This window comes from Pseudorca crassidens, chromosome 13, assembly GCF_039906515.1.
Source record: "Pseudorca crassidens isolate mPseCra1 chromosome 13, mPseCra1.hap1, whole genome shotgun sequence".
In the NCBI taxonomy this organism is placed as follows: Eukaryota; Metazoa; Chordata; class Mammalia; order Artiodactyla; family Delphinidae; genus Pseudorca; species Pseudorca crassidens.
The window spans coordinates 51,852,237-52,140,594 of record NC_090308.1 but is presented as its reverse complement, the minus strand read 5'-3'; the positions used below and the strand labels follow the sequence as shown (position 1 = coordinate 52,140,594).

Here is a 288,358-nt window from a genome sequence, read left to right as displayed (position 1 = left end):
ACAACAAACTATCTTATGTTTACGTACTGGTTTACATTGTTATTTATGTGCAAATTGTCAAAATGTAAATTAAATATAAATGTTCATGCTTTACCAATGCTTGTCTAGTGTCTTGAGTGAAGGGTGAGTGAACGACACCTTAACCATACTGCAAGGGTAGCCCCAAAACAAATTCTGAACATGACACAATTTGCCTCTATCCTGCCCACATCCCCACCCCGACCCTTCATCCCCCCCAGAGATGATTCCCTAATTTCACCTCCTCTATCGGCGACTGCTCTAACGGGGTTGGTCTCTTACCTCTCTCACAACTCAAAGATTTTTCTCTTTAATTATGAGCTATAAAAGTGCCCTCTAAGGAGATCATTTCAAGCATTAGCCAGTAAGTAGGGGAAGATTTGTTTGCTTTTGTTGGACTTTTTTGTTTGTTTTACTTTGTTGATGGACGGGGGGTGGTGGCGAGGTGAGGAAGAATTGAGATCAAGTCCAGAAATGCCGTCCTAGCCTCGATCCAGCGTGAGTGTGTGTGGACCCAGCCAGCTGCTGGGTGAGGGGCTCTGGAGAGCCCTGGGAACCTGAGAAGCATTTTGCCCACTGGTGGTTTCGTGTTTGCTTCAGTAGCCAGCGTTGAGCCCCCCACAGGGAATCAGGGCTTTTGTGCTTCTGCATAGTCTTCCTGCCCTCCATCCCATCGTATCTTTTTCCTTCACATCTTAACTCGGGAAGTAGATTTGCCACTGGTGCATTTAAAGCCAATTTCAAGAAAGCTGTTGTCTGGCCAGCCTCTGGGCGTTGTTAGTATGAAGCCCAGGGATCATGGTGGCTTGGCCATGTGGTCCCAAGGGTCAGATGTTGGGAGCGAGTCTACTTTCTCATCCATTGATGCTCCAGTAACTCATCTTTCTCCAGTCACAAACAAAAAGGCACAAATTATTTTGAGTCTCACTTGGTAGATGTGAATAAGAGAGATGCCTGTATAAAAGTGCTACTGCCCTCAATGAAACAACCAAAAAAAAAATCTAAAAGCCCTTTGCAAATGGTTTTCATGCTTGCCATTTCATCCATCACCAAGTTCATGGTACCATGCCCATGCTAACTGCATGCTAAGAAGCAGTGCTCCCTACATTTAGACGCTCAGAACTGCCCACTTTCTTTTTAATGCTTCTTCTTTATATTCACTCAAACATCTGTGCCAAGAATTTGAAATGCTGCCAACATTTAACTGTGGAGTTAAGAAAACCAGAACCCTATTGTCATAAACGGGCCAAATGGTGCTGGTTGCACTACTAAATTCTACAGAACCATTGTGGTAAGAATTTTTCAAAACAAAGCCCAAAAGGAGTCAGAGCGTAACAGTTACTACCATAAATCATAGTTCTTTACGTGGCAAAGCATGCCTTTTTTTTCTTGAGAGTTATCTATCTCGGGAACACTTGTGGACTTAGCTGTTAACGAAACATTACATGAGAACATAATATTCACTAGGAGCTCAAGTCTCCCCGGCCGACATCCACCCTGTTGAACTGAGACTTTGGGCAGCTGTTTGTAGAGCAAGGCAAAAATGAAGAAGCCACCTTTTTGAATCTTTCCTTAAACTAAAAGCCCTGTTCAGGAATGATGCATTCAATTCTTCACCAGAAGAAAACATACAGGATATACAGTTCCATGGGAGTATATGGGCACACATCTCAAATTTTTTCTCTTGAGGGACAGGAAACCAATTTAGGACCCATAAGTTTGTATAAGTGAACTTATTTCTGTGTGTGTGTGTGTGTGTGTGTGTGTGTGTGTGTGTGAAGCCTTCTTTAAAAGAAGATAATGGGGAAAGGCCAGAGCAGAGAAATGAAAGTAATTAGAGGCACATGGTGGAGGAGTTCTAATGTAAAACCAGGCCTCTGGGATAATCTGGTCTACAAAGGAAGTCTGCACCACCGAGGTTGGCAGCTAAAAACATTAATGCATAGAAGCGAAGTTACACAGAATGGGATCATTGAACCAACTGAAAAGACATTTCTATTTCCTTTATTAGACCATAGGGTTCTTTCTCCATAACATGTCTGTTTCATTATCAGTGTCTGGTCAGAAGAAACTGGATCATCCTGAGCACTGGCTACCTCTTTGGAGACCACTTCTGGGCATACAGCAGCTGCGAGAAATGTTTCAGGACCCAGGAATAAGCCTCCCATCACATCCTTTTTTAAGCTTCAAGTCCTCAGGACCCCCGAGTCCATTTGCTCAAAGTGCTACTGACAGCTGCTGCTTCAATAAGTGAGAAGTGATTTAATCTCAATATAGCTTTAATCATGTAATTTAGGCCCAAAACAGAGCAAGATTCCAAAAAGTTATTTTTAACCTGATTTATGCAAATACTGCCCATGCCCAGTTTCACAGAATACTATAAACTAACAAACCCTCTCCTGGTTTGCTCTTCCTTCCAGGTTTGATAAATAACGAACCAGAGCTGGTCATGGACCCATTCCTTCTCTCTGAATCTAAGATAGAAGCTTTTATTTAGCATAAATGTGAACACAGTCACCTTGTAGTTTTCTCCTACTCCCATCAAGAAAGAAAGAGAAAGTGACAGGTAAATGCCAGTGGGTAGTTTTGGTAAGAAATTCTTCAGTGTGTTAACAAAAGGGGGTTGTTCTCATGGAATCCTGGTACAACTTCCCATCTTTAGGTATCTGAAGAATTCATCTGTGGGCTATGGCAACCAGGGTGAGGAATAGAGCAAAAGAAATGAAGTTAAATCATTAGCAGAAGGGACTTTGGTTTAAATGACAAAAAATAACACCCACCTTTAGGGTTGGTAACACAATGGGTTCCTTTCCATGGGAAGGAGGAAGTAGTCTCCTTGCTCGGAGGGCTTAGCGAGGAGCCAGCTTGTTTGAAAGCACAGGATAAGCAAGATGCCTGGCAAGTCCTTCCCACGTCTGTAATTCAAAGGTTTCTCTCAACCTTACAAATGATGGTGCACCTGGAGACGAGACAGAGCTAAGGCTCTGGTAGAGAACTTAAGTTTCCTTAATGTTCCTGAGGCCTCCTAGGAAACTATTTCTATAAATCTATATGGAAGACAAATCTGAAGAGCTTGTCTAATTCTGAGGAAGAGTCCATGACACTGCGAAATGAACTGTGCTGTATATTTTCTAAAATATTTGGAAACGTGTTCCCCATTTGAGTTCTTCCCAGGGATTCTGAAAGGGGGTGGAAAATGAGACATGGTACCACTCTTACCTGGCACCCAGCACTCTGCAGAGCAATGTCCAGGCTAGCAGCCCGTCCGTGTAGTTACGCCTTGGGAAGAGAAGGGACCGTCTCCACCCTCCCTCCTTCCACAGCAAGGCTGCCCTATTGGGCAGTACAGTGCAAGGCTGTACTATTTCCCATCCACACAGGCAAAGGAAGTGGGATGCACCCTCATCCCTTTCTGTGGGACCCTTTCTTGCCTCCCCAGTTTTAGAACAACTGACGTGAGGGTGATTTGCTGTGAGACTAACCATCTAAAGATCATGAATGGGGTGACTTAAGTCCTTCTTCTGTGCTCCCCAGGCCAGAGTCTAAATATACGCCCAAGGTGGGAACTGAGATTATGTGCTCCTACTCTGCAGGAAAGAGTGAACTGGGGGTTTAGTTCTAGTCCTGGTTCAACGCCTAGTTACCTGTGTGCTCTCAAGAAAGTCCTGGATCTTCTTGGGCCTCAGTTTCCTGATCCATAAAATGAAGGAGTCATTCCTAGGTTTTCTTTGCCTCTTTCGGAAGTATTACATCTCTTAATATGCTAAAAGTCCATCGTTTTCTCTTATTTCCTTTTGGTTTGTTTTCCTTGGAAGTCTGATTGTTGCTATAGGCAGATATTTGCAATTTAGAGAGCAGATGTCAGAGGAAAATGGAAATGAGGGGCAGGCTTATATGGAAAAAACTATTGTGGCTTCTTTTGGCAAGAGATTGGGCTCGCAAAGGTCCTGCTAATTTGTGAGAACCATGAAATTTCCCTAAGAATTAATATGCTCATCTGAAAGGAATCAAGATCCTTTTAATGGAAATAATGAGTTGTGTGTAAATCAAACCTCTGCTCAAGTACCATGAATTCTAGGCTGTTTAGTTTAGCGGCTTTTTGTTTTTTCTTATACATCGTTTTTCTTTCTTTCTTTTTATGCAAAGGCTTACTTGTATGAAGACTAAGAAAGATTTCATTTTGCTGCCACAAAAAGGAAAGGGGGTCAAAAATATGAGAGCTAAAGAAGAGAAGGTGAGGCCAGTCGAGAGAACCCAAGAAGACGTTGAAAGACACATTCTGGTTAGCAAAGCAATGGAGGCCTTGGTACTGCTCTAACGGTTCAAGGTTTAAAAAGGGGAATAAAGAAAAATGAAGCAGCAAGAGGGAGGAGGAGAGGGAAAGGTTAAGCCAAGACAGAAACTGTGAGCAGACAGATGTGAAAGGGGCTGAAAATAAGTGAAAAGTGAAAAATTGCTTTATGAATAAACCGTTAAAAAATAGTGAGTGAAAAAGCAATCGTGCTTCCAGTTATTACTGAATCACCAGCTCGTGGCAGCCGGAGGCTGACCTGAGCTGCGACTCCAGGCTTAACCTATATGCAGCAGTTGGTGCAGGGCTGCTCCTGTGGGCGGACTCCGTTTTCTACTTGAGTGTCAGTTTCATTGTGATTACTCGCCATCACAGACGCATGTGGCCCATTTTACCGCCTTGAACCCAGAAGACATGACTTGATCCTCTCTCCAACCTGCTGACACTACAAGGCAGGCGATAGCTTCTCCGTACATACAGGACACAGGCAAGGCAAGGAGCGAGGGCCGAGGGCCGGGGAGGGTGAGCAGATCTTCTAAGAGAAGTTGATGCGGCCCGAACGCTCAGCCTGCCTCTGCCTTTTTCTGAAAATGAGGCTGTGAGTTCATACTCAGTGATCCTTTTCATTCCTGGTGGTGTGTCAGGGCAGGGACACAGTGGCCGTCCCACAATGTCTTCTGTGCCAAGAGCTGACAGAACACCCTCTCCGGATCACATCAGGGCCCGCAAAGAAAATGCCAATCATAGCAGAACTGCCTCTGCCCCCGCCTACTTGAGGAAGCATTGGGAGCCCTAGGAAGTGAACCGGTTCCACCAGTTGACCCCGCCCTCCGAGCCTCCCAGAAGCGTGAGGACCGGAAGTGTTCGCACCCGCCGGAAGACGGGTCAAGCATCACGAGGAAGGGCTGGTGCAAATAGTACAAGGCGTCTCCAAAGCTGCAGGGTCGCCCCCCTGCTCCTTCCAGATGTAGAACATACTTCTCTATCGGAGCTGCCTGCGTGCAGCTAACTTTTGGTTCTGTTTCCACAGAAAGGAGGTGGAAGATGGGCGGTCACAAATCCCGAGATAATTTGTTTGCGAGGGCTTCACTGGTTGTCTCTGGTGGACTCCAGGGAGGCGGGTGGCCCGCCAGGGTTCTAGGGGCTGGCAGAAGCCAGCCCCAGGGAACATTTGACTCAAGTGACCCATGGAGCAGTGAGCCCATGCACACAGCTGGCTGTAAAATCAAAGAATGAGGCCCAATTTTAATGAATCCGTTTCATTTTTAAGAACCAAGGTAAGATTGTAGTTCTGTACATCTGGCCAATGGGGCTGAGGTTTCCCTCAGAGCCTCACACAGATCTTAGTATATGCTCTTGCTGTTGCTGCAAGAAGTACCTGGCCTTGTGCTGGTGGAAGGTTTAAGGCTTTCGTCCTTGAATGTTTTCACGAAGGAGGAAGGTAGGGATGGGCTTTGAGCATCTCCATCTTAGAAACGGGACTGTCAAAGCATTGAGGGTCAGGAGAGAGGCCCAAGCCACCTGACAAGTTTCTGCTGGACCTGGAAACCGAATCCCAGCTTCCTGATTCTGCTTCCCAAGTTAGCAGGTTACACAGCACTGCTATTGCCTAGCGGGGCAGGGCCACAGGAGTCACTGATGCTGTTTGTACTTAGGGCAGACTTGCCAAAACAGCAGGGTTTTACAGCATTAAGTTACTGTCTTTTGCCTTGTCTGGAGCTCGACTCTTAACGAGTTCTGCAGACATTTCAGGAAAGCAAGGTGGAGACAGCAAGCCTTGGGGAACCGTGGCCTACTACGGCCCAACGTTATTCTGAATCCATCCCAGCTCAACACAATTATTAACGTCTCTGAAACCAAGCTCCCTCCAGATGCCCCTTTTCTGAAAGGCTTTCATCACTCTGGGGTTAGCCAGTTCCCCTTCAAAGAGCCAGATTGAGTTGGCGGTTCCACGTGCGTTAACAGAGGGTGGGTGTCAGGCTTCAGTGGTTCCGGGTCAGCCTCGGGTCAGCAGTGCTCCAAAGAGGAAACTGAGGCAGAGAGCGCCTCATTCCCTGTCAGGACATGCCTCAGGGACCTGACAACTACAGCTGAGGGGCACAGTGATGCTCAGATAGAAGGCACTGCGCACTTGCAAAAATTCAGCTGCTATTTCGGATAAAGTGGATAAGCTCGTTGCATTTAAAAAGCATGGAGGGTCTGTGTTTTCTACAAAGGAAAGGAAACACATAAATGGACATCTTGTCTGCTTCGAGTACACATAAAAATTCTTTTGTTGCTTCTGAGTTTAAGGAGGTATGTTCTCTGTTTTAAGTATTGCCCATATATAGTTAACCAACATACCTGGAGACAGAGATGAAAGTTGAGAAAGAGCAGTCTGTTCTACCTTTTTGTTCCCAGGCAGTGTAATCCCAAAAGGCACGATTTCACTAAGAATTATCTGAAGACTTGCAATATACCCACCTGTTATACAGCTTTTGCAACCAACAGAAACCCTGTAGATTTATAGTCATGTTGCTTCAAATTGGTAGTTTTTGTCTCCTCTAGTTTTGACCTGCACATGGATTCCAGACTGAAAATTACATTTATCTGTAGCAAACCATTCAGCCCATCTTAGATAGGTTACAGCTGTTTCAATCATCCCTCCAACTTTAGTGTAATAACATCATATATTATGGTTCATCTACAGCCTGAAGTATTAGGTGCTCTTAAGAGGACTGGCAGGAAAGAAAGAAAGAAAGAAAGAGAGAAGGAAGGAAGGAAGAAGGAAAGAAGGAAGGGAAAGAAAGAAAGGAAGGAAGGAAGGAAGGGAAGAAAGAAAAGAAAGAAAGAAAGAGAAAAAGGAAGGAAGGAAGGAAAGAAAGGGAAGAAAGAAAGAAAAGAAAGAAAGAGAAAGAAAGGAAGGAAGGAAGGGAAGAAAGAAAAAAGAAAGAAAGAAAGAGAAAAAGAAAAGGAAGGAAGGAAAGAAAGGGAAGAAAGAAAGAAAAGAAAGAAAGAAAGAAAGGAAGGGAAGAAAGAAAGAAAAAGAAAGGAAGGAAGGAAAGAAGGAAGGGAAAGAAAGAAAGAAAGAAAGAAAGAAAGAAAGGAAAGAAGGGAAGAAAGAAAAGAAAGAAAGAAAAAGAAAAAAGAAAGGAAGGAAGGAAGGAAGGAAAGAAGGGAGGAAAGAAAGAAAAGAAAGAAAGAAAGAAAGAAAGGAAGGAAGGAAGAAAAGGAAGGAAGAAAGGAATCTTTTAAGACTAGCTATATAACTTAGACATGAGAGAAGCATCTCTTGAATTCAGGTCCAAATCTTGTTCACATCAGAGGAATGAGTTAGAACGTGATCAGGTGGAGATGAGCATTGGCTGGCAGGGATGCTGAACCCCAGCTCACCATGAGTTCTGCTGAGGGCCACTGGCCTTCTTGAAAACAGAAGCATATATTTCTTACAGACAAAAACCAGAAAAAGGCAGAGCAAAGTCTGTGCTGAAGGTGCACAGACTTCCTTCCTTCCGTATTTGGGTTTTTCTCCCTTCTAAGGGGTGTTTGAAAGTTTTTCCTGTGCTTCTAACTGAGCAGAAACCACATCACGTCTTTTGTCACCGTCACTGCTCACCACTGGAGACCCTGGTGGTTAGAGAGGGAAAGTCCCTTTCGATGGGGGTAGAGGGTGTTGGGGGCCAGGCAGGGGGGTGGTGGGGAAAGGGGAGAGGGGAGAGGAGGGATCACTAAGGTTTCCTCCTGGCCTCTACATTGCACCCACCCCGGCCAGTCTCTCCAATCCTCTGAGCTGCAAAGCATGTCTTTTAATGCCCCTGATCACCTTGGGGTGATGGAGGAAGAGATCATTCAACGAAGGAAAGAACATCCACTTCCAGAGCTCTGTGGTTCTGGGAAGCCAGAAGAGTGGCCACGGGGACCTCTGTGTAGCCTGAGGATAGCTTATACCTGACTCCTTAGCACCCGTCCCGATGGACAGGTGACATATTGGGAGGACAAGGGGAGAGAGGCTGGGGCACAGCTATATATTTGGTTTGAGCTGTTTTAGGGCAGTCTCTGTAGTGACATTTCTTCTCTCTCTTTTTTTAAATCATGGTAAAAAAAAGTACACACAAAATGTACCACCTTCACTGTTTTTAAGTGTACAGTTCAGTAGTGTTCACTCTAATCATTGTTGTGCAAAGATCTCTAGGACATTTTCATCTTGCAAAGCTGAAACTCTAAGCCCGTGAAACAACAGCGCCCCTTTGGACTCCCCCTGAGGCCCTGTGCACTGACATGTCTTGATCATGAGTGCTCTTTTTTCAGTTAAATCTATAAACTTGATTTCCGTGCCAAGACCTGTTGCAAGTTCATGCACCAGCCTCCCTGTCCAGGGAGCAGTTCAGATTCACTCGGCCATGAATATTCATCACTCACTGGGGATCACGTTCCCAAACGCTTGTCCTCATCACTCCGGCTGGGCTTCAGCAGTTTATGGACTTGTTATTGGCACCACCAAACTGGTCAGGAATGAAAATAACAATCAACTCTTTAAATGTTTACAAGCTTCCTGGGCTATTGCACATGTAATTTCAAGCTGCCATCTTGTCTCCTCTCGCTCAGTAGAATGGAATGTCCTCTCCAGCAGCTTGGTGGCTGCCGGACCCTGGGGAGGACAAGGACCCTTGCTCCGATTTTCTAATGGAGCCTGGGCTGCAGTCCTCTCTGGTGGCGGGTTGTTTGGGCTCTTGTGGCTCTGCACCACTTCCTCATACAAGTTACGTCTAAACAAATCCTCCCAGTAGGTTGTCCTTGGAGCCAGAGCAGGAGGCAGGTAAGGTACTCTCACTCAATCAGCATGATCAGTTTGTCATTCCCTGAAAATAGAGTCGTCCCTCCAGTCTGTCCAGTCTCCCACCCCCAGCACTTGGTGGCGGGGATGGCGAGGAGGGCACGCCTTGGAGCAAAGCCACATTCCAGGGGGAGGGTTCCTCCCACTCACCGCACTGGACAGGCGTGTTGTGCCTCGTGCCTGTAGCCACCCTTGAAGTGTTGCTGTTACACAACAGTCATGAACTCTGGAATGTCTCTGGTCATTTACAGCGTGACTGGGTCACTCCATAAATGACATGGTCAAGCTTCAAGGCTCAGAATGAGGTTGGCTTGTTTTTCAGTAGACCATTTTCTCCCGCCCAGAACAAAGCTTCCAGGCTTTTACGATGTACTTCTTACTCTGAGACTCCTGAGAATGGGAATTCAGGGGAAGGAAAATACGGGAATAGATTACAAATCACACTCCAGTAGTCCTACGGATGCTTTCAGAACACTCTGAACAATGTGACCATACTATTTGCAGATAAGAAGCTTTCTAGAAATTAGCTGGGCACTTCTTAGAGTAACTTTTCATCTTCTCTCACTCCTGCCTTGATTTTTTCCTTCTTTGGCTCATTTCCTTCATGAGATAAATGAAGAGAGCAACAGATTAAGGTTCCAAAGAACATAGGATTTATGAGTCATGCCTATTTTTTTCTCTACTGTATTCATTTTAAATGGCATTGTTCCAGTAGAAGAAACAGAAAGTAAAATATGTACCTTAAATACTGATTTTGGTGCTTCTGTAGTACAATAATCATTATGAAAATAATGCCTCATTTGATTTATACTGTATAAGTTACTAGGGTCTGCCACGGCCATTTTCTCATTTTCTCCTCATGAATACCTTTTTTTTTTTTTTTTTTTACGGTACGCAGGCCTCTCACTGTTGTGGCCTCTCCCATTGCGGAGCACAGGCTCCAGACGCGCAGGCTCAGCGGCCATGTCTCACGGGCCCAGCCGCTCCGCGGCATGTGGGATCCTCCCGGACCGGGGCACGAACCCGTGTCCCCTGCGTCGGCAGGCAGACTCTCAACCACTGCGCCACCAGGGAAGCCACCTCATGAATACCCTTTGAGATGGGTTCTATCATACATACAAGGAAACAGAGGCCCAGAGAGATCAAATAAATTAGGTGATGCAGGGAAAAAAACCCTTAACCCAGTTCACATCGAAAGTACTCCAAAACAGTAACTGTTCTTAAGTAACTTGCTTAATATCACCCAACTAGTAACTATGACCAGAACCTCCCTAAACCATGGCCACTAACTTCTCTCTCTACTTCAGCATAGCAATCTTAGTCCATGAAATACAAGAGATTTAGTTTTAAACATTTTCTGGAACCTCCACTTTATTATGTATTAGCTATAGAATTAGTTTGTTGAGGAGTCACTAAATGTAATTCATACAACCTTGTGGGTTTTTAACCCATTTCTCCCAAGGGGGGGAAAAAATGCTGGGAAAATCCTCCCTACTGCTCCTCTTATTTTTAAATCATTTTATCAGAATGACTGAGTTTGGGGTGCGGGGGGCATGTTTTAAATTGTGAGGCTTTCAACCTAATAATGAAAGGTAAATCTAACATTTTGACTAATGCATTCAATCATTTGTTCATTCAACAATATTTATTGCCTGTCTATTATACTTTAAATATTGGGCCAGGCTAAAGTATCCCAGCTGGCCAAACCAGGAATAAACCCAGGAGCAGGTACAAATAAGACCAAGACCTTGATGTCAAAGAGTTTCCTGCCTCTGGAGAGAGAGAGAGCTATGTACAATTTGATTGATGTTATTGGCCTCTTTCAAATAAATTAGTTCTATTAATAACTGCTAAGAGGGATCAAATTGAATTAGAAACACAAATTCCTAGCTTTCATTTGAAGCATTTAGTTTTATACGTATTTTGGGTATCTTCTGCATATAACTCACCTTTGGCTCAAAAACGATAATTTAAGTAAGAACAGTGTACATCCTGACTATATTTGGGTTTGGATGTCTAACAGAGAATTCCATGTCCACTTTTTACATTTGTACCAGCCTCCATGGGGCAGTGCTAGAACTGAATATCAGCAAAACACATTGTTAAATCTGGCTGTGCCTGCAAGGAATTTTTTTTAATTAAAAAAATTTTGTTATACATCAGTGATAATTTAGGAGTTGGTGGTCATAGGACTACAGTATCATTTCTGCCTTCAGAAATGTGAGTTTCTGGATGAGATCATCAACAAAGAGAGCTCTAAGTTGTTTGTTCTTAATATTATATAAAACACACTACGCTGAGATGTGCTAGGTTTAACTTTAACTACCCAAGCATCTCATAAGGATTCATAAAATCATGTCAGGTCATTTTTTTCTTTCAAAAAGATGTATTCCCAGAAAAATAGCAATAATGGTCGGGGGGTCTTGAAATGGAAGGGGCGCTATACTGGGGGGAGTTGTGGGGTATGGGGACAGGTAATCAGGACACCTGGGTTTATTCCTGGTATGGCCAGCTGGGCTACTTCAGCAAGAGGTGTAGCTTCTCCAGGTCTATTTCCACATCTGTAAAATGCAGTAGTTAAACGTCTAAGTCCATTTCTACAAATCAATGGATGTAAAAGCTTGTTGCTCATTTTAGTAAAGCTGTATTAACATGAAAAGATCTCAGGGAAACCTCACTCAGCTGGTGGCCTCCCTTCTAGCCATTCTGTGTTTCAGCCAAACACGGTGTTTTGGTCAGGGTGGCAAAGGAAAACAGGGTGGCGTTGCCCTGCAGCTCTTGGCTCAGAGCTTTGGGAGGTATTGATGACTCAACACGTGGCTCTCTGTCCCGTGGTCAGGGCTGCAGGTGCCCAGGAGGGCCTTGTTAGGAGGGAGCTGCCAGCACTTTGGGGTGAGGCAGGAACTTGAAACGCAGACCATTCATAAGCACTTAGATTCCAGGATACCTTACTCAAGCTTAGGAGTGTCAACCTCCATCCCTTCATCAAACTGCCACCTTGGATAATTATGCTTCTCACATTAGTCTTGCATTTCAGTGCCATGTGGCATATCCACACTTTTCCCTGGTGTTGTGCAGTTTGCTTGTTGTCATCTAACCCATAAACCTGATGACAAGGCTTTTATTGCTTGGGGGTGGGAATAAGGGTGAATTGGGATATTTTTCTTAGATCCAATGAATCTGCTCTTTCAGGTCATTAAAGAGAAAAGAGAAAAAGAGAGAGAGAGAGAGAGAAAAAAAAAAAAAGCAATCCAACACTCTTCCCAATTTGAGGACAAAGGAAACTTACCACCTCAAAAACATTGGTGTCAATACTAGAGTCACCCTCGGTAGACAGGGGTCTTGGAAATCCTGGAAACATTTTGTAAAGATTAATACAACAATTATTTGTATGGAAAACTATTTTTAAGTGGGTAATAAGTTGTGAAACTACAAGGCTGTATAATCTTTAAGCTATGAGATGTCGACATAATTGTTTTGAGATCAACCAATCAGACAACACATTTCGTGCTACCAGGTTATAATGAGTGTTCATTAAACATCGTGATAACAACACCCTCCTTCTTTGCTAACAAAGGCGCATTCTCTTTATGTATCACTGATGACAGGTGGTGTGGCACAATTAAAGTCATCTACTCATTCCCTTTTTTCCTGATTTCTTTCAGAGCTGTCAAATGGTCAGAGAACATTTTTTTCCTCCTCCTGATATTTCCTCTTTCCTTCCTTCTCCTTTTTTACCTTCCTCTGGGTTGAACTAGGGTTCCTCATGTGAGGAAATGTCTCCCTCCTGACCAGTCAGGCACTTTGGGCAATGCTTGACTTTTCCAGGTCACGTTGGGTGAACTGCAGTCAACATTTATGGAGTGAACTTCCAATAGCTGGAGACAGCTACCCACCTCCCAATACGACCAGTTTTTCCAGAGGAGTTATTTACTCACCTTGAAGAGCTAGACAATGGAGTGAACTCTTCCATGTGTGCATGTAAATCTGGAAAAATAGCCTACTTTTGGAATATTCTAAATATCTGCTTTTATTTGCATCTATTTTAATTTATTGGTGTTTCCTATGTCTGACTGGTTCTCTGTGATTTTAGGCAAGTCATTGAACCTTTGATTTACCATTTACTTATCTCTGAAGTATCATTGGTACAAATGAGGAGCTTTAATTCTTTCATCCAATATTTATGAAACCCAAACTTTTGTGCATGATGCTGCATTTTGTGTTTTCGGAGTCACAGGACAGAACAGTGTCTGCTGCTGTTCCCTAGAGTTTACAATCTAATTGGAAAGATGGACATTTACACATAAAAATAACACCAACAGAGCAAGGCCATAAGTGATTATGCCCAGTAAGACAAATGTTGTATGTACAAGGATATTCACTGCAGCATTGTTTGTTATAACAACATTTGGGGAAACGTCTAAATGTCCATTAATACAGAAGACTGGTTAAACAAAACACAATCATCTACACAGTGGAATACTATGCAGCTAGTAAAAAAGAATGGGCTGGCTCTCCATCTACTAAAACAGAAGCGCTCCAAAATACAGCTTTAAGAGAAAAAAGCAAGTGTGTAATAGTGTGTTCTATGCTACCATTTGTGAAAAAGACAAAAATAGGCATAGATGCAAAGTCTTATGTATGCATTGGATATCTTTGAACAGATATACAGGAATCTGGAAAAAGCAAATGGTTCTTGGGAAAGAGATGGGAGGCTAAGGAATGGGGAAGGAGGAAGAGTCACCTTCCCTTTAGCATGCTCTTGTCACTTGTGAATTTTCCAACCTGGTACATACATTATCAAATTTTTAAATAAAAATAATAATATTTTAGATGTGCCCTAATCCCTAACTGGAAGATCTACTGCTCTGATCCCTTCAAGTCAGTTCCCATCTGATGTTTCTAACATGTAGAGCAGGACAGAAGGGGTTTCTATAACCTAACATTCCATTAAACCTGGAGTTTTAGGGAACTGATTCAACATGGTAATTCAAAAGGATGTGGGACATCGTTGAGGGAAGGAATTTGGGGAACACAGGAGAGCCAGCCACACGTGCCCTGAGTAGAAGGTTCTTTCTTCCCTGAGAACCTCTTCTGACTCTGTCACACTTGTGGGTGTCCTTTGTCACCTGGACACCTGTGGCCAAGAAGGGGACTGACAGCCCTGGCTCCTGTCATAAGGAGGGTCACGTCTTCTTGGTTCTAAGTTCTTCCTGGCGCATTCCCAGAGGGTACGGCAGCTTATCAGAACTTTGTTACCATTGGTAGTAACATCTCCTAGACCAGTAGAATCTCAGAGGCAGGAAGGGCTCTGGAAACTCTCCTCAGTGCCCTCATCTTACAGTCAGGCCCTGGGGAAGACTGACCGCCCATGGACACATCAGGCATCAGGCGCAGAGCTGGGATGGTGCCCTCGCTCTTCTAATCCTGAGTCCAGGGCTCTTTTTATGACACTACATAAAGCTACAGTCCCCTTGGATTTTCAGTTGGGGTGATTCTAAGGCCACGATAGCCGTTCCTCCAAAATGGATTGAACACTGTGAGGGCAAACTCAACAAGTCAGAGTCAGGGCTTCCCTAAGGCCAGGCTGCTGAGACGGGTTTCAGGGTGGGAATAAGGGGACCAGGAGATTCCCTCTTCCTGCTGGAGAGAAGGTGGGTATCACACAGACTCCCAGCCAACAGCCAGACAGGTAGTCTTCAGGATATATACCCACCACTCCCCCCATGGATCAAGTCCAACCTAGAAGCTTCAGCATGAAAAAATCTTCACCCCAAGATGTAACATACCAATTTTGATCAGTGATGGGTTATATAAAACTTCCTACAGTCTCAGGTCTGGAAACCATACTATAGGAGCAAAGCAATAAGGAAAATAGACAAACTTGTCCTTTTTTTTTTCTGTTGGAAAAAGAAAACCTCAGTCCTTGGACTAACTTTAAAAAACATAATAAGGGCTAAATGTGCTCCTCCATTCGATACCACGTCTCTTTCTGCTATTTGTATGAGTCCCCTGTGTCTATGGGATCAAGCTAAGTCTCTGGGCATCAGAGTCCACTGGGGTGGGTCTGCAAATGGCTCATCACTCCTGGGCGCTGACCTCTAACCCTACTGAGAGTCTCACATTTGCAGCTCTGACGGCTTTTACTTTCTATTTACTAAAATAAATTTCCTCCTTTATGATGACTTCAGAAAATGGACTCTGGACTTGGAGTTTATAAAGACAAGAACCAGCTTATCTCCGTCCTGGCCATGAATCACTGCCTCTTCCCACCCAGTTCCACAGACACCTGAGTTAATTTAGTCTCATCTAATTCCTCCTGCTGTTCTCAGCGGGACTTCCGCCAACTCGGCAGCATGAGTCAAAACGGATCATCCAACTGCTTAACGAATGAAGGTATTTGTTTGGAGCTGAATGTTTACAATGAAAACCACCAACTATCTTGTTTTTTCGTGTTGGGACAGCCCGGAAGCTGAGCTCCAGGGAGAGCGCCTCTCCATTCCTGCCTAGAAGATGGGGGGCTTCTGATTTCTTGGCTTGTTTGGCTTTCGTTGAAAGGTTCGAAAGTTCTACCCTATGTCCAGTGTCTCAGGTCTCGATGAATAAGAAAAGTGTCAGCACCTAAGTTAATCTTTATTCTTCGTTTCCAGCCACAGCTCAAGGGTTTTGGTGTCTGTCTTTGGAAATGACTCAACTAACAAAAGGGGGGGGGGGCGGGAACTGCACCACTGATTAATTATGCTGCAACTTCAGGCTTTGTCCTGATTCATTTACTGAATCGTGTTTAATTAACAACTCAAGACGGCACTTCCTTGCAGTTGAGTTTGTGTTTCATGAGATCATAAAATTAAAGAAAAAGTCTGCCACACTCATTGCTCACCAGCCCTTGGCCCTTGCCTGACCCCAGCTGCTTTCATTCCTGAGTTCTCTCTGGCACTCCCCCGTCTAACTAGGAAAGTCTCCCAGTAGGGGCAGTGAGTGCTTGCCACTTCAGAAGTCACCTTCGGAGCACTGTCCTTGTCGCCTCTGTTCCCATGACTTTTTCCACTCTCTCTCTCTTCCTTTGTCTTCTCTGAATTTTTATTTGCCAGATACTGGTGGATCGTTAAGCTGCCATCACTGTTTACATACAGTTCTGTTTTAGCTAATGGTCATTTTACGAATAGACACAAATAGTCACAAAGTACCTCCATGGCCTCGCTCCTTCACCGCCATTTTTACCATGCCTTTTTCTCTTTTTTTCCTTTGCCTGAAGCAGGAAGAAGGTAGGGGAGAGGGAATTTACTCTTGTTCTAACCTAGAACCAGTCTTCAGCCCTGGCTCATTTTTCTCCCTGACTAAAAATAAAAGTTCAAAAATAAAATAAAATAAAATAATAATAAATAAAAGTTCAAGTTTACCAAATGCTTTACCAATACCAACTCATGTAACTCCCAGCAACTGTGTGCTTGTCCTCATTTTACCATGGAGGTGGTCTGGCTCTTAATACTGTGCTTACCCTGCCTCTCACCACCTATGTGCTGCCCAATCACCTCTTGGCCAATTAAAACACACCCACACACACACTTAAATTTAAAAATAATTCCTCTGATGTGATTTGGATCCACGGATATTAACTCCCTTCAATAAGCTGACATCCTTGAGCCTAGGCATTGTCGACAGTGGTGGAGTCTGGAGTGGAAAACACTAAAATGTTGATAAAGGGGGGGAAAGAAACAACATAAATCTCAAAACATAAGACAGAAATGTTATATTTACCAACACCATGTAAGTTATTTTGATGATAAGACCTTATCCACTGAGAATACTGGCCTCTGAGCCACCAGAAAGGGTCTCATAAAAGTTCAGTGCTAAAATCCAGCCCTCGGCGTATTAGCTGAGCCCCTCGTCTAGAGTCATTTACATCCTACTCACTCTTACTTTCTACACAATTCTAAAGGGGCCAGGGATCTTCTTACCAGTCCATAGTCAAAGACTAGAAACCGCAAATCAAAAGGCAAAGCCAGAGGGAAAGACGCTGGAAACCTGCTTCCTAGAGTGGGTAGAAGAGGTGGCCGACACCTGAGTAGGAGGAAGAGGTGCTTTACAAAGGAGCACACGTAGACCATTTAGTGTAGAAGGTGAGAGCTCCACCCGCAGCTACCCGACATCAAGAAACAGAGTAACTGTTCATCGTCACATCCCTCAGTCACCAAGACAAGGACCGACCACGACCAATTATAACACGATGAAGACGTTCACAACTTTGTCAAGGAATCCCTATACATAATGGTTAGAGTTTTACTGCCTGAAGGATATCAGTAACAACAAGATAGCAAAAATGACTCACTCCCCAAGATTTCTGGTTGGCCAAGTTTTACTTTGTGTGTTTACAGGCAAGTTATCCCAGAGATAAGCCACAGTGTCACTCTTAAACTAGTTTCTGATGACCATATTTTTATATCATCCAGTGACAAGTCCTCAGGTTATGTAACAATAATTACCCTTAACGCCATGAGTGTCTAAAGCATGTCTGACTATTTCAAGAGACTCTGCATTTTGCTAGTACAGGTTTCATGAATGATTCTGGCAAGAGCTGGAGTCAGCCCGGACTGTGGTTATTTTGCATACATGAAAAGTCGGGTCATCTCTTTGAAGGGCCTGGACTGCGTCCAAAGATCCCTTCCTTTTTGCATAATGGGGCTTTACTTCCTGGATTACAAAAATATTATTTTACTAAAGAGAAAAGAACTGGACTTGTGGCATACTTTTGTACAATAATTTAACTTAATTCCCCGTGTTCAAAATGCACCTGTCGGTTATGAGCTGACTAAATGAAATAATATATTTCAAAATCAACAGAATATTTTTATTCGCTCTTCCAACCTACATAGAGTCAAAAGCCCAACATCATCACTGCCCCAGTCTCTGGTTAAAGAGCATTCTAAGCCTTTCTATTATGGAGATTTCCAAGCATCTATAAAAGTAGAGACAATGGTCTAATGAACTTCCATGTACCCATCATCCAGCTTCAACTTTTCTCAGTTTTTTGTCAGTCTTAAAGAGTACACATTAGGACTTCCCTGGTGGCACAGTGGTTAAGAATCCGCCTGCCAATGCAGGGGACACGGGTTCAAGCCCTGGTCCAGGAAGATCCCACATGCCATGGAGCAACTAAGCCCGTGCGCCACAACTACTGAGCCTGCGCTCTAGAGCCCACAAGCCACAACTACTGACCCACATGACACAACTACTGAAGCCCGCACGCCTAGAGCCTGTGCTCCGTCCACAATAGGAGAAGCCACCACAATAAGAAGCCCACACACCGCAACAACGAGTGGTCCCTGCTAGCTGCAACTAGAGAAAGCCCGCGAGCAGCAACGAAGACGCAACGCGGCCAAAAATAAAAATAAATAAATTAAAGAAAAAAAAAAAGAGTACACCTTAGTTTCACCTACGTGAAACTCCTTCTATTTTCATTTTCCAGTAGGCTGGAAATATTTGGGGTTGGCCTCCAGCAGCGCAGAGCAGCCATGCATCCAACTACAAGGGTGATTGGGAGCATGTCAAAGGCTCTTTACCCCCCAGATGATGACTGCCATCATTGGTGCTGACATTCCTGGTGATAACCATTGCACCTTCTCTCTCTCTCTCTCTCTCTCAAGTTCTGTTTCAAAATGCCCTCCTGCTGGGAAATTCCTAAAAATCTTGTTAATAATTGGTTTTATCAAAGTAAGTTGGTTTTTATCAAGTGATTTTTTTCTAGAAGAGAAGACTTGGAGAGACAGTCTAACATCCCTGTAGTCTGGAGATACACAGGGCCCCTGAAATGGTGAAAGAAAATAGAATAATGTGAGGTAAAAAAGACAAATTCACAGGGCCGCACAGGATTAGCCCTGGTAGCATTTCCTTTAAGAGAATGCCTTGGAAAAAATTCATAATTGAAACATTTTTATGACCAATAATCAGGGTTTGGGAGTAGTAAAAAGGATAGTCCTTTTGTCACTTTAAAAAAATAGCTTAAAGCCACATCATTTAAAAATACTTTTTAGTTAAGGTGAAATGACATTCAAAAGCCACCTCCATTTTGAGCAGCTGTGACAACTGGCTGGTCACCTTAGGAAGAATCATTTTGGTGGTCCTTTTCACTTATGTACTGTGAGAAACGGTTAATAGGACTGTGTGTGTGTGTGTGTGTGTGTGTGTGTGTGTGTGTGTGTGTGTGTGTGTGTGTGTGGCTTGACAAAAGTGGTCCCTCTTTGGGAATTCCCTGGCAGTCCAGTGGTTAGGACTCAGCGCTTTCAGTGTTGAGGGCCCGGGTTCAATCCCTGGTCAGGGAACTAAGATCCTGAAAGCCACACGGGGCGGCCAAAGGAAAAAATAAAGTGGTCCCTCTTTATATATATATTTAGGACATCCCTACAGCAGGGAGTGGACACGTTGTCAGGACTGCCAGAGGAAAGAGACTGAGTTCTTAGTTGTTGTTCTTTGAGGTTCAGTATCATAAGAACATTTCTGATGGATTGATGTAGCCTGGATTGAGGTCAGCTGATGAAAAAGGATCCTAGCGTTCCACCCTGTGCCTGCCCTACCCCTGGCCTTGCGAACTCAGCGGGTGTGATGAAGAGTTTGAACTGGTGACCCAGGCTTGGGTCTGTCTTGTTCAGGAGAAAGTGGGTCTGGGAGCAACCATACATCCTGACAGCTCTGCAACCAGCAGCAAGACCAGTAAGCCTCCTGGTTCTTAAAATTATCACAGGAAGAAACAGACTTATAGGCGGGAAGGAAAGACAGACTCATAGGCAGGATGGGGGCTCAAATCTTATCAATTTTAATGTTAAAAGAACTGTGATTATTTTGTAGCTCAAACTGGTTAAGCAGAGCATAAGTTTCTAGGAAAAAGATTCTAGGGAATTTTATTCATGGGTTAATTATTTTATCTATAGTGTGAGTTTGTAGTACATTTTTGTTTTCTTTCTTATTCTTTTTTTGGTTCTTTTAAAGTCCACCTTTTCCTCAATAAAAATGCATTGTTTTCTATTTAGGAAATATAAGGACAGTAGGAGTTTTCGTTTTTTCACCCAATTATCTTGCTAGGGTGGAATCCGCCTCTCCCACCGGGTCACCTGTCTCCCCCTCCTCCTTCCCTCTGCTTTCCTTCCCTCTGGAACACAAGAGAGTCTCTCCTAGAGGTGGGCACTGACTACCAACAAACTCTAGAAAGTTCCAGAGGACAGCAGGATGGGCAGTTTGGCTAGCAGACAATAAGCTTTGAGGAACAGGGATAGCAGAACACCATCTCCGGGAAGATGAGGGGGCGGACTGACAGCCGGGGGAAGCGAGAGACGGGGGTTGAGGGAAGGGTCAGGGCGGTCACTCTCCACAGCGGTTCGCAAATGTCCCCGGGGGCACTCACACAGAGTGCAGATTTCTGGGTCTCACCCCAGCCCCAGACCTGGTTTGGAAGATTCGGGGTGAGGCCCAGGAATCCCCAGGTGATTCTGGCCTGCAAGTAGCCTGAGGGACTCTCTTTAAAATCTGCGGCAAGAGAGGAAGGAGATATGGGGATGTATGTGTACGTATAGCTGATTCACTTTGTTGTAAAGCAGAAACTAACACACCACTGTAAAACAACTATACTCCAATAAAGATGTTAAAAATAAATAAATCAATAAATATAAAATAAAATCTGCGGCAAGGCCGGTAAGTCCACCTGAAGAGGAAACCAAGCTGGGGTTTCGTAAGATGGTGCTCACTGTAACTCAGGAACCACCTCCCAGCAGCGAGCAAGAAACTCACTGGCTCTGGTTCCACAGAAACTCCCCGTGGACTTGGATGACGTAACGGGGTGATGACGACAGTGTCACGCTGGTTCCTGCTCCACACGCTCCTGGCTGACAACCTGAGGGCAGGACACCGTGACTTTGATGGGCATCACCCGCCAAACTCCCCTGGTGATATGCTCACTTTCCTGATGCCTTCTGGGTGGAGTCTGAGCCACACAAAGGGGAGGAACCATCACTTCACCTTCAGTGATTGTCACCCTCCCTTTTGGGGGCAGGGTCTTGCTAGAAGGTCTAAAATATATATATATTTTAAATTTATTTTAATAAATTTATTTATTTTTGGCTGCGTTGGGTCTTCGTTGCTGCACGTGGGCTTTTCTCTAGTTGTGGCGAGCGGGGCCTACTCTTTGTTGTGGTGCGTGGGCTGCTCATTGCGGCTTCTCTTGTGGAGCACGGGCTCTAGGCGCTCGGGCTTCAGTAGTCGTGGCATGTGGGCTCAGTAGTTGTGGCTCGCGGGCTCTAGAGCACAGGCTCAGTAGTTGTGATGCACGGGCATAGTTGCTCCGTGGCATGTGGGATCTTCCCAGATCAGGGCTCGAACCCGTGTCCCCTGCATTGGCAGATGGAATCTTAACCACTGTGCAACCAGGGAAGTCCTATACATACTTTTTAGTGTGTTGCTCCTCAAAGTGCTCTACTGAGTACAATCATACCTACAGTATTGACAAGAATTCACAGGAAGTGTCCTACCGTTGACGCTTTGCACAAAGCCTGGCAGGGGCCCCTGGACCCTCTCTTGCTGCTCTGCCAGGCATTTCTGAATCCTGAACCACTGAGCACTGACACAGAAAAGCACCGAGTCCACGGCTGGAAAGAGCCTGCCTGCCCCTGATATTTTGTCACCAATAAGCTCTGCCTGGAATACCCTGAGCACCGACTCCTGCTCAGCCACGTGGCGGGGAGGGGGGGACTTCCTGGGGAGGTAACCACATGACTGTCCTCCGGGAGCCTCCACTGGAGGTGGAGATCAAAGGCTTAAGGAGAGCTGAGATAGGCTTCTCCAGCCTCTGTACTTGACCTTCATAGTTTCCAGGAAAACCATGATTTGTGTAATTATTTCCTCACTAGACAGTAGACTCCAGGGGGTAGGAATGGAGTCTGTCTGCATCTTCAAAGCCTAGGAGAACTCAAGGCACATCCTCAGCCTTCAGTCCCTGGCTGAGGAATGAACAAATGACCCACCAGCTGGCTGAACCGTTTGCGGAGTGCTGGGAAGGGAAGTGAGAGGCGGAACCAGAGACCAGAGTGGGGGACTTAGACGACAGAAGCTCAGGGAAAGTTTCTGAGCACAGGATCACATGCAGCCTTCCATGTTTCAGGAAGATGAGCATGGGGCGAGGCTGATGGACAGGAGAAGGGAGGGTGTGCAGGAGGCCACCCCAGGAGGAAAGCATCGCTCTGGACCTCCTGCCTCCCCTTCCCCAGGAACTGTCACAGAATCGGGAGTCCCATAGGTGGATTTTCAACCACTACTGCATTAGAAGGGATAACACCACTGGAGCTGTTTGTTTTTGCGGTACGCGGGCCTCTCACTGTTGTGGTCTCTCCCGTTGCAGAGCGCAGGCTCCAGACGTGCAGGCTCAGCGGCCACGGCTCACGGGCCCAGCCGCTCTGCGGCATGTGGGATCCTCCCGGACCGGGGCACGAACCCGTGTCCCCTGCATCGGCAGGCGAACTCTCAACCACTGCGCCACCAGGGAAGCCCTGGAGCTGTTTTTAATACACCAAAGAAATGGGGTTGCATGGACGCATCTATGGTGATTTTGAGAGCCGTACCTGTCCACCCGGAGTTAAGGAAGCATGGCTTGGCGGTACATGCCTTTGCCATGAACTCTGTCAGGACTTCAAGTATCCTTTAGTTCCTAGAAGAGCTCATTTTCCAAACACACACTCCAGTGCCCTGAGTTAATGGGTGTACATCTCACCCTCGTGGAATATTTTACTCACTCCGGCTGAACAGATGATTATTATGGCTATTATTAATATTGGGCCTAATACTAGTCACAGTAATAAACATGTTTCTCGGGGGCCACTGCATGGATAGCAATTAAAGCCTAAAAGAACATAGTCTCCAGGGACCTACAATACAAGCTAATCAGGCAGTTAGGGAGGATTTTTTTTTTTATAACTTTCCCCCTTAATCCCATCCTCACTGTGTGGGTGGAAATCACCCCTTGAGGGGTCAGCCTTAAGGCCACATTCTCGAGCTATTTCAAAAGGGCTAAGGGTGGCGTTGTGGGCCCAGGAGCCCTGTGAAGTAATGGCTGGTGCCTGAGATCAGTTTCTTTTCGAGAGGATTTGGGTGGAGGTGGCTATTCTACCAAAACACTGCTTTGTGGCTGCCGTTGCTGTTTCTTATTCCATAATTCGTGGCAATCCTGCCATTGGGGGAGGCTGGAAAAAGACAAAAGAAAAGGGGAAATGTGTGTGGGAATGTGGTAGTGAGTGAATGGAGGAACAAGAGATTAAAATAGGAAGGCAAAGAGCAAGGGGAAATGGAAAGGATAAGGAAAATATAAAAATAACCAGAAAAGTTGGTAAACAAATAGTATCAGCGTAAATAGAATCATGGCATATGGTAGCCAGCCCAGCCCAGCGCTACCCAACAGAAATGCAGTGCGAGTCACAGGTGTAATTTAAAATTTTCTAGTAGCCACTTTAAAAAAGGTAAAAAGAAACAGGCTAAAGAATTTTAGTATTTTCTTTAACCTAATGTATCCAAAATATCATTTCAACATATAATCAATCTAAAAATTATTAATGAGATATTTGAGGGGTTTTTTTGCTGTTGTTGCTCTAAGTCTTAGAAGTCTGCTGCTTTACCCTTACAGCATGTTTTTCTGCGAACGAGCCACGTTGCCAAGGTAGCTATTGGCTGCCATAGTAGGCATCACAAATGGAGCCCCTCTGGGAAGATGCTGGGGTGTCACCAGGCTGCGGACACTGTGGGCACCAAATGAGGAGGCCCCTCTCGGGCACTAACCACAGGAATTTAGTACTGGGCACCAAAGTAAGGGACAATGTCCAATGCTTGCCCCTCCCGGTGCCAGCTGAGTGGAATAAATGCTCTACCGGTTGAGAAGAAATGTTGGGGCAGAGGGAGGTGAAAGCCTCTATCGGTTCAGAGATTCTGAGATTTTGTAAATCTAAGTCATGTTGTTAGGAGTCTGGATGGTCAGGGAAGAGAATGACAGGCCCAGGCAGAACCAAGAGAGGAAGAGGAAATGAGGCCGGTGAGAAGGGATTTGCTACACCAGAGTCTAGCAGGGAGGGATTGCTGACTTTGGGGCTTCCTGTCTACCTTGGGCTGGAGAGCTTGCCAAGGAAGGAAGGAGCCACCAACTGCACCAGAGAGACTTATCCTTAGGGATGAAAGTAATGTCACTCAACAACCCAAGGGGAAGTGCAGACTAGTGGGCCTCCTTTGGCACAAAGACCCAGCTGGGCCACATGGCCAGTGCCCTGTCTCTAGCCACGAGGCCTTGGGGGCTGGGGGTGTCCACTCCCCCCTTCAGCTTACGTAAATAGAATTTGAAATAACACATTATAAAACGATCCAAATTATGTCAGATGACTCTAAGCGATTAAATTCGAAGCGACAGAGAGGTGGGTAATGGGCAGTGGCTGCCTGCCTCCCCCACTGTCTGTATCACTGAAATGAATCAACCTCAAGACTGAGTAATGCAGGGCAGGGCCACCCCACTTGGGCTGCTGCTTCCTAAAGAGAACTGGGATCTTTCCACATTTCACAGGTTCAGCCAGGGGATCTCGCCACAGGTAAAAGTGCTGCTTCACGCCCTGAAACCACAAGATCTGCCTTCTGCTGCTTGGCAGGAATTTTCCGTTCAAGGCCACAGTGTGAAGTGATGCTTTAGAATTAGGCCTTTTAAAATGAACGTAGAGTTCCAGGGTCACAGGACATTGACCACTGTGACCGAGACTTTGGGTCAAGTGTCAGCCTACAAGCTGTGAAGACGGCACATGGTGTGGGCCTGGCAGGGCATGACCCACTGGGTTCCTCCAGGGCCAGGGTCCATTAGCACATTCAGACAGCTGGTACGTTTAGGCAGCTGTTGGGTTTCAGGCCAATTTCTAAAGAAATTACACATATTTAGGCTTTGGGGGTCGGAAAATGACCATTTGACTGACTTCTTGAGAGCCCAAGGGAGACTTCGCAGTCTTGCGGTGTGGGGCAGTGCCACCCAGAGGCCCACCCCAGCCATGTTAGCAATGTACCCATTCCAGGCCAGCTTGCTTGAAAGCCACACATCTGGCAAACAAACGGGAGGGAAACACGTTCATCCTGGGTTGGCTCCAGTCGTTTCTCTCCCACCGAGGAAACGGCCCACTCCCAGAGTTCAAAGCTTCCCCGCTGCTCGGGAGCTGGGACGATGTGTATCGGCCTACTGGGCTCTCTCTGCTCCGATTCTGAAAGCCCGGACACCGAGGACAGGTATCTGCTAAGTGACGGTAAAGAATGAAGTCCGAGGCTGGCAACGAAGGAGTAAGGTAGGGGAAGTCTTGCTCCAGGGAGGCTGGCTGACCCGACGATTATTTTTTATGACACGGCGTATATTATGTTGATGGTTTCATTTCTGGTTATTACTTTCTATTAAAAAGCATCTTGAGTAAGATGATTATGGGGGCATCTGATTCCCACCTCAGGAATCTACTCTCAAATTTTCAGTGAACTGTTGTTTTTCCTGGACATATTATTATGATTGTTCTTGTTATGGTTGTGGTTATGGAAACTGCTAGTTGTCAAAGGGCTCTTTTTATTAGCCATTGCTCACAACCCCATTGCTTTGAGGTAAACAGGGCACGGAGAGATTAAGTACCCCAGGAAGTTGTCTTCTGGCCAGGGCCCGCTCCTAGACTAGAGGGCCAGCATTTTGCTGGGGCCAGGGATGCCAGAGGGGGTCCCTCTCCTGCCCTCCCCAACCGCCCTGCCAGGAGCAGTCTTGGGAACTGTGAACAAATGAAGAATATGCCCAGAGCGGTGTCACTTCTCCTCGTTCTGGGTCCAGCTCCGGTGCCACACTGGCGCTGGAGGTTTGCCATGGATCTCCTGAGCTTTTGATTTGAGTGGCTAGCCTAGTGGCAGACAGGATGGCCTAGGCTGGCCGTATTCCAAAATGAAGAGTCAGAGCTTGGAACCACAAATGTCCCTGAATCCTGAATTGGAACTAAAACACTACGGGCCGTTGCCATCTGGCTGTCCCACCAGTGCCTCAATCAATGGGTCTAAATCAGATGTATTATCTTAACCCCAAGCCAAAACTTAGCGTCTCCTGAATTCTGTCAGTGGCATCTCTCAGTTACCCAGGAGAAAAAGACTTAGATTTCTAAATAATCTAACTTTTTAAATTATACACTTATTGCAAAAAAATGCAGAAGCTTATAAAACAACTAAAAATATGCCCTGCAGCCCCAACTTCCCATCCCGCTCCTCCCAAGTACCGGTGTGTGTGTCACTCAACACTTTGTTCTCCGCAACCCAAACCAAGTTTCTTGTGTTGTGGCCACCATCTCTGACCCTACCCTTGCCTGCATCAACGCCCCCTAGTTTTTCCTTTATGTTTCTCATATCTTTCCATCCAAATTCCTACTGACCTGCGTTCAGAATATCAGTGTTCCACAGGGAAATGAGAGAGGGCTTTGGAACGGAAAGACTTAGGTCTCCATTTCTCCACTTGAACAACTGACTTTCCTTCTTTGAGTTTCAGTTTCTTTATCTGCTCAAAGGGAACAATAATATCTGCCTTCTGAGGTTGATAACAACGGATAAAGTTGTAAAGTGCTAGGACATAGTAGGTGCTTAATAAATGTCCACAATTAATATTCTCTTCTGAGTGGCCTTGCTGAACACTCATTTCAGTTCCCTCCAAGTTAGCCTGCATATCATGGTTGGATTCATCTTTCTTAAAACACTCCTTTTATTTTGAAAGTCTCTTGCTCATACCCTTTAAAAGGCTTCCCACTGTTTATAGTGCTGGTGACAAATAGTCTTTAACTCACACCTCAGTTCTAGTTGATTAGTAGTGTCCGCTTGAGAGGTTGCCCCTGGGCCTGGTGGGAGAGAGTGCCGGGTTAGATTAGCAATATCTGCTCCGAGAGCAAAGGCAGGGAGTAGCAGGCAGCCCTGACCTGCAGAATAGAGTCCGACCTTACTTCATGTCCTCCACCCCCTGGAGGATTCCCTCCTTACAGGCGTCATTCCTCCCTCTGGACTGGTCTCCTGATGTGCCACACATACTGTAGATCCTCTGCCAGTGAAATCTCCCCCCGCCCCAGATCGTGCTGCAGCTGGCTGACTTCCCATCACCTGAGCTCACGTGCTATGTGCCCGAAGAGGCCGAGCACTTTTTATAACACTGCCACTGGTTTTCTTCGTAGCACTTCATCTCTGTCGGAAGCAGTCCTCTTGATTTGTTTTCATGTTTATTGTCTGTCTCCCCCACAAAAATCTGAGCAACTGAAGGCAGGGACTTTCTCTTATTCACTGTGTGTCCCAAAAGCCTAGACCTGGTCTGGCACCAGTGGGAGCTCAGCGCTGGGCGCTCATCGAGCCCAGGGCTCCTTCCGTGACCGAATCCTGTCTTCGCAAGCAGATTGTGGCTGGAGGCCAAGGCCTGGGTCTGATTTCTCTTGGTGCCCGCCACATGTTGTCCAGCCTGCCATATTAAATGTGCTCAGTAAATCCTGGATTGGCTGGTGGCTATGGCCTTCAGGGGGAAATTTACTAAGGCATGTGCTCCCATGAACTGCATCAGATTCTGTGCTCAAAGGCTGTAGGTCGCACCTGTGGCCAATCTGCCTTATACAGGCCACTTGGCACGCCTGCTGGCAATTTCTCTCTGGACTTTCTCCTTGGTAGTTCTCACAAAATCACTTGTTGCTGAGTTTCCTGTTTCCCAGAGATACCTGATAATGTGCTGGTTACCTGCGCCATTTACATCTTGACTTCTGGTCTTCTACTTTCTGTCTAACATCATGTGTCTGCAGGAATGAAAGCATCCAAAGGGCTTAGAATATTAAAATCCACCCTGCAGAGGAATAGCACGGACCTTAGAGAATGCTGTAGAACAGAAATGGTGGGTAACATGGAATGAACAATCTTTTTTTGCCAATGTGAGTTAACTTCCAAAGGACAAATGATGAAAGATTATTAAGTCCCCTGTGTTTAAATATATTTTCATTGGTCATTTTTCTACTCCTGGTCATATTGTTTTAATTGAAGTTTTTTTCTCCAGTTTATGTCTGAGATCACATAACATCAACACTGAAGAGCACATTCTGAAGGAGAAATGTTTTCATATTCTGCCACCCTAACAACTGCTTTCATTTTTCTCTTGTTTCCTCCCAATCTTTCTGCATATGCGTATTTTTTCACATAGTTATAATCAGACATTTTTGAGAAAGATAAACGTTTCACTGCTAAAGCCAATAATAATAAACGTAAGAAAGCACCAAATAGGGCTTCCCTGGTGGCGCAGTGGTTGAGAGTCCGCCTGCCGATGCAGGGCACACGGGTTCGTGCCCCGGTCCGGGAAGATCCCACATGCCACGGAGCGGCTGGGCCCGTGAGCCATGGCCGCTGAGCCTGCGCGTCCGGAGCCTGTGCTCTGCAATGGGAGAGGCCACAACAGTGAGAGGCCCATGTACCGCGCCCCCCCCCCAAAAAAAGAAAGCACCAAATAGTTTTACTTTCTATAATAATATGCTCATTTCCCCCCCAAAAGTCTAGGTTTTTCATTGTTGGCCTTGAACATAGTCCAGAGGTATAAAATATCAAGGAAGAAAATAATGGAAACGTCTGGTAAAGGATGCCCATACCTATACCGAAAGACATTTTACTTGTTCCTGGCTTAGACACATTCCTACGGGTTGCGAAAGGTAAAACACTTCACCCTGCCCCAGGTACCACAGAATTGGCTTCCATGGGTTGAATGCCTGGAGACGATATAAGTCAATCCTTATTATTTGCAGATTCTGTATTTGCAAATTCATCTACTCGTTAAGATTTATTTGTAATCCCAGGATCAATACTCTTGGTGCTTTTGTAGTCATCTGCAGACACACACTTGTGCAGTGCAGCAAAAATTTTGAGTCACCCAATACGCACACTTCAGCTAAAGTTGACCAAGGCAACATTGTCTCCTTGTTTTGGCCCTGACACTGTAAACAAGTGACTTTTTGCAGTCTATTTAATTCCATGTTATGCGCCTCTTGTACTTTTTGTTAGTGATTTCACTGTTTAAAAAGGCCCCAGGCACAGTGCTGAAGAGCTGCCTCATGTTCCTAAGTGCAAGAAGGCTGTGATGTTCCTTACAGAGAAAATATGTTAGAGCAGCTTCATTCAGGCATGAGTTACAGCGCTGGAGTGCTGGCTGTGAGTTCAATGTTAATGAATCAATTTCTATTAAATCAGGTGTCTTTAAACAGAACCACACATAACACAGAGTTATGCACTGATCAGTTGATGAAAATGTTGTGACCAGAGGCTGGCAGGACCCTAACTCTGTATCTTCCCTAGGGGCAGTGGTTCCACACTCGTGAATTCAGTATTCCTAGCAGTCATAGAACATAACCACCACAAGGAACGAGAATTGACTCTGTAAACTTTTGTGTGCATTGGCATTTTTTTGAGAGGGAGAGGACGATGGCTTTTATCAAATTCCCAAGGGGGCATTAAGACAGGTTTAGTCATTGCATCACATCTTCTATTAGAAGAGAAATAATGCTGGTCCTCTTGAAAAACCATGGGAGTGTTTTCAGATGACTGGATGGATCAGCCCCCAGATGGTCCCGGCCGTCATCTCGGTCCATGCTCGTCCCAAGGGAATGAAAAGCCAGGGTGTTCTAGGCCAAGCAAAATCAGTCATGTTTCATAGACTTGGAATGTAGAGGTACTCTGAACCAGCTTGGAGGAATGGTGTGTTTTAGAACCCTAAAGAAACAGTGCTCTCATTCGCTCCTGTCATCCACAGGAGGTGTCCTTTCAGTAAAGACAAACCAATATGTAAACTGTAAGAACATAATAACAGCTGCTGTTCATTGAATGCTTATTAGGAACTAGTATTATTGCAGATAACTTTTTTTTTTTTTAAACTTCAATCATTCTTTGGCAAAGACTAGTCCTTTGTTTTATTAACTTATATATTTATTTTTGCTGTGTTGGGCCTTTGTTTCTGTGCGAGGGCTTTCTCTAGTTGTGGCAAGCAGGGGCCACTCTTCATCGTGGTGCGCGGGCCTCTCACTATCGCGGCCTCTCTTGTTGCGGAGCACAGGCTCCAGACATGCAGGCTCAGTACTTGTGGCTCACGGGCCCAGCCGCTCCGCGGCATGTGGGATCTTCCCAGACCAGGGCTCGAACCCGTGTCCCCTGCATTAGCAGGCAGATTCTCAACCACTGCGCCACCAGGGAAGCCCTGCAGGTAACTCTTCCAACCATCCCAGGAGGGAGGGCATGACTAGCCCCAATTAACAGATGAAGAAAATGAGGCTCAAAGGGATCAAGCCGCTTACCGAGGTGACCCAGCTATGGCGGGAGGCGGGGCTGGGATTGGAGCTCAGCTCAGCAGAACTAAAAAGCCCACATTTCCAACCGCTGCCTCAGGGGGGTCATGACTTGTTTGCCCTGATCCTCCCCGCCAAGTCCTGTAACCACGAGGAGCCCCAGTGTGCTCGAGGTGTGATGCACTTTACTAACATCTGTTCTGATCACTTCTCAGAAGCCTATCGGCCACAGTGGAGAGAAGGGTGACGCTGCACTGCAGGGTGATGAACTGTAACTCTGGCTCTTCTCATACCATGTTGTGGTGGCAAATTCTAGGAGTTTCCAAAAATAGCATTGGGACTTCTGCTTTGCTAGAGAAGGGATTGTTCTGACCTTTCGCCCAACAAGGCCCACCTCCTGAGGGTGACAATTGCACTGCTTCACATGACATTTGGTTTCCCTCACATGTGGCCAGTCGGATTATACTTACAGGAAGTCAGAGAGAACCTCTAACCTCCTCCTGCTCTATTTTTTGCTTTTCATTCTCTTTCTCTTCTACTCCTCACCCCGCCTTTGGTTTCTTGAATCTCTGAGAATCTTCTTAACCTCCTCTCCCCCGCTCGCAGCCACAGTAAGTGTGCACTGGGGAACGTGTGTCCTGGGGAGGGAAAGGTGGCCAGGTGACACGGGCCTGGCTTCCACCCACTGAGCCGCCCTCTCTGCCTCTCCCCCACTTCAGAGGTAGGATTGCCCCACCATCCAGTCTCAGCTTCTCGAGGGAGGTGCTGCCTGAAGTCCTCCCAATCTATAAACACCAGGTGATCACTCAGCTTCCGGGCACAGGTGTTGTGAGGATTAATTACTGTCCGCCAGTGCTTTGTGATGCTCGGATGAAAGCCTTTCTGTAGTTAAGTCCTGTGGTCCTGTGTTTCTGAGCTTCCCTGCCCTGCACACTCCACCAACGTGACTCTTCAGCTGGGAGGAATGTTATCAGGTTGATGAGGTACATGTGAAATAGGACCAATATTCAGGGCAGAGGCCCGAATTCCTAGCACAGGTTATGCAGAGCTGCGTCTTCTGGAAGGTGCTTGTTAAATGTTGTTGGGGGGCGGGAGTCGGCCAGGTCCAGCCAAAGCCAAACACGACACAACGGCCTGCACACAACCTTTCAAACATGGGGTAGCATTTCAGAAATCCCTTTTTTCCAGCATCTATGCCTTGATGCTTGTAAAGTCCAACTGACTAAAGCAGTGTCTGTAAGTGGATTTTGATGGAAGTGGAAATGGCGTTGAGGGGCTCAAAGCACGGGCAACTAACGTCATTCTGCGCGAGTCTCTCGCCGAGCCGAGCCAGCCTGGCTTTCTGTGTCCCGAGCATGGCGGCTCCACACAGACGCCCACCCAGATCCTGTTCTTCAGCAGCAAAGCTCCTCTGTGTGCTTCCTTCTTTCACCAAGAGCACCATCCCTGGGAAGAAATCCCCCATCAGGTGACTCAACTGGCCTCTCGGCCTTCCTAACACTTCTTGGGCAATTCTTTCACCATAAGAGATCCTGAAATATTTTCTACTTCCACTGAAACCTCTAATTACAGAGATTGTGGATGGGACTGTGGTCTCTAAATACCAAAGAGATGGAAGCCTGGGCTTTGGAGACTGGATGACACAGTTCAAATGCCTGTTCTACCACATACTAGCTGTGTGTCCTTGGGCAGGCCACTTAACCTCTCTGTGCCTTAGCTTCCTCATATGTAGAAGTGAGCTCCTCAGCTGGTGTGAGGGTTAAATGAGAGACTGTATGTAATCGTGCCCGACATGCCGTAAGTGCTCCATTCATGTTAGCTCTGCCGAAAAAGGAAGAGAGGGATGGCTGTGCTGAGTGATGATTCTAGATTTGAGAAGCTACTTTTCTTTTGTATCACTTGGCCATGTGAATTATGCTATAGCTCATGCCAGAAAACTCCAGGGTGGGGTGGGGGTGATTTTTCTGGGATGTGCTTGCCTTACTTTCCCCATGACCAGTGGGTCGGATGCCTCTTCCGGAGTCAGCCTCACCGCTGGCGTCTCTCCTCTGGATGCTGTCTCTCCTCTGCTCTCTCCAGATGCTCCTGAATTCTTCAGGATAAAGCATCTGCTCAAAAGTACATGAGGAGAATCGAATCTGCTGTCAGTGCCCACCTCACTCGCCGCTGTGAGCAGGGCTGTGGCCTCACTCACGGAGCTGCTCTGAACTGAGAGGGGGCAGGAGAGGGTGGAACCCGAGGCTTTGCCGGGTTTTGCTCTGCTTTCTAGCTCCATTCCAGGCCAGGCCTGCATTCTCGATGCACATTTGGCCTTCAATGTATTCTGAAGCTGCAATTTTTAAAAACGGAGCTATGGAATAAACTCACTATTTAATAAAAGAAATCCCACAGCACCTCAGGCCACAGCACTAGGCCACAGAGCTTGGTCAGGGGCGCACACAGTGTGTGGTGTTAGTTGGATCTCAGAGTCACCGAAGGGCCCTTCAAATGGTTTCTGAGGCTGTCCTCAACAGCAGCAGTGGTCCCGTCAGGAGAGGCTGCACCCCCGGCTGTAGGATCAGATCAACCGTCCCTCCCAACCCCAAGGCCACATAGCCCCACCTTTGAGGGTTTAGACCTAGAACCAAGTAGTAGGTCTGTTGAGATGCCTCCTTTGGGGAACTAAGCTGGGAGAAGACAGCCAGCGCAATGGTTTGAAGGTTTGCGTGCTCCCAAATTCATATGTTGAAATACTAATGCCCAGGGCAATGTGTTAGGATTGGGAGGTGCTTCGCTCATGAGGGTGGAGTCCTCACGAATGGGATTAGTTCTCTTTAAAAAGGGGCCTCCCGCAGTGGTTGGGAGTCCGCCTGCCAGTGCAGGGGACACAAGTTCGAGCCCTGAGCCAGGAAGATCCCACATGCCGCGGAGCAACTGAGTCCGTGCGCCACAACTACTGAGCCTGCGCTCTGGAGCTCATGAGCCACAACTACTGAGCCCACACGCCACAACTACTGAAGCCCTCATGCCTACAGCCCGTGCTACACAAGGGAGGCCAGCGTAATGAGAAGCCCACGCACCGCAACAAAGAGTAGCCCCTGCTCGCAGCAACTAGAGAAAGCACGCGTGCAGCAATGAAGACCCAACACAGCCCAAAATAAATAAAATTAATTAAAAAAAATAATAAAAATAAAAAGGGGCCTCCACACAGCCCCCACCCCTTCCGCCATGTGAGGACCCAAAGAGAAGCCTTCAAACTGGAGGACAGCCCTTCCCCGACCATGTGGGCGCCCTGATCTCAGACTTTCAGCCTCCACCATTGGCAGCCATATATTTCTGGTGTTTATAAGCCACCCAGACTGGTATTTTGTTACAGCAGCTCAAAGGGCTAAGATAAGCAGCAATGTCTGCACCCTCTGAGCCTCCGCTGAAAGAACATCTACCGATCCAAGAAGAGCTCTGTGCTTGGGGAGGAGAAATGCAGCACTCCACATTTGCATTTATTCACATAGAGCAATCATTTGTTTTCAGATTAGTTCTATCATCTCAGAAGGAAATTTTGGAAAATACAGAAAAGAACATGACACCACCTGAAACCTCACCACCCTGAATTACAACTGGCTATTGAGGAAGAAGCCAGGCTGCAGAGTGGGAAGGCCAGCCTCAAGCCTCATTCCCCAGCCAGCTCTGTCATCTTGGACCAGTAGTTGGACTGGATCTCAGATTCGTCATCTGTGAAGGGAGGGCATGACACAGACGGATTCTGAGACCTCTCTGGACCTGCCATTCTATGGGATGTCAGATTCTGGGTCCACAAGCCTCAGGCAGGACAGTGCTGGGGCTTCGGTCAGCACCCAGAGACCAGGTGCTCCTGAGAGGGTTCGCCTCGGGCAAATGTATCAGGGAGCCTCTTCAGTGTCTTCTGGCATATCCTGCCAGGTGCCTGGAGTCTGCTGCAATCACTGCCCGTGTCGGAGGGCACTGCTCAGTCTGGGGCTCAGGAGAGCTGGGTGCACCCTGGCCCTGTCACTAGGTTCTAGACGCCCTGGGGCCTTAATGTCTGTAAAATGGGGAAAACACCACCTGCCTTCCCCAGCACACAGAGCTACTCTGTCAACGAGCACGTGTACATAGGAGTATCTAGAAAAGAGTTCAGGCCTAAAAATACGTAAAAGAGAGAATGATCAGATCACGTGAACAAGTGAGTCCATCCGCTAAATGGAAAGTAGGGCTTCACTCTGGGCTCCATCCTGCCCTCACACAGAGACGTTCTAATCACCGTAATCAAGAAATCAAATAAACATCAGCGAACTTACCAAACAGGTGAATGGGAAACAGAGCGGCAGTTTCAGAGCCTGGCTTTCGGTAAACGTTAGCATGACAGCCGCAAAGCAGGCAGTGCTTCGAGAGCAGGTGGGAGACGAGGAGAGGTTTCCTGGCCCCTGCCCTTCACCTTGGTCACTGACTCAGTGTGAAACAGCGCCTGCAGAGAGGAGGAGGGCTCTCATCCTAGTTCACAGATCAGCCTGCGGCCACAGTGGGGGCAGTGAGCTGAGTTCAAGGCAAAGGATGACTAAACAGCCTTCTCATCATTAATAATAATAATACTTGGCATTTATCTAGTTCTTTATGTTTTCAAAGTGCTTTATAATCATTAATTAGTTAACTAGCACTCACCACTAGCCCTGCTGTCTGCCTGTTGTGCTGAGCAGACGGAAGAGCCAGGCGGGACCTGCCTGTCCGCCAGGGGATTGCAGATCTGGGGAAAGTGAGGGCCGGGGCGTGTGGGGTGAAGAGTCGGGGGATGGTATCAACATCAAGAACTAAATTTGGGGGCTTCCCTGGTGGCGCAGTGGTTGAGAGTCCGCCTGCCGATGCAGGGGACACGGGTTCGTGCCCTGGTCCGGGAAGATCCCACATGCCGTGGAGCGGCTGGGCCCATGAGCCATGGCTGCTGAGCCTGCGCATCCGGAGCCTGTGCTCCGCAGCGGGAGAGGCCACAACAGTGAGAGGCCCGCGTACCGCAAAAAAAAAAAAGAACTAAATTTGGAAGGAGACGGTTATGAATCAGCGCAAATAGATGTGGGCATGTCCCTTGACGAGGATGTCAAGCGCACAGGCAGGGACGTGATCTGCACTTGGACAATGGGATTCAGTCCTCGGTGGGTAAGCATGGTGCTTCACCAGGGGGCTTAGGGTTTTCCTAAAATCAGACTGTTTCAGCCCCTGCCAAGTGAGATGATACAGGATAGAGGTGGCATCTGTGCCCTGGACGGTCAGCTTCACCCCTTCTCCTCTTCAGAATGCCCATGGATTTGGGCATCATTTTCTAAACTCCAGGGTTCTACACGTGGCCAAGACCCAAACTTGCTGGTACTGTTTATCCAACTTGCAGTGGATATGAGGAGATTAACCTCCCTGCGAAAGATTAAAAGTGCAGTGTCTCCCAGACACTCAGCAGTGATCCTGAGTGGGGAAGCAGATGGCAGCAGGTGGGGTGAGGTGAGCTTTCTCTCCTTCCCCCGTGCCCTGAAGTTTAAATGACTCTGGGAAAAGCACAACGAGGCATCTGCGACTAGGTCAACCCACAAGCGTAGTCCATGAAGCTGGATGTGCCAATTGTCAGCTACCTACTTACATGGAAATCTGATAACTGTTGTACTTAGAGAGTAGAAACCGAAGTCATCAGCCAAATAAGTGACCAGAAGAAAGCGATTAGTCATCTTTCTTCATGAGTGATCACAACACTTCTGAAGCTTCTCCACCTGTAACTTGCAATTTAGGACCCTGTCTAATGACAGGGTGAGCGTCTCTTATTGATCTCCAGACTCCTTAGTAAATTAAATGGCAGGTACACAAAGAGGCGAGGGACAGGAGCGTGGAAGCAGCCTCACAACTCTTGCTCTGTTCGAACGAGGTTCTAGTAAAGCCTGTGGGTCTCTGGGCTGCCCTGGAACTCCAGAACCAAAGCCTGTGGCTGACAGAGCCTCCTGGGGCCAGTCCCTTGTGGTGAGACATGCATAAATCTGCTAATTAATAACAGCCTTGATTTATGGCCCTTCTCACCACCTGGGGCTATACCTTGTCAGGTCTCAGGAACTAAAAACAAGGCAAGGGCTCGGCTTCAACGTGGCTGAAAAACCCAGAAATGATAATAATAATTAACACAGCTCAACTTCCACTTGCCCGATAAATAGTAATTAATGCACACGGCAGCCCAGGGAGGCATCTAGATTTTGATTATGAGCCTTGTTTTGCAGACAGGGAAACTGAGGCCAGGAAGTTAAGTGGCTTTTTCAAGGCCACACAAGGACTCCATATCATACCTGATGTAGGCTTCCCTGTCTCTCAGTCTGAGGTCTGGGTCATACCTGTCAGTCAACGAAGACTTAAGAAAATCACACTTATACACACACATCAGAAAAGGCATTTCCCCAGAAGTCCAGGAAAAAACGATAGACTGAGTGTGGCACTGGCCTACCAGTCACCTGCTGTGAGTGGACAGCATCTAAAACAGATAAGAAATAGTGGTGCTGTGTCCATTCTGTGAGGAAAGGCAGTGTTCCCCAAAACTGCCTTTAATGCATTTAATTGCATTTAATGTCATGCACTCCGTCTGTTACACTTCCTTTCTTTGCCTCCTCCATTTTTGTAGTTTGAACTAAGGAGTTGATGGGGATAGTTGTCTTAACTTGTCATAAACTAAAGAATTGAAGATGTTTTTCCAATAACTTGGACACTGCATGGGAATCACCTTTCCTCGTGTTTACCTTGCCCAATTGTTGCTTGAGTATTATAAAACTCTCATGAACTTAAGAAACTCCAAATATTGCTTGTACAATAATTGAAAACAGCCTCATTTGGTCTCTTCCACTCATACATTCATATATCTAATAATTGATATATTCAATATAGAAAACACAAAATACAACTACCAATTCAGTTATTTTCTCCAAGTAGATACATTTTAGTTGTCAAAAGGATAACCTTATTCTGGCCTCTTAGCTGTCAGTGACAGAAACTCCATTCAAATTGGTTTAGATGGAGAATTTCAGGGATGGCTTCAGATACAGCTGGACCCCTATGAGCAAACGATGTCATTGGCACCTGAGTTTCTCCATCTCTCAGCCTGGCTCACGGCTCATCTGTGGGGCAAAGGTGGCCACTTGAATTCAGGCTGACTTCCCCCAAGTGGAGCAGCTCTGCAGGTGGAGAGCCTTTCTTTAATGATAACACAGGCAAAAAGTCCTGGGACTGACCATGGCTGGCCCACTGGACCGCTTGACCCTCTCTGAGGTCACTGTGATAGGAGGACACATCACTCTTGTTCAGGCCTAGGTCACACACTCATCCAAAGAGCCAGGGTATAGGGGTGGCCCCTCACAGACCACTGGGGTCAAGTATGGGAAAGGAGTGGTTCCCCAAAATTGGGGTGCTGTTTGCAAAAGAAGAGGGAAAGGATGTAAGGCAGTTAAAAGCAAAAGATCTCTACTACCTTTGTATAAAACTTAAAAGTTTACATTTTACCATATAAAGTAACAGAATATTCTTCTAGATGCTATTTCCATTGCCACTCATAAAACCCTAGCTAGGCCCTCAAATACTATTGCTAAGGGACAACACCACCTTGAGGAACCTAAAAGCAAATGTGATTCTCCTACTAGTTCAAGTGTCTGCCCACATCCTTGTTCATTCAGGATGCTTATGGTCATGGACCTCAGGACCACATTCTAGAGCTGGGAGAGGGAGCCAGGGCCAACAAGAAGGCAGACAGCGTACCAAGCCAACAAGCACCTCCCTGCCAAAGGGATCTGGCAAATGCCACAGGCCTGGTGCATCTTGATTTTAACATAACACTTGACAAAATGTTCTCCAATGGGCTTCTGCATCATTTGGATTTTCATGAGGAGTACAGATAACTTTTATAATTAAAAAGAAACCCCAACAATCTACAGAAAATAAAGATGAAGACAAGTGGGTAGGATGATAACAACACAGCTAGAGGGCTGTTGGGCTCATTGAATCCCCCAGGTATGAGTCCACACCCAGAGCATATTACTTACATGCTAATATTAAATGTTAAATTGACAGTGTCTGAAAGACTTCCTCCTGCGGCTGAGTGCGTGTAGCCTGGACATCCCACGTTCTCCAGCCCTTGCAGGCTACCCTCTCCTGAGTAACCCATAACAGAAAATCCAGCTATGTCCCCATTCCTCCTCTCATCGGTTGGGGACTCCCTAGGAGGATGTCCTTGTCCCCAGAGTCATCCTGTTGTTTTTTTTTTTTGCGGTACGCGGGCCTCTCACTGTTGTGGCCTCTCCCGTTGCGGAGCACAGGCTCCGGAGGCGCAGGCTCAGCGTCCATGGCTCACGGGCCCAGCCGCTCCGCGGCATGTGGGATCTTTCCGGACCGGGGCACGAACCCCTGTCCCCTGCATCGGCAGGCGAACTCTCAACCACTGTGCCACCAGGGAAGCCCCTGGTTATTTCTTATTGTCTCTCACTGCTGCCCCTCCTGGTCAGCACCAGCTGCCTCTCTTTCCCCCAAGGACCCTCACAGTTCTCCAAAGCACAGTGAAAACAACAACAGTTTAACAGCATCTACTGAGGACTCTAGCCTAACACCAGGGAATTACAGAGCAGAAGAAGAAACGTCAAGTAGATATCAGCAGCCCCACATGCCACTGGCCTTCCTCATCACCACTACCTTTTCCTTTTTCTCACTAAAGCACTGCTCCATCACATGTGACCAGGATAGGTCATCTCTCCTGGAAGGTTGTCCCATAACATCTAGCCTTATACCTGATGACTTACAAAGAAAAGAAAAGCCTCATCAAAGCGTTCCTTCCAGAACAAAAGGACAAATTAACTCCAAGAGCTAATGTCCTTCTTCCCTAGAATGCAAAAATCACTCACAAAATCAAAATGGAAATTTCTTGGTTTCAACTCTGTCAGGGTTCGGACCCAAACTTCAGTAATAGTAAAAAACTGGCAAATTTGGGCTTCCCTGGTGGCGCAGTGGTTGGGGGTCTGCCTGCCGATGCGGGGGATACGGGTTCATGCCCTGGTCCGGGAAGATCCCACATGCCGCAGAGCGGCTGGGCCCGTGAGCCATGGCCGCTGGGCCTGTGCGTCCGGAGCCTGTGCTCTGCAACGGGAGAGGCCACAGCAGTGAGAGGCCCGCGTACAGCAAAAAAAAAAAAAAAAAAAAATTCATAATGTTTAACCACTATGCTATCTACACCCAAACTTTTTCATCATCCCCAACAAAAACTCTGTACCCGTTGAATAATAACTCCTCCTTTCCCCTCCTCCCAGCCCTTGGTAACCACCATTCTACTTTCTGCCTCTATGAGTTTGTCTATGCCAAGTATCTTGTATAAGTGGCATCATACAATATTTATCCTTCTGTGTCTGGCTTATTTCACTAAGCAAATGTTTCCAGGCTTCAACCATGTGTAGCATGTGTGAGAACTTCATTCCTTTTCATGGCTGAATAATATTCCACTGTATGGATGTACCATATCTCTTTATCCATTCATCTGTTCATGGACACTTGCGTTGTTTCCACCTTTTGGCTATTGTGAATAATGGTGCTATGAATATGGGTGTGCAAGTATCTATCCAATTCTGTTGGATATACACCAGGAAGAGAATTGCTGGGCCATATGGTAGTTCTATGTCTAACCTTTTAAGAAACTGCCAGTTTGTAATCGTGTTTTGATGGAAATGCTCGCCGCAGGTAGGTAACTTTCTTGGGTAGAGATGGCTGGGACATTTGAGCTGGGAGTAGAGATGAGTAATTGCTTTGACAGCAGGACAAAGGACCCAAGAAAAGCCTGGCTGTACCTCAGGCACTTTCCAGGTCACAGTGCTGATGGGCCACCCCAGACACTTTCCTTGTCAGGGTGGTTGTCACATGGATAGAAACCAGAAAACCACTTGACAAACTGAATTATTCACCATCGTCCCCTGATCAGGTGAGCACAATACTGTTGGCCATCACCCAGGACAGGGAAATGGCTTCCTTAGAATTCTTGCATAATGGCGTTCATTTATATATATATATATATATATATTTTTTTTTTTTTTTGCGGTACGCGGGCCTCTCACTGCTGCGGCCTCTCCCGCCGCGGAGCACAGGCTCCGGACGCGCAGGCTCAGCGGCCATAGCTCACGGGCCCAGCCACTCGCGGCACGTGGGATCCTCCCGGACCGGGGCACAAACCTGCGTCCTCTGCATCGGCAGGCGGACTCCCAACAACTGCGCCACCAGGGAAGCCCTATATATATTTTTAATTACAAAGTATATCATATGAACAAAAAGAGTACGTAAGTATAGATTAAATCATAATAAAGTTAATGCTGTCACATCTACCACTCAGCTTAAGAAATAGAACATTACCAACCTGTTTGAAGCTCTGCGTTTATCTGTTCCTGAGCACATTTTCATTCTCCACCACATAAGTGACCATTATACTGAATTTAGTCTATCATTCTCTCTTTTTTCTTTATAGTTTACCATACACATAAGTAAGACTACATTGTAATATATTGTCCAATTTTGCATGTTTCTGAACCTCATAAGTAAAAACATCTGGATGTATTTTTCTGTGCCTTGCTTTTTTCATGCATCGTTATACTTTCAAGATTCATCCATACTAAACTGTGTAGCTGTAGCTCATTAATTTTCACCGCTGTGTTGTGGGTTCCATTTTATGCCCATCCTTAATGTATTTATCTATTCAACTGAAGATGGGCCGTTTTGGTTATTTCCTAAGAGCTCATTCTAATCAGGGTTTTTATCCTCACAGTAATTAGCACTAAATGATTTTAACTGTCTGTTTTCCTACATGTGCAGGTTTTTCTCCAGATTGTATGAGGGGAACAGGTACTATGGCCCTTTTCTTTTGTTGGATTACTAAATATTGAGTGATCCTATCCCATCACCCACACACTTTTTCTGAGCACTGGCTCTCTCTGACTCAGAAGCCATATTTATACCCACGACCCCACCCTCCCATCAGAGCTGATTGGGCAAGAGGCAGATACAGCTCTCAAGCTGGACCAATCAGATGCTCTTTCTTGAGAATTTTAAACTAGTGCCAAAAGAGAGTGGTCTTCAGGGACTTCCCTGGAGGTCCAGTGGTTAAATCTCTGTGCTTCCAACGCAAGGGGTGCAAGTTCAATCCCTGGTCAGGGAACTAAGATCCCACATGCCGTGCTGCCAAAAAAAAAAAAAAAAGAGAGAGAGAGAGAGAGTGGTCTTTGTTTCTTTGCTGGTTGGCCCTGTGAAAGTGGAAATTTGGGATCCTGGGTCAGCTCTGCTTTCTTTACCCTGTGTATGGGGGGCAAAGGGAAGGACAAGGGGGGGTTAAGGTATAAATGAGAGAACTGAAGAGGATGGATAGTTTTTTTTTTAAAGGGGAGGTGGGTGCTGAGAGATGGACCAAGAATCCTAAAGCCTTCCAGGCCTCAGCCCCAGCCCTTTGCAGAGGCCTGGTCCTTGGGTCCCATGAGATCCTCTGCTGAGTCTTTATAATAAATTGACCTTTTTGGCTTAAATTAGTTTCAGTTGTTTTCTATTACTTGTAATCAAAGACCCTCACTTATCTATTCAATTTACTTCTTCCCAGCCATTCAAAAGAACTGCAGGGCTGCCAGGGACCCCTATTAACCTGAGAATTAGTTAAATTCTTTCCCCGACCAACAAGAGATAGGAAATTCTCCACTTCCAAAGTCAGCCGGCTCCAGAGAGCTAAACAATGGAGTGGATACAAGGTATAAAGTAGGTATGCTAGTTTTATCTCCAGTTATTTTGACCAGCTCTTAGAAATGACTGAAGAATTTTGCCCTTAACTTCCTAAAAACAGGTGCTTGATAAAGACACCCCCCCCATTATCCTCAGGTGATCGGGAGGGTAACCACAAATAAGTGAATTTTACAGATAATTCCCAAACCTTATCTAAACTCTTATCTTGGGCAATAGCTTCCTCTTCTGCCTTTTAGCAGAGCTGTCGACAAGAAGCAAATGGACTGTGACAACGTGGAGTTTTTATCCCCTTTTATTCCCCTTGCACACCTCCAGTGGAGATGCTAAGGAACAATGGCAAGGACAAAAAGACAGGTGGCAGGAGAGCAAAGAGGAGACACAAAGCCTGGATGGTTTGAGCACTGGCAAGACAGCTTCCAGGAGTTGTCTTAAAGGAGTCGGGGGCTTTGGGAACATGGGTCACCGAGGATGAGGAAGAGAAGCAGCCGGAAGGGGAGCACAGTCACAAGTGGAGAGGGGGAGCCCTTGCTCCGCATTTCACAAAACACCTTTCCCAAGCTGGCACCTCTGCATTTACAAGACAACACACTCCTTGCAGGTATCTGAGATTCTGAAGATGTGGCCCTCACTAAGTGGAAGGGAAGCCCACTTGCCTCCTAAGTTTGGTTTTGCTTAAAATCTTCTATCCGTCGGTACAGCTCCTAAAAAGGCATCGGAGTTTTTACTCTAGCCTCTGCCAAGTGATGAAGCCAGAGCGCACCCCGTCTCACTCTAGAGGTGGCCATTCAGCTTTGATGTGTAATTTGAGGCAAGCTATCTTCTGCCGCCCCTTTCTTTTTTCACTGAAAACCACTGTGTAGCCACAAAGCTCAAGTTCAGAGGGGAGGATGGCTCCCCAGCAGCGCCATCTTAGAACAGGGGGAAAAGACTCCGTTGCTTAAACCTCAGCCCACTGAATCAGATCAGCCTTTGCTGTGATGTTACAACTGTAACGTTTCAAACTTGCTCTCAGAAGCCGTTAGGTATTCCTTGCCGAGACCTTGAATTTGGTGGGCACTGCCACTACATAAGATTGCCAGCAGAGGAGGACAGTGGTGTTTCATTATTCATGGAAACATGCTGCTCGTGTGCTTCGGTTTGAGCTTCTGATGAACAGAAAATGTGCTCTTTACATTTTCCTTTTTGTGAAATCCTGACACAGCATTTCTGGTTTCAAAGGAAGCTGTATAAAGACCAGCAGAAAATCCCACAAAATGAGACCACCTTAAAAATCAAGTTTACTGGCTAAATGGGATTAAGCTAGAGTTGTGTTTTAAAAAGAATAAACCAGAAGAAAACAAATCTTTGCTGCATGGTGCCCACTTCTATCTAAACAGCTCTGAAGTCCAGATGCAGGCTGTCACTGGAGCATCTCTGGAGAGAGCGTGGGAAGTTAAAAGTCAGTGTTTTTGATTAATTAATAATCATCCTCAGCTGTGTTGGCAAATGATAAAAACAAATTGTCTGCCTTTAAAGTCAGGGTGGAAGACGTGTGCTTACCCAGAACCGAGGGGGAAGGAGGAAGAGCCTAGTCGGCCCTCGGCTGGTCTGGTGGTGGCTGAACAAAAACGACGCTGTATGTCTCTTACCCTGTATGGTCATGATAACCACCACAGCTTGGGCAGTCAGTCAGGGAGGGGGGTGGAGGAAGCCAGTGTCTAAGGAATGGCCCAAAGGGCTACCCAGTTGTCTTCTAGAACAACCCAACTGAGCATGTGCAGGAATAACTGTTTCACCATGTTTGTCACCGTGAGGCGCGCTTCAGCAGGCTCCAGATAAGTGAGTGTCCGCGTGTGTGCGTGCGTGTGTGTGTGTGTACCAGGATGAGGTGAAGTTTCATTCGTAGTTTAGAGAAGAGATGCAAAGACCCCTCTCCTTTTAAATTTGCCACCTACAAGTTAAACAGTGACTCCACGTCATTCTTCCTTGAAGACTCTGACTGCAGCTGGACGCCATCTTCCTCCCTCCCGAACCTGTAGTTCTTGAGCCACACTTCTCTTACAGGACTTAGACCATTTGTTTCTTGGTAGGCACCATTTGTCTCTTGGTAGGCACCATGTCTGTGGTGTCTCACAGTCATTCCTACTTCCTCAAATATAGTGATGTTTGCCTTTGGGGCAGCACCTGGGACAGATTATTGGGTAGAGGAGACATACAATACATCTTAAATATTGGAATGAGTGGAGGAAGGTGGGACTTCCACCTTCCTCTCATTGGAATGAGTGGAGGAAGGTGGGATGGACCTGTGCTGGATGCTATGTTCATTTCGTGGCTCTGTTGGTGGAATTTCTATCTTCCCCAGTGACTGTGACATTCTCTCCTTCCTTCTGTCCCTACTGCCAGAGCCATGATGCAGGCTCTGATTCATTTTTACCTCTTCTCCCCTCATGGTTGCAAATAATCCCCATCTCCTACCTGCCTCTACTTTAATCCATCTTACATACTCAGTCCACCTTGATTCTATCCCTCCCCAGCCTCCAAATTTTCCTTGGTCCCTAATTCCTCACCAAATCACCCAAACACACTACACCTGACGATTCAAGAGCCTTCACACACTGGGGACCCAGAATACTGTTTCTGTCCTAACTCACACTACCCCTGATGTGTCAAGTGTCCAACACGCTATTTCTCTAAAAATTCACTCAGTTTCCTATTTCCATCCCTAAAGTAAAACACCACTCAGCCTTCAGGGCTCAGGTCCAATGTCACTTCCTCTAATAAGTTTTTGATTTCACATACTGGATGTGATTTCCCTTGCCTTGATCTTCTTTGTATTAGACTCTTTCAGTGATTGTCCAATTGCTATATTAGAAGCCCCTGAGGGCAGGAAGGCCAAGTTCATCTTTGCCTCGGAGTTGGCAGCAGAGTGCTGAGAACCAAGAATCCCCCTTATTGCTGAATTATATTCAGAGGGAACCAGGTGGCCAGGCTCTCCTGCTGGGAGTCTACAACCTAAGACTGACATCAACACAAGTGTGGCTGTAGCTACTGACCTGAGACTCTGGTGCCAGGATAAATGTGGAAAATCCACAACTCCAACACAATTAAATATTTACCTGTATTAGTTTTCTATGGCTCCATAACAAATTACCACCAATTTACCAGCTGAAAACAATACCCATTTATTAGTTCACAGTTAAATTCTATAAATCAGAAGGCTGGCACAACATGCCTGGGCTTCTGCTCAGAGTAACACAATGTTGAAATCAAGGTGTTGGCGCAGCTGAACTCTTGTCTGGAGGCTCTGGAGAAACAGGGCACTTTTAGCACTTTCTTGTTGGTAGTAGAATTTAGTTCCTTGTGGTTATAGGACTGAGGTCCCTGTTATGATTAGGTCAGGGCCACTGGGATAATCTCCCTTAAGGTCAAATGTGCTATAAAACGTATCTAATCACACAGGTAAAATCCATCATATTCACAGGGTGTGCACGCAAGTCGGGAAACAGGAAATCTTGGGTCATTTTAGAATTCTGCCTATCACATCACCTTAAATATAAATTTGAGATACTGGTGAGAGAGTTGAGGCCAAATCAGATTTGGGGGCAAATGGCAGCTGGAGAGACCACGATGTTTCTTCAGGCAGTACAGGAAGACATTGCAGAGAAGGAAAAACAGGAGTTCTTGAAGAGTTGGGAGGGGCCTTGAATTCCTGAAAGAGCCTAGATGGTACAGGAAGAGGAGGGCTTCCCAGGCAGAGAAAGAAATGAGGAAGAGGATGCAGGGAGTGGCTGAAGGAACCAGAGAGACCAGTGTGGGTGACAGAAGCAGTAAGGGAAGGAAACAAGCCTGGGAGCCCCAGGTCAGGGCTGTGTTTCTGAGCCACACTGTGAGTAGAGGTTGCCACCATGGCCAAGGCCGAGGGCACGGGGACCACTTGGTGGATATGCTGGAGTGAGTGGGGAGGCCAACTGGGACGAGTCTGTAAGAGGCCAGTTGGAGTTGGACAACCCGCGAGACGGCCAAAGGGCTGTGTGAAGGGAGACTGAGGAAGGCAGGGCCTCAGGCTGTTGAGCAAACCTGAGGAGAACAGAGAGTGTTAGGGCAGGATTCACGGAATGAGTGTCACAAAGAACTCTTGCTATGGATAAGTCAGGAGACATCTTCTCTGAGACCACAGAGGCCAAGGCAGAGCCGAAGGCTGGCCTAGAGGCAAAAAATGTGTGTGCTGGGCCCAGTTTACTGCTGACTCACCCTGCAGCAGTGGGTGCCTTACTTGCTCTTTCAATGCCTTTGCTTCCTGATGTACAAAGTGGAGACTAATGACAGCCCTGTCCTGCTCGGTCTAATTAGTGCATAGAGATCACTTTCCAGTCACTGGCTGCCGGGAACATGCCTTTCCCATTCCAGGGCTCTGCGCTGGGCCTCTGCTAGTGAGTCGAGTGGACAATTCCGTGCTGAGGGAGCACAGCACAGGTGAAGCTTGGCTGGTTATGTCCACCCCTGGGTCAGGCTGGTTCAGACCATCTCCTAGCTGGGCCCTGAGCCTAAGGAGATTCACCTCCAAATCCGGTGTACATCAGATGGCAAGTATTGTTCAGGAGACTCGCTTTAAGCTGTATAATCATCTCCTGTTAGATTCCTTTCTGGAGGAACTCTCCTTCTAGAGATCCCAGGGCAGAGACGTGTGTATAAGCCTCATTTAAATCACTATTCACTTTCAAACCGTGTCATTCATGTTGTCAGGTGAAGCCCAAATGTCACTGCTGAAGATGCTGCTGAACTCTGAGACTACCAGAAAATCTTTGGAACAAGAGCCAAGCATTAGCCTCCACCCCCTATACCCCGTAGATATACTCTGGGTGGTAGGAGAGGCAGTAGGAAGCCTCTGTGGGCAGAAGTCCATTCCTACGATGGGCCCAGATCAAGTCTTAAACACTCAAGACAACAGCAGGCAGTCACTGACATGTCTTAGAACTTTCCGGCCCTAAAAAAAAGTGCTTTGAAAGAGCTGGGTTGCCTTTTCAAGGGCTTTGAGCAGGCAGAAATGTGAACTGAGGAGAAACCCAAAGTGAAAGGGTTCGTCCACAGCTGCCACTTCCCAAGGAAACCTAGGACAAAGTGCCTGGCAGGGGGGTGCAGGGTGCTTTGCTCCTGCCTGCTGGGTACAATGTCAGCGGCTCCTATAGTCCAGAGCAGGAAGATCCTCCCGTGATGCACGTGTCCTGTGGCCTGAAGGTCTCCACTGCTGACAGTGTGCCCCTCAGGACTGGGTCTTCTCCATGTGGGGTCTCAGTCAGGCCAAGCAGTTGGGCAGTGGGGTCCCAACGTGAGACTGCTTGCTGTGGGCCCACCTGCCCCCCAACTCCCAGGACGGACCCAGGGCCTGCGGGCTATACTGGATCAGGTCCAGAATCTTCTGGAGTTTCTAGGTAGATAGGCCTGTTGTGATCCAGAACCCAAAGTCTCCTGTGGAGTCTTGAGGTGCAACCAGAGCTCATGTTAGCAACGATCTTCCTCGGGCCTCTCTACCCAACCTGGAAGTTTCTTTCAGTCTTTTTCTAGAATTGAGCGATGTCTGGCCATATCTTCAATTCCAAGTGGCTTTGTGTGCAACAATTCTTGGTGCCTATTTTTGTTTCTGAACATACTACCTTTAACACCTCAAACTCCACCCTGTCCTTGTTCTGTGAGTAGCAGGAATTAGCCCTTTAAGAAAGGTCCTTCTGGGGCTTCCCTGGTGGCACAGTGGTTAAGAATCCACCTACCAATGCAGGGGACATGGGTTCGAGCCCTGGTCCGGGAGGATCCCACATGCCGCGGAGCAACTAGACCCATGCGCCACAACTACTGAGGCTACGCTCTAGAGCCCGTGAGCCACAACTACTGAAGCCCGTGCGCCTAGAGCCCGTGCTCCGCAGCAAGAGAAGCCACGGCAATGAGAAGCCCACGCACCGCAATGAAGAGTAGCCCCTGCTCGCCACAACTAGAGAAAGCCCGTGCGCAGCAACAAAGACCCAATGCAGCCAAAAATAAATAAATTTATTTTTAAAAAGAAGAAAAAAAGAAAGGTCCTTCTGCAGCTTGGGGCTGTGGTTTATTGACTTGTTGACTCTAGGGTTGGTTTATAGGAAAGAATATAACTCCACCACTAGGGGCTGAGGGACTTTGGAGAAGTCACTGTGTGGCTCTGGACCTCAATTTCCTCATCTAGATAATGAAGAAACTGGAATAGATCAGTGCTAAGGTGCACTGGGCCCTAATGCCCCATCATCTGTGATCTAACCATCTTGGGCTTCCCTGGGGAGCTTCAGTTATTCACTCAACTCATGTTCATTCAGCAACTATCATGTGACAACTCCTATGCTAGATCCTGTTTTTTGTGGGGGCTGTTTCAGACTGGAGGGTAAAGTTGGTCTCTATTAGTCCACATGGTCAGAAGCAACAGTCCCAGCAAACTTCTTTGATCATACAATCCAGTCCCCACCCTCTGCAAAATTAGAACCTGTACCCCCATCATATTTATGTTTATTTGTAAATGTTATACACATATACTTGCAAATATGTATAGCAAATATTAGTCATATTATTATTACTAGTAGTACTAGTAAAGCTTAATTCCTTTCTTCATTTTTACATTAAAACATAGATGTGGGTACTTCCCTGGTGGCACAGTGGTTAAGAATCCGTCTGCCAATGCAGGGGACACGGGTTCGGGCCCTGGTCTGGGAGGATCCTACGTGCCACGGAGCAACTGAGCCTGTGCGCCACAACTACTGAGCCTGCGCTCTAGAGTCCGCGAGCCACAACTACTGAGCCCACGTGCCGCAGCTACTGAGACCCGCGTGCCTGGAGCCCGTGCTCCGCAACAAGAGAGGCCACTGCGATCAGAAGCCCGCGTGCCGCAGGGAAGAGTTACCCTCGCTCGCCGCAACTAGAGAAAGCCCGCGCGCAGCAGCGAAGACCCAACGCAGCCAAAAATAAGTAAATAAATAAATAAATATGTTAAAAAAAGAAAAACATAGATGTAAACAGAAGTTAAAATATTTTCTTTTTGCACTTCAGTGGATCATCCGTGTACTCCACAGGTCTAGAGTAGAAGGCCTCAGAAGTCCAGCTCTGTGAACTTTCAAGATCAATTGAAAAAGATATCCAAGATACTTGGTATGGGTACATTATACATTTAGCTCTAAAATAAGATGGTCAGAAAGGAGATTGGCACACTTTGGCTGACGGCAACTAAAGCTAAGGTTCTATAAAAATAGTTCTTTAAAAATAGAGTTATATGATCCAGCAATTCCACTCCTGGGCATATATCTGGAGAAAACTATAATTTGAGAAGATACATGCACCCCAGTGTTCATAGCAGAACTACTTACAATAGCCAAGACATGGAAGCAACCTAAATGTCCACTGACAGATGAACGGATAAAGAAGATGTGGTATAAGTACAATGGAATACTACTCAGCTATAAAAAAGAATGAAATGTTGCCATTTGCAGCAACATGGATGTAACTAGAGATTATCATACTAAGGGAAGTACATCAGAAAGAGTAAGACAAATACCATATGATATCACTTATATGTGGAATCTAAAGTATGACACAAATGAACTTATTTATGAAGCAGAAACAGACTCACAGACATAGAAAACAAACTTGTGGTTATCAAAGGGGAGGGGGGGTGGAGGAGGGATAAATTTGGAGTTTGGGATTAGCAGATACAAACTATTGTATATAAAATAGGTAAACAACAAGGTCGTATTATATAGCACAGGGAACTATATTCAATATTCTATAATAAACCATAATAGAAGAGAAAAAAATAATAAAATAGAGTTTAAGAAATTGCATTCTTTGGTCCTGTTTGGCAAAATTCCTATTATCTTTTCCTTTTATCTTGGCCAGGCCTTACTTAATGCCAAAAGGGTCCATAAATATTAAATGCATTCTCAGCACCATACCAGGTAATATGGGTGAATATAAAAGATCTCTGAATACAGATGTCCATCTTGAGTTTAGCTGTATTTGCTTTCTTGCCTGTGTCATAGGTGAGATGCACCCATGGGTGGGCTTTAACCACTAGCACCAGGATTTGGGCTGCATTGCCTTTCTGGGACTTAAGACCTGTCTCACTCCTTTCTTCAACCAGCCTGTTCAGCCTGGCTTTCGAGCTTGGCTCACACAGCAGCAGCAGAAAGGCATCAAGGGGAGGTTAGGCTGGGGAAAGGTGCTGCAGACGCCGAGGTAGCTGTGGAACTCAGGGTGTTAATCACTTTCACTCAGGCGCCGCTGCTCCGGCTGCTGCAGGCTCCCCCCTTGCTGCCGGCAGAGGGTCCATGCAGCAAACCAGCAGGAAAAAGAATGGTCAGGAGAGAGCATAAGAAAGAAACATATCCTTTCTCAGACAGGAGCTTTTATTTCCACCCTGGTCCACAGCTTCAAAGGGCAGCTGCCTCACAAGGACAGTGTTTGACCAAATTCAGTTTGCATGTTTGAAATAAGAAGACCGCTTTCTTGATCTCTGAAACTGAGTCCTAGAAGGCCCCGTTCCCAGCATCCTTGCCGTCCCCTTCCCCTCCTACCCCGTCAGCTTGCTCCAGCTGTGCTGGTTGACCCTCCGGGAAGGGAGGTGTGGCCAAGAAACTACAGACCTGTCCTTCACTGGGACAATTTTGCAAACCTTTGTATAGGGACAGATTGCACAAGGCTGCATGGGTGAGGTGGAGGGAAGAAAAAGGGAAGAGCATTTTCTGCTTATGGCCGGGACCCTGTTATTCATTGGCTTGGGTGTTTCAGCTGAGTTTTGTGGATTAGGAGGCGTCAGCACAAGAAACCTCCTGGGTCTCTGTCACATGTGCTACCCCACCTCTTCCCCGCAGCCCAGACCATTCCTTTCAGAGAACCCTCCCTGTTTCGCGCTTTCACAGATCAAAGCTGTTCTGAGTCTTGGGGTCACACCCAACTCACACATCTCAGCAGAAGCTGAGGAGAGGTCTGGGGTCCTTCTCTGTGGCCTCCATCTTCAGCCCTGCCCCTGCTTCCGCAGACGGGCATGAAGCAGGGCTCACAGTAAGAGTTGGTGCTGGCGTCTGGCCGTGGCAGAGCTTCCGTCCTGCCGAATTGGCTCAGGGGAGGGATGCTGGGCAAACGAAAGCTGGGGCGGCTGTGTAATGTGGGAGATGGCGAGGGCCATGTTCCCAAACTGTAAGTCATGATGACACTGTTAAAAAGGGCTGGTGGGTGGGGGAAAGTGAAAGAAAAAGAACAGGGGGAACAGAAACCAAAGTGAGGCACACAGAAGGGTCGAACAAGAGTAATGGCCAATGCACGAACAGAGGCCAGGAAATGGGACAGGCCTGCAAGAGAATCAGGGAAAAGCAGGATGAGACTGTGGGTAGGAGGAGAGAGATTAAACCAAGGAAAACACAATGAGACATGAACGGGAGATGTGATCGTTTGCTGGAGGAAATGGCAGGTAATTTGCCAACACATACACCAACAGAGGGTGTTGGAGGCCTAGTCCAAGGACGCCCCTGGGTGTATCACCTTCAAAGCCCCAAATACAGGACAGATCAGCCCTGACAATGAAATCTACATCTCTGCTTGCTTAAGGCCTAGTGAGACACTTAGGAGAAAAGAAAGAGGCTGTAAGCAGAGGGAAAGGATCAGGGAGATCCATAGATGCAGTCACAGCCCTTCCACAAGTTAATCCCCAGGCAGACCTGCCCACGGTCTTGCAGGTGATGCAAAGAAATAGAAGCAATGGCTTTTGGCCTCAAGAAATTCACAATCTGAGAGAAGGGACAAGATGTACATATGCGAAGCAATAAATACCAGCAATATTAGTGGGACTGCTCAGGTGGACACAGTAAAGAATATTGGTTGAAAGAAACAAAGAATGAATTAAGATAAAGAAATGAACTACAGGGCTTCCCTGGTGGCGCAGTGGTTGAGAGTCCACCTGCCGATGTAGGGGACACGGGTTCGTGCCCCGGTCTGGAAAGATCCCACATGCCACGGAGCGCCTGGGCCTGTGAGCCATGGCTGCTGAGCCTGCGCATCTGGAGCCTGTGCTCCGCAACGGGAGAGGCCACAGCAGTGAGAGGCCCACGTACCGCAAAAAAAAAAAAAAGAAATGAACTACAGAAAGGCTTTCTTGACAATGTTCCCATGTGGAAATTTTTTTAAATGCAGGAATTAAGTGAAATGATGTTGGTTGAACTGGATGAAACATTTAAAACTGGGCCAAGAAGGTGACCTGGGCTTGACTACAGCATAGCACAGGCTCCGAATCAAAGCAAAGAACAGGAGGCATAACTGCCCAATCTGGTCTCCCAGGTGAGTTGGATCCACATAACATGAAATTCAGTTCAATATTCAACATTTTGAATTCAGTTCAATATTCAACATTCAACAAACTGAGATCAAGATCAAATGAATAACTGAGGTTGGGGGGAGACCCAGTAGGTAGGTTGTATACGTGTGAGTCAAAGAGGCAAGGTCATTTAACTTGCGATTGAGAAAAAAGGATAGTGAAGGTAATGATAATTACAGCAACAAACATTTATCGAGTGAAAACTATGTGCCAGGTGCTGGTGTAAACACTTTACATGCATTCGTTTACATGATCCTCACTACCACCCATGAGGGATTTTATTATTATTATTATTTGCATTTTATATGTGAGGAAACACAGAGAGATCAAGCAATTACACAGCAGAGGTTAGCCCAAGACTCTAATTAAATTCCACAACACTCTCTCTCTGAAGCCATCAATGTCTCCGTTTCCTCATCTGTAAACATTTGTTATCTAACCTGCCTATAGAGACACTGTAGATGATAAAGCCTCTGTGAGGAGACTGGCTGTGGTGTCATTATGAGAGTATTAGCATTAATAGGAAGGCCATGCTTTTTCCAGGAATGCTAAATATATGCTCACTTTTTCATGTTAATACCACAAGGCCTTGAAGAAGTTTACAGAGGCTCATGAGGTGGATGGACATAGAGTCTGTCATACAGAGTGAAGTAAGTCAGAAAGAGAAAGACAAATACCGTATGCTAACACATATATATGGAATCTACAAAAAAAAAAAAAATGTCATGAAGAACCCAGGGGTAAGACGGGAATAAAGACACAGACCTACTAGAGAATGGACTTGAGGATATGGGGAGGGGAAGGGTAAGCTGGGACGAAGTGAGAGAGTGGCATGGACATATATACACTACCAAACGTAAAATAGATAGCTAGTGGGAAGCAGCCATATAGCACAGGGAGATCAGCTCGGTGCTTTGTGACCACCTGGAGGGGTGGGACAGGGAGGGTGGGAGGGAGGGAGACGCAAGAGGGAAGAGATATGGGAACATATGTATATGTATAACTGATTCACTTTGTTATAAAGCAGAAACTAACACACCATTGTAAAGCAATTATACTTCAATAAAGATGTAAAGAAAAATAAAATAAAATAAAACCCCCTCCTCTGGGTTCACAGTAGACATTAATGCCAAGCGAATCTTCTCTCAAAAGGTGAAAGGTCTCTTTCTGACACCCCTTTACAATTCTTATAATGTTTGGGGGCTGGGACTCTTGTTTCTTATGAAAAGGTTTCCCACTGAGAAGAGCAGCTTGCCGGAGCCTCTCCCACAAGGCCCAACCAGAGGACCACGCCATCTTAGAAATAGGGTTTTGAGCCTGAGAGGCAGCAGATAGAGAAACAGATAGCAAATACATCTGTTTTTACAAGAGCCTGTTGTTCTCTGTACTAACTGCTATAAAAACGACATGAAACTAGCCACACATTAGTTTTGGTTCTCGTGACTAAATCAAGGAATGGCATGATGGTGCTGTGTCATTAGAAATGAAACCAGTTCTTAAACAAGAGAATAGGGCCGACATTTTAGTAACCTGAACGATTTCATAGAAAAATCAAAGATGAAACTTCAACACCCCATCCCTGAACACCTGCTGCTTAAGTTTGGTTCTGAACCAGTGAAACTTCTTTCTCGCCATGAAGACACGAGATGGGCCCTGACTTGCCCAACACTCGGTGGCCAGGAAAGCCTTCCTTCCACCTGCCGTCCTACTAGGCGGCAACGTGGGCTCAGTCTTGGCTTCTACAGGACTGACTGTAATTGCCACTTTGAGAAAATACAAAAAGTATCTCATTTTATTTTTAGTTTTTCAAATATATAACCTGATATATTTTGAGATATATATATATATATGACATAATTAGATATATGAATTTTACCCTCCCTGAGGTATTTTCATCCACATCTTTTCAGATAAAGAAACTGAGACCTGAAGAGGTTAAGTCACTCACCTAGAAGCAGGCAGAACTGGGGTTCTGAACAAAGGTTTCCTTATCTATATCTGCACTGCCTCCAGTTTGGCCTTTATCACGATAATAATGATGTTGATGTAGTAAACATACATAGGCTGCCTCCCTAGCATCCCTCTCCTCCCTTTTCCTGCCACAGCACCCACATTTTGCCCTGAGGGAAGCACCCACCCCCTCACGGTCTCCCCCTTCTCTAACAGCTGGATACATCCAGCTCCCAGGGGTAGCCCTGATGTGCTTAAGCAGAGAGTACCCATCACCTGGCCATGGTGATTGGCTCAGGCGTGGGCATACAGCCCGATTCAGGCCAGTGGGATTTGAGGAAATGTTTCCTAGGGCTTCTGGAAAAAAAGCTTCCTCAGCCCTCTGTGGGTTTACCAGAGGGGACAATCCCCCTTCTCCTGGATGGTGTATTGGAGAATACAAGGTTCAAAATTCCCTCAGCCATTTGTGCCGCCAAGAGAATTGCCAGCCGGAGGATGAAGCCGACACCCAGAAGAGGCAGTGCTCTAAACAAAACGGGCATGGAGCTGGCATCGCGAGGAAGATTTAAATTCTAGACTGCGTGCTGGAGTTCTCAGGCCGTAAGCTAACACAATCCCTTTGTTTGCTTAAGCCAGTTTGAGTTTGTTATTCTGTCATCTGAAAATTCTTAACCAGTGCAAACACCACTGGCATCACTCCCAGTAACATCTGATGGTTGCTTTGGTTTCTCAGTCAAGAGCATGAAACCCATCTGACCAAAAGGACCAACCCTTCAAAATTAATCAGCATTTCTGGAGCACGCCCATCTCTGGTGCCCGACTTTCCAGAGAGGACTCACATTTTTCTGTACCTGGGGTCTGGCTCCTCCTGTTTTCTGCTCCATGTTGGCTCTGTCTAGGCCTGTCCTTGTCCCAGTCCCTCCACAGTGACAGGAGGTGGCTACCCTCCGCTGAGGAAGCCAGCGGCCAGGTGGGCAGCCAGCTGCAGACCTCAGGCATCAGCACTGTCAAGAAAAGGAGTATCAAGAAAGGATTTGGCCACAATATATTTTACTGAGACATAAAATCGGGTGGGAGAAGGGTCTTTGGCACATAGCTATGCACGATTACCCTCGGCCCTCAGCCAGCTCCCTGTCAGAATGGTAAAACGCCAGGAAGTTTGGTGCCCCTCTGAGGATCTTTATTTGCTAGTGATTGGCGCTCACAGAATTTCAGAGATTTGGCATCAAAGATTATAAAATCTGCGGGTCTGAAAATCTGTGCTAAGAACTGTTTTTTGTGATTCTGCTCAATCTCAGTTTCTCTTGAAAAATTCTGTTATTTCCACTTCTGGCCACTATGACTAAGCACAGAGGTAGAAACACAGTCTAAACAGTTAAAGGATCCTGTAACTGCCCAAAGCAGAGAAAGAAAGCAAATGTCAGCGCTGGCGGGGTGCAGTGTGTGAGGGAGGGCTCTCACTCTGCCCGTCCACTTCCCCCAGACCCAATCTGTCAGCAAGACTTGCCAGTTTCCAAACATGTCTTGACTCAACCACTTCTCTCCGTCTTTACTACAGTCACGTAACTTATTCGTTCAACACGTATACACTGAAGGCCTTCTGTGTTCCAGGCATTGTTCTAGTGGCTGCGAGTACAAGACTGACAATGGAATGTGAACGCATGTCCTAGTGACTCTTCTTGCTTGGGCCTCCCTCTGTACGACCCTTCTCGCTGACTGGCTCCGGCTTCCTCATTTGCCCTCTCCTTCCATTCTCCACATAGGAGCCTAAAAGATCTTCTTAAATATCAACACTTCCCCATTTGAAACCCTCCAATGACTTCCCATGGCTCCTTAATGAAAATACCGAGGCTTCCTGGGCCCTGGCCCTGTTCGAGGGCTGCGCACCTCCCTACATTTACAGCCTCTTCTCACACCCTAGGCTCACTCCCCAGTCACACTGGCCTCCTTTCAGATCCTCAAGTATGTTACGGCTTTTTCTCTTTTCAGAGCTTTCAATCTGCCTTTATTTCCTCCTAAAACAGTTGCTTTCAACTTGTTTTTTTGACAATATTCCCCTGTAAGAAATATTTTATGCCATGAACCAGTAAATACATCAACCTATAAATAAAGGCAACTTTAGTTTTACATGGTAATACTTCTGGTATGTTCTGTCCTTTTTTTAGAAAGCTAGCCATGACCCACTAACCTGCAGTTTGAAAACACTCCTCCCTCTGCTCTTTGAATGGCTGAATCGTTCTCATCAACTTTCTATCTAAATGTTAGCTACCCATGGGGGGCTTCTCTGGCCACCTGATGCAACCCAGGTCCCTGACTTAGGTTATTTTTCATCTGAGGGCCATGTCTCCTCCCTTTGAAGCACGTATCAAAGTTATAATTACGTATTTCTTTGTTGAGACTTGCTCATTGTCTGTCTCGTAGGCCACATCACTAGCTTTTAAAGGCAGGGACTTGTATGCTCTGTTCCCCACTGTACATCCCACATCTGGTTCAATGATCAGCATGAGAGAAGAATATACCTAGGTATTCCTTGACAGGCTGACTGAGTGGGTGGGTAAGTGATGCTGAGGTCTGGACTGAAAAACAGGCCTCCCCAATAAAAGGGACCGGGGTTCCTTGGAGAAATGGCTGATTCTAAGGCTGGGGCAGGAAATATACAGTAGTGCCAGAAAGTAAAGAAACACTCAAAAAACAAAAGGATGGGGCATGTCAAAGAGACACAGGAGCCAACCTAAAAAGAACTCCCAATGACCAAAATCGGAACAATTTGAGCAGCAAAATAAATAGCCTAGTATCAGATTCTAACCCAAATCTTTACATAAATATGCATGAGAGTCCACACTGATATAAGTGGTTGACTAAATAAATAAATGAAGAGGGGGAGAGTTACATCTTTCTTACAGAAGAATTTAAATGATGTACATAAATACTACCTCCAGGAGGTGGAGCTTAATTCTCCCCACCCCCTACCCCCTTGAGGGGAGGGGGAAGGCACTTAGTGACTTGATTCCAAGCAACAGAGTAGGTAAAAGGGGAACAGGGTCACCTTCAGTGAGGAAAGCTGGCAAACTGTACCTTGGCCAGGTGTTCAAGATTGATTATACTGTCCCGTCATGTGGATGGCATGTACCCCCGACAAGATGTGAGAAGGGCACTACTCCTCTAGCCCACAACCCCAGTGCAACCATAAAAAAAGCATCAGGGAAACCCAACTAGAGGGGCATTCTACAAAATACCTAACTAGAGCTCTTCAAATCTGTCAAAACTCCATGAGAAACAAGACTAGAAACTATCACAGACCAGAGGGATTAAGGAGACACAACAACCACTTGTGGTGTGGCATCCTAGATGAGACCCTAGAACCGAAAAAGGATATCAGTGGAAAAGCTAAGGAAATCTGAGTAAGATATAGACTTTAGTTAATAACAACGTATCAGTATTGGTTCATTAATTGTGACAAATATACCATTGTAATGTCAGGTGCTAATGACAGGAGGAGCTGGCTGAGGGGTGTACGGGAACTCTGTACATTATCTTTGCAACTATTCTGTGAATAAAAAAACGTTTTAAAATTAAAAGCTTACTTTAAAAAAAGTTCAGCCTTAATGCCAAGAGCCGGGCCTTCATTCAGTCACTTTTATGGAGTGCCCACAAAGAGCTTCCAACCCTGCTGGGCACAAAGAAGACACTTAGACACATGGGAGATGAATAGATGCACATACACAGGCAAGGCATCCAGGGTGACGAAACGAAGAGCAGAGAATGCAGGTTTGCAGGTTGACTAGAGAGGGTAGGCGTGTGTGGGGGGGGGGGCGGGGTGGGGGTGGAGGCGTGGGGCGGAGCTGGTAATGAGAGAAAGCAATGACCAGAATGAGGAAGAAAGACAAAGACTGGCTGGCTTTGGTGAGGTAGAGCCAGCTATTGCCCACTGGAATGTAAAGTCCCCGAAAGCAGGAACCTTGTCTCTCTTCTCATACCCCTAGGAGCAGAACTGTGCCTGGAACACAGTAAATGTTCATAAATGTGTATTGAATAGATGAGAGACTAGATAAACAGACAAGTCCTGCTGGAACTCCACTTGAACTCCAGAACCACTACTGTCATGTGAGGTCTCCCAGGTGCCCACTGGATTTGCATTTTGTACATGGTGATGATTGTTCTGCATCATCAGAGGTCTTCTGGAAAGCATGCAGATGTTAGCATTGGTTTGGAATGGTTCTAATGTTCACCCACAGGCATGGAAGTGCCTTGGAGCATTCCTTGATGGTATTAACCGGTAGGTCTGCTGATACGAAGGAGTGAATGGCATCTCCTCTTTGCTCTGTTCTAGCGTCCTGTTAAACCCAGCAGGGGCTCCTAGAATTGTAAGAATGGAGAGTTAGCAGGGGTTTCAAGCTTTTGATACGGTCTCTACAAATATAAGGAAACAGTTTAGAGGGATGTTGAATTTCCCTGTAGGCATCTACTGACATTCCTCCTTAATGGTCCTAAATGCTCAATATATTCAGTTGCATGTAACTTTCTTTATGAAGAAAAATTCAAATTTGGGGAAAATTATGGAAAAATCATATCCAATTATGTAGCTATTAAGAATAGTGCAGACTATATGTATTAATATGAAATATTAAACATACAAAGTAAAGCTGTTTTCTGAAATAGACACAAGATACTGGTTGACAAAGGGGAGTTCTGTGAAGACAGCATGGGAGGGAGGAGACTTTCACCGTACACGCTTGGAACCTTTTGTATTTTGCACGTGTACAAAGTATTACGAATGAAGAAAACTTAAAAAAATTATTTATTTATTTGGCTGAGTCAGGTCTTAGTTGCAGCACGTGGGATCTTCGTTGCAGCATGTGGGATCTTTCGCTGCAGCTCGCAGGCTTCTCTCTAGTTGTGGTTCGCGGGCTCCAGAGCACGCGGGCTCAGTAGTTGTGGCGTGTGGGCTCTCTAGTTGTGGTGTGCGGGCTCTAGAGCATGCAGGCTCAGTAGTTGTGGCGCGCGGGCTCACTTGCCCGCAGCATGTGGGATCGTAGTTCCCTGACCAAGGATCAAACCCATGTCCCCTGCATTGGAAGGCAGATTCTTAACTACTGGACCACCAGAGAAGTCCCGAAACTTTAAAAATGATTCCAGAGGAAGAAAATTTTGAATTTTGTCTTCAGGTTATAATAATCTCCTTTTCTGATCTATGCTTGATTACCTTTGAGCCTCTGCTTTCTGCAGGATCTGACCCATGTCGGGTGACAGGCAGGCTATTCCACCTGTCTAGTCCTGGCTTTTAACATCATCTCAAATAAACTTTTACATGAAGTGACAGAAGTATGCTGATGGGATTGAAAGAGGAAGACATTCATCATAGTTTATGCGTTCAAAACTAGGAATTAATAATAAAAAAATAAGTCCTATAGTTATTTTGTAAACAGCATGCTTACATTATATTGCAGTTTTCTGTTAAAAAGCATTACGCTGGCTTTTTGGTTCTCTGAGCAGCACCACCGTGGTTGGCAAGAACAAGCACCTTACGAAAGTGGCAAAAAGGGAGCCAAGAAGAAAGTGGTTGACTCATTTTCTAAGAAAGATTGGTATGATGTGAAAGCACTAGCTATGTGTCAATATAAGAAATATTGGGAAAACACTAGTCACAAAAACTCAAGAAATCAAAATCACATCTGATAACCTTACGAATTCTGTTTTTTTTTTTTTTTTTTTGCATTACGCGGGCCTCTCACTGTTGTGGCCTCTCCCGTTGTGGAGCACAGGCTCCGGACGCGCAGGCTCAGCGGCCATGGCTCACGGGCCCAGCCGCTCCGCGGCATGTGGGATCTTCCCGGACCAGGGCACGAACCCGTGTCCCCTGCATCGGCAGGCGGACTCTCAACCACTGCGCCACCAGGGAAGCCCCCGGATTCTGTTTTTGAAGTGAGCCTTGCTGATCTGCAGAATGATGAAGCTGCATTTAGAAAATTCAAGCTAATTACTGAAGATGTTCAGGGCAAAAAATTGCCTAACTGATTTCCATGGCATGGATCTTACCTGTGAGAAAATGTGCTCCATGGTCAAAAAATGGCAGACCATGGTTGAAGCTCACATTGGTGTCAAGACTACCCATGGTTATTTGCTTCGTCTATTCTGTGTGGGTTTTACTAAAAAATGTAACAGTCAGATTCGGAAGACCTCTTATGCCCAGCACCAACAGGTCTGCCAAATCCGGAAGAAGATGATGGAAACCATGACCCAAGAGGTGAAGACAAATGACTTGAAAGAAGTGGTCAATAAATTGATTCCAGACAGCATTGGAAAAGACATAGAAAAGGCTTGCCAGTCTACTTATCTGCTCTATGATGTCTTTGTTAGGAAAGTAAAAATGCTGAAGAAGCCCAAGTTTGAATTGGGAAAACTCATGGAGTGTCACATGGTGAAGGTAGTAGTTCTGGAAAAGCTTCTGTGGATGAGACAGGTGCTAAAGTCGAACGAGCTGGTGGATATGAGCCAGTAGTACAAGAATCTGTTTAAAATTTACACTTTTAATGATGACAAATAAAAGATCTTATTCGTGAAAAAAAGCATTACTTTGCTAAATGTTAACATTTAAAAAGTATATCTAGACCATTAATAATGAATCATACTAATACCCTAAAAACACTTGTAGAAAAGATTGAGAAGTCCCTTTGAATCAACAAACAGTATATCCCTCAAAAAAATAACTGATCAATAATTCACTATAGGGCTTCCCTGGTGGTGCAGTGGTTAAGAATCCTCCTGCCGGGCTTCCCTGGTGGCGCAGTGGTTGAGAGTTCGCCTGCCGAGGCAGGGGACGCGGGTTCGTGTCCCGGTCCGGGAAGATCCCACATGCCGCGGAGCGGCTGGGCCCGTGAGCCATGGCCGCTGAGCCTGCGCGTCCGGAGCCTGTGCTCCGCAACGGGAGAGGCCACAACAGTGAGAGGCCCGCGTACCGCACAAAAAAAAAAAAAAAAAAGAATCCACCTGCCAATGCAGGAGACATGGGTTCGATCCCTGGTCCAGGAAGATCCCACATGCCGCGGGGCAACTAAGCCCATGCGCCACAACTACTGAGCCTGCGCTCTAGAGCCCGTGAGCCACAACTCCTGAAGCCCGTGCACCTAGAGCCTGTGCTCCACAACAAGAGAAGCCGCCACAATGAGAAGCCCACGCACCGCAATGAACAGTAGCCCCTGCTCGCTGCAACCAGAGAAAAGCCCGCGTGCAGCAACGAAGACCCAACGCAGCCAAAAATAAAATAAATAAAATAAAATTTAAATAATAATAATTCACTACAGATAAATATTTCATCAAGATCACATTCTGCTTTTAAGCAATTTCGTTTTCTAATATTCCAAAACAATATGGTTTCAAATTCTGAAGACAACTCCTTTCTTAGTACTGAGAAAATTAATGTTTGAGATACACATGAGCATTTTGAGTTCTTTAAAACTAGAACACATTTGTGATAAGATGTATTTCAACCTTATTTCAGCTAACTTCAGAAGAAAGGGTGTTCAGTATTTCTCGCATAAATTCCATTACAAGGTTAGGCCAATGTAAAACATTTACATTCAGCTGCCATTGCAAAAAAAAAAAAAAAAAAAGCGTCCTGGAAGCAAAGATGGAAGGTCTAAGACAGCAGCAACCGCATCCCTGGGGTGTTTGTTGGAAATGCAGAACATCAGGCCCTGTCCCACCTCCTCGTCACAATCTGCATTTAAACAGGCAGTGATTCCCTTGCTTGTCACAGTTGGAAAAGCTGCTGGGCTAAGAAACCTTAATCATGTTCAAATTCAGGTTATACTCTTTAGTGAACACTGGATATAATCTTTAGTAATAAGGACAATGTGACTTTTTTATTTTTTGAGACCAGAGAGTCACACTTATCAGAAATGACTGTAATTAATAATCACTGGTCCCACCCTCCTCCTCTTACTTGTGAAACATCCTTCCTCTTTTCTGAGTCCACCCCCTCCACTTGCTCCAAGACCATCTATCACTCCTTCCTCCAGGATGACCACTGTCATTTTCCACTGATTCCTCCCCTTTCACCTATGAACACACTGAGGTCTCCCTTATGCATAAAACACACACACACAGGCACATGCGCACGCACACACACAGACATTTTCTCTCCACCATGTTAACAGCTCAGCTACACCCTTTTTTTTCCCCATCACTAAATTTCTCAAGATTAGTCTGCACGCAACCTGACAGCTATCAGACCCGAATTAGCTCTCTTGAAGGTCCCAAGTATTTAACTGCCAAATCCAAAGGCCCGGTCCCTGTGACTTCCCTAGATCCCTCTGCAGGTTATGAATTCTTTCTCTGGCTCTGTTGTCTCTGGCCCTTCTTCCTCTTTTTGCCACCCAAGCAGGGGCATTCCCCTCAGCTTAGCCCAGGGTCTTCTCTTTCCACTCCATACCTTTGCTGTGTTCTTCCCTTCCTCCACTTGCTCCTGCTTCAAAGGTCACCTCCACGCAGAAAACTTCCCAGACAGTATCTTCAGTCCTGGCCTCCCTCTAGAACTCTAATAGCCTCTTATTGTTTTCACTCATTTAATATTTATTGAGGGCCTATGACATGCTATTGCACTGTGCTAGGCAGTGGTGAACAAAGAAGACTCACACCTGCCCTCATGGTACTTACAGCCTATCAGGTACCACAGATGTGGATCAATGAATACAAGGGAGATAAATACTGAGGAAAAGTAAAGAGTGAGCTAGGGGAGAGAATAACCAAATCTAGCTGGAAAGCAGGGTTTCCAGTTAAAATACAAGATGTCCGGTTAAAGGTAAATTTCAGATAAACAACTAAATTTTTTTAGTAGAAGTATGCCCCAAATATTGCAAGGGATATACTTATACTAAAAAATTAGTTCTTGTTTATCTGAAATTCAACTTTAACTGGGCATCTTGTATTTTAATCTGCTACATCAGCAACCCTACCAAGAAGGCATTGTGCAGTTACAGAGGAAAGTCCTGAGGAACCGAGAGAAAGGATAAGTAGGAATTAGCAAGCAAAAGCGGGTGGTGGGAGAGGACATTCCAGAGAGAAAGAATAGTCGAGGCAAGAGTTTGTATTAATAGAGCGCTTCATGCTTTGAGAATCTGAAAGACGTACAGTATGGTTGGATCAGGAAGAGGAAGAGTAATGGGGAATAAATCTATTGGGGAGAAGCCAGATCTTGCAAAGCCTGTGTATAGTACGGATTTTGGAGTTCCTTAAAGACAACAGGAAGCCATTTCAAGATTTCAAGCAGAGGAGAAAATGGACCTAAAATGGTTCTGTACCAAAGTCAAAGTCCAGGGAGGGGGATGTTCCCCACACCACCAATAAGCGATTTTCTAGATACCAGCAGAGAATCCTACAATTCAACTCAATTCTGACACATCTGCCCAGAAATAGCATCACCTTCCAGAACTAAGGGTTTAGTCCCACAGGACTGCCTCCTCCCTCCGGCCACACCTCAGACCCCAATCGCCAACCCGCGCTGCTGCCTGGCCTTCGACCAAGAGCTGTAGACCAGGGGTTCCACAACTCCCGCTTCTTTTCACTTAATTCGCTAGAACACCTCACAAAACTCAGAGTAACATTTTGTTTTCTAGTTTATTATTAAAGGATATAAACCAGGAACCACCAGATAAAAGAAGTACATAGGGCAAGGTATGTGGGAAGAGGCGCCATTCTCTCCAAATGTCCATGAATTCACCCACGAGGAAGCTTGAGGAAGCTTTTGGGTTTTTACAGAGGCTTCGTTAACTAGGCATAACTGATTAAGTCATTGACCAATGGTGACTGATTCAAGCTCCGGCCTCTCTTCTCCTCCCTAGAGGTCAAGGCGGGGTAGGACTGAAAGTTCCAAACCTCTAATCACATGACTGGTTCTCCCAGCAACCAGCCCCCATCTTTAGGTGTGGTTCAAAAGTCATCAATAACATAACGAAAGATATCGTGATTGCTCTCATCACTAGGAAATTCCCAGTTTTAGGAGCTCTGGGCCGGAAAGGACAAAAAGACCAAATATGTATTTCTTATTATAAATCACAATATCATAAGACCTGAGGTGAAGCTTTAAATGATCTTTCTGGCTGCCAGATGGAGAAAGGAATTGCAGGGCCAGGAGTGGATGCAGGAACTCCATTTTTGAGATTACTGTGATAGTCAAGAGATGTTAGTGACTCGATCATGGCAGCCTTTCTCTCATTGGTCTCCCAGACTCAGCCTATACTAAACCTCTCTACAAGATGTTACCAGAGTCATCATCTCAAAAAGTTACTCTAAACATATGATCTAACTACTAAAAATATTCAGTGGCTCTCACTGCACACCAAATAAAATCTCATCTCCTTAGCCTGGTACTCAAGGCTTTCTATAATCTTCTCAGAACAGACCTTTCCTGTCATATCTTTCCTTCTCTCCTGCAAGTGACTTAGCCCAATTAGACAATCTTTGAGGTTTTATTCATATACCTCTCTCTGTATGAATATCTATATCCGTATCTCACTTTCCTTCCCTCTTTTCCAAATTTCTTGAAAAAAGAATTTCCCTTCAAGTTCCAGCTCAAAAGCCTTCTTCAATGAGGCTTTTCCTAACCTACTCAAATAGAAGCTTTAGAAACTTACGCATTCAACAAATATTCAATAAGGCCCTGCAATATGTCAGGCATCGTTAGAGGTAAGAGGATGAAGAGAAGAATATCCCTGCCCTCATGGAGCTTACACTCTGTTGTGAGACCAAAGGTAAGCTAAGGCCATTGCAGAAAGTGGGTGAGAGTGTGGACCTGGCCCGTTCCACCTGGGTTTAAATCCTAGATCTATTACCCACCTCATGATGCTAGTATAGTAACTTAATTTTCCTGTGCCCCAGTTTCCCCATGGGGATAATATCAGTAACTATCTCATACAGCTCTGAAACTAAATGAGTTAATACCTGAAAAGCACTTAGAACAGTGCCTGGAACACTCAATAACTGTTAGCTACATAGCCATGCAGAATCCCCAGAGGGAGAACCATCTTGGTGTATTTAAAGGACAAGGTGGGGAAGGAGGCCAGTACAGACATAATAAAGTAGTGGAGGCAGAGAGTGATGAGGTCAGAAGCAGGGATCAGATCAAGCAGAACTTGGTAACTTTAGATCTATTTTGGTGGGCTGGAAAGACACTGGAATGTTTTCATCAAAGAACTGCCATGACGTCACATGTTTTAAGGAGAGGCCAGATAAGAGGCTACTGTTAAGTAGTCCAGGAGAGACAATGATTGCTGAGACTTTGGTGGAAACAGTGGAGGTGGTAAAAAAAATATATTCAGGGTATATTTTAAGGTAGACTCATTAGGACTCGTTGATGGACTAGACACGGATGTGGAGAAAGAAATTAAAGATGACTAGGTTAGGGGACTTCCCTGGTGGTGCAATGGTTAAGAATCCAGCTGCCGGGCTTCCCTGGTGGCGCAGTGGTTGAGAGTCCTCCTGCCGATGCAGGGCACACGGGTTCGTGCCCCGGTCCGGGAAGATCCCACATGCCACGGAGCGGCTGGGCCGGTGAGGCATGGCCACTGAGCCTGCGCGTCCGGAGCCTGTGCTCCGCAACGGGAGAGGCCACAACAGTGAGAGGCCCACGTACCGCAAGAAAAAAAAAAAAAAAAAGAATCCACCTGCCAATGCAGGGGAGACATGTTCGAGCCCTACTCCATGACGATCCCACATGCCGCAGAGCAACTAAGCCCATGAGCCACAACTACCGAGCCTGCGCTCTAGAGCCCACGAGCCACAACTATTGAAGCCTGTGCGCCTAGAACCATGCTCCGCAACAAGAGAAGCCACCACAGCGAGTAGCCCCCACTAGCTGCAACTAGAGAAAGACTGCACACAGCAACGAAGACCCAACACAGCCAAAAATAAATAAATTAAAAAAAAAAAAAGATACTAGGCTTTGGGGCTGGGTTGCATTTATTAGGATGGGAAAGAGAGAGCTACAGGTACGGGCAGAAAATCAAGAGTTCTGCTTTGACTCAATAAAATTTGAACTATTAGACATCTAAGATGGTTGTCAAGTAAGTGGTTGGGTAGAAGTCTGGAACTCATGAGAAGTTAATATTGCAGAAAACATATGCTGTTAAAAGCCACAGGATGAGCTCACACGCTGAGTGTAGCTAGAGAAGAGGACCAAAGCCTGAGCCCTAGAGTACTGCAACATTTAGGAGTGAAGAAAAGAATCATCAAAGAAAACTGAGAAAGGGGCTGAGGTAGGCGGAAAACCAGGAGGGTGTGGTGTCCAGTGAAGAAAGTGTTTCAAGAATGAAGGTGTGATGAACTGTCAAATGCTTCTGAGAGGTCAAGCAAGATAACATCTAGTTCGCTCAAAGTAAATCATTCTCTCAGCTCCATTTTTCTCATAGTGGTTTATTTGTATGTTCTCATTGCAATATCCAACTATTATGTTGTAGTTACTTTTGTCTTCTCTCCTCTTACAGAGGTCCCTTAAGGTCAGAGACCATGTCTTTTCTCTCAAAATATCCACTACCCTACTTGCTCAACAAATGTTTGAATAGACGAATCATGTAGAATTCTTTAAGATTTGGGAGAATATGCGGAACACAGAATTAGCAATCAGAGTTGGTTTTTACTAAGATATCCTAAATGCTCTAAGACTAAGGCATGGTCTTCATTCTGCCTAGAATGAAAAGTGTCCACCATGCATCTGAATTAGAGTTGAACTACAGCTAATCACAACCTATCTGGCATTTCTATTTTTTTATTCGAATGTTTCATGCATGGTACAACCCCAAAGTAACTTAACTTTTACCTGATTTGCTTATATATATATACTCCTCCCCAACCCCTGCCCCCACCTGGCTAGCCCTCATCTAAAGTTGGCTCCAGTTGATACCTTCACACGTCAGCAGTATCATCAATAACTTTCTGTGTCACACTTGAATGTTAGCATCACTATGGAACATCAGAGACATCAGGTAAGTTGACATTTCATATTACATGATAATTAATTTCAAAACCATGACAAAAGGAACTATTGAAATACAGGCACTTAGGAATGACCAAATTCTTAAGGGGGGCATGGTTGAGATGGCCTACGCAGAAAAAGGCTAGTAGTCAGGGCACGAAATTTTTCTCTAGGCCTGCACACAACAGATCAGATACAGGTAACAGGTCACTGAGTTACTGTCTCTGTAAAAGAAAGCTAAAACCCAACAGTTTTGAGTAACAAGAATATCAACGTCCAAATTATGGATTTAAGCTTTCAGCAACATAGCTTATTTGGAAAATGTGCATTAGACAGCACAAAGATATAGTCACCACATCCCAAACAAGTACAGTGTCTCCCTAGAGATAAGAAACGCCTGCCACATGTACCAGTGCCACAGAAAATCACCCATCTGTGGAGCCAGGCTCTCTGCTTGGCCTTTCCATTTGGAGCTCTGGTAATTAGTTCCCTGGAATGCCGCATTTCAGCTCCATGGCTCTTTTGCCTACCTTAATGGAGGTTCCCTGAGAGCAATTATTCACCCCTGATTCCTGCTTACTTTCACACCTAAGGACTGACCATTTGCCTAGTTTTTATACTGGGATGGAAGTCTTGTAAAGAGACCCTGTGGTTTCCAGCCCTTTGACCACATCTTACTCTGTATGTGCCGTCAAATTATGGCACTGCTGTGCACCCAGACCGTCCACCCAGCGTTACCACGACAAGTTCTAACCTATTGTATTTCTTGCACATAGCTTGGCATATATTACTCATTATACACTTGGTGAATGAATTTCAGGAATGATACTGACAAAAATGGAACATAGCTAGAGGATGGCATGAATAGACTCGAGATATTTTTTGGAGGGGTCCTAAGCTTAAGAGATACTTTCAAATGGAGTTGTCAGAAAAAGTGGGATAAGGCTTACGCTCTAAACCCTAGGTCATTAGGATGTAACGATTTAATGTAGTATTCCCCAAACTAGAGTTCAATATGATGTGGTACTGGAGGAAAAATCCTATAATCAAGAAAATTTGGGAAATGCTAGATCAAATAGGGCTCTTAACCTTAGAATTTCTCAAAGTCTTTAATGTATCAATATGCTTTGGAGTCTAAAAGGGAGATATACTACACAGACTTTTCCAACCTTTTATTCAACAAGTATGTAGTATATAGTCCGCTGTGTTGCAGCACAGTGCTAGGTCCTGAGAATACAATCCTGGGCCAAACAGACCTGGTCTCTGCTCTTATGGAGTTTGTGCTCAGTGTGAGAAACAAATAGCATACAAATATTTATTATAAACCACAGTAAACATTACGAAGGAAAAGTTCATCAGTATTTTCTAAATGATACATGAAGCAGATACCTCTTCCACTGAATATAAAAGACTGAAAGACAAATATTTCTCTTAAAGCTTTTCATAAACTTGGTCCTAAGAGTCTACCTCAGTTTGAAGAACCCTGCTCACAGGTCTAACACATTTCCCTTGCTAAACATGTATTACATTTTCAGAAGTAAGGTCTAAAGGCAAAAGCAAGACACAAACCACTCATTTATGAAAAGGCCAGAATTAATAAATACCTCTAGACGCTTGATGAGAATAGCTCAAACTTTAGGGGCTGCTTAAATTACAGTGATGTTGAAACAGAAGATCTGTGCTGCGGTCTATGCTACAACTAAAATGAACGTGGACTGACGCAAGGTTCCGATCCACAGTGGTTCCTGCTGAAAGTAGCCAATTTGAGTAACCCAGTCTTCACCAGTACTGCAAACCTGCACTCACTGCACTTTGTATATTGATTTCTAAACAACAAGGTCCTTCCTATTTTTATAGCTGGTATTTTTAACAGGAAAACACAGCATTGATTTTAAAGCATCATTAAATAATCCTGTTTTTTTCTTTTTTATACATAGTTGCAAAGCACCAACTATGTGCAAGACACTCTACTAAGAACCATGGTAAACAAAGAGGAAAAAGCCTGGTTGTGCTTTATTTATTCTTGTGATATGGGGGTGGGGAAGCTATAGAGGGAAAGCCAAATTCATCACTTTCAGAAGAATCAATTAGTATGTTGAAACATGTTGACATTTCTAAATCTTCCGATTAGTCTTTATCTCACTGGTGATCATTCCAACATATTGTCAGTTGACAAGAATAGTTAAATATCAAAAAACTTAAATACTTAATGAACCACCTACAGGATCTAAAAGTAGAGTGCTTTTTCACTCTATGGTTCCTATATTGTGACTACTAAGATTCCATAGTAGTATTACACTTGCCAATAAGTGTGGAGAATCAAATCTGTAATTCATGTTTGAGAAACCTGGACAAATAAATCTATGTGGTAAATGAATTTTTATTACAAAGAATCATTTAATCTCAAATTACTTGAAAAGAGGCATGACGTCCTTCTCTCCAACACCCGTGTCGGTAATTTTTAATACTTTCAGACCAAGAGATGACTGTATTTATAAAAACTTAAGTGGATGACAGAACTCAAGAGACAGGTCAGTATTTTGACTGATTCCACACCAGTGATTGACCATGAATGGAATGGACTATAAATACTGTCATACTTGATTTTTTCCTATCATACTCCAAGATCCTACACTTCTATTTCAACTGTGTTGGCACATCTAAAAGGAAACCCAACTTACCTCAGACCTAAATATCAACAGTATGATAAATAAAACATGAGACTGTCATTCTTGGGCATGACCCATGTAAACCATATTTCTGAAAATTGAAAGAAAAAATGTTAACCTCATAGAGCCTACAAAATATAAACATATCCTAGAAAGATTACCATTAAAAGTAAGTGTCACTCAATATCACATCTTGTATATTGTTTTCTTAGCAAACCATCCATTCCCACCTAGCTTCCAGTGAATGGGGGAATAAACATAACAGGAGCAGCCCATCCTGCGTTCACGTCCGACGGACTACAATGTGTTCTGAACATCACCATGCTATAAAGACTAGTAGGTCAGCTTTAACTATGAGCAAGCTACTTTGGGTCTTTAGACACATAAGGTCCTTATCAGTTCACTCTATCCATGAACTTGGGCCATCCAAGTGAAAAACAACATTATGAAGGACAAGCAATGATTTCCTTTATTTAGGCTGAATTTATTCCTTCCTAGTTAAACAATGCCAATAACTTAAGAACACATTTTCATTTCCTTAGGATGCTCACTGCCGAGGATGAGTTAAACAAGCACACTGAGATTTGTGGTCCTCTCCAGTTTTCTTTCATATGTTCTCCTTTAACCCTCCTATCGGTTATTTCTTTGAGAAACTTTTATGACAGGTGTAAGAATAAGGAAATTTTAATGATTTCCCCAATAGGTAAGCTGATTTATAGTAAATTTCATTTTCAACTTCTAGAAATAAAGACAGACACAAAATTAATTTAATTTTTTAATAAACCATAAAATTTAAATATTCAAATAAAAAGAAACAAAAATAGATATTTAAGCCAGCACTAATTTCTGTTTTTATTCTTTCTCTGGGTATCAGAAGCTTGACTTACCTGGGACTAGAGTAGAGTAATACAGTTATGATGCTGGTGTAATAATGAACAAGTAGGTAAAAATGGGAAATGGCTTGATAAAACTTACTTTCAAATCTGGAAGTAAAGATCAGTAGCTCACTTGAGCCCACTGCAGAGACCATGCATTGGTCTTGTCTGTGAAAACTACTAAGGCTTACTGCTCTTACCACACTTATCTTCTTCACAGCTTAGCACTCCTGGCATTTTGATCCCTTTGCTCACTGAAGCTCACATCAGTCTGTCAAAACATCAAGAGGGAAAATCCCCAAACTGAATAGATGAATAAACACTTTTAATGTGAACAATCATATTCAGATCAACCTCTTTTGAAAAAATACAAGTCAGTGGGATTTTTAATCCTTAAGTACCTGAAATATTACTATTTTTTCCGCCTTACTAAAATGGCACTTTTCATTTTATTGACATTAGCCAAGTATTTGCTACTTGCTTCTATTTTTCTCTGATCATATTGGTATCCTGTGTTTTTCTTTTTGATTGAGGCGTATACTTTCCATTCCAGAATATTTGATCTTTGACTAACTTTATCTCATTCTGTGGATAAGTCTGCTGATTAGTGAAAATCATAAAAGGAAAAAGGAAGCAGTGAGCACTAGCAGGATCTCACTTCACATTCGTACAATTTTTTTTATGAGAAAAACATTCATCTTTATTTTGGAATCTAAAACCATTATTGTATGATACTGTCTTTTAGCATACTCAAACGGGTCAACATTCAATATGAACAGCAAGCTAGCTCACAAGAAACAAAGTGTAATGCACAAGTACGTTCAGCTGGTAGAATCCCAGCAGCGTGGTAATAAAGTGCAGCAAAAATTTCCTTATTTGAATAAGAACTCTAGTAACCTCTGAATATTTTTGGTAAAGTTAAGGAAAAGCTATTGCAGTCTGGAGATCGGTAATCTTTAAACTTCAAAGATTGGCTACCAGGGACCACCGTGAAACATTAGACCTGAGGCCAATGAAAAACACTAGCTTGAAAAGGAATGGGTTTTTCCAAAAAAAAATGTAAAATTATACAGATGCTTAAGATACTATGATTTGACAGATTTACAGTGATAAAACAGCAATGATAAATGGCAACATTATTTATACTTTTGGTGTAAATAACACAGATTGAAAAATCGGCAGCAAGAAATTCTATGACAGCTCCTGAGACAAGTTATCCTATGCCCTACACCCATTCCATGCCAATGATGACCAGACTGAAAGGTAACACACAGTGAAAACAGTGATCTAATGTATGTGAGTCAGAAAGTACTGGAAAAATGACAAAATTGTATGTTATTAAATGACAAAACATATTTAGAGGCTTTATTTAAAAATCTCTCACTGTTCATTATCAAAGTTACAAGATTGCATACCAATAGACAGACTGTAAACATAGGAAATTTTCATTAAGGAAAGATGGGTTTACTGTAATTTGATCTTTTACAAAAAATTACTGAAAGTTATTGATAACAGAATTTCTCTTTTACTTTCTTAAGTCTAATGCTCTTGAAAATTAAACCAATGTTTCCACTCCCTTGAGCTAAAGTTCAACCATGGTCACCTTAGGAAATACCCCTGTTTATTTGTTAATCAGAAATACAAATTGAGTGGCACATATTTCCATTTTCTTCTTAGGCCAAAGGCTTCAGCTTCATTATATTTTACAAGAAAACAGAAGACTTGCAGTGGTCCTGTAAAGTCTTTCATGTCGCAGCTGAGGTTTAATGACGGCAGCTGAGGAAAGCAGTGGTGATGCAAAGTAAGACCAGCCCAAGTGCCCTTATCTGACATGGAATCTTTTTCCTGTTTGGCTTGTAGCAGTGTTTCTGGTCAGGCTGCCTCCACCAAACCTGACTGAAGCAGAAAGGTGACATGCTCTGGTAAATCCTGTTTAACGGTGATTCCGTTTAAGCAAATGGTTGATCCTTCAATCTGTTGGTTGCGGGATGATACTAATATGAAGAAAATTATCTGGGTAGCTCAGATGTTCACTCAGCCACTGCAAAGGTGTTTCCAACATTGGTTCAATTCCATGAATCATCACTTGATTCTTTTTTCCCCCATCTATTCCAAGAAAGAAATCCAACAATAATCGATAAGAGTCAAAACAGTTGAAGAAAAAATAATCTGTTGCCTTTGAGAATCCTCAGTGAATTAAATGGATTTTACTGCTTTAACAGGTTAAAAACCTGGTCTGTTTCCTGAGCAGGAAATGTGGACATGGAGAAAGTTCAAATGTTGCAATATGTATCACCCAAAACAGAAACCTGAGGGTTACAATGAATTCTGATAAAAATTCTGTTGCTATATGTGAAAGTATTCATTCTTTCTTAATTACTGTGCTTACCTAAGATTGACGTTAATGAAACCACAGTGGAGAAAACAGCCCATTGTACCCACTGACCAAAATTTATTTTAGTTACACATTAAAAACTGTACTATACGGCTATTAAAAATGACAGGTGGGTGAAGTAGGTCAATACATATTTAAAACATACAAAACAGAAATGTGTCTAGAAGTCATCAAGAATAAGAGCAGTGTTTAGGAAGATGTTTAATAAAACAGATGGGAGCTGTAAGTTAATTTTCAATAAAGCTGTTCATATATGTATGAGAAAATTTTAGGGACTATTAGAAGAAGAGTTAAAAGTTTTAATGAGAAGGAACTGGGAGTCTGACTCAGGGATTTCTGTTTCAGAGTACTGAAACTTGATTGATTTTTGTTAACACCCATTCGCTAATTAAAACGTTGCTTAAATTCACACTCTTCTCTGAAGTTCAAATTTTATTACAAATTAAATTTAAGATTAGTTTTGTGTCTTTTATGATTTTTGTATGATATACTGACGATCTTTAAAGAAAACGGAAGCATGCTTGGTTGCTACAGAAAAACAAAGAAAGTAAAACCCAACTCTTTTTCTAAAAACAGAAAACAAAATAAAACAAAACAAAGAACCTTCAAGAAACTTTGTATCACTCCTTTAGCACAATTCTTGGTTTGTCTCTTTTAGTCTCTTCAATCTACAACATCTAAATCTCTCAGCTTCCTGGACACAGAAGACAGCAAGGCAACAGGGAATTCATGGAACTGTATGAGAAGGAAATACCCTATTTCTCCTTTCTGCTCTGTTCAAAATGACTTTTGCATCCCTAGTGCTCAAATGTCTAGGCAAAATGGGCTGATGATGTATGGTGATAATGGCTTGGCTGGCACCTGAAACAAGAGACCCTTTTAAAGAAATATTTAAACTCCCTATTAGAGGCAGCACAGTCCTGGGCAGTGACAGTCAACAGATTGACAATGAGAGGACACAAAAACACTAGAGAATTGCTAAAAGAATGCCAAAAATAAAGACCTAACAAACATATTATCAACCCCAAAGATAACCAAATAAATGTCTCCAAAAAACCCTGAAACACTGTGTCATAGCTTAAAACAATTTTGGAAAAAGATATCACCTTATAATACTACTAACTTAAAAAAATTCTCTCATTGTTTTGATTTGTCCACCAATCTTTGTTGCATCTATACATACTTTTTACACAGTTGTGATCACAGTATTAATACAATGATTGGTTTCCATAATGATGTGAATCATTTATAACTAAAAGATTAAGCTATATACAGAATACTATAGAAAGCACAGTATTAGTACTTTGAGAAGATTTTAAAATGTTGATATTCAAATGGATAAGCCCTCAGCTATCTGGAATGATTCATACTTTGTAAGTTCTAGACTGCCAAGGTTTCACTGTATTAAATCTTTCTTAGAATATTTAAAAACATTTCCGCTGTAGTTCTCTTTATATTCTTGTATATTTCTTTGAAATACCTTAATGGTCTCAGAATCTTCCTCCTACTTAGCACTGAGTCAAAAAAAAATTAAAGAGCACTGGTATAAGAGTCAAAGTTCCTTAACTGTAAAGCTCTTCCTTAAGCAGTGTCACCTTTGGATACTATGAAATAGAGCTGAATATCCAAAATACTCTGCAGCATGTAAATGTGGCACACTGACGCATGGTGTGTCTGAAAGGCAAAAGGCTATAACCCTGTTACACAAGAGGACAGTTTAAGAACTGTACAGCAGAAGCTGGAGAACATAAGCACAATTCAAACACTTTGTAAAACAAACCCAATAAATCACGTTATCAGAAACCTGAATAGGCAGCCCTGATTCTCTGGTTTAACCTGGGGCCACTTTTAATCTGGAACTTAAACGTGTCGCTAAACACAGACAACTAAGCAAGTGATGTCATATCCCTCAACACAACAGTCTAAGATTTTAAATATATAATTTGGTCACTGCTTACATTTGTCCAAATATTTCACCTGTGTATATTTATCTTTTTGGTTTTCTGACTTTCTCTGATGACGTAACTCTCATCAGAAGGATTCTTACAATGGGACAGCAGTTTCCTTGAAACTCTTAAACAATACTTCTCTCTTATTTATCACTGTATCCTCAATGCCTAGCGTGGTACCTGACAATAAGTGTTTTCAGAGCTTGGATCATTTTGCTGCTGGTAAAACACACTATCAAAATTAATGTTTTGAAAATAGTTTCTAATGACTACCACTCCTATGTAGAAGAGCTCTACTGATAAAGACTGTTTTGGTTATTGAAACAACAAAAAGTCAAAATGTTTCCAAATAAGCCAAGAAGTATATATGCCATCACCAAAACTGACGCTACCACAAATAACAACAAAGCATGACTGGACATTTTGGCAATATCAAAGCTAACAAGACTAAATAGTAAAAATTTAGCAGATTTTTTTCCCCTAACAGAAAGGAAACACTTGATGATACTGCTACTAAAGTAAATCGTGTTTTTGGTAAATATATCTTTGTGTTTCAAAATTGGAATCTAGAATTTAATACTTGGGAATAAGAAATATGTCACTACAAAGTAAATGACTCAGGAGAAATATGTTACTCCACGTCCCACCCACTCAGATTTTTAAAAACGTTAGTCTGATGCTTTAAAGTAGGCAAACGTTTGAGACAGTTATCGAGTGAACTCATTCTATATGAAATTTTCACATACAGGGCACTTTTGGGGGTAACTTTTGATTTGGATATAATTTCAAACTTAGAGAAAAGTTGCAAGAATAGCACAAGGAATTCCTCTTCACCCAGAGTCATCAACTGTTTACATTTTTACCCCAATTGCTTTATCATTCTGTGTATATATATAAATACTTTCTGAATCATTTGAGAGTAAATTAGAAACAGAGTCCTTTACCTTTAAATATTTCAGTATATACTTTCTAATAAAAATATTCTTTTATATAACCATAGTACAGTTATCAAAATAAAAAACATTAACATTGATATTATACTATTATGTAATCATTTCAAATGTTACTAACTATCCTAATTATTTTTTTCTCCAGTCTAAGATCCAGTCCAGGAACCACACACTGCATTTAATTTTCAGGTCTCTATACTCTCCTTTAACTTGGACAGTTTTTAGCCTTTCCTTGCCTTTCTTAACCTCGACAATTTTGAAGAACACATGTCATTATTTTGTAGAATGTCCACACAGCAATTTAAAAAAACAACTCTTTTAATTCATCTTGTAAATATAAGGACAATCATTCATAAATACTTTGAGTTTGTGAATTAAGGAAAAGGACAGAAAAAAATATCAGAGACAAGCATTTTCTTTGAGTAGCAATTAAATTCACTTTAAGAGTTAGATGTTAAATCTAAAGAGATCATAAATCAATACAGAGAATATCATAATAAAATTTCATTTCTTATATTCATCTTACTTATAAGCCTCAGTATTATGAAAGATAAAAATGTAAACACATCACATAATGTTTTATTATCACCAATACCCTAATAAAAACAAACAATTCTAGCATCTACTTTAAAGTGAGCATTTTAGAGATGTGTGACATTTTAAGAAAAATATATTTAGACAGATTTTGGCTGTATGATTAAAAGAGTAAGAATTACATACAGAAACAAAAAGAAAAGAAAGAAAATTCATATTAGTCAACAAGTCATTAATGAAAATTATGAACTTTAAAAAAAGACACAAATTGGGAGGGAGGCAACTTGAATTCCAATTCTGATAATGAAGGACCCTAGGCAGAACTCATCTCTTTCCTTATATATAAAATGAAGATGTCTGTCTAGATCTATGGTTTGCAAATCTGGCTGACCATCAGAATCATTTGGAAGATTTTTAAAAATATATAACCTCTCCAGACCTGAATCAATCTCTGGGGTAAAGTCTTTTTTAAAATGTTCCCTTAAATAAATCGTATAATAATATGGGTATAGAATTTTTCTTCAAACAAAATCTTATGCAGAAGCACAATATATAACACAGGTGAAGGTGGGGCAGCTTTGGCTGATGTGGGATTGAAGCCCGTCTCCCAAGTCCTGCTGCTTGCTGACTTACGATCCATGGCAGTTTGTGATTCAACGCCACGGGTCAGTTTGTAAAGCACTGGTCTGAAACAGAGGATTGGTAACAAGTCTTCCAGTTCTAGTACATGAGTCTTTTATGCAAAGACAGTGAACTATTTGAGTTTAAACCAGCATAATATACTAGCTTTTAATTCTTAGGCAAATCACTTAACCTTTTGAGTCCCAGTTTCCTCCTCCTACAGTGTAGGTAAAGAATTCTAACCTCCAGGGTTGCAGAGAGGATCAAATGGGATATCCAAATAAAGCACTCAGCACAGAGCCCAGCACAGGGCTTGGACATAGTAGGCATTCAATAAAGTGAGTGATATACCAAAACGTATATAAAAACTGTGGATTTAATTAAGTGACTGGCATGCAAAGGGCGTGAGAATTTGGCCTCATGTTAATATACACTCTGCATTACTCAGACCCATTATTATGCAGTGTGGCACAAGGATTTTATGAATGTGTTAAGAAAAAAAAAAGAGAGAGATGAGAACAAAAAAACCCAAAGACTCTATCATTATGCAAACAACAAAATGAATGACATTTTTAAAAAGTCATTAAGCACTGTAAACCTCTGGATAAATCTAGTACTGCTCTAAATATGTATATTCAGCAGAGCACATCCTGGATAAGTCAAATGAGCCCTACTGTACCATGGTGATGTTACTTAATAGACTTTAGGTATGGTTCTTATTTTATTTTAAAGATGAAAAATTCAAGTAGGGGGAAAAAAACTTCAAAAATCTTTGTTATACATTTTAAAGTATATCATTATTTGAGAACTTAAGAGTATGTGATGAATCTGCTTTTTAGAGATTTCTATTAGCAATGGCTCACAGCCTTCCCCATCCCAATCTGCATTTTAGCCATTATTTTTAAGCCAATTATTAACAAGGAATATGACCTAAATGTCTTTAAAAACAGGTTACTTGAGATTCTAGAGAGATGCATGAGTTTCACTCTTACTATTAATACGTGTAACTAAATATGTGAAACTTCTTTGAATTTAAAGGAAGCTAGAAAAATGGATGATATATCTCTAAGGGAAAGTGCTTTTAATCAGAACATTTCAGATTAGTAACTTGTTTTTTTAGTTCACACCTGTGGATATGGAATAACAGAAATCTAAGGCCAAAGGTTGTAACCACTGTGTTTAGATTTGTGGCTTCACATTTATATTTTACATAGTTCAGCAGAAAATGCCTTGATTTGCTATCTTGGAATGTGTGATGCTGAAGGTAAAACTTCTGAAAAATATTTGATACTTCTGAAAAACAGAGATAAACTTTTTTACTGTCACTATTCTGAACAATGTTGCTCTGACAAATTCTTTAACTTCTGGTATGTTCATTAGTAAAACGCCAACTAATTGAGTCCATCGACATGAAAAACCACAGGCTGAAATCTGAAGTGCATACATCATGCTGAAGGATTTTGACTCAGCTTCAGCGATAATAGTCAGTGAGGTCAGGTCAAAGAGGGTTAAACCAAGCCAGGATATAGCCAAAGGAATACATCAAACGCTGATTTTAAAAGGGCAATTAATCTTAGACAGAAATGCTTCCTGGGGAATGAGATCTCAATCTTAAGAGCATACTACATGATGTAGCAGTAAAAATGAACATATACAAGCTTACAGAGCTTTTATCCTATGATCACAAACAGAAGGAGAGCGCTGTTTATCAGAGAAATACAAACCTATTTAAAAATACTTACATTAACTTCTTCCGGATCTATGCTCATTTAGTAGTATAGGTTTTAATGAACATAGAATATCACAGTTAATATATACCGAATATCTTTTCCCATGCGTAAATTTTATCTTTATATATATTTTTATTATTTCTGTCCAAAATATTACCAAAGCCTTGACTCTTAACATTTTGTATAAGATTTTTCAAAACATGTCTATGTTAATTCTTTCACTGACTTGCTTATAACCTTTATATTTCTTAATGAGGAGGTAATAAACCAAAATTTAAACTTAACCCCCAAATTAGCTATAATTATAAAAAGAACATTGTATTAAGTGACTGTGAGACCATTTACATAAACTGATTAAATGCCTCCTGATAAGATAAAAGTGTGGTACAAGTTAGAAATTAAAACTTGTTCACTTCAAGAAACCTCCCGCCCCCAAAAATAAAACTTTGAAAATATAGGTTCAAATGTTTTTGAACTAATTTTATAAAATGATCCAGTAATTCTAGTTGGGTGTAATAGGGCTCGTTAATATTTGTCAATTATGAGTTACAGAATAATTCAAAACTAATTGTTTTATTTAAAATACAGGCAGTAATTACACTGTTTATATATGGTCAGATTAAGGTCTCACAGGACTTGTTTTAACGAAGAGATGACTTGCTTTTAATTGCCTGCATGTGTTATTATTTTGTTAAGGGAATTGTTTTCTAGTGCTAAAGATGAAATATTAATTGTGTAAGATCTGTTCCCACTTTTCAAAGAGTCAAGTTAATTCATTTAACTTCTTGGGATCTAGATAAAGGAAATCAGAGGCATCTCCTGACAGGCCCAGTAATCCCATCTTCACTAATGGAGAATAATGAAAATAATCAGTTTATTATTTCTTTCATTTTAGAAAAGACATATGTCAATGGGTTAAGTCATTAACAGATTCTGTACCACCAAAATTAGCCCATGTTACCCATGTGTTGGGACAAAGCACAGAGATGGAGGGAGAATCAAACAAACAAGGCGAAGAGTTCGATTCAGTTTAGATTTGATGACATAATCATACATTTAAGAAAATATATTATAATTACCAAGTTTAAAATAAGCCTCATAAGTTACTTCTGTCCAGACTTCAATATAGTAGATCTTTGTTGATGAGGGCTACATTTGAAGAACTTCTTGTATTACCACTGTGAATGACACTGTATCATTTCTTTTACACCCAGAGAGAGAAAACAATGAAGAGTAGAGAGTGTTAGGATAAGACTGCAGTCCAATGACCCAGTCCCACATGGCAGGCTCACGGTACCTCAGTGGAGTTACAAATGGGCCTTCCAGGGTTACTTGTGAATAGATGAAACTTCAAATAAATATGTGATTTGTTGCTTATAGTCTTCAATGAAAAGCTTTCACTAGCAGCAACACTTCCGGACCTCTTGCCTTAAGATTTTTCCTTTTTAACGTATTTTAACAAGTATATGCTAGTCCAGCTGGCTGCAGGGACTATGGAGATAAGCTTACTTATGTCTTACCAGAGCATTCCTAATCACATCCAGAAGGTAACTTCTAAAAAAAGTTAAAAACTCAGTAGCACGGAACTCTTGCCATAACCTGAGGTATAAGCGGTTCCAACATCAGTTTACATTTAGAGCTCATCCTACATCTCTATTTTCCGTGCAGAGGCTGAATATCAACACGTACTTATCTCTGCAGAGTAGGACTATCAACAAATGACAACAAGAAAAAATAAAACTGGTTCTTGCTAACTCCACTTGGTAAATTTCTTATGAGTACGGTTATTTGTGAAAAAATACTAACAAAACCATAAGAAAACAAAAAAATGTTAATTGTAAAACTGTGAAAAATATTAGATTATGAAATCTCACTTAAACAAATCTTTTGTTCATTTAAACCCTCCAACCATCCTATCGGGTGGGTAGCAGGTAACACCCTTATTTTATTGAGTAAGAACCATTAAAAAAAAAGCAACTACTAAATGATCTAAATCAATCAATCATACCTTTGTATGAAGGTACAAAAGGATACTAGAATGAAAACAAATTTTAAATGAGTGAAAAAAGAATTACTGAAACTGTAGAACGATTATTATTCTTACTCCTAAACCCTCATTCTGATGAAGTTTGGGGTTTGAAGGCTTCATGTTTCTGTGGCATGAACTGGCAAATTGAAATGCCACCTCTTTGGGGGTCAGTGTCACCATGCTGACAAAAGTGCCAATTTGAAGTTCAAACTTCAAATTGAAGGATCTGCCTTGGAAGAATAATGTGAGATTTAGATGTTTCTTCTTTTTTTTTTTTGCGGTATAGATGTTTCTTTTCTCTAATTGCTTTATGTCTGAAAAAAGCTGTTACAACAAACAGTTGATTCACTTTATAAAACAATCTAATCATATGCTATGGGGCTAAGGAGAAAAAAATGTGAATGCACCATCTTTCCTTACTTTTTATAGAAACTATTCTGTGGTTTCTCATAAAGCATGTCAAAAATAAAGCAGTATAATTTTCAAGTTAGACTACCTAAATGGGATATTATGACTTCCTAGCCTCAGTTGTTAAAATTATATTCTAATGTACTGACAAATAAAAGATTTGTACTAATAAAAGATTAGTACAAATAAGATTTGTACTAAAAAAGATTAGCACAAATAAAAGATCTGTACAATAAAAGACTTGTACAAATAAAAAGATTTGTACTAAGCAAATAAAAGATCAATTTTAGTCACTTAGTTCCTCAATACTTTCCCCCCACATCTGACCTCATTGAAAATCTTGTCCACATTTATGGGAGAAAAGTAGAAAAATAAAGCTAGTCTTTCAGGAAATAGAGTAGGGACATTTTAGGTCAGCATTTCAGACTAGACATTACCCCTGAGCAACCAGCCCCTGGCTAACTAGTGAAGGATTCTACTACAGTGGGACACTGTGACCTGGTCCCTCCTTTGCAACTAATTTCTGCTCATCTTTTAAGACTTAGCTCAGTCTTTACTGCCTACTCTGGAATGGATAAGACAATGAATCTTCCTACTATCTTTTGCGTATCTCCATTCCTACACATATCACACCTGTGCATCTTTCTGTCCACTCCAACTGGACTAAAGTTTCTTAAAAGCAGGGACACCTTAGTAACCCCAGTGTCAGAAGACAGTATGATGTGAAGAAACTGACGAATAATGAAACCTACAACATCAAATGGAACCCAAAAGTTAAATGGTAGTTGGGAAGGGGCTCAAAGAGTAAATAAAATCCCAGGAAGCAGGGCAGAAATGGAAAAAGGCAAGCAGCAAGAAGACTGTACTTGCTGGTAAGAGAGATGCAGGCAACCCTGACTAATTTGCCACTGAATGTAAGCCTTTCCCTATACACACACTCCATTTGTACAATACCAAATATAAATTCAGGATTATAAGAGCCCAACTGTTACAGAGGACTGATCAACCGGAACTTTGAAATAAACTTATAAGAGTGAGAATGGGGCTTCCCTGGTGGTGCAGTGGTTGGGAGTCCGCCTGCCGATGCAGGGGACGCGGGTTCGTGCCCCGGTCCGGGAAGATCCCACGTGCTGCGGAGCGTCTGGGCCCATGAGCCGTGGCCGCTGGCCCTGCGCGTCCGGAGCCTGTGCTCCACCAACGGGAGAGGCCGCAGCGGTGAGAGGCCCGTGTACCGCAAAAAAAAAAAAAAAGTGAGAATGGACATTATTATTTTTATAACCCTAACTTACTAGGTTTTTATACATTACATTAGAAAACTAAGCAATGAAACATGATTGGGCAAAGCTTATAAGATTTTTGTATTCTCCAAAGTAAAAGAATAAAAGCTATGATTTTTAGTTTTTAAAAATTTTTGTATGTTGTTTCTAATGGGCAAAGAAAGAAATTTCACTTCAAGCCTGCTACAGAAGCTTAGCTCTCTGAGTCATTTTAACTACTACTGACACCACAGAAAAAATTTACCTGAGTTCACCTTTGGTTACTTCCTGTTACCTTGGCTAACTTATCTAGTCACTTACAAAACAAAAACAGAAACACATGAAGCAGCTCATCATTAGTTACAAGAATAATGACCTAAAGCACGTCTTCATGCATATTAGTACATTCTACCTTCATATGATGAAATAAGGCAAAATTCCTTCATGCATGAATCACTTGTTGTAAGGAATAGTAGACAATGGTGCCACATAACTTTTATGAAGCACTTTCTCCTGTAATCATGTGATGATAGCTAGTTCTTATCCATACACACCCAATCTTAAAGTCTTTCACTTTCAACTTAAGTTGGGTGCAGGTGTTTCAAAATGCTTCACTACGGACAATATCACAGGTGTACTGAACGAGACAGTAAAGTTTTTTACTGAAAGAGTGACTTGATGTTTTGAATACTCCCCATAGATCCTGAAATGACTGACAGTTATTTTCCAATGAGGTGACAAAAAGAAGAGGCAAATAAAAGTTTTTCCGAAGATAAGATACTGGTATTAGAAATGTGGCCTCCTCCTGGTATGAAATGTACCATCAAGAGTACCTCAAAAGTATACGTACTATTTACATCATTTCAATGAAGTATGTGTATGGTATGTGTATGTTCCCTGATGGATACAAGCATGTGACAGTTTGGGTGGGAAGAAGTCTGTCACAAAAAGATACCTGCCTAAGAGGCAGGTTAGTGGATTAATGCTGTGAGTGGCTACCTCACTGCCCTCCCTTTAAAAAAGACCCAAAAAACAAGGGGAGTCACCTTGTGTATTATTTAGGAATGGATGGGCAGGTAGTGCAGGTTAAAAATTTAGGAGAGGGCTTCCCTGGTGGTGCAGTAGTTAAGAATCCGCCTGACAACACAGGGGACACGGGTTTGAGCCCTGGTCCGGGAAGATCCCACATGCCACGGAGCAACTAAGCCCGTGCGCCACAACTACTGAGCCTGCGCTCTAGAGCCCACGAGCCACAACTACTGAGCCTGCGAGCCACAACTACTGAGCCTGTGAGCCACAACTACTGAAGCCCATGTGCCTAGAGCCCATGCTCCGCAACAAGCCACTGCAATGAGAAGCCTGCTCATTGCAACGAAGAGTAGCCCTCGCTTGCCACAACCAGAGAAAACCCGCGCATAGCAGCAAAGACCTAACATAGCCAAAAATAAATAAACAAAATAAATAAATATTTTACAAATGTTTTAAAAAAATTTAGGAGAGAATAAAGAGTCTTTAAAGGAATAAAAAAGCCTCACAAATGTGTGTGCCATTCTTGTGCAGGACCACAGTAACTTTGTATATGTACTGTGATCTGGGTGTAGGAATGGCAAAAAAGCACTAAGGTGCATTCTGACAAATGTGTCAGCTCAAACCACGTGACTGCTTATCATTTACATGTCAGAACGTCATAGACAGCATTTTCATAAAATCAACAAGAAGAGTAGCCAGAATTATACACAGGAACACTACAGTAACAACAGCAGCTCAGGTCCCTAATATCATGCCAGGGAACACTGAAAGAAAGTGTAGGTCTTGCATGCAGGCCAGATTAGGTACTAAACACAAATCATAGAATAAATTGAGTTAGGAAAAAGCAAACATTTCAGAATGTTATTTTAAAGTAAACAAAAAAGTGAAAAGATTGAAAAGGTGAAAATGAAAATAAATGGTAGCATAGTAAAGTGGAAAAACCAATGGACCAGGAGATGAGACTTGAGTTCTAAACCTAGTTCTACAATTAAGCAGACCTTTAGCAAATCATCTAAAAAACTAAGAGAATGGGGCTTCCCTAGTGGTGCCGTGGTTGAGAGTCCGCCTGCCGATGCAGGGGACACGGGTTCGTGCCCCGGTCCGGGAAGATCCCACATGCCGTGGAGCGGCTGGGCCCGTGAGCCATGGCCGCTGAGCCTGTGCGTCCGGAGCCTGTGCTCCGCAATGGGAGAGGCCACAACAGTGAGAGGCCCGCGTACCACAAAACAACAACAACAAAAAACTAAGAGACTGAACTAAAATAACTCTAAGGTTCAACAGTTATATGATTCTTTAAAGATGTCAAATACAAAATTAACACCCAACCAATTTCTTCCTGCTCTCCCTCCACTAAGGTTTTGTCTCATCATTCTGTGGATTTGTTGATATCTGTGCTGCCAGTTGGGGGGCTAGCGCCTTACAGTAGAACAGTTTTATTAAGGTTTTGAGCCTTATTGTGATGTTCTCACTCAATAGTCAAGGATGTTATAAAGAAGTACATTTTACATGACAATGTTCTGGAAAGAAGATTGTCAAAAAACATCTAAGAAAAGTACAATCAGGTAGCCATTTCAACATTAAGTTTTAGCTTAAATTTCAATTTACTCTTAATTGATAAAAGCATTTTTTCGATGTTCTTTAAAATACTGCAAAGTACTCAAAAAGAAAGAAAAATACAGTGCAGAGAAATGAATAACTGAAGGCCAATGCTTGCAGTGGGGGCAGCCTGTGGGTCCTGTCTCTGACAGCAATAAAAATGATCTATCTCTTAATTATACTTCAAATGGAAAAACTAGTCTATATTCCCAAATCTTCAAGAATGTAGCAAAATAGACATTAAATAGATTTTAAAAACACACACAAACCCCTTATAGCATGGATCAAATGAATTGGAAAAATAAGATTATTCCTAAAATTACTGGGAATATCCCAGTCCAAATTTCTATAACTTGAGTTCAAAACTAAAAAGTTTACTTAACTATCTCTGTGAGGATTTACAGGAAAATGGCAACACTGGTTGTCTCTGGAGAGGGGAACTGAGTCAGGATTTTATGTACAGGAGTTGGGATAGAGACTTTTCACTAAATTCCTTTATAAACTTTTAGATTTTGGAACTATACAAGTGTATTGTCTACTAGAAAAAATATTTGATTATTTAACTGAACACATGTATTAAAAACCTTGATAAATAGGACTTCATCAAAATAAAATATTTTTTACTCTTCCAAAAAAATGAAAAGGTAAGTCTCAGACTAGAAGAAAATAATTACAAACCATGTCTGGTAAAGTACTTGTATGAAGAATATATAAATAACTCTCAAAACTCATGGATTATATGACATATAATCCATGAAAAAAATGAGAAAAGGATTTACATAAGACATTTCATCAAATATATCCATGAGTAACAATAAGCACATGAAAACACTCAACATCATTAGTCATTAGGGAAATTTTAAAAAACCAACATGAGATACCACTACACAACACTAGGATGGCTATAATAAGACAAAAAATATATACACTGATGAAGATGTGAAGAAACTGGAATCCTCATTCATTGCTGGTAGAACTGTAAAATGGTGCAGCCACTTTGGAAAAGTTTAGCAGCTTCTTAAAAAATTAAATATAAACTTACCATACAACCCAGCCATTCCACTCCTAGGAATCTACCCAAGAAAAATGAAAACATATGTCCTGTATGTGGATGTTCAGAGCAGCATCATTCATAAAGGTGAAAAGGTGGAAACAACCCAAATGCCCATCAATTGGTGAATAAATAAAATGTGATACATACACCCAATGGAATACTACTCAGTAATAAAAAGGAACAAACTACTAATTTATACTACAATATGAATGAAACCCAAAAACATTATGCTAAGTGAAAACAATCAGTTGCAATTTTGTATAATTCCCTTTATGTGAAATATCCAAAAGAGGTAAATTACAGAGACAGAAAGCAGACTGGTAATTGTCTATAATTGCCAATAGGAGCAGAAATTAGCTACAAACAAGCACGTGGGAACTCTGAGGTGATGGAAATATTCCAAAACTAGATTGTGGTGATGGCTGCACGACTCTATAAATTTAATAAAAATCACTGAATGGCAAAAAAATTATTTAACAAAAACTCTTACTGAAAATGAAAACTATATAGCAATAAAGAAGATGAGGATTATAAGATACTATTATCCTATTATTAGAGATATGAGTATGTATGACAGTATCAAAAACCTTGACTAGTATAGTACAGTGGTGACAAATGACTCAGTAAATATAGTTTACTATATTTAGTAAACTGTAAGGTTATTATAAGAGGTTATAACTTAGAGGTTATTTAGTAACCTCTTAAACCAATGAAACTTGCTCAATTTTCATAATTTTGAGTAGTGGTCAATGATCTTTTCTATTGATCCCTTCTGGAACTGGTTCTGATGGTATCTCAGATGCCCCTCTTCTCCCCTCCTTTTGAGCCTTTGTGTATTTTCAAAGTGCTAGATATACATAGGAATGCCAGGAAAGGCAAGCATATTTAATTAAGAAAAATAGTTATATTCACAGGCCAAATAGCATACATTTTGAGTTCCATATTCTTTGTTTAGTCTTTTAGGCTAGAATATCAACATTCCTCTCAATCCTACTATTTCTAATTCTACTTAATAGGCAAACCATTTCCATAGATACTATATGATTCTTGAACTGTGTGATATAGTTACAAGTCATGTAAATAATACTGCCATCACCACAACTTAGGATATATTAATAAGAAACACAGCATTATCTACTGAAGTATTACCTTTGTATTTACTAATGCCTTACCTCTTCCCATAAAGGATTTAAAGTGGCAAGTTTTAAATGTTTTTCTATATGATAAATCCAAGTCTAGGCAATATATTAACAAATACAGCAATATGCCACTGAAATTTCCCCTACAGCTTAGTGTAACCAATAATAAGACAAGTCATTCAGTAACAGGGTGATGGTCAAATTATGGTACATTGATATAAAGGACCATATGCTGGTATTTAAAAACATAGCTTTAAAGAATTTTTAATGACTATCATGTTATGTTAGGTGAAAAAAGCAGCAGGACATATAATTTTATACACACACACACCCCTCAAATATTCAAGTATATATCTGCATGTGTGTGTCAATAGTGGCCTCTATGAGTTAGGGGTCTATAGCATTTCCCCCCCCTAGTTTTCTGCATTTTCCTAGTGTTCCTTATGTTGCAATTAAGAAAAGAGAATTGTGGTTTTTATATTTTTCCTCTGCTTACAGGAAAACAATCTTAACCTAAGCTACAAAATGAGGACTACAAAACAGGGCAAGTTCTTGACTGGACTTGTGAAATGTTAAAGCCTCAGAGAACAATGTTGAGTAAAACATTAAAGAGTAGCAAAAAATTCAAATAAAATACGTATCCATTATTCAATATTTTGAAATTTAAAATATCAACCAAAGGCAAGACCTTTTCTTTTCTTTTCTTTTCTTTTTTACTATCTCTTATTCCTTTAGAATGAAGAAACACAATGGGAGATTAAAAATAATGTTTACCAGAACTGAATTCACAAATGAAAGATGCAAGGCCCCAGAAATATGAGAGTAATTTTAAAAGTGTATTTTAGTTTGCTAAAGAGAGTGAAATTCTTATTCTCTTAGTGTCAATAATTTATAAAATAATAAGTTAAATATCAAGTGCTTCTATTTCAAAAGATGAACAAGATAATGAAAATATCTTCCTGCAGTAACTAACAACTGTTATTTATAAATATAGAATGCTTATGTTACTTCAGTAACAAAGAGAAATGAAAGAGATGTTTTAATGTTGCTGATTATATTACCTTCAGGAGCAACTGCAGAAGGACAGACTTCTTTGAGGAGGTCTCCTAGTGTATGCAATTGTCCATCTGTAGCCACAGGACGAAAAAGCTTCTGAATGAAAGGCCGTTCAGTTGTTGTCTATTCGAAAAATGAAAAAAGATTTCAAACAATTAAGTCTCTGTTGCTGCGAATTATGAACTAATAGATCAGAAATTTAATGCTGGCATTAGCTGTCTTCTGATATAGTGTAATCAGAAGCATATAACATCACAAATGTGGTATTATGGCCCAAAATGCTTAACACAAACTCAAGTAAATCTAATCACAGGAAGCAATAAAACAAATTCAGAACGTGCAGCATTCTAAACACAGCTGGCCTGAACACTTCAAAAAAGTCAAAGGCATTAAAAAAACAAAAACAATACAAAAAGATTAAGAGAGACTGACAAGATATAACAACTAAATACAAAACACAAAAGTCTGACTGAATACTGGATTGGAGAAAGAAATTTAAAAAGATCAGCTATAAAAGACATTTTTGGAATAAATGGGGAAATACGAAATGAACATTAGATAATATTATTTTAATGTCAAATTTCTTAGGTGTGATAATGTTTATAAGGACAATATCCTTATTGTTAAGAAATTCATGATCCAGTATTTAGGAGTAAGGTACCATGATGTCTGAAACCTACAGTCCAATGGTTTGGGGAGGGGAGCGAGAAAGAGTATGTGTGTAGAAAGAGACAGCAAATGTGAAAAAATGTTAATTACTGGTGAATCCAGGTGAAGGGTATTATATGGTCTTAGTTGTTTTATTATTTTATCTTTTCTATAGGTTCAACAAATTTCAAAATAGTAGATGTATTTCCTCTGACAATTGTTATTAGCACTATGTCATAATTTATTGCTAAGAATTTCAACGTCTTACCCATTCGAAAAATGAGGTTTAATTTTCTCAAACTCCCTCTCTAGAAGCACGACAACAATGATGCAGCCTCCCCATGACAGACTGCGGAGGCTCTGGAATCAGCCAATCTATGAATAAATAGCACTGTCGTTTTTGAGTTCTATGATCTTGCACCCAGTTTCTTTGGAAATCTGGGACATTCCATACCTCTTAAGTTTATTCTGGGAATAGGAGAACTGCCAAGAACAGAATAAGTAAATGATAAGGAGAATAATACCCACCACAACTCTTAACTGGTATTTCATTTTAAGATGGTAAGTTTTTGTTTTAAGCTTCCTGGAATGAAAAATCATAAAAACCTACAGGAACAGAGTAATATCTTAATATTTTATAAGAAAATGATTTCAAATACCTAGCCACTAAAGACAAGTTTTTGGTTTGTTTGTTCGTTTTTTAATTAATTTATTTATTTAGGCTGCACCGGGTCGTAGTTGCGGCATGTTTAGTTGCAGCATGTGGTATCATTAGTTGTGGCATGCATGTGGGATCTAGTTTCCCAACTAGGTATAGAACCTGGGCCCTCTGCATTGGGAGCGCAGAGTTTTACCCCCTGGACCACCAGGGAAGTCCCTGTTTGTTTGTTTGTTTTTAAATCACAGAGGTATATACCTCAACTTCTTCAAGATAACTTTTACCGGATTTGGTAAAAAAATCAGATGATTTTAAGTGCAGACATAAACTACGATGTAAGAAAAGCTAGACGTGGTGCAAGCATGTGAGTACCTCTCCTGGCTTTACACTGTGTGTTCAGTGAATACATAATAAATGTTAAAAACGGTGTTACAATAATACAGTTGAGCATATACGGCAAGTATGAAAAAAACTAAAATTTTAATAAGTATGCACTGAATATAATGCAATTCACTTCACTAACTGAACTCTTCATTTTTTAAAAGTATGATTGAACAGGGAACTCTACTCAATACTCTGTAATGGCCTATATGGGAAAAGAATCTAAAAAAGAGTGGATATATGTATTTGTGTAACAGATTCACTTTGCTGTACACCTGAAACTAACACAACACTGTAAATCAATTATACACCAATAAAAATTTTTTTTTAAAGTGTGATTGATATCCTTCAATTTTGGAAGCTCATAGTTTTCCCACAGGTGAAACTGAGAATGATATCATGCACAATCAAGGATTAACTATGTGAAGATAATAAAGGTTAGAAGAATTCAGAGAAAAAAGAAATGAATAGGGGACTGCAATAATAATTTAAAATAGCCACCACCCACTTAGGGCTTTCTATCTTCCAGGCAATGAAGAGGCTTTTAAGACTTTTTAGCAAAGGAAGTGACGTGATGAAAGAGGCTTTTTCTGAAGACTAATGGAAAGCAGCTCTGTGTACAATGACTTGGTGAAGAGGTAACATCAGGATGATCGGTGAGAGGCTGTCTGAGTAATGCAAGCCTATGTGATGACAACTAGGTCCCGGTCAGTAGAAAAGGAGGGGCAGGACTGTACCCCCAATTAAAAAAAAGTCAAAATGTATCATCCATGCTCTGATCTGAAAATACTAAGGTTTTCAGCAAAGCCAAATAAATCTTTTCAAGATTCATTCGCCCCCTACTTAGTGACAGAACTATGAGGTGGCTTAGCTCTAATAATATAATATATATTATAATAATATGAAAAAATATGCTAAACAGGAAAGGCTGAGTAGTCTTAGCCACATATTAAAAAACAGAAATTCTCCCCTATTCCCATTCCTAGAAAAAATGGCCTGTAATTTCCCTGTACTTCTCTTTTTTCAACTCTCTCCCAAAGTGGAGCAGTTATAATAAAGGTATAACTTCAACAACCTTTATAATGCAATTTGCTTGGGGGGAGGGGGAAAGCCCACATATTCTAAGTAAATTCCGTAGAATGGTAACCAAGAAAACTCTCATCAAAGTAAACTGCTGTTTTTCAAATAATAAAAACCTTTATTAAGATACCCCAATAAAAAATCTAATAAACACTTTCTGTTTAACATTTATTCGAGTGCCTTTAAAAACCTGCATTCTCGGGCTTCCCTGGTTGCGCAGTGGTTAAGAGCCCGCCTGACAATGCATGGGACACGGGTTTGAGCCCTGGTCCAGGAAGATCCCACATGCCGCGGAGCAACTAAGCCTGTGAGCCACAACTACTGAAGCCCGCGCACCTAGAGCCTGTGATCCGCAACAAGAGAAGCCACTGCAATGAGAAGCCCGCACACCACAAAGAAGAGTAGCCCCCGCTCGCCACGAGAGAAAGCCTGCGTGTAGCAGCGAAGACCGAACACAGCCAAAAATAAATAATAAATAAATTAATTTTTAAAAATCATATTAAAAAACATATTCTCATTCTTAAAAAGTTAGTATGTTAGAAAAGAGCCATTAAGTGTCTAAGTTATACCAAAGATTATGAAAACTACTCAATTTTGAGAGTTATTTATCCTTAAAACAAAAGCCCTCCACAGACAGATCAGGAATTCAACTACTGTACAGAGGTTCTAAAGGGCAATGGGAATGAAGGGTAAATTCATGTAAATTTCTTAACAGATCTCATTAAACCTAAGTTGGAGTTAAGCAGAGAAGACTAAATTATACTAGGAAGTATTTAAAAGCTATTTTCCTTTTGAATATAGCAAGAATTTTAAAAATACAAAAACTCCACGAACATGAATTCTTTAAACTTTGATTTAGTATACATAAAACCAGATAATGCTAACAATATCCATGGTAATCTGAACCTTAGCCTGATAGACAAGAAAGCCACTGTAATAAAACTACACCACAACACTTAATCTAGCCATATATTTGTAAATATGCAAACTATTTCAGGGACTTTCAAGAAACAGAATTACTTTCTCATGAGAAATAATATGACTTGGTAAAGTCATATTTGAAACTGCCCTTGCTAGTTTTTAAATTAAATATGTTAGTCATTTCTTTTTTTTTTTTTGCGTCACGCGGGCCTCTCACTGTTGTGGCCTCTCCCACCGCCGAGCACAGGCTCCGGACGCGCAGGCTCAGCGGCCATGGCTCACGGGCCCAGCCGCTCCGCGGCATGTGGGATCCTCCCAGACCGGGGCACGAACCCGTGTCCCCTGCATCGGCAGGCGGACTCTCAACCACTGCGCCACCAGGGAAGCCCCTGTTAGTCATTTCTTAAACACATCAAATGTATATAAAATTAGGATGCTACTGGCTGGCTGTGCCCCATCCCTTCTTTACTTAGGCACCCTCATCACTGTACCAATAACTTTTTCTTGTATGAAAAAGTTATGCTGTTGATTTACCTTGGAGATACACTGAACAGAAGCAGAGGAACTAAATTTGTAAAAATTTTAAGTTAAATTTGTAAGCTTTTACTGAATCAAGTTTGCACACATATGCATGAGTATAAATGGAGGTAATATCTACACTGCAGAGTTTCTGAGATAAAATATATACACAGTACAATCATGGTACACACAACCACCTAAATACACACTAAAACACACACTACCACCGCAACATTACCACCACCACAATCAACAGTTTTAGAGCACTGTAATGAATATTTTAACTTAATACTGTCCCAATTTAGCAGACTCAAATTTTATTTCTTTTTAGTTTTAATCTACTTTCTCTAAGTTCACTTATCTAGATGCTAAAAAGTCCAGAATCATGAAATTCAGCTTATGTTGTAATGTTTTTATACGGCAGGGTAAAAAAAGCAAAGTCACTTTAGGACTTGATTCAGAGCTAGTCTAGAACTTAACACCAAAAAGCAAGATCCATAAAAGGAAATATTGATAAACTGGACCCTTATCAAAATAAACTTCTACTCTAGAAAAGATTCTGTGAAGAAGATGAAAAGACAAGACTGAAAGAAAATATCTGCAAGACTACATATCCAACAAAGGTCTTGTATCCAGAATATATAAAGAACTCTAAGAATCCAACAGTAAAAAACACAAAGAATTCAATTAGAAAATAAGCAAAAGACACCAACAGACATTTCACCAAACAGGATATACATATGGCAAATAAGCACGTGAAAAGATGTTTGAGGGCTTCCCTGGTGGCGCAGTGGTTAAGAATACGCCTGCCAATGCAGGGGATGTAGGTTCGAGCCCTGGTCCAGGAAGATCCCACATGCCGCAGAGCAACTAAGCCCGTGCGCCACAACTACTAAGTCTGCGCTCTAGAGCCTGTGAGCCACAACTACTGAGCCCGCATGCCACAACTACTGAAGCCTGCATGCCTAGAGCCTGTGCTCCGCCACAAGAGAAGCCACCACAATGAGAAGCCTGCGCCCCACAACAAAGAGTAGCCCCCGCTCGCCGCAACTAGAGAACGCCCACGCGCAGCAACGAAGACCCAACTCAGCCAAAAATAAATAAATAAAATTAATTAATTAATAATAAAAAGATGTCTGACATGTCATTAGCCACTAAGGAAATGCAAATTAAAACCACAATACAACATCCCTACACACCTACCAGCATGTCTAAAATAAAAAATGGTAATAATACCAAATGCTGGTGAGCATGTGGAGAAACGAGATCTCTCGTACTATTGCTAGTACAAATGTAAAATGGTTCAGCTCTTATGGAAAAGGGTAAGGTAGTTTCTTACAAAACTAAACATACATTTACCATATGACCCAGCAATTGTACTCTTGAGTACTTCCAGAGAAGCGCAAACATATGTTCTCAAAAAAATTGTACACAATTGTTCATAGTAAAAACAATCCCAATGTCTTTCAACAGGTGAATGGTTAAACTGTGGTATATCTATACCACAGAATACTACTCAGTAATAATAATGTAAAAACCTATTAATACATGCAACAAATTGTATGGAATGCAAAGGAATTACACTACGTGAAAAAAATCCAATCTCAAGCTTATGTACTATATGATTATACTTACATAACATTAGTAAAATGATAAAATTTTAGAAATGGGGAACAAATTAGTAGTTGTCAGAGGTCAGGGAAAGGAGAAAGTGAGGTTGGAGGCTGAGCTATAAAAGGGTAGCCTTTGTGTTGGAACAAAACTAATGAAATATGAATAAAGTTTGTGGATTGTATCAACGTCACTTTTCCTGGCTATGATATTTTACTGTAGTTATAGAAGACGTCACCAGTCGGGGTAACTGGGTGAAGAGTATGGAGATGTTTCTGTATCATCTGTTACAACTTCATGTGAAGATTATACATGTTAATTTATGAAAAGCATTTAGAAGAAGGCCTAGTGAACAGTAATTGCTCAATAAGTGCTGTTACTGTTCTTATTAAGCATGACTTGACAGTCAAAGGAAATTTATTAAACACTAACATGTATTTTATATTGAGTTGTAATATGAAATATGGATGATAAGAAGATATACTAATCTTGTCATCACACTGTTACTACATAGCATTAGGGCTGATTTTGTCGTTTTGGTAATATATATTGTATCAATGTAATGAGTTAGAAATGTTAGTTTGTTGAAAATGACAAATTACAGCTGGACACATTTGGTTCATGGACCATGGAGTTAGTGACCTTAAAGAGGAAAGAATCATATCCAATAGGAAAAGGAGATTCTATTCACTGAAACAAAGAGATTAAAAGTTATGAAAGAGAAAAATAAAAATTCAGAAAGGATACAACCTAAAAGATGCCCAGTAGATGCATGATGATTCACTTGTTTGTGAAACTTATAAACGCCCTTAATTAAAAGGCTGGGGGTAGGTGGGTCTCCTACTGATACATCAAGCAGTACCTCATGATGACAAGGGACTCCGTTTGTTAGAACTGCTTGGATAGAATCATCCCAGTAGTAGTACCCAGGTTCAGGATCTCTGATCTGACTCGCTGTAAACTGAATCCATAATATTTGGTCCAGTGAGCCTTAGACTGGTATTCTAAGCCCTTGGTTGGGCTGAAGAAATAAATATTATATTGATACTTTATATATGTTGTAGTTCTCCAGGTACAGCAACAAGTTTTGATATCATCAGCTACTTTGTATGTTTTGCTTTTAAGTCCTATGAAAGAGTCAGGATAATTGGTTTACTATATTTGTAAATAAAATTTGATTTACAAGACTTGCTTAAGTATATCAAAGGAGTTCTGGGCTTCCCTGGTGGTGCAGTGGTTGAAAGTCTGCCTGCCGATGCAGGGGATGCAGGTTCGTGCCCTGGTCCGGGAGGATCCCACATGCTGCGGAGCAGCTGGGCCCGTTAGCCATGGTTGCTGAGCCTGCACGTCCGGAGCCTGTGCTCCGCAACGGGAGAGGCCACAGCAGTGAGAGGCCCGCGTATCGGAAAAAAAAAGGAGTTCACTTGTTAGGTTTTTAGATTTTTTTAAAAAAAATCAGCTATACTGAACTATAACGAATTAGCAATGCCTACTTATTAATAGAGAATGTTAATTAGATTTATTTCATTGACTATATAGATAGTACTATGTGTTTTAGAAGAATTAAATATGGAAAAGGAATAAATTATAAAAATATCAAGAAGTGAAAAAAATTGCTCTGATTTTTATGCAAATCTACTATATTTGTAACTAGCATAAATTGAACTGAAAGGCATTGGAAACACTAGATTTTATAAGTCCAATAAAACACATATAACTGTAAAGTTACTTCCAATATTAAAAACTCCACTAACTAGGGCCATCAAAATCAGTGCATTTTCACTTGACACAATTTTAAAATAACTAAATTTACTATATTTTAAAAGCTTTACATAATAAGTAATGAAGCCTTCATTATTGCCAAAATGGTGACATGATGAACACCAATAAAACTTTCCTTATATCCGTAGAAAAAACCCACAATATATACTTTACTTTTGAGAATCATGTGGCCACTGATATTCCATTAATCCTTGTAATGTGACAAGCATTACAAGGATATAAAGATAAATAAACTGAAACAAAGAATATTACATTTATTTCCTGTCAATGTTTTTTTAAAAAAAGGATTTGAGATTGCTTGTAGCAAAAGCATGCATATAATAACAATAAAAACTATTAACACATCTTTGTCTTGGATAGAATGATCCCATCTCTTATATGCAGAATCCAAAAAATAAAAACAACAAACCAGGGGCTTCCCAGGTGGCGCAGTGGTTGAGAGTCCGCCTGCCGATGCAGGGGACACAGGTTCGTGCCCCGGTCCGGGAAGATCCCACATGCCGCAGAGAGGCTAGGCCCGTGAGCCATGGCCAGTGAGCCTGCGCATCCAGAGCCTGTGCTCCGCAACGGGAGAGGCCACAACTGTGAGAGGCCCGCGTACCGCAAAAACAAAAAACAAAAAAACCCAACAAACCAAGCTCACTGATCCAGAGAACAGATCAGTGGTTGCCAGAGGCGGGGAGTATGGGGGTGGGAGAATTGGGTGAACTGTTTTTGTTTTTAGTTTACAGAAATTGAATGAGGGATAAAAAGGACTAATCCTGCTACAGTCTATAACATAAATTAAAATTGGAAGAGATTGGAGAATTGGGGAGTCTCTTTGGTTAGCTTGAGAAATAATGAGGATAAGAACTTGTGTGGTGGCAAAGAAAATGGAGAGAGTGGATATAAGGGATGTGGATAGATTGTGTGATCTGAAAATAGATTTGTTTCCTTAATTCATTTGTTTATTCTTACTTTAATTCACCTCTTTTCTGTATCAGGCAGTTGTTAAAGGTATTCAGCAGAAAATGAGCAGGGTTACTCCCCTCACAAAGTTCTCTGACCAGCCCTGAGTAGCTCTCCTTTAATCCAGTAACTCAAAAATTAGTCCCACCCCCTAAGAGTGCTCACAGCCTCCATCCAGAAACATTCCCTCCACATCCTTTCAAATTCTGCTTCCTAGCCTGTTCCCAAATCTCCCAGTTTCTGATCACATCTTCTTTTCCTGACTATGATTCCACTTCACCCCATTGGCAGCTCTCATCTCTGGCTTCTTAGATGCACTTCCTACTTCCTATTTTTAGAGAGTTAGGCTGATTTCATGTGTTTTGGGTAAATTCTTGCCTAGTCCAGTGAAGCCCTGTGGTCTTGGCAACTAGGCACAGTCCTCATGGCTGTCTCCCCACCTGCCCCCAAACAGCCCAGACCCAGACAGTCAAGAGTCCAGCCACAACACAACACAACAAAACAAACAAACAAAAAGAATTATCCCAGTAGTAGTACCCATGTCCAGGATCTCTAACAACCAGAGGGCAGGGGTAAATACATTAGAAATCTTCATTCATTAAACATTTGTTGAGCACTTATGAAGGTATCACTTGTGCTAGTAAATACAAAGATGAACAATGCACACATAAACAAATAACTGTAACAGTGTTAAGTGATAACAGAAATATGTACAAAGTGCTATGAGAAAATTTTAAAGCCCAAGCATAAACTTTTTAACTCTGGACTTTTTGGCAGCTAGAGCAAAAACAAAAGTAAAAAACAAACAAACGTCAAACAAAAAACCGGTTACATAATTTCATTTTATAAGTGTGCAAGATATACCAGTAGGTTCAAAGTAAAATATGCTAAGTGTGGTAGAATGTAATGTATTAAATAAAATTGTAGGGAGTTTCTAAAGAAGATGAAAACAAAGGAGAGAATATAGGTCTTCCAGTTTCCAACTTGAAATGGAGAATTTTTTTTTAAAACAGAGAAAGAGACGAGACTATTTCAGGCAGAGTACAGCACCAATCCTTCCCTTTCATATGCCCCTCCCCACTAAAATATTCAGAGGCAGATGGAATATAACAGTACCTGTGAGAAATTAGTGGATAAGGGGAGCAAAGCGGCCTACAAATTTAGCACATAAAGCGTGGAATGTCAAATGCATTGAATTAGCAAGGGCTTGGTTGGAATCCCAACTCACAACACAACTGACTGGGTACGTAAGGCAAATTACATCAGTCTTTGGGAGTCTGTTTCTAAATCTGAAAAATGGAAATAATATATATTTTTGAATGACTGTTGTAACAATTAAATAAGATGAGATACACAAAACACCTAGTGCAACAGGTGTTTTAACAATGATTAATTCCTTTCATTTCTCCGTTTAAAACCACGGTTAAATGTGGACCAAAGAAAGGTAACACTATCTAGTCTTTACAGAACCAAAAACAGAGAGAATAAAAAATAATTAGTATCCAACCATGAGTTGTTCCCTTTGAAGTCTTGTTCATTAGAATATGTGGCACAAAGAAAAAGAAAATAGGGGTTTATAGAGGATATGGTGACAGACTTTACCAACAATGACACATGATATGTGCTTCAAACTGTCACATGCATATCTGGCCTTAGATATATTCATGCATGTCAAATTTTGCATCACATGCTTTTCAAAAGAAGCCTCATGTTAAAATTAGCTTAAGAATATACACAATTACAATACCTCATTAAGTAAAAAAGAACAGGCCATTTTCAAATGAATGCTTTTAGACCTTTACAGTAAACAGTCCTTTTGGTGGTGGGAAGTAGGGGGACAGGGAGGACAGCGGGAGGGGGGAGTCTGTGCCACTTAATCAGACTACTTTTATCCTTTAGGTAGGGAAATAGGAGACTTGAAAATAAGCACTTTCTGTAGTTATGCTACCGGAGTCTGAAGTCCATTTTGAATATTCCCGACAACTCTGAAAAATAATAATTAACATTTGAAAAGCTGTCATTATTATAGTCAGGGACACTTAATCCTCAAAGCAGCAGTGTCTTAATTGAGACTATGTTTAAATGAAAGCACCCATCAGAATTATATCCACACATCTGGTTTGAAGCTTATGTTTTGTCTTATTTAAATTGTTATATTTATTATATTTCTGCCTAGACAATACAAAATATATTTTGCCGCATAAATAATTAAGGCAAATTTTCTTCAAATACAGGCAACAGTTTGTGTCTTCCTCATATCCTTTCACTGAATAAAATGTGTTACAGGGAAGTACCATATCCCTCTTACTCAAGATTGAGATCAACTTGATGCTGTTTATGAGCTAATTTATAAAACAAGTTATATGGCTTTAAAATGTTTTATTTGAAATTATTAGTAGAGTGGCCAACTGAAAAGCTTCCTATAAAAGTGCTAGGATTGATGTGATTAGTAATAATTATCTTAATTCTTCTAAGGTTTCTCTGGAAAGATTTCAAAACCATACCTGGGGAATCATAGTTTAAATTTCATTATCTATAAGAGCTTTAAAATATCTTTTCTAATTTTACCTAAAAGCCATACTAAAAGGTAGGCTACTACAAGAGTAATGTAATTAATAAACTGTTTTTGACTAAAGAATCAAAGGATACTTTTATATACATATTATTTCTATCTTTATGGTATAATTACATAAAATAACTATGCAGCACTTTTAATTTGTACAAATATAGAAATCCAGGTAGCAAGAAGAAACATCTGGGTAAAAGAGGTTGTGTTGACCTCAGAATTAAAATTCTGTTCTCTTGATGTCCAGTCAAGTGTCTTATCCACTAGAAAAGTGTTTCTAAACTTGGGCCAGGAGCTATGAAGCTCTACAAGATCCTCAGTCCTCTGAGCAAGGTCTGTAGGTTTTACAGTGAATGCTAAATAAAGTTTATACTATGGGAATGTTGATATTTTTGTTTCTGATACAAATAACTTTAAAAAATTATCCTACTGAAGTATCATCAAAAGCAGATTTCATAAATCCTTGTGAATTTTTTACAAGTAGCAAATAAAAACTAGTGATGAATATTTTACAGATCTCACTGTTGAAAGTAATCTGCTGATTAAGAAATTAAAAAAACATAGCCCTTGACTACTCTAAGAAACATATGAAGAAAAACAATGTAGTAAAACTATAAAACTCTTGAAAGAAAACATAGAAGGAAATCTTTATGGCCTCGGATTTGGCAAGACAAGCTGAAAGCACAAGCAACCAAAGAAAAAATAAGCTGAATTTAATCAAAATTAAAAATCTCTGTATTTCAAAGGACACTATTAAGAAAATGAAAATAAAATCTACAGTATGGGAGAAAATATATGCAAATCATATATCTGATAAGGAATTAGTGTCTAGAAGATATAAAGAGCTCTTATAATTCAGTAATAAAAAGACAACCCAACTAAAAAAGAACAAAGGTTTTGAAGATATTTCTCCTAAGATAACATACAAATGACCACTAAACGTATGAAAAGATGTTTAACATCATTAGTAATTAGGGAAGTGAAAACTGACACCAAAACGATATACCCCTTCATACCCACTAAGATGGCTATAATTAAAATGATAGAAAATAACAAGTGCTGACAAGGATGTAGATAAATTGGAACCCTCGTACTTGGCTAGCGAAACGTAAAATGGTGCACGTGCTTTGGAAAACAGTCTGGCAGTTCCTCAAAAGATTAAACATAGAATTATCGCATAACCCAGCAATTCCACTCTTAAGTATCTACCCAAGAGAGCTGAAAGTATATGTCCACACAAAAACTAGTACATTATTGTCTACAGCAACGTTTATCCATAACAGCCAAAATGCAGAAACAATCCAAATAACCATCAATTGGTGAACAGATAAACAACATGTGATATCTCCAAACAGTGGAATATTACTTGGCCATAAAAAGGAATGTACTGAAACATGCTACAACATTGATGAACCATGGAAATATAATGAAAGTGAAAGAAGCCAGACACAAAAGGCCATATACTTTAAGATTACATTTACACAAAACGTTCAGAATAGGCAAATCCATTGAGAGACAGAGAGAGAAAGTAGATTAGTGGTTGCCATGAACTGGAGGCGAGGGAGAATTTGTCATGGGCTGAAAGAAAGGAAGGAAGGAAGAATGAGTGACTGCTAATCAGGTGTAGGGTCTTTTGGGGGTGATAAAAGTGTTCTGAAATTACATAACAGTGATGGTTGCACCAATTTTGTGAATATTCTTTAAAAAAATCAATGAATAGCACACTTTAAAAGGGTGAACTTTAGGACTTCACTGGCAGCCCAGTGGTTAAGACTGCACTTCCGCTGCAGGGGGCCTGGGTTTGATCACTGGTCGGGGAACTAAGATTCCGCATGCCATGCGGCACAGCCAAAAGAAAAAAAAGGGTGAACTTTATGATATCAAAGTTTTACTTTAATAAAGCTATTATTAAAAAGAAAACAATGGGGGCTTCCCTGGTGGCGCAGTGGTTGAGAGTCTGCCTGCCGATGCAGGGGACACGGGTTCGTGCCCCAGTCCGGGAAGATCCCACATGCCGTGGGGCGGCTGGGCCCGTGAGCCATGGCCGCTGAGCCTGCGCGTCCGGGGCCTGTGCTCCACAACGGGAGAGGCCACAACAGTGAGAGGCCCACGTACCGCAAAAAAAAAAAAAAAAAAAAAAAAAAAGAAAACAATGTAAAAAGTCTTCAAATGGGTGGGCAGTGGGGGGAGTCCTTCTGGGGTGATAATTCAGATTCATCATAGTTTGATTTACAACTATTCATCAAACCATGTTTGTTTCATGAGTTCTTAAAAAACAATAATTATACCACCCCCACAAATTAAAAAATTTTAAAGTCAAGAGTTTCCAAACAATAAGGATCAGGGAAATATCCCTGTCCTCATGAATTCAGAAAAATTATAAATTTTTCTTTAAAGAGTTGTATAGCATCGTGCCAATTTTAAAGTTGCCTGTGGGAATTTAAATAACTCTGCCTTAATTTGTTTAACTCATTTAAAATCATGTTCTGATGCTTAAAATGAAGCCCAAAAGTTTTGAAATTATAAAACCTAGTTTAAAGCATGCGTGTGCGGCGGGGGTGGGGTGGGGGGGACTTACTAAAATGAGTTCAGAATTTAATAATAAAGGGTTATATAAAACAGAATTAATCTATCTTACCAAATAGGGTGTCTGGATCATAAAAAATGTCCTTATTGATCAACTGTTGCCCAGCTTGTAGATTCATTACGTCTATTATTTCTGAGATTTCCCAGAACCCACTCCACCAGTCAGGGCAGGAGGGGAACTCCTCATCTACCTACTTCCTTCCTGCTAGCTTGGAACCTCTGATTCCAACCCACGCTTCTGAGACCCGAATGGAGAGGAGGGACTCTGCAGTAAGAGGGGCTCTTCCTCTCACAGATTCTCGACTTAGAATCTAGAATGGTAAAGGAATGATATTCTAAGTGCAGGTTAGGCTTTACAGTACCAATATCATAGTTCAATTTCATTACTAATTATGTAGCCTATCCTAGGAATTTTTTTTACTTATAATACAAGTCCTATCTCCTTTACAGATCCAAATTTTTGGAACACAATATATGAAGAAAGGACTGTCTGTAGAATCCAAAGTAGGCTAATATATCCCATCAGAATTTTAGTTCAAGATAATTTTCCAATACCACCAATTCAGCAAGTCAGAATTGCAGGTTTCTTTCCACAATGGGAGTTTTAAAATAGCATAAACATTTTGCTATTTAGTGCACTGAAGTGGTGATTTTTTAAATAAGGGTCTAAGAGGACCATAGAGAGCGAAGATTAATTCTTGTGTAACTTAAGTGACAGTTTATCCAGCTGAGAAATGGAAGACTGTGGTGAGGCAGAAGAGAATAAACTGTGGCTAAAAGCTATTATCATGACACTTATGAAGAGTTATCAGCTGAACTACAAAATGGGTGAAAGAGTGTGTATTTCAGCTTAAAATATAGTTCTTTATTTAAGGAATTTTATTTGTTGTTCCAAAAGCAGATCATTATTCCCCAGAATTAATTACAATTAAAGAAAGCCTTCTTTACACAGAACATAAATTACTATATTATTTAATGTGGACATTGTTAAAACATTCCGAAGTAATAAATCTATTCAATTATATGTGATATGACTCAGGAAGGCATGGAAGTAAAAAAGTTTTTAAAACAATAATGTGTTAGAGGAAAGAGCAAATTTGTTATTTCTACTCCATTAAGGATTCCTTAAGCAACGTAAAAACCAGAGTTCTAGTTATACTTTGATGTGTAGATCCTTTTGAAAGCTACTCTACCCTGTTTAATATGAAGCATCTGTAGCTAAAATGAACACCTAGTGAAGAGTACGAATGCTGCATTACACAAGTAGACGTCAGAACTGTCCCAAGGCTAAGTTACTTTAAACATGTATGCAGTCAGAAATTAGCTGTGGCTTACTTCTTAGAAGTAACAGATAATTACCCTCATCATGATGAAAAAGATTTTAAATGTAAGCTAATAGAGGTATTTTTCCTTTAGTAAAGCTCTGCTTTTAAAAGTAAACTTCAAAACTTTAATTAAAATAGGAAATGCTGGGCTTCCCTGGTGGCACAGTGGTTGGGAGTCTGCCTGCCAATGCAGGGGACACTGGTTCGTAACCCAGTCCGGGAAGATCCCACATGCCACGGAGCAGCTGGGCGCGTGAGCCATGGCCGCTGAGCCTGCGCGTCCGGAGCCTGTGCTCCGCAGCGGGAGAGGCCACAACAGTGAGAGGCCCGCGTACCGCAAAAAAAAAAAAAAAAAAAAAAAAAAAAGGACATGCTTATTACATAGTAAAAACTTCTCAGATTAGTGAGGCAGAGAAAAGGAGGGGTTCTGTAAAAGAAAAAGGTGGGACAGAAAGATGAAGAAAAAGAAATGGAGGAGGAAAAGAAAAGAAAGGAAGGAAAGACTTAAAGAACAGAAGTGCCTACTGAAATACATTATTTCTTTCAAATTTTAAACTAACAGGAGAAATTCTTTCTTCTCATATACATGAAATAACCAACGTTTCTCTTATCTATGCTTTGAAATACCTAGACAAACAGAAATCCAAGGCAGTATGTATTCTTAACATTTTGAGTGTTTAGTTTTGAGGACATGTTATTTCTTAGTTTGTTAATTTTCTACATTTGAAATGTAATATCCATTTACATGAATGTTTTGAAGACAGATTTAATATGGTGTAAAATGTGGTTAATGAAGTTTAATAATAAGTAACATATTAGTTTGACTTCTCAAAGTTTTGTGCACATTAACTCAGCCACACATCTAATACACAAATCACTCATCAGTGAATTCAATAATCATTTGAAATCCTCAGCTTACTAATTCATACAATTTCACAACTGTATGAATTTTACAATTCATACAATTTCAAAAGTTGTATGAATTTTACAGTTCATACGATTTTAATTAAAGTCGTGTACATAACTGTGTCACAACATAACAGATAGGTGACTTTCATGAAAAGATCACGCCCAAGGTAGACATATGGTCTCCTCATATATGACTGCCAAATGTAGATCCAATCCTGTTGAACTTAATTGTGATCAAGACTCATCATTCCATTGTTAGAGAGCCCTCCCTATCCACTACCCACTCTAAGCAACACACTCAAACAGTGGCTCTTTGAACCAGCATTGACATTCCTTTACATTTACAGGGTTGTTTGAAACAGACCTTTGAGAGACACATCCTGTTTGAGACAAGATATATTCTATAAAATGCTCCCAAGGCATCAAAAGATAACGCAATTGACTGTTTAGTATAGTTTAGATTATATTTCTTAACTGAGAATTAACATTTTAATATATCACAATCGATCTGCAAAAGGAGCAACTTGCCTAGCCAACAATTTAGAAATTTCAAATATGTATATATCAAGATCTGCATCTATATGTAATAGCAATACAATTGATGCATGCATCAGTATATCTACACATATATCTCTGTATTTACATGATCTCCTTAATACTTGTCTTATTATTATAAATGACCTGCATGGATCACGAAGCAAAAATATATAAACCCCCCCAAAACCTTGAAAATTAAAAACAAAATTTAAAAAAAAAAAACAAAATGGGTATGACCCAACAACTAAGACACAAACTTCATCAAAGAGTAATATACCAGGATATAAAATGCCAAACAAAATTTTCTAAGTTCAGGCCAGAAATAAAGAATAAGATATTACCCTGTGTATTTTTATATTGGTTTTTCCTTCTAATATTCCTAAATAATCACACATACATTACCTACTTGAAATTATTAGTAAGTAGTTATTTTAAAAGTATGAGTAATTAGACCAAAAGCAATTCTCATCTTTACCCAAAAGAAGGAACCACTACTAAGAATCAAAGCCTAGTAATTCTGTTTTTAACGGACAGGTGTTGTGTGTTCTGGCCTGTTATATGAAAATCATTTATGAGAAGAACAGGAAAAAAAAAATCAGAAGGGAGTTTTCACTATTGGAATAGATAAGTGATTAAGCAAATTTTCTTACACCATGAAATTGTCAATAGATTAAATGATCACCCTATAGGGCATCATTTCTGGATGCTGGCATTCTCTGAGATGGAAAGGGACTGAAAGAAAAATGTGATAACGACACACACAAATGATATGGGTAGTAGAAAACTTTCTGAAGGAAAAAAACATTCTTTAGACAGGGACTGAGCTTAACATCTGCCAAGACCTCATTAGGCCAGCAGTAAATCAGGAAACTAAAACCCATGTCAGTTAGAAAAAGATGGGAAGGCTGTAAATCAACCCATTAAAGCAGCAGCTGACCATCCTAAGGTGTAGGTTATCCATGGCATACAGTTGACAATTCCTCCAAGAAACTCAAATATTACCTGTAATATGAGGTGCCTTAATAAATAAATAATAATAATAAACCAAGGAGTAAACTTGAATTGAAAATATTTTCTTAAAAGAGTTATACACCAAGATCTTATTTTGTGATATAAATACTATTGAATACTTAGGTATGAAACAACTCTATTTTCATTTTAGCCAAATTATAATTTTTTATGTCATCTCACAGTTAACCTAAGCTTTTTTCAAATTTCAAACTGACTGGAGTTCAACTTATTTTTACCATATCTACTCATATTCTCAGAGTGTTTAAGGAGAGTTGAAATTATCAAAAGGAGAGAATGAGAAAGAAAATACACAAGAATAACTGACAGTAATGTTAATTTTTACATATATTAGAATACCATAATAAAATATAAGCATGTTATTAAACTAATAATTTTTTATGGAGGGATCTAAAATATAATTTTTAGTGAAATAATTAAGACCATCTTATCAAAATTTGCCTATCTTTTTTTTTTTTTTTGCAGTATGCAGTCTTCTCACTGCTGTGGCCTCTCCCGTTAAGGAGCACAGGCTCCGGACGGGCAGGCTCAGCAGCCATGGCTCACGGGCCCAGCCGCTCCGCGGCATGTGGGATCCTCCCGGACCGGGGCACGAACCCGTGTCCCCCGCATCGGAAGGCAGACTCTCAACCACTGTGCCACCAGGGAAGCCCTGTCTATCTTTTTAAAATGAGGTATTTAATCTTTCAGTTCTTAAAATTACCCCATAGTACTACATGCTTAAGCAGGGGAGTGAAGTTCATTCTATTCCTAAATTTGAGAGTTTATGCTTTAATGTGATCACTAAAAATCGCTTAATTGGTAACTGGAAAAAGAACATTCTGTAAATAAAAGAGAAAGAAAACCGCACAGCTTTAGCTATCTGTTTCAATCTCTTCACACTAAAGGGAGGATGTCATGTTTTTACTTTCTGTCCTGCATTTTCTCTATTAGAAGAAGAAGAAGAAGTAAAAAAGGACTGAAGGCAGGAAGCAACAGAAAGGGTGGAGTAATAAGTAGCCTGATGTGTGTAAAAACTGGAAAACAGTCTCAAATGGAAAGTTGTGATAGAAAGGAGTAAGAAAATAAAAGCAATGAACTCAACAATGTATCAAAGGAATAGTGATTAAGAGTGAGAGCTCTGGAGCCAGACTTCCTGGGTTCAAACCCCAGCTCTTCCACTTCCTGAGTGACCCTAGGCAATTTTCAATAACCAACCAATTACTTCATCCATACAATAGGGACAGTACCAGCATATGTCCCAGAGGACTCTAGTGAGAAGTAAATGAACTAATACATGTAAAGTAGTATTTCAAATAGTACCTGGCACACAAAGTACTCAATAAATGTTAGCTATTATTGGTGTTTCTCTATAGCTTACTTTAATTACCAGCAATGTTTTTTATTCTTGAAAATATTAAATGAAACAATGACTTAGCTTAGTGTAACAAATTAGTAATAAGAAAATGTTGACTTCATTTAATAATAACTTTAGTACTTTGGGATAATACTATTAATTTGCATATTTTAACTTCTTTAACAATAAATTAAGGACAACATTTGCCATTACATTATCTGTGTTATTTTGGAATTAATAAACGAAGCAAATTTTTAAGAAGCTCTAATATATATCCAATGCCTTAAAAACAAAACAGCAAATCATCTGCATCAAAAAGTTCCCATTCTTATACAAGACAATTTAAAAAAAATATACCCGCCAAATAAGCTTATAATTAATAGTTGCTTTCATTTTTCAAAAATCCACATAGGAAGCAATTTAAGACTAAAACAATCCCAGACAGTAGTAGCTAGCTTATTTAGCAAGGGCAATCAAAATCTGCTGTGTTGGGCTGCCCCCTACAGGCCTCAATTCACCAATTTCTTTTAAAAGGTGTCTAAGGGAATATCATTAGAATCTTACATTAAGAATATTAATTAATTATAAAGCAAAGTATTATTCATTCATTCATTCTAGCAGGAAACAGTCTCTAAGAAACCTCTATAAAGATACAGAGAGAAATGAAACAATTCCTTGACCTCCAGTAATTCACAGGTTACATCTTACAGAGAAATCACATAGACTTCAACAGATCCATGGTGAAGTACTGCAAAATAGCTTAAGAAATGTCTATATTACAATGTTGCATGTAGAAAAAGAACCAGGCTGGAAATCCAAGACTCAAGTTCTACTCTTCTTGTCTCTGCCATTAAGTATCCAGTTGAACATCTGGGCAAGAGTTTTGTGCAAGCTTTCTAAAATTAGGGGGCTGAATTAGATGATTCCTAAGGATTCCTCCTAATGTATAATTACATTTGCCATAATAAGAGGCAGAAGGGAATGTTTTAAAACAAAATTCAGAGAAAGAAGAAATAATTTATACATGGTATGAAGAGTTGGGGCACATACAGAGAAATCAAGAAAGACTTCTTGGGGGAAGTGACATTTGAGCTGCGTTAAGAAGCATTCTGGGAATAGGGGCTATTCCCAGCAGGAGTGAACAGAGTAAGAAAATTAAAATATCAAGCATGTTTTAGGGAACAATACATGATGTTATTTGGTAGGAGTCTAGCTTTGTTTCATGAAAATCAAATTAACAGTAACTGAAATTAGTGCAAATGGCAAGAAAGTGATAAATGCAAATAGTTCTGGTACTGTACAATTCTAAGAAACTAATCAAAAGAGATTCCAAGGTATTTTGTCTAGAAAATTGAAAGAAAGTGGTAAAGAAATAGGGAACTGAAACAGAAAGAGTCGGTTATGTGAGTACTTGGCAGTAATGAGTAATAGATTTGGGGGACCAGACAGAGCCTCACAGAGAAGACTACACTAAGACCAGAAATATATTGATAAATGGAGTGAACTATTTGTCACATATGTTATAGTAGTCATAGGGGGTATGGCAATCCCTATCATCACTGATAAGATAATTCACAGCAATAAAATCTAATAATAATTACAGCAAATAATTTGTAAATTATTTCCTATGTGTCAGGCATAATATCAAAAAGTATTAAATTTAATTTTCATTAACAACCCTATGAAATATTATTATCCCTATTCTACGAATGATAAAATTGAGGTCCAGAGATGTGAAGTGAATGCCCCAAATCACAGCTAACTGGGATATACTTCCCTAAATGAAACTTCTCCATCTTAACCACTTGGTATATTAATGAAAGTTACAGATTCAATTCCTACAAATTTTTCAAAGTTCTTTACTGGAGAACCTATGTAGAAAAAAAATTCCAAAATAATCAAGGATAGACAACTTTTAGAAAAAGTAATAATCATCTATCATTTATAGCAATATTCATGTTCTTAAGCAATACGTTAAGTTAAAATTTTTGTATTTAGAAATAATTAGAAAGAACAGATTAAAAAAAAAACCTTAGAAAACTCCTCAGTCTTTATTCTCTTTCCCAAATTTCTACAAAATCCACCTATCTAAATTTGGAGGTTAAGAATTATTAGAAGTGGTGATGTCATCAGTAATGATCGAGTAAGGACTTCAAATATCCTATCTTCCATAAAAGCAATGAGAACACTGGCAAAAACTGTTGAGAGACTGAATTATTAATTTTTAAAACTTCCCACAAAGAAACACCCAGAACCAGATGGCTTCCCAGGTGAATTCTACCAATTATTTCAAGATTTAACACGAATCCTTCACAAACTCTTCCAAAAACTAGAAGAGGGAACACTACCCAACTCATTCTATGAGGCCAGTATTACCCGGATATCAAAACCAGATGAAGACATACAAGATAAGAATACTAGAGACCAACAATCATTATGAATATAGACACAAAATCCTCAACAAGAAACCAGCGAACTTGGATTTCCCTGGTGGCACAGTAGTTAAGAATCCACCTGCCAATGCAATGGACACGGGTTCGAGCCCTGGTCCAGGAAGATCCCACATGCCACGGAGCAACTAAGCCCATGCACCACAACTACTGAGCTGAGCACCTACAGCCTGTGAGCCACAACCACTGAGCTCGCGTGCTGCAACTACGGAAGCCCATGCACTTAGAGCCCGTGCTCCGCAACAAGAGAAGCCTGCGCACAGCAATGAAGAGTAGCCCCTGCTCGCTGCAACTAGAGAAAGCCCACATGCAGCAACAAAGACCCAAAGCAGCTAAAAATTTTAAAAAGTAAATAAATTTAAAAAAAAAAAAAAGAAAAGAAAGAAACCAGCAAACCAAACCCAGCTACATATGTTATATAATCTGACTGACTGGTATCTATCCCAGGAATACGAGGTTGGTTCAACAAAGAAAATCAAGCAATGCAATACATCGTATTAATAGAATAAAGGGGAAAAACCCACATAAGAACCTGAATAGACACAGAAAAAGCACCTGACAAAATCCAACACCCTTTCATGATAAAAATACTCAACAAAATATAGGGAACAGAACTCAATCTTATAAAGGGCATATAAGAGAAACTTACAGGCTAACATCATACTCAATAATGAGAGACTGTAAGCTTTCTTCCCCCTTAAGATCAGGAATAAAACAAGGATGTCTGCTTTTGCCACTTTTATTTTGATTCTGTACTGAAGGTTCTAGTCAGGGAAATGAGGCAGGAAAAAGAAGTAAAAGGCATTCAAACTGGAAAGGGAGAAGTAAAACTATCTCCATTTGTAGTGATATGACCTTCTATATGGAAAATTCTAAGGAAGCAGCAGTAAAAAAAAAAAAACAAACAAAAAAACCCCCCCAAAACTGTTAGAAGTAAGAAACAAGTTCAATGAGGCTACTGGACAAGATCAATATACAAAAAAATCAATACTATTTATACACACTAGCAAAAAGTCCAAAAATGATAATAAAAACTGGATCAAAAAGAAAAAATTACGTAGGAATAAATTTAACAAAAGAAGTGGGCAACTTGTACACTGAAAACTACAAAACATCATTGAAGACCTACATATATGGGAAAAAATCCTGTGTTTACTGATTGGAAGACTTAATATTGTTTGTTAAGATAGCAATACTCCAGGGAATTCCCTGGCAGTCCAGTGGTTAGGACATGGGCTTTTACTGCTGTGGGCCCAGGTTCGATCCCTGGTCAGGGAACTAAGATCCTGCAAGCTGTGTGGTGCAGCCAAAAAGAAAAAAAAGATAGCAGTACTCCAGAAATTGATCTACATATTGAATACAATTCCTATCAAAATCCTAAGTGTCTTTTTTTTTGGTAGAAACTGACAAGCTGATCCTAGTATTCATATGGAAATGCAAAAGATCCAGAATAGCCAAAATAATCTTGAAAAAAAAAAGATGGAGGACTCATACCTCTTGATTTCAAAACTTACTACACAAAGCTACAGAATTCAAGAACAGACATATAATCAGTGGAATAGAATTGAGACTCTAGATACAAATCCACACATTGTGGACAACTAATTTTCAAAAAGAGTGCTAAGACAATCCAATGAGAGAAAGAGAAGTCTTCAACAAATCACGCTGGGAGAACTGGAATATGTACATACAAAAGAATGAAGTTGGACCCCTTTACCTTACACCATATACAAAAAATTAACTCAAAATGGATCAAACACCTAAATGAAAGAACCAAAACTATAAAACTTTAGAAGAAAACATAAGAGGAAATCTTCATCACTTAGTATTAGGCAAGGTTTTCTTAGATATGATAACATAAAAGCATAAGTAACAACAACACAAAAAGAACTGGACTTCATCAGAACTAAAAACTTCTGTGTTTCAAAGGCCATGACCACGAAAGTAAAAAGACAGCCCACAGAACAGAAGTAACTATTTATAAAGCATATATCTAGTAAAGGTCTAGGATCCAGAATATATAAAGAACTTTTACAACTCAACAATGAAAAGACAACCCAATTTAAAAATAAGCAAAGAAGAGACATTTTTCCGAAGAAGATATATAAACCGTCAGTGAGCACATAAAAAGACGCTCAGCATCATTAGTCATTAGGGAAATGCAAATCAAAATCATAATGAAATACCCCTTCATATCCACTTAGGATAACTAATCAAAACGATGTACAATAACAAGTGTTGGCAGGGACATGGAGAAACTGAAACCCTCATTCATTGCTGGTGGGAATGTAAAATGGTGCAACCAATTTGGAAAACAATATGGCAGTTCCTCAAAAGGCTCAATGTGGAGTTATTATATGACCCACCAGTTCCACTCCTAGGTATATACTCAGGAAAAGTGAAAACATATGCCCACCCCCAAATTTGTACATAAATGTTCATAGGAGCTTTCTTCATAACAGCCCTAAAGTGGAAACCACCCAAATATTCATCAACCCGATGAATGGTTAAACAAAATGTGATGTATCCATACAATGGAATGTTACTTAGTTAAAAAAATGATGCAGTACTACATGCTACAAGACAGATGAACCTTGAAAATATTATGCCACAGGAAAGAAGGCAGACACAAAAAGACACATATGATGTGATTCCATTTATACGTCCATGTAGCACATCCACAAAAACAGAAAGTAAATTAGTAGTTGCCAGGGAGAGGAGGGAAGAGAAGTGACTACTAATGGGTGATAAGATTCCATTTATATGTCCATATAGCACATCCACAGAAACAGAAAGTAAATTAGTAGTTGCCAGGGGCCAGGGAGAGGAGGGAAGAGAAGTGACTACTAATGGTATGGAGTTTCTTTTTGAGGTGATGAAAATATTTTGAAATTAGATAGTGGTGATGGCTGCACAATTGTGAAATACTAAAACTGTACACTTTAAAGGGGTGAATTTTATGGATGTGAATTAGATCTCAAAAAAATAACCCACTAGAATATCTGATCCTAAAATTTTGTGATATGGAACCACAAAAGATCCTGAATAGCCAAAGCAATCTTAAGAAGAACAAAGGGCTTCCCTGGTGGCACAGTGGTTGAGAGTGGTTAGGGCAACAGTAGAGAATGATAGTTTACTCAACAGAAAATCCAGCCCAGAATTCTGTAGTAAAAATGTATGGTATGAATGTTACAGTCTAATTTATTATGAGACCAGAATGACCACCACCTTCATAGATAATGAGACCTTCCTTAGTTTGTTATACAGTTTGTGTATTTACCGAGCACCTATTATGTGTATGGCATTGTGATGAACACAAAGATATAAGCACAGTACAGAGGCTCAACTTCTTCTCTGCGCTTACTAAAGAAGAAATTCTCCTTAGCTGTTTAATAAATGTTTAAAATACTCTGACCAACCTAAATGTCCATCGACGCATGAATGGTAAAGAAGATGTGGCACATATATACAATGGAATATTACTCAGCCATAAAAAGAAACGAAATTGAGTTATTTGTAGTGAGGTGGATAGACCTAGAGTCTGTCATACAGAGTGAAGGAAGTCAGAAAGAGAAAAACAAATACCGTATGCTAACACATATACATGGAATCTAAAAAAAAAAAAAACAGTACTGATGAACCTAGTTGCAGGGCAGGAATAAAGAGGTAGACATAGAGAATGGACTTGATGACATGGGGTGGGAGGGGAAAGCTGGGGCGAAGTGAGAGTAGCATGGACATATATACACTACTGAATGTAAAATAGCTGGCTGGTGGGAAGCAGCAGCACAGCACAGGGAGATCAGCTCGGTGCTTTGTGATGACCTAGACGGGTGGGATAGGGAGGATGGGAGGGAGGCTCAAGAGGGAGGGGATAAGGGGATATGTGTATGCATATGGCTGATTTGCTTTGTTGTGCAACAGAAACTAACACAGTATTGTGAAGCAATTATACTCTAATAAAGATCTATTAAAAAAAAAAGAGAGGGCTTCCCTGGTGGCACAGTGGTTGAGAGTCCGCCTGCCGATGCGGGGGACAAGGGTTCGTGCCCCGGTCCGGGAAGATCCCACATGCCGCGGAGCGGCTGGGCCCGTGAGCCATGGCCGCTGAGCCTGCCCGTCCGGAGCCTGTGCTCCGCAACGGGAGAGGCCACAACAGTGAGAGGCTTGCATACCGCAAAAAAAAAAAAAGAGAGAGAGAGAAAAAAAAATACTCTGGAAAGAAATTAACTTCATAAGCTCACCTTAAATTTATATATAGAAAGGTGAAAATGAATGATATGCCTTCAACTTGCAGGTTATTTATCATTTTATAACTGTTACCTTCACTTGGATCAGAAGTGAAGTTATTTTGAGAACTGAGCATCCATTCTCTACTTTCTTGTCTTTACATGTGAGATACAAATCCTGTTTTTAAGCACAGATGTCTTAATATTCATTGTAGCATGTACCGCCACAGCTAGAGTGTGAATTAAGTATTAGACACCTTGCCCCAAGGATTACCGCCATATAATTCTTTACATGAAAAAACAGCATAATAACAACTATACATGGAGAGGATTCTGGGAGCATGGAAGCTTAACGCTTCCCCCTCCCCCTTCTACTCCCAAATCTATCTCATACCCAACACAGTGGCTCTCCTGAGCTAAGGCACCTATTGGGGTGAGTAGGCAGGGAGGACCTACATGGAGGAGCTACAAACCCTCTGCAATATTCTCCCCTCTGGGTGGACATGAGCCTAAGGACCAACGAGCCTATGGATCCCCAAAGGCTAAGGAAAAAGCTGGGAAAAAAGGCTGAATTCCTGCTAGTAACATTTATTTTCAATACTGTCTTGGCAATGCAATACTAGCAATGTGATAAAGCAAACAAGAAATGGCTGATAAAAATGACAGCAAGAGGTGTTGTTTTTGGGGTTGATGCCACAAATAAATATCTAGAAATGGAAATGAAATAAAGAAAAACAAAATCTAAAAAACACCTAGAAATAAATTAAAAAGAAAGGCACAGGGCCTATTTGAGAACATAAAACAAAATCTGAATAAGAAAGATGTACCTGGGCTTCCCTGGTAGCGCAGTGGTTAAGAATCCGCCTGCCAACGCAGGGGTCATGGGTTCGAGCCCTGGTCCGGGAATATCCCACATGCCGCAGAGCAACTAAGCCCGTGCACCACAACTACTGAGCCTGTGCTCTAGAGCCCACGAGCCACAACTACTGAAGCCCGCGCGCCTAGAGCCCGTGCTCCGTAACAAGAGAAGCCACCACAATGAGAAGCCCGCGCACTGCAACGAAGACCCAATGCAGCCAAAAACAAAAACAAACAAAAAAGATGTACCATGTTCTTATGTAGGAAGATTTAATGATATAAAAAGGTGAATTCTACCAAAATTAAAACAGAAATGTATTTCCACTTATTAAGCATGAAAAGACTGAAAAAAAGGTAAGGGGTGAATTGTCCCAGCAGGTATCAGAAGACTAAAATCAAATAAAAATAATACTGTTATAAGAAAATACGAATAGGGCTTCCCTGGTGGCGCAGTGGTTGAGAGTCTGCCTGCCGATGCAGGGGACATGGGTTCGTGCCCCGGTCTGGGAAGATCCCACATGCCGTGGAGCGGCTGGGCCCGTGAGCCATGGCTGCTGAGCCTGTGCGTCCGGAGCCTGTGCTCCGCAACGGGAGAGGCCACAACAGTGAGAGGCCCGCGTATCACAAAAAAAAAAAAAAAGAAAAGAAAAGAAAATACAAATAAACCAATGGAATGGTTTGTAAACATTTTTTACATAAAGATACCATAAAAAATCAAGACAAATTTTATAGTTGTGATTATTTTTTACAAAGTGTTTGACAGAAAAATGGTTAATATCTATAAAAATAATTTTTTTTAAATCAGATAAATAACCCAAAAGAAAAGTAAGCAAAATATTTATTTTGCTCCCAACTCTGTGCTCAAGACCAACAGGCTGTCCTCATACTTACAATGTCCCCTCTGCCTTCAAAGGTCCTCTCATTACTCTTTGCCTACCTTAAGTCTATCCACTTGTCAGACCTCAAAAGACATGACACTTTCATCAAAGAAAGCTTCTCTGCCCTATTAAGCTAGATCAGATTCCCCTTAGAGGAATTAGGCTTTATTGCACTATATACCTCTCCTTCACAGCACCAATCACAGTTGTGATTTAAAATTTGTTTGTGTACTTATTTGATTAATTTATTTCCACCTCTAGATTATAAACTTTTAAAGGATGATGTACCGTATTAATAACCACTTGCATCCCCTGTGCACAGTATTAGGCATAGCATGCAATGTCTGTGAACAAATGAACTTGAATGAATGAATGAGACAACCTTTTCATACATGTAGCATATTGGTAGGATAACAGTTATGAATCCACTGCTTCTTGAAAAACAGAAATTATGTGCCTAATTTTTACTATACAACCTAAATACCAATGCCTAAGGATTTCACAGTCACTTTACAAGTCTTTTTAAACAGATATCCTCCTTAATCACACCTGTTTACGTGTGCTTATCTCAATAACATTTTAGTTACATTTTTGAAGCACTTCCTGCCATTAACCTCGTCTCTAGAATACTGGCTAATATGAAGCACCTGGATTTCAGGAACACAGAGGCTAAAGTAAACTGCCATGTAAATGACAGAAATGACACATTTTGGGGTCTGTAATGGATCTCTAAACTACTTTTGGACCTATTTTACTTTTACCACTAAAATTCCATCATTGAATTTAGAGTCATTTTGAGTCCATGGTAATCAAATTACAGATGAAAAAGAACTAAAGTTTTCCAACAATCTGTATAAAAGTCAACCTTTAAAGAATATCACCAGTTAGAGATTTTCTAGGTTTGGTCAAAGTGGACTTCACTTTATGTAACACTTATGTCTTGAAAATTCTGTAAACTTAATTTTTATAAATAAAATTATATTTTCTTTGTAAGTCTCACCTACGTCTGGATACTAGTTGTTCCACATTTCATATGTGTGCCCCTGAGCAAGTGATTTAAAATTCCTCAGCTGGGGCTTCCCTGGTGGCGCAGTGGTTGAGAGTCCGCCTGCCGATGCAGGGGACACGGGTTCGTGCCCCGGTCCGGGAAGATCCCACATGCCGCGGAGCGGCTGGGCCCGTGAGCCATGGCCGCTGGGCCTGCGCGTCCGGAGCCTGTGCTCCGTAACGGGATAGGCCACAACAGTGACAGGCCCACGTTCCGCAAAAAAAAAAAAAAAAAAAAAAAAAATTCCTCAGCTTCAGTTTCCTGAGTGTAAAATCAGATAATGATCCCTACATCCTAAGATGGTTTTGAGGCTTCCAAAGATAAAATGGGCCTCACCCAAGCATGCTCGCTGTCCTATCCTTTCTACCCCCTGCTATACAGGAATTCTATTAGAATGCTGCAAAGAAAAAAGTTTAGCAAAATTATGCCCTTTATTTGTCTTATTAATAAACCTGGATTTTCAGGTTTTATTTAAATTTACTTACTAATTTAAGGTCTCAAATAGTACAGAGATCTATATCTAGTATATTAAAGAAATGAAAAGTACAGATTAATCAAAATGCCACATAAGTAAAAGCTACACTTAATCAACAGACTATCCCAACCACACAAACTAATCAGCTGTAGAACAGGAGAAATATGGTATCACCTTTAGATCATATAATTAAGGAAAACAGAAAGCAGATCCCATCTTCCTTTGGTCAAGGTATGAATGAAGATTCAAAAGTACAAAATAGGGAAATGGAAAAAGCCAGAGAATGGACAATGGGCAAAAACTAAGTCTCCTAAATTTTTATATTCACTTATGCATCTCACGTCTAAAATTTTAATCAAGTTCCAGTAAGAACCAAACCAGATAAGGGTAAAGCCAACAGCAAAGTCAATAAAGAGAACCAATAAAACCATGAGGCTCAGGGTCTTCTCTGGTGGCGCAGCAGTTAAGAACCCGCCTTTCAATGCAGGGGACATGGGTTCGAGCCCTGGTCCAGGAAGATCCCACATGCTGCAGAGCAACTAAGCCCGTGTGCCACAACTACTGAGCCTGCACTCTAGAGCTCACGAGCCACAACTACTGAAGCCTGCATGCCTAGAGCCCGTGCTCCACAACAAGAGAAGCCACCGCAATGAGAAGCCTGCACACCACAACGAAGAGTAGCCCCCCATCGCCACAACTAGAGAAAGCCTACGCGCAGCAACGAAGACCCAACGCAGCCAAAAATAAATAAATAGATAAATAACAAAAAACCCTGAGGCTCTGTCTCTCCCTGTTTGAGGAAAAGCTGCCACTGTCTTGACAGAGGAAAGATCAGGCAGCAAGCTCTGCCCTAACAGTCACCACCTGGCAGCCAGGTTTTGTCAAGCAAATTTTGAGAATTCTCTAGCTTCCCACTTTCTATCTAATTATAGCACTTTATGAAAACCATTCTCTCTCACACATACACATTCTCTTTCCCTCTCTCTCTCACATTCTCTCTCTGAATCCTTTTAATGTTATGATATGACAGTAACAGGTATGGATACATCTGACAATATTCCCCAGAAAAGAATGGTAAATACTGCCATAAAGGAAAGAACTGTACTTACTGTAAAAATAATAAATCTGCTCTGAAATCAGGAGTATAAAGTGTTTGAAAAAGAATATCATTGGTATAATTAGATAAACCTGTAATATGGCTTCTTTAAAGAACAATTCCGACCAGATGTATAAATTCACTCAGTCATGCCCTTTTCATTTTGTGGATGAGGAAATGAAGGCCCAGCAAGACAGTAAGCGCCTGTGGACACACAACTCGTCAGTGTCACACCTCCCACAGAGCCTCAGAGGCCTCCTTTCTAGTGCAGTGCTCTTAGTAGGAAACCTGTTTTTCAAGGGAAACTGCTTTGGCCTTTATGTCTCAAATATCTGACAACTTGGCGAGCTCAGAGAGGTTTACATGAAGTCACAAATTGTCAGACTAGGTGAATAAGGCAAAACTGTGATCTTGATCTATCATGCGCTGTTTCTGGATGCAACCCCTCCAACAGCTCTTTTCCACTTGCTCCTACTATTCTCCCACCATTTGAATTAATTTTAGAAGTGTGTTTTCTTCAATTACTACAACAGCACTATCCTTGTTAAAGCCAGCTAGTTCTTTCAGTTTTGGATTATTTGAACTATAAAGTCTTTTTTTCAGCTTCAGAATTATGTGATCTTTGGTGCTTTTAATATTCCAAGATTCAACGAAGTAAGTACTTGTGAAGCACCTACAGTGTACGTAACACTGTGCTAAATAAATCCTACTACACAGATTTAAAAAGGAAAAAACAAAAAAAAAGCCCAAACAAACAAAAAAAACTAACCTTGCCTTCAAAGATATCACTAGCATGTTGAGTGTATTAGTGTATCCACAGTGCTAGTTAGATCAAGAATTACCTAACTTGGGCAAATCACTGAACCTGTCCAGGCCTAGATAAAGAGATTTTCAAACTGTGCTTTAGAATTTCCATAAATATGTGATGCTATAACCACTGGTCCCCAGGAGGACAGAGTCAAGCCACCTGAGTCAATATCACTTATCCCCATCTACCCACCCCTTCCAAGTTCAACCCAAAAGTGGGCTGCTGCATTAAAAAAAAAAAAAATGAAATCTACTCAGAAAACTTCAGGACCACTCTAAAATTCCGTAATAACCTGTTACTGTTTTTAATCCGTATTTTAATCACCAATATCTATGTCAGTGATGGTGAAGACGCAGCCTCTCCCTATGAGATTTACAGACCACATAAAGGATCCTACCCACTATAAGTACTATACTTAGTCCATAAAATCTGACTCCGTTTTGGCTTTTCTCAGTGCAATAACTAAAGCGTATCACTACTGAATCTAGTTCTGTAAAATCACTGCTGAAGTTCTCTTAGGGAATACCTAGGTGGTCAGTACCAATTTATGTAACGTGAGACATTTCTTCTCTCCATACAACTAGGCTTCCTGCCACCTTTCGCACATTATTTTATGCAGATATAGAAACTGTCCTATTTGCACACTGTTTAACATTAACAGTTGCCGAAACTGTTCTACTGCTCTGCTGCCTGTACAGAGAAGACTGAGACTCTCTCATGTGAGCAGCAACAATGTTTCCCTTCCTTTTCCTTAACAGGTCTCTGCAAACCTCTCTTCTCTTGGGCTAAAAACTTTACTGGTTAATCCCAATCCTCAACTGCCTTGCTCCATCAATTACTTTCCTTCTTATTTGATAAACACATTCTTCCATAAAATAACCTAAAATTTTATTCTGCCTTAGCCTTCCCATTACTTCGCCAAGTCTTTATTATACTGTGGATGATCCATGGCTTATGACACATTGTCTTTAGCTATCGCTGAGTGACACTTTAGGAAGCAGCTTTACTGAAACTATTATTATATTTTTACTGTAGGTAAGGTATAAAGGATATTGATTGCCCTGTCCCTTCAAAGTGAGGCCATGTGAGAATTTCTTTCCTAGGTGGTGCTCAAGAAAAGTCAGCTTTCCTGATGACCTAGTAAGTTTTCATCATATATAAAATGAAAAACAAAGTTATATCTCATCACATTTCCTTCCCCTTTGCTCTGGCTACAAGGAAGCTTGGGGTCAAATTTATAGGTCAATTTTAATAAATTTGACGATCTCACTTATTCATAGCGTAGTTCATTTCATGCTGGGTTTCCATTTTATATCTTTGGTGGCTCTAATTTTAAATTTCAACCTTTTTCTATTTTGTGACTATACAAAATATATTCTTGTAAATTGCCTCAGATTCTTCATGATATAAGTATAAATAAATAAATTATGGCATTTCCAAACCCACTGGGTAATATTTGTGCTTAACAAAGACTCACGGAATTAAAATTTTACTTTCCTGAAAAAAGGAAGCAGAGAAGTGCGGCTGATTAGATCATCTGGTCTTTATTCCATCAGGCATTTTTCTCATTTTATTTCTATTGTACGTATTATGAATCCATGATCTAAACATAGTCTATTTGCCATTATGTTAATGAAATAAATGAGAAGCAACCTTATTTAAGTCATAAAAACTTTTCATTCTTTGAGTATATTGGGATTTTTGTTTTTTACTTTTCAATTGGACAGTTTGTTTTCCTCTTTGAACACACATTAATCTGATGGCACTATAAAAGATTAAAAAATAACTGTAGAAGTAACTATGAGTAAAGACTGTTAGATAGTAAAAATGGCTACAGAGAGAAGTTATGACACAATCTCTTTGAGTCTGAATCGAAGGCCTGCTAGATGAGAGTCTATGTTTGTGATACTGTGTTTCTAATTCCTATTCTTAACTGCTTTTTCCATGATCGTAGGCAACTAGCTTTCTGGATACCATTCATTCAATGAAAATTTACTCAGTATTGCTATATAGGAAATATATGGTAGTTTTAAAGTACTCTACAGAAACATGGAGTTTCTTAACCCCATGAAAGTGTACAGTAATGAGACGCTACTATTTATTTTGTTGTACAACACTGAGGACCCATCATCTAAAACAAATACAGTCGATTCTCATCTGTGGTACTTATGTTCTATAAAGTTACTGCAAACACTGACTGAATTAACAAATACTGAACCATTGCTCTTAGGGGGACTACAAGGGTTACTGCAAGTCTCTGGTCACATGTCTTCAACTCATCAATACATAACCTTGTTTTATGCATGTTTCTGTATAAAGGTAGCACTTCAGCACTATGCTTGGGAGTCATTTTTAACATCAAAATTACCAACGAAAAGCACAAAAACGTGAAGAACGCGGCACTAAATAGACTGGGGAAAAGTCACTTGTTTACAGTATGAGAGCAGAAACAAGAAGGCACAGCATCACTGAAAATGTGCACATGGGCAAAGCAAATTTTTCATCACTCTGCACATGTCCAGGGAAGTACTGTTGAGTACTGACTTTGAGGTTGCAAATAAATTTTAGCAAGCAGGCTAATCTGCAAATACAAAATCTGCAAATAAAGAGCACCAACTAAATGAGTCACATATTTCACAGTACAGTCTCTGATTTGACTGCCACCAAAAGGAAGAGATCTGGAAAACCCTAATAAATGTTATTCAGTTACTATGCAAACTGAAAAGAGTTTGGACTAGAGTGCTTCAAGAAGTAAGATGTCCGAGACTTTCATAAGTTGGTATTGTTAAAAATGTTACTTCCTACCTGGTATATTCTAAAAGGGATGTAACGAAATCCATTTTCCTCTGCAGGATATTCCATGAGTTTCCGATTGATGGCCCAAAACTGGTCAAATCTGTCTGTAATGATAAATTATTCATTAAAAATGAACAACATTATAATTTAATACCTCATATGAAGAGATTAAAGTTGTTAAGCATCCATTCTAATAGAAGTTTCTGAAAGGGCATTATTTCTATATTATTTTTCTTAAACTTATCTTTCCATAACTAAACATAAAGCAAGATATAAAATTATTTTTTTTCTACATTATTGTTGCTTCCTTTTCCTAGATATCTCCATAGACATTTTTTCTCATAAGAGAAACTCTAAATAGATTATGACTACTGGTGTTATCACAGCAAAAAACATCAGGTATAGATGAATGTCTCGATTCCCTTGGTCCTATTCCTACTGTCTAAACTAAAGGCACAGCTTCAAGTGACCTAAAGTTTAACCACAAATTGTTTAAAGAAACAAAGTAAAAATACCAAACACAGTACACATTAAACAGAAAAAAGATAAAATTATAGGACAGGCTTTGAAAGAAATGTGAAACTGACACTTAAATAACTGTCAGTTGCAGCTTAATCCCAGACTGATTAAACAACTCCTTTTTAAAAATGTAAGGCTTGCTTTAAACAAAAAAAACCCCACTTTACTGATATATAATTCACATACCATAAAATTCACCCTTTTGAAGTGTTAACTGAGTGGTTGTTAGCATATTCAGAGTTGCCAATATATAATTTCAGAACATTTTCATCATCCCCAAAAGAAACCTATACCCATTAATAATTATGCCCTCCTCCCACATCCCCTGGAAATCACTAATCTCTACTCTATTCCAGAAATTTCATATAAATGGAATCATATAATATGTGGTCTTCTGCATCTGTTTTTCTTTCTTACTATGTTTTCAAGGTTCATTCATGTTGTAGCATGTTATCAGAACTTTATTTTTACTACCAAATAATATGTCATTGTATGGAGATACCACATTTTGTTTACCCATTCAATAGTTTGTAGACATTTGGGCTGTTCCCACTTTTTGGCTATTATGATTAATGCTACCATGAACATTCACGTACAAGTTTCTGTATGGATGCGTATTTTCTATTTTCTTGGGCATATTACCTAAGAATGGAACTGCTGAGTTACACAGTAACTGTTTATCTGCCATATGGTAACTATGTTTTGAAGAACTGCCAAACTGCTTTCCAAAGAGGCTGCACCATTTTACACCCCCGCCAACAATGTATGAGGGTTCTGATCTGTCCACATCCTTGCCAACACATTATTGTCCATCTTCTTTATTATAGTCATTCTAGTGGGTATGAAGTGGTATCCCCTTATGGTTTGATTTCCATTTCCCTAAAGACTAATTATGCTGAGTATCTTTTCATTTGTTTCCTAGCCATTTATATATTTTCTTTTGGAGAAATGACTATCAAATCCTTTGTCCTCTTTTTAACTGGGTTGTTTATCTTTTTGTTGTTGAGTATTGTAAGAGTTCTTTATGTATTCTGGATACAAGCCCCTTAATCTGATAAATAATACACAACTATTTTTTTTCCCATTCTGTGTGTTGTTTTTTAACGCCTTTAACTCACCCGGATTTCTACCTTAAAATATTTTTTATACACAGAAATTTATCTCAGAATCAAATCTCTGTAAAGTACATGAATACTCCAGAATCTCAGGTCAGCCTGGTATATTCTCTACTACTAGACTCATCTCAACCCAATTTACTGGTAATATATTCATACTGCTTAAGCCATCATAATTATATATAAAAAACAAAGTTTAGCTGTTTCTTCTTAGATGACTGTGACAGGCTCTAGGCCTTCTCTAATCTCATTTTCAACTCCAATCTGGGGAAAGACACATACTACAATAGAACTGGTAGGATAGGGAATTTAGAACCCAGTCAGTCCAGGGCAATTTCACAGATGACAACTAAGGTCCAGCTTGTTATGAGTTTAGTTAAGAACCAAGACAAGACTCTTGGTCTTCTGATTCAAAGCCCACAACCGTTTCAACAGTTGCAACCACAAAACTGCATCTTAATGCTAAGAGTAGCTCCTTTAACCACAATTCTTTCATGTATGAATCAATTATTCAGTCAATGCTTTTTTAAAAGTATCTTTCTGCTTTCAAGTATCAAGCAAGAATGTGATAGCTAAATAAAGTGATTCTTCGTGCACTGCTAAAATTTTACTCACTGCCTCGTCATTAAATCTCTAACACCTACCACAGTGCATGCACAACATATGCTCTTGAATCAATGAATAACAGAATACTACATATATAAATTTTCATTAAAATTTTTGGATTCTTATCCTAGGTCTGTAACTTAATAGCTAGACTAGAAATAACAAATCAACTGAAAATTCTGCCCTAATTCACTTACAGATGAAATAAAAGGAGTTAAATAGTTCTAATACCTCTTCTAAAAATAAAATTTTATAATTATTTAAGACACCTTCTTTATCAAAATATAACTTATTAAAAACCACAAGCAAACCTCTATTAAATGAAAAATTTATACTGTTTCTAACAGAGGGGAAAAAATGGGCTAAAGCAGTGGTCCTTAACCAGGGAAGATTTTGCTCCACTGTGGGTCTGGGGACATTTTTGGATGTCACCAATATGTGTGTGTTACTAGCATCTAGTGGGTAAAAGACAGGGATGCTGCTAAACATACCACAATGCATAGGACAGCTCTCCACAACCAAGAATTATCTGACTCAAAATGTCAATAGGGCTAAAGGAAGGAAAGCAAACACAAACAAACAAAAAGTACAGAAAGGTAATTAGTGAAAAGCTTTCACGTACCTATACTGCAAAAAAGTAAACTGGAAAAAGAAACATTACTGTGCACATTATCAATTTGCTGACACTCAACTCCAAATTCACCCGTCAATATATACACAGGCATAACGGACACAATTTCTTTAAGCATCTCTAGCGTGACAATCACATTAAGCTTTCTCAGTAGAGAGTACTGAAAGGACACTGCAGGAGAAAGGGGCTCCTGCCTACACACACACACACTGAAGGCTCCTTGCCCAAATTAGCACCCTGCTTTCCTCTGCAGGCCCATATGGGTGGCTGGCCTACAGTTTCCCACAGAGACGCCAGTCCCTCTGCATGCTTGTGCCACTTGTTGCTGGTGGCCCGCACTCCAGATTTTCCTGACTTCCCAGCCACTGCAGACCTGCTCCAATCTGGGCAAAATAGTGAACACTTCTCTACTAACCCAATGGGCTGGAATATACATTCTCCAATGAGTTCTAAACCCAGCCCTGGGAAGGGGCTCCTTTTAAGTGTGACCTTCCTCTTTAGCCCCAGGGTACCAGATATGATTTTCTTATATCTTCAGTTACTCTTTTACCGGAGTTTAATCATTCAGTATATCATACTTAACCTATTTATCCCTCTGTGTGGTTTCTATCTCCTAACTGGACCTAGTCTGATACAACTATGTTTTAAAGGAATAAAGACATAATAAAAATCTGTATTAATTAAGATTAGCTTTATCTTCTTATAAAAATGTTATGTTCTTATATAAAATAGGCATTTCCTCAACAATACCAAAAACATTCCAACCAAGAATAATCTAACTTTTATAAGTCAAAGTTATTAATTAGAAAGACACAAATAAAAGAAATTAAAAGAAAATCAGTGCTGAGTTTCAGTTTATAACCAAATGTCTTTCACACTGGGTTTTGTAACATCAGGAACTCTTTTATCCCTTAGTCAATAATTAAATAAAATTGGAGTAAGGATGTATTGCTAACTTCCTACATAGTAATGAATCAAGTATATATTAACCTGTCACCAAACAATTAGTTATTATAATTAAGTTGTAAATTTAGTTATTTGTGTCATTGGCCACGAAAACAGTACCTATAAGTAAAAGAAGCTCAATGGTCTTTAGCTGCTCATTTTTTAAACTGTAAAGTTAGGTAAATGTATATCTATTTCAACAGCTTTCATGTTAATTTAGTTCTAATTCTAAAACAAAACAAACTACTAAGTAGAAGAAAAAATTAAAACTAGCAGTCACTTAGCTTATACAAAGAATGGGAGAAAAGAAGGTAACTTAACGTACTTCTTGCCAGAGCTATTAAGAATATGATTGATAAGCTGGTTTCTGTTTTCTATAGCTGTGCTATAGAAAGTCAATCTATTTTTTTTAAAGATATTAAAAACAGAATTCCTCAAAATCCTGGTGGCCACCAATTTTTTTTTTCTCACTCTCTGCTGAATTAAGCTTTTATATTGGTCTTGGAAATTTTTTAAAAATCCAGAAAAAAAAATTTTTTAAACCAAAGATCTTCTTAAGAAGCATGAAAAATAAATTGATTACATTTGTATTCTTTGTTCCTCACATGGAAAAAGCTGCAGAAAAAAGTGGCGATCTTAAAGGATGTTTCTGCTCTTCCACTTAAGCTTTATTAAGAACTCAAGGCAAAATAATTTTTAATATTCAAATGCCACAAACAATGTATTCGTTTACAGGATCCCACAGGAAACGTGGAGGACATCTAAGGGACTGCGACCCAGCCTCAATTCAGTAATGTGGTATTGCTGGCTGGGATATAACCATAGGAAAGGGGTGAAATGGCTTCCACATGCACACCATCCACTTCCTGCTCTTTAAGTCTGTGATGTCAAAAAGAACAGATTTACAGCACCCTAAATAAGTGTCAGATCATGATGGCCCATAAAACACAGGCTTTAAGTTTTTCTTTAAAGAGAAAAGCAAATGGTTGAAAATCACTACTGAAGGGAACACACTCCTCACAGAATTCTGCATTTATCAACAGTATTATTCAAATCAGTACTACAGGTGGTCATGTAATATACATGGTGTTTTGACCAGAGGCTTTCAAAATTTATAGCAGAAAACATATCCAAGTACAGACCTATTCGAATTAATTTCTTAACATGTAATATAGTAAACATCTTTGTGAAGCAAAGTAGGAGGGGAAAAAAAACAGTAATTACTGGTAGGTACCAAACACAGGTGTGTTAAATATGTGACCTGTATCTTCAAACTCATTTGTCCTCTGAGTCATATGTTAACAGGACAGTTAGGGCTGACCCAGGGAAGGGAACATTCTCTGTACGGCAGCAAGTCCACTGGTGCTTGGATGCTTCTTAACAGAACTGCACCCACACATTTCCATGAGAACTTCTGTTTGAGGTTTAAAGTTACTGTGATGTATCTTCAAAGAAGTCTTGAAAATGCTTCAAGGACCCCTGAAAATTTGTCATGAAAACAAAAGTAGGCAGGACCAGCAGGCTGGCCTCTGTATTAAGGCTGAGAGGAGAACCAAACCAGGAGAAGGTCAATCCTTAATCCTGTTCGTAAACACTCATCTTGGCAATAGGATTGTACCCTGGGGAATTTGTTGTTAGAGTGAATCAAAAGAGCAATAAAACCTGGATCTGAGGAAATCTTTGACCTGGAGCATCACTGTCTCAGAATAAACTGAGAGAAGACATTTATAGTAGTCTCCCCTTATCCATGGGGGATACGTTCCAAGACCTCCAGTGGATGCCTGAAACAGCGGATAGTACCGAATCCTACACATACTGTGTTTTTCTTATACCTACATACCTGTAATAAAGTTTAATTTATAAATTAGGCACAGTAAGAGACTATCCCGATTGCCAGCATCACTAACATTTTGTGGCCATTATTAAGTAAAATAAGGGTTACTTGAACACAAGCCCAGCAATACCACAACAGTTGATGTGATAACTGAGACGGCTACTACGTGACTAACAGGAGGGTAGCACATGCAGTGTGGATATACCAGAATCATCCCCTATACTTCACATGCTGAGGTGAGACGGAACAAGGTTTCATCATGCTACTCAGAACAGTGCACGATTTAAAACTTGTGAATTACTGATTTCTGGAATTTTTCATTTAATATCTTCAGACCACGTATGCCCACAGGAAACTGAAACTGTGGAAAACAAAACCATGAATAAGGAGAACTACCATAGTCCTCTGCCCTAAAAAAGAAGTGCTGTCTATTAAAAGAAAGTCAATTACTGGGATTCACTCTTGGAAAACATTAAAGATGCTGTAACACACCGTCTAGAAAACTGGCCTCAAGGAGAGGAATCAATATATATTTTTACAGTGCAATTCTCTCTGTATTCACTGCTACAACTTTCATCTAAACCACTATCAACTCTCATCTGAACCATTGCGACAGCCTCCTAATTGGGCTCTGCCCTTCCACTTGTATCCATAATACACAGCATCCAGAATGCTCTTTTAAAACATAAATTGAATCATACCATGAATGAATAAATTTCTAAACATTTTTCTAATGGGCCATAAGGAATAATGCTTTATAATGTACTTTAACAATACGATTATTTGAAGTTAAGTACTAGAATCATTATTAAAAGAAAAAATCCAATGCATCTCCTTACTGGCTACAAATGGGGCAGACTGCTCCCCACTCAAACTCTGCATGCAAGCAACCATAATGTTGGTAATGAAATACCTCCTTCCCGGGAAGCTGGTTCCTTTCAGCCCCCTCCCACTCCCTTGGAATGCAATGGTTCCTGCATCCCTCTGAGATCTCGCTGCTACCAATCTGCTTACTTACTAAAGCTCCAAATCACACTATTTTTCTTTTCTGTCCCTAGAAAACACCAAGCTTATCCCCATATCACAGTTAGAGGCTTGGAATGCCCCACTTTTCCAATCGTCACATAGCTGCTTTTTTGTCATCATCCAAGTCTCAACAGAAGTGTCACCTCCTCAGGGGAGAATTTCCTCACAATTCTAGCTAAAGTATTATTCTGTTTTCTTCTAAACACTTAACCGTTCTTTGAAATTACCCTATTTACATGTTTAATTAGTTACTCTCTCTCCCCCAATTAAAATGCATTCCAAGAGTCAATAAAATAAAGTAGTTGACTTTATTTTAATAGACAGAATTCAATTACTGTATTTCAACCAATTAAGAAACATTTACTTCAAATTTATTTTCAAATTGGGCCAGTAACAACATAAAAGGGATTCAAAATTCAAAAAAAATCATAATGTTAAAAACCCGCAACTTATTCTATGTGCTCATGTTAAAAATTTAAAAAAAGGAAGAAATGACCCTCAATTATATTCAAGTCTTCACTGGCTCTACAAGACAATTTTTAAAGTAGCTTGTTTGCTAAAAAGAGATTTAAAGAGCTATAGCCAGTGGCAGGCCAGCGCTAATTAACTAAATGTATTCCTGCGTAAATCACCTATAGATTTTTAACCAGATTACCTGACTTGTTACCTTTCAAAACTACTGTAAATTGAGAAAATATTCTTCCTCTCAGGTTAAGTTACAGTTTATCACTTTCCTAAATTCAGAGGGCCAGAAACAAACTTAACATGTAATCAAGCCCAGTTTTACTTCACTCAGAGCACTCCAAAGTCATAAGACAAAAACAAAAATCTATTTTAACTTTTGAAAGACCAATGGAGAAAAAGATACTCCATTATATTCACTATTATCTTTGCAATGTTTGTTATGCAGGATACTCTATCTTTATTCTAATACAAATTCCTCATGCTTCTGATGAGAAACTGTAAATGAAAAAATTTTATTAATAATTCTTCATAGACAAATGACAAAAGCTTAAAAAGCTGGGTGGGGCACCAGCGGTCACTGGAGATGCAATATATCATGCAACATTTCTCAGCTTTAGCTGCCTACCTGGACCACCTGAGAAACTTTTAAAAAAAATACTAATGTCAAGGACCCACTCCAGACCAGTTATTTCAGATTCCCTGGAACTGTATTTTTTGGAAACGCCCAGATGATTCCAATATGTAGCCAGAGTTAACAGCCTCCAGATGGAAAATACACTGGCTTTAGAATCAGAGATCTAAGATCAAATCCTGGTCCCATCTCTTACTAGCCCTGTAAGCTCTTTTCCTCATTTTTAAAGTTGATAATGTTTATCTAATTCTTAGGAAGAATCACTAAGAAGGCATATCCAGGACTGGGACATCACAGGAATTTAGTAAATGTAATATGATTATAGGTAAATTCTGTTCTATTTCAAATCCATCTCATCTGTCCAAGGTGGCTACATGAAAAATGCCTCTTTAAAAGAAGTCCCCCATTTGCAAATAGTTCATATTATGAATCTCCAGTTTAATTCAGGCAAGGAAGAGAAAAGTAAAAGTAAAACAACTGATAGAAGTAACAGTGTACTCAATTAAGTTTTTACTTTGTAGGATCTGCATAGAGTTAAATCTATTAAAGTGTTTATTTACTCCTATTATGTACCTAATTGAGTACTGGGAGCTGTAGAGAATTAAAAACCAAAATATAAAACAAGTACACGGACTCTCCTTTACTTAATATGTAGCTGGGGAAGCCAAACTGACATACATAAAGTTACCACAATTTCTAATGGGTCCGATTGGTCCTTTATTGTGCATTAGTAGTGCCTGATGGTTCAAGTCCTCCCCGCCCTTCTCTTCTAATGCAGGTGACCAAGTGACAGATGCTTAAGTAAAAAGCATGTTAAAAGTTAGGCTGGGGACTTCCCTGGTGGCGCAGGGGTTAAGAATCTGCCTGCCAATGCAGGGGGACACGGGTTTGATCTCTGGTCCAGGAAGATCCCACATGCCATGGAACAACCAAGCCCATGCGCCACAACTACTGAGCCTGCGCTCTAGAGCCCACGCGCCGCAACTACTGAAGCCCGCATGATCTAGGGCCCGTGCTCCACAACAAGATAGGCCATCACAATGAGAAGCCCGCACACCGCAACCTGTTCGCCACAACCAGAGAAAGCCCGCGCACAGCAACAAAGACCCAACACAGCCAAAAATAAAAATTTTTTTAAAAGTTAGGCTGGTAAAAAAGTGGTATTAAAATAACTCAAGTGATGCTAGAGTGAAAAGTCATGGGTTCTGATTATAGTAGAAACTCAGAGATCATTTTTATTAATAACATACCTGAACAGAATTTAACTGTTTTTTTAAAACCCTAAATGAATTTTATGTTGTTTGATTTTCAAAGCAACTTTTGAGGGAAGCTGCGGTTCAAAGCAGGTAAATGATTTGCTTGAGGTCACCAGGTCAGTAGATTCTCAGGGATGCTACCATATCACAGAAAACTTTCAGTTACATTTCTATAAATTAAAACGCTGCTTGCTTGTTAAAACTCCAAGTTGAGCCAATTCAATGACGTATGATTAACAGGAATCTGAGAAACTGTTCATGAACAGAATGTTCACATTATCAAAAATTCCAGTCCTATACTTCAAAATTCATGGTAGTGTCAGGTATAATAGTTTACCAAATCTTGTCTCCTTTGGCAGTTACAGATCTCAAACTGAACAGTTAGCAGTAGCTGCTGCAGAAATACTTAATAAACATTTAAGTAAATAAAAATTTACTTCAACATGCACATTAAGGCATTATTTTTCAATGAGAACAAGGAAAAATGCAACTGATAATTGAAAACATCATTCAACTAGGAACAACTACCTCTTAAAAGCAGACATGGACAATGATGAGGAAAACGGGAAAATTCAACCATAGTTTAGCTTTTAGCTACTAGGATTATTCAGGTGGCAATTACTACACAATTTATTTATTATAACAACTCATTCACTATCAAAACAAAGTTGACTTGTAAAATTATACACATACCCCCCAAAATAGGGCCCATCCAACATTTTATAAACTATATTACTTCCTATAGTGAGTTTATTTTAGAATAAATACTATTATTTTAAATGTATTCAGTAGGTTTTAGTAATAAGTGATATAATGTATCCTAAAAGTTAATCAGGATTTCTAAGAATTCCAGTAGAAATAAGAATAAAGTTATTAAAAATTGAAATTATTCTACCAGTGCTTCTCAACTTATTCATTTACACTCAAATATCTGAATCCCACAGAATATTATTCTGAGTGTAATAACACCTTAAAATAAATGATGATAAAAATATTGGGGGGAAACTTTTTTTTGAATTTTATATTATTTATTTTGTACAGCAGGTTGTTATTAGTTATCTATTTTATACATATTAGTGTATATATGTCAATCCCAATCTCCCAATTCATCCCATCACCACCACCACCCTCCCCTGCCACTTTTGGGGGGAAACTTCTGTATGTAAACCCTTTCTCCTTCACTCAATGAGCCTATGCAGTTGCTCTCTTCTATTCCTCCTTCCCAGATATTAGATGTCCACTAATTGCCTTTTTTCCTCTGCTCCTCCTTCCTTATATTCTGAGTGGACAAATAGCAATACATTTTTTTTCTTGCAAAAATGTTTTTATAGGGTTTTAAAAACCCACATAAAAATAATTTCACCTTAAAATAAGTGAAAAGTTAAGTGCAGGTTAACATACTTGTAGGAAAAAAAAATCTGAGTTTATTAACAAAAACAAGAAGCTACTTTAAGAAAAAGAGGCATATATCTTGAAGTGTACTTCTGAGTGTGGTTTATGGTAATGTGAAATAAAGCGAAATCTGAATCTGGTTAAATCTTTTATGCAAATAAACTCCAATTAAAAATACCATTTGGGATATTTTATTGATATTCCTCTACAGAGAAAGATAGAAATAAGCTAGATGTAGAAAAGCCCAGGAACCAGAGATAGTCTGGATCCTAAAGGGACCCTGTGGGAAGAAATGCTTCTTAAGTAGAAAGCCACTTTGAAGATAATGATCAGGACTTGACTGAACACCCTGTATCTTAGATACACAAATTTGTTTATTTTGCACTCATTTTTTATGGGTTGCTTCTTTTCTAGTTTTCCAGCATTTGGGTTAAAATCGTGCAACTCTCTAAATACTAATTAAAACACTGGAATAGTTTAATATTTAAATGTAATTTTCACATAAAAGGATTTCTGAATCTTTTAGTTTCTAAAGCAATAAAAGAGACATGCAACGAATAATAACAAATTAGCCCTGCTATAGAACGGCAGTTACTTCTTTGGTTCAGAAAAAACATCATTAATATGGAGAACTGTGACATCAAGAACTTCTTATCACAGCCACTAGTCAGGACTGGTCTGCACAGGCAGAGATGGAGTAAATAGAATGTCACAGGGATAGGACTGGGAGAGTGGAGGGGGAGGAAATTCTAGAATTCTCAATAAAGTAATTTCTAGGTCTTTGTTAAAAAGTACATGAAATAGGTACCTGGGAATAGGTAACACACTGGCCCGCATTAATTAGACTGTTGAGCTAAAATGTTTATCTGGTCATCCAGACCCTAGAAAGATAATGAAAGAATTGGTCAGAGAGTAGGTAAAAGTTTAAATGAGAGGTAAGAGAGGGAAAGAAGTGTTAGCAACATACTCAGAACTAGATCAAGTGCCACACAGAAAGCTGGAGAGGGAGAGGAAAGGCAGCAAAAGAAGGAAAAGGAAAAATATGGAAGACACATGTTACTTCAAAAAATGTAAACAGGGACTTCCCTGGTGGTGCAGTGGTTAAGAATCCGCCTGCCAATGCAGGGACATGGGCTCGATCCCTGGTCCGGGAAGATCCCACATGCCGCAGAGCAACTAAGCCCGTGTGCCACAACTACTGAGCCCATGCTCTAGAGCCGACGAGCCAGAACTACTGAGCCCATGTGCTGCAACTACTGAAGCCCGTGCACCTAGAGCCCGTGCTCTTCTACAAGAGAAGCCACCACAATGAGAAGCCCGCGCACTGCAATGAAGAGTAGCCCCCGTTCACCACAACTAGAGAAACCCCGCGCGCAGCAACGAAGACCCAACGCAGCCAAAAATAAATAAATAAATGAATTTTTAAAAAATGTAAACAGTCTTACTGAAATGACAGCATACTATTGATTCATTTGTCATTTAACAGTAACCTCAACAAAAATAAAATAATCCTCATCATCCAGAAACAATTATAGCTAAGTTTACAATAAGAAGTTCACATGGTTATGGTTACATACAAGAAGAGTTAACTGATTAAAATAACTTTTTAATTTGTTTACATGTCAAAGTCCTTTTGTTTAAAGAATATAGTTCCAAATACAGCCTAAATGAGTCACTGTAACAACTGAACATAGTAGTTCTCAAAGGCTGAGTTGGTGGAACAGATGAGAAACTTCATAAATAAATTGGCCCAGGCTTTAGACTTTCAAACACATCTCACAAGGCTGTTGAGATGACAGTGATAATTCATGTCAAGTACCCAGGACAGAACTTGGGGATTCAATAAATGATCACTGCTACTTTAATGGAGAAGCAGTTTTATGCAGTAATTCTACATCACGGACTCCAGAGCGCGGCCGGCTGCGGCGCTTGCACACTTGGAGCACGCCTGGCTGTCAGTAACGCCAGGAGGTTAGCTGTCGGGATCTAGAAAATTGTTTTCCGTCCCTTTTCCCCAGTTTTTAGTGTCAGGGAACAGCAACGTGTGACTGCCTCACAGCTAGCCGCAAAGCGCAAAAGCCGCCCAAGGATGACAAGAAGAAGAAAGATGCCGGAAAGTCGGCCAAGAAAGACAAAGACCCAGTGAACAAATCTGGGGGCAAGGCCAAAAAGAAGAAGTGGTCCAAAGGCAAAGCTCGGGACAAGCTCAATAACCTAGTCTTGTTTGACAAAGCAACGTATGACAAACTCTGTAAAGAAGTTCCAAACTATAAGCTTGTAACTCCAGCTGTCGTCTCTGAGAGACTGAAGATTTGTGGCTCCCTGGCCAGGGCAGCCCTGCAGGAGCTGCTTAGTAAAGGACTTATTAAACTGGTTTCAAAGCACAGAGCTCAAGTAATTTACACCAGAAATACCAAGGGTGGAGATGCTCCAGCTGCTGGTGAAGATGCATTAACAGGTCCCACCAGCTGTATATTTTGAAAAATAAAACTTTATTAAATCAAAAAAAAAATTCTACATCACCTCTCTCAGAGCAGTGGTACTCAAATGGGGTGATTCTGCCGCTTAGGGGATATCTGGCAATGTCTGGAGACATTTTTTAATGTGATGATTGAGAACGGGGAGTAGTGTGCTCCTGGCATCTAGTGAGTGGGCAGAGGCCAGGAATGCTGCCAAACATCCTATAGTGCACAGGACAGCCCCTCCCTGCCGCCACCCCAACATCAAAGAATTATCCAGTCCAAAATATCTAATGGTGCCAACAATGAGAAATCCTGCTCAAGAGTAGTGGCTCTCAAACTTTAGTGCATCACAATCACCTGGAGGGGTGCTGGACCACAAGTTACTGGGATCTGCCCCAGAGTTTCTGACTCAGTTGGTTTAGGATACATTTCTAATCAGTTCCTAGCTAAAACTGATACTTCTGTCCCATTGTCTACACTTTGAGAAACACTGCTCTAGGGAAAAGTGATCAGGAGCTAATTGACAAAACAAAAAAAATATTACGAAAAGTAAGTACACTTGGGGTTTTCCATTCTCTTGAGGAGAATTACGATATTAAGTTTCAAAACAAAAGATTCATTTAAAAACAAAATAAGTTAAAATATATATGCACATATACCTTAACATAGGTCCTGGCAATTTTTTTCAGTCTGACATCAAAAGCAAAGCCAACAAAAGCAAAAATAAACAAGTGGAACTACATCAAGCTAAAAAGCTTCTGCTCAGCGAAAGAAATCATCAACAAAATGAAAAGACAACTTACTGAATGGGAAAAAATATTTGCAAATCTTGTATCTGATAAGAGGTTAATATCCAAAATATATAAAAAAACTCATACAACTCAATAGCAAAAAACCCCTAAACAATCCAATTTAAAAATGGGCAGAAGATCTGAATGGACATTTTCAAAGAAGACATATAGATGGCTAACAGGTAGATGAAAAGTGCTCAACATCACTAATAATAAGAAAATCAAAACCACAATAAGATATCACCTCACGGGCTTCCCTGGTGGCACAGTGATTAAGAATCTGCCTGCCAATGCAGGGGACATGCGTTCGAGCCCTGGTCCAGGAAGATCCCACATGCCAGCGGAGCAACTAAGCCTGTGCACCACAACTACTGAGCCTGCGCTCTAAAGCCCACGAGCCACAACTACTGAGCCTGCATGCCACAACTACTGAAGCCCGTGAGCCTAGAGCCCGTGCTCCGCAACAAGAGAAGCCACCGCAATGAGAAGCCCGCGCACCTCAACGAAGAGTAGCCCCCGCTCGCCACAACTAGAGAAAGTCCGCACACAGCAACGAAGATACAACACAGCCAAAAAAAAAAAGATATCACCTCACACCTGTCAGAATGGCTACTGTCAAAAAGAAAAGAGATAACAAGTGTTGGCAAGGACGGGGAGAAAAGGAAACCCTGTGCACTGCTGGTGGGAATGTAAACTGGCGCAACCAGTATTTTAGTTATTTTTAGTTATTTTATAACTGGTAAGGTACAGCATGGTGACTACAGTTCATAATACTGTATGGCATATTTGAAAGTTGCTAAGAGAGTAGATCTTAAAAGTTCTCATCACAAAAAAAAGTTTTTTACAACTATGTAAAATGACATGTTAACTAGACTTACTGTGGTAGTGAGCACTTTGCTATATATACAAATATCGAATCATTATATTGTACACCTGAAAATAATATAACGCTACATGTCAATTATATCTAAATTTAAAAAATTAAAAACTAAAATAAAAATATAAAAACAAAGTTAAGTTAAATTATATATGCATATATACCTGTGTATATATATATGTGTTTTGTGTTTGTGTGTATACCGTGTTTTGTTTTTTTTTAAGAAGAAAGAGGAATCATACTGTAAATTCAAATAATAAGAATAGGTCATGAGTCCAAGAGTGAAAATCAATATCCGGATATTGATATTGGATCAATATCTGACAGATGTTCATCTGCATTTCCTTTATATAGGGTACCAACATTCATAAGAAAAAGCTTCTTGAACCTTCCCAAACTTACCTTACAAAAAAGTAACAGTACATCACAAGGCATACATTTTTTTTGAAGTTTTTTAACTGGACCAGATAAATAAAAGATATGATAAGGTAGTCTTCTTACTGTAGCTAATTTGGAATTTTACTTAAAATGACATTACAAACTAAACCTTTGTATTCCTGCAACACTAAGAGTTCACTAAAAATATTTTCAAGTACTGATCGGAGTTTAGACTGAACTATAAATCTAGTCTCATAGATTTGTACATTTGTCAACTGAATCTCATACACAAAAATGTATTCTCTCTACCACTGATTAACTCTGGAACATATGACCATTCACTGTAATTAATGGACTCTTCAATAAACTTATGTTAGTATAATTTGTAGTGTATTATGAAATAACTCTAAATGTTTTCACCAAGTTTTATTATCCATGACGTTCACTGCCAAGTATACCCAAAGCACTGTAAGAAGCTATGATCCAAGTTATCACCAAATTTATTTATTCATTCAAATCATGTAATTCCCAAGAGCAATCTTTCTCCAGAAGCCAAGCAAAGTATCTTTATGATTTTATATTAAAACACAAATGCATAAACTTTTTAGATTTTCATCATTATTTCTAATTACAGAAAGTTAGAATACCAAGAGATTGATTTAAAACATGTAGCATAATAGAGTAAAATGCTTGTTTGTTCAACAGTAAAACTTGAATGCTCAAGCAGGTTACAAATTTTCTCTAAGCACATTTCTCACAAAGTTGTAGATTCTTGAAGCCACACACACAGCTTCAGACTGAACTTATTTATCTTACTATACTGCAGACAAAACAATAAAGGAAACGACTATCTCAGCTGTATGCAGAAAAAAAGCAAAACACAGTTAGTGGATATAAAGAACTCTCAAACATTAGGAATGTATGGGATTGCTCCATATTCATTGCCTTGTATCACTGGGACATCAACTGTCATATCCTTTAAGATAAAATAATAAACAGGGCACTTATTGTTAAAGTAAATGACTATGAAATTAGAAGTTGCAGCATTCGATTCAAATCTGTTAAGCTTTCTTCATCTACTGACACACACTCACAATACTTAATTCTATCAACATCTAACTCAATGCATCTGCACGTGAATGTCTCAGAGACATTTCAAACTTTTCTTTTTAAATTTATTTTATTTATTTATTTTTGGCTGCGTTGGGACTTCGTTGCTGTACACGGGCTTTCTCTAGTTGTGGTGAGCGGGGTCTACTCTTCGTTGCGGTATGTGGGCTTTTCATTGTGGTGGCTTCTCCTGTTGTGCAGCACAGGCTCTAGGCATGCGGGCTCAGCAGTTATGGTTCACGGGCTCTAGTGCATGCTCAGTAGTTGTGGTGCACAGGCTTAGCTGCTCCGCGGCATGTGGAATCTTCCCGGACCAGGGCTCGAACCTGTGTCCCCTGGGCTGGCGGGTGGATTCTTAACCACTGCACCACCAGGGAAGCCCACATTTCAAACTTTTGCCTTCAAGGCTGACCTTCTCAATTTGGCTTTGTTCCCCATCCCAAACCTATTTTTTATCTAGTTATTTCATATCATGGTATAAAGCGCAACTATCCATCTAGCTGCCCAAGTCAGAACTCAGGAATGATTCTTTCCTTTCTTTCAACCTAAACGTGAAACCATACACAAACCCCTGTGTCCCTGTCCTTTGAAGTAAAAGGCTTTTGCTTTAGTCTCCCAGGCCTCCCTTGTGTCTCAAAAGGCTGACTCAAGAGTTAATGATTAGGAAATGTGAAGATGTAGAAATAAAGAATAGCTGTTGGGCTGGGAAACTGGTAACAATTTAGACTAAAAATCCACCACACAGCACAGTCACCCAACTCCCAGGTCCCTGAAAGATACAGATAAAGGCCTGACACACATTCCTGAGTTGTCTTTTTTTTTTTTTTTTTTTTTGCGGTATGCGGGCCTCTCACTGTTGTGGCCTCTCCCGTTGCGGAGCACAGGCTCCGGATGCACAGGCTCAGCGGCCATGGCTCACGGGCCCAGCCGCTCCGCAGCATGTGGGATCTTCCCAGACCGGGGCACGAACCCGTGTCCCCTGCTTCGGCAGGCAGACTCTCAACCACTGCACCACCCGGGAAGCCCTCCTGAGTTGTTTTTAAAGGAAGCAGGCCCCCACCAGATGGAAACTGCTGACCACAAGAACACAGATCCTAGTCTGGTTGAAACCAGAAGGTTGATGATGCTTGGAACTTCACCTTGATGCCAACCAATCAGAGAATTGTGCAACAGCTGATCACACACCCTGCAGCCCCTCCCTCACACTGCCTTTAAAACCCCTTCCCTGAAAGCCGTTGGTGAGTTTGGGTCTTTTGAGCGTGAATTGCCCATTCTCCTTGCTTGGTGCCCTGCAGTAAACACTGTACTTTCCTTCACCACAACCCAGTGTCAGTAGATTGGCTTTACTGTGTGTGGGTGAGCAGACTCAAGTTTGGTTTAGTAACAACCTAATACCCCACCTAATAATAGATTCTGTCAATGCTACCTCCAAGATAAACCCCAGATTTACTGACTTTTCTCCATCTCTACCATCATCACCCTAAAGGTCACCATCATCTTATACCTGAACCTACTACTACAGACTCTCCACTGCCACTCTTGGCTCCCTCTATTCCACCCTCTATTCAGCAGCTACAATGTTCTTCCGTCATATTCTGCATCTCATCACTCTCCTGCTCAAAAATCCTCCAATGGCTTCACAATGCACTTAATATCACAATTCTTTCCTTGAGCTTCCCTGGTGGCGAAGTGGTTAAGAGTCCGCCTGCCAATGCAGGGGACACGGGTTCGAGCCCTGGTCCGGGAAGATCCCACATGCCACTGAGCAACTAAGCCCGTGTGCCACAACTGCTAAGCCTATGCTCTAGAGCCCACAAGCCACAACTACTGAGCCTGCATGCCACATCTATTGAAGCCCACGTGCCTAGAGCCTGTGCTCCGCAATAGGAGAGGCCGCTGCGATGAGGAGCCTGTGCACCACAATGGGGAGTGGCCCCCACTCGCCGCAGCTGGAAAAAGCCCGCATGCAGCAATGAAGACCCAACATAGCCAAAAATAAAAATAAATAAAATAAATAAATAATTTTCTTTTCCTTGACTTGAAAGGCCCTATATCACCTAGATCTTTCCCATTTCTCTAACCTCATTGCATGTAACTCTTCTGTCTTGGTCACTGGCCAAGACACACTGGCCTTCTTTCTATTTTTTAAAATGTACCGAACTCCTTTTTGCCTCATGTTCTTAAAACATGCCATTCCCTAATGTGACTAGTTCCCTTTCATCCTTAAGATTTCAGCTTAAATATCATCTTGTCAAACAGGTCTTTTATAACTACCTTAATAAAAACAGGCCCAATCCCTAATGATCTCTATTCTCAGCACTGTTTATTGCTTTCAAAATAGGGTAAGATCACTGCCAAAAGGATGCTTTCTGTCACATGAAACTTATGGAAAGAACCAGATAATAGAAAAGTGACATTTTTGCTACTTAGAATTTTTTTTTTTTAATGATGAGACTATACTATAGATTGTTTCTCACAGGGGAAATATGACAAGCACACTAGAGGAAAACAGTATCCTAGGGAAAAACAACTTATGTTCTCCCTCACTTTTGGTAAAAGCTACTAATAGGATTAAGTCTTCAAAAGTACCTAGCATTTTTCCCCACCTCAGGGGCTTTGCCCCTGCCATTCCCTCTGCCTAGGAAGGTATTAGGAACCCCAGATAAATGTATGGTCCTGCTTTAGGTCTTCATTTAATGTCATGCAATCAGTGAGGCCTCTGAGACCACCTGATTAAAAACAGCAATGCCCTCTCCCAACACAGTCCTTTCTCATCTTTCCCTGCTTTTTCTCCCACAGCACTCCTCATCGTCATAAGGCACATAATGTATGTTACTTTTATATATACTTATTGTCTGTCTCCCCCACGATAATTTAAGCTGCATAAGGGCAGGAAATTCAGTCTATTTTTTTTTTTACTACTTTATCTCCAGTATGGATTCAATAATTATCTGTTCAATGAATTAACACTAAAATGACACCCATAAAAGATGAACCAAGTTACAGCAGGAATGTGATGGTTAATTTTATGCATCAACTTGACTGGCCACAGATGCCCAGATTAAACATTATTCCTGGGTGTGCCTGTGAGGGTGTTTGGGGATGAGATTAGCATATGACTATGTGTCATTTCAGTAGACTGCCCACCCCAATGTGAGTGGACATCGTCCAATCAGTTGAGAACCTGAAGAGAACAAAAGGAAAGGCAGAGGAAATAGGAATCTGCCCCCCTTTTTTCTGCCCCATTGCTTGAGCTGAGACATCTCATCTTTTCCTACCATTGAACTGGGATTTACACCAGCAGCATCCTTGGTTCTCAGGCCTTGAAACTCAGAGTGAATTACACCTCTGACCTTCCTGAGTCTTCAGCTTGCAGAGGGCAGACTGTGGGACTTGTAAGACTCCAAAATCACATGACCCAGTTCCTCATAATAAATCTGTGTGTGTGTGTGTGTGTGTGTGTGTGTACTCATTCTATTTCTCTGGAGAATCCTGACTAATAAAAGGAGTATGTAAGTATGTAAGAAGAGTGGCAGGAAGGTCAACACCAAGCACAAGATGAGGTTTATTTAAAAAAAAAAAAAGGGAGGAAAAACAAAACGAACTTTATAAACCATGTTTGGTAAAGAAAGAACGAACGCATGGAGAACATTATTGGGAAAGATGGTTATCATATTAAGAGATGACAGAGAGAAAGCTAAACTATCCAACTTCTGTTTAGTTTCCATTTTCTTCAACAAGAGAATGATTTTCAAAGAAGCAAGTGTGAAAACTTAGCTAAAATAAAAATGACATATTCAGACATAACAGTAGGTACTTTGCTTTAAATTAATGCAAGTCTTCAGACAAAGGAAAATTACTTCAGAGGACACTAAAAGAACTTAAAGATAGGATTACAAAACCAATGCCAATAATCTTATGAAACAATGGAAAATGAGAGAGGTGCCTGAGGTCAGCAGACAGGCAAATGCTTCAACCTAAAAATATGAATGGATTTTATCAACTGGTAAGCCTGACGTCAATCTTTAGCAAAGTTTTAGAATGTTTTTAAGCATTCAGAAAGTAAAACAATAATTAGTAGAAATCAGCATAAATTTTAAAATACTTATAGCATCAAAGAGACCATGTTTCTTTTTATGACAGTATTAAGGTACTGGATACCAAAAAAGTGGTTTATCTTAATGTAACGATAAAGATCTCCTTCTGGGTGTCTATAAGCTGGATAAGTGTAGTTAGGCACACTCAACAGTTTCTAAAATGTCTGGGAACAAACTATGACAGTTTTCATTCTATTACCCACCACATTCAACCAAATGCTAAGTCCTAGCAAGTCTACATCTCAAATATTTCTCAAAACCGTCCACTTCTCTCTACCTTCAAGACTGCCCTGTAGTCTGAAAAATTCATCTGCTACCTAACCACTGGAATGGACTCGTACTTGGCCTTTTAATTCCATATTTGTTCCCTTCTAATTCATTAACCATACAGTAGCCAGAGATAACTTAAAAAAGAACATCTGATTCCTTTATATCCCTGCTTATAATCTTTCAGCAGTCCCCTATCTACCTCGCCTCACTCCCTGGAGATTAAGTTCAATATCACTAAAATGTCCTATCAGACCCTGAATAGATAGGGTCCTCTATCCAATTTGCAGTGTTATCTACTTGCCACTCTCAATCACCGTGCTCCAGTCAGAATAGCCTTCTGGAGCCTTATAAAGAAAACTGAGGCCTTGGAGAACCTCTGACTAAACACAGAAGAACCACAGGAGGCTTGAAGGGGGAAGTCCAAGTAAAATGGCTTTAAAGGTTTGCTTAAAGGAAGTAAAAGTACCCCTTAAATAAAATATTGATTTTGAAAAAAAAAAAGAATAGCCTTCTTAGAGCCCCTAGAATTTATTAAGCTCTTTTCTCCTTCTCAGCCTAACCTACATCATTCCCTGTGCCTGGAACACTTTCATCCCAACCACACTGCTCTCTATCCCTTCCTCTATAACTCAAGACACAAATGTAATAATTATTTAAAGGCTATCTGTTTAATGTCTGCCTCCCCCACCAGAATGTGAACTCTGAGGGAAGGAACCGTGGCTGTCATACTCACCCCAGCGCCCCCTATGCCTAGCACAGTGCCTGGCATGTGGCAGGTTCTTATAATTGGCTAATCCATACGATCAGGATCTGGGCATAACTCTCGTATAATGATTGTCCTTTCCAAGACTTGATTAAATAACAGAGTATAAAGTCTGTGAAGAATATAAATCTGTGAACAATATTCGTAGCGCTAGATTAAAGAATGAAAATTTCTATAAACTCAAAGTGGGGCAGGGGTGAGAGCAGAGGAAACAAGACTGACCATATACTGATAACTGCTGAGATGGGTGATAGGTGTGTGGATACTAATTACACTATTTTCTTTGCTCTTATTTATACAATGTGATCCCAGTGTTCTCATGACTGATAAACATCTGAGTTTTTCTAAAGAAAGGAAGCTTACCAAATAGTGACCTTTCACTGAGACAAAAGGTTCAAGAAGAATACTTATGCTTCCTATTGACAGTTCTACTTAGTAATCTCCTTCCACACCATCTACACATTAGAACAGTACTGACACTGTGATAACAGCACAGAAATGGAAGCTTCAAGATACAGAGTTAAGTCCAAAAATCTCTTGTCTTTGTTTTAGTAGTCTTTCTATGACACCACATTTATTTTTAGAAAGTTATCTATTGCCTTTTACCTAAGTCCTGCTTGAAAGGACCAGGGAGGAAGAGAGGGAAAGAGGGAGAGGTAAAGAGAGAAAGACAGAGAGAGAGAGAGAGAGAGAGAGAGAGAGAGAGAGAGAGAGAGAGAGAGAGGGAAATAAACAATAATTATTCTTCCAGGAAATCCTCTGGAATCAAGAATATCTAATCACCAGAATTCAGGTGTAAGTGATTACCACTGTACAGTCTTTGAATCTGAGTCTTGTGAGGTATCATCACCTTGACATTTATAAGGAAACTCCATCTCAGAAGAGTGATCTGCCATGGCCACACAACCAATAGGAGATAAGCAAAGAAAGATCAATGCTCCTTTGGAGCATATGTTAATGACCCAATGCTCCTTCTCGGACCAAGAGATTCTCAGTCCATTACTTACACTACTATATTGCAACTGATAAAAACAAAGCAATGCAATCATAACCCAACTGTCTCTATCATATAAGCCTGTGAGAACCATTGCGTTTCTTTTGCATCACCCACCAAACAAAAGAATTTTCAAAATGCTATGACTTATCATAAAATTCACCTTAAGCTAACCACTATTTCCTCTTAAAAAACAGTTTTAAGTTAAAATGGTACACTACCAAATAACTGATTTCTCTAAAAAATTACTTAGCTCAAAAGGATTAACCATACTTTATAAACAATGTAAATTTTCAATATTTAGCAGTGAAAACTTGCATTTATTTGAAGGTCTATGGAATTTATTTGATGCCATCTTTTCTTTTCTAGTATACTCAGAAAATCAAAGCTGAAAACTAAGTCATATATTATGTTAAAAATATTTTTTAGAGATTTCCTCAAATCTCTAGCTTATAAGAAAAACCTCCTGACATTTAATAGAAAATAGCCTGCAAATATAGTGACAAGTGCCTCATAAATAAGAAAAATGTTACTTTCTTCTCTTTTTTTGTGGTCATTACCTTTGTTTCACAAGGTGGTTAAATACTTTTATATCTAAAATGAAAACCCATAAAAAACACTGAAAGGCACAGTATGTCTTAAATGAGCTTTCTTGGTTTCAAAAGCTTTTCTTATTTCTCTTTCACAGAGATCTGAAAAATTAAAATTAGCATTTGAAAGTATTCAAAAATTGTTTAAATCGTTTAGTTGCTATGCTGTACAGGTGCAGTTCTGAATGAAATAAATTTACCATCTGCTTTTTCTCAATTCTGACCAGTTTACAATTACACTAACCGACAGGTGAAATGTCTTTGCCCTAACAAACCTGTAAGACTTTCTTTTGGATGGAAAAATTCTTAAACATAAAATCCACTTCCATAATTAAAAATTTTAAAGGTACTTCCTCTATTTTATCTAATATTAATCTATTTATAAAAAGCTGTTAACAGTATTTCCTTGTTGTACTACATAGGATTAAAATAAAGGAGTCACTCGGTCAGTATTTATTTTGTTCATTCTATGCCTAAGAATATACTAGGTGCTGGGGATACAGAAAATGCATGATACACTCTAACCAAGAGAAATTTATATTCTAGCAGAATACATAAACCATAACTATACCAGAGAGTGAATTATGAGAGCAAGAATGCATATGAATGGACAAGGAGCCATGAGAGCATGAAAATATAAATAGTTCTGCCTCCACTTGGCTGTAGCTTCACAAAAACAGGATTCATGTTTGTTCTATCACTGCTGGATGATCACTAGCTCCTAGCATAGTGTCAGGCACATATTAGATGTTCAATAAATAGTTTGTTGGCTAAAAAAAAATGAAACAGGGAAGTTTTCACTTAGAGGGTGACAAGACAGATGAGCATTATAACATTAAGTAAGAATTAAATAGACAAAAAGGGAGGGAAAGGTTATTCTAGGCAGAAGGAACAGAATGAACTACTATACCCACCTTTCACCAATTTACCTTAATGTAGGTAACATTCAACATTTTACCCCAAAATATATTTTCTACAAACAACCTCTACCCAGCCAAAGATTTTCTAAATGTATATTTCAATTTTAAAAAGTAGAAAATAAACTATCAAGGTCCCCACTGGATACCACATGTAGGATTTTGAGTGTGTAAACTTAATCATTAGCAGTACCAATAAAACCAAACATAATAGCTACAAAAATAATTTATAGCTAAAAGAAGGAACAAAATATATTTTAACCACATACCATTTTAAGTTGGATTTAATGAAACTCAATTTGAAAAGTAATTTAATAAAAGTTAAATTAATAAAAATAACTTTAAAATAGTCATATATCTAAGCAAGAATATAAGCTAAGACAAAAACAGGAAAAAAGGAATTTTATAAAACAATATTTTTTTTATATAAAAAATAGCATTGAAGGCAGTTATTAGACTAAGTCTGATACGTTAAGTTATACCAAGTTCTGAATGTGTGACACTGTGAGTCATGCTTTAGATCAATGATAAATACAAGCTGTTGGTTTAATCAACCTTCTATAGGCTGGCAAATGTTTTCTAAAAGGGTTAGAGAGTAAATATTTTAAGCTGTGGGCCACATGGTCTCTTTCACAACTGTTTTTTTTGACTTTTTTTTTTAAGCATCTTTATTGGAGTATAATTGCTTTACATTGTTGTGTTAGCTGCTGCTGTATAACAAAGTGAATCAGCCATACATATACATATATCCCCATATCCCCTCCCTTTTGCGTCTCTATCCCACCCCTCTAGGTGGTCACAAAGCATGAGTTGATCTCCCTGTGCTAATTGGCTGCTTCCCACTAGCTATTTTACATTTAGTAGTATATGTATGTCCATGCCACTCTCTCACTGTTTGTAGATTTTTTTTTTTTTTTTTGCGGTACGCGGGCCTCTCACTGCTGTGGCCTCTCCCGCTGCGGAGCACAGGCTCTGGACACGCAGGCCCAGCGACCGCTCTGCAGCATGTGGGATCCTCCCGGACCGGGGCACGAACCCACGTCCCCTGCAGCGGCAGGCGGACTCTCAAACACTGCACCACCAGGGAAGCCCATGTTTGTAGATTTTTTGATGATGGCCATTCTGATTGGTGTGACGTGATACCTTATTGTAGTTTTGATTTGCATTTCTCTAATGATTACTGATGTTGAGTACCCTTTCATGTGTTTGTTGGCAATCTGTATATCTTCTTTGGAGAAATGTCTATTTAGGTCTTCTGCCCATTTTTGGATTGGGTTGTTTGTTTTTTTGATCACAACTATTTAACTCAGCTGTTGTAGCATGAAAGTAGCCACAGATGTTACATAAATGAATTGTGGCAGGGTTCTAATAAATCTTTATTTACAAAAACAGGTGGCTGGCTCATGACCACACTTTTTGTTTGTTTGTGTTTTTTTTTTTTTTGCAGTACGCGGGCCTCTCACTGCCATGGCCTCTCCCGCTGTGGAGCACAGGTTCCGGACGTGCAGGCTCAGCGGCCATGGCTCACGGGCCCAGCCGCTCCGCGGCATGTGGGATCTTCCCGGACCGAGGCACAAACTCGTGTCCCCTGCATCGGCAGGCAGGACCACACTTTTTGCCAACCCCTGTTCTCGTGTCTCAAAGTGACTTCTCAATAATTCTTTTTATCGAGACAGCTTTACTTCCTTTCAAACACTTTCACATAAACTGTATTAGAGTTTCGTTAAAGCTTCTAAAAACATTTATAGGAAACCACAGCAGAAATTCTCTTATTTTACAGATAAAGAAACTGAAGCTAAAAGGGATTGAGTGACTTGCCCTAAGGAGCTACCAGAAGAGCTGAGTCTAAAAACCACACCTTTGTTATTTCCACAACTCTTACCCATCACCCTCCATAACTAATCCTCTAATGCCCCAACTGAAACAGTTCAATCATTTTTAGAATCCTCTGCTGACTCCCTGGGCTCTCTATAGCTGACTCACCATGCTCACAATAGATTTCAAGAACATCTACTTAAAAGTTCATCTAAATTATTTACTTAAATTCTGAAGACAAATTACTCTCAGATCTCTTCTCTCTTTAGAACATTCCTGTCTTCTTCCCTTTAAGCAATCCTTTTATTCACAAGCCTCCTAAAATGTCACTTCACCTACAAATAGCCAGCCAGGAAAAGGAAAACGTACACCTTCCTAAGGGGTTGTAAACTCTTTTCATCACTTAATAAGAATATGTGTACTCAGTAATATAAATGAAGTGAAAGGCCTGGTGCCTTCCTTTTGCAAACCTTACAACCTAATTGAGAAATATCAGAGGTACAAATATGAAACTAAGGAGCAACTCCATGTAACTTGGGTCAAATCTAAGAAACTTAAAAGAAATGTGAAAATTTAATTTACAGGACACACTGTCATAAAATATGTATCTTTTGTACTAATGAAGTCACAGATAATGCCCTGTATTTTACATAATGAAAGTTTAATAAATACTAAATAACTACAGACAACTCTGTGAGATGGTTAATGATATAGTCCAAAAGATAAAACTGTATCACATTTTTTAAATTTTTTTTTAAGGGGAAAAGAGGGGTCTTCTCTTATTCTAGTTGTTGCTATGTAAGAGCAGCTTATATTGTACCAACTCCTTGTCCAAAAACAACTATTGAAGATGGACGAAATACAGACAGTCCTTGCTTTGCACAGTAGTGCAGGACTGGAAAAATTACCATGTAACATAAAACCATGCAAAGTGATCTTAATAGTTAATGGGAAAATTTATGATTGTTTTGTGATCTTTTAGAAAATTGTCAAAATATTAAAAACTCTGATGGTTATAAATGTACAGGAAAATGAAAAAGTAAATAAAACTAATATTTATTTAGTACTGTGTTTAACAGTACACTAATTAAAGCATTAGAAACATGGAGAATTAAAGTGCTTTATTTGTAAAAATCTTAAACACAGTTTGAATAGTGCCTGCTTTCTTACAAGCAAGCATCTTTCCTAAACTTTGGCAAATTATACTCCTTTCTAAGTTTGGATCAACTTCAAACATGTTACTTGCACTTTCAACACCATGAGATATCCCTGTTCCTTTAATGTGATATTTTTGCCAGTATCACTCCCTCTGGGATAACTGCATCCTTTTCATCACAACCACTTCCCTCATTTGTGTGGAAGAGTTTGCCTTCACTAAGCTCCTGGGGCTGCATATCTAAAGTCTCTCAAATGGTGGTAGTGTCAACAGCCCCACAGTTAGCTATGTCTTCTATAATTCCACTACCTTCTATTCAAATTTCACTTCCAGCATTATCATTTTTTGTTTCTTTGCTACACTTTCATCTTTCTTGGCTAATTCCCTCTTTCAATTATCCAGTTTTACAAAATGTTATGTGGGCTTATCAATGGACACAAGGGGGCAACACAACTGCATGCTTTGCTGTCTGTGAGTGAATTAAATAACAGCGGCATAACGACGATTCACTGACAGACACTCAAAGAAAGTGACCGGTCACTGATCATGACATGTATCTGTTGTTACATAATGACTGAACCGAAGAGCTCACTCTTACGTAATTGTACTTTATGTGATTATTCACAGTTAATACACACAAATGAAATTTGAGCCACATTGTTGGGGAACTGGCATTATTTAACTAAAGCATGTTAACTGAAATTCATGCATATTTGACCCATGCAAAGTGAGAACTGCCTGCATACAGAACTGTGTGTAGGCACTGGAAGGCAATCAGTGCAGGCAAGATTAAGGAACTATGATGGCTAAGAGAAGAAGAATATATCAGTAAATTGCAGATTCCCCTCAGCTTTTTCCTTGAGTGTATTTTCTAAATCCCAGCCAGGAGAGAGAGAATCTGAGCACAAAGCAAGGCTTCCTGTTCTGAGAAAGCAGAGACTAGAGATTGTGCCCTACCCAGGTGGAGGTATTTTGGTACATACACAGGGTATTCAGTTGCAATTCCAGAAGGATCGTGACTAGGACTAAGGGCACTTTTTCCAGAAGCTAAACACAGGAAGTTTATACTGTCTTATATTAGGGGCAAAGCAATCTGTCTAATGCTAGGGAATCCAGGAAGTGAGGGATGCTAGAAGGGTACAATGTAAGAAAGGTATGACCAAAGGTGGCTTCTTTGTGAAATTCTGTGCACAGAGGCTGGAATTTAAACTTGTATCACCAACCCTAAGATGTACCAATTACTCACAGGATTACAGTTACTTCATACTTCATAAAGCGGTATTATGAAATTAAACACTGTTATATTTACCATTTTGTAAACCCATCCAGAGTTGCTTGTGATCTTTTTTCTGCATTTCATTGATTACTTGACTTTTGTGCTTTAAAGCATCTGCTTCTTTCACACAAGACATAAAATGAGCTTCAATTACATCCTTAGATGGACAGTGCAGAAGGTCCTTTTCTGGAAAACTCTATCAAAGGAAGAAAAAATACACATATAAAACAGGTACACACATTACAAAATTAGCTCTTCAAAGAACTGTTATCTCCTGCAATTTTCCAATATTTTAAGCAAACCACCTCTTACCTTTGCAATAAAGAGACTTTAGTATAACTCCAAATACTTTTTTAAATTAACTTAAAAATCTTTAGCTGTCTGGCATATTCTGCACTTTTTCCAAATAATCCTTATGTGATATGGTATGCATTTATACAACATGAAAAAAGATATGAAAGAACAAGAATTTTAAAAATAGCTTTTTGACTGGCCATACCTAGTATTGTCAAGAATGTGGATGGAAATGTAAAATGGTACAAACACTGTGGAAAACAGTTTCGTAGTTTCTTCTAAAAAAGCAGACACCTACCATCTGATCCTGTCATTCTACAACTAGGTATTTACTTAAGAGGAATAAAAGCATATGTCTACACAAAGATTTGTACATGAATGTTCACAGCAGCTTTATTTGTAGCAGTAAAAACACAGGAAGCAACCTAAGTGTCAACAGGTAAACAAATATATAAACTGCAGTATAAACTTATCAAAGTGTACACTTTTAACATGCATAGTTTCCTTTAGGTCAATTAGAGCTTAACAAAGGTGTTAAAATGTAAGGTCAAATAGCTAAATTTACATTCTTTACCTTCACTGAATCTTTTAGGCAGTTGAGGCAATGATCATTGGATAAATAAGCAGCAGTGTAAATGAGATGACATGTACTTTTCACCGAAAAAAAAGAAAGATGTTAACAATAATAGCTAACTGAACGCTTACTATGTGACAAACATTGTACTAAGACTTTAATATGGATTAAATCATTTAATTTTCCTAACATCTCTTGAGGTAAACACTATTGTTATTGCTATTTTACAGATAAAAAATATATAAATAAAGCTCTGGGAGTGGATGGAATTGTACAGCTTGCTAGTGGTGGAGCTAGAATTAGTCTGACTCAACAACCCCAGCTCTTAAACCACCATGCAATACCACTTCCTCCCTAAGACCTAAATATGTACTTAATGATTCTATTTGAACATTATCTTACCAAAAAAAGACATTGTTCTGTAAGTCCTTTAATAAAAATGGAGTCAAATAATAATGGTAGAAAATAGCATTAGTTATAGCCTACTCATGTTATTAATAGACAACATTCAATTATCCAAGTCATGGAAAGCTCCTGAATGATTAGGAAATTTACCATAGATGCCCTCCTACCAAAGGAAAAGGCACTTGACTACCTATGGCTATCTCCTAAAGCATATTTTTTAAACGCAAATAATCAGTCACACCTCCTTCTATTTTCATAGAATCCAGTCTCACAGTTTCTGCTGAGTAAACGGTAAGCCACTATATAACTACCCGCTAGTCACAGTTGCCTAGAGCAGAAGGAAACAGCTGAAACAATCAAATTGTCTCTCTAGGTACAAATGGATTCCAGTTTCATGGTGCTCTTGAACTAGAAGTCCATAAAGAATTAAGATGGATACTTTCAAACAGGCACACAAAGGCAAAGAATAGGAGAAAATATAAAATGTCTTAAGAATGAAAAGGCAAAAGGAGAGTATGAGGGACAGATAAAACTAAAAGATGAGAGAGGATATGGACAGCAGAGAGAGTGTCCCTGCCTTAAGCAACTTTACAATCAGCTGTATTTGCTTTGAATCAGCTAGACTGAAGGGATTTGCCCTGGATTCCTGACCAGGACAAAGAATTAAGTGTACATCATATCAATTCTATTACAGTCAAATGGATTAGCAATATGATAATGATTAGCATTATGATTTAAGAAAATTTCAATTTTGTTATACTTGATCTATAAAATTAGAAGGGCTTTTTCAGACCAATGCTTTCTTTATTTTTTACTTTTTTAGGCGTGCAGCATGTGGGATCTTTGCTCCCCAACCAACCAGGGATACAACCTGAACCCCCTGCAGTGGAAGGGCGGAGTCTTAGCCACTGGACCACCAGGGAAGTCTAGAAGGGCTTTTTCAGTTGTTGTACAGTAGTCCCCAACCTTTTCGGCACCAGGGACCGGTTTTTCCCGGGAAGGGATTTGGGCGGGCAGGCAGGGGAGGTTCAGGGGGTAACGAAGCTTCGCTCGCTTGCCCGCCACTCACCTCCTGCTGTGCGGCCTGGTTCCTAACAGGCTGGGGACCCCTGTTGTACAGTTCACTACACTGCTAATTATCCACTTCAGTTATGAATGAGTGGCAGAAAATATAAAAGTTCATATTCCAAAGAAAATATTGTCTTCATGTACTTTAATTTATGACCTATTTAAGCTTAAATACCGTTAGAATTTCTTAAAATTGTATACAAGCTGATTATGAAAAAAAGGAGTTAGGATCTCTCAAACCACTGGTTTGAAAAATCAGGAGGAAAAAAATCCCGCCATTTTTTAGTGTTGCATCAGCATAGGCTGCTATTTCCTTCAATGGCTCTTGTAACCAGAGAAGGTACTGAGGTTTTCCTTTTCCCAGACTTCCACTGCTTTGCAGGTTTCTAAACTTAACCAATGCCGACACCTATAACTGATAGCTGACAATTCCAAATGCCTAGTCTTTATAGCAAAAGAGGGAGTCTGTTAAGAGAGTGCATGTTTGTACACCTACCCTTCAACAGAGAATGCCCTATCTCCAGATGAACTCTTTAATGAAATGAACTCAGGGGAAGCATGAGAGCAGTAACAGAAAAACGGAGATACCTGCTTAGGCAGCCATAGCAGTTGAATTAATTGTGGCAATGAATACAGTGTCAGATGTCTCAGCCAAAGCCACCACAGCTGCTACTCAAGAAATGCTCTTCTTCCCATGATTAGCTTGGGCTGGGGTGGGAAATCTTTTTTTTGAAAGCTTCACAATAAAATTACAAGCAGAATCTTGATTTGTTACATTATATTTCTAAATCTCTTCTCATATACATGAGCAGTTGTGTTTAAGTGCATATCTTTTCAGTCCAAATTCTTGCAAATAAAGGTAGCGACTTTAACACCATGTTTACTTGCTTTCATTAATCTTCCAAGTCAGAATCCTAATAAACTAGATCTAATTTCACTTTTTTCCTGAAAGGTTCCATTTACTTATATATTATTACCTGTGTCCTTTAATTAAAATATTAATCCAGGCAGTCTGGAGTATGTCCAGATGCATTAGAGATAACCAAATAACACTAAACGAAACACTAAAACTACTTACAAAGTTAGTGGGAAAAAAACTTTTTCAGTCGATTAATAATAATATTACAAGCTCTATTATGACAATAGAGCAAAACAAAAAAACATTTCCCATGTACTGCTGATTCCTCCTTCTCCCCGTCTCCCACACCCAATCAAGTTCTGTTGAATCTACATCCTAAATAGATCTGAATCCATTCACTTTCAACATTCCCAATGCCACTTTCCTAGTACAAATTAACAACTATGTGAAATTTCTCAAAAACCTCGTGACTGGATCCCATGCCCAAAATCTTACCCTCTTTAATTCATTTTTCACATTTGGAGTCATGGTGATCTTTCTAAAATGCAAATCTGGTCTTCTCACTCAGCTGCTCTGTTCTACTTTTAGGATAAAATCAAACTTCTAATGCTTTCAACATTCAAATGATTTCTCTCCCTGCTAACCTCTCCAGCATAATCTCTTACTCGCATTTCACGTACTCCATTCTCTTTCCCTTCTCTCCCACATACAGTCTCTGCTCCAACGATCCTGAATATCTGTCATCTGTTCAGACATTCTTTCAGCCATACTCTCTTTTCTGTTCCTTTACACAAACTATTTCTTCTGCCTGGCACACTCTCCTTGCCTATCTCTCAACCACCTACATGCCTACCCCCCAAAAAAGTCCTCCTCAAAATTCAGATTCAGTTTTGATATCACTTCCTTCAGGAAATTTCCCTTACTCCCCAAGTCTAGGTCATGTTCACAAAGTCCTTATACTTAACTCTATAATATCATTTATATTCTTATGTCACCGTACTCTTAAAGCTGGTCTCTGTCGCTACAAGACAGAGACTAAGACTATTCTCAAGTCTGTGTCATCTCAATAAACTTTTAAAAATAAGTAACTTTACTGAGATATGATTTCACATACAGCCAAATGAAGAAATTTTACACATACAGTTAGATAAATTTTGATACTGCGTAACTGTCAGCCCAAACAAGATACAGAACATTACCATCACCTTCTAAAAAGTTCCTTGGTGCCCTGTGCAATCAGTTCCCCCATTTTGAACCTCAGCTACCACTGATGTGATTTGTATCACCAGAGATTAGTTTTGCCTATAATATAATCACATATCAACAGAATCATACAATGTGTGGTGTTGTGTACTCTAGCATCTTTCACTTAGCATGTTTTTGAGATTCATTTTTGTTACTGCATGTATCCGTAGTTTCTTTTTATTGCATAGTAGTGTACAACTGAATGGATATACCACCATCTGTTAATCCAAAACCCTGTTAGTAGACATTAAGATTATATGCAAATTTTGGCTATTATTAAGAAAGTTGCTATGAACATTAGTGTACAAGTCTTCTGAGAACATGTTTTCATTTTTCTTGAGTATATACCTTGAAATAGTAATGTTGTCATAAAGAAAGTTTATGTCTAACTTTATTTAAAAACTGCCAAACTATTTTCCAAGATGAAAGTACAATTTTACACTCCCTCCAGCAATGTAAGAGAGTTCTGGTTACTACATTCCCCAAACTTAGTACTGTCAGAATTTTTTTTTTTGGCTGCACCGCATGTGGCTTGCAGGATCTTAGTTCCCTGACCAGAGACTGAACCTGCCCCAGGGCAGTGAAAGTGCCAAGTCCTAACCACTGGACCACCAGGGAATCCCTTTTTTAATACACATTTCCCTGATGACTGATGATGGTGAGCACCTTTTCATGTGCTAATTGGTTATTCCCATATGAACATACATAACATACATATATTATATACCTGTTCATATATATACACATATATATGTGTGTGTGCATATATATCTCTGTTTAGATCTTTTGGATGTGTTCCAAAGTGAATGATGTATTAGGGAACAATTTGAACAATGTAAATTTCATGTTTACTTTTGTAAACATTGTCCACAACAGTAGGTGAAGACAAAAAATGTACCCAGCTAAACCAAACCAAATCAGAACACACAGAACACACACACACCTCAGAAATGGATCCACCACTTCAATTCATACTATGAGCTACACTCATCCACATCCTATGTTATAATTTTGTCTGATTTCAGGTAACCTTCCTCCTATCACTTCACAATAACTAACAAGCTGCAATCCTTTCCAATGCTCTTTTCAACAAGCAAATTTCCAGTCTTTTTCAACATAGAGTGCCATATTCATTGTAGTACTTACGTATTCCTTAACCATTTAACATATGTAAAATTTGTTAAAATGTAAAATTGTGCTTTTATTAGGTTCCTATCTTTTTCATTTGTCATCAATGAAGTTTTGGGGTTTCCTCTGATTTTTAACAACACAGTACTTTTTAGGAATATGTACCTTGCAGTAGAGCAAAACTATGTAGAAGTGGTGAAAGCAGACACTCTTGCCTTTTTCCTGATCTTGGGTGAAACATTCAGTAAACCACCATTTAGCATGATTTCAGCTGTAGGCTTCTCATATTTAGTCTTTGTCAAATTGAGACAATTCCCTTCTATTCCTAAGCTTGCTAAGAGTTTTGATGAAAAACGGGTACTGAGTTTTGTCAAAAGCTTTTTTTGCATCTATTCATCAAATCATGATTTCTCTTTTTTCTGCTAATATGCTGAAATGAATTAAATCGATTCACTGATAATGAAGTTGAGTCACCCTTGTATTTGTGGGACAATCTCAACATGGTCATGGTGTATTGTCCTTTTTATATGTTGCTACATTCGATTTGCTTGTATTTTCTTGAGTGTCTGCATCTAAGTTCATTAGAAATACTGGTCTGCAATTTTCCTTTAATATCTTTAATAGGTTTTGGTATCAGAGTTATTCTGACCTGTAAAACAAATTGGGAAATATTCCCTCCCCTTCTATTTCTGGAAAAAGCCTACAGATTGACATTACTTATTCCTTAAATGTTTGATAGAATTCACCAATCATGAAACTAGGCAAGGAATTTTACTTTGTGAGGATTTTTCTTTAAATTACAAATCTAACTTCTACATACATTCAGGGGCTATTCATATCTGCTACTTCTTCTTTTCATTGAATTTGTCCATTTGTCAAATTTTCTGGCATAAAGTTGTTCATGATATTTCTTACTATCCTATTAATGTTTATAGGATCTGTAGAAATATCCCATCTTCTTCATTCCTGGTAGCAGAAATTATGTATTCCTACTATAGAAAGATTTTTCTTTTTTTTTTTTTTGCAGTACGCGGGCCTCTCACTGTTGTGGCCTCTCCCTTTGTGGAGCACAGGCTCCGGATGCGCAGGCTCAGCGGCCATGGCTCACGGGCCCAGCCGCTCCGCGGCATGTGGGATCCTCCCACATCAGGGCACGAACCCTTGTCCCCTGCATCGGCAGGCGGACTCTCAACCACTGCGCCACCAGGGAAGCCCTGTAGAAAGTTTTTAATTCCCTCTAAGCACTGCTTAGAATGACTCCCACAAACTTCAATATGTTGTGTTTCCATTATCATTCAGTTTGAAATACTTTTAAAATTTCCCTTGTGATTTCTTCTTTGACCCACAGATAATTGAAGATTTAGTGGCCTCATCCTTTAGATAAATGCGGCCACATATTTACTTACAGACATTATTAACCCTTCCTTAAAATTATATTATTCTTGCCTTAAACTGTCATTTCTCTTTTAAAGAAGTTAAAAGAGGTAATTTTTTCTATTTATCATTTATTTACCATTTCTAGTGTTCTTCATCCCTGCCTGTAGCTTCTTCCAGTGCTTTAAGACATCATTCCATTTTCTTCTGTTCTTCACTATTTGATGAGAAGTCACCCATCATTAACCTACTGTTCTTTTGTGTCATTTTTTTGGTGGCTGCTTTCAAGATTTTCTGTTTATAACCGGTTTTCAGCAGTTTATGATGTGCTTGGATGTGGTTTTCTATATAGTTACTTGCTTTAGATTTGCTGACCTTCTTTAACACACAGACTGTTTTCTCCCCCAAATTTGGAAAATTATTAATCATTATTTCTTTTTTTAAAAATTGAGATATAGTTCATATACAATTCACTTAAAATTGACCATTTTAAAGACCAGAACTCAGTAGTTTTCAGTATGCAGTTGCCCTCCATACCTGCAGCTTCTTCATCCATGTATTCAACCAACCACGGATCAAAATGCAGTTGGTTTTATCTGTGGATGCAGAACTTGTGGATACGGAGGGTTGACTGTACTACACCATTTTATATAGGGGACTTCAGCATCCAACGGATTTTGTTATGGAGAGGGGGGTCATGGAACCAACCCCCCACAGACACCCAGGGACAACTCTATTCACAAGCTGTACAACCATTACTGCTATCTAATTACATAATATTTTCAACACTCAAGAAACAAACCTTGTATCTGTAAGCAGTCACTCCCCATTCTGTCCTCCCTCCAGCTCTTGAAAACCACCACTCAACTTTCTGTCTCCATGGATTTGCATATTTTGGACGTTTCATATAATGAATCATATAAAGTGCAGCCTTTTGAGTCTGCCTCCTTTTGCTCAGGCTCAGTATGATGTTTCAAGGTTCATCTGTGCTACAGCATGTAACAGTACTCCGTTCCTTTTTATGGCCAAACTATATTCCATTGTATGGATATACATTTTGTATAACCATTCATCAGTTGATAAGCATCTGGATTGCTTCCACTTCTTGGTTCTTATGACTAAAGCTGCTATGAACAACCATGTACAAGTTGATGGGTAGACATATGTTTTCAATTCCCTTGTGTATATAACTATGAATGGAGTTGGTGGGTCATATGGCATTTGAGGGAATTGCCAGATTTTTCTCCAAAGCAGCTGCAGCATTTTACATTCACAACAGTAACATGTAACATATGAAAAGTACCGATTAGCCCACTCTCTCCAACACCTGTTATTGTCCAACATTTTGATCATAGCTATTTTAGTGGGCATGAAGGGGTAACTCACTGAGGTATTTCTTTGCAGTTCCCTAATGACTAATTATGCTGAGGTTTTGTGGGGGTTTTTTCATTTTTTATTTTTATACAATTTTTAAAGGTTACTTTCCATTTACAGTTATTACAAAATACTGGCTATATTCCTCACATTGCTCAGTACATCCTTGAGCCTACCTAACACCCAAGAGTTTGTACCTCCCACTTCCCCCACCTCTATGTCTCCTCTCCCCCAACAGTGGTAACCACTAGTTTGTTCTCTATTATCTGTGAATCTCCTTCTTTTATGTCATATTCACTAGTTTATCCTATTTTTTAGATTCCACACATAAGTGACATCATACAGTATTTATCTTTCTCTGACTTATTTCACTTAGCATAATGCCCTCCAAGTCTATCCATGTTACTGCAAATGGCAAAATTTCATTCTTTCTTATGGCTGAGTAGTATCCCATTGTATGTATGTATGTGTGTATATATATATATATATATACACCACATCTTCCTTATCCATTCATCTGTTGATGGACACTGAGGTTTTTTCCATGTCTTGGCAACTATAAATAATTATGCTTGGTTTCTTTTCATATGCTTACTGGCCATTTATATATCTTCTTTGGAGAAATGTCTACTCAAATCTTTTTTCCATTTTTAATTGGGTTATTTACCTTTTTATTACTAAATTCTAACAGTTCTTTATATATTCGGGACACCAGACCATATTAAATATATAATTTTGCAAATATTTTCTCCTATTCTGTGGGTTGTCTTTTCACTTCCTTTGAAGCACAGAAAGTATTTCATTTTGATGAAGTCCAATTTATCTATTTTTTTCTTTGGTTGCTTGTACTTTAGTTGCTGTTACCATGTAGTTGTGTTTACTGTTGCTTTGAAACCAGGAAATGTGAGTCAAATCATATTTCTTAAAATTTTCTTTCTGACCCATGCCCTCCTTCTTTTCCTTCTAGGACTCCAATTACATGATGTTAGACTGCTTGATATTATCCTAGAAGTCATTGGGACTCTGTCCCCACCTCCCTCCAATTTTCTTCTCTCAGTTCTTTACATTGGATAATTTCTATGGATCTGTCAAGTTCACAGAAGCTTTCTTATGCCATCTCCAATTCACTGTTAAGTCCATCAGTGAACTTTTAGTTTCAGATACTGTTCTTTTCAGTTCTGCAATTTTGTTATCTTAAGTCACTGAGTTTTTAATAGTTGCTTTAATTCATTTTTTGCTAATTCCAAATGTGGGTTATCTCAGGGTCAATGTCTACTGACAGCACTTTTCCCCTTGATATGGTTCAAGTTTCCCTGCTTATTTGCATGTCTAGTAATAGACGATTGTATGCTAAACACTGTGAATATGGTATAAGGATTCTAGATTATACTGTCTTTCTTGTTGAGTTTGTTCTGCCTGGAGCCTCTCCTTGATCTTAAAAAGGCTTAATTTTAGGCTTTATTAGGGCAGATCTAGAGCAATCCTTACTCTGTAAGAGGAGTTAAACTTTGTAAAGAGCAAGATGGTAAATGTATTATTTGTGGGCCATACAATGTCTATCGCAAGCACTCAACTCTGCTGTTGTAGTCCAAAAGCAGTATGTAAATGAATTAGCATGGCTGGCTGCATCCATCCATTATTTATGGTCACTAGAATTTATATTCCACATCATTTTCACATGTCACAAAATATTATTCTTCTAATTTCTTTTCAGCCACTAACAAATATAAAAAACATCCTTAGATCACAGGACATATAAAAACAGTCAGTGGGCCAGATTTGGCACACGGGCCATAACTTGCCAAACCTTTCCAAAAGCACAGCCTTTCAGGAAGATTAATATCCAGTATATTAACTAGGTCTTTCTCCACTCTGGATGGGCTGAAATCCAACATCTCCAGGTATTATGATATTTCTCCCACTTTTAACCCCCTAACATGCACACTCTACTAGGCCTTAAGGAACATCACCTACATGTGTGCAGCCCAACCCTCAGCCAGGCACTCTTGGGGAACTCATACTTCTGTACATGCCCTCTTCTTCAACAACCTGTCTAACAAGTTCCAGCTGCTTCAGCAGCCCAAAACTCCAATCTCTGCACCCTCAGTTCAGTAGAACTTCCTTGCTCCGCTTGAGTTCCACTCCCCATGACATAGTTAGCCAATTACCCTGAAGCACAGAGATGGGCTAAATGTGGGGCTCACCTAGTTTGTTCTCTTTCTCGCTACATCCAGTGCCTGAAAACAGCTCCACTTCATATACTTTGTCTGGCTTTATAGCTGCTTATGACTAGAGGAAAAATACAATCCACTTACTGTCAGAGATGAAAGCAGATGTTAACCACAATAAATATTTGATACATAATTTAATGACTAAACAAACCTTATTTCATAAAGTTTTAAGTATGTGTGACCCTCTGTGATCTCAACCTCTTGGTGTCCACACCTTTCTGTAATCCCTTCCCCTGGAGTGTAGGTAGGACCTGTGATCTGCATTAATCAAAAGAATATGGCAAAGGGACTTCCCTGGTGGTACAGTGGTTAAGAATCCGCCTGCCAATAAAGGGGACACGGGTTCAATCCCTGGTCCGGGAAGATCCCACATGCCGTGGAGAAACTAAGCCCATGCACCACAACTACTGAGCCTGCACTCTAGAGCCTGTGTGCCGCAGCTACTGAGCCCACATGCTGCAACTACTGAAGCCTGCACGCCTACAGCCCGTGCTCCGTAACAAGAGAAGCCACTGCAATGAGAAGCCCGCGCACCACAACGAAGAGTAGCCCCCGCTCGCCGCAACTAGAGAAAGCCCACATGCAACAACAAAGACCCAAAGCAGCCAAAAATAAATTAAAAATTAAAAAAAAATGTGGCAGAGATTATGGGATACTACTCCTGTGATTAAGTCATGTTATATAACTCTGGTCTTGCTAACAGACTAGCCCTAGAGGCTCTTTTTGTTGACTCAATGAAGTAAGCTACCATGCTGGGAAAATCCACATGGCAAGGAACTTCAAGCAGCCTGGAGGTGCTGAGTATGGCCTCTAGCTAACTGTCAACAAGAAGATATATCCCTCAGTCCCACAATCACAAAGAAATGAACTCTGCCAGCAACCTGAGTGAACTTGGAAGCAGATTCTCAAGTCTCGAGGCAAGAATACAGGCCAGTCAATACCTTGACTACAGCCTTGTGAGACACTAAGCTGAGGATCCAGGTAAGCCTCACCCACAGAAACTGTGCAAAAATAAATGTGCGCTGTTTTAAGCTGCTACATATCTGGTGACCTGTCCCACCGTGATAGACAGGTAATATAATACACTATTGATAAAACACTTCAAGACAGCCACCAATATATAGAGCTGGGAAGTACAGGCAGCAGAAGCATAGGGGAGACCATGATGTGCACTTAAGAACAAGGAAAGCTACCTCAGATCTATGTCATCAACACACAGTGGAAGGAGCAGGGACATGGTAAATTACCTTAGAGAGAGACACAGTGGCTCTTGGCCTAGTAAGAAAACTTGTGCATCAGAAAAAGGGTGTTGTCAGTCCTACAAGTATAGTCAGGACCAGTGGTAGTGCCTTCCCATGCACCGCAGGAAAGATAGAGTGCCTTGATCCAAAAACCTAAGTTTGTCTGGTCACAATCATTCAGCAGTGTTTTACACAGAAACACCTACCTTAATGCTGACCCAATTTTGCCTAGCAAATGTGAGCTCTGACCCCTAATAATCACTGTCAAGATTCAAAATTTAAATGTCTGTTCTTTTCAAAACCTAAATAAATCAGTTTAGCACCATTTTATTAAGAGAAAAAGAAAAACACTGAATTATTGTTGGGTTTTTTTTACTCCATTAATTTTTTTTTAGGATAGATATGCAATAGACCTGAGCATTTTAAAGAGCCCACTCTCTTCATTCGATGTTACTAAATTTCTGAATCACACTACTAACTTCCCTCTTTAAAAACTGCACATGCTGTAAGCAACCTGTTGATTCTAATGCAGCTTTGCAAGCAAAATGCCTATAGGAATAATAAAATAGCAAATAAAAAATCAGAGAGAAATAAAGCAAAGGTAGCAAAATACCAATTGGCAAATCCAGGTGAAAGGTATGTGGGTGTTCGACTCTCAATCTTTCTAATACAGGTTTGAATTTTAAAAAATAAAAGCTGAGGAAAGAGAAATAAAATAATTTTCTCAGGAGGCTAATCAGATTTAGGAATCAAAAATGTCCTTGAAGCTAATTAAGAAAACCATGAAGAAGATACCTTTTTCATTCCTGTTTTGGTAAACAGGAAAAGAAAGCAAAGCAAATCTGCATGTTTTAAAGTCGTTAACACTTTACAATTGCATAATATTTCTCTCTCAGAATTCAAAAAATAATATAAAAATTCCTACAAAAACAATTTTCTGAATCATCCTTTACAACCTTTTGGTTTTGTACACACCACTAACTTTTTTTAAAAAATAAATTTATTTATTTATGGCTGCGTTGGGTCTTTGTTGTTGCGCACGGACTTTTCTCTAGTTGCGGCGAGCGGGGGCTACTCTTCATTCTGGTGCATGGGCTTCTCATTGCGGTGGCTTCTCTTGTTGTGGAGCACAGGCTCTAGGCACACACGCTTCAGTAGTTGTGGCTTGCGGGCTCTAGAGTGCAGGCTCCGTAGTTGTGGTGCACGGGCTTAGCTGCTCCGCGGCATGTGGGATCTTCCCGGACCTGAGCTCGAACCCGTATCCCCTGCATTGGCAGGTGGATTCTCAACCACTGCGCCACCAGGGAAGTCCAACACTAACTTGTAAACCTGCATTGTTTTCTAAACTCTTGTTATTCAACCCATGGTCTGGTGCATCAACAGCACTGCGAACTTGTTAAAAATGCAGAACCTCTGCCCTCAGCGCAAACCTACGGAATCAGAATCAAAATCTGCACTTTAACAAGACACACATGTGATTTGTACGTATGTTAAATTTTGTAAAGTACTGCTCTAGACATTAAAATTCATTTACTATAAACATTATGAATCTATTCAAATGACAAGCATCAAAGTCAGTTAAAGATTAGAGAAAATATGTCCTTTCGAAAAATTTTTAACAGGTTTTCTCCCCAAGAATTCAGTGTGAACTATGAACTGACAGAAATGTGTGTGATGGAGGTGGGGGAATCTCTTGGAGACTTCAGTGTTGCACAAAATCTAATTAAAATCAGTATCTTTGAAAGCAACTGTAAAATAAAAATTCTAAGCAGTCTGGTTAAAGCACACACATCATCTGACACACTCAATACAAAATCATAAAAGATAAAATACTGATGCATCAACTGACAGAAAGTTGTTACTCGATAAATTTAACCTGTTGATGAGAAATTATTTTCTAGAAATTTAAAGAAAACTTGTTTCCTCAAGTTATTGCTTGAAATTTAAAGAAAACTTGTTTCCTCAAGCATTGCTTTTCTACCTGCAAATTTAATGCTTACTCAGTTTCATTATAATCAATCAAAAGCCGTAAGGCACTACAAGGGGATGTGGGCCTACATCAGGCCGTATAAGCTATCAATTAAATACCTGAGGATGACCTTTGTGGTAAACCAGGTCTTATAACCCTAAATAAAGGGAACTTAGTATAGGGAGAAAGAAATCTGGGCAATAATTTTCCTCCAACACAGGCCAGGGTCAGAAAGAGTAAGAGCAGCTGACAGAAACACGCTGGTAGTCGGAGCAAATTTAAAACATCCTCTAACATTCTGCTTTCTATTTAATTTCTCTAAAAAACTTTCCATCGGGGAAGACAATGTATGACCTACTAAGGATCCCAAAGAGCAATTCATTTTAAAATATCAAGAATAAACCCAGGGCTTCCCTGGTGGCGCAGTGGTTGAGCGTCCGCCTGCCGATGCAGGGGACACGGGTTCGTGCCCCGTTCCAGGAAGATCCCACATGCTGCGGAGCAGCTAGGCCCATGAGCCATGGCCGCTGAGCCTGCGCGTCTGGAGCCTGTGCTCCGCAACGGGAGAGGCCACAGCAGTGAGGGGCCCACGTGCCGCAAAAAAAAGAAAAAAAAAAAAGCATAAACCCATTACCTGTCAACACAAAAACCGTATTTTTGTGAAAAGTAACTATATTTTCCAGGACGACAACAACAACAATTTAGGGAGAAGACCGGCACTGCTGTATAGTTTTGCAAATATCTTTATAACGTCTGGCTTAATGGGAAGTAGATGGAGTTATCTTATTTGCTTCCACATTCAATACTATGCAGCTGTTTTGGTTAAAGTATGTAATTATACAGGTTTATAAAAATATGTAGTTGGAAAAAGTAGTATTTTAATAGTCTTTTCAGATTTATGGATATTCTTTTTTGATACTACATCAATTCAATTAGTTTATTATAACATTAATGTGGAATCTGAAAACACATCAATAAACATTTTGACCTCTGTTACATTAAAATTCCTGATGCCAGCCATGCACTTTAAACAGATCTTTCACACATGCATAATTTCTCAACATAATGCATTGATCATTTGGAAAGTATCTGTTTACTGAGTTAAGGTAGGCCTTCTCCAAACGTTTTCATGTTTCACTATATAAAATTTCTTAAAAATCAATTTGTTAAAATGACCACCAATCTCATCAGAAAATTCTTTGAGAATAATAAAGCTGTCAAGCTCATGGTGGCAGATACATGTTTTCTAAAATTCTAATTTTCACTTAAAGTGCAAATCTTATTATTGGAAACAAATACTGTCAGTTGTTTTCTCTGCAATGAGAGGTCACTTTGTTTGTTTTAAAGAAACTAACAAATACCCAAGTGTGAATAAACCACAGTTTGTCAGTCACTCTTTCAAATAAAAAATGCTGTTTCGTGAGAAAAGTGGCTCATGTAGCTCTCAAAGTAAACAAGGGCACAATGCTTTTCCTTAAGACAGCCATCGTATTTGGCACACAGCAGAAGTGCTTTATGTGTATTCCCATTTCACCACATGAGATTAAAAAGACATGTACTTAAGAGTCAAGATTAATAATAATTAATAATTTGTACCACTTCACCCAGGACAGGCCTAGTGTGTGGTGGTGAAGAATACAACGACCACTAGCACATTTTGGTACAGGGCCTTGCTCTGTGCTAAGGTGCCAAAAGTTTTGCTCACCATCGCTTTTGCAGATCAGTACAAATTTAAACACAGTGGAAAGGGCAAATAGCATCTTAATATTATTATGGAAATAGGAATCCCCATGGATCTGGGTCCATCAAACACTCTGAGAACCACAACACTATACCAATCATAAGAATTCTAAGCCTTTCCTATCATTATTACAATCCATCAACTAATTCAACCAATAATTACAGATGGCCTAACAGGCAATGCCAACTAGGTACCATAAAATTTGTTTGAGTATCTTTTGTATCATTCACTCGTATATCCCAGGCTCCTAGAACAGTGCGTGGCTGGCACACAGCAGGCTCTCAGTATTTGTTGAATGAATAAATAAGTGGGTAACTATGATATATTTTAACCTAGATTTCAAAGTCTTTTAGAGTGCATTCTATACACACACACACACACACACACACACACACACACACACACACACAATCGATTACTGGAAATGCTTTTCAACGTAATGGGAAAGACCTGTTAGGCAATATGGAACCTCTACACTTATTATACTTGGAGTAGTTTTACCTTCCTACCATTCTACATTTAAATTATTATACATACAGGCAGTCCTTGTTCTTCATGGTAACTGAAACTCATGCATATTAGAACCATGTCCTTACTCTGTATGGCTCCGTGGTAACTAACATCTGTGGTAGCATGGTGCTGTGCAAAGTATATCAGTGCAAATAACAGTGAAATAAATGCAAACGCCCCACAAATCCACTTTCAGTAAAACGGAAAGGAAAGTAACTTAGGAAGACTGGGTGAGCCTTTGGGCAATGACTTTGAATAAGTGACCCTAATGGGAAAGCAAATCAGACACCTAAATGACTTCTCAAACTCTTAGCATGTCTCCCTCCCACTATATGTCACCATTTGAGAATCACTGCCTAGTGATCAATTAATAGAGGGGGTTCAATCCTTCAGCGGTACTTGCTTGTGGGGTGGAGGATGGAGAATCAGGGTGTTTAGTGAGAAAGTGATGAGATTTTTATAAAATAATGAGACAAAATTAGGTTACAAAAAAATCTAGCCTGGACTCTTAAAAACTACAGGAATTAATATTTCTCAAAACAGACTTAAATCAAGCCTTTGTATTTCTGTCTCCTAACGCTTCTTTTCATTCCATCAAAAGAGCCTTAGAGTTACTCAGTGTTAGGTTGCCTCCTTCCCCATTCCCAAGCCCACATGCACTCAGGATTTTGTTCTTCCTATTTGAGGGTTTTTTTTAATGAATATAAATATTCCAAAATATTATAAATTTTAAACATAGTACATCCAGCTCCAACAAAGAATAGGCACTTATACGTTAAATGTTTAAATAGTTCTGTCAAGAGTTAAGAAGAAATTGAAAGGCATTTTATAAACACTAATGGCAGCTTAGCAAATAAAAAGTATCATGGGAGAAGCAATAAACAACTTAAAAACAAAATTCTACTCTAAGTCTACTTACTAAGTAGTACCACAAGTGGGACAAATGGGAAATGTTATTTAAACTATACCTTAAAATGTACTGTGATGTTCCAAGGAAGAGCTGAACTTGATGCAAGAAGATCAAAGAGCAAACCAATTGGATAATGCCTAAAAATGAAAGAGTATATTTTAAGATAAAATAAATATTTAAAGTTAAACTACAACTCCAAAATAAATTTCCAGCATGTTTCAACATCAAACATCAGGGGACTTCAACTACAAATCACAGAAAGGTAATGTTTTACACAGTTACTTGCCTGGGCTAATATGGCATAGTTTCTAGGCATCGGGTGTTTTTTTTTTTTCTTTCTAACCATACCGTTCCCCAGGGAATCCTCAACATACATAATGAAATTGTACTAAGGCACCTTTTATCAGCCATGAGCACGGTTATGTCACAGTACTGCCACATCTAATTATCATCCAAGCATTCATATTGGACAACCAGTTTTTTTCTGGAGGGGTGGGATAGGGAAGGTGGGAGGGAGGGAGACACAAGAGGGAGGAGATATGGGGATATATGTATATGTATAGCTGATTCACTTTGTTATAAAGCAGAAACTAACACACCATTGTAAAGCAATTATACTGCAATAAAGATGTTAAAAAAAAAACCTCAAAATTTTAGAAAATGTTAAGAACTGAGAAGAGCACCTAAAAGAGCATGCAATCACCTATTTTGTACTTATTACTATTAACATTACAGTATATAAATTTCCAGTCTTTTCTTTATGCATACATATCTAAATATACATTAGACTTATCCTTTACAGACTGCCATAACCTGCTTTTTTCATATAACAATATGTGAACATTTTCCAAGTCACTGAATATTCTTCTGTGGCCTAATAATAAAATAATAAATTTGGGACTTCCTAAATGAGAGAACATTTCCTAATATAACCATTACTCACAGTGAAGCGAATTATTTAGTAACAAACAAGTTAATAATACAAACCTTGCAGATTTCAGTGGACAAACCTTATTTTTTACATCCTTTTAAAGAATCTAAAGTAGCTTAATCAGTGAATCAGAATAAATAATCCTCCCAACAAAGACAAAAAGAAGACTGTCTGGTTTTATGTACAGTCCCGTTCTTTCCTATATATTAGTGAATTACTCCTAAATTTAAGAGTGGAAAACTTTGAAAATACATCTAATTTCCTTCCAAATGAGTGACCCAAATATATGACCTGATCAATATTCAAATATTAGCTAATACTATTTATGTCTGCTTACATCTACATAATATAATTGTGGAAAAATCATGTCATTAGGGATCATATATTTATTTAGAATGAATTTAAGATGAATGCCCTGCTAGCAAAATAAAACAGTGAGTAGTTTTAGTCATATATGTGTTGTATCTCTTAATAAAACCCTCAAACTTCTCTCTAGTCGAAAGTCAGTATCTAACACAAATCCTTCATAACTAGGAATGAATATGAAGTAAATCTTGAATTAACTAAATTACAGAATGCTTCCTTTAGGAAATTCTCTAATCAGGAAAAACTCCAGTCTCAGTTAAAAACTGAAATAAAAATATTAATTAAAAAAACACAAAAATATTGCACTATAAACAAGTTATAGATTCTATCCAATTCTGATCTTTCTCTCTGACCTCTTAAAATTGCACAGGCTCTACATAATGCCCTGCACTTTTACAAATTAGACCTTTTTTAGTCTTCATGTCCCTCTGAGTTATGTGCAACTAGGTTAAGAATGAATATGGGTACTTAAACTAATAGAGCATACTGCTTTCCAAACTCGATGTAGCACTGCAGATATAATTATAGAATCCCTTTAGCAAATTATTGACCTATTGGATAGTTTCACCAGTAACCCCATAAAATGACTAGCAATTCAGTGTTGTACACGTTCTCCACCATTCACAAATGGAACTATATACAAATTCTAAAGTTAAATAAAATATTATCTTAAAGTAATCTATACAGTCACATAAAATCAAGTACAACCTTAAAAATAAATAACAAGTATTTGAGTTAGAATACAATTTAAACATAAAAAGACTCAAAATAATCAGTTATTTTTTTACCCTCAATATTAAAAAAAAAAAAAGGCCTGCAAGTGCACAGAATCTTGAACAAAGTAGCTAATAGCTGCTGAATGCATAAATCAAAGATCCACAGAATAGTTAACCCTTGGTATACCATGAAGATCCAATGCACCCAATTTTAGGTTCTGAACTTCTTTTCTGAGCAGCTCTATTTTAAGATTAATACTTTATAACTTTTATTCTTTTTTTAAACATTTTTTTGATATGGACCATTTTAAAAGTCTTTACTGAATTTGTTACAATATTGCTTCTGTTTTATTTTTTTGGCCGTGAGGCATGTGGGCTCTTAGCTCCCCAACCAAGGATTAAACCTGCACCCCCTGCACTGGAAGGTGAAGTCTTATCCACTGGACCACCAGGGAAGTCCCCCCTTTTATTCTTTCTTAAAAGTCTTCCAAAAATCACAGAGAAAACTCACTTAAGAAAAAAGAAGAAAAAAACTTAGTCTGTCTAGTAACTGCCATGTGAACTCACTGGACTTCTACAAATCTAAGATATATTGTGGTATCTTAGTGATCTTATTTTTTTCCTCTATCTTGAAACATTTTGCTATTTCATCATTCTCGGGATTATTTCATCATTACTTATCAATTATTCCTAGCTAAAAAAAAGATTAAAATAATAAGAATTTGGAAGAATAATGTTATGCCTAGAAGAAAGATATAATAATGCATCCTTCTTCCATTTTCTTACTTTGTCACCCAAAACATTATATCATATTCCAAAAAGCATAAAATAAGGATGCAGACCCCGTCTTTGGAGTCTGCTTTTATCTCTCATTAATACAGCTGAAAATTCAAAATGTCTTATTTCCCACCTATATCGACAGAGGAAGATGTTACATAATTAGATAAATCAAAAGATTTTTGCAAAGAGACAGATAGCAGTACTTTAGACTTTAATGACATTGGTAAACTGATCATATAAGTGAAATCTCAGACTATGAGTCTTTAGATGATGATATCCTAGGTGAATTTTATAAAACTCAAGAACTAATGCATAAACAATGTATTTCTAAGGACATATGGCATTCTTATCCACTTAGTCATTCAAAAGAAAGGATTTCTTCATACAGTATTTCATGACTAGAACCTAGACCATTCCATTTTGCTAAAAGGATGTGGATCAGTATTCTTATCTTTAATGCCATTTGTACACTGCAATTTACTTGACAGTAAGTGGGCAAATATTAAAGCCAGATTTGTACACAAAGATGACTGGAAGGAATTAGATGATGTAGAAATTAAAAACAATTGGACTGCTCATTCAGGATGTTTACTCATGTAATAAAGAAATTATTTTACAACAAAATCACGATCTAGGGCTTTTTAAATTTCGTAAAGTATTGCCGTTAAACGCAAGAAGAGCCAGAAGCGATGACAAGCTGGAACCTCATACAAGTCTATTTGAATGTTTGACAACTAATGAGCAGTAACTTGCATTGAGGACATTGCCCACTTCTGGTATATATATACCTTTGAAACCAGGAAAACATGGAGTGAAAATTTGAATTTCTATATTTAAATGCTTATTAAAATTTCTATAATAAAGTTGTTATATGCCATTCCTTTATACTTCTCTAAGTTATTTATAAAGTGACTTACACACACACACACACACACATATATATATATACACACACACACACACACACACACACACACACATATATATTTTAAAGTTCATTGGTCTCAAATAGTAAATTATGGGCTTCCCTGGTGGTGCAGTGGTTGAGAGTCCACCTGCCGATGCAGGGGACACAGGTTTGTGCCCCAGTCCGGGAAGATCCCACATGCCGCAGAGCGGCTGGGCCTGTGAGCCATGGCCGCTGAGCCTGCGCGTCCGGAGCCTGTGCTCCGCAACGGGAGAGGCCACAACAGTGAGAGGCCCGCGTACCGCAAAAAAAAAAAAAAGTAAAGGATGATGACTTTTTCCTGATATACTAAGGGTTAGGATGGAAATTTAAGTATGATAATTTCTAAAACTTATATTTAAGATTTAAAAATATAAAAAATATTAACATAAGAGCATTCTAAATAATACAACAGCTAACAGTTATCCTGTAACAATCGTTAGAAATAAAACTAAGCCAGAAAAATTTAGGAGTAAAATAACTATTTACTTCTATCTATTGTCAAGGTATATAGACCATACGTGGATCATCAATGCAGATGCTTATGTCAGAACGATTTTGATGCAAGTATTATACTAACTCCAAACAAATACACCACCTGAATTAACTGGTTCCAAGATGGCTTATTTCTGATGAATCTATTAATATGCAAGAAAATCTAAAAAACAGAACCGGCAAAAATTAAAAGTACTGACTTTCTCTTACACTATTATCTGATTTATGTCAGATTTCAAAGTACTAATTTGCACAATTCCTCTAAACAGATATTCCATGTAATTCTGTTATGAGGCTCCTAACCCATAACACAGAAACCATGTAAGCCATAACTGTGAGTAAATCGTAATGTAGCCATTTGGCTGTTACATTGCTATTCCTGCCAATTTAACCTAAATTTAAAAGAAAAGGAAGTGGTGAGGATTTGAACCTGGAATACCGCAGAAGAGGACCAAACTGGTAAAGTTTCAATCTACCGCACTATAAAAATTAACTGCACCGGAATATTTAGTGTTGTGTCTACTTTCACATTTTATTCATTTTCTTTCTCTTCCTTAAATTGCTCTAGCCTTTTCTAAATTCAATTCTCTAAATGAATTAACGTTTTCTTTTTTTTTGCATAAGTTGCTTCTTCTTTACCCTTTCATTACTGCTAAAATACATATACATACTGGCGCATGGCAGTAACAGATACGCTTTGAGGTCAGCCAAGGGTGCTCATTCTAGTCTAAACATCTGCAGTTAGATAGCAAACCAGTATTTTAAGATCAGTATTGAAAGGAATCTTCCCTACATACTAGAGAACTATTGTCCCACTCCATTTCACTGAAATAAATGCATCCTATTCATAAGTTTGCTACATTAGTGATTCACTGAAAACAGGATTACATTCTAATGAATAAGGGTTTAACTCAAACGTAAACCAAAGTAATTTAATGATTACAATCTATTTTGCGTTACTCTGTCTATAGTACAAACACAGACAATAACAGGCCAGTGCTGTGTTTCTCAGCTTTCTAAGCCTATTCTTATGGATGGAAAAGTACAGAAATAACCAACTAAAGGGATACTACATGTATAAAATGCTAAGTCGACCACATTTCAAAAAATCTAGTTTACAGAATAATTTATAAAATTCTAAAAATGCACAACCTTAGAAAAATGACTGGACATAAGAGAAGAGCCTGCACAATATTTACAATTAAGATGTTTAAATTACTTTGTTAAAATTTACTTTTGAAATCACATAGGTACAGTATTAAATTCTGGGTCACTGTATTATGCCTACATTTAAGATCAACATCAGTATTTGCTGCCTTTTTTTTTTTAATTCCAAAGGTAGTTTCAACATTTTCAACAACCAGTCCTGAAAATAAGTCAATTTACACAAAATAATAATATCCTTGTAGAGACACTTGTTTTACAGTTGACAAAGAACCTTTTTCTAAATTTTGTACCTGGAGGCCTAAGATCTAACTAGCATTAGGGTATACTAACAAAGTATTCTTTAGAAGAACCAAGAACTTTTCTCTTAAGATAAGCCTAATATAAAAGTAACAAATACAAATTTTGAACACTTGAGTTATGGTAACAAGAAACTTTATCCCTTAAAATGTAATGTTAGAGCACCCTCTGCTGACTAATCAACTCAAATCACTCTTTAAAAAGAGATCCTCAATTTGAATTCAGATCAGCACTTTCCATTTCCCATATAATTTTTAAAAGCACTAATCTGATAAGGCCTCCTTGGCATCTCTCTACAAATCAACAACATATTAAGTATTCATTATTTGCATACCACTGTTCTTAAATACTTTTCTATTCTAATATAGACAAATTAACATAAGTAATTAGAACATACAGAATCAGAGAAAACAACAACAACTAAGAAAGAGAGTATCAGCATGTATGGTAGAGAGCCCTCAAAATATGGTCCTACTTGCTCATTTGAGTAAGTTATTTATTTGAGCCTCAGTTTTCTCAATTAAAAAAAGAGACTTATTTAGATTCATTTTTTCATTCAACAAACATTTATGTAGCACCTCTTACAAGCTACTGCTTAAGGTACAGAGCACCTGCTCAAGCATCTCACAGATGATTAAATATTTGTAATAATAATTAATATGAATAGGAGAAAGGGTTACAGAGGGAAAAGGAATATCAATTTATGCTTTCTTCCTTCTTTTATGAATTGTCTAAACTGGTGTTTGATTTCCTTTCTCACTTGAATTTACTTAAAACTCCAAAGAATCAAGTATAAGGCAGATATTATCATCCTACTGAAATAAATGCTCCTCTATGCTTAAGACACATTTATGGTCTCAAAAGTCCAAGTCCTACAAAGCTTCAGTGGTAGCTGCTTCCCTACAATGATTATCCTATCCTATGAAGCCCCTGTTTAAATGCCAGATAGATATTGACAGCCTATTTCCAGGAAGATAACTCTTATCACACAAAAGAAAATTGCTATTGTTGGGAGCAAAGACAGAAAAGATCAGAACTTAGCCCAGAGGTCCTAAATTCTATTCATGCCTCGATAAGTTATTCATTCCTCAAATATATAGAATACCTAACACTACAGGAAAAGCTGTATCAAAAGCCATTAAATACAATGAGTGTACAGCAAGACACAGCTATGAAAGTGGTATCATGCATAAAAAGCTTATGCTAACACCCCAAAAACTAAAATGAAGATATGTGAACACAACTGCTTTCACATAAGCTCTCTAAAAGGAAAAATAATTTCACTCTTTAATAAAAGACTTTCAGAGGGGATAAATAATGACAAAGTAGGAACACGTCTCTTGAAGCCAAAATCATCACTCTGTCGTAACAGGGAGGAATGAGTCCACATGTTGTTTACTGATATCATATACAGCATACAAACCTACAGAAGACAAATCATAGCAAATACAAAAATAATCACCACACAAGATAAATTAAAACGGCAGCTGAAAGATGATGACTTAATAATCATTCACTACAAAAGCTAAACTGAGGTTTCCCATCTTTTCCAGAGTTTCTCAACTGGGGGTGGTTTTGCACCCCTTGCCCCAGGACATTTAGCAACATTTTTACAATCACAACTGAAGGGCGTGCAACTGGCAATAGTGGGTAGAGACCAGGGCTGCTGCTAAAAACACTACAACATACAGAGTAGCTCTCCCACAGCAAAGAATTATCTGGGTCCAAAATGTCAGTAGGGCCCTTGTTGAGAACCCATGCTTTACAGTGATAAAACTGAAAAGCCCACTGTCAGTCACATGAGTTCTTAAGGGAATCTATAACTAATACACATAAAGCAATACAATTTCAACATCCATCTATAATACAGATAGAACTGTCAAGAACACAGAGATATCCTATTGCTGCTACTCACCCACAATCTTTCCCCCTCCTTCCTCTCCCTCTACTCTCCTGATCCTTGCTCCTCTTATACTTCTTCTAAGCCACCTTCCCATTCCAAAACCTCCAATTCTTCTGAGAAATAAAAAGAAACAGAAAACATTGACTTATCTATGCTGCCAGAGGTCTAGAACTATTCAAGAGTCATAATGAGTCTGATAATGGGATTATGAAGCTCAGTATTCTGTTTTGACTAAATAATGAACGTTATACAAAAAAAAAAAAAAAAGAAAAAAAAGGTTAGTGATGTGACCCATAACTCAATACAAGATATCACCTTGCATGTCTCTAAATCATTAAGAGAAATCTACCCACTCTTGGAAATTCATCAGCACAAGGTGAGTTCTAAAAGTTCACTCCTTGTTTCTAAGTAATCCTTGGATTCAAGTCAGCTCTACTTATTACACACCTACTAGCTTCCTTTTATTTGCTTTAAGTCTCTTTTAAAACTCTTCATTTTTATTATTCCCAGATTCAAAGAGCAAGTCCATTATTAAACTATTTACATTTTTCATATTTCACTTAAAGCTCGACTCAGCCTGTATCTTTCTCATTCAACTACATCTATAGGGCAGCATTTCAACACCTATATCTCAGCGTATCTTGAGTCATTTTTTAACATTCTTCTCCCTGTAATTTCTTCAATTTCATTAAATATTTTTGGAAGCACAATGACCAAAGCTCCCAGTAACAGAGGAAGTACAAAATTACATCATCTATACATGGATAAGCCCAGATTTATGTGTCTGAAAAGGATATTTATTTTAAATGTTTCTGAAAAAACGGTATTCCGATATACTACCAAAATTATTTTTCACACAAAAAGGAAATCAATATAATTTAAATACTAAACCAAGGCTAAACAACATGTGCTTATAGCACAGTGGTCAACTATATATGACAATCAGTTTAAAAGATGCCCCTTTAGGTAATCATGTGTATATAAAGTTCTGTTTATAAAGATTTTAGAGATAGAAACAAAACTGAATAGTGTCACAGAGTGACTTATTCATAAGGGCGTTTTAAATATACGTTTAAAAAAAATAAAAAACAAAAACTCCATAACCAAATATACTATTATTATGCCGTATAAAAAAATCTATTGATGAAAATATACAAATCTGTCCAGTCTCCCATGCATCCAAATAGAAGACAGAAATATTGCCAATAAAATATTCCAGCATTGGTTTAAAATTCACTGTATTATAGAGCTAGACTAGTGATTTCTTGTATAGAACTTTTAAAAAACTGCTTCAAGGCACTATACCTTCTTAAAGCTAGTATATACTCAACGCTTAATAATGCAGAAAAATTCACTCACCATTTCAGTGGTGTGCCTTCATATTCAAACCATATCTCACTAATGTCTTCTTGTCTCATAACCTTCTGAAAGTGCTTTTTCACTTTGTCAGTTACCAACGTCAAATAACTTACTCTTGGCAAAAGCAACTGAAATGAAAATTTGTAAACCATATTTATTTACTATTTTTTCAAAAAGAAATATACTAAATAGGTTTTTTAACATATTTTGAATATTCTGAAAAACAACCATTTTCTTTGCATTATTCTGAATATTCCACACAATGTCAACTGCTTTTTATAGAAAATCAAAGGCTAAAGGCTAAGATGTTTTAAAATTTCTTATGAGGTCATTACTTATGTATAGCTTATAGGATAAATGCCTGGAATAATAAACAACACAAGTCTATGTGCAATCTTTCTGTAATACTTTTTTCCAAATAAAAATACAACGCAATCAGATGTCACACTATTTAGGATACTTATTAGTTCTATCAAATTTAACTTAAAAATTAATATGATTCACCTGAGTTAATTCAACTTCTGAGAAGATAATCAACTCAGTCTAATGTACACCTTGACTTATCAATCAGGACTTCTCAATTGGTCCATCACATTTTGATAATCTACTGTGTACTGGCTTAGCTGCAGTGAAGAACACCAAGACAAGGACATAATCTATCCTTTTCTAAGAGGCTAAAATAAAGTGGAGGCTAAAAACAAAACAAAATAAAGAAAATTCATAAAAAGTACTTACAAAAATACTTCATGGCAGCAATAGAAAGAACTTTGAAGGTGGAATAGAAATTTTCATTTGATAAACAGTGAAGCCTACTATGATACCATTAATGGCATGATGAAAAACAGTACTTGAGGAATATTCTAGCCATTGTATGTAAAAATTGCAATAAGGTAAGATTCTAGATAGGAAATCTGTTAAGGAAATATTACATGAAATGAGAAAGAAGGAATGGAAAAGTGGGGGAGGTCTGATTTTTGTGATTACTAATGAAGAAATCTCAAGGAGAGAGGTAAGTTAGATGACTGACTTTTGAGCTACACATTCAAATATTTAAATGCAATGAAGTACAAGCTTAGAGTATAATGCTGGTAGACTGATGATCCTCCTACTGTCAATCAACTCCCTCAATCTATCCTTATGGAGGCTGGACCTACTTGGACTCTGGAGAGAGAAAAGTCTGGAAAGGAACACTGAGGTTGGTAAAGCCTCAACTGGAATAGTATGAAGGCTGTCAGCGTTTTTCCCCTAGGAAAGGTACCGAGAAAGAAAACATAAAAGAGCAAGAATTTATTTAAAGAACCTACAAGTAGATAAAAGGAGGAAACTGGCAAAAATTCATGTATTTTCCTCCTTTGCAGCAGACTCTCCAGCCATTTCTTGTTTTCCTAAGCTTCTGTCTTCTTTTGCTGGTAAAACTGTTTTGTTACTCTCTTTCAGCTTCTTCTGTGAGTGTAACTCTGCATCAATTTTCATGCTGCTTATTCAAGGTTATGTCTTTTGATCAGTAAATTAAGTAGAATTATGTAGCAGGCTGGGAAATATATACAAAGAGAAATATTCTGGTTAAAGGGACTCTGATACTTAATCACTAAAGATCAAGGTAACAGGCCCCAGTTAGGTAAGGGAACATGACAGTAGTCCTAGGAGCTACAGGGTACAGGGGTATGGGCAGTAGTTGGCATGCTCCAGTATGGAATAAAAGGTACTAATACTAGGAACAAGGTGTTGGATAGCTGTGTGGATTCAATAGAACATAAGTTCCTCTTTTATAAAGAAACAAATAGAATGTGATTAGGGAAGAAAAAAAAGGAAACTAATACTATGTATAAGGAAAAGCACTAGCTGTTTTACAGGCAGAATTATTATCACCTCTATTTTACATACAGCTTAAATAACTTGCCAAAACCATATTCTATTAAATAAATGGCAAAGAAATGATTCATTAGAGTCAGAAATGACAGAATCAAGTACAGAAGTATCATGGACAGTCTCTAAGAAATTAAAATAGCACGGTAAGTTAGCCATTTTTAAAAAATAAATAAGTATGGTCTATTAGTCCAATAGTTCTATGTTAGTAAGTCAAGGACTTTAATTTAAAATGTCTGTTGGGCATTGCATAGCTATCTATTCTGTAGAGAATGATATTACCCTATGGAGATCATAGGAAGGAAGATATATCAGGACTAAATGAGTATGGATATCAACTCCTGATTTTGGAAAGAGCTGTACTACATGCATAGGGTTCAACCAAATATGCTGAAAAATTCACAAATGATTTTCATAAAACAAAAACATTTACAATAAGGAATGAGGAACATTAGAATGTAAGCTCCAGTAAGACAGGGGTTTTCATCTGTTTTGTTCACTGCTAACTAACATTCCCAATGCCCAATTATCGTGCCTGCTTCATAGCAGGCATACAATAAATATTTGCTGAATGAATCGGAGATGCAAAAGGTTAAGTGGGACAAAAGGTCAAAAGTGATAAATTGTAAAAGAATGCTTCTTCAGACAGAAGGTACACTAAAATGTAGCTGGAATCTTCTGTCCTAAATTAGCCTGTGTGAGTAATCAGTAACTAACATAAATATCTATACATAGTAGCACTAAGAAATAACTAGAGTAGGTATAGATACTTTATCTAGTAAATATTTAAATAGGTAAAAAGGGAAAGAAAATAACAGCAAAAAGACATCACCCTGCCTTCTACATCCAGATTGTATCACATAAGGTTTTTCTTTGGTGTACCAAATTGGTTTACTTCAAGTTCATTTTTAAAAATTGTGGTAAAATATACCTAGTGTTAAATTTACCAGGTTAACCATTTTAAGTGTATAGTTCAGTGGCATTAAGTACATCCACACTGCTGTGCAACTATCACCACTGTCCATCTCCAGAATTTTTCATCATCCCAAACTCAAACGCTGTACCTATTAAACAGTAATTCCCCCGTTCTCCTCTTCCCCCAGGCCCTTTATAATCACTTTTTTACTTTCTGTCTCTTTGAATTAGATCATTCTAGGTACCTCATCTAAATGGAATCATAAAATATTTGTCCTTTTGTGTCTGGCTTATTTCACTTTGATTAATGTCTTCAAGGTTCTTTAAGTTCTTTTAATACAAAAAGGATTAACCCCCCCGGGGACACTGTCCACTACATGGACTCTGTCATTCCCTTATTCCTCATTCAGCACTGTCAAGTACTCAGTATGACACAAGTGATTCATTTTTTTTTTCTGTACAGCTTATAAGTAATACATGTTTTACATAGTTGTATAGATTACTTATGTTTCAGAAAAAAAGTGCCCGTAATATTATTTGTTTACACCAAATCCTATTTTGTCCAACAATTTTCAATTATAAAATTAGAGATTCACTTATCTAAAAACAAAAACAGAATTAAAATACACTAGAATTCTGTCCCATTTCAATGTGTGAGGCATCACACTAGGTGATGAGGATAGAGCACTGAATGAGACAAAGAATTCTTCCTCTCATGGAGCTTACAGGCTTGAGAGGCAGACAGTAAAAACAAAATTATAAATATGATGAATGCAAAGAGGAAGTAAAGAACGTTATAGGAGCAAGTAGCAAAGAAATTTAACCCAACCTAGGAGCTCAGGGAAGCCTTGACAGGAAGTCAATTTTAAGGCAAGGGTCAAAAGGGAAACAGGAATGAACCAAACATGCGTTGGTGTGGATGTCTGGGTGTGAGCAGGGGTGGGAGATACTGCTGCTCATTCCAGCAGAGGAAACTGCAAGAAGGCATGGCGTGAATACAAAAGGACAGAGACTGGCACGTGAGGAATTATAAGAAGTTGAATACAACAGGACTGTAGAGGTTTAGGACAGAATAATACTGAAGAAGCAAGAGACCAGATCATGAAGAGCCTTGCAAACTATATTAAGGATCCTAAAGACAATGAAAAGCCACTAAAGGTTTCTAGCTGGCAGGTGACAATGTCAGATACATGTTCTGAAAAGATGACTCCAACTGCAGACTGGAAAATGGAGAGGGCAAGACTGAAACCAGGGAAATTAGTTAATACTATACAATACACTAGTTTTTTTTTGTTGTTGTTGTTTTATAAATTTATTTATTTATTTGGCTGAGTTGGGTCTTCGTTGCTACGCACAGGGGCGAGAGGGGGCTACTCTTTGTTGCGGTGCGTGAGTTTCTCATTGCGGTGGCTTCTCTCATTGTGGAGCATGGGCTCTAGGCACGCGAGCTTCAGTAGTTGTGGCATGTGGGCTCAGTAGTTGTGGCTCGCGGGCTCTAGAGCGCAGGCTCAGTAGTTGTGGCACACGGGCTTAGTTGCTCCGCAGCATGTGGGACCTTCGCAGACCGGGGCTCAAACCCGTGTCCCCCGCATTGGTAGGTGGATTCTTAACCACTGCGCCACCAGGGAAGTCCCAATACACTAGTTTTTAAATGGTGGCCTGAACTAGGCTGTATCAGTGGGTATGAAAGGAATCAGAAAAGCGTGAAATATTTGAGATGTAAAATCAGATGGACTAAGTTATGAATTAATGTCAGGGATACGGGAGAAGGAAGTATCAAAGCATGAATACCATATTAATTACTGTAAGAGTAATTAATTAGCTGGATGATAAAACAGGAAGGGAAGATGGCAGATAATCAGGTTTTCTGGAGTAAAGATCATGAGTCCAGTTTCAAACTCACTCAGTTTGAGTTCCTTCAAGACATCTAAGTGAGGTTATCCAGCAGAAAGACATATAGGTCTGGAGCTCAGGAGAAAAATCCTGGGGAGCTGTCAATATAAAAATGCTCAACAAAGACATAAAAATGGAGTGAAAGCTCTGGGGTGGAAAAAGAAAAAAAAAGGCAAAGCCCCAACGAATGCCAACACTGAGCAACAAGCAAAAGAGGTCCCCTGGCAAAGGGGACCACAGAAGCAAAACCAGGAATGAGGCACTGCAGAGCAATGGAGAAAACAGCCAATGACATCAAATAGTGCTGAGAGATCAAGCAAATGAAAGGTCAAAAACAGACTCTAGGTCTGGTTAAAAAAAAAAAAAAAAAAAAAAGATGTCATTAGTGACAGTGACAAGAACAGTTCTGTTGGAGATGGGTGAAATATGATTACAGTGAAGTAAGTGATGGGAGATGGGAAGGAAACAATGAGTACAAACAGTCTTTTTAATAAGTCTGGCTGTGAAGGAAAAGCAAGCAGTTGAAAGGAGGATGAGGTCAACAGAGGGCTGTTTTAGGATAGATAGGATTTGAGACAATATAAATACTGCAAAGAAGAAGTCAGTAGATAGAAAAATTTGAAAGTAAAGTAAATAGAGAAGCAGGAGATGGGATCCAGAACACAGATGGAAGGCTGGGCCTTGTCTAGGAAGAAAGCACACCTCTTCCATTAAAACAGGAGAGAGGAGAAGTAAAAGTATGTTGAGTGCAAATATGTTTTACAGACTTGGTGGCAGAAAGTTAAGGAAGGTCCTATTGTATGGTTTCTATTTCCTTTGTGAAGTAGAAAGTGAGGTCACCTGTCAAGAAAGATGAGGTCAGGATTCAGAGAAATAGTCCTAGCGGAGAAGAACAGAGACAGCTAACTAAGGAAACATAAAAGGAATGCTGGGAAATGTTTAGGGTCCACTCAAATCGATGACCACATATCTGTGTGATTTCCTCTGGTAACAGTCACAAACTATGAATGCGATTTAGTATGTATGTTTCATACTGGATAATCTAAATGAAAAGCAACAGTTCAAATGAATATAAGAGAAACAACAAAAACAGAAAAGTTGCCTATTTTCTAACAAATTTCCTTCCTAATACTCCCTGTAAAATAAGATGTAATTCTCAATGATATACATATAGGATGATGGCTGAAAGATTTATACGGAGCCAACAAATAGACAGGAATATGTCTAACATTAACATGCTTTTCCAATGGAAACAGGAAATTCCAGAAAACTATATGAATAATAATTTATAAATTTGGTACAAGTGGATATTTTTAAATCTAGTTTCTAAGAAATAAGCTATAAACATTAATAAAAATAAACTACATTCCCTTTCACCCATCCTTCCTGCACCTCCACGTGAACGTGAATGGACTCTTCAACCCTTGGTGACAACCCTGTTATGTTACCTCACCTGAACTTTGAGAATGTCTGGGAAAGAGGTCTACTGGCTCTCAGGCTATGATATTTTCATCTCATTTCATCCAGAATCTTTAAAACGTTATCATTATTATAACTCAAAGCAATTAAAAAATACATTCAAGTTTAATTTACAACCAAGAGACAGGTGAACTAAAATCATGTTGGCACTAAAATGCTCACCTATAATAATTCTAAGGGTAACCACTGCTAGTGGTTTTGTATATTGTCTTTCTTATACTTAAGTACGTATGTGTTTATTAAGTATGTATGTATTTAAAGAACAAAATCTGAATTATGCTGCATGGTTTTAAAATCCAGTTCTTTGTTTAATATTTATTATATGCCTATCACCCAATATTCTGCAAAAACATAATCACAATGACTATGTAAGAGTTTCTTTTGGGGGAAGAATTAGGAAGAATTCAAGAAAAAAAATCAATTACTATTAGACAAAACAATCCTCTTCTTCCAACAGTTATCCCCTGTTACTCTTTGCCATTTTTAATTCGATTAGGAACAGACAGAAAACAACTTACCCTCTAGTTCTCACAACGGTCTTTTCATATTTAAACAGATTCATATATAAGGAAGGAAAAATGTTACATTCTTTACTTGGATTTTTTTTTTAACTGCAGAAAGTGTGTCAAACATCATACTCTGATTTAAAAGTAAACAGTCTTAAATTATATATTTCTTAGTTTTTGCCACTTTGACCAACTGGACACATATACTCTTTTGTTAGATACTATCAGAAAGCTACCCAAAGTTAAAAGTTTTCATTAAAATAGCAAAAGCTAGTTTGGAAACAAACATAAATGATATCCTAACCCATGCTACAGGGGGAGAAGAGGAAAAATACATCTAACAAATGAAATGTCTCTAAAAATAAACTATGATCACACTTCATTTTTAACTATGGAAGTTTTTCTAAAGGCAGAAAATTGTTGAGGTTTCCAAAGTTAAAACGACTCAAATTTATAAATGTAATCAGCTACGACTACCTAAATACTAGTACAAAAGACTGCCCAATTTCTCTGAAATTATCATTCATTAAGAAAACCCAGAGAAGTTAAAACAAACCCCTAACATGGGTGTGGAGAGGCTTTCATGCACTGAGTATCTACCATTTGCATGACGTATGCCAGATTCGAGAATGTGCAGAGAAAAATGCAAGTTCCTCTACCCAAAAATTTAGTGAATGGGCCCCTGAAGGAGCTTCTTCCAGCAGTCTGACTTCCCACAGCTGGAGAAGGCTGTGGAATACTGCTGCCTCTCCAACAGACAGGAATAAAGCCAAGCGCAAGCATTACTTAAGTGAAACAAGAGGACTTCCCTGGTGGCGCAGTGGTTAAGATCCGCCTGCCGATGCAGGGGACACGGGTTCGAGCCCTGGTCCGGGAAGATCCCACATGCTGCGGAGCAACTAAGCCCGTGTGCCACAACTACTGAGCCTGAGCTCTAGAGCTCGCGGGCCACAACTACTGAAGCCCTCGCACTTAAAGCCCGTGCTCCGCTACAAGAGAAGCCACTGCAATGAGAAGCCAGTGCGCCGCAATGAAGAGAAGCCCCCGCTCGCCGCAACTAGAGAAAGCCTGCGCGCAGCAACGAAGACCCAATGCAGCCCAAAAAATTAATTAATTTTTTTAAAAAGCGAAACAAGAAATAATCCAGAACCACAGATACATTTCCACTTCTCCAGATCCTCCTGAGTAAACAATATTATGTGTATCTGAGATGAAAAGAAAAAACCTAAAATAACAATTGAGAATGTCTTTGCCTACTAGGGACTATTTAGTAAAAAGGCAAGATACTATTATCTCTGACTGACAGATGCTTATGTTTGGATCATATATATGCATTTAGAAAAGAAAAAAAAGCAGACTAAAATCAGAAGATAATTGATACTCTTTTTTTTTTTTTTTTTTTGTGGTATGCGGGCCTCTCACTGTTGTGGCCTCTCCCGTTGAGGAGCACAGGCTCCGGACGCGCAGGCTCAGCGGCCATGGCTCACGGGCCCAGCTGCTCCGCAGCATGTGGGATCTTCCCGGACCGGGGCATGAACCCGCGTCCCCTGCATCGGCAGGCGGACTCCCAACCACTGCGCCACCAGGGAAGCCCGATACTCTTTTTTTTTAGAACAGATAATACACTAACTCAAACCTACAAGCCTATATACAGTGATTTATGTTATTAAACAATATATTTCATATAATCTATATTAGCTCATGAACATATGAAGTCACACACACATTCATATGTTCACTCAGCTTGCAAAAGGATTTAAATAGTTGCTTTGAACCACCTAAATACAAAAGAATCAAGTCTGAACTTAGCATTTTCAAAATACCTTCCTGTTAAAAAACCACACATAACTTATGATTCATTATCATATACTATATATGCATAAGAAAAAGAAAGTCAAGAAGGTCCCACATCAACACAACAGTGGTTTTTGCCTCTGAGTAGTAGGATGAGAGGTAATTCTTATTTCCTTCTTTTCGTAGATCTGTCTCCTAATTTTTTCCCACAATAAGCACATACTAATTGTATATAAAATGTTGAAAAACAGCCTCCAGGTTCTTAGAGCTTTATTTACAAAAATGGACAAAGTTATGGTATCCCATTTGCCACCATCAACATACTTACATAATATGGTTCTGCCTCCCGTTCAGTTATCTCATCCTGATAGAGGGTGAAGCAAGTTGGAATTCGTCCAAACCACACATCTCGAAGCACATCTTTGTCATCTGTCATTCTTCCAATGGTTAAAGCAGTACATATAGGCTAAATTCTTTTCCAGCCAAAGCCAAACTGAAAATAAAACAGAGTATTAGATCCTTGCAGGTATAAATGAACCTGCTCCAAAACAAAGAAAGATTATAGGAAAAAAAGAATGCATACAGATTATTCACTTCAAAAAACTCCGTGATGGGCATTCTTTAGAATGAATGCAAAAATCAGTACAACAAATTCTAAATGTGGAGCTATTATTTATTTAAAGAGATCACGGAAGTAACCATTTCAAAATTACATATACAACTAATGAACCACAGCCAAAGTGAAATTATACTTGCATCATTCTCTCAAGCCCCGAAAGTCTACCGCTTTATCTAAAGTGAACTCTTCACCTATAACTTCTCTGTGTCTCAGTTTTCTCATCTGTAAAATGGGAATAACAGCACTGACCACATAAGATAGATATGAAAATTAAATTAATACATGTAGAACACTTAGAACAATGCCTATAACACAGTACTATAAAATGTATTTATCATCATAATTGATAGAACCAACCAGAGCATGTCTCAAAAAATGTTCAAAAGTCAAAGACTTTAAGAACTTAGAATAATCAAAAGCATTATTTAGTGTAAACTGGAATTATGAGAGTAAAGGAAAATAATTAAAAATTATACATTGAACACTGCTAATAACATTCAATAGAGAGTCAATAAACATTTGATCATCTGATATGTCCAGCTCTGTGGCAGGTGCTGAGGGCATACAAGATGATGATGATGATGGTGGTGATAACAACTTTTTTAAAACCTCAGGCATTGCCTAGAAGGTATTAGTTACAAATCTGCTAAACATACCATGCACTTTCATGTCCTTTGCATGGCTTTGCTCATGCCGGTGGTTCCTTACCCTGAAGTAGCCTTCCCCACCTCGCCTTCCAACTTACACATCATTCAGGACACTGCTCAAAATAGCCTTTCTTCTATGTATGAATCAGACAGAACCTCTGTTACCTCACTGTGCCTTTACTTTTCCTCTACTACAGCAGGATTTCCAATCTCATATTTTTTCCATCATACCATACTTACTGCCAAACATCCCTTCCAATTCCAAAATGTCCACGGTTATAACTAAATGTTACTTGTGAGAGCTTTCATAATGCAGGAGGGGAAGAAGTTAAATATTAACAGAACCTATAGTGTTCAGGGAAGAATCTTAAAAGATATTGAACTTGAAGAATGGGTAGAATATGGACAGACAAAAAGAAGACAAATATTCCAAGCAAGGCAAAATAGCATCAGCAAAGGCAGGAAGTGGCAGGCGCGGTATGTGTACCAACTTTTAAGGAAACTTTGTGTTGGGAGGAGTAGTAGATAATGAAACAGCTGAGCTGTGACACGTTTTACTATCATACCTGATCCTAGGTAAGTCACTTTACTTCACTAAGTCTAAATTTCCTTACCTGTAAAAGTCGCCAGGTTGTTCTAGAAAAAAAAAAAGTCTATAAAGTATTTGACATGGTAATGGACACAGCATGTGCTGAGAAATAAAAGCAATTATTATTCTTTTAATGTCAAATTTGTAAATATAAAATGTAACTGGATCATGAAGTACACCAAATAGAAAATTGTGGGTTTTCAATTTCATCCAACAAGCCTACAAAGGTTTTATAATAGTGAAACAAAAACAATTATCTGGTAGCAGTGCACAAAAGGGGATCCAAAGCCAGAGAGAGGCTAGCCAGGAAGCAATTTCAGCAACTAAGGCATATAATGAGTGCCTGACCTAGACTGGTAGCAGTGGATTGATGAGAGACAGGAGGGCTTTCCAAGGAAGAATGAATAGAAGTTGGTAAAAAGACTGGCTGAGGGACAATGAACAAGGACAGAGAAGATTTAAATGCTTACAGCAGGCTATACAGTAAAGTAGTTAAGGGGTTTTGAAATCAGACTGACATGGGTTTCAACCCTGACTTCCACATATAAGCTGTATGTCCTTGGACAACAAACCTGACATCTCTAAACCTCATATCTATAAACTGAAGATAATTCTAATTTCACAGGGTTGTTGGGTATTTAGCACCTAGTAACCAACCACTGGAAAAATGGTAAATGTATTTAATACATGGTTTCCCTGTGCTTCCATGGCCCCTCTGCTTGAATACCCTTTGCCCCTTCTCTTGGCCAACTCTTAATCCTCTTTTAAGAGTCAGCTTAACATTAACTCCTTGGGAAGCTTTCCACTAAGCACACTATAATCTAATTACTTCTGTTATTATATCTTTATTGTTATATGGTATAACAATGAATTGCAGCTGTGTATCTTATCTGTCTCTTGCCCCTCCCCACACTGACCTGTCAGTTCCTTGACAACAGAAACTGAGTCATATATACCTTTGTATCCAGGATGTTAGCATAATCAGCACATAATAGGCTCTGGAATTTTTGTTAAACAACTGGAAAATATATAAATAAATAAAATGTGTAAATCCAAAAGTTGTACTAGCTACTTAAACTTTTCCACCTAAACTCTTTCCTAAATATGTACAATCACACTTCATATTCAGCAAATTTCACTATTTTTCCCTCTCATACATATACTACGATATCAACACCATGCATCCAACTTGAAGGCAATGTTTTGGAAGAATAGAAATCCCAACCCATGATGCAGTCTACTAGAAGTAAGCTTCCTGAGGGCAGGGACTACCTCTTGACTGCTGTATTCTCAGCATCTAATTCATGGCCTGGAAAAGAGGCAGGTGCCCAACCAACAACACTCAGCAAACAGCACAGTGAGTATGATAAAAATATTGGGCTGGTCAAAAAGTTCGTTTGGGTTTTTCCATAACCTGTTACAGAAACCTGAATGAACTTTTTGGCCAACCCAATATAATGCACAATTAACAGTCCCTTTTACACTACAAACCAAGAAAGGCTAACCTATTACCTGAAGCTGTTTTGCTGACAAAATCCCCAACTACTCATAAATTACTTAAAATATCAAATACCTACTAGTAGTAGTAAATTTGTAAACATCTAAAAATATATATGCTGGCTGGTCTCCCTTTAAATTCATGAACACTGACCTCAGAAGTGGGCTCTGAGTATTGCCCAGTATTCTCATACTTCCCTAGTCCATTTATTCTTCCACTGTCCTAAATCAACTCCCCCTCCTCAAATTTTCACATCTCCTTCCTCACTCTCTCTCAGCTAATGACCTGGCTTTCTATTTCCTTCTATCTGGTTACTGAGGATCACTGGTTCTGAACAGGGGTTTTAAGGAACAGCCCCACCTCCACCCTGGGGGATAGTTCATAACTCCCTCCAATCTCCAAATGCTGAAGTGCCCCACGGTCCTTGAACCCTGCCTTTGGAGATCTCTCAGAGCTTTAAATATCACTTACACATTAACAATTCCCACATTTACATCTTCAGCCTAGACTTCTGAACTCCAGTTTCATATATACTACTGTATACTGAAATTTCATTTGAAAATTCATTTTTGAAACTGAAAATGATTGCAGATCTTCCTCCCTCCTCTCCCTATTACTCTGTGATCTTCCCCAAATCACTGAGTGGTAACTCCATTCTTTAGCTTCTCAGGCCATAAATCTGGGAGTCATCCATGACCCCTCTTCACACTTGATGGCTCTAGCTTAGATATAAATCTAGAATCTGGCCATTTCTCACCACCTCCACTCTTACCACACTGATCCAAGTCACCTTGACCTTTAACCCAGATAAATGCAATGGCCTACCAACAGAGGTCTCAACGTTTCTGCCCTTGCTGCAGAGAGACAACAAAGTAATCAGAAAAATCCTTTAAAACAGAAGTCAGATCAGTTCACTCCTTGACTCAAAACCCCACCATCTCATTCAAAGTAAAAACTAAAGTCTTACAAGGTGTTAGCAGGCCCTATATGACCCGACCCCACTCTGACCTGCTTATCTACTTCTCTCCGCAACTTGCTCCCCCAGTTCCAGCCAAACTCGCTGATGTGCTCCCGCCTCAGGGACTTTGTGGTTGCTCTGATGGCCCTCTCCACTACATCCACAGGCACCCTTCTTTATCACTATTAGGTCTCTGCTCAAATGTCATCTTTTCTAAGGCCACCACTATAATTTCCCATGCATGCTACCAGCACTCCCCATTCCCCTTCATTACTTATTTTTTCTCCATAGCACTTTTCACTACCTGACACATATTTTAATTAATTTTTAAATTAATGTCTCCCCCTTCAACCCTCAAAGTGAACTTCATGATGGCAGGGGTTTTTATTGTCTTCCTCACTGTTTACTGTTTTGTTTACTTTTTGTTCAGTGCCTGGCACATAAGTAGCACTTAGTATCTGTTAAATTAATAAAGTGAACCTACACTTGAAGCTTGTACCTTATTCTAAAAACTCTTAACCATATAGTACCATTCTGTTCACTTTCCCCAATTTTAATCAGCATACATTTGAGGATCAAAGCACCTACTTAAATCCAATATAAAATTCTAAAAGTTCCCTCCACTGCTACCCTCAGCCCAACATCTTTACTTTCAAATTCAAAATTCAACCAACAACTCCCTTTATGGAAAACACAAAATAAGTCCGTTCAGATCCAAGTACACACAGTCCCAAAGACTGAAATTTATCAAGTAAACTCCGGAAGGCCTTGGAAATTCAGTGCTGTTTGATAGCCTCTGGGTTCTGATTCTTGCTGAAAACAGGCTGTGCCTCCCCATCCCTCAGAAAAATCTAGAACCAGTCCACTTTCCCTAGGTTCCCCAAGTTCAGGTGTGACTTGAAAATAATCCAAACTATAAAGTATGTGAAAGTGCTCTGCCAAGGGAAAATGGCTTTGTTGGCACTAAATATTATTATTAAAATGAGACAATGAATGCGTCTGAGAAGATAAATTGGGGAGAAACCCCACCGATTTCGGATAGAATCAAACTTGCTGTAAAAATAACTATGATCTAAATAACTAACTATTCCACGAAAAATGGAGGTCCCGAACTAAACTCTAGAGCCTGCGACGAGACCCAAGCTTCCCACCTTAGTAAGGAACAGACGTATTCCCCGAAAGACCGCGCAGGCTACACCCTCCAGCCGGCACTAGGGCTCCGAGGTCGGCGCTCGGCCAACGCCACCTCCCCCGGAGGAACCACCTTCACCCGCCACCACCGCCCGGGGGAGCGCTCCTCTCGCCGCACACGCCCCCCTCCTTCTTACCACACCTACCTAGCACTTCCCCAACCCTCTTCCTCCGGGCACTTCCTCACACTGGGGTGACAGACACACACATACCCTACCAGAAGCTCAGGCTTCTCCTCCGCCTTCCTGCACCGGTGAGGACGCTCGGGTCTCGGGCTCTGGCTGGGCGGCGGCGGAGAGCGCCAGACACACAGTCCCGCAGAGGTGCACCAGACTGGAGTCCCGCTGGCCCGCGCAGCCGCAGAAGGCACCAGCGTGGAGGTCGGAGTCGAACCCTGCTGCACTTCCGCCCTCCCGTATCCAGCGAAGACAGCCTACAGCGCCGCGGAGCTCTGGAAGCCCACCGCAAGTGCAGTCACCCTCGGCGCCCGGAGATGACGTCACGGGGCCCCACGTGGCCCGCACTCCGCCCTCCCAGTTCGGCCCAACCCCGTGAGGAGGCTGGAGCCGCGCTTGAGCATGCGCGGACAGAGCAGAGAGCGTGAATGTTCGGTCAAACCCCTGGCAAGTTCCCCGCTTCTACCCTCTTCCGAGAGTCCTGTGCTTTTGGCATAGTCATTGTTGTTTAGTGAGGTTAATAGTTCCGTGAGAGCAGAGAGTTTTACAAATAATGAGTCACTGCGTCACTAGAGCTTCATCGCAGCATCCCTGTCCTGGCTTCACACAGTAAAATTAATAAAACGTTGGTTTTCAAAGTGTTTTCATATCTATTTTCTCATTTGATCTTCTCCACTTTGTCAGAGCCACAGAACGGATTAAGAGCCGCATTTAACAAAAGACTAAAATACTTGAATACTGAAGCCCAGCCATCCCTCCAATTGTAAGTACCTATGTCTTCCTGTTGGTGAAAATGACAAGCAATTAGTCAATTTACTCCTAAAAAGTGTTTGCATTAGGTCTATCCAGAAGTCTTAGCAGGCGTTTAGCGTTTTTCTCTTCATTACACATGGCTTTCAACATAATGCTATGCATGCCAAGTGAATACTACTGTGCTGAGACTCGATAGGTTCCTGATAAGTGGGAAGACTAGGAAAATCCTAGTATTAGCCACAGGATCCTTTTTAAAGGAAGAATCTTCTAGGAATTCCCTGGCTGTCCAGTGGTTAGGACTCCACGCTTTCACTGCCTGAGGGCGTGGGTTCAATCCCTGGTCGGGGAACTAAGATCCCACAGGCCCGTGCAGCGCAGCCAAAAAAAAACAAAACAAAACTTATTGGAGGTTGTCTAGCCCAATGATTTTCCAGTGGTGAATCACAACTCATTGGTGAGTCATCAAATCAAGTTAGTGGGTCATGACTAGCAATTTTTAAGTTAAAAAAAATAGAAAATATTGGCATGCTTCACACATACTAAAGGTAAATATTGTTTCCTGAAGTTTTTACTTTAGTATGTACATGGTTTACACTGTGTAGGAATGTGAAATACATTTCTTGATATGGGTAACAGTCAAAAAAAATTGAAAGCCACAGTCCAGTCCACTCCACTTACTTAATGCAGAAATCCTCTCTATAGCGTCCCCAACAGACAAACATTAGCCTCTGTAAAAAAGCTCTTGGGATAGTTGCCCCCACTTCCCAAAGGTAGGCAAAACTAAATGGCATTTACTCTGAAATGTATCGAAAAAATTAGGTGGATGGACGAATGGCTAGAGGGATGGATAGATGGATAAATATGTGATAATGCAAGTACAGTAAAATGTTAATGGTAGAATCTAGGTGGTGAGAATATGGGTGTTCACTGTAAAATTCTTTCAACTTTGCTGTTATGCTTGAAGTTTTTCCTAATAAAATGTTTGGGGAGGGGGCAGAGAAACGATTTATGGAGAACCCTAATGGGTAGAAAGTGATTATATTGAGCTAAAATCCAGCTTCTTGTAACCTTTAAAAATTGACCCTGTTTATTTCCTTCCTCCCCTTGTCCCTCCTCTACCCCACCCCCAACCTACAATAGAAATAGCTAACCCTTGTTCTAATAGACAGCACTTCAGCTATGAAAAGATATGCCTTATAACCCACTCAGGATAAACACTGTCAGTTCTTTCAGCCATTCTTCACATGACATATCCCTCCTCTGGATATGGTCCAGTCGTTGTACTCTTTCCCATCTCATGGTTGTGCTCCTTGAGCAAAAATTTGGAAATAAGAGGAATTCTATATTTGTTCTCCGTCATTTCCATTTGGTAACATTACGTCGTCTCTCTCAATCAGTTACCAAGAGTGACAGATATCCACTCTTCCCTTTAAAATGTTTCTTAAACTCTAAAAAAAGGGGAAAAAATGGTAACAGGTTTCAAAAATTTGGATTTCTGACTTATCCTGGAATCTGACAACCCTGGGACCACATTCCCACATGGCAACCAAGTGCTGGAGTGGAGCTGCAGCCTGCCCCCTTTTAGGCTGGGAATGCCCTCTCCAGTTTCTCACTGTCCCCACACTATCACTTATTTAGACTTTAGATTACCTATCTGGATGCTAAAGGCTTTGGAGCGTAACACTCCTCTATAGCTCTTCTTCTAGTTTCTAAGGCACTGCCTACCTCAGTTCTTTGCACGTAAATATTCATTTTGAACAAAAGACCAAAACAACTAGGCCAGAATGCATTATTCAAATGTGAATAACACACATTTGACTGTGATTGTGATCATATTTATAGTTCTAAGTTTTTACCTTTAGGCAATTCTAAGGACACACACTTGAAAGTTGGGAAAATATCATTATACAGTGTTCTCTCCTGTGAGGTGAGAGAGTATTTGGAGGATTCAAATACTATTTTGAGGCTTTGAAAGCTGAACAGTCATAGACATCCCATTTGTATCTATTTAATTGACATTCTAAAATGAATCCAGGAGCTCGATAGATAGACTCTTTTAGCTTCAGTGACAGCCTTTCATTCACTGTGACAAGTCTTCATTCAGTCATTTAAACATTTCTTGTGTTCACATAATTAGGTACTTGGTAAAGTGAAAATAAGTAACTCTTAAGTAACAACAAAGGAACCTCCCAAATTTCATTACATGAATATATATTTTAAAATCACAATTTGGAGCAGTTTTCTTATGACTACCATGTCAACTATATAATACCATATGTAATTCCAGCACTGCTACAGATAAAATGTGGGTTTTTGTTGAAAATATTGTGTTATAAGACTATGATTCCAGTTACTCAGTACTATCTACTTGCCTACATAGATTGTATAGGAGTGAATCAAAACAATATGCCAAATATTCTTTGGAAAAAATATATACATTCATAACTTGTATACATTTGTGTTTTAATTTTTGATGCCCCAAATTACTATTATTCTTAAAAAAATCTTTGAATTAGATTATTTGGCTGTTCCCATAGGAATATTTTCTATAAATAGCTCCTATTAAAAACTGGGAAAAATTAGTCAAGCAGCTTTTCAATCTGTTTTCTCAATGTGTGCAGAAGAAAAATAGTCTGGGAAATATAAAACTGAAGGGAAAGTCTTAAAAAAAAATAAAACCCAACTGAACAACCTGATTCTTGAAACAGCAGAATAAATCCTTGCAATAATACGTTGCTGTCACCAGGTGTCACAATCAACCTGACACAAAGCTCAGAGCTCCCCAACCAGCAAGTCCAGTCAGTAGCACCCTCAGTGATGTAATAAACTGTTTCCCAATAGGAAAGTTCAACTTATCTCAAGAGATTTTGTGAAATCCTAAAAAAGTTTTCACAACAAAATTACTTTAATTTGAAAAAAAACAAAAAACAAACACTTTCTAAACCTTGTCAGTACTGACAAAATTTCCTTCAAATCCATTCCCTTTCCTTCACCTGTGTTTGTTCTTCGATCATAAACTAGTGCAGTATAGCATAGCTGAGGATGTGCTTTTAAATCCCATATGCGACATCTATTATCTGTGTGGCCCCAGAAAAAAAATTATTTAAACAGTACTGGCTACGTAATTCCACAGGGCCAGTGCAAAATGAAAATGAGGGCTCTTTGTTGAGGAAAGGAATTTGAAGATGGCGACAGCAGAGCATTAAATCAAGTGCTGTGCATACGACAGGTCACATGCCCAAGAACCTGACTCTTATGTAACTTCTCCCAGCCTCCATTTCTCCATTTTCCTCACGGTTAAATGAGGATAATGATAGCACCTGCTTCATAGACCCGTGAAGGTGAGGGAGGATGATGCACATGAAACATTTACCACAGTGCTTGGTAAATGGTGAGCTCTCAATAAACAGGAGCTGTTGTTTTTATGTCCTTCATCAGGCTCTGTGCCTCCCTTCCCCTGCACCAACCCATTTTACAATCTTCTGCCAGAGTAATCTTCTTTAGCACAGTTCTAATTATGTCGCTGCCCTGTTTTTTACAAAAGCCAACCCTCACTGCCTACAGAATAAAACCCAAATTTCTTGGACTAACCTAATCCAGTTTTCCAGCTTCATCACCCATCACTTGTCTGGCTCCCTGGTCTCTCTCTGACCTCTGCCTCACATCCTGCGTCTTTGCTGATGCTGTTCCTTCTGCTGGAAATGCCCTCTCCCTGGGACTGTAGGGGAAATACAAGAATAAGAGTCACAGTTCTGCCTTAGAGCTGTTTACAACATAGACTGGGAAACAATATCACACAGAGATTCAGCAAGAACGCAAGACAAGGTGAAGAGAATGGTCAAGGAAAAAAATGTCTTAGAAGTTCAGAAGTAGAAGCCATGACTGAAATGGCACTTTTTAAAGCATTTCATTTCATAGTTTATTAATGGTTACTATGTTATGCACAGACTCTATGTTATATGTATCAAAACACAGATCTCCATGGATTCTTTTTCAAAAATATAATTCATATCCCTCAGTTATTAAATGCTAAACTTAAAAGCAGGGGCAATATATACTTTTAATTCATTATTTTTAGAGCAGTTTTAGGTTTACAGCAAAATTGAGCAGAAAGTCCGGAGTTCCCATATGCCATCGCCACACACACGCAACTCCTTCCACTATCACATCCTGCAACAGTACGTTTGTTACAATTGATGAACCTACACTGACACATCTTTATCACCTGAAGTCCATATTTACATTATGGTTCACTCTTGATTTAGTCAGAGAGGCTAAACATGAGTTTAGTCAAATGTATAATGACAGGTATTCACCATTATAGTATCATACAGAGTTGTTTCATTGCCTTAAAAACCCTCTGTGCTCTGTCTATTCATCCCTCCCTCCTCTGAACACTTGGCAACCACTGATCCTCTTATGTCTCCACAGTTTTGAGTTTTTGAGAATGTTGTATAGTTGAAATGATAAAGTATGAGGCCTTTTTAGATTGGTTTCTTTCAGTTAGTCATATGCAATTAAATTTTCTTCATGTCTTTTCAGGGTACAATGTTTTTTAAATAAAATTTTGAATGAAAGTCACATTTAATTATACAGAGTACTAATTTTTTACTTTAAAAAGTAGGTTTAGGACTTCCCTGGTGCCGCAGTGGTTAAGAAACCACCTGCCAATGCAGGGGACATGGGTTTGATCCCTGGTCCAGGAAGATCCCACATGCCGCAGAGCAACTAAGCCCGTGTGCCACTGCTACTACTGAGCCTGCACTCTAGAGCCTGCGAGCCACAACTGCGCCTAGAGCCCATGCTCCACAAGAAGAGAAGCCACCGCAATGAGAAGCCCTGGTTCACTGCAACTAGAGAAAAGCCCGCGGGCAGCAATGAAGACCCAACGCCGCCATAAATAAATAAATAAATAAATAAATAATTTTAAAAAGAAGACCCAAAACATACACATAATTTAAAAAGTAAAAAAAAAAAAAAATGTATGTTTACCAACAACTCTTGTGTTGGGGACCTTTCTGTGGGATAATTTGCCCACATACATTAAGTATCAGAATTGTCATCTCAGAGGTGGTATGTTCCTAAAGTCTCTCTCAATTTTAGGGACAAGCGGGATGGTTTAAAATACTGATTTTTTTAAAAATTCAGGTATTCAGTTTGCCTAAAAATAAAGTCTGTTGTGGAATAACTGCTGAATTTTTAAAAAGCCCATTGTGTAATCATTACTTTTTTCATTCGCCTCCCAGATCTGATGGCACAGTCAGTCCATACCTTTCTCCTTTATCTTTCTCCTTTAGTGGTATCGCTACCACACACATGCCATGGTTTACTTTTCATGTTTTCCTAAACACTACTACTGACACGCTCTATAGCCATCACTGAGTTCCTAGGATCCATTTATTACCTTGGGCTTTATAGGACTGTCATGATTTAAGAGAATGAGAGAGAAGGGAAAGGTATAGGTATTTCAGGAAAGGAAAAAAGAATGATCAAAAGCAGGGATGAAACAGTCACGTTCATGCCTGGATGCTGTGAGTATATTTTATTCTGCAAATGTAAGATACTCTAGGTCAGGAGGTTAGACAATTCATCATACACACTACTTATCTAGTTAGTTAGTTAACATTTACAGAGCATACTATGTGCTGGGCATGATTCTATAACACTTTTCTAATATTCTAACCTCATACAATTTGGGAGGTCCTCTTTGGAAAGCACACATACAAAGAAATACAAAATTAGGTGGCCTTAGAAAGGACCCATGTAAGTGAAGAGACCTGAAAATTAAGCTTCACAGTAAACTCACCTGCATTTCCCATGACTGAGAGACTGAAGTGAAGAAGTAAGCTTCAGGCAGCCCAATTCTTCACCTCTCACAGGTATCCAAGACTGCTTCTTGTCCCATGGTCTCCATTTCTCCCTAGAAGAGCTCGGTTATATTGCCATTAGAGCAAAGGGCAAAATTAAACAAGAAGCTTTCATGTTCTGCTTGCCACACATTTCTAGCCACCATTTATGCACTGATTTTATTCACTGCCTTATTCTAGGCAGATTTTCTAACATTCTTTTCATCTTTTCATCAAACTATAACATGAAATTTCTGTATTCCAGAAAGACGGATATGAATAAAGTATCCTTTTTTGCCCCCTCTCCACACTTTCCCAGCAATTTATAAAATGATTAGTGTTCTCACAGAACAGTGTGTTCATTCACTTAATAGGCTTTTATGTGCCAGGCTGTACCAGGTACTCAGGATACTAAGATGCATCAGAAATTAATTTCTTCCCTCAGAGAACTCACATTCCAGTTTGGCAGAGAACAGATAAGTAAACAAATGATTGCAATAGTCCCTAACTGGCTGTAATAGGACTATGTACAACTGTTATGGGAACCTAGCTTTGAGCATCAGTAGAAACGTATAAAATAAATCTTAGAGGATAAATAGATACAACATGTCGACAAGGAAAGAAAGGGCTTTTAAGCCAGGGGCTCTTAACCAAGGGGTCCACGGTTCAAATTACGGAGCTTGAAGAATTTGGATGAGAAAATGAGTACGTCTTTATTTTCACTAACCTCCAGTTTGAAATTTAGCATTTTTTTCCATTATAAATATAGGGCACAAACTGGAGTAGTATTAGCAATACTTGTAACTTGTCACCAGTAGAAACATAGATATATTCAACATAGATATATTCATATTGCAGTTGACTCAGATTCTTGAAACATTATTTTACACATATTGCTACTTTGAAATTACAGTAGGAATTTGACTCAGTGCGAGACCTTATTATTTATTGCATACTACATAACACAAATTTTTTTTCCTAACATTCTGATAATTGTATAGGAATATACAATTATCTCTTTGTAGTAATACGTATGTCTATGTAATAATATGTATGTTTATGCATTTAAATATATTATTCTGAGAAGGGCTCCACAGACTTCACCAGACTAAGAGATTCATTGTGAAAAAAGAATAAAAGTAAGGTTAAGAATCGCTGTTCCAGGCAAAGGGAACAGAAGACACAGCAAGTTTGGGACTTCCCTGGTGGTGCAGTGGTTAAGAATCTGCCTGCCAATGCAGGGGACACGGGTTTGATCCCTGGTCCAGGAAGATCCCACATGCCGCAGAGCACCTAAGCCCATGCACCGCAACTACTGAGCCTGCGCTCTGGAGCCCGCGGGTCACAACTACTGAGCCCACGTGCCACAACTACTGAAGCCTGCGCGCCTAGAGCCTGGATTCCGCAACAAGAGAAGCCACCGCAATGAGAAGCCCGCGTGCCACAACAAAGAATAGCCCCCGCTCATCGCAACTAGAGAAAGCCCGCACGCAGCAACAAAGACCCAACACAGCCAAAAAAAAAAAAAGACACAGCAAGTTTAAAGATAAGAACTTGTTCAAGAATTCAGTCACCAGTGCTGCCTTTTCTTTCTCTTGACTCTGAATTCTTCCCACTCCTCTTTCTGCCACTCCCCTAGTTTGGGACACCTGTCCCTTTGGCCCTCTTCTAATCTATGTTCCACACTTCCCACTGTTGGGAATCCATATTCCCAAAGCTGATATTGTGTCACTGCTATCCTGGTTGAAGGGGATCAGGAGAGCCCAGCCTGCTTGGCCTTGGTATTGCCTCTGCAGGCAGAGGCAAGATCAAGGAGCCCTTGGGATCCCTCGGACAGATCTGGAAACCCCTGGCCTAAAAGAGCAAGTGTGGCTTTCAACACCCTCCATGGGGCATTAATACCTCTCCATCCTTATCTTCTATCATATTCCCTGAGCTCTGTCCTCCAGCCTCACAGAAACACTTTTCACTTTTCATAAAGATCCTGCCCTCTATCACCTCCGGGGGTATACAAGCTATTTTTTCTGCTCGGGACTCTACTTCTCACCACTCCTTTTTCCTGGTTAACACCTACTTATCTGTTAGGTGTTAGTTTAGAGGTCTCTGCCTCTGGGAAGTCCTTCTACTCCCCACGAGAATGGCCCAAATATCTCTCCTATGTGTTGCCTTAACAGCCTGTATTTACCTTTTTTTTTTTTCTACTTTATGTGGCATAAATATTTTGTTACACAAGGTACAAAAATACTTTCACGTTTTGGTTGGTTTCAAAGTTTGAAAAGAATGACGGGCCACAGTAGGGGTGGGGTGCGATGTGGAGAGGTACGCAAAACGGGCAGAGAAAGGATTTTTTTTTTTTTTTGTGGCTGCTTTGGGTCTTCGTTGCTGCACATGGGCTTTCTCTGGTTGCAGCAAGTGGGGGCTACTTTTCGTTGCAGTGCGCGGGCTTCCTATCGCAGTGGCTTCTTTTGTTGCCGAGGCAGGGCTTTAGGCGGGGACTTCAGTAGTTGCAACACGCAGGCTTCAGTAGTTGTGGCACATGGGCTTCGTTGCTCTGCGGCATGTGGGATCTTCCTGGACCAGGGATCAAACCCATGTCCCCTGCATTGGCAGGGGGATTCTTAACCACTGGACCACCAGGGAAGTCCCGAGAAAGGATTTTATTAACGGCTGTTGGCCCATCTGAGGAGGAGGAAGCAGAGGACCCCGATTTGAAGTGACCAGGAAAATGCTCTGTCTTGGCTGGGTGGTCCTTCCTGTTGGGCGGAACTAGCTGCAGGGCTTGGTGCTCACTGAAGCAGGGTGGGTGCAGGGAGGGGTGTGGACAGAGGGGCTGGGAATGATGAACCATTCATGGTCAGGACCTGTTGCTATGGTGACACAATGTGAGAACAAATGGTACACTCACATATACACAGGTTTAAGTGTCTTAATCCATGCCAGAAAACATGCAAAATTAAACGCGTCGTTTCTTTGAGATGGAGCTATGGAAGCACATTTGGACTGGAGGTCAGGCCTCGCTCAGTCCCAGGGAGGCCTCTGAGCTGGGTCTGGGTGTCCCAGAGAGAAGGCCCCTGAATCCTGCCGTAAGCACCTTGAAGAGGGGTTTTGGGGCAGGACAGGGCTGAGGAAGAGGAGAGAAAGGAAACAGGAAACAGTGCACTGAGTCAGGCTTAAAATTCTCAGGCTTTGGAGGGAAGCAGCAGCTCTGCACAGGCTGCCTGGGGGAGGTGGAAGCTCAGGACGGCTTCCTCCTCAGTGGGGCGGGGGCCTCGAGCTGTGGTGACAAGACTGAAGAACTAACAGAACTGACAAGACTTCCAACCTTGCTGGGTGGTATCAGAGGAAGGGTACCAGCGCACCTCTGGACATCAGTTTCTTCATCCTGAAAATGGGAGAGCGCCACCTGACCTGCATCCTCTGAGCATGTAGGGCAGCGGCGGCAGCGGTAGTGGCAGCGGGGTAGGTGAGCGCAGCAGGTGAGGGGGCTGGGGTCAGCTCTGTGGTGTACAGAGGGAAGGGGGCCCAGGACCCTGGGTATGCGGCGATCAGAGGGGCCCCCATCAGCTCTGAGTGTGCTCCTAGGGAGGGGTGAGCGTTGGTGGGATTTGGCGTAGCCGTCAGCTTGTTCTTGGACGTCTTGGTGTTGGCTTTGGCACACTCTAGCCTCAGGGTCTGCGGGGTCTCAGGATCAAAGCGAATACTGTTCAACGCCTTCTGGGCGGCTTCTGCTCCTGCCCGGTCGTCAAAGGTCGTAAAACCAGCAGGCTGCCTCGATGTGAGCTTGATCGGGGATGCTTCATACCCCTTGCACGGCCTGAAGAGCAGGTAGAGTTCTATGGGTTGAATGTCCACAGGGAGGCCACTGGCGAGGGTCCGGAGCGCCTCCTCCGTGCGAGCCGTGCGGGCGCTGGGCGCGCAGTCCGGCATCAGGTTGCTCGCGGTGCTGGGGGTGGGGTGTGGTGGCGGTGACAGGGGCAGCCAGCGGGTCCGGCTGGAGTCGCATCAGGCTTCGAGGGCGCGGGAGACGGGGAGGGGGTGCGGCGGACGTGGCGCTGGGAACCCCGGCCGAGCCGTGGTGGCCGCCGCCTCCGCCTTTTCCCTGCGACCGGCGAGTCTTGCCTTCCTTTTATCACGGAATGGTAATAGACCTTTTACTGGTCTGCGCTCTTCTCTCTGGTCGGCACTGAGCCTTTACCCACTGTTTAATTCCCCACATAGGGCCTGACAGTAGTGGGCGTTGGGCGGCTACTTACTGGTTAGATGGATAAATGAATGAAGCCAGAATTGTCACCTAGGGCTATAGCAGAAAAAGGCTTGGAAACCGAGGTAAGTGGTTTGAACTATATCCCCTAGGCCAGGATTTTCCAAACTGTACCTTATGACCTATTAGTGGATTGTGAGATCAATTTAGTGGTTTGCAATAATTTTTTATGTGAAATAGAATTTTATAGAACAGAAGAATAGAATAGAATAGATCCGAGTGCATCACAAGAAGCAAGGGTAAGTTTGTTTCCTAAAACTTTTACTTCAATTACACATATCATGCATATATATGCACATCCTGAACTAGTATGTGTGCCTTGAGTTGTGATTATTTCTTCCAATAGATTAAGTCAAGAAGATTCTAAAGCTCCTGCTGTAACCACAGGGGAGCCGTTGGGAAGGGTTTCAATTAAGGACGTGATATGATCAGATCTGTGGTTTGGGAAACTTCCTCAGACCATGGCATGAAGGGTATTTTGACCAGCGATGGTGGCAATGGGAGCATCTGAAAAACTACTAGAGTCAACTGAGAAATGACAAGAAAGATAATGGCGTGGGATGGAAAGGAAGGGGTGGGAAGGAGAAATAGTGACTGACTGGAAGACGGTGCTTTTGAGGGGGTTGAGGTTTAAGATCTAGTACTATGGGCTTGATCTGGAATGCCGTAATTCAGGTAATGGAAACATCACAGCCAATGTCAATTCAGTAGGAGGAAAATCAATTATACTAACTTTTGAATTGAATTGACTGATCCATTTGGTCAGAATAATTAGCCCACATTGATTTGAATTGCTCTGGATGCTAAATATAGTAGTGACTAATGGGCTAGATTGTCCCAAGTATAAATTATCCATAACTAGTGTTTGAATCTAGTTGCTTAAACATTTAAGCTACTTTTATTATGCTATCACTACAGTGTATGAAATTATCTATGTTTTTGAGTGGGGAAATCAACCTACATAGCCCATTGCTTATGAATTATCTATAGTTTACTCACCTACCTCAAATTCTTTTCTGGAACAAGACAAATATGAGGGAAAAAAATCCAGTAATATGTAATTCATATAATTTAATAAGCATTGCATATGAGAATAAATATTATTTTTGTTTCTCTATATAATAATTATGTCTTCTCTCGCAAAGTCCTCATTCATCTGGAAGAACTATATAATGTTCTCAATTTACTACGGATGGGTAATGCTTAACCTGGGTGGTATGTGGATCACCATATCTTAGTTGTAGGACGGGACCGCCTCCAAGCAATCTGAATGTAAATCGGGTATGAGTGTTGTCCTGAATAGTTATTTAGGAGCAGAGGAGTAATGGTGGACGAAGGTGCAGCCACGGAATGAGACAAAATAAAATGTATTAGTTTTTATGCATTAGATTAGTAAGCGAATGATAAAATAATGATTAAAGGCTCACATTAGAGCAACAACTCTTAAATTTTGACCCTTACCATTTAATATTTAGTCTTACGTGTTAAACTGGATGTTAAATTCCTAAAGGATGTTGTGGGCCCCGCATAGCACTTAGCAGTGCCCTGAGCCATGCTTACTGACTGAATGATATATTTATTAAAAATTACAATGTTGCCCATCAACAGACAATTGGCTTGAGGAGATGTGATATATAATGGAATATTACTCGGCCATGAAAAGAATGAAATATTGCCATTTGCAGCAACATGGATAGGCTTAGAGAATATTATGCTTACTGAAATAAGTCAGAGAAAGATAAATACTCTATGATATCACTTATATGTGGAATCTAAAAAATAACACAAATGAATCTATAAACAGAACAGAAACAGATTCACAGACATAGAAAACAAATTTATGGTTACCAAAGTGGGGGAGGAGAGACAAATTAGGAGTATGGAATTAACAGATAAAAACTACTATACATAAAACAGATAAGCAACAAGGATTTACTGTATAACGTAGGGATTTATGCCCAATATCTTGAAATAACCTATAATGGAATATAATCTGCAAAAAAAAAAAAATCTGAATCACTATACTGTACACCTGAAACTGATACGATATTGTAAATCAACTATACTTCAATAAAAATAAATAAAATATTTTCAAACTCTTAAAAAAAATTCCAGTGTTAATTTCCAATTACCACTAAATTCTTTTTATAGCTAAAATGAATTACTTGAATTAAAGCCATCTGCTTAAAGGTACAACTATAAATTTAGGTGACTTTTAAAAAAAACATAATGAAATATAAATTATGTTGTTCCTCAAAGTTGAAACTCCAGAAGGCTACACACTTGTTGAACAATAATGTAATTACTCAAAATGAAACAGGAGGGAAGGAGGCAGGGCACAGCCTTTGAAAGAATGACATAGCCTGAGGACATGACATAAACTGATTAGAACCAAATAGGTCCAAAATGGTGGACAAGTCGACTTCCACTAGACCTTGAGCCTCAGTATACGCCCACATCAGCAAGCTGAATGACACACCCACAGGCGCCATGACAGTTCCATAAGGATCAAAAAGTGGGCAGTGGCCCAATTCCTAGAAATCCCCTCCCCTTCCTAAAATAGCTGGAGTACTCCTCCCACTCTTTAGCCTATGAAATTTATATATCTTTATATCTTATTTATATATCTTTATATCTCTCCACTCCTATAAAAACTGAAAAGGCCATACCCTGGGGCCTTTCTCACCTTCTGAGATGGCCCACACTCTGTCTGTGGAGTGTGTTTCTCTCTAAATAAATTCACTTCTTACCTAACACTTTGTCTCTCACTGAATTCTTTCTGCAATGAAACATCAAGAACCTGACCTTCGTTAAGTCCTGAAACCAGGTGTGTGATCTCAGTTGGAAGACTGTGGGTTTTGGCTCGGGTTCGAGTCCCAGCTGTGTGGGTTCAAGTCCCAATCTGAGGTGCATGGTTTCAAAAGCATCAGCAAACTCTTTTGCAATTGCCTTTAAAGCCAATTTAAGAAACATACAAGAAAAACAATTCACTTTATAAATACGGCTAATTTCTGTTACCCCTCCCACTGGAAAAAAAATACATATTTGGATTGTTCATTTTATTCATCATATTTGGCTTTAGATAACTCTTGGTTGTGTGTGTGTGGTTTTTTGTGTGTGTGTGGTACGTGGGCCTCTCACTGCTGTGGCCTCTCCCGTTGCGGAGCACAAGCTCCGGACGCGCAGGCTCAGCAGCCATGGCTCACGGGCCCAGCCACTCCGCGGCATGTGGGATCTTCGCGGACTGGGACACGAACCCGCGTCCCCTGCATCGTCAGGCGGACTCTCAACCACTGCGCCACCAGGGAAGCCCTCTTGGTTGTGTTTTTAAAAAATGTCCTTGAAGAATAAATTTGTAGCCATTAAATGTACTGAAATAAACATGACATAGGATCATTGTAATATACTAAATCTCCATATTGAGAAATTTTTAAAATTGTATTGAAGTATAGCTGATTTACAGTATTTGTTAATTTCTGCTGTACAGCAAAGTGACTCAGTTATACATACATACATATATATATATATATATTCTTTTCCATCATGGTTTATCACAGGATATTGAATATGGTTCCCTGGGCTATACAGTAGGACCATGTTGTTTATCCATCCTATATATAATAGTTTGCATCTGCTAATCCCAAACTCCCAATCCTTCCCTCCCCTCCCCTCCCTTCCCCTTGGCAACCACAAGTTTGTTCTCTATGTCGTTGAGTCTGTTTCTGTTTCATAGATAGTTTCACTTGTGTTGTATTTTAGACTCCAAATATAAGTAATATCATATAGTATTTGTCTTTCTCTTTCTGACTTACTTTGCTTAGTATTATAATCTCTAGGTCCATCCATGTTGCTGCAAATGGCATTATTTCATTCTTTTTCATGGCTGAGTAATATTCCATTGTATATGTATATATCATACCTTCTTTATCCATTCATCTGTCAATGGACTTTTTTTTTTAAACATCTTTATTGGAGTATAATTGCTTTACAGTGGTGTGTTAGTTTCTGCTGTATAACAAAATGAATCAGCTATACATATACATACATCCCCATATCTCCTCCCTCTTGCGTCTCCCTCCCACCCTCCCTATCCCACCCCTCTAGGTGGACACAAAGCACGGAGCTGATCTCTGTGTGCTATGCAGCTGCTCCCCACTAGCTATCTATTTTACATTTGGTACTGTATATATGTCCATGCCACTCTCTCACTTCGTCCCAGCTTACCTTTCCCCCTCCCCGTGTCCTCAAGTCCATTCTCTATGTCTGCGTCTTTATTCCTGTCCTGCCCCTAGGTTCTTCAGAACCATTATTATTATTTTTATTTTTAGATTCCATATATATGTGTTAGCATATGGTATTTGTTTTTCACTTGCTGACTTACTTCACTCTATATGACAGCCTCTAGGTCCATCTACCTCACTACAAATAACTCAATTTCGTTTCTTTTTATGGCTGAGTAATATTCCATTGTATATATGTGCCACATCATCTTTATCCATTCATCTGTCGATGGACACTTAGGTTGCTTCCATGTCTTGGCTATTGTAAATAGTGCTGCTGTGAACATAGGGGTGCATGTATGTTTTCGAATTATAGTTTTGTCTGGGTATATACCCAGGAGTGGAATTGCTGGATCATATGGCAACTGTATTTTTAGTTTTTTGAGGCACATCCATACTGTTTTCCACAGTGGCTGTACCTATTTACATTCCCACCAACAGTGTAAGAGGGTTCCCTTTTCTCCACACCCTCTCCAGCATTTATTATTTGTAGATTTTTTAATGACGGCCATTCTGACTGGTGTGAGGTGATACCTCATTGTAGTTTTAATTTGCATTTCTCTAATAATTAGCAATGATGAGCATCTTTTCATGTGCATAATTGGCCATCTGTATGTCTTTTTTGGAGAAATAGCTATTTAGGTCTTCTGCCCATTTTTCAATTAGGTTGTTTGTTTTATTCTTATTGAATTGTACGTGCTGTTTGTATATTTTGGAAATTAAGCCCTTATAGGTCTCATCATTGGCAAATATTTTCTCCCAGTCCGTAGGTTGTCTTTTCATTTTGTTTTTGGTTGCCTTTGCTGTGCAAAAGCTTATAAGCTTGATTAGGTCCCATTTGTTTATTTTGTTTTTTATTTCTATTGCCTTGGGAGACTGACCTAAGAAAACATTTGTATGATTTATGTCAGAGAATGTTTTGCCTATGTTCTCTTCTAGGAGTTTTATGGTGTCTTGTCTTATATTTAAGTCTTTAAGCCATTATGAGTTTATTTTTGTGTATGGTGTGAGGGTGTGTTCTAACTTCATTGATTTACATGTGGCTATCCAACTTTCCCAACACAACTTGCTGAAGAGACTGTCTTTTCTCCATTGTATATTCTTGCCTCCTTTGTCAAAGATTAGTTGTCCATAGGTGTGTTGGTTTACTTCTGGGCACTCTATTCTGTTCCATTGATCTGTATGTCTGTTTTTGTGCCACATATTGAGAAATCTTTAACCGTGTATACAGGCTGAAACTGTATAGTGAGGATTGTCTATAATTAACCCATGGACCACTCTCTTTAGGCATTCTTTCTTTTAAAAAATTTATTTATTTATTTATTTTTGGCCGCTTTGGGTGTTCGTTGCTGCACGCGGGCCCTCTCTAGTTGCAGCGAGCGGGGGCTACTCCTTGTTGCAGTGTGCAGGCCTCCCGTTGCAGTGGCTTCTCTTGTTGCAGAGCACGGGCTCTAGGCGCACAGGCTTCAGTAGTTGTGTCATGCAGGCTCAGCATTTGTGGCTCGCAGCTCTAGAACACAGGCTCGGTAGCTGTGGCGCACGGACATCGTTGCTCCGCGGCATGTGGGATCCTCCTGGACCAGGGCCCGAACACGTGTCCCCTGCATTGGCAGGCAGACTCCCAACCACTGCACCACCAGGGAAGCCCTCTCTAGGCATTAAGTTTGCTCAAGCATTAATATTAATAATACACCAATAAAGGGGAGAATTTTTACCGTGCATCTCCTAGGACCCAAAGTTGGTTAATGACAACTATGTTTGTAATATTAGCATCACCAGATGCCACAGCAGTTTGATTAAATGTAGATAGGAGAACAACTATGTTTTGTGACTATAAGCAAACATCTAGGTACACTTCAACATGTCTCCTAAGTACAAGAATAATCTCCTACGTAACCACAGTATAATTACTACACTCAGAAAATCCAGCATTGATACAATACCATCATCTAACATAAATCCATATTCAGATATCCCCAACTGTCCATAGGCCACATGTTTTGAATCCAAAATTGAGAATCCCTCCCAGAAAGAAGTTCTCTACCACTAGGATTATATCTTTCACCTTCTTATCTGCCATATTCCTTGCACCACAAAAAGAAAACTCTTGGTTTGCTCTCATCTCTGCTGAATTTCAGGTCAGCTATTCTTTGTGGAATGTTTCCAAGCCAGCTATCCATTTGTATCTATTTTTGAGACGTTTAATATGTATTTGGGTAATTCCTGGGTTAAAGTCCACTTCTCCCACAAGACTGTTTCACAAGGATAGTGAGTGTTTCCTCCAGCCCCAAATGTATTTCCAGGTGCAAGTGCTTGGTGCACAGTAGGTTTTCAAGAAATATTTTTGGAATGAATGAATATATAGAGTGTTTAAGTTGGCAGAATGCCTGTATTGTCTTTATATCTCTCTGCATCCCATAGAGTGGGCCCTCAATGGGAGTTTAACAGACCTTTGTAAAGTGAAAATATTCAGCACCATAGCTGGAAGTATGTTCTGACTATTTCCTTTGCACTTTCCTTTGATATTTAATAACATTTAAAGAGCAGAAGAGGTATACAGGGAATGCTGAATTTGATCTCCAATTCAGTACACCAAGATGTAGGAATTTATTAACTATGGGGAGAATCATTGCTGTGACAATGGAAAAATTAATTTTTCATAATTTTCATATATTAAACTATCATTTATTATGCACTTACTAAGTGTCAAACACTGTACTAACTACTTCACATGCATTGAAAATTTTTATTATTATATTTTTAAAGATAAGTTTTACTGAGGTATACTTGACATTCAGTAAAATTCATACCTTTTGGTGTACAGTTCCATGAATTTTGACAAATGCTTTAGTCATGTAACTAACTACCATTACAATCATGATATAGAATATGAATATTTCCATCCCCCCAAATCCTCTTATGTTCTCTATTAACACACGTCACTTACCTTCCTACTTTAGTATATTTTTCTCATTTTTTAAAATAAATTTGTTTATTTTATCTATTTATTTTTGGCTGCATTGGGTCTTTGTTGCTGCGTGGGCTCTCTCTAGTTGCAGCGAGCAGGTGCTACTGTTCGTTGTAGTGTGTGGGCTTCTCTTGTTGCGGTGGCTTCTCTTGTTGCGGAGAATGAGCTCTAGGTGTGCGGGCTTCAGTAGTTGTGTCACGTGGGCTCAGTAGTTGTGGCTCGTGGGCCCTAGAGCTCAGGCTCAGTAGTTGTGGCACGCGGGCTTGGTTGCTCTGCAGCATGTGGGATCTTCCCAGACCAGGGCTCGAACCCATGTCCCCTGCATTGGCAGGCAGACTCTTAACCACTGCACCACCAGGGAAGCCCCTTTCCCATTTTTTTTGGAGAAGAAAAACTGAGGCTAAGAGCAGTTGAGTAATTTATTCAGAGTTACATAATTAGTAAGTGGCAGAGCTTGGACTCCAGCCAAGGTCTGTCTGACTCTAAATCACAAGATTTAAGTATGCCACCCTGCCGTTACTACTTTGTGGTATTCCACTTGCTCAGCATTGTATTTCCCATTTTGTTACACAATGGCCATAGAGCTGTAACAACAAGAGGAAATTAAAATGAACCTTTCAAAAATACTAAGAATATGGTAAATGAATTACAAGATAAATTTTATGTCAAACTAGAGGTATATACTCTATTGCATAAGATTAAAAGCAAGTAAATTTTTGGTTCGTTGATATGGTAGTAAATATTTTAGTAGTTGTGAGTTTTAACTTTACTTCACAACTGAGGACTCTATTAGCCACTTGAATCTAGGAATATCCTAGGATAAAATTTGGGGGTTTGTCGCTGCCTGACATGTCAGACCCAGACAGTTCCTGTCCTCAGGTAGCTTACCACTGAATCTCAGATAAAACGATTACCTGCATTATGGTTTTATTTAGAGTTCTAACATGATGCATCTTAGCCTAAATCAGTTACAGAGTGTTTTGCTGAATTAGATAAATTAAAAATCTACTTAAAAATAATTTTAATAGATGGAACAGGGAATCCTCAAAGTAGCCTTAATATAATAAACATTTTGTATTTGTAGTATATGAGAAAGACAGTGTTCAATTTAACTACTAAATTTGGGGGTGGTTTGTTATGCAGCAAAAGACAACAGAAAACTGATACAGGTACTAGCTTATTGGTCTGTTCAAGCAGGAAGATCAAGTCGCATTTTTGAAGTCTCCAAATTACAAATTAGCTGCATTTTGTAAGTCAGTTGTTTAAAATTTAGAATATATTGTCTCATAGAAACAGATGCATTTTCTTACCAAGTAGTTTGGAATAATTGAATCTTTATGTGGTAGTTCAGGATTTTTCCATTGCCTACATTCATTGCACATCTCTGAGGTTAAGATACAAAAGGTGCTCACAACTGAGTTGGCTGTTTACTGACCTTGTGCCAGGTCACTGCTTTTTTTTAAGCAAATGTTTTTAGACAAAAAACTAGTGGCTTAAAACTGCACTATTTATTTGGCTCATGAATCTGCTGGGCAGTCCTGGTCTGGGACAGGCTTAGCTGATCTCCAATGGCTCTTTCGTGTGTCAGGGATCAGTTGGTGGCTTGACTGGGTATTGGCTTGTCCCAGATAATCTCACTCATATTTCTGATGGTTTGCTGTCTGTTCGTTGGGGGTAATAGGGGTGACTTAGCCACACATCTCTCATAATCCTGTAGGCTAGTTTAGGTATGTTCATAGAGCAGCAGGATTCCAAGAGAAGCAAGGAACTAAGCCCCAAAGTGCAAGTTCTTTTCAAGTACTGCTTGCATCACATGTGCTAATGTTTCATTTGCCAAAATAAGTCACATAACTCACTTAGATTTAAGGAGTGAGTAAATGGATTCTACTTCTTTATGGGAAGAGTGGAGAATTATGGGCATTTTTACAGTTTACCTCAATGTCAACTTAAATTCAGATAGAAAATATAAGAGAAGGCTAAAGAAAGAAATAAAAAATCAGTGTAGGTTAGAGACAGCTGGCCTCTTGACCTCATTCTCTGTTGGAGAATGAGAAGAGATGTTAAATGCACCTGAGATTGCTGGATAGAGGGAGAAGAGTGCAAAGGGCATAATAAGATAGAGGACCCAGCTTCTATCTATCTATAAAATCTTGAAGATAGGCATCACATGACGTTGCCAGAGGGATGCACTTTGCCCCAGACAACCTCCTACATCTTTAACTGCACTGTCTGCCCTCTGTTGTGTGTAGGCTCGCCCTCACCTGCAAAGCACGTAAATGTCAGTGTTACTCAGGGTTTTGTCCTTGCTCCTCCTTTATCCTTATTCTACACATTTGCCCTAGGTAATTTCACCTGATTTCACAGCATCAGCTTCCACCTCTTCGGTGATGAAGTCCAAATCTACGTATGTAGCCCTGACCTGTGGCCTCCATAACCATATGTTCAATGAATTCTTAGACATCTGTGCCTATATAGCCTCCAAGCCCTTCAGCCTCAATATGTTCAAAACCAAATTTATTTTCATGCTCAGAGACCCTGATCTTTCTCCTGCTTTCCTGTTTTTAGTTAATGGTTTCACCTTCATCCATTTACCTAAGCTAAAAATCTAACCTCATTGTCATTCTTGATTACTTCTTCTCTATTTACTACAATTCCTGGTGATTCCATCTCCTACATGATTTTGTATCCATCCCCTTCAGTCCATTTCCACCCCATCGCCTTGGTGTGGACTCTCATCACCCCTCCCCTGACCTCTTGCAGCAACCTCTTAACTGGTCTTCCTCAAATATTTTCACCTTTCTAGTTTTTTGCTACTCCATTCCATTCAGGGACGTTGTAAGTCCCAAGTTTGTTCATGTCACTCTATTTAAAAATGTAAGCTGGGCTTCCCTGGTGGCGCAGTGGTTGAGAGTCCACCTGCTGATGCAGGGGACACGGGTTCTTGCCCTGGTCCGGGAAGATCCCACATGCTGCAGAGCGGCTGGGCCTGTGAGCCATGGCCGCTGAGCCTGCACATCCGGAGCCTGTGCTCCGCAACGGGAGAGGCCACAACAGTGAGAGGCCCGCATACCGCAAAAAAAAGAAGAAAAAAATGTAAGCTGGGTCCCTATTGCCTACAAAGCTAAATCCCAATTCCTTAAAAGCATGGCTCACCAAGTGCTTAGCAATCTGGGCCCACCTGATCATACCAGCATCATCTCCTCCCTTCCTGCCCCACCCCATCCCCTTTTATCCAACCTCACTGAACTTCTCACTATTCCCCACCAACACATGCACCTTGCACAATGCTGGGCTTTGGCCCATGTTGTTTACCCTTTCTGGATTACCAGCCCTCTCTTCTCTATCTGATAAATTCTTATTCATCAGCACAGCTCATCAACCTGTCACCTCCCTGCTGATGACTTCCCAGAGCCATCCAGAGTTAGTCACTTGTTCTGTGTTCCCATAGCCTTTTGCCCTTTCCTTCGGCAGTGACCATCTTGTGTGCTTTTGGCTGCCTAGGTTCTTTTGAGTATCGGTGTTATGTTTGGCAAATTTTGAGCCACATGAATTCCATCTCTCTGAAGTAGAACCCAGAAATCTCAAATTTCCCTTGCAGCTAAGAAGCCATTAAAGGATCTGAGCTCCCTCAATCAGATGTACCTGAACGGAACTTTTTTTTTAGAAGTGAGCGTTAGTGTGTAAGGGGGCAAGGTGTGGGGCTGATCTTCGGTCAAGAGTGATCAGAACAAATCTTTGATTCTTGGGATGGCAGTAGCAGAGCTGCCTGTGTGTAGCCCCTACTGCGAGAGGTGATAAGTGTGGTGTTTGCTAGACCAGCTCTCAGGAGTGGCTGGACATGTTTGGGCTTCAGAGTCTGGCTCTCTAGCTTTGTGGGATAGTCTGTGAGCCATCTCACATGCCATGATAAGTTAATTTATTGCTTAAACAAGCCTAAGTTTGTCTACTTTTGCAATGACTGGAAAACAGTGAAACACTTTGGTTAGAACATATCAAGTTTTATGGTACAAGTTGTATTTTATCAAGTTGTATTTAAGTGTCTATTTCCCTCACTAGATTAATCACAAGTACTGTATTTTAGGTCTCCTATACATAGTTCTAATTTCTTATCACTCAGATAAAAAAATCTATATTGGGTGCCAACTCTGTGCCATGCACCGTGCTAGTCACTGGGGATATAATAGTAAAAAAGACCCATGCGATCCTTGCTCTTACAAACTAAACAGTCTACAAGATCTGTGCCTGAAACATTCTAGGTATCCAATTAGTTTAAATACCAATTCATTTGATTAATTATTTCAATGAATGGATATTTACATTTTGAAAATGTAAAAATAAATGAGAAATATTCTTGTGTTTCTCTCAGGCTAATAGGAGACACATACGTAAACAAATCATGTCCGTGCGATATGGACAGTGTGATAACTGAAATATGTTCCAGATTCCTTGATGGTAGAAGGGAATAGCATGAAGAATCTGCTTGGAGGAGTCAGGAATGAAAGAATGAATTACTGAACTTGTAATATTTGAGCAAGTGTGCTTGAGAAGATGTCCTCTTTTTTCCCTTTAACTTCTCTTTTCCCTCCTTCCCTCTTCCTTTCTCTTCCTTTTTTCTTGCTGATCCCTTTGCCCTTTAAGATTCAACTCAAGGGGCTTCCCTAGTGGCACAGTGGTTAAGAATCCACCTGCCAATGCAGGGGACACAGGTTCGAGCCCTGGTCCGGGAAGATCCCACATGCCGCGGAGCAACTAAGCCCGTGCACCACAACTACTGATCCTGCGCTCTAGAGTCCATGAACCACAACTACTGAAGCCCACGCGCCTATGCTCTGCAACAAGGGAAGCCACCGCAATGAGAAGCCCATGCACCGCAACGAAGAGTAACCCCTGCTCGCCGCATCTAGAGAAAGCCCGTGCGCAGCAACAAAGAGCCAACACAGCCACAAATAAATAAATAAATAAATAAGATTCAACTCAAGGGCTACTTTTATAATAAACCTTTACTGACCACTCCTCTTCCTCCCTCCCAAACTCCCAGGCTGGGTTAGTAATGTTTCCAAACTCCCATAAGGCCTGGTACGTACCTCTACTAATTCTCTTACCCTTTGACGTATATCATCTATGTGTCTGTCAGTCACCAACCACCCTTCCCCCCCAAGTCAAGGCCTGGCACATAATTAGTACTCAGTAAATTCAATAAATGTTTCTTGAGGAAATATAAATTAAGACTACAGTGGGATAACATTACACCTCCATCAAAATGGCTGAAATTTTAAAAATTGATATCAAGTGTTGATGAAAATATAGAAAAACTGGAAGTTTTAAACATTGCTGAAAGGAGAATAAATTGATACAACCATTTTGGAAAATTTTTTGGCAAAATCGATTGACGCTGAACATACGCCCACCGTGTTACCCAGAGGCTGAGCTCCTGGGTACATATCCAAAAGAAATGGATGCTTATAGTGCAACAGGTTCACACCAGCTTTATTCGTAATAGCCCCAATCTCGAAACACCTAAATGTCCATCCACAGTAGAACAGACAAGCGAATTGTGGTATATTTATATCATGGGAGAGTACACAATAATTTTTTTAAATGAAAAACTGCTATGTGAAGCAATGTGGATGATTCTCATAGACTAATACTGAGCAAAAGAAACCAGAGACAAAGAGGTACATTTTGTGATTCCACTTCAGTGAAGTTCCAGAAGAGTCAAAATTAATCTCTGGTGATATAAATTGAAATAATGGTAAACTTTTACAGAAGGGAGGGGTAAGGCAGTGGAAGGGGACAGGAGAGGGACTAAGGTGGTTTGGGAAATATTCTATATTTTTATAATGGTATATTTAAAATCCACATACAGAAGGATTTTCTAAGGCAATGTCAACTGTCCTTTTTAAAAACATTTTATACCCCCAACCACATAAATATGTAAATATTTGAGTTATATACTTAATGGTTTGTGCTTTTTTTTTTACTATATGTAGGATTACATTGATAAAAATGTAAATATAAAAATAAATAAAAATGAATGTTCTTGAATGAATGAATGAATAAGTTGGGTCTTCAAAGAGCAAAGAAAGAAGTATTACAGTGTAAGAGGGACTTGTACTGCATTGAATTTTAAAGCAGTACTTGGTTCTTCAGCACTTTATACTCCAATAATGCCCAAAGTGAATTGCTCATGGACTTCTTTTGCTTAAATATTAGTCCCCTTTGCTACTTAACCAGGATTGTGTGGTTAAAAAAGGAAATCATTAACAGTAAAACAGATGTCGGAGAGGCCTGTGGGACTGGCATTAATTCACAATGAGGGATCTATTAAGCCCTTGGGAACTGGGGAATATGCCTCATTCCCTTCAGTTTTTTATCCTTTTGTGCTTTATGAGGTGCAAGTACAAATTAATTTTTCAGACTCTTGAAGGGAGAGGAGAGGAGTTGGCACCCGTGATTACAAACAGGAACAGAAGCCACCCCTCACATGACATTGCTCAAGACACCTAAAGGGGAGAGGGATTAGTTCTAATTGCCGAGCAGCCCGGCCACGGGATGCGCCTCTCCCCATCCTTCTTTCAGGCGGGGCTCGTGGCTTAGCATTCTTCGTGCCAGCCTTGCGAAGGCCAAGAGTGACCAGCAACTCCTCAGACGACCGATGGCACATGCGTCAGAGGTGGTGTCAAAACCCGACCCGACTCTTGCTCCCACTAGGGTAGAGGATGCAGCGTCAGGAGACGCGGTTCCCAGGCTGTCCAGTAGGTGTCGCTGTCCCGCGGCCGCCGCGCTCCTCGAGGCCCGGGCCCGGGGGCGTGTCCTCCCTACCTTGGGACTCCGGCGCGCGCACCTCACCTGGGCTCCCGCCCCTTGCCTTCCGCGCCGCGGTCGGGTGAGGGGCGCGCTGTGCTGCGGTCCCGCGACCAGGGGGCGGGGTCGGACGGCGCGCTGGGAAAGGCGGGCCAGCTTGGCGCCCAGGTGCGTTCTTCCACAAGGGCCGGGCGGCGGAGACGGCAGCATCCGAGCAGCCGGAGGAGGAAGCAGACGAGAAGATGCCACTGTCGCTGCCACCTCAGGGCGACCACGGGGAGTCCAGTCCGTCCAGGACCCCCAAGAAGCACGCCTCTTTCCATATCTGGCGCTCCAAGAAGAAACAGCAGCCTCCGCGGTCTGACTGTGGGGTGTTCATTCCGCACCCGCCCCCGGCGTCCTTCGGCGAGGCCAGGTAAGCCCCTCGCCGAGCTCCTCCCTCCCCCCAACAGTCTCACCTCCTCCTGCCCCCTTTCTACTCCTGCTGCGCTGACCCTGGAGTCCTCTCCACCGTCAGCCCGCTCGACCCCTCTCGGAGAAGGGGAAAGGCCCAGGGTCGTTTCCCCCGACAGGAGCGTAACGGGCTCCAAGGGGGGGATGTGGTGGCCGCTGCGTGTGACCGGGTTCCTCGCGGCTTCTAGCTCAGACCAAGCTCCAGCGAGAGGAACTTGTGCCCACACATGTGTTCTTTATTTTGACTGGCAAAGACTCTACACCAGAGTCTATACTATCAACTTGCTAACGAGAGCGTGTGGGTTGTGAAGGGTTATTACCATAACGAACGATGATCGGAGCTCCACCTGGGGATTCTGTAAGACTTGATAGTGGTGCCTGAATTGTGAAGAGTCCCACTCTTGCAGTTGTTATATCTCCATTGTCCTCAGAGGATCCGAATGGAGGAAGAAGTGGGAGGAATGGTTACCCCCATTTTATGCGTGGAGAATCTGAGACCAAAGGGTGAATGGCTTGTCCCCATTGGAATCAGTGGGAGAACCAGGCAGAACCTAGTTATTCAAAGTGTAACTGCCATTGTGCTTTTAAATTCTTTGCCATGATTTTGTGATGATTTTATCCTTTATGCATAATTATTCAATTATACTATCTGAACTGATGGATTCGTTGAACAATAATCAATTGGATGTAACAGTATTTTTATGGAGTACAGGTGTGTGAAATATTTTTAATGAAGGACAGTTGGCAATATCCAGTATATCCTTCTGTATGTGTTTTTAAAACACACCTTTATGAACAATGAGAATAATATTGTGCAAGATTTGCATTGTAGGAATATTTTTCCTTTGTTTCTAAAAAAAGTCTTAATTTGCAACACATTTTCATTCATTTAGCAAATATTTTATTAACTAAGTGCTGGGATATCAAAAACAATTAGAGTGGTCTCTGTTATCAAAGACTTTTTAGTGTCTTGAGGAGCCCAAAAAGTAAACAGTGGGATAAGTGCTATGATAGTTGTTAGCATAGAGGAGGGGATCTAGGGAGGCTTCCTGGAGGAGGATGACTGAAGCGCTTTAGTCAGACAGAAAAGGGGAGGAGCAACAAGTTCCAGGCAGAGGTGCATTATGAGCATCGCCAACACTTGGAAGAATATGGTACTTTCTGAGAAGTACTTCCTGAACAGGTTGTTCAGGGCAGTCTATGTGTGAGGGCATAGGGAGAGGTGTGCTAAGAGAGAAGGTATTTTTTCTCATATTTATCATTCCCGGTAGTACTTGGTTGTAATAGGACATTTTTTTTATCCACATAAAGACTTACTGTGCTTAACTACTAATTGAAATTTCTAACAAAATATGTTACTTAATAATGATGTATCCAACATAAAAGCATTTTTCCTATTACCTCAGTAAATATTTTAAAAACTTCCATAGTGGTGGTTCTTATTTGACCTAGTCACATCATTTCGTATCTATCAAATGAGATAATGCACAGCTGTAAACAATTTATTCAAACGCAAATACGTTTTAGATTGAAACTTAAAATAGGAGTCTTTGTTTCTCTCCTCGAGCTTCATGTATTTTAGTTCAGTCTTGAAGCATTCCATTCTTTCCTTCAGAACTATGATGAACTTTGTACTAACAAATGTCCTGAGAACTAAACTTACTGGTCTGTCTTTGGGATGTTTTTCTAGTTATACCATGTTTATAAATATTTTGTTTACTTCTGAGAGATTGTACCTGTTTCTAGTAAAGAGAGCAGCTAAAGCACCCTTAGGTTTCTGGCCCATCTTTGGCCAACGTGGCTCTCTTGAGCCATCTGCCCTGTACGTTCATTTCTGTCCAGGATTTGGAGGTGGTGGACCTCAGTTGGAATGTGCAGCACTCACTGTGGCCTTTGTTTCTACATAACGATGGGACAGTCAGGTGGCCACACTTATCTGCTGGTCATACACGATTAATATTGTGGGCTTTTAGAGCAAATGAAAGTGAATTTATGTCCTGGATGCGTGACCTTGCGCAAGTTACTTCACCTTTCTGAGTCTCAGTTTCTTCATATGGAAAATGGAGAAAAGAGTAATACTAACTTTGTAAGGCTGTCATGAATATCCCATGATAATTCACGTGATTAAATGTAAAACTCTTATCACACTTCTGGACACAAAGTAGAAACTCAGTAAATGTAAAGCCATCATCACCATCACCACCATCATCATTATTATAAATGCAAAGGTCTAATGGGAGAAATGGAAAAAACAGGGTTGGGGAGGGGGAAAATGCTTCTCTTCCTAAAAGAGCTTTTACCACTCCAACGATGGTTCAAAGTTTATTGATGTCAGATTTCTGTATTCTGCAAATATTTGTGACTTTCAGTGTAGATGTTCTAAAATTCAGTGACTATTGCTTGCTTTCTTTACATAAAATAATTTGAACATGGCTGACTCTCTTCCTGAAATTCACCCTTAGAGGTTTTTTTCAGCTTGGTTTTGGTAAACATGTTAATATGTAATTTTCCATAGAAATAGAGCCTCACCCTTCTGGGTCAGCCTCATCTCCTGTCTCGTCCATTCTGCTCTTGCCATCAGAGGGACCACGTTGGTGTGTGGAGAGGGCATGGCGAGCTATGGCCAGACTTTCCTTAGCAGCCATTAGTGGCACCGTCATTTATTAGGTTTTGAATTATACTTCATTTTTTAAAAAATTTTTATTTATTTATTTTTGGCTGCGTTGGGTCTTTGTTGCTGCGTGCGGGCTTTCTCTAGTTGTGGTGAGCGGGGGCTACTCTTCGTTGCAGTGCGCGGGCTCCTCATTGCGGTGGCGTCTCTTGTTGCGGAGCACGGGCTCTAGGGGCACGGGCTCTGTAGTTGTGGCTTGTGGGCTCAGCGCGGGCTCAGTAGTTGTGGCGCACGGGCTTAGTTGCTCCTCGGCATGTGGGATCTTCCCGGACCAGGGCTCGAACCCGTGTCCCCTGCATTGGCAGGCGGATTCTTAACCACTGCACCAGCAGGGAAGCCCTTGAATTATACTTCATGTTGTAAACAATTTATTCAGAGTGTGGATTCTCTATCTGGGTTTAAATCCCTGTTCTACTTACTGTGACACTGAGCTGTGTCATCCTGGGCAAGTTATTATCCTTTTTGTGCTTCAGTTTTCTCATCCATAAAAGGGACATAATAAGCATTGTTACAAAAATAAGTAAGTTAATGCATGTCAAGTGCTCAGAAAAGTGACTGGCACATTATGAGTGCTCAATAAATGGGAGCTGTTTCTCCTTTTTCTTACTACTATCTTGCCTATACTTCCTTTTTTTAAAATAAATTTAGTTTATTTTATTTATCTTTGGCTGTGTTGAGTCTTTATTGCCGCACACGGGCTTTCTCTAGTTGCAGTAAGCGGGGGCTACTCTTCGTTGCAGTGTGTGGGCTTCTCATTACGGTGGCTTCTCTTGTTGTGGAGCACAGCCTCTAGGCACGCAAGCTTCAGTAGTTGTGGCACGCAGGCCCAGTAGTTGTGGCTCGTGGGCTCTAGAGCGCAGGCTCAGTAGTTGTGGCACATGAGCATAGTTGCTCGGTGGCATGTGGGATCTTCCTGGACCAGGGCTCGAACCTGTGTCCCCTGCATTGGCAGGCGGATTCTTAACCACTGTGACACCAGGGAAGCCCTATACTTTCTTTTGAGTAGTAATTTCATTGTTTATTTTCTGCTAGAAAATAGTTGTTCCTTTTTATTCTCCCTAATCAAGACATCCAGTGTTATTTGGACTAGAAATGGGCTCTTCGCTAAGGTCAGTACAGTGAATTAAAAATGATCACCCACGAACTGAACTGAACTCGAAACCTAGAAGCAAGCATTAATGCTCTCTGCAGGGAAGCCAAACTCAGGTGATGGCTGGGCTCCATAATCCTCTGAAAATCAGCAGACCTGGTTTCATTTGGAGGACAAAATGCAGCCAGAGCCAGAGAGCAGAGCATCCTCATTACAGGGTACATAGGTTCAAGTTTTGGGACTGTCAACAGTCCCTTAGTTTTTCTGTCCTGGCATGGACCTTTTCCTTCTATAAAGGGAAAACAACTTACTCCCTGTTTATATCACTAGAGTGTTGTGAGGATAAACTGCTGTTTTATTCCATGAGAAAAAGAACAATAAAATGTTATTTGAAAGCGTTCTGGAACTGTAGAGTGTTAGTCTTCGTGACTTAATTGACTCTAGTTTTCAGTCTTTTGTGGCTGGTTTAGTGTTTAGAACTCTAAACAGGTTTAATTATTTTCTAATATAAAGGACATAGCTAGATAAGCCTAAGTTTGTTTTACCTAATATTGCATCTAAACTGGTTAATACATACTGGGTTATTTCCCTTATTTAGCTTATGCCAAAGGCAAGAGTTTGACATTTTAAGTTTATGTGGTTTCACCACTGATAAAGCAGGAGTTTAAATTTTAGCCCTGTCACTTACTAGCGGTGAGCTCCTGGGGAAGTTTCTTTACTGCTCTAACTTCAGTTTCATGATCTGCGACCTACCTCTTAGCATTGTTTTGGAGACTTCTAAATATGTATTTACAATGACTAGCACAGTGCCTGGAAGATAACAGAGGCTCAATAAATAGCTCTGAGAGCACGCTGCAGTGGAAAAAGGCATAGACTGTGGTGTTGGACAGACTCAGTTTCAAATTTGTCTCTGCTATTTGGATAAGTTTTGCTAAGCCTCAGCTTTCTCTGTAAAATGGAGACAATAGCACTTCTCTTCTGGGGCTCTCTGATGGTTAAATACTATCTATGTAAAACACCTGGCCCAGGGCCCAACCTGAAGCAGGTGCTGGACAGATGAAAGGTGATGGGAGTGGGAGTGATTGTGGCAGTGATGTTGTAATTGTCGTTGTCTGCATAGTAATGGTGGTAGCATTCATAAATCCCTTTGTACTTTGTAAGTGGAGTCAAACAACTCCAAGTCCAGGAGAGGTTGTAACCAGGTCTGTCAAGACTTGAAGTACCTTTGTAGTTGTAAAAGTGCAGGCCTTTGTGCATTCAATGACTTAAAAGTCTTAATACATCTGATTTAAGAAGCCAAAGATAAACTTTATACTTGAAGTTAGAGGCATTTCTCCTGAAGTGATTTTTTGGTTTTGTTTTGTTTTGTTAGATTTTTTTAAAATGTGGACCTTTTTTTTAAAGTCTTTATTGAATTTGTTACAATATTGCTTTCTGTTTTTATGTTTTGGTTTTTTGGCCACAAGGCATATGGGATTTTAGTTCCCCAACCAGGGGTCGAACCCACACCCCCCGCATTGGAAGGCACAGTTTTAAACCACTGGACCGCCAGGGAAATCCCTCTCCTGAAGTGATTTTGGAGTCTAAGTTTAGTATAGGATAATTCTTTGCCACTTAGCTCTGTCATTATATTACTTTATCCACTCTATTTCTACACTTTTAGTCATAATCGTCTTAGTCCGTAACCAAGTGATGTGAACACTTTTGGAGACCTTTAGTACTTCTGGGCTTAGGTTTATTTCTTTTTTCTTCTGTAGCTTTCAATTATAAATTTTATTTATAAGGATGAGACAGCGAATCACTGCTTTACTATTCATACATGATTAGAGCCATGTAGCAAAGATATTCAATATTGAAATTTATTTTCTAACTGCTAATATTCATTCAAAATGCCCATCTTACTATGAACATTATAAACGCTTATCTGTCTTAACTTTTAGTTCACCTAAGGCGTTGGTTGTGTTTTAGGAATGTCCATGCAGAAAGAAGTGATTTAGTTATTAAAAAAACTGTGTCTGGTGAGATTATTTGAATCTTGAACTGTATGCATTTCTGTTTACCTTGAAAAATTTATCAAATGATTGTTTAATCTCCCTTTCATGTTTTAGCTACTGTATAGAAGATCTAGAGAGCCTGTTCATGAAAAGCAATGCAATCTTACCTACAGAATCATTTTTCTAGGATTAATGATACATTAGTCTATGGCAGCAAATTCCTTTCTGTATCTTATTGAAATGATTCTCAATCCGAATTTAAAGAGAAGTTTCTTATGTCCAACAAACACTTACTGAGCACTTATTCTGTATCAGGCACTGGAGAAAAGAACAATGAAATTAGAACTGACCTCTGCTCCTAAGATACTTGTAATTTAGTGGAGGAGGGGCATATGGGTGAATAAAGTAGCATATCATGCCTTAAGTGCAGAAATAGAAGATTTAACCAAATGCACTGAGGTCAGAATAAGGATTACCTTGAAGGAGGAGAAAATTTTTTCTCTCCTGAAGAAGTTTTACTCATACTGAATAATTAATGAGAATTTTTATTCTCTCATACAGAGATCGTCAAAGGCTCTAAATCTTCTTCAGATTATGCTCATCTTAAACTATATCCAATACTGGACAAAAAGAAAAATCGTGGAAACTTTTATTTTCTCAGTGGCATTTAAAACAAAGAGAATCATGTATTCAGGATTATGCATAAATAATTTTCTATTTAAAATATCTAGAGCCTTAGATTATCTCAGCTATTCTATCGCATTTTGGCACCTAGGAATAAAGATTGGCCTTCAATTGTGACATATTGATTTGAAAACCTTCGCTGAAATTATAGGTAAACATGATATTAATACTCTAAGATTACAGGCTAAAAATGAGTGGTTCTTGACATTTTTTAGATAGATTTACAGATCCAGAGAGGATTGTTATATAGGGTACACAGCTAACTTGGTGTCTACTCGATCTCCGTCAGAATGATTCTGGAGTCTCCATCAGGAAGAGTCCAGCATTGCCGGTGTTCTTCCTTAAGAGCAACCTATCTTTATTGTCATACCAAATTTCCTGGCATATCCAACAGGTGTCTTTTCATATATGCACTTTAGAAAAATGAATTCTGGACTTTTACCCAAGAGAGGATTGAAATGTGAATTCTATATCTTGTCCCAAAGTGAGTTTTCAAGATAAGGTATGTATAAATATCTGACACCTGTGGGGATTTTGGCAAGAAAGGCCAGCCAATTGTTTATGAGTCTCATTAGCTCACTTATCGCTCCCTTAAAACACAGCTGCGTTGGGCCAATGCAAATGCCTCATCAAAATACCTCTGTGCGTTCAGGTTTATGAGACGCCTTCACGCTAGAGAATGAGCACTTGCTTAGTGCTGTCTTTACAGCACTGTGTGTCTCCTGGATTGGCCTATTCAATGGGAGTGAAGCAATGATAGAGAAACTTCATAACAAGGGATCATTTTGACAAAGTACCAGGAGACCGCCGAGACACACAGGTGAGGCAGAGAATCCTGAGTCCGTTTGTGGTGTCCCAGTTTCTCTCATCTACAAGTTATAGATAAGACGAGGACAGGTAGAACCTGTAGCTAACGCGGAAGAATGAAACACAGAATTAACGAGTGCCTTTTGTTTTTTACCTTCCCCTGTATGGAAGTTAAATGAGTGAAAATAAGTTACTGTTGAGCTTGGCAAGATATTGGTTTGTAGTTTGGTTCTCTAGTTGGATAGTTTTTCATCTTGAAGTTGGGGTCAAGAGGCAAAATAACATGTGCTATGAATAAGACAAGAAAATACAGGAGGCAGTTGATTTATAATAGCTTTAGACCATGTCTGTGAAAACATTGTTTTCCATCAAGATTTCGTTGAAAGATGCAGCTTATTTAACATACACTGTCAGACACTGTTCTAAGTACTTTACAACTATTAACTCACTACAGTTAATTCATAACATCCCTGAGAGGTAGGTAATATTATCAATATTATTCCTATTTTGAGGAAGAATGAGGTACAGAGAGGCATATGGTAACTTGAGTGTCAGGGAGTTCTTTATGGTTGGGGCTAGGGTTCTCCAGCTGGTGGTCTTGAGTCCTGCAGTTAATCACTGCAAATTGGAAGCACTGTGGTTGACGCTACCTTCTTTGTATTCCCACAGTGAGTGTATTTAGGCTGTAGATTTCACATGCAGGGATTATAATATACATAAGAAAACAAATTAATGTTTGGTACTAAACAATTTCTATATTAATTAGTGAAGAGAAAAACTATTTAAATACATTAAAGTACCATGTGTTAAATTCTTGGAAGAAAAAACAATTTTAAAGCAGAAATTCTAAAGTGTATGTTATATCCAAAAGCATCCGTGTCTAGATCCTTAGTCTGGGGCTTCTGCCCAAGCTTCGTCAGGAAACAGCATGACCTGGAAGGGGACCTGGTTGGTACACCCTTCTTCTTCCCTCACAGTCTCGGCCCAGGCAGTAGAGTGCAAAGTCAGATATAAGTGGCTAGCTAGGTGGCCCTCAGAATTTATAGTTGCTGCTCAGGCTAAGTGGGGTGTCAGAATTTCTCAAGGAGTAGCTCTCACTTAGGTCTCTAGAGGTCCTGCTGCTTGAATCCTTTGGTTTTACTTGCTGATTTATCATTGAGGGCTCCCTGTTAACGAATACAAGTTTCACCTTATGTTGACCTTACACTTCAAGGATTATAAACTACTGCTGGTATTTTATCCCTCATGAAGCTCGTAATGGCTCTGTGCAGTAAGCCCAGACCCTCATTTTGTAGATGAGGGTACTGAAGTTCAAAGAATGCAATGCAAATGGGGAAGTGCAACTAAAAGCAGGTTTTCTGCTTTCTGCTCAGCTGTTCTTTTGGATTCTCTTGGGTTATAGACTGTACCGCTCCATTCCTGGCCTCTACCCAACTCTGGCAGGAGCCCAACTGACTCATCTAACTTCCTGATGACTATTCTCTGGGAAATCTTTGCCTAGATTCATAAACCAACAACTATGAGACTGTCTGATCCCCAGATTGAGTTATTAGTTATTCAGCTGGAATATACACTGTAGTCTGCTTACTGACATACTGAATACCTTCAGAGTTCCTGCTATAATTAGTACTTCACCTACTACCTAAAAAACAAAAAAGAAACAAACCCAAAACCCAAACAAACAAAACACGCACACACACAAAATATCTTAATTCATGTTTTCAAAAAATGTTTAAAGTTTGCACAACCCATATTTTATAATAATAAGATGGTCTTTAAAATTATAGAGTAGGGACTTCCTGGTGGCGCAGTGGTTAGGAATCCGCCTGCCAGGGCTTCCCTGGTGGCGCAGTGGTTGGGAGTCTGCCTGCCAATGCAGGGAACATGGGTTCGTGCCCTGGTCCGGCAGGATCCCACGTGCCGCGGAGCGGCTTGGCCTGTGAGCCATGGCCACTGAGCCTGCGCGTCCGGAGCCTGTGCTCTGCAACGGGAGAGGCCACAACAGTGAGAGGCCCGCATACCGCAAAAAAGAAAAAAAAAAAAAAAAAGAATCCGCCTGCCAATGCAGGGGACATGGGTTCGAGCCCTGGTCCAGGAAGATCCCACATGCCACTGAGCAACTAAGCTCGTGTTCCACAACTACTGAGCCTGCACTGTAGAGCCCACGAGCCACAACTACTGAGCCTGTATGCCACAACTACTGAAGCCCATGTGCCTAGAGCCTGTGCTCTGCAACAAGAGAAGCCACCGCGATGAGAAGCCCACGCACCGCAACGAAGAGTAGCCTCTGCTCTCCACAACTAGAGAAGGCCCGCGTGTAGCAACGAAGACCCAACGCAGCCATAAAAAAATAAATAAATGAAATGAAAAAAAGTATAGAGTATATGAATGTGTCCCCCTAAAATTCATAACTGAAGCGCTAAACTCCAATACCTCAGAATGTGATTGTATTTGGAGAGAGGGACTTTAAAGAGAAAAAGTTAAATAATGAGGCCATTAGGGTGGGCCCCAAACAAATCTAACTGTTGTCATAATAAGAAGAGGAGATTAGGATACACAGAGAGACACCGGGGCATGTACGCACAGAGGAGCAACCATGTGAAGAGGCAGCAAGAGAGCAGCCGTCTGTAAGCCAAGGAGAGAGGCCTCAGGAAAATCAGCCCTGCCGACACTTAGGGCTGGGATTTCTAGCCTCCAGAACTGTGAGAAAATAAATTTCTGTTGTCTTATCCAAAAAATAAATAAAATAAAATTATAGAGTCTATCCATATTGTACCCATTCAAGAATTCCTTTTATGGGGCCTGACATAATAATGGTGCTGAGATGGGGAATATATTTTATTTATGATCTGTCATTTAAATGTTTTCGTAATACTGATGAATTTCATAAATACTCTATGAAAGCACAGTTTGATTGTTTTTGCCTCTGCTATTAGAAAAAGTTGACAGTAGAACCAAACTGTTGACATTGATGTTGACATACAGTGTAAGTGTCTCCCTTATCATGAGCGCCACGTGCAAACCTAAGAACTGGCCCTTTTCAAGCCTGTGCAGGGGAGGCTGCCCCAGGCCTTGCCAGCCGTTCTTGGCTCTCCTTGCAAAGGTTGGCTTGCTTGCCCACTGTTCCCCTCCTGAGAACTAAGTGGTTGCTATTATCTGCAAGGAATATTATCTTGCTGTTATTATATGCAAAACAAAATGTAGTTGCTCCAAGGTGGGGTTACAAAACTATTCTCTTTTACTATTGACTCCCCAAAACAATTTTGTCTGGAATAGACTCAGTTATCGTTCAGGAATCCTTCATTGGAGGCTACTTTGGATGGAAACAAGAACATTTGTATTCCCCATATGTGTCAGTAAACATGTTTAAACAAGTTAGTCTAAAACTAGAAATTGGATAATTTTTTTCAAGATAAAAAAGCAAAGTATGACAAGTATGACTGAATATCCAGCATTGGCTTGGTTTTGACTTTTACCACGTTGCATATTGTGATTGTCCTAATCTCACCCTGTAAGAAGTTTCAAGTACTTTGACCTAGAAGTCATAGTAGCTAGTGCATTACCGGTGCTTAATTGTATCCTTCCTTGTTATTTCACTTTTATTTAAAGCTCTTTTTTATGCCCATAAGGGAACAATCAGTCCTAGATCTAGGTGATAACTTGATGCATTGAGGCTGTGTTTGCTTCATCACGTGGTTTCCCACAGAGAAGCGTCTCAGGAGTTTATGCATTGACTTCCTTGCTCACTACAGGACTCCTGGTTGCTTTCTGCGTGTGTAATCATACTCTGGTTACAATTCCACAAATTTACAAAGCCAGCAGATGTTAAACAAAGGGGAGCACCAATTTTTGTCTTCATGCCACCCAGGAACTGATCAACAAAGAGCAAAAGACAGCCAGTTGGGTTTGGGCCGTTTTCTGAGGAAAATGGGTGCGGAGGTGGGGAATGGAGGAGGGGAATTCTTCTCAGCCCAATAATTCCCAACCTCTCCTATAAGTTAAGTAAACATAAGAAACTTAAGAATACATAGGTGGGGACTTACCTGGTGGCGCAGTGGTTGGGAGTCCACCTACCAATGCAGGGGACATGGGTTCGACCCCTGGTCCGGGAGGATCCCGCATGCCACGAAGCAACTGAGGCCATACGCACGGCTACTAAGCCTGCGCTCTAGAGCCCACGAGCCAAAAAGAAAAAAAAAAGAATACATAGGTGAAAGGGCACGAGTTGTTGATTACCTATTATGTGACAGTTGCCTTAATATTCAGTGTATCTCATCTAATCTTCATAATAGCTCTGCTAAGTAGGTGATTTTACCCCCATTTTTACAGTTGAGAACACAGAACCTGAAAGAGGGGAAGTAGCTTACGCAGGCTGATTTAGCTGGTAAATGACAGAACAGTATTTGAACCCAGGTCTTTCAGACTCCAGAGCTCGTAATATTTTCACCACACCATGAGAAAACTAAAGCTGATTGGATGAGCAGTTGGTAGAATGTGTGAATGAGTGTGTGTGTGTGTGTGTGTGTGTGTGTGTGTGGTAGTTAAAGAACAGAAGCATCAAACAGAAATGTAGTTATCCATTTACTCTCAGAGCAATCACCCTTTCAAAGACCAGGAAAGATGCATTTCTCCTTTTTAATTATCTGCACACTACCACATCCTATTTAGAAATGGGGAATACCCAAGAATGAAGAATTCATGTGTGCTGGGAAGTCCATGAGGCATTCTTGTTTTCCTGGGAACATTTGACTTGAGATAATACTGCCGAGAATCAGTGACTCAGTCCCTGAAGTGTTAGCTAAACTTGTTGCACCTGATTTCCAATCTACTCTCAAAGCCACCAAGCCTTTACCTGTTGCTGAGATGATTCACAGAGTATGCAAAGGAATCTAAGGTGAAAAATGTTGAGGATTTTTCACTCTGCGCAAAGATTAATCATAGCCCTAGAAGAGGAAAGAAAATGCTGGTGACCAAGACTCGGAATTTATAGGAAATACTGTTGGCTTGAAAGACGTAGATCTAGAGAGTTCGATGTAAAAGGATTATGAAAACCCTTTAAATAATCTTTCTCTTTATAGGAGCTAGCAAGTTTGTCTTTAGTGCTCATTTCTCTGAAAATTGAATTTTATTTTGACTTTTATGTGTTTGAGTTATTCTTAAAATTACATTTAAGAATGTTCATTAATTTCTATGAGTATTATTATACGCACAAAACTAACTTACAGTAGTTCATAGAAGAGAGTGAATTTCTTTTTCCATTATACTAGGCTAAAACTTCTGCTCTGGTACTTAGATTTATTGTAGTTATTTTAAAGCATAAATTACTATAGTCATTAGTACTGCCTAATTCCCAGAGTACAACTGGAAATTTGCTACTTTATCTTGAACCACACTCTCTGCTCAGTTCTGCTTATTATAGACTTTCTCCAATTTTAAAAACAGTTATCCAGTGATAATGGTAATTGAAGCATCAGGTTTGCTTCTTTCGTGTGACTCAAGCAACTGAGCAGATGTTATCTCTATCAAAAGCGGTCTTAATGTATGGTCTTTGGTGTCTGTGTCTGTCACACTCAGGAAGGTAAGTAAATGTGAGAGTGAAAGTGCACCGATGGGGCTTCCCTGGTGGCACAGTGGTTGAGAGTCCATCTGCCGATGCAGGGGACACGGGTTCGTGCCCCGGTCCGGGAAGATCCCACATGCCGCGGAGCGGCTGGGCCCGTGAGCCGTGGCCGCTGAGCCTGCGTGTCCGGAGCCTGTGCTCCGCAACGCGAGAGGCCACAACAATGAGAGGCCCGTGTGCTGCAAAAAAAAAAAAGAAAGTGCACCAATGTAATTCACTTATTTAACATATGTGGACATCTGCTGTGTGTGAGGCCCTGGGGTATGGGCTGGCAAACCAGTTCAAGCTCTATTGTTGGGAAACTGAGTCTCATTCTCCTGTCTCTGAAGACTGTGCAATACTCACCATTAAAATGAAAAGTTGCCCATTTGCCATTATAATAAGGTAGAAGAGTAAATGTTCAAACATGCACAAGACAGAGGCTGAGAGATACAGGAACTTAAGACTCACGGGGGATGAAGGATTTATGATGTTTGAGAGGTCTCAACATTGATACTGCTAAAGGAATTCCAAAGACCACTCGATAATGTTCTATCCATCTATTCTATGGACATATATATGTGTAAAGTACTTATGCTGGCCTGTATGTGTGTGTATATATACACACACTCAGTGTGTATCTTTATATGCACACACCTGTATGTATTTATATGTACTCACCTATGCATGCATATGTGTATACACACATGTACTCATATCTGTGCCCAGTGCTAGATTACTTACTTGGTAAATTAAGCATGTGCTTACAATATTAGCAAAGCAGGGAGGGATGAGAAAGAGAAAAAACTTCAGAATATGCCTAGAAGTTTTATGTTATTTCAGAATATCAACATTTTGTTTTAGAGTTTAGAATTGTTTTTATTTTGAGTGGCATATTGGTTGAGAGAGGCATAATCTTTTTAGTGGTTCAAGTGATCATTATACAGATTTCTCTATATTCCTTGTTTAAAGAGCTGCCGGTTGGGGTTGGCGGGGGTGGAGGAAAATATGATGTGAACTATGGAAAGTAAGAGAGAAATGTGCCCAGTTTATTCTCATGTTCTTCACATGAGTTGTATTCCAGATCCCAAAAGTATCATTTTATCTTCCCTGAAAAGGCTTGATTGGTTGATACCACTTTTCAAATGACCTGTCCAGTTCTATGGAAGTGGTCAGAGTAGTGAACCTTCGAAGGGACTGTTCTTTTATGATTGAGACTCTTGTTTTTTTTGTTGATGTAGACTACATTTGCTTCAGCTATTTTGGTAGCTTTAATAACTAGTTATGAAAACACTTTCTGTTCTTTTTCTGTGCGTATTTTCATATAATTTAGCACTAAAGATGAAATTACAAAGGCAGCATTAGATGCCTTTTATGTCCTGTTTTATTTTCACTTAGTGTTATAAGCATATTCTCATGTCGTTAAAATATGTAAAATAATTTTCTTACTCATTCCCCTATCGCTGGACACATAGGTTCTTTCTGATTTTTCATTATTAGTAGTAATGCTGCAGTGAACATCTCTGTGTGAAACCTCAGTCTCTGGATATTCTCTGTTTGCCCTTCCAGATCCACTCTCCACCTTCCTCTGTGCTCCTGAGAGCTGATTGACAGACTGTGTGGACCAAGCTCTCCTGCCCTCTGGTTTCTAGCTGGGTTCAGCCAATGGGAGGCTTTGGAGGAGAGGGCAGGAGCAGGAGGTGGCACTGGAGTGTGGTAGTGGTTTTGTTACTCTGCTGAAAGCTACAGCCTCTTCTACAGCTCAGATCTTGCCAGTTCCAGTACTCACACCCTCCCCTTGCCTATCTGTCTAGAGGTTGCAGTGATTTCCTGCTGTTAGGAGCCCTGGGCTGCTCCACTGCCCTTTATTGATTTTCCTTCTCCTTCCCACATCTTGTAAATAGTTCTTTAAACACTTTTCAGTCATCTCTTCTGTGTGTGCCATCTGTTCCCTGCTGGGATCCTGTCTGACATCATCTGAATCTGAGTGGTATGTTCTTTTTATTATATTTTAAGTTAGGGTCTTTGCACTGCAGAAAGGTAAAAGACCATTCAGAATAGGGTAGGAAAGTTCAATGAGGTCAGGACCAAGCTGGTGCTAGATTGAATTAAATTACTCTCATGGAGATATAAGCAAATTGCTTTTGGAACAGAGAGAAGGGAGCAATAAAGTCTTCCGTGCCCTGTGTTGAAAATGCCTGTACTTAAAAGATAAGGAGGATATCTTAGCTGCCAAATGTTTCCAGTTCTCATGTTGCATTTGGATATAATTGGCTCAGTTCTGGGATTTTGTGGCTCACCCCTTATATTTTTCCTCCTGTTCTTGGCAGTTTGCACATTCATATATACGGCCTTCTATATCCACTTACATTGTGTTGGCCAAAAAGTTTGTTTGGGTTTTTCCATAAGATGTTATGGAACTTTTTGGCCAACCCAATATTCCTTCTTCATCTACATGTTTCTTATGACCTCTTCCTTATAGAAAGCACACTTAGGATTTTGTGAGCTGAGTAGATGCCATGTGTTTGGAATTCCTCCATATATGAGTGATAACTTTCTTAGTCTTTAAATAAAAAGCAAAGCACCTAGCAAACAGTTAACTTCATTCACTTTTGCTTCGTTTCGAAATCTTAGAGTCTATAATTTTCCAGAACAAATGCCAAAGTGTTCATCAAACTTACTAGGGGCTGTTATTAGTTCACAAATCTTTTCAGTCGAATGATAATGTCATCCATGGCTAATGGGTCATCACTGACCAGATCCCTGACTGACATGGAGTATTGAGGCTTATCCAAGGACTCACCTGGTTGCTCAAAAGTCTAGTCCCTTTTAAAAAATAAAGTTTATGTATTTTAGGAAATGTCTCTGTTGATTTGATATTCACATTATATTTCATGCTCTTAGAAATGTGAATTGTTATGAATATATTCTACCCCAGGTATAGAGTAAGGATAATTCACTTAAAATTCAATGTATAAAATTCTCACCATTTAATAATTACCAGTGATGGCAGAAAAGAAAAAACAAAACCAAAAACCCAGCAGTAGAGAAATGAGAGGGCTTCGGTCTTAATCCCGTATTTCTCAGTTCCAAATTAGAAAACTTTGGGCAAATCATCTAAACTCTTTGAGCCTCAGGGTGTTCATCAATAAAATGGGAATGATACCAACCTGCCTAGCTCCCCACCAGGCTGTTGAGAGGCTCCTTGGAAACAGTGTGTGAAAAGTGTGGTGAGAACTGTGAGGTTTTCGGTAAACTCGATCACCCCTTGACTCATCCCTTGGCTCTCCTCACTTCTTTTCCGGAAGACTCGTAAATTATTTTCCCTTTTCCTTTGGTCTTTTCAAAACTGAGTGGATACATGGCAGTATTCGCTTTTCCCTATCTTTTCTCCATCCTAATCTCCTCGGTGTCCATTCCTCCCCGTCTCCGGAATTCTGGTCTGAAGCTGGTATGGGGCACTCCCATCCATGTCCCTGTGCAAAGTGACGAGGTGAAAGTGGGGACTCTGGATCCTCGTGCTGTTCTGCATGGCCCCTCCTTCTCGGCTTTCTTCCCCTATCCCTTCAGTCTGTGCCACCTAAATGCCTATGGGAATTGTGGTAGCTGGATGGACACCGCCAGCTATTTCCTCAGCCACTGCCAACCGGTTGCCTTTCTCTTACAGATGCAGCGTATTTCACAGAGGAGGCTCATGGGATTCCCACATAATTCTAAGTAGTTAGGTCTGGTTGTCTCCACTTAACAGATTAAGCAGTTGAGGCATGAAGTTTTTTAATGAAAGTGAGCACTATATCCCAGGACTCCAGAATTGTAGCCAGTGCTCTTTCCGCTCTAGCTTCACAGATGTCCCAGCAGGGTAGATAGAAAAAAAAATGTTTGTAGCTTTATTGGTTTTTGTGATGTGCTTTCTTTTTCTTCCCTTTTTTAATTTAACATGGTCAAGTTAATGGAATAAAATGGTATTTAAGTAGAAGAAGAAATTGAAAAATATTTATTTGATTAGTAGCGTAAGACATTATCCTTACATTCTATTTAAAGATTGCACTTTTTAAAAAAAATTATTTATTTATTTATTTTTGGCTGCGTTGGATCTTCGGTGCTGCGTGCTGGCTTTCTCTAGTTGCGGTGAGCGGGGGCCGCTCTTCCTTGCGGTGCGCGGGCTCCTCACTGCAGTGGCTTCTCTCGTTGCGGAGCACGGGCTCTAGGGCGCGTGGGCTTCAGGAGTTGCGGCACACGGGCTCAGTAGTTGTGGCTTGCAGGCTCTAGAGCGCAGGCTCAGTAGTTCTGGCGCATGGGTTTAGTTGCTCCGCGGCATGTGGGATCTTCCCAGATCAGGGCTCAAACCCCTGTCTCCTGTATTGGCAGGTGGATTCTTAATCACTGCATCACCAGGGAAGCCCAAGATTACACTATTATAAATATTAAATTTCTAAGATAACATTTCTAAGAAAATTCTATATGTAGAAAATAATGGATTTTTTTTTCTTTTTTCTTTTGCTATACATGGGCCTCTCACTGTCGTGGCCTCTCCCGCTGCAGAGCACAGGCTCCGGAAGTGCAGGCTCAGCGGCCATGACTCACGGGCCCAGCCGCTCCGCGGCATGTGGGATCCTCCCGGACCGGGGCACAAACCCGTGTCCCCCGCATGGACAGGCGGACTCTCAACCACTGTGCCACCAGGGAAGCCCCGAAAATAATGGATTTTTGTTAGTAACAAATGGATGGCTGTTGAATTGGCAAGTTTGACTCTTACCTATTGTATGCTCTTTTGAAAGACAGTTGTCTCTAGGGCCTTTCAGTGTTTGGAGTTGGATAACCAAAGACACTGTCCTGACTTGTACAACTTCAGTGGAGCAAAATCTCAGAAGTTATTACTCCACCAGACACCTTTCCTATCAGAGCTACTCATGTTCAAGTCCTAGCACACACCTTCAGTTGTGTTTTTTCCCTAAGTGGAAATTTGAGTATCATTGAACACAATGTATTTAGGAAATTCAAATATTTAACAAATAAAAATATCCCTAGGGTAATTTCATTTGGGAACTCACGATGTGAATTATCAAGAGGTTCTGTACCCCAAAGCCAAGGCTTGGGCATGGACAGGAACCCAGAGTAGCTGCAGTCAACTTCCCTGAGCATTGAAGCCTGGTGGTGGATCAGAGGGCCGATGGACTAGCCGCCTAAAGGAATCTGATGGTTTATTAGCCATCAGAGGAGGATGTAGCTGTTTCTATCACAATCTTTGTATTTTTGTACCAGTCATGTAGATGAATTTTTTTAAAAAAGGAGATTAATAACAATTTGGGGAAAGAGCCAAAGCAGAAATCTGAAGACTTGGATCTCTACTTATTGGCTATGTTAATTCAGTAAAATCAGTTGTCTTTCCTGGAGCTTAGGTTCCTCATTTATAGTAGGAGGGGGTGAATTTGGTCTTCCATCATAAGGTTTGTTCTTGTCTAAGTCCTCTGAATTATGTATTTGAGTTGATCATTTTCCAGGAAAGTTGGTCAAGGTTTAAGTACAATAAACAGCAATGTGTAAGGCATACAGAAACTGAGTTGGTTCTAATGATAAGTAGTTATTTCTACACTTTTCAATGAGAGTGTCCCTTGATGAAAAGTAGAGCCATCAATGTCATGAGGTAGGTTGGCAAGGTTAGAGTTTCTATACCTCTTATGAGTAGGAAGCTTGTACATCTTGCACAGTTGCAAAAGGGAAAAGAAGGAAACATTAACAGTTATGCGTTTAACTTAGACACATGACATGAAGGGTGAATCATATAAATACTGTTTTGAGGAGTCTCTTAAGATGTATACATCTGTGTCTTTATGTTTGATCGTCATTTCACTAATGCAGCCTAGGATCATAAAATTCAACTGAGGAATGTGCAGACAATCCTATTTGCAGCCTAGAAGCCTTTACTAACACATATTTGGGGAAAAAATGTAGAAAATGTCTATGTCTGGCTTCTACGTAGTCATAAAGTATCTTTTGACTTCATAAAATAGCATACTACTTTCTTTACAGGTTTGAGGCATAGTGTCTTCAGCCCTGAACTTGTGGCCAAAATATCTAAATTCTGCTCCTGGTTCAGCCGTTTCTGATTGTGTTGCCTTAGGCAAATCATTTCACCTCTTTGGAGCTCAGTTCCCTCAGATATGAAAAGTGAACCAGTGGGATGATGAAGGGATTTTAATCAACCTCTTTCCAGATTTTATATTCTGTTTGTCTACAGATTCCAGCTTGCTATTGGGGAGGTTGAACGACATAAACAAATGCAAATGTTATCTCCAACATTTATGCACCAGCCAATTGCAAATGTTAAAAACCGTATCCAGGGAAAGCTAGTTTAACTGAGGACTGGCTCCTAGGAGATGGTTCTCCCAGAAGCAGGTGCTATGACAAGGATTCAAGTACAGCTAGAACTCAGGAAATACTTCTAGGGAGTGAGAAAGTGAGCAGGGAAGGGAAGCCAGCCAGTAAAGGGGGAATGATCACTTCTGTTTCCACTGTAAGTAAATGGAGGTTAGTCCCCTCAGGGAATCCTGAATGTCACTGTAAAAGTCAGAGCTGTGCTATCTCTGGGGCAGGGGAATTGGAGTATTAGAACAGCAGGTTCTGCAAGTCACTGGTTGAGAGCTGCCCCTACAGGGCATTGTTTCTCTGGCACTTCCTGCCTCAGGCAATGTGGACTGTTGCAGGCCAGAAAGCCCCCTGGTGGTTGGAAGTGCAGGGTCCCAGGCCACAGTGTCCTGAAGGGATTACAGTGCCTGCCATAATCTGGTTACAGCGGTACAGCCAGAGCAGTACAGCGAAACTACTGCCCTGTGGTGCACCAACTGAAGGTAGGTATGCATCCACGTTCAGAAGGATGCACCACTAAGGGACACTGAAGCAGTTCACCAGGAAGTGATGAGCAGCCCTCCCAGCTGCAGAGATTTCCCGTCTAACAATGTTTTCCTAAACACAATGACATGTAGCAGCCAGGGAGGGGCAGGCTCCTGAGTGCCTGTTTACGGTAGATCTGGGAGGCAGGCCATGGACATTGCAAAAAGACGTGTTGACAGTACACGTGCCATGAGTGTAGTCAAAATTGCAGGGCCTAATTGCTGGCTGGCTACGTCTGGGACACTTTAAAGGGAGTAGCATCCATGAGAACTTTGTGATGCAAAGGGTGAAACTCGCAAGGAATATGTTTTTATTTTGTAGAAACTCTCCTTTTGATAGAGAAAGCACATTCTCTGAGGTGTTATAAAAGCATGTTAGGAGATACAGAATTTCCTTCTATCAGGTTCTATGGAGAATCAAACCAGCTGTCAGCAACATCCTTGACTGATTTTGAAACATCTGGGTTTTAAAATAGAATGTTTGGCATGAGCATTAAATTTTTGTTCCTTCGGCATCACCCAAAGTTTTGTGAAAACTCTGTTGCTTTCTAGGTGAAGTTGGCTTTTAAAAATCAATCTTTTTTTCCTATGTTTTGCTATTTATACAGTGGAAAAATGTGTTTTCGAAATATAACTATATTTCTGTTAGAAATGTAACTTTGTTTCATATTTCTGTAATAATTAAATATTTAGGCCAGAATTAAAAGCTAAGTGTTTAAAAATGGTTTCTGTACTCCTGGTATGGAGAAGCTAGCAGAAGACCTTTGATAATCGGTGTACTTACAATTATTATAAAAAGGGTGTTATTAACAATAATATGCCCCAGTGTATAATCGTCCTTGATTTAGTCACATTGCAAAAGAAAATGATAATGAAGGCATCATGACTATATTGCTATTAGGTAATCTGCTTACTACAAGATTATTGATATCCAGGTAGGACTAATGGGAAATCCTGCAATCGTTTTCTCATGTCTGCATGTCCATGAAAGGCAGATAAGAAATCAAGAGGGCAGATGGACTCTTTAGGTAAGATCTTTGGGGAAAGGATGTTGAAAAGTGAATTTGAGCTAATCATGAAGCAGAATTTTATGGATTTTTAAAAAGTATGTAAGGAGGTCTAGTGTTTCTCAAAATGTGTTTCTTAAATATCCAAATCAGAATCACCTGGAGAAAAAAGCAGAGTCCTGTCCCCACGTCCAGGAATTAAAATTTGGTAGGTTTGGAGTAGGGCCTAGGAATCTGCATTTTGACCCACCTGTCAATGTTTGAGAACCACAGATCTAGCCCAATGGGGATTAGGATATAAAAATCTCAAGAGGATGGGGCTTCCCTGGTGGAGCAGTGGCTGAGAGTCCGCCTGCCAATGCAGGGGACGCAGGTTCGTAACCCAGTCCGGGAAGATCCCACATGCCGCGGAGCAGCTGGGCGCGTGAGCCATGGCCGCTGAGCCTGCGCGTCCGGAGCCTGTGCTCCACAACGGGAGAGGCCACAACAGTGAGAGGCCCACGTACCGCAAAATAAATAAATAAATAAATAAATAAAAATCTCAAGAGGGTCTTCCCGAGGTTACCCAGCTGCCTGGTGGCAGAGCTGGGGCCAAAACCAGGTCTCTTGAGTTTAAAGTTTGTTTCTTTATATTTATAATTTTTATAAATATTTGAACCCATATTCCAAACTTATCCTTTGCATAAGTAATTATTGACTAGAGAACCAAATACAGCAGATGTGTAAAGTCTCAACCCTCTTATATGTATAAATATGTAAATGAAATGTATGCAGACTAGAATAATAGGAACAGTTTTGGAAGACTGGGCTTTACATCCTAAAAAAATACAAAGCACAACAAATGACTAGTTCTGGTATGAATGGATTTCTAACAAGACTCTGATACGAATGTATCATATGATTTGTCGTACGTATTTTTCCTCTGATCACTTCTTCATTTCCACATCTATTGTTCATATTTGACAAGTTTGCCACAGATAACTTCCTCCTGCAGTTTTTCATATTCAACCTCCTACGTGTTCCAACCAGCAAGTCAACTGCTCAGAGCCAGGTAGTTGATGACTGTGTGGGCTGGTGAGTTTGCATGATTAGTACTTGGAGCTAGGGAAGCTGTAATTGCGGTTCTCATTCCTGTATGTGACCAGTCAGCTTTGCTCTAAGAAAAAAAAAATGCTTCCTTGTTCATAAACTGCGTTTGTCACAAGGCAAGTCTTCCTGAAGATGTGCAGTGTTGTCCGTGCAGGCACCAGGTGAGAGCAAGTGCACAGCTCAGCTCAGCACATCACCTGGGAGGAGGGCAACTTGCAGGGCACTTCCTGCTGTTGGTGGGTGGTTAGTGTCACCTTTGTTGAGGATGGGAAATTCCATGAGTTTAAACAAGGCTGCGGAGAATCTTCTGTGACCCTCTGACCCTCCAGGAGCCTCTCACAGGTACCTGGGCCCTCTAATTTAGAGGGGACAGAGTCGCGACAGGTTGATTTTGCACCAGGGTTGATTTTGACATGGATTAAAGCAAAAATAGAATTGGGAGACAGTTGCTCTACTTTGTCTCCTCTCTGGCCCTTCCTTCTTGTTCTTGTAAGCTTATCTTAATCCAGTAAGGATTTCAAGCCTTTACCAGGGGGCATAAAATATAACAAAGTAGCATAATTTACAAATATAGTAAAACAACAGTGAAAAAACAAAGGTGGGACCCAAGTTAGTAAGGCTAAATTTACTGATCATAATGACCTACCCACTAGTATGACTGGGCCTCAAATTTGGTGCTGAGTTTTCTAACACTCTCATAAAACAAGAAATGGTTTAAGTCACACAGTTCAGTCCTTAATTTAGAAGAGACCCATGAAGAGAATTACAACACTTCTTTTTATTCAGATCAGAATTCTCTCTGGGGCATCCTTATAAAGAGAATTCTATGATCTAAGGAACAATGCTATTGACAATTTCTTAAAATAGATTAAACAATAAATTTCCTGGGGTGAGGGGTGTTTCTTAAAACCCCTAATGTTGACTTGGAATATAATTTAGTTAAGGCAGTTCTGCAGGAGGCCAATACAAAGCAATCTAGGAATTGATATGCAAATTAATAAAATGACAATATGAAGTTGTAGGGATTTAAAGAATGTGTTGAGCTGTTAGAATTTCCACCAACACTGAGGAGAGGTGAGGAAGAAAAAAGCTGAGGAAGATAAACTCAACCTGCCTTTCATGTGCAGGAGAGACAGAAGTTTCCAAGTTTCCTCATGGGGCCTGGAGCATGGGGCAACTGTACCTTCCTCTGTACTCACAGCCCACCCCTCCAGAGGCCCTTTCTCCTCTCCCCTGCCTGGCACTCTTATTACCAGCATCCCCTTGTACTCTTGAAAAGATCCTTGTTTGAACGATAAGTTATAAGGTCACCCCACCCTGAACTAACTACACTGCTTTTTCTAAGCTTAAACTTAAGGCCCTGCTGCCACATTGGGAGACTGGTGAATTACATGCACTTCTTTTCTGTGTATGTTGAAAAGCTTCCCCAGAAGTCTGAAAATCACTTGATGGGTATTTTTACTACCTACATCTTTGCACCTCCAACTATTTCTGGGCCCTGAACTATCTTGGGGCTAATGCAAGGGCTAATGCACTGCACTTAAACGTGAAGAAGGGAGGGGAGATTTGATTCCCTTTTCCACCCTGTCCCTTTCCTCCATCCTCGCCCAGGAACTAAGTATTCTTCATAAATTATTGGCAATTGTTTAATTGAACTACTTCCTTCTAGCTCTATTAGCGATTTCAGAGCAAACTCTCTTATGGTTCAAAGATATCTTAAATATATAATTTTATGTGTATTAAGACATTTCATTTTCAGCAGAAGCCTCATAAAAAGGGGAATATACTTCAATTCAGAGTAGTATAGTAATTTCTGGCATCAACCATCAATCAGTGTGCAGAGAAAAATACCATCTAATCTATGGCCTTGTGAATTACATTACACTTTTCACTTTATAGGTTCAGATTGGCAAGTTTATTTCTCAAGCTGTTTCTATTTATGTACTCTCCTAATAATTAGAGTAAGATGCCGCCATACAAGAAACAGTATTTGGGTTATAGCCATCTTGTGAAAACCCTAGCTTCATACCACAGAGGTGTCTAGCTAAGAGAAAAATCGGTGTCTTTCACAGTTTTATCTAATTTAAAATAAAAATAGAATTCTTTACTATGATACCTAGGAATATTTAGTACTTCTAAACTTTTAAAAAAGGAAATACCTAAGCAGAAAAATAAACACTGGCATAAAGTTGGTACCGATCTCACCAATTTCTAAATTACCCAGAGTTTAGTTTATATTTTTGCTCACCTATTTATCCTCAGCTCAGTACTGAGATTGCACTTTGAATTAAAATTCCTTTCCCCAAAACTTCCTTCATAGTTTCATCTGTCTTTCATAATTTTAAAAATCTCTTTCTTTTTTTTAGGTTAAAAATTGCCTTTTGTTGATGTATGATTTGTATTTATTTGATTACTAGGGAAGTAGAAATTGCCTCATATGCTTATTGGCTATTTATTTGTATTTATTCTTTTGTGGCATGTCCTTTGCCAATTTTAATATTGGTGTGTTTGTATTTTCTTACTGATTTGTAAGAGTTTAGGAGTAAAATTAAAGTGGGCAGAGGGCGTTTATTGGCAATATGCTTTTTCTTAATATGGTGAATGGAACCACTTTTCTTTTACAAAATTCAAGTCTATATGTCCAATTAAAAATTTTTTATGAACCATAGTAGTGTTCCAAATTTTGTCAAAATTAATTCTTTGAAAAAAAATACTATGAAATAAACCAATCAATTGCTTCAAAATTCAAGGCATCCTGGTAAGACAGAGATCACATATTTTTTTTTTAGTTTGTCATCTTAAGTTATATTTTAGAAAAATAGTAATTATTTACCTCTTTATATACTATAAGTGTGAGTTTTCTTTCTTGAGCAGGAATTGGAAGTAACTTATACAACATATGTTAGCTGGATATTTTTGTGTGTGAGAGAGATGGTTGAGTCCTTTTTGACATTTACTTTTATGAATTATATATATATATATGAATATTTTATCACTTCTTATTTTTTGCATAATTTTCTAGTCTAATTGAACCCTGTAATGAGAGGTTGTATTGTATTTCTGTTGTATTGTGATTTTGGGCTTTTTTCAGCTGCCATAACTTGTCATTAATGTTAAAATCAACTTTATTTCATAATTACTGTTAAAGTAATTTAAGCGCTCACTCTTTTGGCAGAAGAAATTATTAATTTTTATGTCTGTAACTGATTTTAATTGAAAATAATCCATAGATTTAGATAAATAGTTTAATTAATTTTATCCCTGAAGACTGTTATTGTTCAAAGACAAATAGCATTAAGATGAATCTTTTGTAAGATGGACCTATAAAGAAAACTGTATTCTGATTAGACCTACCAAAGAACAAATATTCTACCGTTTGGAGATGCTGGGTTTTAAGGGCTTGGTAACAAAGCAGAAAATATTATTGTAGAAATTACCACAGGTTCTTTGGTGCTTCCTTATTAAATCGCAGTGTCTGAGGCAGCGGCATGGTGTAATAGCTCTCATGCCCCCCCAGCCCCCGCTTCCTATCCTCTCTCTTCCTTCACTTTCCTTTCCTCTTCCCTTCTTTCATTTCTAATTGCGTATAGCTTACACAGAGCAAAGTACCAAAATATTAAGTACAGCTATTACTTATTATTAGTACAGCTAGTTTATTTTTTATGTATTTATGTACCCATGTAATCACAACTCAGATAAAAATGCAGAACAATGCCATCACCCCAGAAGGCTTTCTTGTGTAATGCCCCCTTCCTCCACCAATGTGAAAATAACTGCTATTCTGGCCTCTGTTCACCATGAATTAACTTTACTGTTTTTATCTTTATATCATTGGAATCATATGGTATGTGTCTGGCTCTCACTCAATATTACATTTATAAGAGTCATCCATATTTTGCATAAAATAGTTATTGCTGTGTAATATTCTATTATATGACTATGTCATAGTTTATTTTATACATTCTATTGTCACTGGACCTTCGGGTTGTTTCCAGTTTTTCACTATTATGTATAAAGCTCCTATGAGCCTTCTTGTGCCTTTTGACAAACATAAACATCTGTACTCATATCTGCTGGGTATACTCAATATTTGAATGGCTGGGATGTAAGGCAAACATATGCTTAGAGTAGTAGATACTTCCAAACTATTTTCCAAAGCGATTGTACCAACTTACATTCCCACCAGTAGTGTATTAGCATCCCGGTTACGTGTCAGTCCTTTTAATTTTGGCCATTCTGGTGTGCACTGGTGGTTGATAGTGTATCTTGTTGTGGTTTTTTTTTTTTTTTTTTTTACAGATTTGTTTTTTGATGTGCACCATTTTTAAAGTCTTTATCGAATTTGTTACAATATTGCTTCTGTTTTATGTTTTGTGTTTTTGGCCGTGAGGCATGTGGGATCTTAGTTCCTTGACCAGGGATCGAACCCGCACCCCCTGCATTGGAAGGTGAAGTCTCAACCACTGAACTGCCAGGGAAGTCCCTCGTTGTGGTTTTAATTTATCTCTTTTCCCTGATGACTAATGATCTTGAAAACCTTTTCATAAACTTACTGGCCATTTGATATCCTTTTTTTGTGAAGTGACTATTAAATATTTTACCCATTTCAGAAAATGGATTGTTTTTTTATTTATTTTTAAAATTTATTGGAGTATAGTTGATTTACAATGTTGTGTTAGTTTCAGGTGTACAGCAAAGTGAATCAGTTATACATATATGCACTCTCTTTTAGATTCTTTTCCCATAAAGGCCATTACAGAGTATTGAATAGAGAGTTCCCTGTGCTATACAGTAGGTCCTTGTTAGTTATCTATTTTATATATAGTAGTGTGTATATGTCAATCCCAATCTCCCAGTTTATCCCTCCTCTCCCTTACCCCCTGGTAACCATAAGTTTGTTTTCTACATTTGTGACTCTATTTCTGTTTTGTAGTTAAGTTCATTTGTACCCTTTTTTTTAGATTCCACATATAAGCGATATCATATGATATGTCTTTCTCTGTCTGATTTACTTCACTCAGTATGGCAATCTCTAGGTCCATCCATGTTGCGGCAAATGGCATTATTTCATTGTTTTTTGTAGCTGATTAATATTCTGGACTGTTTTCTTTTAAAATTATTGATTTATATGCATTCTTTTATATCTTTTACATATACCAAGAATGGTATATGTAATATACAAATACAACATTAATTTATCAATCTTTTCTTTCATAATTCTTTTATGTTTACTGTTTTGGAAATCTTTGCCCACCATGTAGTAGACATGTAGTAAATATTTAATAGATGAATGAGCTATGGGAACAAGTATATTTTCTACATTTTATAAGTAGTATTTCACAGCACCAATTACTTCTATTTGAGGTGTTGTATCTATATTATTTATATTTTCTCTCCAGTCTTACTTCATGGAAATAAATGTATTGATTGCTGTTTCCCACAAACTCTGTGCCCCTGCTGTATGGGAATGTCTCCTGCCTCCATCAAAGTTTGGGAAACACCTGTTAAGGACAGCTGACGAGTCTGGGTGAGGTGCTGTATGTCATGTGTAGCTGAAGATAAGCAAGTGTTTCTTTATTCACTAGTGATGAATCACCCAAGTTTGCCTGGCTCTGACTGTGCAGCCGGTGCCCTCCACATGTAAACACTCCATACTCAGGTGTCTTCTGCAAACGTCATCTTTCTTCTCTGCTTTTTTTGTCCACTCTTTCTAGAAGCACCTTTACTATGAACTTGTACACTTTACACTTGATTCAACTTCCCTGGCACCATACTTCTTTGGCATCTCTGAACACTGCTTGCTAATAATTGTCTCTAACATTGTTTATCCTTCGCTTTGTCCTGTTTACCCTCATGTTTTCCGAAGGTTCCATGTCTGCTATTTTTCTTAGAAGTACAAAACAGCATCTTACACTCATGAGTGTTCACTACTCATTAAGTGTTTACTAAATATTTATATTTTCTGCATCATGCCCATTTCCATTTATCACAGACAACTGAGTAAACATTTTTACTCAACTGGTAAACATATTGGTAAACATTTTTTTTCTTTCAAACCTCCAAGCTTCTCTTATGTTCTTATAAGATTATCTTAGAGTTGTTATCAAGGGATTGCTTTAAGCGGCCGAATTCTAGAAGAGCTGGGCATCAAAACACCTTGATTTTCATTCCTGGCATCGTTAAGCACTGTATCTGGTAAAGAAAAAATAAAGTGATTTTAAGTTATTTCCAAAATATAAGCTTGTTTTCTAAAGTAAAGCAGTTTCTAAACAAGTAAGTTGTTTGTTTCATAATAGTGCATTCAAGTTAAATGAACCATGTAATTTCTGCTTATGGATGTTAAGTTAAAAAGCAAACATTTTAAAGAAACTTGACAAGCTTAATCTTTCAAAGAAGAAAAAAAGAGTATTTCTCATTTGGTAGTGCAATGCCTTAGGGAGGTTATAGCGATTGTGTTAAATGCACACAGCAGGAATTGATACTAATCACATTTTAAAGTGCTCTTTCTAAAAATACTTAGACTTCAAAGGAAAAGTGAAGAAACACTGGAGATCTTACTAGAACCTTAAATATAGCTCAGTATATACTTGATGATCTGTAAAGAACAATTTAAGGGAAAAGGAATCACCTATATCAACTTCTGAAAGTAGAAACCTAAAAAGTTTATTTCCTTGAGTTATTCTTGCTACAGTTATTAAAAATATTATACATTATTATTATTTCATAGTTTTAAGAGTGCTTTAAATATTGAATCTCCTTTGAAATTATGGATATATTGTAGAGTTCCAAAGAGTGCTAATACCCATCTATGTCTTTCTTGAAAACTTTTTTGTTTTAAATTGTTCAATGTGTATTTCATGCACAAAAAATAGGTTTGCTTTTTTTTTTTTTACAAACTGTATAATTGTTAACAATTTGCCAACCTGTCTCCTTTTTTTTTTTAAGAAAAAAACTTACAGATTTGTGGGGTTTTTTTTTTTGTGGTACGTGGGCCTCTCACTGTTGTGGCCTCTCCCGCTGCAGAGCACAGGCTTTGGACGCGCAGGCTCAGCAGCCATGGCTGTCGGGCCCAGCCGCTCCGCGGCATGTGGGATCTTCCCGGACCAGGGCACGAACCCACGTCCCCTGCATTGGCAGGCGGACTCCCAACCACTGCCAACCAGGGAAGCCCTTAAAGATGTATTTTAAGGCTGTCCCCATTCATTCCATTTTCCTCCCTTTCTCTAGTTGTTATTTTTAACTGAAATTGGTGGGTATCCTTCCCACTCATGTTTGAGTACTTTTATTGCATGTGCATGTGCCTATAAGTGATATATATTATTGTTTTAAATATTTTAAGTTTACACAAATAGTATTGTATTGCTTTTACCTATCCTTTTACGATCTGCTTTTTAAAATACTCTATGTTTTTTGAGATTTATATATGATGGTATAAGTAGATCTAGGATTTTTTAAGTGCTATAGAAATTTACATATTTTTGCAATATCGTAATTTATTTATATCCAATCTCTTCTGATGGATATTTAGGTTTTCCTGATTTTTCTAATTTTTCATCATGTGAAAACACCATCCTATTTGAGTGTGAACACTGAGTGAACTACCAGTTCAGTGGGAAGCAAAGATCACATGACAATTCTTCCATATTTAAACATCAAATAATTATAGTATTAGCCTTTGTATGTATGACTTCACCAACCTCTAGCAAAGGAGAATTCTACCACTTTTGCCAGAGTATGTAATTTCATTTCTAGCATTTCAGGAATGACCCATTTTTCCTCATTGACAGCTTTAACACCAGAGTCAGGAAAACCAGCACCTAAAATCTCTGGCATGCCATTCTTAGCATGGGTCAGTGGAAAGGCCAAGCCTAATGATATTGCCTTCTGACCAAATATGCAAACGATGTGGCAGTGAGCACCCTTGTCTACCTCTCTTTATAGCACATGTATAAACGTTTCTCTAGGGTTTTTACCTAGAAGTAGACTTGCTGGGTAATAGGATATGTGCATTTTAAACCTTATTAGAAAGTAAGAAATTCTTTTCCAGTGTGGATTTATCAAAATGTGTGAGTTCCCATTTCCTACATCCTCACCAACATTTGGTATTATCCAACTCTTAAATTTTTGCCAATCTGATGGGTGTAAAATGGTATCTGTGTGTTGGGTTTTTAAGAAAATTTTAATTTGGAAGCATTTTCAAACTTACAGAAATGTGGGGAAAATAGTACAAAGCACTCTCATATACTCTTTACCCAGATTCACCAATTGTTAACATTTTGCCTTATTTGCTTTTTCATTCTCTCTGTATATGCATATTTTTCTGAGTCACTTCAGATTAAGCTGTTTGCATTATGCCCCCTTACACCTAAATGTTTCAATGTATATTTCCTAAGAATAAGAATATCTCTTATATTATCCCAGTACAATGATCAGCTTCAGGAAAATTAACCTAACATATAATACTTTTATCCAATCTACCACTCATAATTTTGTCCATTGACTAATAATGTCCTTTATAGCAATTTTCTCCCTTGTTCAAAATCAGGTATAGTATTTGATTAAAGTCTTTGATCTTTAATCTGGATCAGATCCTCAGCCTTTCTTTGTTTTAAAGAATATAGAATATTTGAAGAATATAAGAATATAGTCCTAGTGTATTGATAGAATGTTCTTCATTTTGAGTTTTAATGTAGTTTAATCTACATTTTCCTGGTGAAATTTTTTTTTTTTTTTTTTGGTGGTTCGCGGGCCTCTCACTGTTGTGGCCTCTCCCGTTGCGGAGCACAGGCTCCGGACGCACAGGCTCAGCGGCCATGGCTCACGGGCCCAGCCGCTCCGCGGCATGTGGGATCTTCCCGGACCGGGGCACGAACCTGCGTCCCCTGCATCGGCAGGTGGACTCTCAACCACTGCGCCACCAGGGAAGCCCTCCTGGTGAAATTTTTTATATGTGTATTGGTTATTTAAATTTCCTCTTCCATGAATTAATACGTGTATGTTTTGCCCATTTTTCTGTTGAGTTATCCTTCTTGAGTTCTTTCTATATTCTGAATACTAATCCTTTGCTTCTTATATGTATTGTGAATAGCTCCTCTCAGCCTATGGCGTTTTTGTTGTTATTGTTTAACTTTAATGGTTTCTTGTGTAATATAGAAGTTTAAAAAATTTTAATGTAATAACATTTATCAATATCTCCCTGAAAGATTTCTTAGTCTTCCTCAAAATTGCCTTGGCTATTTTTGGCCTTTTGCTCTTCCATTATAAATTTAGGATCATCTCGGTAAGTTTGTTGAAAAGATCTCATGGCATTTCTATTAGAAAAGCAGTGGGTTTGTAGGATAATTGGAAGGAAATTTGACATCTTTGTGATGTGAATTATTCTTATCCATAATTATCTCTCTCTATTTAGATCTTTATTCATGTCCTTTAGGAAAGATTATAATTTTATTCCTGAAAGCCTGGACTGTTTTTTTGAATGCCTAGATACCTTTAGTTTTTGTTGTTGTGGACAGGATTTTAACAATTTTTTTTACATTCTCTAATTATAGTTTTTGGTATATAGAAACATAACTGATTTTTATACATCAATCTTAAATGTAACAACCTTGATAAACTCTCTTGTTACTTTTAATAGTTTGTAGATTGCCTTGGCTTTTCTTAGATAATCATTTAATCCATGAATAATAACAATTTTGTTTCTTTTATTCTAATCTTTATACTATATTTCTTTTTCTTATCTTTTTCACTGACTAGAAACTCCAGTTCAGTGATGAATAGACATGGTGATAGAGGTATCATGGTCTTAATCTTGGCTTTAAAGAGACTGTTTCTAACATTTCACTATCGTATGATGCTTGCTGTATGCTTTTTGTAGATATCCTTTGTCAGGGAAGAACTCCAACCTCTGTTGAGAATTACAGAAAGTAACAAGACTCCAAAAGAGACACAAGGCATCAGGTTGTCTTGCCATAACTCCACAGATGCCTAAAATAGATAATGAGACTCAGTGGGTCAGAGCATGACAGTTTATTATTCACACACAGCAAACAGCTTGAGCATCAGCATGGCATGCCAGTTCTCCTGACCCCCAAGGACCTTGGTGTGATGTGACGGCCCAGTGTGCCAAACTGAGAAACCCAGGGCTAAGAGCTCAGCACATTTTATATCAAGCAGTAAACAAGCCAGTCCTCCCCCACAGAATGAGTAGTTGTCCCATAGTCATGTCTCGGTTGCCTTGATCTATTTAGTTGGCTGCAGAGATGGTTCAAGGATGGGCTGGTTAAGGCCTTGAGATTTGGCATACTCAGAAAGGCCCTGTAAGGATGTTTGGAAGTGATAGCAGATTGCATCTCACAACAAGAATTTTTCTATTTAGTTTGCTAGGGGATTTTTTTTTTTTTTATTTTTAGCTGCGCTGGGTCTTTGCTTCGTTGTGGCGTGCAGGCTCCAGAGCACGCAGGCTCAGTAGTTGTGGCGCTTGGGCTCTCTAGTTGTGACACGCAGCCTCTCTAGTTGTGATGTGCAGGCTTCTCTAGTTGTGGTGTGTAGGCTTCTCTAGTTGTGCTGTGTGTGGGCTCCAGAGCACACAGGCTCAGTAGTTGCGGTGCGTGGACTCTAGTTGCAGTGTGTGGGCTTAGTTGCCCCGTGGCATGTGGGATCTTAGTTCCCGGACCAGGGATCGAACCCATGTCCCCTGCATTGGAAGGCAGATTCTTAACCACTGGACCACCAGGTAAGTCCCTGCTAGGGGATTTTGACATGAATGGCTATTGAATTTTATCATGAGATTATTCTGTGTATATTGAGAAAACCATATAGTTTTTCTCCTTTAATTTGTTACTCTCATTTGTTATATTAGTAGTAACACTAATTGTCTAATGTTAAATCAGGCTGAAATTTATGGGGTAAATTCTTCTTGGTGAAGATACATTGTATTTTTATACATTGATTGATTCATTTTGCCAATATTTTATTTAGCATTTTTGTGACTATGCCTGTAATTGAGATTGGCCCACAGTTTTCTTTCCTTTATATAACCCATATCTGTTTGGATATCAAGTATATATGAGCCTCAAAAAATTAACTGCTGAGCTTTTCCTCTTTCTGTATTCTCTGTAACAGTTTACATAAGAGAGGTTATAAGATAAATGTTACCAGAAGTTTTAGTAAAGGTTACTGTAAAAATATCAGGGCCAATGAGTTTTTGGTAATTTATGGAATACTGTTTCAATTTCCTTAATTTAATAGGACTTTAATCAGTGTGTCTATTTCATCTTGAGTCAATTTTGTTAATTTATATACTTTTAGAAAAGTTTCTATTCTCTTTAAATTTTCAAATATATTGGCATAATATTTCATGATTTAGAAAACCATTTCTGTTTCTGCAGTTAGGTTTCTGTCATTATTCCTAATGTTTTTAGTTTTCTTTTTCCTCTCAAGTATTTGTTTCCTATTTCATTAATTTCTGATCTTATCTTTATATTCCTCTCATTTGTATAAACTGTATAAACTGTTCTTTTTCTAACTTATTATGTGAATGCTCAGTTCATTAATTTTTTATCTTTTTTCTTTTATGTATATTTAAAGCTCTGAATTATTTTCCAAGTACTGATTTACCCAAATACCTTTAATTTGTTAAACAGTATAGTATTTTCATTGTTATTCAGTTCTGTTTTACGGTTCTAATTATGATGTCTCCTTGGACTCATGAATAATTTAGGTGTGAGATTATAAATTTTCAAAGATTTAGGATTTTGTTTATTTTCTTTAAGTGGTGGTTTTGCTTCTGCCCTACCTGCAGGAGTCTCATCTATTCAAGACTAGTTTTTATATTAGTTCCTCAGCTGTGATTACTACATTACAAAGGTACTATAAATTCAGACCTTGGCGTTTTGTTTTTCATGGGAGACTTTTTTCCCTATCCTGAGCCCTGGGCACATGGCAAGCTTCCTTATTCTTTCCCTGGGCCATTGTGGGGTGTTTCTGCTTCCATTTTCATGGAAGAGGTACCCCACCCATGGATCCAACCTTATGACTGGGTCTTATTTCCAGCTCTCTGCCTTGCGTGATCCTAGGGCTGTGTGTCTTGTCTCCTCAGGATCATTGAAGCCCTAATCTCTAGATATTAGAGCTTATTTCTGGATCTGCTATCCGCATCAGGATGTCTGAGTGCCAGCTTGTGCACTTACTGCTTTTGCTTTGAGTCCTCTATTTATTTCTGATGCCAGGATATTTGTTTTTCTTTCTTCTCTCTCTCTCTCTTTAGCTCAGCTATGAATTTTAATTTAGTAAATTTTTTCTCACATTTCTGTGTTTATAGTGAAAGGGTGTCAACCTTTGATTAGCCTCTCAGTGATCTTTCTAGGCAGAATTGTGACCCCTGTTTCAGAGTGGACAGCAAATGAACTCGTAAATTCAGTGGTAAGTAAAGAGCACATCACAGTTCTTCTGTAGTTTACATCAAGTAATTTTAGTATTGGCATCTGTGTGTGTGACTTCACCAACCTCTAGCAAAGGAGAATTCTACCACTTTTGCCAGAATATGTAGTTTCATTTCTAGCATTTCAAGAAGGACCCATTTTTCCTCATTGACAGCTTTAGCACCAGAGTCAGAAAAACAAGTACCTAAAACCTCAGGCATTCCACTCTTAGCATGGGTAAGTAGAAAGGTCAGGTTTAATAGTATTGTCTTTTGACCAAATGTGCAGACTGTGGACTTGCTGATGCCCTGTTCTGCCAGAAAAACAAGACCTCAGGGCAACACCCACTGCTTGAATTTTGATTGATTACATCATGGTATGCAAAGACACCCAAACTGAAGTTGCTGTGGTATTACATGAAGTCATAGTATTTAAGAACTATATTTTCCCAAATGGCTGTTATCCTGATTCACTTTACTTCTAATATGTACGTGACTGTAGATTCAAAGAGGGCTTGAAATCATTGTTTCAGAAATTGCCTCAAGTAAGAGAAACATCAGGTTAGAGTTTAGGAGCTGAAAGGGTTAGGTACTTTTAATGAGCTCCATTCAGTTCATGGCCTGCGACACAATCCTGCTATAATCCTCGGCTCTAGTCCGCTCATCTCTGACAAAGGAGAGGGTGTGATCAAGGAACACAGAGTGCAGAAGTCAGCTTTATGCCCAGAATGAGGTGGTTTGGGGTCAATGGAAGGCTATTTTCATACCTGCCTCTATGAAAACAGTGGGGCGTATCACCACCCACTCCCTGACCACTGAGTGATAATCTTCACATTTGAAATATTTCTAATGAAGAATTAACTAGGGATAAATTGTAATACTCACCCACTCCCTGTATAATTCCAGGAAATCCTGTGTTTTTACCCTTTGCTATTATAAATGCAGGAATTTGAGCTGCTGTATCTCTGCATCAATGGAGCCTTTGGGTGTTGACTGTCTCTAAATCAAATTTATAGGCCCTACATTCTCTAGCAATTAGTGTCATCATGAAATGTACCCTAGTTTATCAGTAAGTGCCAAAAAGACCAAGTCTCATTGTGCTGTCATACAAATTGTCTTTCATTTTTTTCCTCAGGAAGTTATGAAGTACAATATATATATTGAACCCTTGCCCATCTTCCCTACTTTCAAGGATCTCAGGTCTAGTAGACAGGAGTATACTAAGCAAAGGGAACAGAATAATAACAACAAAAATTCAACAAACAACAACCAATGAATTCAGAAGCCATTTCAGCAATCGATGGCAAAAAATCTATCTCCTATAAAATATACAGAAGTGTGTTCTTTTTTTAATTGAAGTGTAGTTGACTTACAATATTGTGTTAGTTCAGGTACAGAGCTCATTGATTCAGTTACTATTTTTTCTGATTATATTCCATTATAGGTTATTATAAGATATTGAATATAATTCCTTGTGCTATACAGTAAATTCTTGTTGCTTATTTATGTATAATAGTTTGTATCTATTAATTTCATACTCCTAATTTGCCCCTCCCCTTCTTTGGTAACCACAACTTTGTTTTCTATGTCTGTGAGTCTGTTTCTGTTTTGTGTATAGATGAATTTGCATTATTTTTTAGGCTCCACATATAGATGATATCATACAGTATGTCTTTCTCTGTCTGACTTACTTCACTAAGTATAATATTCTCTAGGTCCATCCATGTTGTGGCAAATGACAATACTTCATTCTTTTATATGGCTGAGTAATATTCCATTGTGTGTGTGTGTGTGTGTGTGTGTGTGTGTGTGTGTATATATGTATATATATATGTATCTCACAACTTCTTAAGCCAATCGTCCGTAGATGGGCACTTGGGTTGTTTCCATATCTTGGCTACTGTAAATAATGCTACTGTGAACATCGGGGTGCATGTATCTTTTTGAATTAGTGTTTTCATTTTTTCTGTATATATACCCAAGAGTGGGATTGCGGGATCATACGGTAGCTCTATTTTTAGTTTCTTAAGGAACCTCCATGCTGTTTTCCATAGTGATCATGCTAATTTACATCCCTACCAGCAATGTACAAGGGTTCCCTTTTCTCCATACCCTCTCCAGTCTTAATATTTGCAGACTTCTTGGTGATAGCCATTCTGACATGTGTGAGGTGATACCTCATTGTGGTTTTGATTTACATTTCTCTAATAATTAGTGATGCTGAGCATCTTTTCATGTGCCTATTGGCCATCTGTATGTCTTCTTTGGAAAATTTTCTGTTTAGGTCTTCTGCCCATTTTTTGATTGGGTTGTTTGTTTTTCAGTATTGAGTTGTATGAGTTGTTTGTGTATTTTGAATATTAACCCCTTGTTGGTTGTATCATTTGCAAATATTTTCTCCCAGTCCATAGGTTGTCTTTTCATTTTCTTTATGGTTTCCTTTGCTGTGCAAAAGCTTTTAAGTTTGATTAGGTCGATTTGTTTATTTTTACTTTTATTTCTTTTGGATCGGGAGGCTGATCTAAGAAAACATTGCTGTGATTTATGTCTGAGAATGTTTTGCCTAGGTTCTCTTCTAGGGATTTTATGGTATCATGTTTTATATTTAGGTCGTTAAACCATTTTATTTTTGTATATGGTATGAGGAAATGTTTTGATTTCATTGATTTACATGTAGCTGTCCAGCTTTCCCAGCACCACTTGTTGAAGAGACTGTCTTTTCTTCATTGTACATTCTTGCCTCTTTTGTCATAGATTAATTGACCATAGGTGGGTGAGTTTATTTCTGTGCTCTCTATTCTGTTCCATTGATCTATATGTCTGTGTGCCAGTATCACACTGTTTTGATTACTGTAGCTTTGTAGTATAGTCTGTAAGGATTGCTTTGACAATTCTGGGTCTTTTGTGATTCCGTATAAATTTGAGGATTATTCTAGTTCTGTGAAAAGTGTCATGGGTATTTTGATAGGGATTGCATTAAATTTATAGATTGCTTTGAGTAGTATGGCCATTTTAATAACATTAATTCTTCCAATCCAAGATTATGGGATATCTTTCCATCTCTTTGAACCATCTTTAATTTCCTTCATCAGTGTTTTATAGTTTTCTGAGTATAGGTCTTTTAGCTCCTTAGTTAAATTTATTCCTAGTTATTTTATTCTTTTTGATGCAGTTGTAAATGGGGTTGTTTTCTTCATTTCTCTTTCTGATAGTTCATTGTTAGTGTATAGAAATGCAACAGATTTCTTTAAACTAATTTTGTATCCTGCAACCTTGCTGAATTCATTTATTAGTTGTAATAGTTTTTGGATGGAGACTTTAGGTTCCCTATATAGAGTATCATGTCATCTGCAAACAGTGACAGTTTTACCTTTTCCCTTACAATCTGCATACCTTTTATTTCTTTATCTTGTCTGATTGCTGTGGCTAGGACTTCCAGTACTATGTTAAATAGAGCAGTGAGGGTGGGCACCCTTGTCTTGTTCCTGAATTTAACAGGAAGGCTTTTATCTTTACACCACTGAGTGTGATGTTGGCTGTGGGTTTGTCATAAATGGTCTTTATTATGTTGAGCTATGTTCTTTCTATACCCACTTTGGTGAGAGTTTTTATCATTAATGAATGTTGAATTTTGTCAGATGCCTTTTCTGTGTCTATTGAGATAGTCATGTGATTTTTGTCTTTTCTTTTGTTAATGTGGTCTATCACATTGATGATTTGCATATGTTGAACCATCCCTGTGATCCTGGAATGAATCCAACTTGATCATGGTGTATGATCCTTTTTATGTATTGTTGGATTTGGTTTGCTAATATTTTGTTGAGAATTTTTGCATCTATATTCATCAAAGATATTAGCCTGTGTCTTTATTTTTTTGTAGTGTCTTTCTCTGGTTCTGGTATCAGGGTGATGGTGGCCTCATAGAATGAATTTGGGAATATTCCCTCCTCTTCAGTCTTTTGGAATAGTTTGAGAAGGATAGGTATTAGCTCTTTTTGTATGTTTGGTAGAATTCCCCAGTGAAGCCGTCTGGTCCTGGACTTCTTTTGCAGGGAGTTTTTTTTGCTTGTTTTTTTTTTTTAACTACAGATTTTCTCTATGAGTGATCAGTCTGTTCAAATTATCTGTTTCTTCTTGACTCGGTTTTGGCAGGCTGCATGTTTCTGGAAACTTGTCCATTTCTTCTAGGTTGTCCAATTTGTTTATAGTTATTCTCTTATGATTTTTTATATTTCTGTGGTATTGGTTGTTATTTCTCTTCTTTCATTCTTATTTTGTTTATTTGGGTCCTCTCTCCTTTATTCCTGGTGAGCCTGGCTAGAAGTTTGTTAATTTTGTTTATCTTTTCAAAAAATCAGCTCTTGGTCTCATTGATCTTTTCTATTCTTTAATCTCTATTTTATTTATTTCCTCTCTGATCTTTATTATTTCCTTTAGAAGTGTGTTCTTTTGAACACTAAAATATTCAAAGTCTCTCTGGGGTGACCTTTTTTCTGACCTTTAAGCTATCCTCAAGTCTTATTTATTCATTTTCTTATCCTACTTCTCAGTTGCTCGAATGTTATTTCAGAGTGCTACCTCTTCTATGAAATCTTCTTGGTTTCCTTCAAGCAAAATTGACACCCTTCCTTCTTTTTGTCATATCTTCTAAATCCTTCTGTCACAATGCTTTCTTGCATTTGTTTGTTTACATGCCTGTTTCTCTCCACCAGAACATCAGCTTCTTAAAGGCTAGTGTCATCCTTTGTCCCTAGTGCCTAGCATGATATGTGGCACATAATACATCTCCCATAGAGATTTGTTGAGTGAATAAATGAAGACTAGGTTAGTCTTAGTGTTTTTTACCTAGATTCTATCAAGAACAATAGTGCACCTTTCTATTAAACCTTTCCAGTGAGGAAGTTTGCCCAGAGAGCCAGTTTATTTTCCATAGTAGAAGCACCGACAAATATATAGAATACTTTAAAATACCAAATTTAATTCCACCTTGAGTCTGTGCATTTAAAACATAACTGAAGAAGCGTGAGTCACCTTGCCGCTTCTTGTCAAAGCCTCTTCACCTCAGAAAAACCTTTTGGTCAGCACTTTGATAATTGAGTATGTAGAAAATCCTGACATGAGTCAATAGATCAAACACTGTAGACAGTTTTTGCAATAAGCTTAAAAGGAATTTCTTTTTCACCCTTTAATTGTCTAAATTACAATTTGTCTCATACTTTAGTTTACCCTTCTAACTTTCTAGACCAAAAAATAACTCACTACTATCTTACAACTTACTTGGTGCCCTTGTTGCACTTCAATCATTACATATCAAGAACTTAAAAAGTTACATTCATGTTTCTTTTAGACAGTTTTGAACTTGTTGAGAGCAGCCATTTGAACAACTTTTTGGATGTGTAATATAGAGATGGTAAAACCTTTAAAAACTCTGTGGACCCAGGGAAGTAAGCTTTAAATATTCTCTTATTGTTTAGAAAGAGATTTTTCTGTGTGATAACTTTAGTTTGGGTTTTCCAGATCTGTTCTTTAAGATGCAATATTAAACGTATTGCCTCCACATATAAAAACAGACATTGCCAAATCTTACTTGAGGCAGTACGCTTTTTCTTTCATTTTTTATATTAGTGAAATTATGTTTGTGTTTTCTCCATCTCTTATTTCACTTTATTGGACCCTAGAAATGGATGGAAAAAATATTCCAGAAGGATAGGATTGAAAACAGGTGCAACAGGAGGAGCAGTTTGATCACAAGTGAGGGCAGAATATTTTCAGGTAGTCGTGAAAAGATTTGCCTTGGTGTTGGAAGAAACTGAATGATTTATCGGAGCCCTTTAAGAGTGGACTCTTAAATATTTATTGGATACTTATAGAACATAGAATGAACCCCAGTAAGTGCCAGCCACTGTGCAAAGAACGAGAATAGAAATAGAAAGATGAATGTGATACACTTCATGCCTACATGGACCTCATAATCTAGTGGTACAGACAGACACTGACCAACTATCTATAATGTCATAAGAAAATTACGACACCCACAGCGTTTATGAGGACATAGAGGAGGGTGATCATTTCTTTGAGGGAAAGTCAAAGGTTTCACAAAGGAGGCACATGAGCTAAATCTAAAAGTAGGAGCTAGGTAGAGGAGGGCTAGGGGAAGAGCATTTTAAGCAAAGAGAAGGTGAGTAGAGCTACAAAAGTGCCTGGTGCTTCGGGAAACTGTCTTGCTAGCTAGTTGAGGTATTGATCAGTGACCCAGTGCTATGCTCTCACTGAGGCAGTGCCCGCAGGCACTACCTTTTCTTCTCCAAGGTCCTAGATTATCTAATGATCTTCTGGTCATAACTGAGTTTTCAGGTAAAAAGAGGTATGAAGGATTTTTTTCTTGATATTAACTCTAAAATTGTGAAGATTCTCTGAACCTCTTTTCAACATGCAGAGCAAATAATAGAGTTGGATTCATTTGTAACAAATAACTCTTAAGAAAGAACTGGTGAATGCTTTGGACTTTACTTGTATTTTGTGTGTGTTATCTACCACGGAGAGAGTTTTACCTTCATTTTGCTTTTTTAAATTTTTATTATTTTTGATTTCTAAATTTCTTTTTCATTTTGCTTTTTTTTTAATAGGAAATTAGATTCTGAGAATTTTTCAGTCATATTTTCTATCACTAGTAATATCATTCTCTTGTCTTGTGAATGAGTCTTTGACACTCGCTCAGGATCATTCAGTGAATGATGGGGACATGTCAGGGGAAGTGACCATGAGGAAATGACACCCGAGCCCTTTGTCTGTGGCCTGAAAAAGGAATGAGCATTAGATCGTTAGCTCAACAGTATGTGGGATCGGGGTGCTGGGCCAGGGGTAGAGAGTGAGGGCTGAGCAGACCCACCGGTGGCGAGGAGCATGCTGCTTTCAGACCTGCATTGTAAGCTCTGTGGGGGCAGGGAGCTGGTCCGGGCTAGCTCGTGCACCTAGAACGTCGTCTGACACGTGGCAGGTTCCTAACCAAACAACCTGTTGAAGGAGGAATTGAAAAGATCCCTTTGTGGCTGGGACACAGAGAACAAGGGGTTGCATGGAATAATGTGATTCTGAGAGAAAGACAGAGCTATACAAGGCCTTGTGTCCATGTTAAAGATAAGGGGCTTTGTCCTTGGCAGTGGAACAAAAGGATCTTAAGCATGACTGGATTTGCTCTGCAGTATAAAGCCAGTGCTTTCCAACTCTTTGATGGTGACCAATAGTGAGAAACACATTTTACATTAAAACCTGGTAAAACACACATACACATAACTGAAATAATGTTTATGAACAGTGCTTATCCTTACTAAGTGTGATGTGCTCCATTATTTTCTGTTCTATTTGGTATTTTTAAAAAGTAGTGGTCGAAACCAATATGACTCATGGGTCGTAAGTACACTTTGAAATGGATTTGATTCTGTGGGGAATAAAATCTCTACTGATGGAGGCTCTCTGCATAAAATTATAGGCACCATCAACTTTAGGTGATCTAAGAAAGGTCAAAACACGATAGCTTAAAAACAATATGCAAAGCAGAAATCTGGAGAGATGCTAGTTCCAGGGGAATGTATAACAGCTGTGTGGGAAAGATTTTAGGAGTTATAGAATCCAGATGGAAAGTCTGCCATAGAGAAAACCTGCTTCAGGGCACAGGGGAGTACTATCAGAGGGGACTAATGCCCAGACTTCTCCCCTATCTGTGATCTTTCCATGGTTCCCTTCAGCCTTGCCTGTCAGTGCTTTTTCACAATGATCTGAGGCACGGAGGCTTGCTGATCTTATCACCATTTCATACATCTGGATGCTGAAGCCTAGGGAGGTCATGTGACTTGCCGCAAGGCTACAAGACTACATGGCTACTGAGAGGATACAGCAGAGCTGGGTTCCGGGCCTCCTTATCACTGGTCTGGCGATCTTTGCATCATACTGCACTGTTTCATACATACGTGTGGAAAAAGAACTAGGCTTATAAAGTGACGGTGCTACGTTTTGACAGGTCTACATTTCTGTGCTAGAACTATGAGTTCTGCTGCTAATACTATTTAACCAATTTGGTATTAAAAATGAAGATTGAGGTGTATGAACTGCTTCTTCAGAAATCTAGGAACATAATCGTTAATCTGTGTCGTAAAAAGAATGATTATATCTGAACATCCAAATCTCAGTCACATAATATCTTCATTGATATTTTGGCAGAAAGAGTGGGAGAGTAAATCAAGAAATGTATTCATTATAAAAATGCTAATGGTTGAAAACCCCTGGGAGATTGATTTTAATCTTAAGAACTGGGTAAAAAGATGAAAGGTAAAATGTGGTTAATAAGTAATGTATATAAATTAGAAAGCATTTGTGATGTTGACTTGAGGTAGTAAAATCAGTTTGAAATACGTTTTCTGCTGAGCTTCTAGAGGAGATTGGCTTTTTGAACTATCAGAGAGCACTTTGGGCCATAAAATGTTCTGAAAAAAAATTTTTTAACCATGTATGGTGACAGGATGTTAACTAGACTTCTTGTGATGATCATTTAGCAATATGTACAAGTATCAAATCATTACATTTTATATTTGAAACTAATACAGTGCTGTACATAAATTATACCTCAATTTTAAAAAAAGAAAAGAAAAATCATGTACACAGCAAAAAAAAAAAATCCAACTTGTATTGACCTACTTTTGACTGGGAAACGTTTCTGAGATGAGCTTGTCTGTAGCAGGGCTGATTTCTGTGGGCACCCCATGTGTGCCCTGGCCTGTGGGGTTACACCCAGGAGGCAGCCTAGCATCTGCCTACTGGTTTCACCAGGGTTCAACAGGTTTTTTTTTGTTTTTGTGGTACGCGGGCCTCTCACCGTTGTGGCCTCTCCCGTTGCGGAGCACAGGCTTCGGACGCACAGGCTCAGCGGCCACGGTTCACGGGCCCAGCCGCTCCGCGGCATGTGGGATCTTCCCGGACCGGGGCACGAACCCGTGTCCCCTGCATCGGCAGGCGGACTCTCAACCACTGCGCCACCAGGGAAGCCCAGAACTCAACAGTTTTAATGTTAGTTTAGTTTCTTGTCTGAGAGCTTCTGTCACCATATATTTGTATCTACATAGGCTTAAGGTCTTGGGTATAAATTTTTTTGAGTGATGTTTTTTTACCCAGAGTTCTCTTTGCATCTTATTGCCGGGGCTGCAGGTGAATCTTCTTCTAGTCCTTCTTACAACTTCACCTTCCTCACATGAGGCATGATGCCCCCATGCCCGTCCTGGTACTGGCATTAAAGACCCAGCTCTAGGGAGTGGATTTTTGGCCCCAGTACGCCCCCTCCCCCTATGCCAGGCAGCTTCACACTGCTTTGCTGATGGTTTGAGTCTCCTCTTCTTTTTGGCACCATAAAATTGTCTTTCTTGCTTTTGAGTGTAAATTACATATTTTAAATATTTTATTATGTATCCAGATTTTCTTTGTGTTTGGAATGGCATCACCTGAAGTACTTCCTATTACTTTAAAGTCTGACTTTGTTAGAAAAAGAAGGTATCAATATGTTATTGCAGTATTGTTTTATCCCACACATGTGCAGGGTGGCATGGACTGTAGTGGATTGTTACTGTGGTTGTGTGGTCATCACTGCTGCATGAGCCTCGCCCTCATGATTAGGGAAATTGGTCTTTGTTTACTTTGTCCTAACAGAAGTTGGGAAATATTAAAGCAAAGAAAATATGACAAAGCTTATTCTCTCTTATTTTCACCTTCAACTCTGAACCTGATGCGGCTCCAGATTTCAGTGCTTTTTGTTCTCCCCAGTGAACTTAGCCAAACTTTTGGAGAAGTTGGCAATGTTCTCATTCCTTGTAGCATCCAACTGAATGAAATTGCTGACACCTCTTGGTACGATCAGCTCCTGGCTTTGCTCCATCCTGTGTGTGCTCTTTCATCTGATAAGACTTTCTGGTTTGTGAGCCTCTTTTGGATACTACAAAGACTTCCATTGCCTTTGAAATATCCAGAAAGTTTCGAAACTTACCTTTTTAAACAACACTTCAAATGGAAGTGAATCTTGACCTTCTGTGCTCTGGTGGAATTCCTTTGATGCATAGCAGCACACTTAGTTTGCTCCTTTGGTGAAGAAGAAACTCCACGAGCTGTGCTGGCTCACTGGCCGTCTGCACAGGCATGGATTGCCACCATGGGCCTGGCCAAAGAAAGCCTTGTCCGTTGCAGACTACTCCTCCAGAGCCAGAGTCGGGAATTTCTTCCCCTTTGAGAAGTTTTTACCAAGAACTGGAGCAGCATATCAAGTTTTTCTCTATTCCACAGAGGGCCATTGGTTCTGGAAGACAAGTTGGAAGTACTTAATTGACCTTCAGAAGTTTCACTTTCTTTTGACAGAGAGATAAGGAAAGTCCATTCTTGGAGCAAGTTTACAGGGAGCTGCAAATGTTTGTTTTGGCTTCACTTATACATGTTTAGCTTTGTCAGTCATGTGAACCTTGATATTCACAGCCCTGCAGGCAATGTTAAGGATGCTGCTCCTAGAGCAGAGGGAAACATGGGGAGATTAGCTGTGAGTTCTAAGCCATCCCTCTGGATGAAGAGTTCGGAGGCACACAATTATGTGGACTTTTCAGGACTAGAAGCAGGGTTGAGGCAGGCTTTCATCACTTTCTTTGTAGGCAAAGATCACCTGGAAACACTATCAATTACTTTCAAGAGTACTTTTTAGCCCACATGACTTAAAAATTGGAAGTGGATTTATAATCTCTTCCTTTCTCATAGAACCAACATCAGCCACATAGCCCTGGCTGAAGATGATCTCATTGACTTGAGGACAAAAGAAAGAATGCAAATGAATTCCACTGGCAGAATTTTGAAGAAATCCTGACCTTTTTTCACATAAATTTGACTTTAACCTGGCAAAGTGAGAAATGAGAGTTTTTTCTTTCCAGTTTTATTGAGATGTGATCAACATACAGTGAAAGCTCAGAGTCCACCTGGTTCTACAGCCTTTATGAGTCCAGGTTTTCAGCTGTGATTGCCCTTAATATGCAAAGTTAAAATTGATAGAATGTCAAAGACCATCTCATGGTTTTAGCTTCTTACTCAGGTTAAATAACATTAAGTATCTCATTAGGATGTTTCTTTATATTTTTTATATATAGTTAATTGTTCTTGGGAAATAGATATTACTTTTTTTCATAAAAAAATAGTAGGCGACATAATTCTTCATTAAAATGCTTTTTGAAAAATCTGTTTATATAAAAGTAATCCCCAGTGCTTTTTCTCCAGCTCTACTTTTAAGACTGGGCAGGGGAAGGAGTGATTGGAGGAAGAAGGGCAAAAATCTTCCACTTGGCTGGTAACATTTGACTCTCCTCTTTTGGCTCTGCATATGGCAGGTCTTCAAATGTTGGCTGTTTCTCTCTTGGTTCACTCTTGGGGTGATTTTATGGATTCCTTGGAAGCTTCAACAGGTGATTTGACCCTGCAGCATTCCCCGATACGGGCAGTGATGTGACTCTCCTCTTAGCATCCCTTTTCTGGCCTCTGCCCTGGAGTCCAGCCCACAGCCTCTCATTGTCTAGTTCCCTTTGCCAGAGCAGCAGGCCTCTTGGGGGGCCCAATTAAGATGACGCAAGTCTGGCAACTTTGCAGCACGGATCTCTTCCAAGAAAAACTCCTGCAAACTTACTGGAGACTCTTCCCTCTGCTGCCCCCTTTCTTGGTCTCACAGTTGAGAGCGACTCTAGTCCCTCAGCCTTCAGACTTCTCCTGGTAAGAAGCCAGCACTGCCCTCTGTCCGTGTATGTCCCCAGACTCCAGGGCATACTGGTCAGACTCTCCCAAGAATGCTTCTACGGTGGACCCATGGCACCCCCAGGGCCAAATTCCATAGTGCAATAAACAGTATTGGGGGAAGTGCTGTCTTTCCTTCTTGCAGGCATTTCTAATTTCTATTTTTGATTTTCTTGGGGCTTCCCTTACTTGGTTTGCTTCAGTGGAGAGAAAAGTACTCTTTCTTCCCACCATGAGGGAAGGGAAAGACACCCAGGTGTAAGCTTTACTCTGATGGCGCTCTTAGGTCTCCCCTCAGATTTCTAGTCTTGTTTTATTTTAGCCTAAGGTGAAAGGCGGGGGTAGATAGTTGCTAGACTGGTTCTGCTGTATTTTAGTCAGTCTGGCACAGGGTTTTCTGATACCTTTCTTCAGAATGTGTTGCCCATTGTTCTCAAATGTGGAGCTTCAGCTGAAATTTTGAGAACAAAAAGGAAAGTTGTAAATATTTGAATAAATGAATGTTTATCTCAGAGTGATTTAGAAAAGCAAAAAAACTGGAACCATCCTAAAAGTCCTTCAATCAAGGATTTAGTAAAAAAAAAAAATTACGGTATTCGTTAAACACATTGTGTGTGTGTATGTTTTGGGACACAGAAGCTACTCATGATACACTGTTAAGTAAATAAAATAAGAACAGTATGTATAGTCTAATCTCATTTTTGTTGAAAAAGATGTGTGTGCATGTGTGCGTGTGCATACGCAGTGAATAATCTTTATAATGTTTATCTCTGGCTGTGGCATTATGGGGATTTTAATTTCCAACTTGTTTCTGTGGTTTTTTTCTTCCAGTTTTACTGAGATATAATTGACATACAGCACTATATAAGTTTAAGGTGTACAGCATAATTACTAGACTTAAATATATTGCAAAATGATTACCACAGTAAGTTTAGTTAACATCTATCATCTCATATAGAGAAAAAAAAGAAGAAACAAAAGTGTATTTTTCTTTGTGATGAGAACTTTTAGGGTTTACTCTCTTAGCAACTTTCCTACATGCCATACAGCAGTGCTAACTATGGTCATCATGCTGTACGTGACAGCCCTAGTACTTATTTATCGTGTAACTAGAAGTTTGTACCTTTTGACCACCTTCATTCAGTTCCCCTACCCCTACCCCCCAGCTTCTGAAAACCACAAATCTGATCGCTTCTTCTATGCGTTTTTTTGTTTTTTTTAAATAAATTTGAGTTACTTTTTGATTTACACAATACTCCTTTTTTAAAAAATTTATTTATTTATTTTTGGCTGTGTTGGGTCTTTGTTGCTGCGCACGGGCTTTCTCTATTCGCGGCGAGCAGGGGCTACTCTTCATTGCAGTGCGCGGGCTTCTCATTGTGGTGGCTTCTCCTGTTGTGGAGCACGGGCTCTAGGTGTGCAGGCTCAGTAGTTGTGGCACGTGGGCTCAGTAGTTGTGGCTCGTGGGCTCTAGAGTGCAGGCTCAGTAGTTGTGGTGAACACGGGCTTAGTTGCTCCGCAGCATGTGGGATCTTCCTGGACCAGGGCTCGAACCCGTGTCCCCTGCATTGGCAGGAGGATTCTTAACCACTGTGGCATCAGGGAAGCCCCTTTGAATTTTTATTTATTTTTAAGATTCCACTTATACTGTGTTTCTTGAATTGTTTTCCTTTAAGCACGTTTTTCTTTAACAAACAGAAGAAAGCCATAGCGGAATTTACATTTTTTTAAAATTGATTTTTTTAATTTAAAAAAAATATATTTTAAAAGGAGGGCTAGAAATTGGCAGCTGAGATGTTGAAGAGTAAGGAAGAAAAAGTGGCAGCCAAGCTGAGACTAGGGTGAGTCAAGAGAGGCATCTAGGGTTTAAAACAGAGACGCTCGATCTCAGGGTCGAGCAAGTGGCCTGAGAGTGGGCACTTCTTTAGAGTTCGCACCATAGATGCCTCTCTTGCTCACCCTAGTCCTAGCCCTGTGTGTCAGAAAGAAACCCAAGGAGCAAAATGTGGAAGATATTGCTCTGTTTGACCCTCAGACCACCACCCTAGACACAGGGCATGTATGTCTCCCAAAGTCTAAATCCTGTAAAGATAATCAAATGCTCTTACCTTTTTCTGCTGCTTTATCTTCCATCATTGGTATCTTCCATCAACGGAAGATGATACATTATCTGTTCTTTACCATTTACAACTCAAATTCAATTCTAAATTCCTTTTCCAAACTCCACTTTTGTTTCAGCCTGAACAGCCTCACCGTCAACTCACAGCTGTTTTCCAACCTGTTAACTGCCATCATGACAAGAGTTTGGCAATGACTTGGGTTCATAATTATGGAGTCAGTAGACGTGACTCATCTACATTAAGCATAGTACCACGAGAAAGATAAAGAAATATAAGAATTAACATTAGCCCTTCCAAGTTTTAAAGTGACAAGCTAGTCATGCTGGGAAAGCTTAGCACAGAAACGTTACTCCACTAATTCAAAAGAGCCTCCAGCAAGCTCAACGCTGATTTATGATCAAAACTCCCAAGGCAGGAAAAAAATCCTCCGAGTTGCAAATATAGCTGTTTTGAAATTTTTATTCCTTTCTGAATAGAGATTGAAGCTGTCCCTGAGGCCAGACCATACTGATTTAGATTTGTATCTGTAAAGCCACTGATCTAATAAACTTTGCTCTCTGATTTCCTCGGCAGTTCATCCTAAGTCTAGCAGATCAGAAATGTGTGCTTTTAGCATGTGTTTACAACAGGAGATGGGACCATATAGAAGTCCTCTCAGCCAGCTCAGACAGTACGCTGTAGTAATTTTGTACACTTCAATATGATTCCAAATATTAAAGGAAAGGTACGTTATATTCCGTGTACTCTGAGTGCGAAGAATCACATACTTTGGCACAAATTGCTGTCAAAAATGGTTACGTTTTTGGTAAAGTTACGTTTTTGGTAAGCTTCCATTTTTTAGTATATTCACTTATGGGGAAAGCCTCATTTGCTGATAATGCCAGGTACCGGAGAGGTGAGGGTAAGAGTAGGATGTGCCAACAGAGCAGTGAGGAGAGTGAGAACATGGACACGTGCAAAAAGGAGAGATCTCCAAGGAGGCTTCCTGGCCTTGTGGGGAGGCTTCAGAGGGGCTGGGGCTGTGCTGGAATGGAGGCAGAAAGCCCTCCCACCCGGAAAAACGGAGGGAGTCAACACATCCAGGAGAGAAGCAGTGACGGGGTCAGAGGCCAGGGAAGCCTGGGGATTTGGGAGGCTACAGTGGCAATGGAAAATAAGTCATATATCAGCATAATAATGCAGGGAGACTCATTACAGCTTAGCTGCTGACCGGATATGGGTAATGGGAGTGTAGAGGAGTAGAGAATGATTTCAGAATTTCAAGTTTGGGCAATGAAGTTTCCCTTACCATATCCTGAACGGAACTTGATGTAAAGTCATTTTTGGCTGCAGGGGAGATGGGGTGGTGGAAACCATCCTTTTTATTATTGAAGTGTAATTGAATTGCAATTTTATATTATTTTTAGGTGTAAAACATAGTGGCTTGATATTTTTATACATTATGAAATGACCATCTTGAGAAGTCTAGTTGCCATCTGTCACCATACAAAGTTACTACAATAGTCCCTGTGCTGTACATCCCCATGACATTTATTTTATAACGGAAGTTTGTACCTCTTAATCCCCTTCACCTATTTCACTCATCGCCCCACGTCCCCTCCCTGGCAACCACTAGTTTATTCTCTGTATGTACCATACTTTTCTACATGTAATCAGTTCCAGATGGTAGACGCCCGTATGTGTGGATGTGTTTCTTGGGAGTTTGGGTCCCGATTGCCTTTAGGACCACTGGAGCTAAGCCTGAGAGAGTAGGGCCTCTAGCTTCCATGAGAGGCCCTCGAGAGCAGAGGGCTATGCGTAGGGTGTCATTTGGACCCCACCTTAGATATATGACTCGGTATCTTGTCCTTTTAGTCTACGGACTAGGATCTCAAATTTCTCTTGGTTTCAGCTTCCTCTCTCACCTTCCTCTACCCCAGGTTCAGCTTTCTTTCAGTGTTTTGGGCCTTGAGTTCAGCTTGCGGTCTTCTCTGAGCTCTTCTCATTAGAATTGGTGACCCCCTCCTGGATCCAACTGTGGCCTATACATACGTACTTCCTTTATGGCCCGACAATCCTTTTTGCACACAGTCTTTACGTGTTTGTCTCCTCAGTAGTTGATAAACTCTTAACAGAAGAAAACATGGCTTTGAAGCTCTAGTGACTAGTGATTTCCTGGAACCAAAGAATCTCAGTAAATGCTAGTTCGTGTGTGTGTGTGTGTGTGTGTGTGTGTGTGTGTGTGTGTGTGTGTGTGTGTTGGGTTGGCCAAAAAATTCATTCAGGTTTTTCCATAACATCATATATATATATCCTTCGTTTATCCCTTAAAATATATTATGATTCCTTGAGAATGAATTCACCAGAATCTGGGATAACCCCTTATATTTCCCCCTGATGTCTGATGTTTTTGATTTGGGGCAGGAAGGATCACTTTAGGATAGGAATTATTCTTTGTTTCTCTGGTACTGAACAGTCTGCTTTCTTCTCTCTGCTATTAGCTCATTTGTTAGAATACATAAGGTATTCAAATTAGAATAATATCTTACATTCATACATCACTCTATTAAGCGATTTCATAAACATTATTAGACTAATCAAATAACAAGGGCTTCCCTGGTGGCGCAGTGGTTAAGAATCCGCCTGCCAATGCAGGGAACATGGGTTCGAGCCCTGGTCCGGGAAGATCCCACGGGCCGCGGAGCAACTAAGTCCGAGCACCACGGCTACTGAGCCTGTGCTCTAGAGCCCGTGAGCCACAACTACTGAGCCCATGTGCCTAGAGCCCATGCTCTGCAACGAGAGAAGCCATCGCAATGAGAAGCCCACGCACCGCAATGAAGAGTAGCCCCTGCTCCCCGCAACTAGAGAAAGCCCACGCACAGCAACGAAGACGCAACGCAGCCAAAAATAAATAAATTAATTTAAAAAAACCCCAACAAATCAGCCAAATGAATGCCTTAACAAATGGACAATTAAAAAAAGATAAACTTCTGGACAATTAAACTACATACATATATTATAATTTTCCATGTGATTAGTTATTTCTCAAAAAAAAAAAAAAAGGTTAATGGGTGCAAATTATTCCATTGTGTCCAGAACTGATACATGGCAGATGCCCACCAGTAAAATATCCTAGTCAACTTCCATTTGGATTGATTGGGTGTCTGTTTTAATTAGTTGGCATCTATCTGGTTCTTAAATATTTTGAATATCATCCCTGATTGTATGAGTAGATTATGTCTACTTCGAGACTATGAAATACATTATAATATCTAAATCCAAATTCAAATAAAACTATTTAAGACTTTTCTTATTTCAGTAGAATACCCATTTCTTCTGTATCTAGGTATGGTATCACTGTTTTATGACTTGAGAAAATTGATATCTCATATTTAATATTTTTAAGAAGCAATTTGGTATATTTTGTATTAACGTTTTCATGGTTTGGCCCTTAGTTAGCTATCCTGTCAACATTATTCTTATTAGTGTTTCAAACTGTATTTTTATGAATTCAAAATTGTAGTGCCCCTTTAAAAATAGTTTTCTTTTTTCCAAATAACCATACTCCTTTTCTCTTGCTACCCTGACCTATTTCATTTCTCCTCCATCCCACTCTCTCTCTCTCTTTTTTTTTATAAAATACTATGGAAACTTGGAATTCCATAGAGGAATCAATTCCTTGTTAAAAGAGCATGTTAAGTATTATTTGGGAAGTATTGGCAAATAAAACTCTTCAGGTGGTAGCATTGTCAAGAATCTAGTAGATAGATTTTTGTTTTGTTTTTTCAGGAATAAAAAGCACACATTTCAGTCCTTCTTCTGCAGTCTAACTTGGGACAATACATAAATGTTCTTATTTGCTACTTATTCCGTAATGTTTTTCATATAGACTACTGGGGATGATGAAAGATGGTCCCTTCCCTCAAGGAGTTCTTTTCAAGTAAATGGACAGAATCAACAGCTAGATAAGGATGTGGTGATGCTATCAACAATCGTGGAGATTAGGTGCCTAAAACCAGTGTGACTCACATTATCACCTTTTTCAGGAGCTTCATTTTAGAATAGTGATGTTGCTGTGGTAAAGTCGGAGAAGAGCAGGTACTTTTTAAAGTCCTTCAAAGGTGGATGGTGACTAGCATACTCTAAAGTGAATTGTCCTGTTGGTAAGTTCAACAGACTCTTGGAAGCAACCAGGACAACATTTGGTCACTTGCTGCCCTGATGTGGTTCTTGGTGTGTGGAAAAAAACACATTTACTTTTTAATGAACTCTTGATCTTTGGAAAATAATGAATTGATGTCAGAGAATCACAGTCTGGGTTGAATTAATTGAGGAACTGATATCACCTGCAGACTAAAGGAAGCTTGACTCATCAAAGTAATGCTGGAGTTAATTGTTTTTATGAACAAAGACTTTTTCATAGCAAGTACATTTTGCTAAGGTACCTCCCAGCCACAGTTCAGTCATTCAACTTCTTCTTTTTCTTTTTTGAATCAAATTCAGTAGGAAAAAAACTTGATCTGTCAAGCAGTTTTCATGTAAAACTCTGCAGCAGAAACATTTTTATTTGTGTTATAAATATAGACACAAGCATAACATTCAGGCCTGTTTATGTTAATACAAGAGGTGTATTGAAGCACATTCCAGTTGAACTATTGGGGTACTGTTTTAAAATACTGGAAGATTTAATTTGCTTTAACTTCCTTTTCTCCCTTTCTCCTCCTCCTTCCTCTTCCTCCTTCACCGCTCTCCTTTATATGTTGTGATTTAAGGTAACCTAATATACAAAAAGCAGAATTATGTAAATAAGCAAGCCAGAACCATTTGTACTGCAAAGGATTCTCCACTTAGAAAAATAACTTCTTTTACCTCACAAGCTATAGATAATATTTGGTTTATAAAATTCTGCGTCCAAACAACTTTTCTAGGAACACATAGTACAAAGCACGATAACAGGTGGGTTTTTTTCCTCCTATTTGTTGCACTCTTTGAAGGGTAATTAATCAGCCGACTGGCTTTTCCTCAGCTTCCAAATAAAACTACAAAAGTTATTAACAATGTACATTTTAATAACAATCTAATGATGACACAGGACTCACAGGACTCTCTTACTGCAGTGAAAAGCCAGACTTGTTTCTATTGATTCACTCATTCACCACATGTGTGAGGAGCACGTGGAGGCCCAAAGAGCCCCCTGAGCACCACGTTCTCCTCCAGCCCAGCTGCACGTGGCCCTGAGAACCGGCCCCAAAAGGAGGCTCTAGTGAGAACCGATTATTCAGAGGCCTTCAGGACCAACCTGCCAGGGCCTGCGTGCTGTCGGCCTCAGTCATTACCAGAAGTCTCTTCACTCTAGTCACTCTTTGTCATTGGGCTTTTCTCTCCAGACTCTCTGAACTTCTCCCCAAGTCCTTCCACTGTGTCCTCTGCAATCTGGGGTGCATCATCAGGAAAATCCCCCCAGACTCCCTCCGGGTACGCTTCAGAGCAAATACTTGATACCCCCCCAGGATATTACCTTCCCCGCGTCCCTCTCCCATAGTGGATGCCTGCTTTCTCAGTTCTGCCTCTCACTCAGTGGGGGAGGGGTTTTCCTGCCTCCTGTTGCTCTTTCTAGACCATTGTTCTGCCTACCTTTTCAGCCCCACAGAGACATATGCCATCCTTGCCAGTCCTCCTGCTACCCCCTTCTCACTCAGTGAAGACTTAGCACTGGGATCACCTTCTCTCTGGCTGGCCCTATTCCTGGCCTGGCTCTTGGCAATTTCAATATCCATGTAGATGACCCAGCCTTGATTCTCAGGTTGCTGTCCTCACCTCCGCCATGCCCACTATTATGCCCTAGGCCTTGTCATTACCAGCATTTTCACTATCTCCAGAAACCTTAGTTTATCCCATGCCTTGACCTTCGCCTTTTATACCGTCTATCATTCCACCTGACTCCCTTCAGTGTAGATTTTTGGTCCATTACCATCACTCCTTTGCACACAACCTCAGCTTCCTTGCCTCCGTCCCATTATATTCACCTGGGAAAACCCCAATACTGACAAAATACAGTTGCCTAACCAAATACCTTTTCTAACTGAAAGTGACTGGAGAAAAATTCACAACTGTGCTGACTGGTTTCACTTTACAATCATGACCGCATAGGCTGGATGGGTCCTAGGTGCTGACCCGCAAGCCTATGGTATTTCCTTAAATCCTTCATTCTCCCACATCATTGCCTGTCCCCAGATCTTCAACCCCACACCCCATCTCAGCGGATGACGTTGCTTCTCATTTGGAGAAAATTCAGCCACCACTAATTTACCTTCATTTGTCCTTATACCCTGACTTTTCTCCTACTACCATGGATGTCCATGCTCCTATGTAAAGCCAAGCCTTCCACTTGTGCACTTAATCCCATCCCTTTTCACCTACTCAGGGATCTTTGCTCCATGAGTAAGCTCTCTCCCGCTTCGTTGTTCCTCCCACTCTCTGTTGGGTCATTCCTATCAGCAAACTAGCACTATAATACCGTCTATCTTAAAACACATACAGCTGCCTTGGCCCCATGTCCCCCTCTTCATTTCTCTGATGCCCTTGAGCAGAAAACCTCACATATGCGTTGTTTATACTTGCTGTCTCCATATTTTTTCTCTTCACGTTTTTTCCTTTGAAGCTTACTCCAACCAGTCTCCTCTGACACAGTGAGGCTCTGGAGGTCTCCACGGGCTGCCTAATTAATAGCACTCATTTTCTTGCCTGGGTTCTGTACAGATTATATCTCAGGCTCCCCGACCTGGGCAGAGATCCTGCCCGCGGAGAAGCAGAGAATACCTGCTCCCTGCAAGCAACCAGCTCCCAAGAGGAGGAGAGATGAACCAAGCATGCCCAGTTAATTCTGCCGAGATTTACCGCCTGGAGAAGTCACTGTCTCTACAGAGGCAGAGTGAGGATAGGTGTGGACAGGGGCCAAGAGCCACTCTAAATGAATTCCTTCCATGTGGAACGAAACATCAGGTTTAAGGGCTACCAGGCTGCAAAATTCAACAGTCAGTTTGTAGACCTTATTTAACTCAAATTATCAGCATCGTTTTGCACACCTCCAGGCTTCCTTCTTTCATTGTGTTCGTGTGACGCTAATACGTCTTCATTTCTCTCCTGTCTCCGTAGAATCTCTTTTTGCCTCGTTGGCTGTTTATTCCTCCTCTTCCCAGTCTTGGAGGTTACTCTTTCTCTTCTAAATGTTGGAAGGCCTCAGGGCTCAACCCTTGGAGCCCTTTCCTTTCTCTGCATTTACTTTCTAGGTGAGCTGTCTAGTCCCACACATTTAATCATGCATATGCTGATGACTCTCATATTTATATCTCCAGTGTCAACCTCTCTCCCACATCCCAGACTCATATATCCAGTAGCCTTCTGACATCACGACGTAAATGTCTAACGTGCCATTCTAGCATAACAGGTCCAAAACCCACCTCTTCCCTAGCACTCCCCATCTAGCAAACCTAATAACCCAGTAGTTCAGGCCAAAAAAAATCCTGTAATCATCTTGAAAACCTTCATTTTATCAGTAAATTCTGTTGGCCATAGCTTTAAAATATGTCTAGAATCTGACCACTTCTTAGCACGTACTCTGCTACTTTCATCCTGGTGCCTACTTGTACCATATCTAGCTTGGATTATTCCAGCGGCTTCTGGTCTGGTTTTTCTCTTTTCACTCTTACTCCCCCTACCGTCTGTTCCCTACATATCAGCCAGGGGGATTCTTGAAAAACCTGTCATATGGTATTATTTCCCTGTTCCAATTCTCCCCACTGCAATAAGAATAAAATTCCAAGCAGCATGGCCCATGACCTAGTCCCTAACTGCATCACCTCCTGCCACTGTCTGCCTTATTCAGCCCTTCCATACACACTAGCCTTTTTGACTTTCTTGGACCACATCAAGCTCAAGTCTTTGTGTTTGCTGTTCCCTCTGCATAGTAATGCTCTTCCCCGAGATGTGGGCTTATTTTACATATATATGTGTGTGTGTGTGTGTGTGTGTGTGTATGTATATATATATGAAATATATATATATAAATTAAATATCTCCTCTCTTCTGGTTTTTGATGTGTCTGATTTAAACAATCAATATGATGTATAATAGTATATTTTTTTGGAAAGTTAAGAGTAGTACACTCATGTAATATATAGTAAAATGTTCCTATAAGGTAGGAGACCTTATAATAATTAAAATTTGTCATGAGCTTTGCAATTTACAAAGTGCTTTCACAAGTACCATCTCATTTAAACCTTACAACAACTCTGTGGCATGTCGTATCATCATCCTTATTTTACAGATGAATCTGAAAATCAGACAGATTAAGTGTCTTGCCCAAAGTGATACAGTTAGATGTGGCAGAGATGGTATTTTAGGTGAGGTCCTCTGATACCAAATCAGATTCTCCTTTTACTCTAAGGATGCAAGTACACACAAACGTTTGTCCTAAAACAAGCATATCAGTCCTTTAGTTCATTGTCCTTTGCACATATCAAAGCATCATCCTGAATTCTAGTGCGATTTGGTAAAGCCGAGAGGCTATGAAGGCTCTTTGTGGAAGTAACAGATCAGGTGTTCTGAGGTTTGGTAGCTTCTCCTCCAACTTTTTATCAGATAAACAAGAGTGTCCTTTCCCTTGATCTTTTGTGAAAGCAAGTTGTGGATTAAGGTTCTAGAAGCAACCAAAACTAGCCATTCACTTGGTTTTAGAACAACACTTTTTTGGGGATTTTTACAATGTGTTTAAACTCTTTGAAATAGAAAACTATTTTGTAGTGCTGGCAGAGTTGATAACCTGGAAATTATACCCTTTGACAAAATTATGTTCCTTTCATTTCCTTCTATTCTCTGGCTCTGTGTGGACTATATTGCTATCTGCAGCCTTGCTAATCAGGGTTATTGAGCATAAGCCCTCTCAATAATGAAAGGATAGCATGTACTTGTGTGAGGGAGAGTGTGTGTCTTTGAAAGAAAGGAAAAATAGGTGAGATGGGCAGGGCCAGCCAAAGTAGAGAGCAAATCAGATGTTATGGTTCACAGGAGGACTGGTCAGGATAAATCCTCAGAATCAGATGGTGATGCCTCCGTTCTACCTTTTGTATAACAAATAATCTTCTAGGAAGTATAAAACAAAATAGCAAAAGGACAGATGTCCATACTGTATATGAGAAATTTTCCTATAGCTTCCAATAATTATATAGCGTGAATCTGACAGAATACTGTAGTAATGCAAAAGGATGCCAAAATGCATGCAAAATACTTAAGACCAAAATATGGCTTTATTTTCACTATTATTACTGTGGGACACATTCTCCTCTGAACATAAAAGTACCCAAATAATGAAACTATTTTACTGTTAAAGCTGCAGGCTGTATTGTAATTAAGTAGTTAAAAGGCTTTCATGTTGGGCTGGCCAAGTTCAAATCCCAGCTCCACAACTTCCTAGCTGGGTGATTTTAGGCCAATTGCTTAATCTCTTAGAGCCTCAGTTTCCTCATCTATATAAAAGGCAGATAATAACAGCTATCTCACAGTTTTTTGTTTTTTTGTTTTTTTGCGGTACGCGGGCCTCTCACTGTTGTGGCCTCTCCCATTGCGGAGCACAGGCTCCGGACGCGCAGGCTCAGCGGCCATGGCTCATGGGCCCAGCCGCTCTGAGGCATGTGGGATCTTCCCGGACCGGGGCACGAACCCGCGTCCCCTGCATCGGCAGGCGGAGTCTCAACCACTGTGCCACCAGGGGAGCCCTCTCACAGTTTTGTTGTAAGGATTAAATGATATAATAACTGTAAAGCACTTAGCACAGTGCTTGGGATATAGCAATCACCCCATAAAAGGTAGTTATTACTACTACACTACAATTATCTTAGGTGCTTAGTACTGCTGAGTTGATTCTCTATTTGTCCTCCCCTACTGCTCTATTCATTTAAAATAAGATAAAAATTACAAAACGTATATATATATTTTAAAATAAAAACTGGGACTCCCTGACTCTTTCTATCCTTTCTAGAGTATATCTATTCAGATTCCAGGTTCTACCTAATAAATTCTTAGTACAACTGGGTTTTCTGTGGATGATTTCTGTAAGAAATAACCAAGTGTGGCGTTTTAAAAAAAAAGGATTTTAGCAGAAAGCTATTTGACATTAGCCTGTTTCAGTTATCTATTGCTGCATAACATCTATCCCAAAAGTTGGTGACCTAAAATAACAATCACTTTATTGCTTCTGATGATTGGAATTCGAGCAGGACACATGGGATCAGCTTGTCTCTGCTCTACGTGATGTCTGCTGAGGCTGGAACTTCTCAGATTGCTCCCTCAGTCCCATGCCTGACAACTCAGCTAAACAGCTGGGAGCTGTTGGGGACTGTCCTACTGGGACTGTATGTCCAGGGCCTCAGTTCTTGCTTTTGGTCGAGTCCCAAGGTTCTCCCTCGTATCCTCCCTCCATGTGGCCTCTCCCCCAGGGTACCTGCATCTCTTACAAGGCAGCTCAAAAGGGGAAAATAACTCCACCATTCAGCGTGAGGATTAGCAAGCAGAACCCAGAGAGGGCAGACTGCTGGGGCCGTCTCTGGAGACCACAGCCTCCTAAAAATGTGTCCATCCAGCCCTCTACCATTTAGGCTCCTAATCCCTGCTTTGTAATAAACCTCTCTAAATAGCCTATAACCTTCCTAAGTGATATACAAATACATTCTTAGGTGGACACTTTAATATTTCATTCAGTCCAAATACTTTCTTCACACAGTCTTTTCGAAACTTAAACATTCAGATTCCAAACCATCTTGGGAATCATGTCTGAAGTGGAATTTAAGACAAGGGGATTATAGACCCAGATGGGCAAACAAACTGCATATTTTGGTCAAGCAGACACACCAAACTGAAAAAGCGGCATTGGGTTCTATTTTATTGACTTCATCTTTCTACCTGTAGGTAGGACGATTACACCAGGGTGGGGGGAAGATACATGCAGAAATAGCCACATTGCTTTGTGGTTTGTTGTATTTTTTGTTTTGAGCACTTTCAATATTTTGTCAGAGCTTGTCCTGTGAAGGTGCCCAGGTGTGCTTGGAATGTTTCTATAGCCTGCAGCACCCACTGTACCGGGGCTTGGCTGGCTCCCTGGGAGTCTGTCAGGGCCAAGAGCTGATGTGGGTCCACTCTGGACTCTCAGAACCAGATGTTATCAGTGGGCACAAATGACATGATGAATGTGCCACCCACAAGGTTGTGTTTACATGGAGGGGTTTCTTTACATTGTTCGCTGAGTCATCAATTTGTTTACAGGTGCTTGTGGGCAGGGCCCTTGGTAACACTGCTATAAATAACGATTATGTTCTTTTTTTTTTTTTTAACATCTTTATTGGGGTATAATTGCTTTACAATGGTGTGTTAGTTTCTGCTTTATAACAAAGTGAATCAGTCATACATAAACATATGTTCCCATATGTCTTCCCTCTTGCGTCTCCCTCCCTCCCACCCTCCCTAACGATTATGTTCTTAAGGGAGCAGAATATTAATTTCAGCATGACAAAAATCATGGCTGTCTTCTGCGTGCCTGCTGTCTCTTGAAGCTCTTCGAGAGTGCAACATTCCAATACACATAGTCTCTTAATTGTGCCTCATAACCTAGATTTCTTAGAAGATGAGTCACTGTTAATTCAAAGAGGAGCTTTTCTCCCCTCCTTTGTCTTCCATTAATGTTTTCTGCCAGATTTTTGTCCACTTCAGAAATTGTAAATAGAAGGAAGTCCATCAAGAACAATTATACACCTTTGTTTAAAATGCTTTGTAATACAGTGGGTTTTATAGGTTGAAGAAGAAAATTATATTATTCGTCACATCCCTTCTTTACTTCCTTCCTCTTTTCCACTCTCCTTTCTTTTCTCACACATTTATTGAGGACCTTCCATGTGAATTCACTGTACTGCAAGCTGCTGGGGGGTACAAAGATGACTACCTGCCCTCCAGGAGTTAAGTATGTTATCAGGGTAACAAAGGTTCTTGGAGGGCTTGAACAGTTGAGGGTCAAGGGTGTGATTCTCTAATCCAAACATAGAAGTTATTATGGAGAGTGTGCCCTGGGTAGTGAACCTGAGGAAAAAATGGGGTTCTCTGGTAGAATCCTGGTAATGGGGTGCCACCAGGTTGACCTCAGCCTGTCCCCACTTGACCCCTGATTTGGCCTCTGAGGCCCCTCCATTAAACTTCTGGGCTTTACACATTCTCTGCAAAACATCCTAATACTTCACAGAAATAATCAGATGCTATTTTCTATTCTGATACTAATATTCTCTGTCTTAAATATTAATCTCTCTTAATGTTCTCTCTCATCTCATCTTAAAGTAAGATGACTCTTTTTTATTGAAGTATAGTTGATTTACAATATTATATTAGTTTCAGGTGTACAACATAGTGATTCAATATTTTTATAGATTATACTCTAAAGTTATTACAAAATAATGGCTATACATCCCTGTGCTGTACAACATTAAAGTAAGATAACACTTTAAACCTACAAGTCAGGGTTGCTGTGAGGATTAAAGATAGAATATCACATAAAGTCATTACTTTTCTAATGACAAAGTGCTACAGAAATGTGAAGATTTTTGGTATCGTTCACCTCTCCTGGTAGAAGTACAAACAAGGCTGAAAGCTGTTCGGAAGCCTAAACTGGTCTGCGAAGTTTGAGCTCAGGTTCCCACGACACTTTGGGGGTTTGTTTGCTATGTTCTGGTGGGTTTTAGTCCTCCTGGTGTGAACATGGTGTTGTTTCCAGGGCCCCCATGTTACCTCAGTCATCTCAGTCTTTAGCATCTTTGTTGCAGTAGAGGAATAATTAAGAGCTGCTTTAGTGGCTGACGTAAACCTGGAGTTTTTATAGTACAGAGGAAAGTTTCCGATTGGTTTGAAGCCCATGACATTTATATTGTGACCTGAGCTAGGTCCAATTCATGATCCGTTTCAAGGACCATGTCTTATGTCTGACAGTCCTGTGCAGAAAGCTTTCCAAAGCTAGAAACTGGGATATGTAAGTGGAGACAGAGGAAAGTGTATTCGTTCCCTGTTGCTGTGTAAACAAATTACCCCCAAATTAAGGGGCTTAAAAAAACAAACATTTATCATCTGACAGTCTGAGCAAATCAGGAATTTGGGAGCAGCTTAGCTGTGTGGTTGCAGCGCAGGTTCTCTCTTCGGTAGCAGTCAAGCTCTCGGCCAGGGCTGCAGTCGTATGGAAGACTGACGGGGGCTGTTACTCATATGGCTGTTGTGAGGGGGCCTCAGTTCCTCACTGGCAATTGGTTGGAGGTCCCAGTTCCTTGTCATGTGGGCCTCTCCATGGGATGACAGCAGTAGGTGATGAGAGACAGAGAAATAGAGACAGAGGGAGAGAAAAGCTACATTGTTATGAGTCTTAGAAGTGAGATACCGTCACATGTGTGAGTGAACTACCCAAAGCCATAAATACCAGGTGGAGCAGATCATGGGGGACATCTTGGAGGACAGCTGCAACAGGAGTCAAGAAAACTAAGTAAATCAAAGAATTATGCAGATTTGGACCTACCTCTAGGATTGTGGGTGAATTCTTCCTGTCTTTGAATTTATCCAAACTTGGGTAAACTTGAGCCTAAGTTGTATGGTAACTACCTAATAATATTTATTAGAGTTTTAGGAGTACTTATTCCTCTTCAATGAAGGTTATGAAGGTGCAAAAAGAAGACCCTCTGCCAAGCAAGCCTGTAGGAGTTTATGATCTAAAAGAGGGTTCAGCAGATAAAGGGCCAAAGAGTGAATAGTTTAGACACCGTCGACCATCTAGTCTCTGCCATTGTAGCACTAAAGCAGCCATAGATACTTCTGGGTTACAACTACTGTGTGGTTGTTTCAATAAAACTTTATTTACAAAAATAGGCAGTGGGCCAGACATAGCCTCCAGACCATAGTTTGCCAACCCGTGATGTAAAAGAAAACTACAGAATAATAAATCAGAAGATTTGGGGCTTCCCTGGTGGCGCAGTGGTTGAGAGGGCTCAGTGGTTGAGAGTCCGCCTGCTGATGCAGGGGACATGGGTTCGTGCCCCAGTCTGGGAAGATCCCACATGCCGCGGAGCGGCTAGGCCCATGAGCCATGGCTGCTGAGCCTGTGCGTCTGGAGCCTGTGCTCCGCAACGGGAGAGGCCACAACAGTGAGAGGCCCGTGTACTGCAAAAAAAAAAAAAAAAAAAAAATCAGAAGATTTTATCCAGGATCAGTGTGAAAGCAGACCTCCACCAGTTTCATTTTACGGATTTACTGATTTATTCTATTAAATGTATATAAATAATAATAAAAAAAAGAGCTGCAGGAGCAATAAAAAGATACAGAGCCCTGGAAAATGAAACAATAAGTGAAATCAGGATACTCATTGGTTATTTGCACCATGTCCCCTTTGAAGTAGAATAAATGATTTTGGAATTACGCACAGTAGGAAACAAAATCATCCTCTGTCAGTTTCTGTGCTCTCCTGTCCCTCATCTCAATCTAGCTGCCACCACTGCAAACCTACCTTTTGATCAAGATCTGTTTTGACAAACTCAAAACAGATCTTGATTGCCTCAAACAGGGTGAGGTTCCCTGAAAGTATTCTTTTTCCTTGCAAATTTTAAAAACAAATGGTGTCTTGGAAACCACCCAAGAGAAAATTTGTGACTCTCATGAGATAATTGACAATAACTTGGGATATTCCAAAATCTAGGTTGGGAATTACTGATATTAGCCTAAGAAATTGGCAAAAAGAAATTGAGACTGGCAAGTAAAAATCTGTGCATTAATATTTTATTAGATTATATAAAAAGTCTGTCTCATCATGTAGGTTTTACCTTCTGCTACTGCCACTCAAAATCATTATTTAAACTTCCCTGAGGAGGCTATTAGGAGTTTTAAAACTTTTTAAATTAAATATTTTTCTTACTGGAAGAGACTGTATGACAATGTAGAAAATACTGATAAGAGCATAAATTACTCATAATCCAACTAGCCAGAGATGACCACTGTTAAGATTTTAGCGTATGTCCTTTCCATGTGTTCTTGGATATTTAACATAGTTGATACATACAATATTTTATTCCACTTTTCAACTTACCATGATATCACAAGTCTTACCCCATGCCTTAAAGGATTAATGGTATTCTATAATATGGATGTTCCATAACTTACTTAATCATTACCCAAGTTGGTTGAGTTGTTTACAAATTTTATTATAGATAACACTGCCATAACATCTTGGTAAAAAAACTTTGAATACTTCTTTATTTCCTTATAAACCTTTCTTAGAAGTATAATCACAGGGTACAGGTATATTAACATTTTAAAGTCTCTGGATAAATACTAATAAATTGCTTACTAAATGGCTGTGGCAATTGATATACCTGCCCCCAGTAGTATGTAAAATCATTGAACATTGTTAATTTTAAAATGGTATCTATTGTTACTTTAATTTGCATTTTAATTACTAGTGAATTTGGGGAAGTATTGTCATTAAACATTTCTTTCTTCCTTTGAAAATTATTTATTTCCTTTACCCATTTTACCGGGTTTGTTAGTATTTTTCTTATATATTTGTATGATATCTTAACCAGTTGTTGGATGTTTATGTTGAAAATATTTTCTTGGCTTGTTATTGCCTTTCACTTTTTAAAAAATGTATAAAAATTTAAACTTTTTGCACAGTAAAATTACCAGTATTTTTCTTTTTCTTTTTTCTATTGCTTTTAATCTTAGGAAATTGTTTCCCATCCTGTATTATCTTCTAACGTGACATATAGTGACCTTCTAATCTTCTTTATGATTTCATGTTTTTATATTTAATTCTTTCAGCCACCTAGCATTAATATTGCTATATGTTGTGGCTTTACTAGGATATAAAGGAGCGAGTGGTATAGAGATATACAGTGCTGTTTGTTAGAGATTCTCTCTTAGTACTCCTGTGGTTCTTGATTTTATTTCAGGGTTTCTGGTTACCCGAAGCAGCATTTTTTTACCTCAGGACTTTTGGTGTCTTTCGAGTGCCCTGGATGGCAAAGTGCATTCACCCTTTTCATTTCTCTTTCTTCCCTCCCTAAGGCTTAGTAAAATGCTCCACTCAAACTAGTCCAGACGCACATCTCCATGGAGGAGGCTGCTACATGCCAAGCTTTATTTAAAAGGAACTCAGAAGGCCCACATCCCTAAAAATGTCTTCTCTAAGTTATTTTTCATGCTGGAAACACCTGTTATTTCATCTCTTTGCATTAAAGATCACCCTCTTCCAGAAATCTTCTTAAAAACGCACATTCACCTCAGCAGAGTAGCACAGTGTTTTAGTTTCTTCTGGCAGCCATGACAAATTACCACAAACTTGGTGGTTTAGAACAACAGAAATTTATTCTGTCACAGTTCTGGAGGCTAGAAGTCTGAAAACAAGGTGTCGGCAGGGCCATCCTCCCTCAGAGGCTCCAGGGAAGCTCCTTCCTTGCCTCTTCCCAGCTTCTGGTCATTGCAAGAAATCCTTGGTGTCCTCAACTAGCGTCACTCCAGTCTCTGTCTCCAGCATCACATGGTTTTCTTCCCTCTGGATCTGGGTCTGTGTTTGTGTATCCAGATTTCCCTCTCCTTATAAGTTCACCAGTCATTGGATTAGGGTCCAACCAAATCCAGTATGACTTCATCTTAATTTAATTAATTACACCTGAAAAGACCCTGTGTCAGATAAGGTCATGTTCTGAGGTTCCAGGTGAACATGAATTTGGGGGGATACTATTCATCCCAGTACACACAGTGAGTGAATAGTTCTTTCACATTATTTAGTTTTATTAGATCACCTTTCTGTTTAACAGCTGACATGGAACCAGAGGAAGATCCTGGGATCTGTAGTGAGGAGGCAAAGGGAGAAAATGCAGGGAGAACTGAGGGGGAGGGGAAAGGGGCCAATGTCAGATTCCACCCCTTTGTCCATGGCTGGTCCTATAACCAGATAAATGGTAAACCCGCATCTGTTTTGCTTTCTCGGTAACTTGCTTGCATTTTAAGTGGGGAGTCCAAGTGTTTAATTAGGTTGACCAATATCTTCCTTTTCTGTTAGTAACATATATAAACTGTTTGATGGGGAAGTAAAAGAATAAAATGAGTAATCCTTTGGAATGATTTAAAAGATTCATGTCAAATCTTTTCTGTTTTCAAAAAAATATATTACATAAATTAATAGTAACTGAAATCATTGGATTTTTTCATATTTGATGTCTAGTGACATGAGTTGTAACTACTAAATTCAATAACGGGAGAAAAATACTTCAACTCTTTCCTAAATAGGGGGAACCCTAAGATTCTGTTAATTTAAAGGGAAAAAAGAATGACAGATTGGAAATTAATTTTGCTAATCATATTATTTTGATTCTTTTTAGTAAAAAGCAATTGCTAAGGCTGGGGAAATGCCAGTAGCCCTTTTTATCCATTTAAAACAATATGCCAAATGAAAATTTTAAATAAAATTTGCATATCTACTATTTGATTTTATAAATTGCTCATTTTTAAGAAGCATTTTAAGTCCCACCATTACCTGGTTTATGCAAAACAAGTTTATTTCCTTTTTGAAGTATTGGCCATATTTAAACATTTTTATTACAGAAACAGTCTGAAGATATTTTTAAGCAAAGAAAGTGAAGATAGCTCTTCCTTTCTGTTAGCTTGTGGCTGATTTCACAGCCAAACAGTGAGAAAGTCCCTTCCTTCATCTTGAGTAGAGAAGTAAAGCTCTCCTGTGTACACAGAGCTTGTTGACTCACAAGTTCTCATTATACTGATGAGATAACACTGCCTAATTTAAAATCCTATTAGACAAAATAAATATTTTCTTAGGGTAGAATGCTTTGTGGTTTAGTGACTCAACTCTCTCTCAGTGCTGGAAACTGGGTTCTCAGTCAGTGCCACAAGAAAAAACTTGTTTTAAATCATCCCTGTCTTAAAAAAAAAAAAAAAGCATTTATTATATACCTATTGAGTTCAGGTTATAGGGATAGAAGAAGATATGATTCTTAACTCCCCAAAACACATAATTGAATTGAAAAATGATATATGTTCACAGAAAACCTAATTGAACACCTAACAAATAATACTAGGTTGAACCATATGGAATTGCAATATTTGACTGGTTTTGACCTACACAAATGATACTTAAAAACATTCAACCTAAAAGTTCAAAACCAGTTACTGTCACTCACCTGAATTTTGCACGTCCTTTAGTCCTTTGTGTATAAAAAACTGTGGTGCACAACATCCTGTCCTGAGCCTTGTACCTCAACCCTCAGCCTAGGGGATGGGGGGCCGGTGGGTTTTCCCTCGGAGAACTGTGCACAGGCCATGCTGCCTCTTTTCTTCTGCCCTCAGCTGTCCGTCCCCAGCTCTATTATTTCCACATGTGAGGATTTTCTTTCCTCCTAAGCATAGCCTCACCTTGTTTTGAATACTTTCCTCTCTTCCTGTTCCTTTCTGGTTTTTGCCAAGGAAATTCTCTCCCCATCCCTCTCCTCCCTTCCTCTTCCTCTTTTTTTTTTTAATTTTTAAATTTTATTTTTTTATACAGCAGGTTCTTATTAGTCATCAATTTTATACACATCAGTGTATACCTGTCAATCCCAATCGCCCAATTTATCACACCACCACCACCACCACCCACGGCTTTCCCCCCTTGGTGTCCATATGTTTGTTCTCTACATCTATGTCTCAATTTCTGCCCTGCAAACCAGTTCATCTGTACCATTTTTCTAGGTTCCACATATATGCGTTAATATACGATATTTGTTTTTCTCTTTCTGACTTACTTCACTCTGTATGACAGTCTCTAGGTCCATCCACGTCTCAACAAATGACCCAATTTTGTTCCTTTTTATGGCTGAGGAAATTCCATTGTATATATGTGCCACATCTTCTTTATCCATTCTTCTGTCGATGGGCATTTAGGTTGCTTCCATGACCTGGCTATTGTAAATAGTGGTGCAATGAACACTGGGGTGCATGTGTCTTTTTGAATTGTGGTTTTCTCTGGGTATATGCCCAGTAGTGGGATTGCTAGATCATACGGTAATTCTGTTTTTAGTTTTTCAAGGAACCTCCATACTCTTCTCTATAGTGGCTGTATCAATTTACATTCCCACCAACAGTGCAAGAGGGTTCCCTTTTCTCCACACCCTCTCCAGCATTTGTTGTTTGTAGATTTTCTGATGAAGCCCATTCTAACTGGTGTGAGGTGATACCTCATTGTAGTTTTGATTTGCATTTCTCTAATAATTAGTGATGTTGAGCAGCTTTTCATGTGCTTCTTGGCCATCTTTATGTCTTCTTTGGAGAAATATCTATTTAAGTCTTCTGCCCATTTTTGGATTGGGTTGTTTGTTTTTTTAATATTGAGCTGCATGAGCTGTTTATATATTTTGGAGATTAATCCTTTGTCTGTTGATTTGTTTGCAAATATTTTCTCCCATTCTGACAGTTGTCTTTTCATCTTGTTTATGGTTTCCTTTGCTGTGCAAAAGCTTTGAAGTCTCATTAGGTCCCATTTGTTTATTTTTGTTTTTTATTTCCATTACTGTAGGAGGTGGATCAAAAAAGATCTTGCTGTGATTTATGTCAAAGAGTGTCCTTCCTATGTTTTCCTCTAAGAGTTTTACAGTGTCCGGTCTTATATTTAGGTCTCTAATCCATTTTGAGTTTATTTTTGTGTATGGTGTTAGGGAGTGTCTAATTTCATTCTTTTACATGTAGCTGTCCAGTTTTCCCAGCACCACTTGTTGAAGAGACTGTCTTTTCTCCATTGTATATCCTTGCCTCCTTTGTCATAGATTAGTTGACCAAAGGTGTGTGGGTTTACCTCTGGGCTTTCTATCTTGTTCCATTGATCTATGTTTCTGTTTTTGTGCCAGTACCATATTGTCTTGATTACTGTAGCTTTGTAGTATAGTCTGAAGTCAGTGAGCCTGACTCCTTCAGCTCCGCTTTTTTCCCTCAAGACTGCTTTGGCTATTCGGGGTCTTTGGTGTCTCCATACAAATTGTAAGATTTTTTGTTCTAGTTCCATAAAAAATGCCATTGGTCATTTGATAGGGATTGCATTGAATCTGTAGATTGCTTTGGGTAGTATAGTCATTTTCACAATATTGATTCTTCCAATCCAAGAACATAGTATATCTCTCCATCTGTTGGTATCATCTCTAATTTCTTTCATCAGTGTCTTATAGTTTTCTGCATACAGGTCTTTTGTCTCCCTCAGAAGGTTTATTCCTAGGTATTTTATTCTTTTTGTTGCAGTGGTAAATGGGAGTGTTTCCTTAATTTCTCGTTTAGATTTTTCATCGTTAATGTATAGGAATGCAAGAGATTTCTGTGCATTAATTTTGTATCCTGCAACTTTACCAAATTCATTGATCAGCTCTAGTAGTTTTCTGGTGGCATCTTTAGGATTCTCTATGTATAGTATCATGTCATCTGCAAACAGTGACAGTTTTACTACTTCTTTTCCAATTTGTATTCCTTTTATTTCTTTTTCTTCTCTGATTGCCATGTCTAGGACTTCCAAAACTATGTTGAATAATAGTGGTGAGAGTGGACATCCTTGTCTTGTTCCTGATCTTAGAGGAAATGCTTTCAGTTTTTCACCATTGAGAATGATGTTTGCTGTGGGTTTGTCGTATATGGCCTTTATTTTGTTGAGGTAGGTTCCCTCTGTGCCCACTTTCTGGAGAGTTTTTATCATAAATGGGTGTTGAATTTTGTCAAAAGCTTTTTCTGCATCTATTGAGATGATCATATGGTTTTTATTCTTCAATTTGTTAATATGGTGTATCACATTGATTGATTTGCGTATATTGAAGGATCCTTGTATCCCTGGGATAAACCCCACTTGATCATGGTGTATGATCCTTTTAATGTGTTGCTGGATTCTGTTTGCTAGTAGTTTGTTGAGGATTTTTGCATCTATGTTCATCAGTGATATTGGTCTGTAATTTCCTTTTTTTGTAGTATCTTTGTCTGGTTTTGGTATCAGGGTGATGATGGCCTCATAGAATGAGTTTGGGAGTGTTTCTTCCTCTGCAATTTTTTGGAAGAGTTTGAGAAGGATGGGTATTAGCTCTTCTCTAAATGTTTGATAGAATTCACCTGTGAAGCCATCTGGTCCTGCACTTTGGTTTGTTGGAAGATTTTTAATCACTGTTTCAATTTCCTTACTTGTGATTTGTCTGTTCATATTTTCTGTTTCTTCCTTGGTTCAGTCTTGGAACGTTATACCTTTCTAAGAATTTGTCCATTTCTTCCAGGTTGTCCATTTTATTGGCATAGAGTTGCTTGTAGTAGTCTCTTCTGATGCTTTGTATTTCTGTGGTGTCTGTTGTAACTTCTCCTTTTTCATGTCTAATTTTATTGATTTGAGTCCTCTCCTTTTTCCTGGTGAGTCTTGCTAATGGTTTATCAATTTTGTTTATCTTCTCAAAGAACCAGCTTTTAGTTTTATTGATCTTTGCTATTATTTTCTTTGTTTCTATTTCATTAATTTCTGTCTGATTGTTATGATTTCTCTCCTTCTGCTAACTTTGGGTTTTGTTTGTTCTTCTTTCTCAAGTTCCTTTAGGTGTAAGGTTAGATTGTTTATTTGAAATTTTTCTTGTTTCTTGAGGTAGGCTTGTATAGCTATAAACTTCCCTCTTAGAACTGCTTTTGCTGTATCCCATAGGTTTTGGATTGTCGTGTTTTCATTGTCATTTGTCTCTAGGTATTTTTTGATTTCCTCTTTGATTTCTTCAGTGATCTCTTGGTTATTTAGTAACGCATTGTTTAGCCTCCATGTGTTTGTGTTTTTTACGTTTTTTCCCCTGTAATTCATTTCTAATCTCATAGCATTGTGGTCAGAAAAGATGCTTGATAGGATTTCTGTTTTCTTAAATTTACTGAGGCTTGATTTGTGACCCAAGATGTGATCTATCCTGGAGAATGTTCCATGTGCACTTGAGAAGAAAGTGTAATCTGCTGTTTTGGGATGGAATGTTGTATAAATATCAATTAAATCTATCTGGTCTATTGTGTCATTTAAAGCTCTGTTTCCTTATTTATTTTCATTTTGGATGATCTGTCCATTGGTGTAAGTGAGGTGTTAAAGTCCCCCAGTATTACTGTGTTACTGTTAGTTTCCTCTTTTACAGCTGTTAGCAGTTGCCTCATGTATCGAGGTGCTCCTATGTTGGGTGCATATATATTTATAATTGTTATATCTTCTTCTTGGATTGATCCCTTGATCATTATGTAGTGTCCTTCCTTGTCTCTTAGAACATTCTTTATTTTAAAGTCTATTTTATCTGAGATGAGTACTGCTACTCCAGCTTTCTTTCTTTTTTTAATAAATTTATTATTTATTTATTTATGGCTGCATTGGGTCTCCGTTGCTGCACACGAGCTTTCTCTAGTTGCGACCAGCAGGGGCTACTCTTCGTTGTGGAGCACCGGCTTCTCACCGCAGTGGCTTCTCTTGTTGTGGAGCACGGGCTCTAGGCGCGGGCTTCAGTAGTTGCGGCTCACAGGCTCTAGAGTACATGCTCAGTAATTGTGGCACATGGGTGTAGTTGCCCTGTGGCATGTTGGAATCTTCCCAGACCAGGGCTCGAGCCCATGTCCCCTGCATTGGCAGGTGGATTCTTAACCATTGCACCACCAGGGAAGCCCTCCAGCTTTCTTTTCATTTCCATTTGCATGGAATATCTTTTTCCGTCCCCTCACTTTCAGTCTGTATGTGTCCCTAGGTCTGAAGTGGGCCTTTTGTAGACAGCATATATATGGGTGCTTGTTTATGTATCCATTCAGCAAGGCTGTGTCTTTTGGTTGGAGCATTTAATCCATTCACATTTAAGGTAATTATCGATATATATGTTCCTATGACCATTTTCTGAGTTGTTTTGGGTTTGTTTTTGTAGGTCCTTTTCTTCTCTTGTGTTTCCCACTTAGAGAAGTTCCTTTAGCATTTGTTGTAGAGCTGGTTTGGTGGTGCTGAATTCTCTTAGCTTTTGCTTGTCTGTAAAGCTTTTGATTTCTCCATTGAATCTGAATGAGATCCTTGCTGGGTAGAGTAATCTTGGTTGTAGGTTCTTCCCTTTCATCACTTTAGGTATATCATGCCACTCCCTTCTGGCTTGTAGAGTTTCTGCTAAGAAATCAGCTGTTAACCTTATGCGAGTTCCCTTGTATGTTGTCATTTTTCCCTTGCTGCTTTCAATAATTTTTCTTTGTGTTTAATTTTTGCCAATTTGATTACTATGTGTCTCGACGTGTTTCTCCTTGGGTGTATCCTGTATGGGACTCTCTGCGCTTCCTGGACATGGGTGGCTATTTCCTTTTCCATGTTAGGGAAGTTTTCGACTATAATCTCTTCAAATATTTTCTCTGGTCCTTTCTCTCTCTCTTATCCTTCTGGGACCCCTATAATGCGAATGTTGTTGCGTGTAATGTTGTCCCAGAGGTCTTTTAGGCTGTCTTCATTTCTTTTCATTCTTTATTCTGTTCTGCAGCAGTGAATTCCACCATTCTGTCTTCTAGGTCACTTATCTGTTCTTCTGCCTCAGTTATTCTGCTATTGATTCCTTCTAGTGTAGTTTTCATTTCAATTATTGTATTGTTCATTTCTGTATGTTTGTTCCTTAATTCTTCTGGGTCTTTGTTAAACATTACTTGCATCTCCTCGATCTTTGCCTCCATTCTTTTTCCAAAGTTCCATTCTTTTTCCGAGGTCCTGGATCATCTTCACTATCATTATTCTGAATTCTTTTTCTGGAAGGTTGCCTATCTCCACTTCATTTAATTGTTTTTCTGGGGTTTTATCTTATTCCTTCATCTGGTACATAGCCCTCTGCCTTTTCTTCTTGTCTGTTTTTCTGTGAATGTGGTTTTTGTTCCACAGGCTGCAGGATTGTCCTCTTCCTCTTTTTCTTTCCTTCTTTGTGTCTTCTTTCATTCCACTATGAATCATGATCACACGGTCAATGGCTGTGAAGCCCAAGAGTAAAGCTAGTGATACATTTGTGTGAAGGAAAGGGAAAACCATGAGTTCTGATGTGAAATAATAGCAATCTAGATCTGGTAATAACAAAAGCTCTGTAAAGTCACTTTATAATCTCTGAAAAAATCTCTAACCATTATCTCTTTTCAACTGAACCTTTTTCTCAGTAATCCTTATCTCAGAAAGAGAATAATCCCCTTGGGAAAAAGAAAGACTATTTCTCAGACTGTTTTATTGCTTTCTTGTTTTTTTGTTTTGTTTTTACCAATACTGAAACAGTTCTGTCTTTCATATTGGCTTTCATTTTTCCTTTCTTTTTTGCTATGACGTACTATTTCAGCTACATGAAATTGACTTTTAGGGCTTATTTGGGAATTAAACCACCACTTATAACTTTGTATTTACAGAATAATAAATCAGTTATTTAAAAAAAAAAAGTTTGGAACACAACCTTTTGGTAAATTGGGATTTCCTTTAGTATAAACCGGATATCTAAGGGGTAAGGAAACACAAGATTCATTACAATCAGTGATATTCCGGGATAAATGACTTTTGTAATTAGTTTTAATAGAATCTGACAGCCAAAGA

The 288,358-nt window shown here is 39.9% G+C and overlaps 4 protein-coding genes and 1 pseudogene across 11 annotated transcripts in view; 3 read left to right on the top strand and 2 right to left on the bottom strand.

Moving 5' to 3' along the window:
* PRDM1 (PR/SET domain 1) overlaps nt 1-97 on the top strand; it is a 23,131-nt gene extending 23,034 nt beyond the window's left edge. For both annotated transcript variants that reach the window (XM_067702456.1, XM_067702458.1), the window contains exon 7: nt 1-97. This exon is cut by the window's left edge and continues 2,915 nt beyond it. The gene's annotated coding sequence lies outside the window, so the exon portion shown is untranslated.
* Nucleotides 98-58,607: 58,510 nt separating this feature from the next.
* ATG5 (autophagy related 5) lies at nt 58,608-190,362 on the bottom strand. 7 transcript variants are annotated; one of them, XM_067702452.1, is made up of 8 exons: nt 190,224-190,362; nt 184,833-184,997; nt 176,052-176,179; nt 167,150-167,228; nt 150,202-150,364; nt 122,262-122,356; nt 88,784-88,901; nt 58,608-58,877 (listed from the first exon to the last, which is right to left on the bottom strand). In XM_067702452.1, the coding sequence occupies exons 2-8, from the start codon at nt 184,938-184,940 to the stop codon at nt 58,747-58,749; spliced, it is 822 nt and encodes a 273-aa protein (XP_067558553.1). In that variant the 5' UTR covers nt 184,941-184,997; nt 190,224-190,362; the 3' UTR covers nt 58,608-58,746. The 7 variants fall into 7 exon arrangements, with proteins under 7 accessions (XP_067558553.1, XP_067558550.1, XP_067558551.1 ...); XM_067702449.1 differs by lacking the exon at nt 58,608-58,877 and adding an exon at nt 70,920-73,138; XM_067702450.1 differs by lacking the exon at nt 58,608-58,877 and adding an exon at nt 70,920-73,138 and having other exon boundaries at nt 190,219-190,358.
* On the top strand, nt 59,758-61,062 carry LOC137205096 (small ribosomal subunit protein eS1 pseudogene; annotated as a pseudogene).
* Nucleotides 134,537-135,184, top strand: LOC137205095 (small ribosomal subunit protein eS25-like). Its single transcript, XM_067702982.1, has 2 exons — nt 134,537-134,626; nt 134,698-135,184. The coding sequence occupies exons 1-2, from the start codon at nt 134,537-134,539 to the stop codon at nt 135,151-135,153; spliced, it is 546 nt and encodes a 181-aa protein (XP_067559083.1). The 3' UTR covers nt 135,154-135,184.
* A 9,715-nt stretch (nt 190,363-200,077) lies between the features above and the next one.
* LOC137204888 (RNA binding protein, mRNA processing factor 2-like) lies at nt 200,078-200,708 on the bottom strand. Its single transcript, XM_067702900.1, has 2 exons — nt 200,190-200,708; nt 200,078-200,140 (listed from the first exon to the last, which is right to left on the bottom strand). The coding sequence occupies exons 1-2, from the start codon at nt 200,706-200,708 to the stop codon at nt 200,078-200,080; spliced, it is 582 nt and encodes a 193-aa protein (XP_067559001.1).
* Nucleotides 200,709-288,358: the final 87,650 nt, after the last annotated feature.

Excerpts from the sequence above, each read along its gene's own strand:
- LOC137205095 (XM_067702982.1), top strand. The coding sequence starts at position 134,537 with ATGGAGAAGCAGTTTTATGCAGTAATTCTACATCACGGACTCCAGAGC. Across the intron at positions 134,627-134,697 it reads CACTTGGAGCACGCCTGGCT|TGTCAGGGAACAGCAACGTG; the intron begins GTCAGTAACGCC and ends CCCAGTTTTTAG.
- LOC137204888 (XM_067702900.1), bottom strand. The coding sequence starts at position 200,708 with ATGCCGGACTGCGCGCCCAGCGCCCGCACGGCTCGCACGGAGGAGGCG. Across the intron at positions 200,141-200,189 it reads TACATGCTCAGAGGATGCAG|GTGCGCTGGTACCCTTCCTC; the intron begins GTCAGGTGGCGC and ends TGATGTCCAGAG.
- ATG5 (XM_067702449.1), bottom strand. The coding sequence starts at position 184,940 with ATGACAGATGACAAAGATGTGCTTCGAGATGTGTGGTTTGGACGAATT. Across the intron at positions 122,357-150,201 it reads CTGGATGGGTTTACAAAATG|ACAGATTTGACCAGTTTTGG; the intron begins GTAAATATAACA and ends TTATCATTACAG. Across the intron at positions 73,139-88,783 it reads TTCTGCAGTTGCTCCTGAAG|ATGGGGGAAAAAAGAATCAA; the intron begins GTAATATAATCA and ends TTCTTGGAATAG.